Genomic DNA, 288,358 nt, shown 5'->3' on the forward strand with positions numbered 1-288,358 from the left:
TGCTAGGGTAGGATTTAGCTGGCTTCATTCCCCCATATCTATGGCAACAATCAGGGGGGAACTTGTTTTCACCACAAGAAAGCACATTAGTAGATATCTAATGCTAATTCATCAGTTCAGTCAGCTACAGTTTATCCTTTGCCTGAGACATCCATCAAATAGCCTTAGGTGCAAAATACCAAAGGTAGCTTTTAAAAAACACTCTGGAATGAATTACACAATCAGGTGTCATATAAGACAGTGGAATATTGAAGAGCATGTGTATGGAGCAAAATGATATATTTCATATAGAAAGGTCATCTTTTTAAACTGCATTTTTATTTTATGCAGTGCATGGTGGCTGAGATTCAGAGAGGAAGAGCAGCTCAGAGAGAGAGAAATGTTATACAATTTCCTTTATTTTTATGTCCAGCATAAAAGCCTGCAGTTAAAATCTGCCAGGAGATATACTGGACATACATAAATGTGATATTGACTGGACCACGACAGGGTGCAAACCACGTGTGGAACAGAGAAATACCCTGAAGCAAAACAAACACACATGCAAGGAATATAAGAATGTGGAAAAGCTCCCTGATACCTATAGATTTTTCTGTGTAAACTCCAGTTCGTAATCTCAGCTATTAGAAGATGATGTTCTTGCTGTTTCAGAAACAGGACTTGGCAAAGGTCTCCTCTGTCTTCTCTTTTTTTTCTCTGCCAGAGGACACAGGAGTACATAAAAAGTCTACATTTCAGTTTTTCTGGAAGAAAAATCCTATGAGCCCCCCTATCCTTCATTATTTCCAATGGAAGGCAGGCATTTAAAAGGTGTGTGGTCCCTTTAAATGTGATGGCCAGAACTCCCTTTGGAGTTCAATTATGCTTACCACAACTTTGCTTCTGGCTCCACCTCCAAGGTCTCTTGGCTCCACCTCCAAATTCCCCAGATATTTCTTGAATTGGACTTGGCAACCCTAGAATCCAAGTTCCAGGTGTCCCTCACTCTAGCTGACTCCTTCCCAACTATGGTGAACTGGCTTCAATCTGACTCCTATTCCAGCTCTTGGAGCTGATACATAGACAAGAACTTTTCGATCTGTGCTACTCTATGACCTCTTAATCGAAACTGGAATTGAACAAGGCCTGTAGCAGTAACAGAAAGGATTGAAGAGCTGGACTGGCACATGCTCACAGCTGATGCCAAGTGAGTTTGCTCAACAGGTTAGCCAGCCTCCAGGTCCTGGTAGGGGTTCCCCTGCTTTTGGGGGCTCCAGCCTGCAGCCAGCCAGCTGGCTGATGGCGGTGAGGGAAACCCCACTCCCAAGCAATGACACTGCATGGTGATGCTCTGGTTTTCAGGCAGACTCTGACATCATATCAGGGCATCATGCACAATCTCCCACCCACCCCCAGAACACCACCCAAATCCCCCTGGCCACAATGAAGAGGGGACCTGGCAACCCTAGCTCACCTATTTATCTGGGTTTTGTGCCTTCAATTATCTTTTCCTACAATAAATTCTTTTCCTGTTTTACTGTTCCCACATGTTGTAGGTTGTTCTCCTTAACCCGTTTTAACCCACTCTTTTTAGAAGAGCTAACTAGTAAATTTAGAGAGGATCCTATGTGAGCAGAGGTTATCTCCCTGGGGAGCTTAGGCTGTAGAATCCATTGCACATTTTTTTGTTCACCTGCAAGATGTATGCAGACAGGGTTACCAGGTCTCTGTTGGAAAGACTTTGGGGGTGGATCTGGGAGAGGGTGGGGTTTGCGGAGGGGAGGTGCCTTAGCATGGTAAAATGCCATACAGTCCACCCTTCAAAGCAGCCATTTTCTCCAGTGGAGTTGATCAGTTGAAAAAGCGGGAGATCTCCAGGCCCCACCTGGAGGCTTGCAACCCTATGCAGCCCAGCAAAGAGCAATTATGTTAGCTCCACTTATGCCTATCTATTCCAGCCTGTTCTGTGAATTATCGAACCCACAAGAACTACAGAAAATTCAACTCATGGGCCCTAAACTTCATGACTAAGTATTGAAACTATCTTAACTGAACAGGTTCAGAGGTCTGATCTAATTTTTATAGCGAGCTTATTAATATTTTACTTAATGTTAGGATGCATTACTTCTGTCCTTTTATGCTGTCTACTTTTGAATTTGAAATGTATGCATCTACTTATATTTTACTGAAAGTCTGAATTAGACCTAGCCTAAGTAAGTCCAACAGGCTGTTCTATTTTATGGACTATTTTATTGAGAATAAACTGGAACTGGGCCTTTTATTAAAGGATTTCTTCAGCACAGAGGTGACCTCTCTTTTCTTTCTCCAGCAAGGAATTCATTTTAAATGTATATATTTTCTTGTCCTAAATAACCTCTTTCAGAGTGATTCCATTCCCAATTTGGTTGTTAAGGAAGCAGACACTGAAAGCAAATCAAATGAGCAAAATGCAAAGCTTATGTAGGTGGAACGGTTGTGCATAGCCTAAAATGTAATGGAAAGCAATATTTTTCCAACACAATTTTAAAGGGTTTTTTAAAATCCAAAAGAGGCTAGCTTGTTTGCTTGAGAATGCAAACCCCAGCATAGTTGCTGTTCCTCTTAGCTTGGAGAAGAGCTTTTCATGGCATATTTACATTTTTTTAAAAAATAGCTCTGAAAGAAAACCATGCTGAGTTTTTCTTTTTCTTGAACTGAAGCTATTATGCATGTTCAGCAGCTCTTACCAATTGCTTGTTTACTGTTTAGACTTTAAGAGGGAAATCTCTTTTTTGAGGATGGAAATAAAGAATGTGAATCTTTGGCATGCTGGCAATGCACTTAGCTTCCCAGAACCAAGGATTAGTTTCCCATTAGGCTTAGGAATTGATTTACAATGAACTATCAGTGCTTTCTAGAAACCTATTTCCTTTTATTAGAAGTGTCAGGGACGCCCAGTCCCCCAAATCACATCCAGTTCTACTAGACTGCTAACTTGAATTCTGCAGAGGAAACTGGGTGTACAGGAAGAAGGATGTGGAGATGCTACTCAGAGAAAAGGACCAGATGAGTGATTAGTCAGTGCCCGCAAATGATGGGAATCTTACTTGCATTCAGGATTTATTATTTCTATGAAACAGGTTTCAGATTGTGTAATTTGCCCACCAGCATCAACAGCATCTTTTTCCAGACTTTACATTTGCATATTCACATTCCATCATCTTTATGGGATGGAAACAATAGGAAGTATTAATCTGCTTCTACATACTGGGGGAAGAAGTAAGGAACACACAGGAACAGCTGAAGTAAAGAAATAAACTATGCAAGCCAATATTCAAATTATTGAAATGTAAATACTAATAATAGAAATATATATAATATACAATAGAATTCACACCATACAATCAACAACATTTACACACAATTCATAAACATCCAGCACTCAGCATAAATCACCGTGTATATAAATCACTTTCCTCCAGGTCTTTTTTTTTTCAGTTCAAAAATGCAGTCCAACTTCAGATATTGTATCCATAAGCCTGGTAGGAAATCTACTTCAGTAGCTCTTATAGGAAATAAATCCAGGTTGCTTGGAATCCACTGTAGCAATGTTTTGCCATAAGCTGCCAAGGCAAAATCCTTCATGAGCTGCCAAAACAGCACCACCCTGACACCTCCACCAGCTTGTGACAGTGTTTCACATTCACAGCTTCCTCAGGGATTTTTCCTTAACAAACTATAACCAACTCATACATTCATAAACCTCTCCACAGCTCAAAATACACATTCCATATTTGGCACATGCTGTCAGATAGGGTTGCCAACCTCCAGGTGGCACTTGGATATCTCCCACCATTACAGCTGAGAGCCAGTTTGATGTAGTGGTTAGGAGTGTGGGCTCTAACCTGGGAGAACCGAGTTTGATCCTCCCACTCCTCCACATACACCTGCTGGATGACCTTGGGTCAGTCATAGTTTTTGAAAGAGCTTTTTCTCTCAAGAGCAGTTTTTGAAAGTGCTCTCTCAGCCCCACCTACTTCACAGGGTGTCTGTTGTGGAGAGGGGAAAGGAAAGAAGATTGTAAACTGCTCCGAGACTCCGAGTGAAGGGGTGGGGTATAAATCCAATCTCTTCTACCTCTTCTCCTTGATCTCCAGATGACAGAAATTAGTTCCCCTAGAGAAAATAGCTGCTTTACAAGGTGGTCTGTATGGCATTATACCATGATGAGCTCCCAAACCCTCCCCTCCCCAGGCTCCACCCCCAAAATCTCCAGGTATTTCCCACCCCACAGCTGTCAACCCTGCAAACAGTTGCCGTTTTCCCACTTAGCGTTTGCTCCCCTTATTCCCCGGCGCAATTATCTCCGGATCATTTTTTTCGTTTTCCCACTAGTGACTCTTTGCGGAGTCGCCTTCCCTGAAGCCCCGGCTCAAATCGTTTTCCCACTGGCATCGACTTGAGTTCGATGCCCTGTCAATCATTTTTTTTTTTAAGCGCAAGTCTGGTTGCGTAATGACGTACTAACGTACTAACGTACTAACGTAACATCGAGCTGCTCCCTCCCCTTCATTTCGTGGACAAACCGCATCACGTGTGCTGCTGCTGCTCATGGATTGGCTGCAGCTGTAGAATCCTCCACAGTCCTTTATGTATTAACAGAAGCATTCCTAGCGCTATATTCCCCCCCCCCCCAAATTCTGAAGTTGCGAAATATCGCAATAACGAAGAGAGAGAAATCGAGGGGTTTGTGTGTGTGTGTGTGTGTGTGTGTGGCAGCTTCTTCCCTTCGCTCCCTCCCGGGTGGCGAAGCTGGGATTTCCTCCGCTCTCTTTCCCCTCTCCGGCTGGCTCTTGCAACGGGGGACCTGACTGATTCCTGCTGCCAGAGCTCCCCCCCCCCCCGCCCCATTCTCTCCTTCCCCTTCTGTGGCGGGTATGAAGAGCGAGCTCCGTCTATTTTCTAACCGAGCAGAATGTAGCCAGGGAGAAGAATGCAGGACTCCAACTTCCCATTTTATACATGGCGATTTTGTGCAGGTCCAGAAATCCTGGTGGCACAGCTGAGGGAGGCATTCCGTTTTTAACACACACACATGAACGCTTTGGCCCGCACCGGCACTAGATTCCCCCCCCCAACAATGGAGAAGCGCCGCCGCCGCCAAATGTCTCTGGGCGGCTGGGCTCCCTTTGCCAAGGCGGCGGCGGCGGCAGCGGGAAGCCGGCGGGGTCAAGCGGGGCGCAAATGGAAGTGAAGTGGGGGTGTTTGAGCTGGGGAGAGTCGAAGCTGCCGGGGCCCCTCCTCCGGCCCGATGAAACCTCCTCCTTCCCGCTCGCCCTCCCCAAACTAGACCCGAAACGAACTGGCTGGAAAAGGCCTGCTGGGGGGGCTGCCGCGGTCCCCCCACCGGGGCCCCTAAAGGGAGAAGAGGCGGGGGATAACGCAACAGCGAAATAACGCAACTATTCCAGGAGGGGTTTTTTTCCCTTTGTTAATTTCGAAATATCGCTATTACGCAAAACTGTGAAGTTTAAAAAAAAAAAAATGGCCGCGCCGGCACTTCGGGGAAGCGCCGCGAAAGGCTGATGATTGGCCAAGGGGGTGGATGGGGTGGGAGGACGGAAAGGGAGAGGGTGCCGCCCACAAAGCGTCGATCCGGCGTGGATGGATTTCCCACAGCAAACTCCGCTGAGTGGATCCGGAGGTTTTCGGAAACTCCGGCAGAATGCTGAAAAACATACTCCGGCGTAAAATCCCTAAAGCGCCAGAGCAAACCGCAGCGCCGGAGCAAGATGTGCGAAATCCAAGAGAAGATCCGGAGGTAAATGGGGCGCTACGCTGGAGCAAACGCTAGTGCGAAAACGGCCAGTGTGTGTCCTGGAGGCACAAAGATCCCATTGTACATGTAATGCAAAGTCCTCGTGTTGTTCTCCAGCAAACAGGAACTTTGAAATACAGAGATGGAGCCCTGGGCTGAGGACAGCTTCAGTCTTAGGAGCTCTCATACTGTTTAATGAGAAATGTGAGTAACACATATAATGGGAAATACAACCCACAAAATTGCACTGCTTTAAAAATACAGGTACAAGGTTGTGATTGTATGATGGTTTGGGGAGGAAATGTTTGTTTGGTTTTTTAATATTGATTCAGCCTTGTTATCTTGAGATCATCCTCTCCAATCAAGTGGGTTTGTTAATTAAGAAGTACAGCTGGCCTATACAGCCAAAGGGCACAGGGAAATTGGGAGCCATTCTTTAATTAAATCAGTCAGGTTCAGGTTGGCTCTTTGCCAGCGAAGGAGGAAGGCAATGAAGGAGAACAAGACTTCACACTTGATAGAGCAAATCTCTATTAAAAGTAGCCCTCACTGTTTTTAATGAATTTCTCTTCCTACTTCCTCCAGCATCAAAAGCTTTTAGCAACACTGTTATGTTCACAAGCACCTGCTCTCTTTTAGCAACACTGTTATGTTCACAAGCACCTGACCTCTCTTATAATTTCTCTCAGTGCAAATCACAATATATAGATATATATTCCCAGGATGGGATTTGGTTGCTGACTGCAAATGCATTTATTTATTTGGCTGTTTGAACATCCTAAGACTGTTGACATTGACTGAGATTCTAAGGTCATGCTTGATAATATAATGACAACTGCTAATGTTTTTAACCTATTTCCTGACTTCCTTTTATATTTTCCATCAATATAAATAATACTAAATGTGGTCAAATCTGTGGATACTTAAATTCAGAGAATGGAGCCATGAACAGACAAGATAGATTTTTCTACAAATCTGAAAAACATCCCTTGTTTGCAGAAAAATCTGAACTCTTAAGAAAGAGGGGTAAATTGCTCAAATAATAGAAGCAGCACCTGTAGCTTTAGGGAATGGATGCCCTCAGGGGCTATTGCTAGGCAACCACATACTGTTCAAGCCTTGGTTTATGTCAACAGAAAGCAAGGGCTTTGTCATTTTCCAGGACAGTTTTGGCCTTTGGGGAAAGCCTCACCGGGGTTAGGCCTTGCTTCATGGAAGCCAGTGTGGCTGGTAGGTAGAGTTTCAGACTAGGATCTGGGATACCCTGGTCTAAATCCCGATTCTGCCATGGAAAATCACTGGGTGGCCTTAAAACAGTTACACATTCTCTGAGTAATTTATCTTGCAGAGCTGTTGTGAGGATAAAATGGATGAGAAGAGAATGATGTAAACTGCCTTAAGCCCCTATTGTTGAGAAAGGTGGGATATAAATGAAATAATAAAGCTGAAGATAGAGGAGCAGATAAAGAGTAGGTGGGTGAGTGGGAAGGAGATAAGGAAGCAGGAAAAGGTAATGATATGTGTGCCAAGAGGAAGAAAAAAGGAAATAGTGTGGAAAAATGAGGTGCCACCACTCACATATCTGTGCTGTTTCCCCACAACAAAACTGGGACTGGACCAGCAGCCAGCACTGGTCAGCTTGGCCCTGGGGAGACGTTGCCAGGGATAGGGAAGGAGGAGCAGCTGAAGATGGGATGGGGAGATAAAGTTAGGCTGGTGGGAGAGACAATAGGGCATTTGTGGAAGGAAAAGAGAAAATAGTTGGGGTGGGGATTGGATTCCCCCTACAAGTCCTTATGGGCCCCCCTTGCTGCTTTATAATTTTGTTTGTCCTTCCTCTCCCTCCCCCCCCCCCCCGATCTTTGTGGCCTGAGGTGGCCTTACTCTAATACCAATAAAACAGGTGGTTTAAGTGAAAATGTATCTAATTTAATGGAGCCCTCCCTTTATGCAAGGCAAAACTTAAGATTCTGACTAATTTCTCAGCCAATGACAGTATACCAAGAGCAGTATTTAAACTTCAAACTGGGCATCTTCATTTCAGATGCTTGCACATAAAAGCATGGGATTCTGTAGAAATCTGGCCTTATGTTGATCCAATTTAGGGCACTCAAGTGGGGGACTTTGGTGACAGGAACTATGGTGAACAGGCACTCTGCACAAAAAGGGAGTGTTTAAGTACAAACAACACTTTTCTTCTGAGAATACTGAAGCTGAGAACACTGAAGCTGACATTCCAGGGACTCAAATCCATTGAATCTCTTTAAATACAAACACATGATAGACCTTCATGACAGTTTTATTATCCCCAACAATTTGGCAGATATGTGTCCCACTGTTCCCCCTTCCAAAATAGAAAATATTCCATGTGATGTATTTTTCAAAGACTTAAATATATATTATTAATATTGTCAATATTTTCAATAATACATTAAAAGACTTAAATATCTTAAACAGTCTGTGTAATTTTAGTTATATCTTCAACAGAATTGCTGTGATTTTCCTATGGACACTCCTGCAAATAAGGATATGTTTCTTCTCCTCACACCACCTTTTGTCACTTGGCACAGTCACTCCCTGCATACAAAGAGAGCAAAAAAGAAAGGCTGGGCCCAGAAACTGACATCTCTTGATGGCAAAGACAACTCCTCAGTCCCAGCATTGTTTTGCTCACTTGCAAGCTTTCCTCAGTTTCCAATAGCAACTGCAAACTCTCTTAGTACAGAGCACAATGTTTCACATTTTCTTTTCCATTTTGTTCAGGGGCCACTTCTAAAATCCTTGTCGTGTCTTTGTACTAAACCTCTTTCAAATGGCAACATTGAGGGCAGTTTATTGTAAACAAGTTATTAGCAAATTGGAAATAAGTTGTTACCTTAAATCTTCTCCAGTCAGAATTGAACTGATGCACCTACCAACGTTTTACAGAGGAAAATAAGAGCATGACGCTTGTATTGTTTAAACAGGAGACTGGAACACCTTAAACACTAGCAGTTTCTTATTCTAGCATGTTTTTGTGGCATACACTCATTTCATTAGAGGCTGTTAAGCTTGGGGGTGGGGGTTATCACTACCTTGGAATGGATCTATTTCTTTTGGAACTTTGGTTGCTCATGTTTTCCTGTTTGCTTTTTTAGTTTCAGGGCTTCAAAGTTAGGAGAGATACAGGAAACTCGTAAGTGGAGTCTCATTTCCCCCTACCCCATACTTCCTATTTCTTTTCCTTGGAAGCCTGCATCGTATCTCTCATTTTCCTGGTTATTTCTGTCCTTCCTATCCATCACCCGTCCTACCTTTAGCTGCCACCCCCCTCTCCTCCAGTCTTCAGCTTTCTCTCCATCTATGTCCCAGGCAGCTTTTACCAGGAAAAAATATTGCCCAATTATGAGGTGCCAGGCACTGCCAGCCACTGGGCTGGTCTCAGTTGTAAAATGCTGGCTGCCACACCCATTTGTGCAATGGGGAACCTGCAAGGACTTGTAGGGGACATCTCCCTTTCCCCTGCATCCCATTGCTTACTTTATTTTCTCTTTCTCTCCCTTTGGCAACCCCTATAGTCTCACTTTTCCCTTGTTCCTTCTATCATTCCTACCTATTATCTGCCCCTTCCCCCCAGTTTTCAGCTGTATTATTTACCTCACTTATACCCCCCACTTTCCTCCACAATGCTGACCCCAAACAGTTTACCTCAGTGTCTGCTCCTTCATTTTATCCTCATGACAACCTTGTGATGTAGGCTAGACTGAGAATATGTGACTTGCCCAAAGTTACTCAGTGAGCTTGCATGGCGGAAACAATTCAAACTGGGTCTCCTAGTCTGAAACTCTAGCCACTATACTGTACTGCATTTATGAGGCAGCTGCTGTTGAACAGTTACAAACATCCAGTCCTGGGTGAGTCATGCAAGCTGCATGATATCAAGTTCTCCTATGGTTTCTGCCAGGTCCATCCCTAACAATTCTTCCCTTTGAGGCCAAAATAGCCCTGGAAAAGGCCTTTCTGCTTCCCTTTTATTGAGTGAAACCAAGGCTTGAAGGCTGGCAATACTTTGTGATTGCCTAGCAACCTCACAAACAGTATTGAAAGAGTATTTGCTTCCTAAACCTATAGATACTGCTTTTGTTAATTAAACATCTGCCCATGTATTTCGATTTTTTTTTTAAGTTTTGGATTTCACTTTTTTTTTTTTGCAAACCTGAGCCCTTTTCAGGTTTGTAAAATGATCTGTCTTGTCTTTCTTCTTTGGCTACAGTCTCTGGTAACCACAGATTGAGACACATCGAGAATTAGCTATATTCAGGCCTCGGATTCAGTGGGAGCTCACAGGAGTGCAGCTCCTGAACCTTTCTAAGAATTCCACCTCCTTGTCCATTGAATAGTATGTGCAGCTGCATAACAATCCCTGGATGAACCACCTATGTTTCTACAAAACGACCCCTGGTTATATTGATGAGTGAATGACCTTGGGTCAGCCACAGTTCTCACAGAGCTGTTCGCTCAAGAGCAGATCTCTGAGTGCTCTCTCAGCTCCACTTACCTCACAGAGTGTCTGTTGCGGGGAGAGGAAGGGAAGGAGACTGTAAACCGTCCTGAGACTCTGAGTGAAGGGCAGGGTATAAATCCAATCTCTTCTACATTGTATTCATATATCCTGCAATAACCTAATCTGCTCTGCTTGCCAAAGGCCCCAGACCATAATGAGGCATAAACTCAATGGATTTTGGGATACTTATTGCAAAACTACTGTAACTAAAATATGTTTGGTGACATTCACTGTGTGGATGTACAGTTATGGGAAGGATAGAAGAGAAGCAGCACACTGACATTTTGTGAGTACAAATATATAACCTTCATGTGAACTATGCAAGATAAATCTGCTTCCCCCCCCCCCCACTAGATTCTCATCTAGTCTAAGATGGATAGAGATGCAAGAAGCATGCCCTCCTCTCATGGTGCCAAGATGGAGAGGGCTTGCATAGTGTGGAGAGATGTCAAGACCAGAAAGAAGTCTCCTTAAGTGTAGCAATCTGCACATCAAAGGGATAGCATCAGAGAATAGTAGAAGGAAAGGATATTCAGTTTCCTGGCCTATCTATTTCTATTACTTTCTAATAGTCCCCTTCTGAAGTCTGTGGCTAAGAGACAGTGCAAAGTCCTTCACTTCCAACATACAAAAGGAGAAGCAGGTCCCTTTGTCTGCCAAAAAGGTTTTGCTAGGGATTATGGGACATGCCTGGACAAAAGCCCCGTGCATTGGGGGCAGTAGTAAGAAAGAGAATTGGGTGAGATTGAGAGAAAAGGCTGGCTGGATCCAGTCCTCTTAGTAGTACTCTTCACAGGCCCACTCTGGCTTGTTTTCTCATCTACAAATGCAGCCACACAGCTAACTGACTATGTGCGGTTTTGGAAGGTAAAGTGATGTTTGTGTGCATAGTATAAGCATAATGCAACAGTATATTGAAATAAAGATAACAAAGTACATAATAAAAAGGGGGGGGAACTCCAGCTCTTTTGTTGGAGAGAGCTTTAAACAGCCTTGGATCCATTTCAAAAGCACAACTAAGTACTTCCTATTATAATATTCCGGGCAAGATACTGATGTTTATTAACTTTGAATTGCTTTCAAGCCCATTATATGATAAATTCCTTTTAATAGACTCCCTACAAAAGACCTTCCTGATGCTCTTAAACAAACTTCCAGTTCAGGATGTGCTGTGAAAATGTCTTTGGGTCGGCCTCAAGGGACAGTCAAGGTAATGTGAAGACCCTTGTGAGCTATGGGTGTTTGACCTAAGGATATCATTCATTCCTGAGTGGAAGAGAAAAATGCCAGATGAAGTTTGTGAATGGTGAGTTGTTAGTGATAATTTAAAACATTTGCTTACCAGGAGGCTCCCAAGCTGAGTCCGTGAAAGTGTTCTCAGTGCTTCTTGTCCTAGGGGATTTCAGAAGATTGTGACTCTGCTTGCATTGTAGATTCAGTTCAGCTGACCAAGAAGGCAACTTTTAATGGATTCAAGCATCTCTTTTTCCTCCTCCAACTGGCTGGTCTATAAATGCATAAGAACCAGTGGGTTGAAATTAAAACAAACGCGTTTTCGGCTAAAGTATCAGGAAGACCTTCCTGACAGAGTGGTTCCTCAGTGGAACAGGCTTCCTTGGGTGGTGGAGGCTCTCCTTCCTTGGAGGTTTTTAAACAGAGACTAGATGGCCATCTGAAAGCAATGCTTATTCTGTGAATTAGGCAGATCATGAGAAGGAGGTCAGGAAGGGTGTGTGTCGTATTTGTGAAGTTCCTGCATTGTGCAGGGGGTTAGACTAGATGACCCTGGAGATTCCTTCCAACTCTATGATTCTGTGATATTTTTCTGCACGGCTTTTTTTGTAGCAGGAACTACTTTGCATATGAGACCACCCCCCCCATGATGTAGCCAATCCTTCTGGAGCTTACAGTAGACCCTGTACCAAGAGCTCTGTAAGCTCTTGGAGGATTGGCTACATCAGGGATGTGTGGCCTAATATGCAAAAAATTTTCTGCTACAAAAATCCCCTGTTTTTCTGTATTTTCACTTAGGCATGTCCCACATTCTCTGTGATAAAATGTGGTTCTCAGTGTGTTGACGTAATCAGGGGTGGAATTCTAGCAGGAGCTCCTTTGCATATTAGGCCACACCCCCTGATGTAGCCAATCTTTTAAGAGCTTACAAAAAAGAGCCTTGTAAGCTCTTGGAGGATTGGCTACATCAGGGGAATGTGGCTTAATATGCAAAGCAGCTCCTGCTAGAATTCCATCCCTGGTCATCATAGTCCTCTTGATATGTGTGCTGGTGAGGAACATAAATTCACTTGAAACCACTTTACTTCAATATCACTTTACCCCCATTATAATTTACAGAGGTTAAAAAAAACTTGTGCACACTTAGCTGGAAGTAAGCCTCATTTCAATTAGTGCAGCTTTCTTTTGGCCTGTGTAGTCAAATATCTTAGGCAAACGTGTTTGGTAAAAGTTTGATTGTGATGTCATTTGAAATGCTGCTTTTGAAGATATTCATTAAATGTTGGTTTAGATTTGCTAATGCTCATTTACTGTTACTAACAAACAAGGAACTTCCTTTAAGGAAATGTTTCCGACATTATAGAAAAAAAGAGTTTCTTATAAAGGAAGAATTTAAATTATTAAATAAGCTTATCAGGTTATTATCATTTATGTCAGTTACACTTATTAAATTTGATTTTGGACCACCCTCCCTTGGAGAGACTGGGCTTAGGGCAGTGTACAACATAATATCATCTAAACATAATCAAACATGACTTAAAACCAATAAAACATAACAGTAACCAGAAGATGGCATTAAATTTCCCCTAATGTTGTCAATGGCCTCACAGGGAGGCAGGAGGTGGGAGTGCCAGAAAGCTGGAGCCATCACTGTCCTCAACCAAATACCTGGTGGAACATCTCTGCCTTACAGAGATGTGGAACTGTATCAGGTCCTGCAAGGCACAGAGGTTTTCAGCAGAGAGTTCCACCAGATTGGAGCCAAGGCAGAAAATGCCCTGATTCTGGTTGATGAGAGTCAGATGTCTCTTGGGCCAGGGATCACTAGCAGATTTTGCTCTACTGAGCACAGTGCTCTCCTGGGGGTATACTAGGAGAGGCGGTCCCAAAGATATGTGGGTCCTGGGCTGTTAAGGAGCCAGTTTGGTGTAGTGGTTAAGTGTGCGGACTCTTATCTGGGAGAACCGGGTTTGACTCCTCGCTCCTCCGCTTGCAGCTGCTGGAATGGCCGTGGTCAGCTATAGCTCTTGAACAGCTGTCCTTGTCCTGTTGTGGGGGAAAGAGATAAAGGAGATTGTAAGCTGCTCTGAGACTGATTCAGAGAGAAGGGCTGGGTATAAATCTGCAGTCTTCTTTTTTTGGGGGGGGGGAGGGACGGTGGCTCAGTGGTAGAGCAGCTGCCTGGTAAGCGGAAGGTCGCAGGTTCAATCCCTGGCCGCAGGTTCAATCTCCAACTAAAAAGGGTCCAGGCAAGTAGGTTTGAAAAACCTCAGCTTGAGACTCTGGAGAGCCGCTGCCAGTCTGAGTAGACAATACTGACTTTGATGGGCCAAGGGTTTGATTCAGTATAAGGCAGCTTCATATATGTTCATGACCGTAAAGGTCAGCATCAGAACCTTGAACTTGATCCAGTACTCCATTTGCAATGTATATTGCTGTACCTTGGTCACAGGGTATGGTTGGAGGGCACAGAATATACCTTATACAACAGTCATACTGAACGTGATAGTCTGGCCCATGCTTAGAGGGTGTTACATCTCCTGGGGGTATGTGGTGTAATGGTTAACTTAGTTTTATTTATTTCCAGGGGTCATTTTGTAGAAAAATAGGGGGTGGAGCTCATCCAGGGATTGTTATGCAGCTGCACATACTATTCAATGGACAAGGAGGTAGAACTCTCAGGAGGAGGGGGAACTCTCAGAAAGGTTCAGGAGCTGTGCTCCTGTGAGCTCCCACTGAATCTGAGGCCTGTGTATTCCCAATTTCATTGAACCTTCTCAAATTGCTGGGAATCTGCAAACAAGTAGTGAGCACTACCCAGTTGCTATGGGTGGGGTGGAACCAATCACAAAACAGTGGGAGGTTACTCAAACTGATAGATTGTTTCATCCCAAGCATTCTCCTATGATGGAGTCAGCTGTTTCCAAATGGATGCTCCAGATACAAAGGTATTGTCTCCTGGGCTCTTCTAAAGCACCTCCTACTCCAGTGAAGTCAATGAAAGCCAGGACTGGCTCTTTTGTTTCAGGGAAAGAAGCAAGTGGATACTAGGTAACACACTAGTGGGTGCCATAGAGGCTACACTGAAGATCACTGCATTAGTGTATTAGGACCAGGGAACCTTGGTGCAAATAGTTACTTATCTGTGAAGCCAACTGGGTAACTTTGGACCAGTTAGACACATTGTCCCCACCCGTATCCTGAATCTAATGGGGTGTGAGGATAAAATGGTGAAGAAAAAACCATGTATGCTGTCCTGGACACCTTGGAGACTACAAATGATTGGAAGATTGGATGTATTAGATGGACAGAAGGCTTCTTGGGATTTCTGTGTACAACATATTGAGTTTCATGGTGGATAGAAGGTCGGTTATTAAAGCAATAAATATGTAATAGTATTTTCATTTTATGCAACTTTTCAACTTTTTTTCTGAATACCACAGCAAAAAAAGGACAAGAGTCTTTCCTGAGTGACTTGCAATTTAATGTGAATAGTTTCTCTTTAGGTAATGGCATCCTGCATATTCAGTTTACAATTGCTTGTGTCAAATTTGCCCAAAGTAATCTTGGGAGTGGATAAAGGGGCGGAGTAGAGGTGATGTATGCCCATGCTCTGTTGAAATCTGTGAAGTGGATCTGAAGTGTCTAAAGAACTAGCACATTTTTCATTTCCCAGTAAATGTTATGTATTGAATTACTACGGCACACTGTAAATTGAGCTGGCTGCAGTCTCAGGTCTCTGTGTCAAAGCTTTTGTTGTGTGTGTTTGTTTTCAAGCTCAAATTCATGGCAAAGCAAGCTCAGTTCTCACAGGTAATGAAAGCAGAGTGCCCTTTGGCCAGATACAAGGAAATTGGCATCAAGTATACCAAAGAATTTTGTTAGGTTGTACTTTTTAAAAAGCTGTTTCCTTTAAACTCAGTATCAGAAAGTGATGACCTAGATACTTCAGAACGAATTTAGGTGGCAAGAAATGTGAAAGTGCAAGCCAAGATTAACACTAGTAAGCAGAAGGTATGTGGAACAAATTCCAAAATAATGTCCTTGCAGTGCAAACTCATAGCTAGAACTGTGTTTCACCTTTAATATAAAGAGGCTTGATTTATACCTTCCAAACCTTAAAAGGAACCTAATAATGTCATTTTAACTGGATGCTACTAAGATTGTTTTATACTCCTGATGTAACTTTTTAGGGTCTCTTCACATGTTGCATTTTTAGGCATACATCTAAAAATGTAAAGTGTGATTAAAAAAAAAATTCTGTTCATCAGTGTGGCATAGAAGTCAAGGTACTGACATAGAATATAGTTGTCTGTTCATGTGCATTCAGTAGCAAACTGGATTTGTCACATTGTATGTGATTGTTTTTTAAAGGGCTCAAGCTCTGATCACCCATCTATCCAACTTTATGGCCTGTGTGGTGTAATGGTTAGACCATTAGAGCATCAGATTATGATCTGGAAGATCCAGGATGAAACCTACCATGAAGCTTGCTGGGTAACTTCCCTCAGGCTAGCGGCTTCCACGTCAGAGTGGAGATTCGAAGATGACTCCTCTGACACCGTAACCATGCTAGCTTATCATCTCTCTCAGCCTAACATACCTCACAGTGTGCTAGAGAGGATAAAACGGGAAACAAAAGTACTATGTGTGCCATGTTGACATCCTTGGAAGATGGCTGGAATAAAAAATGTCATGGAGGTTGGTCACTCTTTTTACACCCAACAGGTACAACCTAATCTGCACTGCTTTGCACATTCTTCCCCCACCCCCTCTGGTGTCTTAAAATGATGAGCAGGGAAAGAAGGCAAATATCAGCCAGACACACGAATGTTCAGAGAGTCACAGTACTGAATAAATATTCAGGCATGCAGTGTTCAAGTCCAGTAGCACCTTAGAGGTCAACAAGATTTTGGTGTATATGCTTTTGAGAATTAAAGCTCCCATTGTCAGATATAAGTAGGAATGGAAATCCCTGAGTCCTTATGTATCCTGTTCTGATGGCAGGATAGGATGTGAGGATGTTGCAAAGGTAGAATGCAAAATGTAATCTGGTTGATTACAGCAGAGGAGAAGTGCTTAGGGACAGAAAATTAGTACCTGTTGTGAGGCAAGAATCCTTTGTCCTTGTTTAGCCCTGGAGGGTCCATTGTTCTGAATTTCCGAATGACCTCAAAGTTCAGCAGTCTCACATTGTAATTTCCCCTTGAAGCTTCTCTGTTTGATGTCAGCAATGGAATGTCCTGGAAGATTAAAATGTAAATCTAGCTCTTCTACTGAAGGCCAGCAAACATCCTGAAATTAAATGTAGGACTGACACAGATCTCCTTAGTCAACTCTTTTAAAATAGGCAACTAACATTAGCTGTTTTTAGTAATGCTAACTCTTCTCTGCAAAGTTGTTTGCTTTGCTCTTGTGCCTTCCTATCTGATTTAGTTTATTGATGGATGGAATATGATTTATATTAAAGCAACGGTTTGTACAAATTGTTCTGTATTGCACAACATGCATTTATCCAGCTAAACAAGCCTGATTGCCATATTTGTACATATGTGATTACAGCACACTCAGTCAAAGGTTTTATAATGGCAAGTGCTTTAAAAAGGTACTTACTGATGTGTAATCATATTCACTGAGGCAGCATTGAGGGATGGCACCAGTTAAGAAACTGGCACTCAGGCTGTTTTCCTGCCTCAAAATGGCCCTAGAGGAAATTAATTGCATCAAAGGTGCTACATGTGCACTATAGAAACTTTGATTTGGATTATGTCCATTTATGTAGACACACCCCTTCCTCCACAGCTCTGAACATCCCTTCTCTCACCTTCCATTCCTCCCCTTCTTCTACCAAGCCATGTTGTAATGATACAGTGCACTTAGCAGGGAGAGAGAAAAGACATTTAAAGGTTTTATGGGGAACGAGGATGCAAGGCAGCAAGCTGTCCCGTCCTATTTTGAAAATAGTTCTTTAACTCTGCCCCCCCCCCCGTTCCCGCAGCAGTGACAGAGAGTATTCACATGGATGCTCGCTCACAGTTACTCCAGATTCCCCTTTAAACCATTCCAAAGATCCCCCTTTAAACCAGAGAAAATGCTTTTATCTTTTCTCTAGAATATGAAAGAGTCCTAGAAATGCCACATCACGTGGATGTTCCCTTTTAAACAGGAGCCTCCCTCTATCTATGAAGGGGGAGGGGGATCACCATGTGGAAACAACCAGTGTGTTCTTTCTCCTAGAAATTACATGGCCTTAATCTCCCTGTTTAGGATAGGAATTCGATCCACAATATGCAGTTACCCATGTAGCAAGAATCCACAGTATTAACATAGACCATTATGGAATCCTTTTCTGGCAACTGTACTAGGACTTTGCCAATAGATTATCTAGTGCTATGAGAAGGCAAATTTCCAACTGCTGAATTTAAGACAGCCAAGCATTTGTTAAAGCCACATGTACCTTATGAACAGGTCAGAGATAGTAAATCTATATTTGGTGCTCTGAAGCCGCAGTCTTTGAGAAAGAATATGTTTGGAAGGCTTTGTTTGGAACATGTGAAACAGAAGTCTTGATGGTTGTTTTTGTTATCTATGATATATTTTGTCTTGAAGTTACACTGTGTACTGAGACCTTATTAAAAACTGCAACATCTTCAAAGCCAAAGTCCTTTGCACTTTTGTAATTTGCACAGACTGCCAATTTTGCTTCTGTTTATTTCAGTTGCTAATTATTACCAAAGAGTCTGTCCTAAATTTCATTCTTAATTCTGAACAATAACAGGAGCTGGACACAGTAGAATCAGACTGAGGATCACAGATTAGAGTCTTCACTAAAGACAGAAACAGATTTGGAAGAGCCCTCTTGTCTACCATCTTTGGTCACTTATACATGGGTTATTTGCCCTGGCTTGGATGCTATGGGGAAGCATGCTCCCTCACCCCCAACTTCCACACCTCCTCATGATGCTTCTGTACAGCTCCCATGATTTCCTCATTTTTCCTACCTTTTTTCCCTAACCTGTTTTGCTGCGATGCTTTGGGAAAGATCATTGCAAAGCCAAGGTGGCACTGATGTGGCCAGGAAAGTCCAAATCTTTCCAGTCCAGCCTACATTATTACTATTTTCCTTGTCACAGTCCCCAAGTGGCCACTCAGCAAAGGGCTTTTTTAAAACATTGGCAGCTGACATATCATTATACTGTTATAATACTTTTAACAGACTCTGTCAGATTCTCTGAAATCCCAGCTTTTATTTTTTACTGTGTAAGCCTTTAACTCCTTTCTTTCTGAAGATATGCCTTTCTCTTCATAACTCTAGAATGAAAGAGGCTAAAGACTTACATAGTAAAAATGCAAGCTGAGAATTCAGAGAACCTGGCAGACACATTGCTAAAAGTTTTACACTAGTACAATGCAGGCCTTTTAAAATTTATTTTATTTATTTATATTTTATTTATATCCCGTTCTTTCTGCAGAAACAGGCTGTACTTTTTTTGTAGAAAAAGCCCAGCAGGAACTCATTTGACTATTAGGCCACACCCCCTGATGGCAGCATTGTTTCACAAAGCCCAGCAGGAACTCATTTGCATATCAAGCCACACCCGATGCCATGCCAACCAGAGCTGCATTCCTGTGCATTCCTGCTAAAAAAAAAGCTCTGGTACAACGCAGCAAAACCAAACAACTGCTGCTTCTTACTGTTCTGCCACTATTTTCCCTGGTACAATGCGGGGCTTTTTAAAAGCAGGAATGCAGTTCCGGCTGGCTTGGCATCAGGGGGTGTGGCCTGATCTGCAAATGAGTTTTTTGTAGAAAAAGCCGTGTGAAACAATGATGGTGTCAGGGATGTGGCTTAATATGCAAATTCTACCAAAAAAGCCCTGGTACAATGGTATGTAAGTTGCTGCTTTAAAACAAAAACTATGGCAGAAGGAGAAATGGCTCCTCTGAGGGATTGTGAGGGGTAATGTGAGAAACTTGCAACATGGAAGCCCTCTTACTGCTGCAAAGGTGGAAAACTACACAAGTCTGTCCCTGTCTGGAAAACACCTTTCTTTCATCACAAAATGGAGCACCCGTTCTCTAAGAAACAGGAGAGAAGCTCGTTCCATTCATCTTCTATTACTTTCACTAGAACCACCTACATGTTCTTTGTTGGGACCTTTACTGTGATTAGGAACCCCTGGAACCATTGAGATTAGTTGGTCATAGTTTATTGTGAGATTTGAAAAGCCTTAGAAATAAGGCTTTGAGAGAGTGCGAAAATGGTGAAAGCTTTAAAGACAGTGCCATTGACAAAACTGTTCCAACACCAATGGCTAAAAGAATGCTGACTTTGTAAAATGATTTTCCACCCCCCTCTTGCCTGAGAGTTCCTGAAAGGCAATGGGGAAGGCTGCATGTGTGTGAGAAGGCTTGCCCTTCCTGTCCATTCCCTTACTGCTGTAGGGGGTAGCATGTCACCACTCAAACTCTTCCTTTTCATTAATTGTCCACAATTTGAGGTGCAGATATGCTATGAGCATGCATGTGAACTGCCTGCTCCCTGGTCAGCTGTGGCCCAGTCAGGAGTTTCTGGTCTATCGTGTAGTGGTTAAGAGCTGTGGCCTCTAATCCGGAGGACTCGGTTTGATCCCCCACTCCTCCACAGGAAGCCTTCTGGGTGACCTTGGGCATCACAGTTCTCTCAGAACTCTTTCAGCCCCACCTACCTCACAAGGTGTCTGCTGTGGGGAGAAGAAGGGGAAGGCAATTGTAAGCTGTTTTGACAATCCTTAGAGTAGAGAAAAGCTGGGTAGAAAAAAAGCCAACTCTTTTGTGTGCAGACAAGCGGCCAGGCACTCTGGGATGAGATCTTTGAGAAGGAAAAAGATCTTTATTTACTGGAAAAACAGTCTTGATTCACTAGAGCATAAAAACACTAGAAACACTATATCAAAACACTACAGAGTGTTAATAGAACAAAGATAAGAAACAAAAATGTAACACTATTTTCTCCTGCCCATTCTCGGATTCTTGAACTGAACACCTTCTATTTGTCGAGACCTTTTAACTCTTCTTCTCCAAGTTGGGTCAGTTTCACTTTGATTTCTCCTGAAATTGGTGCAGGTTCCCAAAAGTTTATAGCCCAGCTCAGGCTATCCAAATAGCTGTGTATCTTGCACCTTCTTGGCAGGTTTGCAAATGGTCATCTCCATGCTGTCTATTTGTCTTCATAAAAGGAAACTCATCTCCTCTCAGCCTGTAATCCAGATAATTTATTGCTTCATTCCTGAGAAAGAATGTTTTATCTGAGATAAGGGCCTCTCTGAGTGTTAATCAAGGTATCCTGTATTCCTCCATCATCACACCTCAACAGAGAATTCTCTCAGGTATCCAGAAACCACTACAGCAGCTGTCCAGATTACCTCCACCTTGCCATCCATTACTACTCCAAAATGTCAACTTTCTGTAGGCTTTCTTGATTTCTGCTCACACTTAAACATAACATTCTGAAGCTGTTGAAAAGTACTTTCCTTGGTAGGCTATAGAACAAAAATTGACTCCAGTGTCACCTTGAAAACCAACATTTAATTCTGGGTATAAGTTTATACGTGCAAGTCATTGGACTTAAACTTTGTTCTTTTGCTTCAGACCAACATGGTTACTCACTTGAATCTATATAGACTATGTATTCAATGTCTGAAAGCCCCACATGTCAGCTTGCAGATGATATCAGCAAACCAGTTTAGCGTCTGCCTGAGCCTATTCTACAGTCATCAGAAGGAGCCAATGATTCCAGTTGCCACTTAGTATTGTTTATTACATCTGAGCCATTTGGATTAGTTTATGAGTTGCCATTTGGAGTCCCTACAAAGAACATGCTTCGTGGGCCATAGGTGCGTTTAAATCATATCCTAGTTAAAAGATTAATGAAAGGTGGATTCTGTCCAACATAAAGCTGGGGAACAATTGTTATGGGCAATTCAAGCAGAATACATTTTCTGTATTACAATTAATTGTGTGCATAGAATGGTGCTTCCAAATGCATTAGATACCCCCATCTTGACCATAATTCAGTGGTCTTCAATCTTTCCAGATGTAGCATCCATCTTTATCTCCAGGCAGCAACACAGGAGTCAGGGAGCTGCAAGCAGGTGGTGGGCCGTTACACGAACTCAGCCATGTGACAAGGCAGAGCCCATCTGAACCTGCTTGGGCTAAAAAGGACTTCTCTCTAGTTATCTTGCCCTGCCGTGTTATATGTGCACAAAAAAAGCAGGAGGCATTTGCTCTCTGTGTATACACACTAGTGGTACTTCTTCCAAAAAAATCAACAAAACAGTGGCAGTTCTACAGTGTAATGCAGTTGGTGAGGCTTTCTAAATCTCCTGAAGGTCCTGGTCCCTGTGTTGAAGACAATTGTCAAAACTGTCTTAAAGAGGCCACTCACCTGATTTCTGGATAAACGATAATATGTTCCACAGGGGTTAAGGTGTAATTATTTTGCACTGTTTGAATAAAGACTGGGAAAAACCCCAAATATATCAATGAAATGCCCTTGATCAGAACATAAAACTCTTGATAGATGGGTGGAATTTAGTTCTGTAAAGCTGCAATCCAAAGCATGCTCACTTAAATTTAAAAAAAAAATGAATCAAAGCACCTAGCAAAAACCCTATTAGATTAGGTTCAAATGTCTATTTGATGCACTGCCAGCATCTTGTTTCCCAGGGCAGACAGAGAAAAAGCTCATAAGCAAGACATGAAGACAACTCGATCCAACGGATATTTAAAGGGCTAGTGCTCCTGAACACGGACGTTCTCGGGCAATTGAGTCCTTTCACGAATTGGTCTAATTCCCTTTGGAAGACATCTATGTCACCATAAGACTGCAGGCCTGGGCTACCACTCTCCAGATTTTTGCCTCAGAACCTATTTTTATCCTCTTAATTTCTCTCTTCAGGTGGTGGACAACAGCTTGGGACTACTTCTTAAAACGAGAAGACCTGGCAGCCTCGACCCCATCCCTGCTAACGGCGCCACTGGCTTTGGACAGATCTGTGGTGAGAAACTGAGGCAGAAAAGGATCTTTGCGCGTGCTGAACGCCGCTTTTACCTCCCAGTGAGCGTCTGATCCCATTCAAGCCCTCCTAGCGGGTTCTCTGGGGTCCCTCGGAGCGAAGCCCAGCCAGCCAGGGACGGCGCCGAGGACGCTCTCCGGCCAGGCACCCACAGGGCGGCAGCCTCTCCTTTCGCGGGACTTCGGGGCGGGGCTTGGCCTCGGCGAAGGCGGCGCTTGGAGGCAGAGGCCGCGGTAGCGCCGGAGGACTGCAGAGCGGGCAACTGGCAGCCGGGCGTCGTGACTCGCGAGGAGCCCTGTTGGCGGGCGAGGGCTGCCGGCGTGGCGCTGACTCGATTCTTGGGCGAGAAACACGCGGGAAGCTACAGGTGGGGACGCCCCCCCAAGGAAATCCGCGGCGGGGGAAGAGGCTCGCTTGACCCCCTTCTGTGCCGGGGGCGCGCTGAGGTGAGGTGAGGAATGAGCGGGGTCTTTATTGGCTGGGAGGAGGAGGAGCGGCGATGGCGAGGGGGGGGGCGGGTTGGAGTTTCCTGGGCTCCGCGAAGCCTAGGACGGTTTTCCCGCCGAAGTTTGACTGCGACTGAAGTGAAATCTGAAGCGAGGGTTACCTGGCGAGGAGGGCGTGTGAACTTTCCCCATCTCCTTTCTGCGCCTCGAGATATGGAGGCAGGAGGAGCATTGCTTTATACCCCCGGCCTCGCCCTCAAATCAACCTCTGAGGGAAGCAGCTGAATGACTACAGCGAAAGGCAACGAGAATGCTAATAAAGGGGGACAATGAGAGAGTTGCCCAGTTATTGGCTGTGCATGTGGAGATACGTGGGAGTTGCAGGAGAGCCCAGGGAGAAGGAGGAATTCAGCAAAGAAAAAAAAAAGAAGGGGGAAATACCCTGCTTACACTCGAAGGCTTTTTAGTAGATAACAGTAACAACCCTAACTATCTGATAGGCTATCCCAATCCAACTAAAGCATATCAGATCGTTTAAAAACCTAGTCTTCCAAGACTTTTGTCATATTTATGAGGATGGGCTTCTAGAAGACGAGCCCTGTAGCTGGAAAAACAATGTAGTCCAATGGCCTAAAGGCTAACATGTTGTATTAGGTGTTTTATTGGGTGGCTGGCAGAAGTAGATTCTTGACTCAACGTTGGTGCCATCATAAATGTGTGTGTGTGTTAAAGTCCGGAATATAAGGAAATGCATGCCTTAAGTTCAGCACTTTTATGGGGACTTTGACTTGTGGTTCTTGGAAGAGCAATCTTCTGCCAAGTGTGGCAAAGATCATGTTGAAAACAGATTTAGAAAGCAATTTGTGATAGGGCATTGGGGGGGGGGGTCTGTGTTCAAAGAAAAACAAGCAAATAACAGCAATCCTGTTGGATGCAGGAAAGCCCTTAGCTGCACTTGATTAAAATGGTTCCTTGCGTCACAGCCCTAATTTTAAAGCAGTAGCTTCATCTCCAGAACCAGGTCAATCATTCACCCTTCGCTTTTGCTTGAAACTTTTGCTTGAAACTTGGAAGTGTGCTAAAAATATGGCTTGATGGTATGGGTTCTGAGTGTCACATATGTCAAAGTCCAAATCTTTCAACCCTAATAAAAGAGTGCGGAAATAGTGGGACATATATGCATGGTGAAAGAACAGGTTGTAGTTGCTTGTAAGTAATCTCCCTGAGCTCAGTATTAAAACACCCTTTCTAGGTGTGGTGTTACCATTAGATAATACAAAAAATTCTTCAGCTGCCTGACTGTTGAAAAGTTTTGTGGGGCATGGCATAGACTCTTTCACCAACAGAAGCTGATCCAATTAGGGGGGGGGGGACATCCTACCTATTTAGTTTCTCTTTTTCTGAGGCAGCCATGTATTCTGAACTATTCTTGACAAGTATTTTTTCTGTTATTTAATAGTCTCTGAAACTTGTTTCTCTTTATGACATATGTATGCGGAATAATAAATTGCCTGCAATCAATACATTAAGTAAAAAAAGCAACAAAAATCCTTTTTTAAAAAGTTTCAAATTCTTTACAATCACTATACAGCTAGTATTTGAATTGTATTGTTTTTGTTAGGATGGAATCTTTCTGTAAGCAAATTATAGATTTTCAGATTATGAGTTTCTTCTGAATGATTAATTTTTAAAATTCTCTTGTCTTCTTGTTAAGAAGGACAGATCACATTCCTGGCTCAATGTTGGGTTGACACTAGCACTTTATTATGGATGGCCAAAATGAAGTGGACGTTTCTAACAGTAATGTTACACCACTGTGGAGAAGGAGGACAGCCCACCAGGTCAGTTCGCATGCAAAATGCAAACCCAGGCCCCAGTCTTATCAGAGCTCCACTGGGGTCCTCTTCACGGATTTCCCTGTGGAAGAAAGGGATATGTGCACTTCAACTCAGCCTACTGAAACAATAATTACTTCTCCGGACAAGAAATCTATTGAGAAGAGTCCTTTGCATTTCAGCTACAGCCTCAGTTCAGTGCCAAATGGAAAGGTTCGACTTCCAGAGAGCAAATCTCTCTCCCCTGGGCTTTCTGACAGGAAATCTCAAGTCCTGAAAACTGTTTCAAATAATTCTATAAATTGTACAGCTAATGGTTCTATAAATTCCGCAGGAAACAAACTGGTTCATCCAGCAAGGGTTTCCGATCAAACAGAGAAGGAGCAAATTGTCTCGAGGCTTGGATTTTCTCCTGCAGAAATTGTGCTTTCACTAAACAACAAAAGCACTGTGTCAGCATTTCAACCAACCCAGACCTCTAAAACTCCAGAGAAGACACCTGTTTGCTTGTCTCTGTCTTCTGAACAGCAGCATCTACCTCTTCAAAGACTTCCATCAAGTGAGAATGAGCTCACAGAAGCACAACCTGTGGTTCTGAGTACGAATAGTCCTGCTGCGTTAAAAGTGGGGAAACAACAGATCATCCCTAAGAGTTTGGCTTCTGAAATAAAAGTAGCCAACAAACACAGTAGCCAAAATGGGGAGCCAAACAGGAGGGCTCTTAAAGTTCGCAGCATGGTGGAGATTGTTAATGCACCTTTGGTAGCTGGTAAAAATGAAGCAGCAGAAGGTGATGTGGATAGCCCAGGGATACTGAGACGTGGCTTGAGGTCTACTTCGTATCGGCGAGCTGTTGTGAGTGGGGTTGAGTTTGATAGTACAGCCAACTTTAAGAAGAAAAACAGAATGTCCCAACCAGTGCTGAAAGCAGTGGTTGAAGACAAGGAAAAATTTTCTAGTTTAGGAAGAATCAAGGTAAGTAAACAAACACTATTTTTTTTCATCAACATAATCTCTGTTTTTCTGAATTATATATACAGTCTTGTGAGATGGACTTGCTCAAAGCTAGCCTATAAATTAAGCTACCTGCCAAAGTACTGATTCATACTTCAGTGTGCATTTGTGTTTGCTGTTGTGAATACTGTCAAGTCTGAAATCATGTAAATAGATAAACAGGGGAAAGACAAAAAAGGTTCGTTTGTGTGCTGTTTCCTGTCTGGGTGTGCAGACCTATACTCTGCAAGGAGATGGAGTTAAAACTCCTTTTCCCGTTTATGCCCTCTGCCTCACCTGCAAATTCAGAGGAAATTCAGTTCAGCTAGGAAATGATGGAAGAGGGTAGAAGTCAGAGGTGACTTGATCTGCGCAGGGCACTTTCTCTCCTTTTGAGAATGGAATATGTTTGTGAAAATGCAAGAGGAGAAAAGTTGGTCACATTGGAGTAGAGAGAAATGCCCTCTATAGGAGTGTATCTGAGGGCTCTAATTTCATAATTTGCAGCAGTAGCAACTGTTTGGGAATGGAGAAGACTGAATGGGGCCTTCTCTTATCACCTTTTTGGAAATAGTTTGATTTTTGTAAACTTTTCCCTTGGATTACAGTCTAAACTCAGATATGTTAATGCATTGGTTTCTTGGCCATTGAAGTTCACCGTCATTTGATTTTTGAAAAACTTATTTAAAAAAAAAAGAATGGCTTGTTCATTGCTTTTCCTTTTGCTGTTTGCCATTCAGTATGTGAAACTGGTAGGAAGTCCTATTCAAAACACTGTGGGTTCTCCCCCTCCTTTAATATTACATCTGTAATATCACACTACCTATAGCTTCTTCAACATTCGTTTTCAAATACTTAGTGATACGCATCTCTTCTTATGCATTCACTATACAAACATCAATGCCTATGATACCCATCACTTCCATATAAAATGAAAATTGTCCTGGTTGGGGATTTGAATTGAGTTTTCTCACATCTTGATAGACCCAGTGTTGTTTTCACCAGAGTGCACCAGTTCTTTGTGTTGTTGGAACTTTCTGTAATAGCTGTTTCCAAAAGCATTATTTGCTTAATGTCTGTATCTTGGTACATACTTTTTTTGTGCAGTTATCAGTTTTAAATCAAATCAGTATACTTCCTGAAGCGCTTGTGCGCTGAACTGGACAATTTGAAAAGCATCTATCTTCAAAATGCAGAAGACCTTCTTCCTGTACTGGGTGGAAAGAGTCCTACTGCACATTTTGCAAAACCAATGTGGATCTTGGAATGTAGATTGGCCAGGACTGGCAGTGGATGGCTATCTTAATTGGGGAAGGAGAAGCACAGGGCTGGAACATCTCTGTGCCTTCAAAACCACTCATGAAGGCCATTGTCCCAAAATATGAATTAAAAACTAATGATAGTTCTTCTACCTGTTGCTGTATGCCTTTGGGTTGTCAGGCATATTAGCTGCATTCAGTTTACTAGAGTCCCTTATGTATGTGAATAAAGGAAACTGACATATCCCAAAGGATTTTCCACACCACAAAACAAATGAAGTGGTACAAAGGTGGGTGTTTTGTAAACATGGCTTTTGCATGGCAGCTATTCATAGGTAAGCTTTGCTCACGACCTGAGTTCGATCCCCGGCGGAAGCTGGGTTTTCAGGTAGCCAGCTCGAGGTTGACTCAGCCTTCCATCCTTCCAAGGTCGGTAAAATGAGTACCCAGCTTGCTGGGGGAAAGTGTAGATGACTGGGGAAGGCAATGGCAAACCACTCTGTAAAAAGTCTGCCGTGAAAATGTTGTGAAAGCAACGTCACCCCAGAGTCGGAAACAACTGGTGCTTGCACAGGGGACCTTTCCTTTCCTATTCATAGGTAGGTTCAGTAAGAGAAGTTAGGTTAAAAAATAAACAGTAAGATGTATAAACAGGATTTCTTGTTTTGCATCAGTGCTTTTGCTAAAATGTCATTTTATTTTCAGGCCCAACTTAACACTAGTTTTTAGAGAGAGACCCATTCCATCTGTTTATTCTGAATAAGTTCCATTGGCCCTGGGTAGCCCAGCCTAGCCTGATCTCATCAGAACTTGTAATCTGAGCAAAATTGGCCCTGTTAATATGAATTATGTGGATGGGGGACCACCAAACAAGTCCAGGGTTGCAGAGTCCACAGAGGCAGGCAGTGGCAAAAGGGTTGCCAGATCCACCAGGGGAGATGATGTCACCTGAGCCTCCCTCCTGTTCTTGGAACATAAGAGAAGCCATGTTGGATCAGGCCAATGGCCCATCCGTCCAACACTCTGTGTCACACAGTGGCCAAATTTTTTTTTTATATATATATATACACACACACACACACACACACTGTGGCTAATAGCCACTGATGGACCTCTGCTCCATATTTTTATCTAAACCCCTCTTGAAGGTGGCCATGCTTGTGGCCGCCACCACCTCCTGTGGCAGTGAATTCCACATGTTAATCACCCTTTGGGTGAAGAAGTACTTCCTTTTATCCGTTTTAACCTGTCTGCTCAGCAATTTCATCGAATGCCCACGAGTTCTTGTATTGTGAGAAAGGGAGAAATGTACCTCTTTCTCTGCTTTCTCCATCCCATGCATTATCTTGTAAACCTCTATCATGTCACCCCGCAGTCGACGTTTCTCCAAGCTAAAGAGTCCCAAGCGTTTCAACCTTTCTTCATAGGGAAAGTGTTCCAGTCTTTTATCATTCTAGTCGCCCTTTTCTGGACTTTCTCCAATGCTATAAATATCCTTTTTGAGGTGTGGCGACCAGAACTGCACACAGTACTCCAAATGAGACCGCACCATCGATTTATACAGGGGCATTATGATACTGGCTGATTTGTTTTCAATGGAAAGTCCTCCTCATCTCCCACTGGTCACTATGACCCTAGTCAGTAGTGATTTGACAGTACTTTCCATCACCATCATTGGGTTAGCCATGTTGATCTGTTGTAATTACGAGGACTGTTGCTTTAAAAGACTAAGACAGGTGCATGAGGCAACCTCCAGCACAAGTGCCAGACTGCATGTGCTGGACACAATGCCAGTTCTGTCTCTAAAGGATTGGAACAAGTCCCTGATGTTCTGGCAGTTCTGCTGTGTCTCCTGTTGCCTTCTGTATATCTGTCCAATATCTGACTAACTTTCATCTCATTAACCCTGCTCCTCTCCCTTTTGCTTGCTGATACACCAACATCTAAATTTTCATAGACTAGAGCCTACTTCAACAAACTGCATGATAAAAAACCTAAACATATTAGCTGTTGCAACCTCCAAAGACATGTAGCAAAGTAAACTGTCATGTGGGTTTTTTTCTCCCCATGACACTATTCATCGCATGTTTGTTCTACACTTAGTGGCCCAGATTCAACCATTTAGAAGCTACTGCTCCATATTAAGCTGTACACAGGAAATAGAAGACAAGCCTGGTTTGTTTCTTATGTGAATTCTGTGAGCTCTAAATATGATTCCAGACTAATGAAATCACTGCATGTTACTAAACTGTATCAAAATGAACTAAGTGTTCTCCCCCTGCCCCTCTTGGAAGAATTTATCCATAAATAAAATGCACCATGTGATCTAATCTGATGGGCATGTGCAATTCTTCCATCTGTAAAACTGCTTCATTAATTTCAATAAAGGAAGCAGGTTGACGTGTGCATTCCTTTGGATGTGTCTGGAAAGCTCCAACCAGGTTGGAATATTTCTAGAGTCAGATCTCCACTGAAGGGGCAGCTGCCAATTTGATCTCCTTGTTATTAAATGTTTATTAATATTTGAATCTTAGATTATGAAATATAGTTTTCTTGATTATGCCACTTTGTGTACATTCTTACTTTGACAGTTGCCCTCTTCTTTTTTTCTCTCCTTGTAATATAATCTTAGAAGAAAATGCTGAAAGGACAAGGGACATTTGATGGAGACGGTAAGAACTAGTTTTTGGGTTGTGTGGTGTGATACCTAAAAAAAAGATGCAGAAAAAAACAAGCAAATAAGTTGTAAAGTAGAAGCAAACTCTTGCACCAGCTGAGCAGAGCTCATTATGTTGTTGCAAAAAATACTTAAATTCAAATTCAGGTTAACAGATTATGATTATTGCATCAAATTTCTCAAAATATATACATTTTTGGATATACCAGCCTGCACTCTATGTTACTTAGTAGTCTGTTCTGTTCTGTCCTGTCATTTCTCTTTTATCAAACTGTGCTGTTGCTCCTTTATCTCTGCTGCAAATGTAGGTGAAGAGGATCTTGTCTGCCTCTTCTCTGTGTATCCTCAAGGCTAGCCTGGAGATCCACTTGTCATTACCATTATCTGTTTGCTTTATCAGGCAAATTAGCACTTTGCTTTCCCCCCTCCACATACAAGTCCTGCTTTCCTGCTTTTTTTTTTACTATTATATTTGCTGCTTCTATCAAAACTTTGGCTAGCATTCTTTTCTACATAAAACAGACTTTGAAGGTCAGTTTTGATTTTGTTTCTTCCTGCCATGCCTCAGTTCTTTTAGTCTGAAACACCATCATATTCTCTTTACAGACAATGAGGATAAAATACATGTTTAGTATGTTATAGATTGTTAATGTTTTTTTGGATTATGAATGTACTAAACAATGTTTTAGTTGTCTGGCAGAGTCATTACATTATATGCTGGTACTAATATTATATATTTACAAATGGCATGCATTTTCCTACGCTTTATAAATTCAAGGCCTTCAACCTAAGCTGTAAAGATTACAACAGCTGAAACGAATCTGACTTGGTGATAGCCTCAGTGAGAGGTCAGATTCTGTTTCCACTCAAATGGATAAAGCAAAAGCAGTCATACAATCTGATCCTGTTCATATGTGCACTAAAGTAAGCACTACAGAATTAAAGTGTAGCTTACTCCAAAGCAATGTTGTATAAGATTGCGGGACTGAAGGCCTGAAATATAGCTTAATCCACTTTTGTAGAGGGCTTTCTCTTGGCTGCCTAAAAAGATGTTTGAGTCCTTTTTTAATATGCTAGTGTTGAAGCGAAAGTTATATAGGCTTCTTTAATATATATCATTGCATACTCTGATCAGGCTCATTTTCAGAGTACTAAATTAATATCTCTGTGACCTCTTCTGGTTGTATGTCTTCAGAAAGGATGGAAGGTTGGAACCTCTGTCCCTGGTTTCTTTGGTGGCACCCAAAAGCCATATGTAAAAATCCTGCGCTTTGCTTTACAATCATTTTATAGATGAGGCATGCCATTCCTATTTGTACATTGCCTAGAGCCCAGCATTAGCTGGGATGGGGCGATCCACTAAGTTGAAGAAAATAAATAATGACTGGACTCCAAACAGTAAAATCTTAAGAAGTTATACCCTTCTATTGAAATCAGTAGGTTTAAAAATCTGTAATTCTGTTTAGGATAGCACTTTTAAAATAAGATTTTTGGGGAGCAGGTATTAGGCAATGTAATTCTATTGACTTTTGCTAGACAGAGCAATGACATCTGCAGTGAAAAGGGGTGGCAGAAATGGAACTACTATTAGGTCTTGTTCACAGAAAAATGAGAGTCTGAGGAGATAAGGCAGGATAGAAATATATAAAATATTTTGATGTTATTTATTGCATTAAGATACAGAGCAGCAAACAAAAATATCACCAATAAAAAGGCTCTATTAATAAATGCAATAAATGTATTCAGTGGAAAGGTGGGATACAAAACTGCTTTGGATCCTCATGTGATGAAAGGCAGAGTATAATTAAATAAATGCATTTTCTAAAATAAATCAATCAGAAGACTCCTGTTATGATCTAAAACCACAAGGTTGCTGTCATTTGTATGTAAAGTACATGCCCCATTTATTTTGGTCCATATGTTCTCTATGAGCCTCCCTTAGCATTTTGTAGAACTGCTCTTCATTTAAAGGGAAAGGTCAGCTGAGGAAAGGTTTCATTGTGTACATAGGATTACTGGATTGAAGATCTGGGGGGAAAAAAACCCTGAGAGGAATTGATAGCAGTTTCCATTGTACAGGGAAAGACAGTGTCTTTTCCACTGGGAAATAAGTCTGCTTCTTTAACAATGGAAAATTGGATTGGATCTTGGAAGTGATCTGTTCTACTAATGATGGAGCTTTCTTTCAACACAGAAAGACCTCTGCTGAAACAGAGCCTTTGACCATCAGAACATTCAATTCCAACACTTTGCAGCGAAGAAAATCATTACCATTAATAGAATAGATCAATGGGATCCAACCCAACAAAACAAGTTTCAGATCCTTTTAAAATAAAACCAAAAAGCTGCTTTGAATTTGCAATCAAAATAAACAGAATCAGATAAAGTTATATATGCCAATTTAGCTGAATAAGTTATTCAAGTGTCAGAATTTGATGCTTGCATTTTCAGAAATTGGGATTTTTAATGCAGAATTCCAGTAGACTCCATGGGACTTTACCCTGACATTTTTTATGTACAAAAGCACTGCTTTTATTTCACAATGTTATTGTAGATTTGCAGCATCATACTATAGATTATCTGATTCTTAGATCATTAACCCTTTCTTTATTACTGTTGTGCGTGTAATACATGAAATTAGAACTATCTAAGACAAAAAAGACAGATTTAGTCGTTCATACAAATTATGAAATTGAAAATGCTTATATGCATTTGTTGTGCTTCCCACTATTCACAGTTCCTCAAAATTTTTTTACAAACCTTTGGCCACCTATTTGCTCTTTTTTTAGCATAAGGACTAGAAACTTGATTTTTTAAAAATAAAAATAAAAAAAAGATTCAATGTACAGTTCTTTGCTTGTTTGCAATGCATGGAACAGTTTTTTGTTAAAAGCAGAAGTCTTTCACTCTACCACTTTTTACAAACACAAGCTGAAGGAGAATAAAATTGTTTTTCATTTTCTTCAACAAAGAACACAAGCTATATTGAGTTTGGATGGAAGGCATCTTTTTAGTGGTACAGTGATCCATTGTTACTGTAATATCTATTATGTTGTTGTACATTCCAAACAAGAGTCTATCTTTGTCTACTGGATATGGGTTTGATATTCATAGTTTTGTTGTTTTTATACTACAGAAAGTCTTCTCAAATCAATTTCTTTTTCATGGTATTGTAGAAAATGCTGTGCTGTATCAGAACTACAAAGAAAAAGCACTAGATATAGATTCCGATGAAGAGGTAGAATTAAAAGAACAGAAGTCAGATGAAAAGATAGTTATTCAATACAAACCTCTGAGATCAACATGGAGCCAGTTGTCTGTGGTAAGTGCCATAAAGTTATGTAGCCCAAAACCAAATTGAAATGCAGTCGTGTATGTAAGCAAGTCTCTTATCTGCTATTGTCCTTTTCAACTTGAAGTTTTATGGCTTTCTTTTTGCCCTCAAAATACCTCCCCGAGTGAAATGTTTATGGACATGGAGATAATATTCAGAGCTGTAACAGACAAAGAAACACTGCTGCCAAATTTATATTCTTGACATGGTTAGACTTATATAAACAAGTCAACTGCGTTAGCTGCAGAACCCATCGCTTTTCAGATCTTTTGAGTGTTTTTCAGTAAAACCATAAAGAGAGATTTTAATGAAAATAGCATTAAAAAAGATGAACAGAATTCCCAGGGATGTGCACTTCTTTCCGCACCCCTTTACCTCCCCTTTACACTTCCTCTACCCCCCTTTCCTCCTTATACTTTCTGTTACTTTTGCATCAGTGTAACTATGGTTAATGCAAACCAAGTACCGTCATAAGTGAGAGGTTTGTAGTCATGATTTGAAGTGGGTTGCAGACCCTTCTTGGTTTATATTAACTATGGTTGCTTAGCATCCTGTGTTAAATGCTCCAAATTGCTTTTTTAAACTCAGGAGAGTTTAAAGATGGCATATTTGCCACATGTTACAACCAGACCTGGCATTAAAGATGGCATATTTGCCACATGTTACAACCAGACCTGGCATTACCAGAGAAACATGAAAATGACCATGGAGAAACAGCAATCATGCTACTAAAGGCATGCAGTAATCTGACCCAACTTGATACAATAACATTTGCATGATTCTCTGGTTTTGCAGATGTTGGCTTAGTTAAGCAAATATTGAAGAGGTGAAGGTTCTTCTTTTGTTTGTATAATACAGTGTGCTATGGTTACAAGTACAATTTAATTAAAGATGTAAGAGGATTGTAATTGACTTCCCTTATTTAATGTTAACTCTTGGCAGTATCTTTTCATACTAGAAGTTCTTTAAAAACCTTACAATAGCAAACACATCAAAAATGAATGTTTTTAACATCCTAAAAAATCATCCTCTTCCCCCTAATAATATTAGCATATTATTTATCCAGAGAACCAAATTTACAAAATTATTAAAATGATGACATGGTAATAACATTTGCAATGAGAAGGAACGTGACAGGGAAAACCATCTCTCTTTCTGTGAGAATTTTGTGTACCTTTTTGAGGCTTTTCAAAGAAAAACAAGCAGGATCATACTATTACATGTGGGGAACATCTCATTTTCCCTTCCCAACAGTTTCTTCTTTCCCTTCCCTGAAAGCCCATGTAACCTTTCATAATCTTTTAATTAGACCTTTTCCTACCTTTACCTGCCCCTCCATCTTCAGCTCTTCTTCCTTCCCTGCCTCTGGCAGCCTCTATGTAGGAAAACTGTGGCCCAGGTCAGGTCCAGTTTCACAGAGGGGAACTTACAAGGACCTGTGGTGGGACCTCTTTTTCCCCTGTATCACCTTCACCACACTAAGCAAAGTGGAAACAGGGATAAGAAGGAAGTGGAGTTGAATCAAGTGATCTAAAGGCAGGACAGGAAGCTAGCAAAGGTGGGGAGAGCAGCAGCTGGAGCCATGGAGAGGAATAGCACTAGTTTAGGGAGGAGGGCTACAAGGAAGGGGTATAAAATTTCCATTTCACTGCAGCCCCTTCCATTATGAGAAGGGGATGCAGTGAAATGGGCACTGGAATGTAGATTGCAAGTTAAAGGTCATAAAATAGTTGGGCAATGTTTTCACTAATAGTTTGGAGAAACCCAATGTCAAGTACTGTTCTGATCTGAGAGAAATGCTATGTAAACAGGCACTACTTCCTGAGCATGTGCCAGACAAAAAGAAAGTGGACCTAAAACTGCCACTATTGTACGCACAGTGTCATCTTTTTAATCTTGGATTACTTAGTTTAAGGTCTGAACACATGCTGGCCTATTTAAACCAAATCGGTCTCTTGCGATTGTTTCTGAACTGGAGGTGCTTCAGTTTTTGAGCCTGGATAGAAAAGAAAAAGTTGCTGGCTGAAAGTTGTGGTTGGCACAGAGTCCAGACCACTTTTGGCAGTCAGGAGGCTGCCTAAGTGAAGTAAACGTTCTGGCTTTTTATCACAGGATGTAATAGGAAAAAAGTAGACACTCTGGAGCATGTTTACATAGCAGGCAAGCACTGTCACTGTAACTTCTGTCTCAGTAGGAGGGAGGCATGATACTGTGGAATTTTTATTTTAGTAGGTTCACATTTTAAAAAACAAACTAAAAGAAATGAGATGTATTCTGCAAGAATTTTGTTTAGTTTGGGGTGGAGACAGAAATCACAGTTCTGCTGTCTCATAGATCAATGTATATCAGTTTCTAGTTGGAACCTTGATATTTTGAACCTTAACATTTTGATAAGCTTATCTGTCTGAAATTATGCTCCTGCAAGGGTGGAAAAATATCATGCTTTGGAGTATTGTGATGGTACAGTGGTCAAAATGTATTAGATTATGGCAGAGTGTCCTCCTACAGGTAAGGATTCAGCATACTTATTATAGAATATTTCCTACTGAATTTGGTGGGAATTACTTTTGAGTAAATACAGGCTTGGATCTATTGAAGTGTTTTTGTGGGCAGAAAGATTTCTGCATGCAGAGAATGTCTTTTTTGCTTTATGCTACAACCTGAAATGCCTCCCAAAATTCTACTCCCCAACCAGCATTTTTGGAAGCATTTTGGGCAATGGGCTGAAAAGAGAGGGGAAAGGTAGGAAAGTCATTCATTGAGGGCAAGCATCCTTCCATCCATGGAAATACTCCAGTGGGTCCAAGCCATAGCTGGATGGTGGTTCTCAGTATCTTGGAAATACAGAACTAGTTGAAATTTTTATTTTATTTACTATCTACTTTGGTTTGGGTCCTGACTATCTTCCTAAACTGTGTTATTCTGTTCTAATGACTAAGTTGCTTGGTGTTTTCATAATGTTAACAAGATTTCAATGTTTTTTCTTTCTTTTTTTTTAAACTACATTTAAAATACCACCAAACCAAAATGTGAAGCCAACCAATTTGAGTTAGTCTGTTGGAGGGGTGGAAATGGTTATTTTCATATTCTTAAGAGAAAAAAACCCAATATTCAGCATTATCATTTCTTTCAGGTGAAGAAGAGTGGTCTATCTCAGACCATCAGCCAAGAAGAAAGAAAAAGACAAGAGGTATTTGAACGCACTAAGTACATAATAATTAATTAGCACAGTGCTTTATGTATGCTTTCAGGAGATCAGCTGCAATAAATTATTGTTTCCTGTTTCATTTCCTCTCCACTCTGTTATGGTACAGAGGTGCCTCTTTTATCTGGACTTCCTAGCAATATGAAGCATGTTAGAATGAAAGTTGCGAAGCATGTTAGAATGAAAGTTGCTGAGGGATATATAAAGAATAAACACTTCTGTATCTGGTTTGCAGTAAGTATCTAATGATGAGAGCATGAGATAAAAAGGATGAGGTGGCTTGATTGGAGTCTTTCTGAGGTCATGCAAATACATGCAAATACATGATTCTGAAATGTGGTCTGCATAGAAAAGCCTTATATTTAGCCCGATCCTACTCCCGCAGTTCAAAGTATTTATTTCTGAACAGTTATTTGACCATTATCCTCACATTCCACTCTATATTTAGGGGAGGGACAGTGGCTCAGTGGTAGAGCATCTGCTTGGTAAGCAGAAGGCCCCAGGTTCAATCCCCGGCATCTCCAACTAAAAAGGGTCCAGGCAAATAGATTGAAAAACCTTTGCTTGAGACCCTGGAGAGCCGCTGCCAGTCTAAGTAGACAATACTGACTTTGATGGGCCAAGGGTCTGATTCAGTATAAGGCAGCTTCATGTGTTCATGTGTATATACATTTTCAGATAGTGAGATATCTTCTGTTTTCTGAAATATAATATGAGGAGTGATCCTAAAAATATCCTGTTTTCTCCTCCTCAACCCTCTCCTCTGTTCTCTAGAGGCATCTGCTGTACATTTGATGAATATGGATAAGCTCCTCCACCTCCTTTTGGCTTGAGCAACACCTGAAGAGAGCTGCCCCTCAGATCAGTCATTCCTGCTAATGCAGTGAAAGAGCATAAGGAATCCTTTTGTGAGTGTAAGTTATCAGATTTTTTAGTTGAATATAGTCAGTGTTGGAGATCACATGGAGACTCTGCAGCTAACAGAGAAGAGTCACAGTTTGGGGCAGTTCTTTTCAGCTGCAGTTCAAACCAAAAGGAGAGGAGCCTGCCAGAGGAGTGTGGAGAGCCTGACAAAATATTGAATGGTTTGCCCAAGCAGGGTGCTAGAATGAACTGCATAAATTCTTACGTTAAGGTTTTAAACTATTAAATCCTGCTTTGAATGATCCTTAGCATGAAAAAAAACCCTCAATGAAAATAGAAAACTTTCATACTTCTTCACCTGCAAACAGAAATGGCACAGAAAGTTCTGCCTTCTCAGTATTGTCTCTTGTCATTCTCACGTGTTCTCCTCACACTCAGCTGGAAGATCAGATAGCCCAGCTGGATGGGACAGATCTCAAGGCGTACATGACATGTATCTTAGGGTGAAGAAAGAACAATGACAGTAGCTTGAGAAGAAAAGAGCCAAAAAGAGATTGTGACGAGTGATTATGGGAGCAGGTTGGCTGATGAGAGTATCCTGGAAAGATATGGGCCTTCAGAGTTCTCTGTAAACCCTTTCCTGCTCTCTAGCCAGAGGACACAGAATAAGCACTCATGGGAAATGAAAGCTGTCTCCCGTAATATACCCAGAAAATACCTTCAGATTCTATTGAAAAATAATAATTGGTGGTTGGCATAGATAACTTGAGTGCTGTTTCACTTGTGAGAGTGAATTCTTTAAACTCATATGTCTAATGCAGGGGTGGGGAACCTCTAACCCGAGGGCGAGGTCACTTGGTGTGGCCCTCAGGGATTGCTCAGCCAAACCAAGCCATATGGTAGCCTCTCTGGGGCCTGGCTGGCCAGTGAGGATCATGGGGCCCAGCTGCCTCTCAGGGCCAGGCAGGGATCACAGGGCCCAGATGTACTGTGCCATGGGGCCTGGCCGGCCGGCCAGAATCGCTGCAGGGCCTGGAAAAGTTACCGTCACAGTTCAGTTTGCACTTGATTATCCCAGATGGTGTGGCCTAATATGCTAATATTAGGGGATGTGATCTAATATGCTACTGAGTTCCTGCTGGACCTATTCATTTGCTTAGGGCAGCAGACCATGTGTGTGTGTGCCAGATTAGGCTTTCTCCACATGGCTTCAAAATAGAAAAACAATTATTTGCATTAATTTTGCTGGCCTGAATCATTCTGCCTCGATGGAGCACTGTTTTTTAAGTTGATAATTTTTTATGGCCCATGAATGATGTTATAAATATCCATATGGCCCTTGGCAGAAAAAAGGTTCCCCACCCTGGTCTAATGGCATAAAGGATAAAATTATTGTTGGATTTCAGAAAGGGGTGAGAATGCCACCAGGTTGTTGTAATTTATCAGTTCTGCACTCACAGTGGTGTGCTAAACTGAGAACTAAATAGGCTGGAGTAAATGTTAGGAGTGGTTTTTTTCTTCTTCAGATTAAATGTACCTGAATCCTCTAGTGCCATATGCAAAGCTTCACTACACATTTGGTATCTAAAGCGTTCTACAGAGAATTCATAAACTCTCAAACTTCAGACATCTGTTTGTATTGATGCCATGCAAATTAAGTATAATTCTATTTCACACTGTTGCTCATGGGGGGCTGTCACTTATCTTCACTAAGAAATAGTAATTGGTAAATATGTTCTCATTGTTCATCTCTGATTAGTCTCACTGGATTATACATAAGCTTATGCATTTCTTGTATTTATTTTGAGCAAGTCAAGTATTCAGAGAGCTGCTAAAAACTTTTTTTAAAAAATTCAGAATAGATATAAGTGGCCAACACATTTCTCATTTTGATTTTCATACTGGCATGGCCATCCTTGATTTTCTCAACTGGGAAGGAATCAATGAAGGCTCTCATCAGTACCAGGAACAAAGAATCTTTAAATAGTGTAGTGAAGACCAGGGCTTAGATGTTCTTTCTCTGAACAAAAAAAGAACAGATTGAAACAAATTAGTCACGGAACTCTGCAGCTCTTTCTAGGCAAATCCTTTCCTCATGATTGTAGTGAAGGGGACAAGGATAGCAGAAATTTGAAGGCAAGAAGATTTGTGGGAAACTAGCATCCTAGCATTAAGGCTTCTTCTATCCCCTCCAGGCATTTATACAAAAATGAGCACATATCTTTCCCTGTCGTTGATTGTGAAGTGTAGACTTCTTTAAAAATAATAGTAGAACTGCTTATCCCGTTTATAAGTATGATATAGTAATATTTATGGCGGCTAAAATGACTAACCTCAGGCTGTCATATATTGATCACATCATGAGAAGGTAAGACATACCAAAGAAGGCAGGAGAAGTTGAAGGCAGTGCAACATGAGATGGATTGACTCAGTAAAGGAAGCCTCAGCCGTCGGTTTGCAAGACTTGAACAAACCTGTTAACAATAGGACATTTTGGAAGTCATTAATTAATACCGTCATCATGTCAGAAGTGACTAGATGGCGGAACACACACACACACACACACGGTATACTTCAGGGCTGGCATAGTTTAAAAGATAATGACAGTGCAAGCCATACCAGAACCCAACTCAAATGCCAAAACATCTTTGCATACACAAAGGCTAAATATATCTTTTACATTAATGGTAACATGCTACTTGAAACAGACCCCAGTATCAAGTATGCAGAGAATGACTTCACTTTCTGTTACTGTCTAATCTTGAACTGAGTAAAGCAAAAAATTAGAGAAGGTGGATGATAGGCAGTACAGTGTAGTTTGGCAGGCATGGATTTGTGTGGGTGGCTATCTGTGCATTCTGGAGACTTACCCTTTTCCTTTTCAGCCAGCTGACCTTTTGTAAAAAATGTGGTACAGCTTCTTTCAAGGAGCTGAAGCTTTAACTGTCAAGAAATTCTTGTGTCCCTTGAGAGGTTTTTCATTACTTGAGAGTTTGTTTATACAAGGTTTTCCAACTAAACCAATGGATTTTGCTGGTCTTTCAAAAAGACTTAAGTGTTCTTTATGGTAATGCTGTAGACTTTTTCATAGACTTTATGATAATGCTGTAGGCTTTTTTATAGACTTCTAGAAAGAGACAAATTTTTAGAGATATTACCTTTTTAATATTTCCCAATGTTGGGACAAACATAACCATTTTTTAAAAATCTTTATAGCAGTTAAAAAAATTCTTACCAAATTTCTTACCATGCACATCTGAGACGTATTCGATTGTAAGCATCCTGTTCTCACCCAGCTGACTTTATACATTGTAAAAAAGGGTTTCTGACACACACTGGCATATGTGACTATAGCGAACCAGTAATATGAGGCAACACCATGGGTTATTTAATTACAAAAAAAACACTTGGCCGTAGGTCAGGGCAGTATCATTTTGATGTGCATGTATGTGAATTTTAAACATCTATATCAGCCTTTTGCTGTTTTTTTTTTTAAAACCAAGATGCACTCTAAATCTGTAATGTATGACATGGCCCTGAAGCAGCATGCCTTTTATGCACCTTTGAAACATGGGTCTAATGTATGGTTAAAGGCATACAATAAAACAACAGTTCTGATGCTGAGCAGGCCTAGCCTGGTCATTGCTTGGATAGGAGGCTTTCTGAAAACTGGGCATGCTGCTTTCAATTCCTTGTGGGGAAACAGTAGTGTGCAAATGAAATAAGTTAAGGAAACATTGAATGATTTTTGATACAGCAGTCTAAGAACAGAGTTTTAAAACTTGAGTGTACTTGTCTGATGACCGTTATGAATTAGGTTTGCCAAACCACTGCCTGGGTTGAGAAAGCCTGCACTCCAGCTTTAGTAAAACTTTGTTAGTCTTAAGGTGGCACTGGACTTCTTGGCTTGCATGCTCTGAGTTGTTTGCTCCGTGGAGAAGTAAGTGGATGGTTGGGTGGGCAGGGGGTGTTGAATTTTTTCCCATCCCCTGGGCCATGCTGGAGATGTAGGGGGTGGGGTGGATGCAGCCACAAGCCCCTCTCACTGTCACTGGGAGAAGCTGCCCTGGCAGAGGTTGGGCAATCAGCTCTATGTTCTTGTTTTCAGTGCATGTGTGGTGGCTGAAGAAGCTGCTGTGAGAGCCCTCTCAGCCCCACCCACCTCACAGGATGTCTGTTGGCAAAATGATGGCTGAGGAGTGACATGACAGAGCTTTACAAAATTATTCATGGGATAGAGAAGGCACAAAAAGAAGTATTTTCCCGCTTTGTCATAGTACAAGTACATGTGGGCATTCAGTGATATTAATGCTCAGTAGGCTTAGAGGAAATACTTCTTCACCCAAGGCATCATTAACATGTGGAATGCACTGTTGCAGGAAGTGGTGGCGGCTGCAGGCACAGACAGCTTCAAGAAGGGATTGGATAAACATATAGAGCAAAGGTCCATCAGAGGCTATTAGTAACTTCACTATGTATGGAGCAGTGATGCGCTGTATTCTTGGTGCTTGGGGGGCAGCCTACCTCACAGGGTGGTTTTTTAGGATAAAATGGAGGAGAATAAGATGCTGATGATTTGAGGGCAGAAAGCAATGTAAGGTGGTCAATTTAAATTTGGAAGGAGGAAGTGACCCCAGAGAATGGGCCAGAGAAGACAGCATGGATTTCTAAGGTAGAAAGGTGATATATGTCGGTGTATTTAAATTTGAATTTTGAAAGTTTACTTCAAAGGATGAGGTGGGTTTGAGGAAGTGCCCTGAATGTAACCTCACAGTTGGGGGTAGGGTTTCGATGCAATGTGCTGGAAGTGACATCATTAGAAGGGGGTAAAGCTTGGGAAGTGACATCACTTGACCTTTGGCCAGGAAGTGACATCACAGGACATGGCATCACAGATGTTTCCTGGCTCCATTCCCAAAGTCCCCAGATATTTCTTGTGTTGGACCTGGCAACGCTATTATGAATAGATGACACTAAGATATAATTTTTCATCTAAAATCAAAAGGATTGACTTCAATATGTCTTTCTCGTCATGCAGGCTATATTTGAAGTAATATCTTCTGAACATTCATACTTGCTCAGCCTGGATATTCTGATCCGGATGTTTAAGAACTCTAAAGAACTCAGTTCCACAATGACCAAAACAGAAAGCCATCACCTTTTCTCCAATATTGCTGATGTCTGTGAAGCAAGCAAGAAGTAAGTGTTAAAACAGAGATGCCCTTTTTAAAAATGCAAACAACTGATTCATTCATGACAAACTTGTTTTTTAAAATTATTATTATAAGAGAAGAATATATGTAAACAGACATAATCAACTGAATAAGTGAAGTGTAATCTGTACCATCAAGATCCATTTATCAAATGAGTGTGCACAGGAAAAATTAATGGGCATGACCCTTCCCTGCTGTGCTTTTGTATCCTCATTCTCACCCTTCCTATTTGGTCAAATTATTTGAATATCAGAGTGTGAGTAACTTGACTGAAAAGATTTGGAGCACAGAATGGGGAGGGAGGAAGAAGAAAACAGGGCTCACAAGCACTCACAGGATGGGGGGGTTTTGCTCTGTGTGCAGGTGCTGCACCCTTGTGGGGAAAGATCAAGTCCTCTGTGTACAGCTGCAGCTTTGTATACTGTTTTCATATTTCAGCTCCCCACCCCCCTTTTTTTGCGGTAAAGCTGCAGTACTGCAGTCCAGGCTCTCTGCTCATGACCTGAGTTTGATCCTGGTGGAAGCTGGGTTCAAGTAGCTGGCTCAGGGTTGACTCAGCCTTCCATCCTTCTGAGGTCAGTAAAATGAGTACCCAGCTTGATGGGGGAAAGTGTAGATGACTGAGGAAGGCAATGGCAAATCGCCCCATTAAAAAGTCTGCCATGAAAACGTTATGATGTGATGTCACCCCACAGTCAGAAACAACTGGTGCTTGCACAGGGGACTACCTTTACTTTTTTTGCCAAAGAAACAATCCTGAAGTGGTTTTAAAGTGGTTTGTCTCATCAGCAGTGGGAACTGCTGCAGTGAAAACATAAGGCAAAGTTCCAGGGGACATCATAGTTTTTTCCCTCATGTGAATATATCATATGTCAATCTGAGCTTTTGTTTGATCAGTTGTATGCTTTTAAGTCTTGTGGATATTGGTGGCACCTAAGCATGTCTTACTGGCTGTAGGATTGCAGTTAATACTAAAAAATGTGTAATTCTTAAAAATATCATTTATATTGTAATTGTTGATTTTTTTTAGCCATTTCTTTTAATCATCCAAAATGTCTTAAAGGAGTGCTTTCATGGAGAATGTTGTTCATTTGTTTTTTAAAAAATCAGGTCCATAAACTATTTACTAATGTGTTGCTATAGGTGATTAGGTTTTCAAAACAGTTTCCTCTTGATGGATAATATACTGCAAAATCAAGTAGCATTTAAAGCTTTGATAGATTTCTGGTCTGGAATATCCACATCTCTTTTGGGTCTAAACTGAGTAGGCTCTTCCAAATACTTAGAGATCTGTGGGAAGCAAATGCACCTGAATGAAACATGTTGTCAGTGATTCAGTGATTCTTTAGTGACTGAAAATTGGTGGTTGTGAATGTTTTATATTTCCTGATCTCGCAAGTATGGGGAATAGTTTGTTCATCCTTTAGATTGTGTTCTGTATCTGGGGTGTGTGTGTTTTAAAATATTTCTTGTACTGTACTGCAGAATTAGTCTTTTTATTAATGTATCTATTTATTTAGTCTATAGTATAACTCTCCTTTTTCCTTTTGTGCGTAATGGGATAAATCTGAAGTACTACAGCTGGTGCTGCCTGTCTTTGACTTCTACTCTAGCACAGGGGTTACAGTGCCATGTTTACATTAGTGTGGTGTGGGCACGACATTATGCTGCTTATTTCTTTGTGTTACTTTGGCACAGAGGCTTCATTTCGTTGAATTTCCAGAATGGCTTTAGAATTGAACCTGAAATTCTTTGAATTTCCAGAATGGCTTTAGAATAGAACCTGAAAATCTTGTCTTTATATCTAAATCTAGTTAGAACTTCTACAGGTTGGTCACTTAGTTATTCATATTAAGTACTATAATTTAATTTATATTATGGAAAGAGAGACAATTATTATTTTTTCTTTGAGAGCTTCTGTTACTTGAAAATAATGGGAGAAATCGGACAGCTCTGTTTACTATGTCTTTTGGCTCTTTACTATGTCTATGGCTCACCTCCCCCCACCCCCAGATCCCCCTTGAATAAGGACTCAAAGCAATGTTGGCCGTCAATGTCACGGAGCGACTACCTGCGGGACAGGGGTCAGATGCTGGCACGAGTGGCCACTCGCGGATGCCCCGCGCTCATTGCCGCACCTTGAGGAGACTCAGGCCACTCATCATCTGTGGACAGATGGAGGTTACCCACTGTGGCATCCTTGACCTCCTCACTCAATGTCCTCTCCCTGATTCGGCGCCTCCTGACGGCTCTCCTGACATTCTGGGGGCAGCGGGGGGTGCTGGACCTGCCGACATCACAATGCGCAGGTGCTGGACAGCCAGCTTCAGTCTTCGCCTGAAGTGGGGAATCAAACCCGGTTCTCCCAGATAAGAGTCTGCACACTTAAACACTACACCAGACTGGCTCTCACGCCGCCCTGCCCAGCTTTTCCACGGGAAACCAGCAGGGCATCTGTTGGTCTCGACGGCTCCGAAGAGTCTCAGAGCAGCTCACAATTGCCTTTACCTTCCTCTCCCACAACAGACACTCTGTGAGGTGGGTGGGGCTGGAGAGGGCTCTCACAGCAGCTGCCCTTTCAAGGACAGCCTCTCCCAGAGCTATGGCTGACCCAAGGCCATGCTAGCAGGTGCAAGTGGAGGAGTGGGAAATCAAACCCGGTTCTCCCAGATAAGAGTCCGCACACTTAAACACTACACCAGACTGGCTCTCACGCCGCCCTGCCCAGCTTTTCCACGGGAAACCAGCAGGGCATCTGTTGGTCTCGACGGCCCCATGTTGCCGCTCGTACAGGGCCCCTCACAGCTCCAGCGGCCGAGTGCGGCCGCTGCACATTCTCCCCTCTCTCTATGTGTGGGTTGCACGGTGGCGGCGGAGACACTGTCGGGCACACAGATACTGGGAGCGCCTGAGCACTTTGCGTCTCGAGGATGCCACCTGTCTGGACCACTTCCGCCTGAACCGCGCCACCATCCAGGACCTGTGTGAGCAGATTGGGATGAGCCTCTGCAGCCAGGTGACTGGCCCCCGCCCCATTCCCGTCTTTCAGCAGATCCTCATCTCTCTGCGCTTCCTGGTGACCGGCTCCTTCCAGGGCATGGTGGCCGAGGTCCTGGAGGTCTCCCAGTTGTCAGGCAGCCTCTGCCTCCACTCCTTCCTAGACACCATGCGTCAGCGCCTCCAGTAGCATGTGCAGTTCCCAACAGGCGAGGAGGAGCTGCGGACTGCCAGAGCTGGCTTCACTGCAGTCGCGGGGTTTCCCAATGTCATGGGGACTGTGGACTGCACACATGTTGCCCTGGTGGCCCCGCAGGAGGATCCCATAGTGTACCGAAACAGGCAGCACTTCTACAGCCTCGTCGTGCAGGCATCCTGCGACCACCAGGGACTCTTCACAGGTCTGGTGGCGAAGTTCCCAGGGAATGTACACGACACCCAGATCTTCATGTCCTCGGGCCTCAATCGCCACCTGGCAGCCTGGCTGGATGGCCAGGGGTGGTTGCTAGGTAAGTCCACCAGGTGGCAGCGTGGGGCACCCCTCCCATCCCGTCCTCACCTTCCTGTCCTCCACAGGTGACCGAGGGTACCCATTGCTGCCCTACCTGCTGATGCCTTACCAGGAGGACACGCCCGAGGACCGGGCAGCATACAGCCAGGCGCACAGGGCCACTTGCATGGTCATCGAGCATGCCTTCGGGCAGCTGATGATGAGGTTCCACTGCCTGCACCACACAGGTGGCCGACGCAGCACGCAGCCCCTGCCTGTGGCTAAGCTGGTCGCTGTGTGCATCATGCTACACAACATTGCCACCCGTCAATGCCTGCTGGTCCCCCAGGACCTGCCCCTCCCAAACCCCGGGTCGCCAATGTGGGAGAATGAGGAGGCGGGGGCATGGGCCGCTGCCCAGCAGGACTTTGGGGGGCACTTGCATCGGAAGCATGTGCAAGCTCACATATGGGCCACTCGACGCGTGGGCAGGGCACCCAGGGATGAAAGCATGCCGTGAGTGCAGCCTCTCACACCCGAGGACACCAGGGGGACACCGCGCACTCCCATGTATGTTGATACCACTTGGGCACTTCATTGTTATTCAACCAGGATTGTCGGGACCATTCTCGGGATCCCTTAAAAAATTCATGCACTTGTTGGAAAAGGCATGGGGAAGACGACAAAATGGCAGGCAGAGCTGAAGTCCTGGGGGGAGACACAAAAAACAATGACAAGGTAGAAAAACATAGTGAGGGGACCCGGGAACCCCTGTGCAATGCCGGGCGCACCTCGGCAGGGTTCCCGTATGCTGAGGCCGTGGGACTGTCAGGCAGGGCACCAGAGCAGGCATTCTGTGAAGTGTGAGTGGCCACAGACTGAACTCCCAGCTGAAGCCATCCCTCGGCAAACAGCGGCCAACGGGGACGATAGCCACCACTCACACCTCCCCACGTACTCCTTGGGCTGAGCAGGTGCACCTTCAAGTACACAGGTTTATTTCATTTGCATATCCAGAAGCCCTCGCTGCGGCCCAAGCCGCCCTCTGCTTGTGACCCCTGCGTGACCCCACTGAGCCCGCTCCGAAGGGGGCCGAGAGGAGCTGACCATGCCGACACTCTCAGCCAGGACCAACCCCACCCCTGGCATGTAGCAGCTGTAAGCCGCCTCAGAACTCAGCGGAGGCGGCTTGGCTTAGCGAGCTATTCCCTCGCCTCATAATGCTGGGCCTGTGGGTTCGTGGCCGCCCTGTGGCAGGAGTGCTCACATGACTAGCTTCCCTTTTTATTGAGCCTGCCGTCCAGCCGCCGTTATTTTTGGTCAGCCAAGTCACCTCTCTGGGCCGTCCCCTTTTCTGTGGGCACCTACCCTGAATGCGGCACCTCTATCAGCTCCATCACAGACCCAGGCAGCGTTGACACTTGGTGCAGCCCCGGACAAGTGTCTGCCTCGCCGCCTATCAGCCCCTGCCCTTCACCACTATCACCCACTGCATTTCCCACACAATTGCACTAAGTGGGTGCCCCGAGAGTCCCCCCAGCCACAGAGTCATGCCCTTGCGACGGCCACGAGCAGAGTGCGCGGGGAATACAGGGGGCCGGGGCGAGGTGGTAAAAGTGAAAGACACAGAAGATGAGGTGGGCATGCTGGGCTAAGTTTATTGATCTGCAAGCAGAAAGAGCAAGCTCGCGCATGGAGGTTCCTGGCTTCCGCAGTCTGAAATGCTGTTGCCGGGGGACGCACCAACAGCTGTGGGGCTGATGGGGCTGTCCGGCTGTGCTCTGGCAACCGCAGAGGCTTGTGTGCAGTGCACACACCTGAAAGACAAAGAGACGGGGGGCGGGGAGCCTCGCCGGCTGCAGGCATAGGACTCCAGCCCTGGGCAAGCCTGCGGGGAGCAGAGTGAGCGTCCTGGCTGCCTATGGTGGAGCCATCCTACACAATTCCAGCTGTCCTGCATCACGTCCAGCTGAATCGCATGCGAGCCTGTAATCATGGCAGCCGTGGTGGGGGCCAGCATGAGTGGCTGGACCTGCCCTAGATGATGAGACTCTGGCTGGGCTGCGGAAAGCCGGAACATGTGTCGCACCCCCTTCACCCCGGCATGGGGATGCCCGAGACACGGGGTGGAGGGGCTGCCAGTGAGATGGACAGCCAGGGTGCATCCCCACATGCACATTTGCGTTGGTTGACACCCTGCCTGAAGCCGCAACCACGCTGGACAGTCTTGGGGGCTGGGGGCCATGGGGACTCCTAGCCAGACTTACCCGTCCATACGGGGGGCTCTGGAAGCGAGACCTGTTAGGACTGGGAAGCACAAGTGGTTAAGCAGGCAGCCCAAACTTAGCTCACCTCCCCCCAAGTCCAGCTTCTCTGACTTAACTAACATTCTTCTATGTGCCTTTCCCTCCACCAAGTGCACCCCTCCTCGCGCTAAGTCTGCACGGCATGGCCCTCCGGAGCAGAGTGCCATGCCGTGCGCCCTGCCCTCCCTGAGGAGTTGTGCGTGGCAGGAGTCAAAACCTTTGTAGGGAGGGCACTGATTGGGTGCAGGAGCAAGGCTGTGACCAGCCCGGAGTGGGAGGGGATTGGTGGGGCGATAAGATGGCTTCCAAATGGGTTTCTGCGCTGCTGTGCATGTGCCAGCATGTGCTTTCTGCTTCCATTAGTGCCTATGGGGTACGCCAGCATTTTGCGTGGTGCAACTTTGCGCCTGATGGGGGGGCGTTCCTGCACCGAAAGCTCTCTGGAAGATGACCAGCAGCGGCCTCGCCCCTGGGTCAGCCCCCTCCTGCTCCAAAGTGCTGCCCTGCGCCGCAAGTGCGGCACTGCGGTGCTTCGCCATCAGCCCATGGCGACGGCATGCTGCGGCATCCGGAGAGTGGCGCACGCTCCATTTCTGCCGGCACGGAGGAGGATCCGCCGGGATAGGTCTCCATATCGCCGGCATAGCGGTAAGTTCGCTTCCACAGTGCTTTCAGCCCCCCCCCCCCCTGGATTGCGCTGTAAATGGAGTAAAAGAATTGAAAGCATGGATGTGAGGTTGCTCGCTTGTCACATACTATTATAGGGAAGCAGCTTTCAAAAGTCTCCTTTAAAATAGAACAGTGCAATTACTCTGACAGATTACCATCATGATAAGAATCTATTGCCATTTGTAGTTCCTGTGGCATTTTTCTTTTGGATGAGTTCTGTTGCTTGATTTCTGGCCCAGTAAGTACTGACTCTTGCCTGCCCTTCAGTATTGGTTTTTAATCACCAGTTAGCACTGGTTCACCAGTTAGCTCTTTTCTTTAAGAGCTTTGAGTAGGTAACCAAAACCGTATTTTATTTAAATAAGCTTTAACAGCATAGTTATAATTAAAACGAGAATCAACCAAATGGATAAAGATACTGAGAGCCCTGTGTTTTAAATTCTGTTTTGAATTTTGTTTTATTATATTACTTTTTATTAATTTATTGTTTTGTTGAATTAATTCATTTAAATAATTTATTTTTTTCATTATCACAAATATCAAAGTGTAACACACATTTATAGAAAAAAGATATCAATGTTTTTATTATAGCTTTCTTCACATGCTCTACTCTTCCCCTTATAAAAATACAAGCCCCTCAAAACTACTGTATTTTACATTGTAAGCAATCCATACTAAGGCAATTTCTGCTGAAGAGTAGAATGATACTATTCCAGCATAGAAACCCAGATCAAAATTCCACACCACCACCACCTTTGAAGGATGAAAAATGTTAAGAGATCCAGATACGGGTTTCTCACATAATGTGTAGTTGAAGACTTAATGTTTATCACTATGAAATAGGATGAGCTGATCAGTAGCCTCCAGTAAATTTCATTGTTAAGCAGAGCTTTTAATCTTAGACTCTGTGGATGTATGGTCCAAACTTCTGGTCACTGTAGGAGATCCAAGATTGCATTTCCTGACTTTTTAAAAAAAATCTTCAAAAGTACCTGCAAATGAGGATGTCACTTTCAAACAAGTTACAATCTTTGACTGCTGTTCAGAGTCCCTTTGAATGCATGAAAAGGCTTGTACTACACACCAAGTCTTTCTCACCACTCTTCATGTATTAGATGCTGTTTTTGATGTTCCACCAAGTATCAGAGATGGCTTAAATGGCTTTTGGAAAAACTGAATCTGGAATCCCTGAGTGGCTAGTGCTTACCACATATCCCTCTAGCTTAGTCCTTGAACATTTCCTTTACAGTCAAGTGCCTGCATCTATACAGGGAGGTACGATGATGCTTAATGTATTTGTAGAAAAAATAAATAAATTCCACATGGTGGATTCCACTGTTTAATTCCAAGCAAGCACTTTCCGTATTAAGCCATAGTGTTTTGTAGGTTTATTTCCTACTTTGTCTTTGATGGAGTCTAAATGCTTTGGGCTCCCATTTAGTTTGCAGTTTAATTTTATTTACTTGAGACATCTGCATCACTTAGTCCGTGGCCTCAGTAGCCCTTGTTCAACAAAGATCTTTTTTCTCATAGTATTTTAGCATTTTTTCTATCACCACAGTACTACCAAAAGAGAAGAAAAGGGAAATATTGGTTGCTGTGGTATTTGTTGTAGATTTTCTGGACTGTGTGGCTGTGGTCTTTTCATTGTGAGACCTGATGTTTTGTCAGCAACTGTGACTGGCATCCTGAGAGATGTAACCCAGAAAACTGGAGCTCTCTGGGTCAAATTGAGAAGAAGTTGGTAGGCAGGTAATTTATATCTACTCGGGCAGATGGGCAGGGCTGAGTCATTATCTTTTGGGGGGGTCTTCCTGGGCTGTGATGTGCTAATGGAGGAGTTTACCTGAGGGGGTTCTTTTGTATATGGATTGGCTATTGATCTTATCTGTAGTGCTGTTGTAAGTTGTAGGGCATTTGTGTTTTTCAGGACTGGAAGCCATGCCCTATTCATTTTAAAACTTTCTTCCTTCCTGTTGAAATTGTGTTTATGTTTATGGATTTCAATGGCTTCTCTGTGCGATCTAACATGGTAATTGGATGTGTTGTCCAGCATTACAGTGTCTTGGAATAAGATATTGTGTCCTGTTTGAGTTAGGCTATATTCAGCCACTGCTGATTTTTCAGGTTGGCCAAGTCTGCAGTGTCTATCATGTTCTTTTATTTTTGCCTGGATGCTACGATGTGTGGTCCTGATGTAAATTTGTCCACAACTGCAGGGTATGTGGTATACTCCTGCAGAAATGAGGGGGTCTCTTCTGTCTTTTGCTGATGGTAGCATCTGATGTATTTTTCTGGTGGGTCTGAACATTGTAGGTTATATTTCTTCATAAATTTTCCAATCTGTTCAGTGATTCCTTTGATATATGGCAAAAACACCTTTTTTTGTGGGAGACTATTTTTTTTTCAGTTGTTTGTTTAATCCTTGGCTTAATTGCTCTTCTGATTTCATTCTTAGAGTAGTCATTTGCTTGAAGTGTGTGGTTTAGATGATTTAGTTCATCATTGAGAAAATGTGGTTCACATATCCATGTTGCATGGTCTGCTAATCAAAACATTTGTCAAGGGTGGTGTTTGGAGTTTTTGTGTAAATAGCGATCTTTGTGAGTTGGTTTTCTGAAGACCTTGTAACCTAGTTGAAGATTAATGTGGGATTTAAATTACATACAGGGCCATATATAAGTTGAATGTACTCAGTGCATTTTTAAAGAAAAAATCAAGTATATATAGGTTGTATCTGTGCTCACTATAATGTGAACAGGGTTACTGTGTTTATTATCTGTTGAATTCATGGCTGATCTAGGACTTGAATCCAGGTCATTATGCGTACAGGGATCAAAGTTAATTCGTGTTGTGATCCATGAGATTATGTTGGCAAGAGTTGATATTTATGTATTGAGCAGGAAAAAAAAACAAGCTGACACTGATAGTGGAGGAAGTGGGGAAGACCCTGCTTATTGGCTAGCAGCAGTTATGATTTAGCTGAATTTTCCTCCTCTGCTTGTAGGTACTTAAAGCTTGGATGTGCTCAAAGGTATTTCAGGAGTGGGGGAAGAGTCTGCTAGCTGGCTAGCAGCAACTGAGTAAGATCTGACTGAGCTGGTTTTTCCTCTGCTCACAAGTACATAAATCTTGGGTGTGCTCAGAGGCATGAGCCAGAGAGCTCTTGGCTTTTGGCTCTTAGCCTAGAGCTGGGAGGAAAATCTGATAGCAAAAGGAGGGGGGAAAGGCCTGCTCTGGATTCAGAAGCTTCCCCTCCTTTGATTCTAATGTATTTTTGTAAGCCACTTGGGGGCCCATTTGGGGAGAAAGTGAGGTATAAATAAATAAAATGGAAATAAATAAATATTAGTGGCAGAGAATACCTAATCTGGATATGTCTATTTTAGTCATTATTAGGTTGAATCCAGACAGCTTTCTCAGTGAATGTCCTCTTTACTACCACCCCTTCCTAGACTTCCCAACCCCCCCGCCCTGCCAGGGGACCCCTGGATTAGCAGCCTTTCGCCCCGATCTCCAAAAACGTGGAAGCGGGAGGGGGGGAAATGACACGGCCTCCCTTCGTGAGGTGCATGCTGGGACTCGTAGTCCTTGCATCCTCTCCGGCTGCTACAGGCGTCTCCTCGGGGAGTCTGGTCGGCGGAGGGGGGGGAGCTCCGCCCCCAGAGGACCATGTGCATTTCTAGCTCCAGAGGCTTCAGTCGCTGATTGAAAGGCTTCCTCTTGGGATGGGGTGTCTGTGTTACTTTGAAGAAGTTGGCAGCAACTCGTGAGTAGAGAGGCCAATCCCCCTTCAGTATTGCCAGAAATGGGGGGGGGGGGGGAGTCTGCTGAGTACTTCATTATTCTCTATGTGGAAATCGATTCTCATAGGGTATAATGGGGAATTGATCTGGAGGTTTTGGGGGCTCTGGGGTTGCTGTTTTTTGAGGTAGAGGCACCAAATTTTCAGTATAGTATCTAGTGACTCTCCCCAAAGTATCCTCCAAGTTTCAAAACGATTGGACCATGGGGTCCAATTCTATGAGCCCCAAAAGAAGGTGCCCCTATCCTTCATTATTTCCTATGGAAGGAAGACATTTAAAAAGGTGTGCGGTCCCTTTAAATGTGATGGCCAGAACTCCCTTGGAGTTCAATTATGCTTGTCACACCCTTGTTCCTGGCTTCGCCCCAATGTCTCCTGGCTCCACCCCCAAAGTCCCCAGATATTTCTTGAATTGGACTTGGCAACCCTACCCCTGCCCCATGTGGCTTTTGTCCATGTGGGTCTCATACTGCTTAGCATAACCTTTTTGGGCAGCCAGGGAAAACATCTCTTTTTCAATAGTGGAAAACCTGGTTGGATTCCAACTCAATATTTTGGCATTTTAGCTTTAGAAAGAAAGCAGTTTAATAACAGCTCCAGCTCCCAATAATCATCCTCAACTCAGGCAGAGACCTTCTGGCCAAACCTATGCCTGACGAGCACTCCGCTGGGTCCTTAAAGGCCCTGCCAGCCTCTATGCAATGCTACAGCAAGATGGTTCTTGTGTTCATGGTGCTCTTGAGTGTAAGTGAAAGGTCTGACTAGATAAATACGTAGGGTATAATTTGCTTTAAGAATGATAATTAAAGAACTTATTCAACTTAAACATAGCCCAGAAAGCTGGATCTCTAGAAAGGCTTGAATCATACCGTAGCCATGTAAAAAGCAGAGTTAAACAATCCAGAAAACTTATAAATAAACTTATTTAACTTGACTTTTTAAAATGATGCTGAATGGATGCTGTGTTGTATACCAAATAAGTCATAAAAACTAAGGTCAGTCAAAGTGCATTGAGTTCTCTTATTGCAACAACAGTATAATCATCACCTCCACCACCACCTCCAGCATTGACTGAAGCTAGAACTTTTACAGTGTAATCTTGAATGGAGTTACCCCTTCTCAGCCCATTGAATTCAGTGGACTTTGGACGGGGCGACGTCTTTTAGTAGAAACTCGTTGTACAGGGTTATGTTTTATTTGTTATCTTGAGTAAACAGAACAGTTTCCTCATTGTGCTTTATTTGTCTGCCTAGGTACTGCTCCAGCATCTAGCTAGAGAAAGATTATTTTCTTCTTTAAATCGACAGGAATTTGTTCAGTTCTATACAGTCTATAAAGGTATTTTTGTCAACAACAATGTTAATATTGGGAGCAAAGAAATAATAAGTAAAACATTTTTTTCATACTTGGAGACACACACACAGAGATTGCAGTTTAAGTAAATTATTATGGTCAACCAAGAGTTATGCAGGATTTTTAAAAACATGACTCGTTGCATTTTCACCAAACTGCTGGAGATACAAGCTGCCATATGCTAATCTTGGTAACAAAGAGTTATGTGCAAGAGGAGCCATCAACAGCTGTCTTAATGTTAGACTAAATGTTAGACTGTTCCCACGCAAACCACAGCTTAAAAGGAGGACAGACTGGGTTATGGTATGCATGCCCTCAGGTGCATGTCTTCTATCTAAACCCAATTTCAAGTGTCAGAAATGACAAAAAATATTTGACATGCTGAATGGCTGACATGGGTCCTTTTGTTAACTATTGCTGATTGATGGGGTTATGGTTTATCATATTAGAATCTGTTAGAATTCATTTGAACTGGAAGCTACTTTTACAGCGGTATCTGAACCAGAATTACCCAAGATTTGCATTAGTTATTTTAGTGGTGCAAGGCTAGTGAAAATTACAAGCTGTTATTGATTGTTGCGGTATCTGGAAGATTTAAAATATCTGCTTATGTGTATGTGTGTTTGTTTTTTAGTGACCAGTTTCATTGACAAGCTAGAACTGTAATACTGAAGAACCTAGAGTTACCATATTGAGATAAACAAACTAGTTTTGTTGTCAGATCTTCTGTACCAAATATTGCTTTGTAAGCATTGACTGTTTCTGGTTGGTTTCACAGGAGGAGGAAAAAAAGAAAATCCACTTTTATGTAACTGATTCTGATTAAGAATTGCTTATAGCATTGGTACAAGAATTATGGCATTGGTATCATTCTTAATTGTGGAGTGTGAATAATTAACTGAGAGTGCATTCACACTACACTAAATAATACATTTTGAAACTAGATTTTTGCTATTCTTACACAGTAAAAATCCAGTTTGCAAAACTTATATATTTATACCTATAAATATATTTACTGCAGTGTGAACACACCCTGAGACTCTGTTGTTACACTCCAAATGTAATGTCTCCTCTGTTACCAGAATACATTCCAATATACCTTCTAAATGACATTCTCTCTCTCTCGGCTTGGCTTCGCGAACGAAGATTTAAGAAGGGTGCAATATTCTAATATTAATTGCATTACATTACAATTCTAACCTGCTTTCCCAAATAAATATACTAAAATAAAGAGTACATATAGCCCTTCTGAGTAGGAATACAGATGTAAGGACTAAATAAGCTTGGCATATGTAGTGACTAGTGAGATAAGAAACCAATATCCCCATTAAGTCTTGGGAAGTTGATATACTTTAGAAGTATTTGGTGTTGCCACTATTACAGTTGATCTCCAAATGACAGAGATCAGTTCCCCTAGAGAAAATGACTGCTTTGAAGGGTGAAGTCTATGGCATAATACTCTACTGAGCTCCTTCCCCTATCCAAACCCCACCCTCCCCATATCCACCCCTAAAATCTTCAGGTATTTTCACACCCTGAGCTGGCAACCCTAAAAGTATTAGTAGTGCTTTTTCATATATACTTTGAAATCCATTGCTCATTTTAGAAACTGAAGGCGGAGACATTTTGCTCTGCATGTGAAATTTAAAGTAAGTGAAAAAGTGTGCAATTTGTTTTTGGACTATTGTAAAACTCTTATTTCAGTTGTTTGCTAATGTTTCTGGCCTGTGATTCTGAACCTTGCTAGAAAACGTTTTGGAGAGTATACAAAAATATATTGAAAAGAGGTCATCACTTTTTATCAAAATGCTTTCACTGAGTATTGGGACTGGAATATGACACGTGGCTTGAAATAAAAGCCTTTGTTACATTGGAAACAAATAGTTGTTATGGAAACCAATTCTACCTCTGTTGCTCTATTACTGGGAACAAAGTTCAGAAATCTGCTTGCTTTTTGGTCATGTTCTGTGTGTAAAATTAGTGCAAAGTTCTGTTCCAAATTTTGAACTGTTTTTACTACTACTTTGTTGTTGTTGTTTTAAATATATGCTTATATGTTAATTTTTAAATTTGACATATCAAGTGAAAGTAAAAAAAAAGTATATAAGTTTAGATATCAGTGTATTCATGAGCTTAGTGTGCAATAAAATACAATCAACTGGTGATAATAAATGTATTTGATAGTGTGGCATGTGAAACTTTGCCAGATTTGGTTGTGTTCATTGGAATTTTTGTTTGTTTTACATAACTGGTTCTCAGATGTTGTATGTAATTGAGTTTTTGTCTATATACAGCAAAGAAACCCATACTGCAAAAATAAATGTTCATGTATTGATCTGTGGACTGGTGTTCTTGAGTTTAACTTTTAAAGAAATAGCAAGTTGTGATTCTTTTGTAAAGCTTCTTGATCCCAAATTATCATTAGTAAATATACAGATGGTAGAGATATTGTGTTCTTGATGGATAGCATGTGTAATTGAATTCTTGACCAGTTTCCCTAGGTACTTCTCCCCGCCCCCCCACAAAAAAACCCCCTTCTATGTCCCAAAAGAACTCTCATTGCAGTTTGTAAAGGGCTTGTTAAAAAAGACGCTCAAGTAGGTTTCTGGAGAGCCAGTATATCATTTTTCTAAATAAATAAATATGAACATATGAAGCTGCCTTATACTGAATCAGACCCTTGGTCCATCAATGTCAGTACTGTCTACTCAGACTGGCAGCGGCTCTCCAGGGTCTCCAGCTGAGGTTTTTCACACCTATTTGGCTGGACCCTTTTTTGGAGATGCCAGGGATTGAACCTGGGACCTTCTGCTTCCCAAGCAGATGCTCTACCACTGAGCCACCGTCCCATCCCATGTCCATATAAATGTTCATATAAAGTACAGTTTAATTCATTTTTAAGATTGTTAAATATGTATAAACAATAAAAGGATCAGTTTAGTTGGGAGGAAAGTTTTGATGAATTTCTGAAATTCCAAATAGGGTAACAAAATAAAGGGGGGGTTGTTTTCTCCCACTGTGATGTGACAGCAATGACAGCCAAGCCCTATCTATCTTCAAAATACCTAAAGTCCCTAATAGACTTCCTGCTTAGCCAGCAGACCTAATCCTTCTCACACCAAAATCCAACAATCCCTTACTCTGCCAGTTGGCCAGCAGTTAAACTGCCAGACTTCTCCCCCCCCCCCCCCCCCCGCTTTCCAGTATTTCAGTCCACCACTTGAAAGTGATTGGCTGAGGCTTCTGGAGTGGAACTTGAAATTTATCTGTCACACTAAAGGTAAAGTTAGTCCCCTGTGCAAGCACCAGTAATTTTCAACTCTGGGGTGATGTCGCATCATGACGTTTTCAAGGCAGACTTTTTTATGGGGTGGTTTGCCATTGCCTTCCCCAGTCATCTACACTTTACCCCCAGCAAGCTGGGTACTCATTTTACTGACCTCAGAAGGATAAAAGGCTGAATCAACCTAGATTCGGCTACCTGAACCCAGCTTCTGCCGGGATCGAACTCAGGTCATGAGCAGAGCTTAGAATACAATACTGCAGCTTACCACTCTGCGCCACAGGGCTTTTATCTGTCACACTAACCCACTGCAATTCTTGATTGACTTTCTGATATTATTTTGGAGTGGCTGAAACACAAATTATAGTTCCTTTGCTCCTATGTTATGGTTCATCTACTAATTCCAGATATTGTAAACAAGCATTCAGGTTAAAAGTTATTCACCAGCTGTAGCTTTACAGAGTTAAAAATAGGACTGTTCATATGCCTGGGTTAATCATTACCCTAATGATTAAAACATCTTTTAAAAAAAAAAAAAGCACAACCATATGGTCAGGCTGGACCAGACCATTGCATAGCTTTCAAATTCTTTCTCCAAACATCAATCTATAAAGAATAATATGTGTTTGGTTCCTCTATACTTACAAAATGCCATGTCAACTTTCCAATAATTTACTGTTGTCCAGGGACTGCTTTTTGACATTTGTTGTTCTGCCTATGGCAGGATTTACTTAGCTTTGCAACAGCATTGCAAGCAACTGCATAAATCTCAGAAAATGTTTTAAACCCAATATAACAGTTTTCTTAGTGACCCTATATATATATATATATTATGTTTTTGAAGAATTTTTGAATAGCTGTGATTAAATCAACTAAATTGAACATTTTGAAAAAATCACTAAACACCCTGATTCATTTTTCTCCATGCATGCTATTCACAGAGCACAATACAATTGCCACAAGAAGGAACGAGTTGCGCACACAAGCAACTGGACCTCATTCTGCTTTGTGAGGAATGACAGCTAACAACAATAAGCTCCTATTGAACTATGACAAATCTAAAATTGTTGTTTTTTCCAAATCTTGGAAACCAACTGGTCAATAGGCGGCAAAGAGATAGAACAAGTAAAATACTACAAATACCTAGGAATTCATTTTCAATATAACATACTTTGGACTAATCATCGTAACTGTATAATTAAGTCAGTCAATGTTAGCGTTGCAGCTATCCAGCGCTTCTTTTACAGCAGAGGCAATCAATTTATCCCAGCTGCGCTAAAAATCTTTAAGGCTAAAGCGATACCGCAGCTTTTATATGGGGTCCCAGTGTGGATCACAGCCTTGGATAATAACATTGAAGGTGTCCAATCAGAATTCCTACGGAAAATTCTGGGATTCCCGAAGTGCGTACCATATGCGGTTTTGTGTTTAGAAACAGGGACGAATCTTGTGGAAACACAAGCATGGCTAATGTCACTTAAATACTGGCTATGGCTACATTTCCATTTATATCAACTGCTCTCAGAATCTAATTTGTCAATTGGCTAGTATTTATTGAGAGGAAATAAAATCTATGGGCATTGATTTAGATTCACTTCTTATGCTATCCTTAAAAGAAGCTTTTTTGAAACTTAAGCTCAGAATTCTAGATATTGAAATGCAAACGTTATATAGCCTGGCCAACAAGTCCTGCTCCCTGCTGAATTTCGAACTTCCTCTCTCAGTAGGGAAATTAGCGTTGTATTTCTCCTCTCTGCAAGCTCCACAGCAACGGCGTGCGTTCTCGTTAACGAGATGTAATACATTACCATTTGCTATCCTATTTGGTAGATTTAACAGGATTGAGTACTCTAATAGACACTGTCTTTGTAATTCCAAGTGTATTGAAACTATTTCCCATATATTACTGAACTGTCCTCTTTATGATGATATTCGTTGTATATACTTGAAAGTTATCTTAGCAGATATGTTGGGCTGTGCTGTGCTGATTTAGGCAAAGTCCACAAACTTTTAAATGACACTTGCGCTGAGATAACTTTGATGGTGGCTAAATTTCTCCAACAGGCCAAGGAAATATGACAGAGAATGGTTCTGGAATGACCACATTTTATTTGTTTTAATTATTTAATTTGGCTAAACTCGACTCATATATATTTTACTTATTTTATGTATTTTAGCTCTCTATGTACTCTATAATCTAGGATTTTATATTATTTATGTTGCTATTTTACTGCTAAATCTGTTTTATGCCAATAAAGGCTTGCTATTTGACAGCTAAGAAGTAAATGAATAGAAAGCTGGGGCAAGAAGGGCCAACCTAGACACACCACCCCTAAAGAGATACATAACAACAGCAGTCTACACTGCTTTGCCTTGATATCTTCATGATTAGCATTACCATTACAAAAAGCTAGTAGCTTATCACACAAAACGTGAAAGCTCATGCAGGAGGGGTGCCATAAATTCCAAGGATACTTTCTACACAGGGGCTTCAAAGGTCATTTTCGATTAACAAAAGGTACTTCCAGCATCATGACCTGGATGGCCCAGGCTAGCCTGATTTTGTCAAATCTCAGAAGCTAAGTGGGGTTGGCCCTGGTTAGTATTTGGTTGGGAGACCCTGAAGAAAGTCCAAGGGTGCTACATAGAGGCAGGCAATGGCAAACCATCTCTGAACATTTCTGGAGCCTGTAGAGCAGAGCCAGTTTGGTGCAGTGGTTAAGTGTGCGGACTCTTATCTTGGAGAACTGGGTTTGATTCCCCACTCCTCCACTTACAGCTGCTGGAATGCCCTTGGATCAGCCATAGCTCTCTTAGGAGTTATCCTTGAAAGGGCAGCTTCTGTGATAGCCCTCTCAGCCCCACCCACCTCACAGGATGTCTGTTGTGTGTGTGGGGGGAAGGTAAAGGAGATTGTGACTGCTCTGAGATTCAGAATATAGGGCGGGATATAAATCTAATATCATCATCATCATCATTTGAGGGACAGATCTGACATAAATGAGACCTTGTTGGGTCAGGCCATGTGTGTTCTAAAATGTTATGCCAGGTAGCGGAGACATAAAGTTTATAAACAACACAGACAAACACAATTAAAGATTTTTTAAAACTTAAAATAATGCTTAAAACATTAGCACTCTTGCAGTGTTTTGTTTATTTAACAATCTCTGATAATTGATACCTCTCGCTCTGAATTATTGCATCAAAATCTGGAGACAGTGTCTGTGCTGTAGCAATCTTGAGCATGCTGTTCAGGAGTGTATCTGTCAGCTGCAAAACTACTTCTGATTTATTGACAATCATTACAGAAATCTCATGGTCAGTGCTTTGAGCCTAAGACACAGGGGAAAATATGTAATGACTGGGCATCGTGAGCTTTTGTACATAAGTTGCTTCTTGTGCTTGTTGAGAACATGTGAACGCACCACGCCAAAGACTGAGGGTTATGTATTTGTCTACAAAACTACAGTCTTCCCCAGAGAAATAACTACAGTTCCTACAAGGCAGTGCAATAGTAGAGAAATAGCAATGTATAGTGGCCAATATCAGCCTACTATCTGGGAAGTCTACGTTCAAAATCTTTAATCAATCAGAGAAAATAAAAGGAAAATGTAAAAGAAAAATCAAAGAAAATGTGCTGGGTGAACTTGGTCTGGACACACACTTTCAACCTAATCCACGTCATTGCCTTGTTTTATTCCTCATCTAAATAGTTCACATGCTTTTCTACTGAAAAAGACTGGATCATGAGGGCATAAATACAGTGATAAAAGGGAGACAAACCCAGCTGCACCTAAGAGACCCAATCCCAACAAAAATACACACACACAAACACTCTCTCTGTGTGTAGCAAAGCAAAACGATCAAACCTTGAATAAAACTTTGTTGGTCTTAAAGGTGCTGAGATTTAGGGAACTAGGCAAAGTCAGGGGATAAAGAAGGAGAGGAGCCTCAGTCAATAGAAGGAAGAGAGGCTTGACTCAGTAGCTCTGCTGTTCTCATACTTTGTAACACCTTTGTGATTGAGAGAGCCTGGCAAAGCAAGCTCTTTTGCTCTGTAGCTCCTGTGAGATTGCGGGAGCCTGTCAAGCTGAGATGCACAAGGAAGCAAGAGAGGGGGAAGGAAGAAGATGACAGTGAGTTGCTATCAGGCCTGATAGGAGCCCTGTGGGGGTGCATCCAACCTTGCAGGTCATGTTTGGACACCCCTGCTATAGAGAGTCAGGATTGGGTTTGGTATTCTGTGGTAGGCAGGCTAGGTTACCTCAGAGATAAAGCATGTTAGTGACTTGTGAGAGGATTGGAAAAATCCTGAAAGACAAGCTGACACTTTTTCAAGTGGACTACAAGTTGGATTTACATGTCCTTTTGTGATTCACCTAGATTTGCAGAAACACATTTGGCAGAGAATTTATTACCTTTTATGGCTATCCAGACCAAATGGCCTAGCCACACTGTTTTATGTGACCATGTGACCAGTTAGTTTGCCAGACTGCTTGTATTTTAGCTCACAATATCTGATTCCCTCGTCTGATGAAGTGTGCTTAAGAGAGCGCACGAAAGCTCACGTTCTGAATAAAAATCGGTTGGTCTTAAAGGTGCAGCTTGATTTCTGCTTTGTTCTACTGCTTCAGACCAACACGGCTGCCCACTTGGATCTATCTACTTTTTCAAGAGTTTAAGATTCCTGGGGTTAGTAAGCAATTCCAAGTAAATCCATCAATCTGTCACCAACAAAAACAGCCTGTCATTTTGAGTGTGCTATTCTGTAACCCTTCTAAAGCTTCCCTTGGTTGTAAATAGTTACTATGTTGGTATATTTGCCCACCCAACCACTCTTAATAAGAGTTCTTTACATTAAAAGACAAGCGAATTGCTCCAGAAAGAGGAGCGAGGTAGGTGTAAAAAATATCTCCAAAAAGAAGGCAACAGAGTTTGGATTGCAGAAATTTGAAAACAAGCAGAAATCTGGTACACAGCTGAAACAATGCTGAAACAAAGCAAAAGCATTTAACAGTGACACGTTAAACAGCATAAGAATTACCTAGTTGGAACATACTTACAGCAACAAACAGTACACAGTATTATAGTCTACAGTCTTTTCCCCTTTACCAATGCATCTATTGGAACCTTTTCATTACAGTACATCTCTACTACCTTTAAAAAAAAAAAAGACCCTCCTAAATAATTCAGTTTTGCACAGTATGCAGAAAGTCTGGAGAGCATGAGCCTTCCTAACTTTGTCATAAGACAGGAGTTACAAGAAATGGCACCTGCATAAGGCCCTGCTCAGCCTTATTGACCATTTGCAAACATGCTAAAACTGTAACTGCTTGATCATTGCTACTGGGATTGTGATGAATGGGGGAGAGCATCCTGAGGCAGCATCGTGTCCTCACAAAGGGATCCACAGGAACAGCAAAGTGGACAAAGTGGGTGAGAGAATTGTCAAAAATAAACCTGTTTCTGTTGGTTCAAACCCGTCTTTTGGATTCAGCTCATTTTAGTTTAGTTTTCACATAGAAACTGTGTATTTGGTTATTATTGATTCAAGTTAGGCGCTTTGTTAGGTAGTCCTGAAAACATGTTGATAAAACTATTTTAATGCAATATTTTAGGCTTTAACCTGATCATGTTCTCTCCACAAATACAAATAATCAACCCCACTTTCACTGACAATAAGAGTACATGTGTAATGCTTGAATAAATAGGCAGGTCAGAGTTCTTCACTTGCATGGTATTCCATCGTTGGTTCAAATATATCTGCCTGGCTGCTTATCCATTGTTGAGTTATAAAATCATTTAGACCCCTTAGCCTCTTACAAAATAAACTATAGTGAAGTATATTTTGTGAATTTGTTCTCATCAGATTCTTCAAAGAGCTTGAAACAAGGCATCAGAACAACATCTTCATAGAAGATATCAGTGATATTGTGGAAAAGCATACTTCATCAACTTTTGATCCTTATGTAAAATATTGCTCAAATGAAGTCTATCAGCAGCGAACACTACAGAAACTACTGTAAGTATATTCCAACATAACTCCTTCAACAGCATCAGAATTCTGCAACTAAAATAATTGAACTATCAGGTAGCTACAGAGGCTGCAGAGTGAGAACTTAAATCTGATGAAGCGATACTTTCAATGCTATTCATTGTGATCGATGGGGAAAAAATAATACAGAGAGAACGAAACGTCTGGAAGAAAAACTTTCTCCAGTAGAACACGGCACTTGAGCCTGAAAGATTCTACAAACCCCAATGATGTTACCAGCCGTGAAAACCTGAACTCTTTGATAATACAGAGAGAGTTGCAAGTTCCTCTTCTGAAAAGAGCACCAGTTATCTTTTAAATGCACATAAGTTTTTAATGGGACTTCTCTTGTTGCATCTCCTACCACTCCTTCAGTTTGCCCCATACCAGGAAAAGGGGATGATTAAGAAGCCTGGTAGAGAAATAGGTCAGGAGAAGCTACGGCTGCAGTTTTACTGCATTTAAAAGTATAGACAATTTATCATGGTGAAAATGTGATCAAATCTGGTTATATTATGGTGGCATTGTATTGTGAAATTTGAGTACTTGCAATGATAAACCTACTTTCCCAGATTCATAACTGATTTCTAAACTAATGTTACCTCTTAGAAAAACTACTTTAATTGTTTCGTTTTTGATCAGAGCTATAAATCCAGCCTTCAAGGAAGTTCTGTCACGGATTGAGTCCCAAGAAGAATGCAGGAACTTGCCTATGATTTCATTCTTGATCCTTCCCATGCAAAGGGTTACACGACTTCCACTGCTGATGGATGTAAGAACAGCATGTTTTAAACACTGACATAGTTGTCAAATATATATGAATTCTGTATTATAAACTGATCTGCATTGGCTGTTACCACTTCATTTCACTTTTCTTTGGAGTCGGACAAACCTGTAGGATTGACTTCTTTTCTTAAGGAGAAATGATGATTTTTTTTGGGGGGGGGGCGGGGGAGACAGTTGCACATCCACATGTACTTCAAATGGTGCACATTGATTTAGAAGGGTTGGGTTTACTATACCCCTCTATGGGGTTTTGGGCAGCCTTGGAGTTGCAGCCATTGTTACCCATGCATTTTTACCCACTGATTTGGGTTTTTTTCTTATGTATTTGGTGGTGTTTTTTTTGTTTTATCTATGGTATGGTTGACATGGGCAGGAAGGAAGCTTATAGACCAATCTCATCAGATCTTGGAAGCTGGGTCAGTGCTTGAAAGAGAGATCACCAGGGAAGACTCTGAAGGGGAATGTAATGACAAAGCACCTCTGCTTCTCTATTGCCTTGAAAACCCCTTGCTGGGGTTGCCATAAGACAGCTGTGACTTGATGACACTTTACACACATGGCTGTCGTATTTTGCCCATCAGATGCTGTTCAACAATGTTTGATTATGGCTTAGAATGATTCTAATGTAAGGGTGAGCCATAATGAGAAGAGAGGCTAATTATTACTGATTCATTTTTGTTATCAAGTCACAGTTGATTTAAGGTGACCCCATAGGGATTTGAAGGCAAGATATGTTCATAAGTGATTTGCCATTGCCTGCTCCCCTCTGAGGAAAGGAAAGGTCCCCTGTGCAAGCACTAGTCATTTCCGACTCTGGGGTGACGTTGCTTTCACAACGTTTTCACGGCAGACTTTTTACGGGGTGGTTTGCCATTGCCTTCCCCAGTCATCTACACTTCCCCCCCCCCCCAGCAAGCTGGGTACTCATTTTACCGACCTCAGAAAATGGAAGGCTGAGTCAACCTCAAGCCAGCTACCTGAAAACCCAGCTTCTGCCGGGGATTGAACTCAGGTCATGAGCAGAGCTTAGGACTGCAGTACTGCAGCTTTAACACCCCCTATAGTAACCCTGATATTCCTTGGTGGTCTCCCATCCAAAAACTAACCAGGCTGACCTTTCTTAGCTTCTGAGATCTGACAAGATCAGGCTAGCCTGGGCTACCCAGGTGTTATTACTGCTATAAGCTACTAAGATAGTCAGAGTCATTCTAGTTAGCACATTTTAAAATCAGTTTCACCTAGTTTACCATTGTTTCCAGTTTCTCCATGTTTATAATTAGAAGCTTCAGTTCTCATTTATATAATTTGGAGGCATATTAATTTGAGAAATTAATATTAAATTGAGAAATTGTAGGGTTGAATTCTACTGGATTTTTCTGTGAATGATAGTGTTTTCCTCCTAGGGTTACCACCTCTGCCTTGGGAAATTCTTGGAAATTTGGAGGTAGAACCTGGGGAGGGAGGGTCTTGTGCCAGAGGGGATAGATCTCAGCAGGACATTATTTATTTTACTTTATTTCTAGCCCTTCCTCTCCGCACAGCAGGCTGAGGGTGCGTTTCAACACTCCTAGAACATACAAAGGTTAAATTATAGTTACAATACATTCCTTAAAAATCTCTGTTCTAACAATACTAATAATGGAGCATTAAGTGGCATCAGCAACATTATTTCCATTCATAATGCAAAGCAGCAATTTTCTCCAGGGGAAATCTGGACATCAGTTGTAATTCCAGGAGATCTCCAGACTACCTGGAAGTTGGCAAATATTTCCTCTGGTAGAAGACCCTTGGATCTGCAAAAGGATTCTTGTGCCTGAGGAAAATGCCACTATAATCAGAACAGGTCCATGGGATCTAATCCCTATTAATTTAAGCTTAAGGTAGCCTTTCTTAATACACTTTTCCCCTAATAAATTACTGCAGATCACTCTACGTTCGAGCTTTTATAAAAGCAATTACTGTCTTAGATTCAAAGGATTACAAACATAGTGAAGTTTGCAGAACTGATGTTTTTTAATTCTCCTTCACTTCAGCCCACTGTGTCTCTGAAAAGGAATATTTGAGGGGCAGGAGACCTTTAGTAGTGGTGTGGAATATAGCATAGGAGAGTACAATGTAAAGGGGAGAAATGAATGATGTGGTTTCTGCTTTTTCCCTCTTTAGCAGATTTCTATTGGCAACATCTGCTCTGTTCACAGCTGTTTGGATCCAAACAGTGTTTCCTCCCCTGGAATGAGAATCTGGGGGGCCACAAAGGGTGCTATTTAAAAAGATTGCACGCTGATTCCTTCTTTTTAATATATAATGTTGCTTCAAATATGCCATATTATAAGAGAAAAAATAAGCTGAAAACTAGGGGCATGTTCCAGCCAAGTATGGATTGTGCTCTGATCCTTTTGCTATGGGAAGGATTCCTGCATCTTTAATTGTCTGTGGAACTAAGAGACAAGTGTAAATCTGGTCTCTGCTGTTCTTGTTACTGTGGTTGTCCTTCATATAACCTGTACACGTCTGAAGCATTTTACAGACTTTGCCCTTTGGACACCAAGTCCTTTTTACTGGTAGATTATTGTTTCCATTTAATAAAGAAAGACTCTAGACTGAACCTAAATGTTATTAACTTAGGACCCCTCAATGAGTTTTCTGGGAAACAGACTAGATCTTCTTTCTCCAGAACTCAGTGTACTAGCTGTTTCATTTCATTAAGAACTTTCATTTTCAGTACTGAATTTTGATTATTTCACTGGGCCAACAATTCAGAAATCAAGATCCCTTTTATTACAACCAGACTGTAAAACACATTTTAATAGAAAATGGTTTTGTAGTATTTTGGACACTCACAAAAAAGTATTCTACATCTCCCAACTTAGTGATCAGACTCTTTAAAAAAAAAACTTATGTGGTGTTTCTGAAAAAAGGAGATCCTTCAGTTGCATCGTTTGTTTCATCTAGAGTTATCTAATCAGTTCATTAAGACCTTCATCTATTGAAATCTATGAGGTCACTGTGTTCATATTTGTAATGCTAAATGTTATATTCATGGTCTTTCAGTTCAATGACCAACAAAAGTATGCATCTCTTGTTTCAGACAATATGCCAAAAGACAGCTAAAGATTCAACAAAATATGAAATTTGCAAACGGGCTCTAAAAGAAGTAAGCAAGGTATGTTTAGATCCTCTGTTTAAAATGAGGTTGTCATTGTCCAAAATGTTCATATGCCTTTGATGATGAGCCTGCAGCACCTGTGTGTATGTAGTCAGAAGTAACCATCACTGAACAACTGTGTTCGTATAACCACTAGTACTGCATAAGGCAGTTATATCTAGACTTTTAATTGTCATGCAAAAAAGACATATGGGTCAAGAAAACCAGTTTGATGGAGTATTTAGAGTGTTAGACTAGTGTTAGATTAGGACTAGAGAAACCCTGGGTTCAAATCCCTGCTCCACTCATTTTTTTTTTTTACTTGTTGGTCTCTTTCAGTTTTACCTACTTCACATAGAACAAAGTTTGAGTCCAGTGGCACCTTTAAGTCCAACATAGTTTAATTCTGGGTATAAGCTTTTGTGTGCATGGATGCACACTTCATGTTTTATTACTTCAGACCAACATGGCTACCAACCTGAATTTACCTCACATGGTTGGAGTAAGGATAAAATGGAAGAAGAGAAAAAAGTATGCATGCCACCCTTGGAAAGGAAAAATCTGACTTAATGGCAGGTATACTTGCAAAGAATCCATAACATTGTTATTTTTAGTTAGAATATTGGTTGCAATAAGTGAGTCACTATAACCAGTTTTATGTCCACATTTCTTGATGGTGTAGAGCACAGTTGACCCTGGCAGTTATGAAATGAATGTTCTGGCTGAACCTAGATGTCTAAATATGGAAGGCCTGTATAGATAATTTAAAAGCTTGAGTCATGTGGCACCTTTAAGACCAACGAAGTTTTATTCAAGGTGTGAACTTCCGTGCATACAATGAAATGTATCTGAAGAAGTGTGTGTGCACATGGAAGCTCATTTCTTGAATAAAACTTTATTGCTCTTAAAGGTGCCACTGGACTCAAACTTTGTTCTGCTACTTCAGACCAACATGACTACCCACTTGAATCTAGTTTAAAAGCTTGATATTTTTATCTCAGTTGATTGCCCATGGTAATAGTGTTAACCTCCTGTAGTTTAAAGTTAACATCCGAAATAGAACAAGTATATATCCCTATCTTATAGGAGCATACATGGTTCTCCTCTCCTCTCCTATATTCCTGTCAGGTAGGTTACAATCCAAGAAATTGACTTTTCCAAGGTCACCCAGTGAACTTCACAGCTGAATAGAGATTTGAACTGGAGTCTACCCAATTCTTGTCCAGCACTACTTGTCCAGCACACTTACAGCTGTGCTTGTGCTCTAAATTTGTCCTTGAGACTTGTAGAGAATTTTAAATAATCCAACTCAAATAACTGCTTCATTATCTTCAGTTTTCTTTAAATCAAATTAAATATTGAAATGAATGATGTCAGAAAACTAACATTAATTAACTTGTCCTTCCATCATGGAACCACTCTGATTCTGAGCAGTTTGGACATGAAGTATAATCTAGAACAGTGATACCCAGCATGGTACCATACTGCCCACCAACAAGTTACCAGGTATCCATTTGTTTCTTAAAGTTTTTCTTCCCCAAAGCTAAGAGTGAGTCTTCTACTTCAATAGAGTAGACTGTACTTTAGAAAAATTCAGGAGGCACTAACTTTGTGGCTACTGGGATCTCCTATTCAGAAACAGCTGCCTTCATCCTAGGACAATATGGAAACTTGCAACCTCCCACCATTTTGTGACTGGCTCCAATATCTGAGGGAGGCCCTTTTGTAACTGTTTCTCATGTCAGTCACTCCCCATTATCAAAATTCAAAAAATGCTACAGGCCCAACTGAGAACCTAATGTAGGATCAACTTCATTTTCTCTGCTTCATTCCCAAGTTCCATATAGGTGTACAGGTTTTAGTTTCATTTACTAGCTAAACCAATATTTGCGATTGCCATGTCCTTGTGGCTTTTATAGGCTGCTCAGGGAGGAGGGAAGTATTTACTTCTTTGCTGGTCTTTTATTGAAAGTGCTGCTGCTGGCCATTCTAAAAGTCTGGTGGAAAGAAAACCCCTTTTCTCCCAGTATATATATTGATATAGAAAAGACGAGATGGTTTGTCTTTCTTGTTTTTTGTGGAAGCTTATTATGTAGAAGAGAAACGACCCCCTTCTTAAGGAAGATAGTTATTATGTCTAATTTCGTAACCCCTCCTCCCCCCAAAAAGGAAAAAAGAAATGAATGCAAGTGATTCTTATCAGTTGAATAGATATCCTTTTTGAAATATGCATTCTTTCTGCATTCAATTCAGACAGCGCCTAAGGCCATAAACACTTTGGACTGCTCTTTACTTATTCATACATAGATCATGTCAGTTTTACTCCTAGAACTGTGAAAGACCCAAAGTGCTAAATCTCCCCCCCTTAATTATTTGTTGGCCAGCTTTGTATGCTGATGTTGCAATATTATACTGTTCTGCTAACTGGTATGTATAGGATTCAAACTGAGAAAGTGGCTAAAATAGAGAAGGGGGGAGCCTTGGCATTTCCTCTAACAAGTACTTCCTTTTACCCTGTGTGGATGTCACTAAATTATCACTGCTAAGTATGACTTTTAATCCTGGCTCATAAAAATGCTTCTGGTGTCTTGCTAACAGTTTGCCAAGTGGTTCCCAGGCAAAAGAGATCCCTAGGGCCTTTTTATAAAATCTTTATCTTCATCTTCTCTAAATACCTTATTACTTGTTCTGAATTCATTGGCTTCTAGTGGAAGAAAATAGCTTAATATACCTCCTACACACAAAATTGCTGGAAATATTGCTAACATTCTGCTTTCTGTCTCAGTAACTCTGGGTGAACTTTTCCCAGAAAAGCAGTAAGATATTTGTGACACCCCCCCCCCCTTCTCAAGCCTTCATATAGGGCAATTTTTAAACCACATGGCACATTCCAAACAAAGGTTTGGATGCTTATCATTGATTCAAAGGTGCCATTGGGTCATGTCATGGCTTAGTTTGTAATGGGGCTGTGGCTCATTAGTACATTATCTGCTCTGCATTCAGAAGATCTGAAGTTCAACCCTCAACATCTCCAGTTAAAAAGATCAGGTAGAAGCAGATGGGAAAGATCCCTACTCATAATCCCTGGAGAGCCACTGTCCTTTAGAGCAGACCAGGAATCCCCAACCTTTATTGAATCTGTGAATGCTTTTGGGATACTGAAAACAAATTGTGGGCTTTTTGTATCCATTTTTTTTTTACTTTACTTACCTAAAAGAAAACTTGCTTGTGATTGCAAATGTGATTTGTTACTTGACACAAGTGCATTTAAATAGTCTTGTGAAGGCATCTGTGATGTCTCTTAACCTATAGGCAAATTACAAATGCTTAAGTTGGGCAGAAATGCAGTCAAGTGATTCCAATAATTTTAGTAAGAGTGGGATTTTATTTTGTCATCTACAGTACTTGTCCAAATCACCTGTTGCAGGAATTTTCAAAAGACAAATGAAAGAACCAACAAACATAATGGAATTATATATACTTAAATGAATCTCAGAATTTATGGGGAGTGTCCTAATACCACCTTCAGTTGTATGCTTGTCTTTCTATCAAACTATCCACATATTAAGTGACCAAAAGAGTATCTGCAATTTAATCTCTGAACAACTACTGACATAGCTGTCCATTACATCTCAAAATGGGGGTCTCAACTCCATGACTGTCTTGCAGTACTAATAGGGTGGTGAGAGGGGCATTTACAGTGGAGAAAAGGTAGGCAGAAAAAAATATTTTAAGTCTTCCTCCAGCTACTGATGCAGCCCTACAAATGCATTCTCTCAGGCCATTTTCAGCAGTTCCCTTCCACCCCAGCTGAGAATAAAAAATGGAAGTAAGTTTGATCAGAGGAGGGAAAAAACTGGCCTGGTAGACATTTGCAAGAGAAATTGGTTGTGAGAATTGGTGCTCTTTTTTTCTGACTGCTGATTTTCTGCTTAATTATGATACCTCAGCAAATGATTTTGGGGATGGATGTTTGTCAAGGTGACCTGTAGTTTTTCCCTGAACAAAAGGAAAGAGCTATAAACTTATCACTATTTTTTTTATATTTGACAAAAGAACCGCAAACTTTAATAAGGCTGTTTCATATATCACTTTGGCAAGACACAATTTCTCAGTTACAATGGTATCTCAGTATTGTTAATATAAAGTAATGCATAGTTCTTCATAGCTGTGTAAAGTGATGAATGAGTTTGTTGTGGAACAAAGACATGCACATCCCAAGACTATTTGTGACAGGAGCCATATGCAGTCTCTTCTCTAAAATAGAGAAATACATCTTATTTTCCCAGTGCTTCATTTTCAAGCATTTGAAAACAGAGATGGAAATACATTAAATGTATTTCTGTGATTTATTTTTCCTTCCAGTCTTCTTCCCCCTGCCCTCCTTGCTGAACAGAACGCAGCCTCCAGCTACAATTTAAGAAAGGAAGTTGTTGTTCAGTTTGATTGATTAGGTTTAGATATTTACATCTTTTTGTGCTCCACTTGGGACACAAAGCAGCTTACAACATTGTTCTCCCTTCCTTCTTTTTATCCTCAAAACAACAATCCTTTGAGGTTGGTTAGGTGAGAGATCTTGGCCCAGAAGCATCCAGTAAGTTTCCATGACAAAGTCTGAATTTGAACTTATGCCTCCCAGATTCTGGTCCAACATGTTAACCACTATATGACATGGGCTCTCTGAAATAAATAAAACTTATTTCAGAACTGACATGTGAAGGAAAAGTAGAGCTACTAGCTCTTTCACCATGTGCCATTTTCTTGCTGAATTTTCCCCAGAAGTGGTATAAGCAGTGTGGGGATGGAAGAGGTTTGCATGGAAAATACCATGAGAAGGAAGTTGAAGAGCTGCTCTTGCTTTGTAACTCTTAGCCTTATAGTTGCATTTCATTTTTTAAAAAAGTTGTTCTGTGCACAGTTATATCCTTGTATTCCAGAATGAATGCAATCATCATTGCTCGTGATGGTTCACTTATTGAAAAGGGTAATTTACAATTTTACCAATAAAATAAAAGCTTGCATATGTTCCTTAATCCCCTTTTTTATTAAGAATTTATGAAAATCATCTGTATTGAAAAGAGCAACATAAAGCTTGAAATTCTGGATAAAAATAACTAAAACGTCTTCTTTCCCAGTTGGTTCGGCTCTGCAATGAAGGAGCTCGGAAGATGGAAAGGACAGAAATGATGTACACTATTAATTCCCAGTTGGAATTCAAGATCAAGGTACAATATTTTCTTTCAAACTTCTGTTGTACAAGCTTCAACTTTAGTTTCCTTTTTTATTATGACCATTTAACTTTAATTTATATATGTGAAAAGTCAGTGCCAGATTAGTGGGTTATTATACATTTTCTAAAAATGTCTAAACACATCCATATTCCAAAATAAGTTGTAATGTAATTGTATATTTAAAAGATTGAAAAGTTAGGCTGAGAGAGGATGGTTGGCCTAAATTCACCCAATGAGCTTCATTACTTAAGTTCCAAGGCCAGCACCTTAATCTCTACCCTAAACTAATTGTTTAGACATGTAAACCAGATAATTAGACAGTAAGGCTTCTCAATCTATTTTACTCTATTCAGTTTTACTGTTTAAAGAAGCCTACCATCTTATAGTAAAGCTAATATTATTCCTGTACCATAAATGCACATGACATTTAGCAGCATGAAAGAAAGCAGAAAAACTTTAAAAGCCAGGTATCAGCCCCAAGAAACAGAAAGATTGCACAGAAAATAGTTCACATTTCAATGTGTGCCTGAGAGATATTTAAAATACTGTATTTTTTAAAAATCCAAAAGCTAAAACTGTGCAATAGCTTTTGTTAATACCAACCAAAATAACAGCACAGTATGAAATATTTCAACCACTTCAGACTTTTTCAACAGCATGGATGTTTAAAACCAAATAGAAAGGGTGGTCTCTCGGGCAGTGGGCAGGGGCAAGATTAGCACTGCAGTCCTAAACATGGTGACTCACATGTCCGATTGAGTGTGTGTGTGTGTGGTGGGTTACTCACTAGTAATTGTGTTTAGGACTGCATCCTTTGTGCAGTAGCCAGTTTGGTGTAGTGATTAAGTGTGCGGACTCTTAATTGGGAGAACCAGGTTTGATTCTCCTTCACTTGCACCTGCTGGAATGGCTTTGGGTCAGCCATAGCTCTCCCAGAGTTGTCCTTGAAAGGGCAGCTTCTGGGAGAGCTCTCTTAGCCCCACCCACCTCACTGGGTGTCTGTTATGGGGAAGGAAGATAAAGGAGATTGTGAGACTCTGAGATTCAGAGGGCAGGACATAAATCCAATATCATCTTCTTCTAATACATTTGGAAGGAAATTAATTATATAATGGATGACACACACATCCTTGATTACAGCAGAACAGCAAAATAAACAAACAGAAATCTCCATATTTATACCTAGAGTTCTTGCTTTAAAAAAGTAAATAGATAAAAGTAAACTCTCCATGGATTGTCATGGATTGATTGCAGTAGGGTTGCCAGATCTGGGTTGGGACATATTTGGAGATTTTGGGGGTGGAGCCTAAGAAAGGTAAGGTTTGAGGAGGGGAGGGACTTCATTGGAATATAATGCCATAGAGTCCACCTTCCAATGTAGCCATTTTCTCCAGGCAAACTGATCTCAGTCATCTGGAGCTGTTGTACCTGGAGGTTGGCACCCCTACATTGCAAACAAAATCACACCCACTGACTCAGGTTTCACTTACTTTCCATTGCTACAATTGGAAGTTGGGCAGCAAGAACTCTAGGTCTTTTAAAGCAAGAACTCTAGGTCTTTCAATGTTTCTTTATTTTAATATTCCTCACCCCTTTCTGTAGTTTTCCATTGGGCACCCATGGACTTTGTCTCAAACGAGCCTGTACCTTTAAGAAGAAATGATGTGTGTGTGTGTGGGGGGGGTGGAACTTGGCTGAGGTCTAGAAAGGCAGGCCGACAGTAAAATTAATATTGATTAAGAAGGGAGCTGACAGTCTGCAGCCCCTGAACTGGTAATGAGTTCTGGAGTTTTACTTTGCTTTTACTGTAAAGGAGGCAAGCAGCAAGGATCTGAGCTTGCTGTACAAGCTGCTCTCTGTTGGCTTAACGGATCAGCCACCCCGTTATTAAATTTGTACAGTCCATAGTAAAAAGCTAAGTGAAGAACATACTGTTCAATACAAACAAAAACCAAATCTAATTTTCTTTCCACTAGTGTAGAAATGTTTTTACAAGAATAATCAAAGGCTGTTATATTTTTGAACCATTATTTTATATCTTTGATTCTGTACTTTGTTTAGATTTTAATGTAAAAATACTGCCAGATTCTAAAAACCAAAGAGGGTGTTTGGTGGTAAATCAAACTCTGCTGAGAGGCTGAGAAAAACATACAGACTCAAGTCTTGTAGTAAGTTATCAAAGTAGTAAAACTATCAAGTGACCACTTTTCATCCAGATTCCTTGAAGTGATTTACAATGATAAAATACAATTATTTAAATAAAAAACATTAAAACTTGAATATAGTAAAAAGCAGTTTTCATATTGAAAATTAAAATAGTCAAGCACCACCAGAACAGTTAGGAAAGAACATTAAAAAAACTCAGAATAGAATCGCAGCAGCTCTCTAGGATCTTTGTATCATCTAGTATCAGTCTTTTTAGCTGAGGTGCTGGGAATTGAACCTGGTACCTTCTGTATGCCCAATAGAGGCTCTTCCCCTGAGCCATACCTCTCATTCTCTGTTACTTGACATTTAAGCTTACTGTTTATTTATGCAGTAATGGCCTTTCCCCACCCCCCAACCATTTGTAGGTTTAAGACATCATGAGAATAATAAACTATTTGATTGTGTCTTTTTTTCTTGTATATTGCCTCATTTTGTATATCATAAACTGAATATTGTCGAAAATGTTGTTTCACTGATGAGCCAAGTGCTTTCCAAATGGATTGTAAAAATTACCAATGTACTTAGCAGAATGTTCAGCTCTCTTTATGGGAGAGTTTATTTTTTTATCAGAAAAATGATAAGTGAAGTCCAAATGAACAGCAGAATATATGTGTTCAGGATTTAGCCAGATACATAAATTGGTTCTGAAAATCAGAAACATACTCAGTTCATATAGAAGAAAACTTTAGAGACATTTCCTAATCATGCTCATATGAAAACTTTGTGTTATTATATATATTTGGAATTTTTTTTGTGCAATTTGTATGCTGCCACAAATCTCCCTAAATCCATCAAGGCTTTGACATTATTATGAAGACTTGTACTCTTAATAGAATCCAGACAATATGATTTAGAGATTAATTGTGGAGTTTTGAAAGCTGAAATGACAGTCTCTTTCATCCAGTCTTTTGGAACATTTCTTCTCTCATTTTACATTCAGAATCAAAGCCTTGGAGGGAACCAAGAAGCCCTGAATGCCCTGCCAGTGGTCTACTAGGGGGCCAAAGAGCCTGGTTCACACCTGTCAGAAGTTTACCAGTTGCCTTCTCATGCACTGCCATCAATGTGTGGGAGAAAGCAATGGGTGAGCTAATGCCAGTTGCTGGTGCTGTACAGCTCAGGCTTGTACCTCTGCAGAAGCCACTCAACTTGTCTTTTTACTTTCCAGTCCACAAGGCAGTATAATGTACTCGGTAGCCCCCCACCTAGATCCTCGACCCATGTGCAATAATAGGTTCAGATTAACAGTTGCTGCTTTGAAAAATAATAAAGGTACAATCCATTACTTCATGCACATGCAGCCAAAGAGACATGCACAACAGGATACACTGCAACTCGCTTGGCCTTGACTGGATTCATCTGTCCTATGTTGCTAGTTGATGTGTAATGAGTTAGCTGAATCATTCTATTAGACATATGTACTGATATACCATTTAGGGTAATAGCCAGTGAACCTATACTACGCAGTCTTCATTCAGCCAAAGAGCAACAGAAGAGAAGGAATTAAAAGATGTTGTCGGAGGGTAACTGGTACAGTAAGCTCCTAAATTAATCCAGTGCATGTCTGATCAGTACCTGAATGGAAGACCACCTTGGAATATAAGCCTTGCTGATAGAAGAAAAGTAGAATAAAAAAGTAGTAATTTAAAAAAAAAACATTCATTCAAAACAATGGATTTCATAGAAGGGTATGATCTGTATCCCAACTTTTCATGGCTGTAAGCAGTCCATTGAAATCAGCATTATATATTGCCCTCAAAATGTCCAAAAATTTGCATTTTCAGTTTTGGTTTGAAGTTTCTACAGGATAATCAGAATGATAATCAGAATACCTATTTTTATCCAGGAAAATCTGATTGAATCTAAGAAAATAATAAATTGCAAATTTCTTACATTATAGCCTTTTCCATTGGTGTCTTCTTCCCGGTGGCTAGTGAAACGGGGTGAATTGACAGCATTTGTGGAGGACACTGGCATTTTCTCCAAAAGGACCTCCAAGCAACAGGTGTACTTCTTCCTCTTTAACGATGTCCTCATTATCACTAAGAAGAAAAGGTAAGGTCATTTCAGTCCAATAACCAGGGCTTAGATTGAAAATGATTTAAACAATTTGCTTCATTCATGAAAGCTTGAAGTTATCCAGCCACCAGCTGTTAAATCACTTTGCTCAGGAATAGAACATTTGAGACTGGTTGATAGTTATTGAGATCTCCTGAGTCCAGGGTAGGCTTTTAAAGAAGTGTTGCACCACAGTCTGTTTCAAGGCTTGGGGCAACCACCTCCTTCCTCAGAGAGATATTAACTACCTCTTGGAACTAGTCAGCCAGGCCCCACCCCACTAGATGTAATTAGCCATGAAGTGCAAGGGTCATACACAAACGTGTAGTAGGCCTCAAACCTCCAAGGATCTTTTCTACATCCTCACAATGAATAAACTGAAAAGTATCTCTCAGACAGCTGATCCTGTCACTGCTAATGTAGAGTCTGAGTTGGAATGGATATGAGAGTTTTAACCACACAGTTCTGAGAAAAATGGTCATAGCAGGCCACCAGTAGTTGGTTAGGGGGGAAGGATGATTGATCAAACAGAACAAAAAAGTCTTCACCCACTGGCAGGAGATGGCAACAGAAGGGGATAGACGAATCTCCCTGGGGAGTGACTTCCAGAGAATTGGTAGTGCTAGCGGAGGCAAAAGTCCTCAACACTGCCACCCAAGATCCTTTCCGTTGGAGATGTTGTAAATAGAACCTCAGATCTTAAAGTATGTGGTCTAACCTTGATCCTACAGCCTTACCTCTTCAAGAGTCAGCTAGTTAATTAGAAGTCATTGGAAAGATTTTGATAAACTGTTTTAAATTAGAAATGAGTTTTAACAGGCTCAGTTTTTGAAATGTCTATTGTCATTTGAATTCTAAAATGACTATAAAGACTATACAGACCTGTGATTTCCAGCGTCTTGTAAAATGTTTCTTTATTTAGTCAAACCAACTATTTTATCTGTAGGTGTGAGCTGAACCAATGAGGACCAGTTAAACAGTCATTCCAAAATTAATCTAGTCTGAGATTGCTAATGTGTGTCAAAATTATCCAGGAGATTGTGTTGGTTTAACATTGCATGTTTAACAGTCGTCAGCATTGTTTTTATATTTAAAGAAAGCATCTGAAAATGCTTCACATACCAAAGGTGTCATTAAAAGAATTACAAGTAACACATACATAGAGCAATCAAGCTGAAAGGCATCTGAGCAATGAGACTAATTCAGATTTAGCTAGAATAAGCCATAAGAAGGATAAAGTATAATCTCAAAGCCTGAAGCATATCCTGATGGATCTTTATGCTTTAGTTGTTTTGAGCATCAGTTGAATACTTGGTTAGTTGTTTTAGAACCTATGACTTTGGTCTTGCATGTCATATGATATTATTATAGGTACATGATTTATTTTGTTTATGCTAGCAGATCTTCAGATTATAGATGGACTATAATACAATGAGTAAAATAAATAATTTGATTTGGCCTAAATGTTTATTTTGGGTATCGTTCTTGTACTTTTTCAAGTAATTAATTTATCTTTAATGTGTCCATTGTGGTTAAATTACATGGCATTCTACAATTAGGTTTTAAGATCCCCTTCCAAGCATGTTATATGTGGTTTTGAGGAATTCAGTTAGAGCATTTCAGTTTTTTTGTTATTTCACTCTTCTATAAATAGTACAGGACATGAAAAAAATTCAAGTATGATTGTTGAATAAAGGTAGCAGAGCATGTTTGAATTAATGAGAAAATTTCATACAAAGATAAATCATAGCACTGAATCCACTTGGATGTCAGATTTCGTCCTCTGAATTTGCACTGCAGAGAGGTCAGAGAAAGCCCTCAGGCATGCATCAACTCACTTTGTTGTGTGTGGAAAAGTAGTCTGAAAAAGAGCCTGTTTTGCTTCACTATGGGGGAAAATGGAATACCTAATCTGGGAGACCCTACATTTGTATGAACATGTGATATCCACAGAATACTGTGTGAATAACCAAAGATACTATATGATTAAACCCAACTGAGGAGCAAACAAGATATTTTATTCAAAAACTATAGGATCTCCCAGTTTGACCATTTACCTGTAATGAGGATAACTGAATCAGGGAACATGACAAGGGGAAAGTTCATGATTGTCTAACCTCTCCCTGAGGAAGATCTAGAGGGAGAAAGTAATATCTGTGCAAATTCTACATTAGGATGCAGAAAATGGAGGATTTTTGAAAAAGTCACTTCATACTTTGTGTGGAATTTCCAGGGTAAGTAACCGCATCTGTCAGTTGCCACAACACTCTTTTCCTGTTAAGACTCTATACTAGAAAGAATGCCTGAGTTTTATTGTGGCAGCCTCTCCTGATTGGGAAATGGCAGTATAAAGAAATAGTGCCATCTCTAATATCTCTCCTGGAGAAATAATTCCGGGCTGCTATTATAGCCACTTATCTCCTCCTTCAAGGACCTGAAGAGAGTCATAGTAGCATCCACTGGCCTGTTTTAGGGAAGAATGAAAGCATAGATAGCTTTAAAAAATTAGACAGATTTATGGGGAAGGGGTCCATCAATGGCTACTGACCATGGTGACTAAACAGAATCTCCATATTCAGAGACAGTTAACCACCAACTTCAGGAAAAGGCCTTGGCCCCCATGCCCAGTTTGTTGTCCCTGCCGGCAGGCTGGATTAACAATTAGGCCAAGTAGGCCCTGGGCCAGCTCATATGTATGGGCAAAAATAAGTACCCCAAAAAAGATGAGCAGAGAATGAGTAGAGAGAAACCTCTTCAGCACGGTTTGCTATAGACTTTTACTAGAAGTAATGACATTTTTCAGAAAGGGGATTTGTTTGTTTGCCTCTTTATTTAAATACTTTTAGCCCACTTTCGACCCCAGAACCATCCTTCCCAAAAGACACCAGACAACCATACTTGGGTTTATTTAAATGGCTGGTCTACTTCAGAGTATATTTAAAGGCGAGATGTGTTAGGTAGTCCACAGCGACTATCATCAGGCAACTCCCCTATCTCCAAATATAGCTAGCAATTTTGTTTATCCTCACCTGAGCCTTAACTCTGCTGAGAAGTGTCAAGCCTCATCGCCTTCCCTCCATGTGCTGCTCAAACAAGTAGGTGTTGGTTGATGCTGCTCAGCACCAAGGGTTGTTACCAGACAACAAATGATGGTCTGTTGCAGGATCACACATTAATTTCTGCTGCTACATAGATCCAGCGTGGTTTACAAAATAAAATGTACTGCACTTCAGAAGAGATATTCAACCCAACAGACTGCCATACACTCTTGAAGCTGATGATGAGCTACAGCAATTCCAGGTTGATGTTGGTTTCACCACCGCCACAGCTCACAAAGGCCCACAGCTAAAACCAAAGTGCCAAGAACCAAATGCTTGTGTTTTAAAGCCATGTCCAGGCTTTAAAGTACCTGAAGAAAAGAGGTGTGGGGGAAGAGATGCTCAGCTCAGGTCTTATCCAGCTGGTTGGAAATTACTAATTCCCTTCTTCTTCTGTGCTAACACAAGTCAACCAGACATGAAAGAAGCATCCTTACAGAAATCTAGAAATTTGGTATTTACCCAGTGGATGCTTCTAATAAAGAAAATGAGCAAGTTCCATAGAGAAACTAATGAAGGAGAAGAGTAAGTTCCATACATAAAATTATTTTGGAAGCTCTATTGCATACCATATACCTATACAAACATATAATTATCCTACTGTGGCCTAAAGTCCCCTGCCCTAAAGTTTAATATATTTTCTTTGATCTTCTCCAGTATGATTTTCCCCCATTATACATACCTATATGTTGTTTCATTTAAAACAATAACTCTTCAGGCTGCTCTAAGGCCTCTTTAATGGTTTGCATACATTTCAAAAACGCCTTTATAAACCTATATTGAGGCAGTAGTTATGAAATAGCCTTACTTCATGTTCTACACAATCCCCTGAGGATACCACTAAAATTCTGTCTGTGTCTAATGACTTGTCAGTCCCTGAGATAATCCTTGAAGTGGAATGCAGCTGAACTTTTTAAGTGGGAAGGCAGCCAAAGGTCAAATAATACTTTGGAATGCTACCTGTCCACAGCTGGTGTTGCATTTGCCAGGAAGAAATTCAGAATAATGTTAAGCCATTGGATTCCTAATTAAACAACTTAAATGATTGAGGCATAAGTTTAAATAATTATAGTACAACTTTTGTGGATCTCAGAGCCAGAAGTATTTTTTTTTTAAAAAAAATTGTAGTTAGGATGGTATTCTCTGGTATGTAGTGATTTGTGCATAAAGACACTAAATGTAATAAGTAGAGCAAACTAAGCAAACATCTTAGTACTTGCAGTGGAGGTTTTTCTTTATAAACTCGCTCTTACATATCCATTTTCATATAATGTCTGCTAGCTATCTTTTCCAAAGGAACACCCATAATAACACTTATTTTTTGGCATTGATCTTATATAGAATGTGTACAGTAAATAGATACATTCCCCCTTGGAAATTTGGTTCTCTCATTCCAGAGCAGCAAAGCTCTGGAATTCATTGCTTTACAAACTCCAGGAAATTGACTAAGTAAAAATGTCTCTATAATTTTTTTATTTATATTATAATTTCCTTCTCATGTTTGTTGGAATGAGCAATCAAGCTGAGCTTCCTTAAACTGAAGTTTGATTTGCAGTGCTTACTGCTTTGAATGGAATGTGCTGGAGTGTTTAGAGGAATGGATTAGATTCTGGGATGCCTAGATTCACATTCCCACTCTGCTGTACTGTTCCACTTACTCAGTCTCAACTTAACCTACCTCACAGGGTTGTTGTGAGGAACGACTGTAGAAGAGTAAAATGACGCATGCCACTGATGAAAAGGCAGAACAAAAATGTGCAAAATAAAATAAAGGATACTTTTATAATGGAGAGAAATTTAGAAATACTTGTGTGTGTTTTGAAGAATTTATAAGTCAAGGGAAAGAACTATATATGTGGCATTTTGTATGCATTTGCTTTGATCAACAGAAATTTTCTTTGGTTGCAGACTACTGTCTAGTGTGTCTCCTGGTATTTGGCAGGAGATATAATTGCAAAATTAACAGCTCTTATCCAGCCTATATTTTCCTTATATGCTAACTCAAATTTTCCTCTTTGGATAATGTAAGAGCTGTTAAACTATTTATTTGTTTAGAATATGTATATGCTGCCTCTCCAGATACCTGTTCAAGACAGCTCACAGCAAAAACAATAAAACAAAAGCAGACGAGTCAAGCTATATAACCAGCATAAAATAAACATCAAGGCAGCTAAAAAGGTATTAATGAAACAATCCTTCATTAACTTATCCTATTCAGGCCGTACAGCATTCATACACTGCTTTGGAAACAAGGCAAAAAGTGATGGTATCTGCAGGGATATCATTAATGTGATAGGTGAGCTTTGTTTAGCAAGCTTTGCTGATTTTTGAGGGGAGTTGTTTTCTCAAATACAATTTTGAAATTAGCTCAGGGGGTTCACTTCTGTGATGGTCTTCCACAAACATGGGAGGGTCCCTCTTTTATGTTTGGGACCCATATGAGATTGCTATTTTTGCCGTACTGTAGTCTAGGTAGAATCTGATATATATCATTGACCTGGGGGAGTGGCTGTGTCAAGGAAATAGAGGGCCTCTATTCTGATCCCTTCTTTAGGCATTCCCTTTGTTTACTGTAATTGTAGGCCACAACACTATCTTTTCCTGTGGTTCTTTAAGTGCTAATGATTTTCTTTGGATTGGATTGTAAAAGTTATGTCATGGAGTCAAATGGATAAATTTACAAGAATCTTGAAAGACTATGATTTAGAGGGATTTAAAAGGCATTGGGATAAATTCAGAAGATACATAGAAAAAGAATGGAAAGTAAAAGGACATTGGGTGATATTTATTTATTTATTACGTTAAGCTTATATCCCGCTCTCTCCGCAAATGGACTCAGGGCGGCTCACAACGCGGGGATTCAGGGGTTGGCCTTGCAATGGCTTTCCTCTTTCCTTGAAGGTCGGGGACAGAGGGTCGCTATTGGGGATGAGCTGTCCCGGAGGCACACGCTTGACTGCGGAGTACCTCAGGGTGCGGTTCTTTCCCCGATGTTATTTAACATCTATATGCGTCCCCTCGCCCAGATTGCCCGAAGGTATGGGCTGGGTTGTCACCAGTATGCTGATGACACCCAGTTCTATCTGCTTATGGATGACCGGCCGGTCTGCGCCCCAGAAAATCTGGACTGGGCGTTACAGGCCATGGCTGGGTGGCTCAGGCTGAGCGGGCTGAGCCTAAATCCGGCGAAGACAGAGGTCCTTTGCTTGGGTCGTCGGGGTCCGGGAAGGGAAATCCCCCTACCAGTTTTTGACGGTGCGCCGCTGATTGCGACGCATAGGGTCAAGAGCTTGGGGGTACTACTGGAGCCTTCTTTAACAATGAAGGCCCGGATAGCAGCCACTGCCAAGTCCACATTTTTCCATCTTAGGTGGGCAAGGCAGCTGGCTCCCTTCCTGGAGCGTAACGATCTAGCAACGGTGATCCATGCAACGGTCACCTCGAGGTTGGACTACTGCAATGCCCTCTACATGGGGCTGCCCCTGTGCCGAACCCGGAAATTGCAGTTGGTGCAGAACGCCGCCGCCCGGTTGTTATTGGGGCTCCCAAGATGGGAGCACATTCAGCCGGGACTTCGGGTTCTGCACTGGCTGCCAGTACTTTATCGAGTTCGGTACAAGGTGCTGGTCATTACCTTTAAAGCCCTATATGGCCTAGGACCTGCCTACCTGAGGGACCGTCTCTCCCCACATGTTCCCCAGAGAGTACTGAGATCGGGAACTCAAAATCTCCTTGTTGTCCCCGGGCCAAAGGAAGCCCGTTTGATATCTACTAGGGATAGGGCCTTCTCCGTAATGGCCCCTTCCTGGTGGAACCAGCTTCCGGAAGAGGTAAGGGCCCTGCGGGATCTCGCTCAATTCCTCAGGGCCTGTAAGACAGTCCTCTTCCGGCTGGCTTACAACTAATCGGCACTTGAAACTGAGTGTAGTTTTTATAAGATCGCTGTATGTTTTTTTAATGTTTTAACTATGTAAATTATGTGAAATGTTTAATTTTAACTATGTAAACTGTGTGAAATGTTTAAATTTTTATATTCTTATGTTAGATTTTTTATGCTGTAAGCCGCCCTGAGCCACCTGGTGGGAAGGGCAGGATACAAATTACAAATAAACTAAACTAAAACTAAACTAAACATCACATCACTTCCATTAAAAACCAATAAAACATATAAAACATAATTACATATTTAAATTATTTAAAACATTTAATGGTGCTGTATTAATACAGTACAGTATAGCGGTTCTGAAAGTTTGATGGTGACCATCGGTACTCTGCATGGTGCTCTATATGATGTCCAGTGGCAGTTCTCTCTCGGTTAAATGTCGAAGGCCTGTCGGAACAATTTTTGAGAATACCACTTAGGTTTTTAGGAGAAGAAAGAAGATGAACTATAATAACTGGGTGGGACTTTATAAAGTATAAGAAATGTGTTTGTTTATTTCACTGCAAAATGATATATACATATTTCCTTTTTTAATTAAGATTCTTTTAAAGTTAAAGATACCTTTTGATATCAGAATTTTAGGTAACGGGCACTGGCGGAAGTCAAGATTTGGGGGGAGGGGAGGAGGGAGGGGAAAGTGTAATGTATGGGGAAGGTAGTAAGTGTTTATTAATATTTTATTAGTATTGGATATAATTACCATATATTACCAAATAAAATTGTTTAACCACAAAGAAAGTGTTGCTACTTTTATTTCAGATTTGCCTCCCCCCCTCCCCTTTTGCATGATTTTGATGGCAGAACTGACAACAACAACCTGTTTGCTTTAGCCATCTTGGTGGCCCTATGAGGGAGAAAGACAGGTTAAAAATCTTATAAATAGTAATGATGATGGCAGAAGGGCATTAATGACAATAATTGTACAACAGAACAAGCGGTTGATTGATCTCCTGTCTGATGTTTTTAGATTGTATACTGACCTGCCTGAGTAGATACTAGGAGATCTGGGTTTATTGCAGGGTCACAGGGGCTGTACATATTCAATTTCATGGCCATTTGACCACATCATTCACAGTCTGTCCCCTCACCTATAAATGGGATATATTTCATGTATCTGACTCTAGTTGTCAAAGTCTATGCAAGTTGCCACAGTTGATCTGGTAAAGTTTAGCATGTAGCAATATTCCAGTTTGTTTTGCTGCAGTAAGATCTCTCCTCAGTAAAGTTCCTGGTGTTACAGTTTTAATCTCTAGTTTATGTACATGGATAAATAGTACACAAGTCTGATTATATCTAGAAATTACTTGCATTGCAAAGAGAAGGGACAGGATGCCTATGAAAGCTCTCTGAAATGAATGTGTAGATGTAACAGCTGTTAGGCTCCATATTTTGAACTAGTTAAGCGTATGTGGCAGACAACATGGGAATACCACATGATTTACCAAATTATCAATAAAAGAATGAGAGTTGCTGCACATCTTTTAATTCAGTAGAATTTTCTTTGTCTTCCCGTTCTCATTTCACTGCTGTACTGGAAACCACTATCTTTTTCATCCATATGGTTGTCTTCCATTAAGATCTGAATAAGGATTTTTCTGTTGAACATCTCCAAGCATAAAGGTCTTGTCTCTGGTAGTGAAAAGGAAACATTACACAAAGCATTTCTTTTGAATGCAACCTCATGACATTACACAATCTCTTGTATGTGTACAGCCAGTTTCCCAGTGTATACTGTGGGTCAGCCTGCCTCCCCATTCAGACCCTCATATCTACAGGAAGTAACAAAACATAATTCTACAACTCAGAAAGCCTCCGTCTAAAACAGGCCTTTATAATCCGGGACCCACAAAATCAAACACAGCCTACCAGCTGCATAAGGGGACCCCCCCAGGGACTTTATAAGCCTTCTAGTTTTATTGCATGCATAAACAGGAGGGCTTTCATACATCTGAAAGCCAGAATACCACCATGACTTATATTCTGTGTTCTTCTTGGTGGGTAACAAGTTGGGCCCAGCTGTTCTAGAAGAGCTCTTCCTGTGATATAAAGAAAGAAAAGATACTAAGAGTATTCCATGACCCCCAGTCTTCATCCCCAACAAAGAGAATTACATCTAAGTGTAATCACATTTTCTTTGGTTCATCCTTTTGTAGCTGTTGCCTTTGCTATTCTTTCTTTCCCTCTGTTGTTATTTATATCCTTGATTTCCATCCCTCCCACCATTCTGTTGTTGCTTCCTGTTGATCCAGTCTTGGACTTAAGCTCCTTGGGGCAAGTAGCTGAATTTTGTATAGTTATATTACCCTGTAAAAGTAACGTGCAGTGTTGTGCACTTTGAGAATGCTGTTTAATTAACATTAATACATTTTTGTTGTTCATTCTTCACATTTGATGAGCAACAAGAAACTTCCAGATTTCTTTTTCAGGCTCCATAGACTTTATAGTACATTGATTTCAATGTTTTAATTTTTATCACCCTAATTTGCTTTAAAAAAGAAAAGCTTGCACTTTCAATGATCTGATTGATGTACTGGATATCATATGTTTCCTGGTGCATATGCAGCTACCTGACAGTACTGGTTCATGTTTAATGGTATGACTTGGCCGAATGAGTTTCCTGGAAAGACAAATTAAGAAAGGAATGCCACTTCTAACTTATTCTGAAATATGAATTATGCTTGTGTGTTAGAAAGACTGGTAAAGTAATAACAGGGCAACTCCAGTCACTCATTTGTTTGCTTGACATTAGACTAGTCTCATCTCTTCCTTTAAATGGAACAAAATGAGAGTGCTTACATCATCAAAAGGACATCAGAAAAATGTAAAGTGCATCATTGAATGGAATTCTGTGTGGCTCAAAGATTAACTTCATTTGTCTTCTTGGCAAGCAGATGCTTTGTAAACATTCTGTATGTTCCTCTTCTTTGCTGAAAGGAAAATGTCTGAATAATTACGTGCAATGGAATGTTCTTGGAAACTGGCTGTGCCGCAAACCTGACTCCCAACGCATTTAGTGGTGATTTGTCTCTAAGCAATTGCTTGTCTTTCCTTTGTTTTTGCAGTGAAGAGAGCTACAATGTCACAGACTATTCCTTAAGGGATCAGTTGTTAGTTGAACAGTGTGACAGTGAAGAGCTGAATTCCTCTCCTGTAAAAAATAGCACAACTATGCTTTACTCCCGGCAGACTTCTGCAAATCACCTCTTCAGATTAACTGTCCTAAGTAACCATGCAGGAGAGAAAATTGAACTGCTGCTGGGAACTGAAACTCAGTAAGTAAATAACACATTTTTCTCAATCTGCTTTTCACATCCGGACTTCATCTCTTGGAAAAGAATAGACAGTTTCCCAGGTTCTACAGTCCTTTGTACAGTGAATTAAAAACAGTACCATATCCCTCTTTTTCAATGAGCCAAGAGACTTTTCACAATGGTAACATTCTCTTATTTCTCACGGGAATGCCAAATGTTGTAAGGCAGCTGCTGGTAACGAACCGATCAAGTGCAGTCATTAACAGCCTTATTTTGGCTTAGAGGATGCATATGTTGCCAACTCTGTTTATTTAATTCAGAGTTCTTAGAATTTGGTTCAAGGAGCTCCCTGATGTCAATAAAATGGCAAGAAAGACAGAAAGAGAAAATTTGGTTGCCATTAAGTTGTATTTGTTGACATGGGAATGGGTGTAACACTGGAATGTATTTTCTTTTCTTATTGGACTTACGAAGTGGATCTGGCTGGCTCATACCTCTCAGTAGTGCAGGGTCTCCCTCATTTATTCTTCCAGCAATTATTTGAGGTTAGATTTGGCTAGGCTGAGGGACAGCAACATTCTCAAACTAACCCAGTGAACATTATGGCTGAGCAGGAATTTGAATGCAAATCTTTCCAGTTCAGATCTGACAGCCTGCTAGCTGTAGTGTACTTGCTTTTACTATGTGGTACAAATACTCATTTGCTTCATAATCTAGGCATTTTTGTATTTTACCATTATGGCAAGAATGTTTCATTACATGAATACTGTGGATAAAGATTATCTTAAAGTGTCTCTCCGAAATCATTGCCTGAATCCACTATTTCAGGGTTTCCCAAACTTTTCTCCTCCATGGCCCGGTTCCTTCCCTGTGGTCCGGGCGGAGAATGCTTAGGGAGCGATACAGAGACTGTGCACTGGCCAGAAGCTTTCCCTACCCTCTCTGATGTTTCCAAACATCAGAGAGGGACGGGGGAGAGCTTCTGGCCAGCACGCAGTCTCAATATTGCTCCCTGATCCTCCTCTGGGCGGAGGAGGATCAGGGAACAATACAGACACTGCACGCCAGCCAGGAGCTTTCCCCGCCCTCTCTGATGTTTCCGAACATCAGAGAGGGACAAGGGACGGCTTCTGGCCAGCACGCAGTGTCTGTAGCGCTCTCTGAGTGCTACAGGTGGCGGGGGGGGGGGCAGGAGCTGGAGCGTAGTGTGGCATGCAGCGCCGAAGATAAAAAGAGAGGGGAGGGGGCTGTCGGGCGCCCCTGGTGACCCGGTATTGAGGCTTCTGTGGCCTGGTACTGGGTTGCGACCCTGCAAATGGGAAATGCTGCACTATTTCATTTTCTAAACAATGCCTTGGATGTTCTGCTTCAGAACAGACCTTTCCTGCCTATCCCCCTCCCACTGCAGCCCATAGATTTCCCTGAAATGCTGCTGTTGGGATACAAAGAACCCCCAAGAATGTCAAGAGGGGCAAATTGGGGGTCTCTGCAGCAGGTAGGAGGAATTGGCAGAACTTACAACTGTCAAGTCGGCTGAATTCAATAACGAGTCTCTTGTTAAAACAGAGTTGCAAGTTTATTGTAATCAGAACTGAAGACCATGGCAGAGATTGAAGGACTGAGATATACAGGCATTAAACCAGCATTTAAGGTATAGATCAAAGGATTCCTACGGGGAGGGCAATCTATGCAATACATTTTCGCACTCGGGTGCTACTCCCTTCATTCCCAGCCTGAGACCTTGCCGCCCCAGCCTCCCACAGACATCCAGGCTGGGAAGGTGCCACTATCTTGTTCACATGTTAGCATTTCAAAGCAGACTACACAACAAAGGCCTCTCTATGGAGGGGGGTAGGGAAGTTAGCTAGCAGCATTCCGAGTTCAGTGAAAACTCCCAGACTCCTTCACTCCAGAACCAAACTTAATATTTTAGTTAAGAAATTCATAGCAGACTTGACAACAACTTCCCTTCTGTTAGTGGAAAATTTAGTCTGGATCCAACCAACAATCTGCAAGAATCCAGATTACTAGCAACCTGTTCTACTGTTGTCTGCAGTTAACCATTCAGTGGTTAGGGGCTGCAGTTATTTTTGTGCTTGTTTTTAATCAGTTAGGTTTGAATTCTTTCGGTTGGAGAAGACCGAACATCTGGAAATCGTGTTATTGGGTTGTTCAGATAGACAGGAGAACCTACCCATTAGGGAAAAAATGAAGAAAAATACAATCATTTTGCTCTGTGGTCTGGTCCCATATCCTATCATATGTGTAGTATGTGGGTGGTTTCTAGTTGTACTGAAGGGAAAGTAGAAGAGAGAGACCTACAGTTTTTTGTCACTTCAGTGACATTAAAACTAATATAGCTGGGAAAAAATACTTTTGCCACATAAAGTATTGAAATTTTTGGAAAGTACATTTGTTTATTTATTTATTTATTACTTTAAATTTCTATCCTGCCCTCTCTGCAAGCGGTCTCAGGGCGGCTAACAAAGGTTCCTGCTTAAGAATCGCATTGTGGCTGTGAATCAGTTCTGACTTTTAAAAAGTCTAACTTTTAAATGAGCCAGTTAGCCGGTTGCTCATCACTTCTTCTTGCGATAACTCCAAATTGTCATGAATGTGTTCCTCTATCATTTTCACTTATTCATATCTGTTTTCAAGGCAGTGAAACCTTACCGGGGACAAATATCTAGGTTTTGCCTAGCTGTATTTATTTTTTGTATTAAAAAAGTAATATGTCTTAGTCAATATTCCTGCAGATGCTACAGCAAAAGGAGGACTAGAGCTAGACTCAAGACTGTGGGTGGTAATGAGCCACACCCTTCTGTTTTAGCCTGTTAAAGGGCTTTATATCCTTCCCAAACTGAGAAGCATGACTTCCCAGGCATTACAGCATGACTTTGTAGGGAAAGGGAATGTCAGAATTGCAAGGTGTCATGGCATGATTATTGTCATTTTTGTTCCTTTGTGCAGGTGTGACAGCAGAAAAAGGGGGGAAATGGGGGAAACAGCAAGTTTTTCTGGGACAAATGTGTGTAGACACTACTTCATGTTGTTTCCATGATGGGGGCATCTTAACACAAACCCCTGTGGACACAGACTACAGAAAGCACAGGAGCTCTGTCACTGTTCTGTTAGAGAGAGAGAGTTTGCCTTACCTTGTGATACCCTACTTCCTGCAGTAGTGATCAAGATTCCATATGTTCACTCAGCTGTTTAAAGTAGCGTGGCAGAACTTGGGAGAGGAAGAAAAAGAGTGAGATGGCTTCTCTCCCGCATACCAGGCTTTTGTAGCACGGTCAGGAAGATAAACCATCTTCCTTTCCTTCCAATAGTTCTTTATGGTTTACCTCTCTCATTAGGCTTCTGCTGGTAATAGCAACAACAAAACCATGCAGCTGGCACTTCCCACAATGGATTAACATCTCTTTCTTCAGTGTCTTCCTTTTTGTTGGGTTTTTGTGGGAGACAACATGTCGGTGGTGCTTCTTGTAAAAGCCAAAATTACAGAAGGAAAAAACACCCATCCTTTCTTCCATAGATAACCTGAGGGAAGGAAAGAAGGATAGGTGGTTCCTCACACTTTGATGCTCCTTATGTCTCCTTCAGAAGCTAAGTATAAGGGCAGACTGCCTTTCCTGAGTTCTCTGTACATGTCCCAGGAAGAGTCAGTGAAGAATGGGGTTGTTGGCAGCTACAAATAACAGCTTGGCTGTTATAGTAAACTGAACTATAATCTATGGCCCCTGACTGAAGCACTACTTAAGTAAGCTCATGTCCGACTTCCGGGGTAGGAAAATGCCGAGCTGAGCTGCTTCTCATTAAGGGAGCAGGCTGGAACTTCTGTTCGGGGTAGTGGAAGGCAAATTAATGCCTACTGCCTACTTTTCTCAGACAGAGATTAGTCCAAGATATGCACAGAAAACTTTGAGGAGATTTACCTTGGCTAAAAGGGAGTCCCGGGGGGCTCCTTTGAGGGGTGTTAAAATAAAGAAAGAAAAGATGAAACTGTATTTACAAAATATTAAAATAGCACCCTTAACAGAAAATATGAAAGAAGTTTTGAATGCGCCAATTGAAAGAATAGAGCTTGAAGCAGCGATCAATGCAATGAAAATTGGAAAGCCACCTGGGTCAGATGGATATACAGCTAAGTTCTTTAAAACCTTTAAAGAGGAATTAATACCGAAACGCTGAAAATTGATAAACATGATAAGATTAAAAGGTAAAATACCAAATATATGGAAGGAAGCAGTGATTTCGTTAATTCCAAAAGAAGATAGAGATGTCACAAATGTAAAAATTTATAGACCGATTTCATTATTGAATAATGACTATAAAATATACACAAGAATACTGGCAGAACGATTTAAGCAATATTTGATAAACTTTATAAAGGAAGATCAAGTGGGGTTTCTCCTCAAAAGACAGATAAGAGACAATATTAGGACTGTTGTAAATATTGTAGAGTATTATGAAAGACATCCAGAAAAGGAAGTAGCATTATTCTTTGCGGATGCAGAGAAAGTGTTTGATAATCTAAAATGGGACTTTATGTTTGCAATTATGGAGAAAATGGAGTTGGGAGAAGACTTTATAAGGATGATAAAAGCAATATATACTGAACAATGTGCAAAGCTATGTATAAATATGGACCTTACAGAAGATATGATAATTAGTAAAGGTACAAGACAAGGGTGTCCGCTCTCTCCATTGTTGTTTATAATGACACTTGAAATCTTACTGATGCAAATTCAAAAAGACAAAGAAATAGAAGGATTAAAAATAAAAGGATTTACTTATAAATATAGAGCATTTGCAGATGATATAATGTTTATAAATGAAAACCCCACTCAAGTAACACCTTTGGTGTTAGCTAAAACACAAGAATATGGAGAACTGGCGGGATTTTATATAAAGAAAAATCAAAAATTTTATGTAAAAATATGCAAGTAAGTAAACAAAAGGAGTTATAAAAGCTAACGGGTTGTGAAGTTACCTTGAAGGTAAAATATTTGGGTGTGGAGATAACAATGAAGAATATTGATTTGTTTAAAAATAATTATGAGAAGCTATTGCGTAAAATGGATGAAGATATGATAAAATGGAATAAACTTAATTTGTCATTGCTGAGAAGAACAGCTGCAATTAAAATGAATATTTTACCAAGAATAATGTATCTATTTCAAACTATTCTGATTGTGAAGGACAGCAAACAGTTTTAACAGAGGAAGATCTCAGAATTTGTGTGGGCTGGGAAGAAACCAAGAATTAAAATGAAAATTTTAACAGATGCAAAAGAGAGAGGAGGATTCCAATTGCCAGATTTAAAACTATATCATGAAGCAGTCTGCTTAGTGTGGATAAAAGAATGGGTGATGCTACTAAACAGAAAACTTTTGATGTTGGAAGGTCATGGAAATAAATTCGGCTGGCACGCTTATATGTACTATGGGAAAAAAAGATGGATGGTTTTTTCTCTCACCATAATATAAGAAATAATTTGTTTAATACGTGGATGAAATATAAGAAATATGGTGATGAGAGAAAACCGTTATGGATAGTGCCAGCAGAAGTGATAAAAATAACAGCTGAAGTGGATGAAGAAAAGTGGTTGTCGTATAATCAGCTATTAAAAATACAAGGCAGTAAAATAGAGCTAAAATCTGCGGAAGAGTTGAATAATAAATATGACTGGTTTCAAATGCAACAAATAAAGAGCTTGGTGGAGAAGATATCAAAACTGACAGAATAAGAAAAGAACAAACAGAAATCAAAATAGATTTTTTTTTAGATAATGAAAAATTAATTTCAAAACTATGTAAACTGCTTTTGAAATGGTCTACAGAAGATGTAGTGAAATCTCAAATGATTAAGTGGGCAATCATTGTAAATAAAGAAATACAGATGGAAACTTGGGAATATCTTTGGAAGAATTCTATAAAGCTTTCAACATGTCATAGTATTAAAAAGAACTGTTTTAAATTGATGTATAGATGGTATATAACTCCTAAAAAGTTGGCAAAGATGAACAATAAGATGCCAGATAGATGTTGGAAGTGTAAAAAACATGAAGGTTCTTTTTACCATATGTGGTGGACTTGTGAAAGAGCCAAAAAGTATTGGCAGATGATTCAACAAGAAATATCTAGGATCTTGGGATATGAAATCAAGAAAGTTGCAAAGACTTTTCTGTTGGGATTATATATGGAAAAATTTCGAAAAAAAGATAGAACTATAATTTGGTACTTGCTCTCAGCTGCTAGGATATTGTATGCGCAGTTGTGGAAGCAAGAGAGAATACCAGAGAAATGGGATTGGTTTTTAAAAGTTATAACATGGAGTAAAATGGACAAATTGACAAGAATTTTAAGAGACTATGATTTAGAAACTTTTAGGTTGGAGTGGAAGAAGTTTAGAAGTTATATAGAAAAAGAGTGAAAAGTAAAAGGACATTGGACAATTTTTGATAATGATTAAGCCTTAAAAGAAAGAAAAACAGAAATTTTTGTTTTATTAGTGGTACCTTTAAATATTAGTATTTTAAGTATACAACACCGGCGGGGGTCAAATAACGGGGGGAGGGGGGATTAGAAAAGTAATATATGGGATAGATAAAAAGAAGTAATTAATAATGCGAAGAATTGATTGTTACCATATGTTACTGGAATAAAATTGTTTTAAAATGAAAAATTAAATAAGCTCATGTCCAAGACAGCGTGCTATGAAGCCATGAACATTGTGTAGTAAAATTCTTTGTAACTTGGGAAACTGAAGTACTGAAGGGTGAGTGTCGGTCTTGCTTGGCTGGACCAGTTCCAGGGGGTGTGCTGCATCAGACAACACAACAAGAAACACTTTGTTCTCACTGGGGTAAATCCCAATGAGAGAGAATTCCTTGCCTTGAGATGCCATTAGCATCCAAGCAGAATTCTACAAAGCTCTAAGATTGTATCTGTCACCATAGAAACTAGAAGGCTGAAGGGGTTTTATCTGTAGAATAGCCCACATGTCATCTTGCCTGGAAAGTTTTACAGCCTCCCGCCCCCGCATCACAACTAAAATTTCTCTGAAACTACATATTAGTGAATCTTGTAACAGTTCCTACTGAATAATGTTAGAGTCAACCACTGAAAAGCCACAGCATCAGATTAATAAGCACCATAATGCAGCCAGTGAATTAACTCAATTTCAAAATTCATAACCAGTGATCTCAGAAAACCTATCCTAAAACTGCCCATTCTTTGAAAAATGTAAGTATTCAATAGAACCTCATCAGAGGAAAGGAAGTTGTCAGTTGTAATTTGTAATACTTTATTCACATTGATACTGCAAGTGGTTTTTAAGTCGGGACAGAATGGGTAAATGAGAGAGTGAAAGTCCTTTGAATGTTGCTGAGGTATTGTTTCCTGTGCCAAGGTGCACATCTTGAAACCTAATAGGCTAAAAGGCATTGATGAAATTCCCATTTTGTCACTCTCACTGTATTCTACTCAGACTGGTTTAATCCAGTTTCCTTTTTTCCTTTTGATTTTTTTTTTGTACTGAAGCTTCGTATGACGTGATAATACAATTTTGAGTAATTTGCTGGATTCATGCTACCTTTTCTGATCTTGAAGATGAACCTTCAACCTTCTTACATGTGCCATAACCATCTTTGAAATGTAATTGGGAGTTCAGGTTTTAAAGAGAAACTGTAACCTTTTCCTGAAATATATTTTTCTTTTTGCATAAGCATGTGAATATGTGAGACGCTCTTTGACAAAGGTCGCACAGAGGAACATATTTCACTGAAATAAGCTTTGTACAGTGCTAGGATGTAGTGACAGGCTCAGGTCTTAAATCTGTTTGTTTAAAAATGGTTGTAGCCTAGCTATTTATTTGAATAGTTTAGAGACAGATTGTCCGCTATTGTTACTTTACTTCTGATTTTTTCCCCCTAAAAGTGTTCTTTTAGCAATGTGTCGCTTCTATGGGCTTGGTCGTATACTGCTGGTTTTCTTTTGCATAGATGTCCAGGAATATAGTTCTCTATATATCTTACATTTTCCACAGATTTCCCATGGGGTACATACACACACACATATACACACTCCTTTGCTTATCAAATCTGAATTTATTTTACTGCTTTAAGAACAAATTTTTTTATGACTAGTGCAAGTAAAATTATACTTTGAGGCATATTTATGAAATTATAAAGCCTTAGTTCTGTTCAAACAGAGCTATGACTACATATCAAATGCTAGCTGCACACTGAAAAAGAAGAGCTGTAAACTACTGTCCTAGGTGCTACTTAAATATTTCAATCTAAGAAGTAGAAAGGCACAAAAATTGAAAATAGAAGCTGCATATTTTGTAGTTGACAATTATTTTTATTTTGACTTAAAGCTGTCTTTATACAGTCATTATCAAATATTAGCAGACTTAGATATTGTGTTAAGTAGCAACTATGGCCCACTCCTGCTAAAGTAAAGGGCATTCCATTATCAGGTGTTTTTTAAAAAAAAGTTGGAGTAAGATGTTGCAAAAGGAGAACTAATTGTATCCAATGACCAATATTTGCACTTATGCATGGCATTGCAGTGCAACAGAATATTAGACTTAATATATGTTTACACAATAATTTTAATTTAGAATTTAATGCAGTTAAAGAATGCATTTTCCGAGCAGAATATGCATGGTAAGTGCTTCTGACTGCGCAAGAATCATGCCTTGTGTAGCACTACCATTTGTACAATGATCCTTACATTTGTACAATGATCCTTACATTAACAGAACAACACTTATTTGGAGATAAACTCTGCTGACAGTTTGTTAGATTCACACCATTGTTCTCTTCAACAATGTATTAACATCATGCAGACAGTATGCCATACTGACAAAGTCACATTTAAGCAATAAACATACTTAAGAATCTGTTATACAACGGCATTCTGACATGAGAAACTGATAGGTTGTCTGCATCAGCACAAACACAGTGCATCTCTTCATGTGCATTAACTGAAGATTTCCAGGTCGTTGTGATACCCAGATGCAGGTGCCAGTTAAATCAGAGGTTGTCTACTCCTGGCAAACTAGGATTATTTTGATGGAACAGGCCTGCTTTGAATTGCAGACCCTGCTCTGCCCACAACTCCTTGGTGTTGAGGGTTACTCTTCCTTCCACTAGGGTAACTCACTGCCACCACCTGCCCCTTTGTTACTGCCAGGCAGGACAGGGTTCCTAGCTTCCCTTCCCAATCTGAGGTCCTGCCTCTATGTCCTCCATTACCTAGAGCCTGGTTACCAATACTCCCTCCAGGGCTTTTTTTTTTAGTAGGAACGCACAGGAACACAGTTCCGACTTGCTTTGTGTCAGCAGGTGTGGCCTAATATGCTAATGAGTCCTTGCTGGGCTTTTTCTGCAAAAAAGCCCTGTGTGAAACAATGATGACTTCAGGGGTGTGTGGCCTAATATGCAAATGAGTTCCTGCTGGGCGGGTTTTTTTTTTTAAAAAAAGCCCTGACTCCCTCTAAGCTGTGGAGTCTTGTGAGCAAAAATTCTGCTTTGTGAGTTACTGGCATTAAAGTTGTGAGCTACTGCATAAATTAGTTTGCTCTGGGGCCATCCTTCCTGAGCTAAGACAAAAATATGTGAATTGAAGGCTAAAAAACTGTGAGCTAGCTCACACTAACTCAGCTTAGAGAGAACACTGCTGGTTACCATGGAGACCAATTGCAACTTTGAGGCTTCACTGGAGAAATAGCAACTGGCAAACAGGCTGCTTTCCTCTTAACTCGGGGGCCCCTCTTGTACAAGCATATCGAAGACGATGGGAGATCTGGGTGGTATGGAGACTAAGAACCAAACCTCTAAAGCAGGGTTTCCCACACTTCCCCCCCCCCATGACCCGGTTATTTTTACATTTCTCCTTTGTGGCCCACTAAAATTTGGGGGTGGAGTCAGGAGACTTCAGGAGCGGAGCAGGGAGACAGGAAATGCTTAAAACTCTTGCACTATTTTGTTTAGGAAAGGTAGAATAGTGGGATTTTGCAATGCAATTTTAAAAATAAAACATCAAGAAAATGCACAAGGATCACACAACAGAAAACTAAAAATATAAAATGCTCTCAGCCTGGGAAAACATGAAATGGCAGGGCATTTCAAGCTCCCCCCCCCCTCTGCCTACTCAGATTAGCAATGGCAAAGAAGAAAGGCGAGAGACAGGGGGAAAGAATGACAGAGAGAGAGAGAGACAGACATGAAATGGCAACCTGGGAAGACATGAAATGGCAGGGCATTTCAAGCTTCTCCCTCCCCCAGGTCTACTCAGATTAGCAATGGCAAGGAAGGAAGGAAAGAAGGAAGGAAGGACTGACAGAAAGAAAGAGGGGGGGAGTGGGAAAGAAAGCAAATAGACAGGGGAAAAGAAAGACTGACATAAAGAAAGAGAGGGAGGGAGGGGAGAGAGTTGGAAACAAATAGAGAAAGAGAGAGAGAGAGAGAAAGAAAAATAGTAAGGAAGAAAATGGGAGGGAAGGAGTGAAAGAAAGGAAGTGAAAAAGAAAAAAAGAAAGGAAAAAAACAAAGAAAGGGAATGGGAGCAACTTACCTATAACTGCTGACTTTCTGCGCCGCGCTGTTTGGCCCGCTGAACTCCACCTGGCATCGGAAAGCCCAGAGGTTGAGGCAGGGCCAGCAGAGCCCCATCTGGCGGCAGGAAGCCCAGAGGTTGCTGTGTGAATGTGGCAGGGCCAGCGGAGCCTCCCCCCCCCGGCGGCGGGAAACCCAGAGGTCGCCGCGTGAATGTGGCAGGGCCAGCGGAGCCCTGCCCGGCAGTGGGATGTTGACGGGAGGCCCCTGCAATCTGGCATGGAGGCTTCCGTGGCCTGGTGCCGGGTCACGACCCTGTAGATGGGAAACGCCACTCTAAAGAAAGAAAAAAGATTTATTGAAATCTCAGAAACTCCAAAGTCTCTAGGAATTGTCTAGAGACTTCCTAGCACCAGATTCCTTAGTTGGTTTTCATACCATGGCCATTAGCACATGTATAGTGTAATCTAGAAGGCCATTGACCTGGCTCCCTGACATTTCCAGAAAAGGGGGTGGTGGAAATCACACTTTTAAAACTCAGAGTTGTGAGGCAGTTTCTCCACAATTATAAACCTGAATTAAATCAAGGTTTAGAATCCCATGAAGTAAGACATAAACAGACTTTAGTTCCCTTGAAGAAAATGGCTGCTTTGGAGGGTGAACTCTGTGGCATTATATACTCTCTGTGGTCCCAGTCCTCCCTAGGACCCACCGCCAAATCGCCAGGAATTTCCTAACCCAGTTGAATGAATGTCTGTTAGAATGGCAGAAAGGGACCCACTCATAGGTCAGCAGCTTTGCATACTCATAGATGCTTTGAGTGTGTGTAAAGAGCTGTCAAGTCACAACTGACTTGTGGTGACCCCTACAGATGCCTTAGGTCAGGGTTGTCAAACTCATTTGCTAGGAAGGCTGGATCTGACATAAATGGGACTTTGTGGATCCGAGCCATGTGTGTCCTAAAATATAAATGCCAGATAGCAGAGAGATAGACTTTATAGAGGACACAGGCCAATACAGTTAAAGATACCATTTTTTAACTTAAAATATAAAAATTCTTAAAACTCTTGCAATATTTTGTTTGAAACAGAAAAGGGGGGATAGTGGGGTTTTGCAATGCAATTTTAAAAAATAAGAGATCAAGAAGAAGCACAAGGACCACAGCAGAAACATAAAAAAATTAAATTGTCTCAGCCTGGGAAAACATTAAATAGTAATGATTAGCAATGACTCTTCCAATGTAATATCCCCCTTTGGCTGTGAGTTTCCAAATTAGAGTACTCACTCCACTGAAAAGAGACCAAGCTGGCTCAAAGCATCAACACTTGATTTGCAACACGCAACTCCAGGAAGCTTCAGCTGGCCGTAGGAACACTGGGAAGTTCCTCTCCATTGAAACACATAGACAAAGTTGCAAGGAAAATGTGGAGTGGATTTTCTTTTCATGTCTGTTCTGCCCAGAAGCCTGAAAGAAAATCCATTCTGCATTTTCCTTGCAGTTTTGCTTTTAGCTTTAGCCTCTGCAAAGAGAAAGCAGAAGGAGCTGGGAACCTCATTGCAGCCTTGGAGCTTCACAGGGTGAAGGTAGGAGAGGGGAGGGGGAGAAGAAAGCCCTGCGGACCTGAATAAAGCCCTGGGCGGGTCTGTTTGGCCTGCGGGATGAATGTTTGACACCCCTGCCTTAGGTAGACAGAAAAAAATTGATCATAAGCTAAAAATAAACTCTGCAAAAAAAATTGAACTGAGAGAACTGAGCATGCTAGGGCTGCCAGCCTCCAGGTGGGGCCTGGAGAGCTCTCTAGGGCTGCCAACCCCCCTGTCCGGGCAGGGAATGTCCTGCCTGGGAGGTTCTCAACCTGCCGGTCCCCCTGTGATGACATCACCTGAAAGTGACATCATCAAAATGGCGGCATCCATGCAGGGCTGCTCTAGACGTTTCCGGGAAACTGTTCCCAAATTAGAGTTCTATGGGTTCCCAAATGGCTAGAGAATCCGGGAAAACCATAGAGTTTTCCCAGAAACGCCTAGAGCGGCCCCATACGGGTGCCGCTATTGCGATGACATCACTTCTGGGTGACGTCATTCATCTCACGCGTGCACATCTCATGCGCGAATGTCCCCTGCTGGGGGATGAAGAGGACTTGGCAACCCTAGATCTCCCACTTTTACAACTGATCTCCAGCTGGCAGAGATCGGCTTCCCTGGAGAAAATGGCTGCTTTGAAGGGTGGACTCTATGGCATTGTACCATGCGGAGAACCCTCCTCTCCCCGAATCTCACCCTCTTCTGGATCCACCCCCAAAGTCCGCAGGTATTTTCCAACACAGACATGGCAACCCTAGAGCATGCTGATTGCCTTCGGGATATTGAGGTTCATGAAATGGGAGGACAGGGAAAGGGCCTGTTCAAACCCTAAAAGCTTCTGTTATCTTTGAGGGGCAGGTACGCTCAGGATGGGAAACAGCAGTTTTTGTGGGCCTCTGTGGGTTGTGAAATCATAGACTGTAAGAAAAGATCCAAAAAAATCTGAACCATGGAGCATAAATCCATAAATTCTTCCTCTTTCAGGAATGAGCGTGCTCGTTGGATTACTGCACTTGGACAGTGCAGTGATAGACGTTCCATGGACAGGACAAGTAAGCGTAAAACATGAACTTTGATATGGAATATAAATGTATTGCTATTGTTGATCTCCACTAGGGAGAAAAGCTAGGTATTAATAAAAAAATAAAGTGGCTTTTTGGTGTATAGATTTAACAAATAATGACAAAGTGAATGCATTGTCTTGGATTTTGCTGTTTCAGTGTTTGGGAGGGTGAGAAAGAGTATGTGTGTGTGTGTGCGCACATATGTGTGATGGAAGCTTGAATGGAAGAAAAATAAGCAAAATCTGAAGTGTTGCTGATAAAACCATTTTCCAAAGTGTTTTCTTGAGATCATTTTTTTTGTTTAAACAAGATTTGTTTATCTCCTTAAAACATATATAAGCTAGCCTTTCTTCCGGAAGGCTAGGACCCAACGCGGGTAGCAACAGTAAAACCTATACATCACTTGAAAAATCAAAAATAATAATTAAACCACCAAGCAATAACATGTTTCAAAATGTTATGCCTAGTGTGTGTGTGTGCGCGCCTCATGTAAAATTTCAAGTACAATTCATGATTGCCGCCTGCAGTTTTATTGGCCCTGGGAGAATGACCATTTGGGAAGGGCAGGATATAAATGTGAATGAATGAATGTTTATTATAGAAAATTGATATGTACAACAAAAAAAGAGCAAAATGCAATTTGCAAAATTATATCAAATCATTACAGAGTTTAAATTACTCAGTAGATAATAGTAGCAAATAATACTTTGGGGGAAAGGAGGCATATCTATATATAAGTCTACTATGTGTAATTCTCAGAGGTGGGGTTTTCGAGTTATATAGAGATTTAAAAAGTAACCAAGAGTGATAGGAGCAATTAGAGGGGAGGATGTTATGTTCTGACATGAAATTCAGTACAGGACCCCGGATAGAAATAAAATTATTGTAAATCCTCTTCGAATTGATCCCAAATTTTATCATGAATGGAATAGAGGTGTGCATTCCAATCTACCCAAACTGAAAATATACTAAAGAAATACCTTATTGGCATTTTTTAGGTAGATTTCAGCTTCCCAAATATATCCAGGTTTTTCTCATGAAAACTGGGAGGGGGGAATCATGGATATAGTCAGGAGTTTTGGGTAGATCTGAAACAGCAGAGAGGCTGTTTGTTGGACAGGCTTATGCCGTCCCTTTGAACTTTACAGAGACTGCAGAAGCCATCCCGAGGATCAGCCTGGGTGGTGGGCAGCTGAGAGCTTCCCTCCACCCTGGCTGTGTCTGTCTTCTCTTGAAGCCTGGTTTGAACTGGGCTGCACAATAAGCCAGCCCATGATCAGCTGTGTTGATGTGGCATTGAGAGTTCCGCATTGAGAGAACAGCCCAGCCGGGATTGCTGTGCCATCAGGGAGCAGATAACTCTCTGCAAGTGCACTGCCTTCTCCTGAAGCTCAGTTTAAATTGGGCTGCAAAAGAAGCCAAGCTGGCCTCAGGATTGGTCTGGTATTTTTTAACTGGATTTTTTGGGTTCAAGTCTGTTGGACTAAAAAAAGGTAAGGATTTTTGAAAAATCCTGAATCTGAATTCCGTACCAGTATTCAGAGTTGGGACTTTTCCAGGAACCCTTAAATTTTTTCGGGTCCAACAGACCCGAAGTGCAAAATACTGGTAAAAAAAACACCTAACACCCATAACATGCATGTTGTTACTTTTTGTTGAACTATCATCTGTATTTGCATCCTTCCTTTTCTCAAACTGTGCCTTCTTGGTCAGTGGGTGTAGAGAGGAAGCTGTGTTCCAAAGCCCTATATCCAGAGACAATTACACCTTATTTCCATTGAAATCAATTGAATGTAAATTTTTTCCCTGTTGGCTTAATTTACCATTTCATAAATACAGCTTCTGTATTTTGAATATGTGAAGCAGGCATTGCAGATTGCCTGCCACAGAACATTGCCTTGAATCAAGTCAGCGAATTACCAGAAAACAAGCTAAGGAGGAATAGGCTTGTCATATGTTTACTGTTATTTAAACTGAATTTGTGAACCCACCCCTTAGATTCACCATGTGAATCAGTAACTATTCTTTCTTCTCAGCACTGACACAGGTGGAGATCATCAGATCATATACTGCCAAGCAATCAGATGAACTCTCTCTACAAGCTGCTGATGTGGTTCTGGTCTACCAAAAAGTGAACGATGGTGAGTAGGTTTCTTTGGTCTTTAACTACCATAAAAGAAAGCAGTCCTTTTCTGTGGTGGTACCCCAGTAGTGCAACTATGCTCTCATGCACATGGCCAAAGCTTTATTATTTTCTGGAGCATTTTAGTAGATGATCCCTCTCCCCACTTATTTTTGTTGCTTTTTTTAGTGGATTGTGTGGTTGTGGCATTCAATTACCATTCCTTGGGGGCTTATTATTAATAGTTTCATTCTGGTTTTGTAGTTGACTTGAAGGTTTAATAGTAGAATGGCAAGATTTAAATGTTTTAAATATAGCAGAATAAATTATTGGGTGGGGGCAATCTGACCCCAGCTGTTGTGATCTGAGTCTAGGAGGTGGCTACAGGACTCATAGGAGAACACACCCACATAGCTTCTTTTCTGAACAGGGCTGTAGTATAATGAACTGGCTTGGGAGGGTTTATAAAAAGGAACAGGACTGTAGTGTAATTCCACTTCATTGTAGTTATTGTACTGTGTTCGTACTGCATTGCTTTCTGCTTTTGCAATTCAGTTTTTTTTTTATTGGCGGTATATTCAAAACAAGTAAAAGTGATCTCTACACAAGACTGAATTGGCTGTCAAGATGCTGTTATGGCTGTTGTAGCTTCAGAAGCAGATTTTATGCATTCCTGGAGAATAAATTTATATAGTTATTTCCTATGTAGCAAAATGGAACCTCCAGTGTGCTTCTGAATTTCATCTATTGGGTGCAAAATATTGGAAAAGATAATGCTTGTTGGCTTTCTGGAAGTGTTTGGATGGCCATGATGGGAAACAGGCTCTTGAACTGATTGGACCTTGGATCTGATCCATTAGTCTGTATCATATTGAGGTTTTTATTATTCTTTGCAGGTTGGTATGAAGGAGAGCGACTGCGTGATGGGGAGAAAGGCTGGTTTCCAATGGAATGTGCCAAGGAGATCACATGTCAAGCCACAATTGACAAGAATATGGAAAGGATGGGACGTTTGCTGGGCCTCGAAACAAATGTTTAGAACCTCGCTGCCTTATCTTCATTCTACAATCTGCACTACTTCAGCTATGTGGTTTCTTGGGCTGTTCTAGGTGGCTACTAGGGGTGTGCAAAAATGGGATTTTGGGTATATTGAACTCAAAATATATCAGCATGGTATTTGGATTTTGTAAATATTTGGAATTACTAATTTTTACAGCTCCATTATCCCCTATGGGGACCATTATAGTCAGTGGTCCCCATAGGTTATACTGGAGAATCGATCCAAAGTATCTGGGGTTTTTAGGGGGCTGTTTTATGAGACAGAGGCACCAAATTTGCAGCATAGCTTCTGGTGCCTCTCCACAACCCCCTCCCCCTGTTTCAAAAAAATTTGGACCAGGGTTTGATTCCGTATGCCCCAGAAGAAGGTGTCCCCATCCTCCATTGTTTCCAGTCCCTTGAACTGGAAGTCCTTTGAATCACCTTTAACACCAGCTACAGGTGACCCCGAAAAATCCCAAATATTTTTGGGATTTTTCAGGCTCAGTTGTATCAGATAGCTGGATAAATACCCCAACTGGAATCTGGCTGGAAAAATACCTGGAAAATACTTCTCAGGTATTTTCTGGGTTTTCCCCTGGCTCAGATAAACCAAATTCACACCCCTAATGGCTATTTAATAGGCTGTAGCATGTGAAAAAGGATTACAGCTATGTGCAGTTATTTGGAGTGGAAGCAGCCCAGGGCGAATTCATACAAATAGGAATCGGCTAGCATTAAGTAATAAAATTTTATTTTGTTTTGTTTTACAAATAAACACTTTTATTAAAAAAAATGGTTAAGATTTATATAGATTCCAGATAGCGTGATCACTTGAGGTACTGTGGATTAGCTACTTTTGAATCCTAGTGCCTTTGTTTTAGAAAGTAATTTTAAGGTCCATTCATTTCATTTGCCATTTTACTTTGGTATTAAACCCCTTCCCTTTGTCTCTTTCCAGTAAGGCAGATCCATGTGAAAAAGCAGGGTTCCATTACATACCACTGGTGTGGCTTTTGGACTGAATAAGCGGGATGTGTGTATCTTTTGATGTACAACTGAAGTTGTTTATGGCTGAGAAAACAGGATGCTGAGTATTAGTTATGAATTAATCATAAACCAGTCTCATTAAATTCTGTGAGAATGGAATGCAGAGTTAAATGTCTAATTGTGTTCATTTCAGTAGAACCCATAGGTAATCTTTTTGTTTGATTATTACCTATGGGTTCTACTGTAATGAACACAGGGGTTACCTGTGGCTCTTATTTTTTAACTCTAATGGCCAGCTTCAGCCATTTCCCGCTTAGATCTGTCATTGGCAAAGTGGCTGGCTGTGTCCTGTTTCAAATAATAGAAAACAAAAGGAGAGGAAAAACAAAACAGGTGGCCTGAGCTGTTGCATTTGATGATAGGTCAGCAGTAAATACAATGTTCTGAGCCAGCAGCAGCCCTGGCAGCAAACCTTTTAACCATGCTCAGCTCTATTCAGAGTTAGGAAATAGACCACTAGATCCTATAGCTTCAGAGCAGGTATTCCTTACTGCTCACCACAAAACAGTTGTTTTGACACTTCAGTATCTGAATAGACTTGGTAAAAAACCTCAGCACTCACACTGCTCTGTTTCCTCTCTTTCTCTTGTAATGTCCAGTTGAACAGGTTGTTGTGATCACATTATGCTTTGGCCACCTGGCACCACTGGCTGATATATAGCGGTAACTGTGAAGGTAAAATGAAGGAGAGAAAGAGGGTGTTTTGCTGCTTTGAGTCCACTTTGGGGAGAAAAGCAAGGTAATCTTTCTGAAAAGAATCTGATTAACATGTTTTGTATTTAACTGGAAATTAGGAGGATGATAGGAGATGAGATGTGGAACAGCAGCTGCCTTATATATTGTATAACATCTTGTTAAAACTTTCAGTCTTATTAATAGAACATAAAAACAATTCATTTCAGAGTAGTACATAAAATCTTCCAGATATGAAATAGACATGGGAAAAAATTCTGACTTCATCAATATCCTTGAAACTTTTGCCAGGATTTCCCTGTTCAACCTAAAAAATTGTGTAAGAACTACAAGACTGTTGTACATGGCAGTAACGTGACCTGTTAGTTCTGTATTTAATCGTTTTGAAGTGTGAGACTGCCCCTCCTTTGAGTTGGTGTAGAGTAATCCAGGTATTGATTGTGAATACTGAACCTTGAGCAAAGTAATGATGTTGTTGATCACACGAGTCGCATCCCAACAGTGAATTAGGCAATTAAGCTCCTTGGCCCCACTGCACAAAAAGTCAGTTGCTCTTTCAGTTGAAACCAACAGGTTGTTAATCAGATAAGCTGGCCCATATGACTTCTTCACGGTTTGAAGGCTATTGATTCTTAGCAGGGTCTCTTGGTATCTTCCCTGCCTGGAAGAGGAGCCTTGCTGTGATCACTGAACGTCTCATTATAAATCCCCATGTTGGAGTTTACAGGCATTTATTTGTCAAACCACACTGTAAATAGGAATTTGTAATTGTATTTGTAACTAATGTATAAATAGGAGGTAATTTGCAACTTCCTTATTTTTTTGTAAATGAGAATCTATTTTCTACATCATCATATATTATATGTCTACCTTTGTCATACTTTGGTACTGTTTTTCCTTTAACAGAAATGGCAGCAGATTTTAGGAGAAAGTGATTTTTTTTTACTTCTATTTTTTCATTTGGTTAGAAATCACAAATTGTAATATTTATATATAACAGAATTGAACAGTGAATGTTTGAATAGAGGTAAATCTGCACTCCCATTTCTACAGAAGCATATATTGGTTACAGTGTAGGCTGCTGGAATCAGGGCTGTAAGGCACATTTGTAAGCATTCAGAGAGAAAGTGTGCAACTTTTGCAAAACTGTGGAATAAATCCAAACTGTTACACATGGATTTGAAGTGATGCTGTGGCTGTCAGCCTATCCAGAATGTATTGTATATATTCACATGTAAATACATCTGCTACCCACCTACACAGGAGTTTCTTGGTGTGTCTTCATTAGCAGTGCTGAAATTACTGTACATTTACATGGTGTAGGGCCTTCCTTTGGGACAACAGTTATTAAAAGGCTAGAATCACCTTGACTGCTTTCTTCTGACCCAACAATAGAGTCATAATGCCCATGTGTTACTGCATGACTAGCTACTAGGAGAGAGAGAAGCACAGCCAGCAGCATTAAGTACTATCCCATGAATGGGGAAAGAGATTTCCCATCAGTCTTCATGCTCTTAAAGCCCTGTATGGTCATAACAAGTTGACAAAGACTGTTTTGAACATTGCAATGCATTAGTACAATTAATCCGCAGTATCTTGACCTAATAAAAACAAAATTATTTTGAATACTGACAGATTTAGCACACATTTTATTTTTAAAAGTATTAATCTTACTAAATTGTATACAAATCAAGTTTCTTCCCCCACCAAAAAAAGCTCTCCCCCTACATTTGAATTGACATGAGTTGAAAGTATTGCTAATGCAAGAAAAAAAATACCAATGATCAGATCGACTGAGTTCACATGATAATTTGAAGAATTTGACTGTGGCAAATGAGCAAGTTTAGACACCATTCCTATATCTCTATGGTATGTGGTCCAAATATATGCAAACTTTTAGATTAGATCTGCTCTTCTCTATCTCTTCCCCCCATTTTTGAAAAAGAACAGTCTCAGACTAAACATGCTGCCAGTTTAGAGCTCCATGTGCCGATTTTAATCAATTAACTAGAACAATAGACTATATTTTTGACAGTTATATAGAGGCATTCCATGAAGTAGCAAATGAAATGAGGAGCTGTTTTTCTATGCAGCAGCTGTAATCTTTAGTTTACCCAGGGAGTGATCTCTCCCTTCTGATGCCTTAAACTTAAGGGGAGAATAACATGTGCAATAGGTCTAAATTGGAAATCAGATTGTATTTTAGTACTAGTACTACATCTTTCCTTCTATAGTTGTCCTGTTGGTTGATACACAGTCCTCCAGCCACACGCACTTTACTCATGCACAATTGAAAGCAAGCTGATGCATTTATTTTTCTAAGACTCCATTTGTATAATGTGGCAATGCTTACTGCTATCTTCAACACTCCACCTAAAACATTCCCTGCTGCTCTAGAGAGTCTCAATAAAATATAGCAGTGCTATCGTACAGTAGGTTGCTAACATACTTTTTAAAGCCTCTGCTAAAATGGTGTTTCATTTCTTGTAGGAGACAAATCAATTATTTAGAAGACAAAAAAAGAACTACACTAAATAAAGGCCACAGAATATCATCTTTGGTGCAATTCTAGGATTTCCCCCCCTATTTAATTGATCCGATCCTAGGAAGAGTATTTGATGTGCTGTGCTTGTTCTTTGTAACATTTCCTGCAAATAAAATAGCCAGAGTGGAAATTGCCATAACTAGTAATATTTGCTCATTTACTACTAAATTATTAAATATTCCTGATTATGCCTAATTCTATTTAGAGGAGGACATGCATAGAGCTTATAGATTCTACTTGGAGAGCCAGTTTGGTGTGGAGAGCCAGTTTGGTATAGTGGTTAAGTGTGCGGACTCTTATCTGGGAGAACCGAGTTTGATTCCCCACTCCTCCACTTGCACCTGCTAGCATGGCCTTGGGTCAGCCAAAGCTCTGGCAGAGGTTGTCCTTGAAAGGGCAGCTGCTGTGAGAGCCTCTCCAGTCCCACCCATCTCACAGGGTGTTTGTTGTGGGGGAGGAAGGTAAAGAAGATTGTGAGCCACTCTGAGACTCTTCGGAGTGGCGGGCGGGATATAAATCCAATATCATCTTCTTCCCTTGAGTTAGAGACCCCAACTACAGAAGCATAGAAGCGTCATTCCAGCCTTTCACAAAATGTATGCATGCCAAAAGGAAGAAGTCAAGACAGTGCTACTGAGGTTTGATGCCCAATGGGCAGTATACTTTAACCTGTAACAAAATCACAGTGATTCTACTGCAATATTCCTTGCCAATTTTTTTAAAAAATTCATTTTGACCAATGAGGTAAAACAGTGACAAATGGAATTATCATGTGCTTCTCCAGTGGTGCTGGGAGTGTGGCAGTCCTTATTTGAAAATATAATAACATAACAACACAAGAAAAGTTTAACCAGACCAAGGAGCCATTCGTAGCCATCCTTTGGAGATTTCCAAATAACAAAATGGTGCTGATTGAATGAGTCAGTCATTAATCCAGATTTGAGATTTTTGTTTATTTCAAATATTTATATGCTGGCCTTTCACCAAATGCTGTTCCACAAGCATGAACAGCAAATGAAAAAGCTCAATCTGTTACAGAACTTGCATTTGACAAAAGGGGTACAGTTGGTGACAGCAAAGCTGGCACAAGGTAACAGGCAGGGAGAGAGAGAGACTCATGGAGGATAAGTCTATCAATGGCGATTAGCCATGGTGACTAAGGGAAACCTCCATATCCAGGGGCACTAGTCCTCTGAATCCCAAGCCAGGAGGCAACATCAGGGGAAATCCTCAGCCTCTGTGCCCTGTTGTTGCCCATCCAGAGGAACTGGTCGGCTACTGTGTAAGACAGGATGCTGGACTAGATGGACTATTGGTCTGAGTCATCAGGGCTCTTATGTTCTTTGGCCACCAAATGAGAAGGGAGCACTCACTGGAGAAGCACTCACTGGTCTGAGTCATCAGGGCTCTTATGTTCTTATGAGTGGTGGTGGTTCAAATATGTGAATCTCAGCTCTTGAAAGGCTTTAACACTAAGCACCAGCAACTTGAATTGGACCTGGGAATGAATAAGCAGCAAGTGAGGGAAACACAGCCCCCCCAGCCACAACAGACTGCCACATTTGGCATCAGCTGATTTCCAAGTAGTCTTTAAGGACAATTCTGTGTAGAGCACATTAGCGCTTCTGCTAAATCTTGTGTTGGTCAGTCTACCAGAATACTTATGAATCTGCAAGATGAGGCACAACCTAAGCTGCTTTTCTGTGCTTGACCCCCTTGACCAGGGGTGGCCATCTGTGGCTTGGAAGTCACATGTGACTCTTTCACACATATCGTGTGGCTCTCAAAGCTTCCACCACCCTGTCAGTCAGCTTGAAGAAGGCATTTATCCCTTTAAATCAGTTTGTCAAGCCAAGCCAGCAGCTTTCTTTCCACCTATTCCCCTCCCCCATATATTTGTCTTCCTTCCTTCCTCCCCTCCCTCAAACATCTGATGTTTATTCTATGCAGCTCTTACATTAAGCAAGTTTGGCCACCCTTACCCTTGACCCTTTAAAAGGCTCTTAATGAAGAGCAGGGAGAACAGCAGGGCCTCATCTCCAGAAGTGTCTGGAAGTTCAACTTAGTTTAGCTTCAGTGATTCTCCTATGGACCTTATTCCTTGATGTTGTTACTTAACACATTAACCAGTCAAGGCACTTTCTGATGTCGTTGTTCAGTTGCACAGTCGAGCCAGGCCCTCCTGTCTTCTACCATCCTCCAAAGTCTGCTCAAATTTTTGTTAGTTACATCAGTAATGCTGTCCAGCCATCTCATCTTTTGCCGTCCCCTTCTTCTTCTGTCTTTCCCAGCATCAGGATCTTCTCCAGTGAGTGCTCCCTTCTCATTTGGTGGCCAAAGTATTTGAGCTTCAGCTTCAGCATCTGGCCTTCCAGGGAACAGTCAGGGTTGATTTCCCTTAGGACTGACTGATTTGATCTTGCAGTCCAAGGGATTCTCAAGATTCTTCTCCAGCACCACATCTCAAAAGTATCTATTCTTCTGTGCTCAGCCTTCATTATGGTCCAACTCTCACAGCCATACGTTAGTACTGGGAATACCATCACTTTGACTATACAGACTTTTGTTGGCAGTGTGATGTCTCTACTTTTTATTATACTGCCTAGGTTCACCATAACTGGCCTCCCAAGGAGCAAATGTCTTTTAATTTCATGGCTACAGTCACCATCTGTAGTGATCTTGGATCCTAGAAATGTGACGTCTGTCACTTCTTCCATGTCTTCCCCTTCTATTTGCCGAGGAGTGATGGGGCCGGAAGTCATGATCTTAGTTTTTTTGATGCTGAGTTTCAAGCCTACTTTTGTGCTCTCCTCTTTCACCCTCAACAAGAGATTCTTTAGGTCCTCTTCACTTTCTGCCATTAGAGTGGTATCATCTGCATATCTGAGGTTGTGGATGTTTTCCCTGGCAATCTTAATTCTGCTTTGTGCTTCATCCAGGCCAGCATTTCGCATGATGTACTCTGCATATAAATTAAATAAGTAGGGTGACAATATACATCCTTGTCGAACTCCTTTTCCTATTCTAAACCAATCAGTTGTTCCATATCCCGTTCTGACAGTTGCTTCTTGAATCTTATACAGGTTTCTCAGGAGACATGTGAGGTGGTCTGGTACTCCCATCTCTTTAAGGACTTGCCACAGTTTGTTATGATCCACACAAAGGCTTTAGCGTAGTCAATGAAATAGATGTTTTTCTGGTACTCCTGTGCTTTCTCCACAATCCAGCAAATGTTGGCAATTTGATCTCTAGTTCCTCTACCTCCACAAAACCCAGCTTGAACTTCTGGTAGTTTCCGGTCTACATACTGCTGAAGCCTAGCTTGTAAGATATTTAACATGACCTTGCTGGCATGTGAAATGAGTGCAATGGTGCGATAGTTTGAACATTCCTTGGCATTACCTTTCTTTGGGACTGGAATATAAACTGACCTTTTCCAATCCTGTGGCCACTGTTGTGTTTTCCAAATTTGCTGAAATAATGTGTGCATCACTTTAACAGCATCATCTTTTAGGACTTTGAATAGCTGAACTAGGATACCGTCATCTCCGCTCGCTTTGTTAGTAATACTTTCTAAGGCCCATTTGACTTCACACTCCAGGATGTCTGGCTCGAGATCAGCGATTTCACTGTCATGGTTGTCAAGGACACTGAGATCCTTCTTGTATAATTCTTCTGTGTATTCTTGCCACCTCTTCCTAATCTCTTCTGCTTCTGTTAGGTCCCTACTGTTTTTGTCCTTTATCATGGCCATCTTTGCACGAAATGTTCCCTTGATTTCTCTAATTTTCTTGAAGGGCTCTTGTCCTTCCCATCCTATTATCCCATCCTCTTGTCCTTCCCATCCCATCCTCCTTTGGGGAATCTTGTAAAAATTGGACCACACAGTCCCCTTTGTGAGACTAAGAGAAGCTTTTCCAGTAGCCATGTAGCACCTCAGACAGGCAGAGGAAATCATCTGGGTTTTCCTTCTTAAGTAAACTCAGGAAGTAACCAGGAAATCTTTCCAAAAGCATTTTTTCAAGAACCAGGATGGTATAGTGATTAAGAGCATCAGATTCTAATTTGGAAAACTGGGTCTGATTTCCCACTCATCCACATGAAGCCTGCTGAATGACCTTGGACTCGTCAGTTCTCTTGGAACTCTCTCAGCCCCACCAACCTCATAAGGTGCCTGTTGTGGGAATGGGAAGGGAATGTGATTGCAAGCAGCTTTGAGACTCCTTAAGGTAGAAAATGATAGAGTTGGAAGGAACCTCCAGGGTCACCTAATCCAACTTCTTGCACAATGCAGGAAATTCACAAATACTTTCCCCACAAACATATATTCCCAGTGACCCCTGCTCCATGCCCTGAAGATGGCAAAAATTACCAGGATCCCTTGCCAAACTGGCCTGGAGAAAAATTACCTATTGACCCCAAAGTCAGCATTTTCCTGGGTGTGTAAGAAAGCATTGCTGTCAGATGGCCATCTAGCCTGTTTAAAAACCTCCAAGGAAGAAGAGCCCACCATCTCCTGAGGAAGTCTGTTGCAATGAGGAACCACTCTGTCAGGAAGCTCATCCTAATGTTTAGCTGGAAACTTCTGATTTAATTTCAATTTGTTGGTTCTGGTCTGACCTTCCAGGGCAACAGAAAACAATTCTGATTATTGAAACAGAACTCTGGCTACCACTTAAATCCCACTGAAATTGCAAACTTGGTTTCTCAGCCCCAATCCAAACCCATGTTCTTCAGCAGAAAGTGACATCAAGTTCTTACAGAGGGACTTAAATACTCAGGAAACATGCACTGTAAATCCTATAAACAGATAATTAGCATAATGTAGATTTTTTTCTAATGGGGATTCTATGGATATGCAGCCTAAGCCAATGGATCAGTACATGTCATTCTCCACCGACCTAGTGTTGGACTCTAGAAGGACTAGAGAGCAGATGTTTAGTCAAATATCTAGAAAGATCTGAACACTGACTGATCTCAAGAACAGCCTTTCTACAACAATTTTATTTAAAGTAGAAAAAAAAAGTCTTTCATCTATCAGTCCTCGGATCTCTTTTGGAAGTTCAAGACTCAGTATGTTTGTTTTACAGAACATTACAGCTTCCCAACAACATGCTTTTTGGCTGCCCAGAAACATTTAGCTAGCATTCAGAAGAAAACACAGAGGCAATGCTTATGGTTGGAAATTTCAGTTATTTGCCCCACTTTAAAAAGTGACAATTGCTCCACAGATAAGGATAAACAGCTAAATAATGTCAAAAAAATGTTTTCTGTTCATTTTCAATTTCATTCAGCTTTTACCTGAAAAGTTACAGTCCTTAACGAGCACCATATAGACATGACAATACAATACATCAGACCATGTAACTCCGGCAAAAGCTATTTTGGATGTTGCATGCCATACACATGGAGCCATTCCAAACTACTAAAAACTACTGACGCCGTGTAGTCACAATGTGCGATATTCCAAGATGCCCCCAAATATACTATCAACAAAAAAATCAGCAGCAAAGGAACACAGTTAACTGTATCGTTCGTTCTCGAAACGGGGGGCAAAGTTTCTGGCTGTTTCATTCTCCTGTGTTGTGATTAAGTCTATAATGGCTGTCAGCACTGCAGTGTCCCTTGATTTAGTATTGTTCCAGTCCACGGGGTGTGGGTTTTCTATTTTCTCTTGCAGAAGGTCATCCAATTCTTTCTTCAAATCCTGCAGATAAAAAAAGGATAGTGGTTGGAAAGAACTAACAAAGCAAGTTTTGACAGTTATTCTACTTTTTATACAGTAGCGTCAAAACTTCAATTTTCTCCCTGGAAATAAGAGTGACCTACTTTTCTGTTCTTTTTTTAATCCTATGTCCAATTAACTATCAGTCTGTAAAAGATATTGAAAAATTCAGCTGGCTATACAGTTTGCTGCCAAGCTAAACTTACAAGTTTTAGGAACAGCTTTCTCTGTTAAGTGCTTCAAAAACGCACTGTGTATATGTGCACTCTGAAAGTAGTAATTTATTTTGATCTTTCCCTGAAAGCACTGCCCATACATTAACATTTTAGGAGGACTCTATTGCAAGCAGAATGCTTAGGCTCTTGCAGTTTGACTTATTCTTGCCAAGAAACTGCTGACCAGCATCACATTTCAAATATACAAATCCCTAATCTATCTTATATCTTGGATCCAACAAAGCATTTCTACTAACAGAAGGAGCAGTGTTGGGGGAGAGTGGATTTAGGGACTGCAGCAGGAAGGGAGAGATGAGAAAGTCTTGTTCCAAGTAATCCTTCCACTTGTGGAACTGCTCTGTTGGATACAAATGAGCGCTTCTACAATGTTATGGGTGATTAAAATGTGGAATTTGCTGCCAGAGGGTGTTGTGATGGCCACAGACACAGATGGCTTTAAAAGTAAATTAGACATTCCTGGAGGATAGGTCTACCAGTGTACCTGTGGCTACCAGCCATGGCAACTAAAGGGAACCTCCACATTCAGAGGCAGTAACCCTCTGACTACCAGTGCTAGGAGACAACATCAGGGGAATATCTCAGCTTCTATGCTCTGTTACTGGCCCTCGAAGAGGAACTGGTTGGGCATTGTGCATGAGAGGATGCTGCACTAGATGGACCACTGGTCTTACCCAGCTTCTTATGTTCTCAACACCGTAACAAGAAAAAAAAATAGCAATCTCTTAAGTGTTCAGATTGTGTAAAAATTTTTGAACAGCATCCAGATAAGCATAACTTTGATTTAGCAAACAAGGTAATTATGAACTACACATCTCACTTTCCTTCATTACACCAAATTACAGCCCTGCTCAATCACCAGTATCTCTCCATAACATAAGGCAAGTCTTCAATGCTTTCAAGCTCTTCCCAATATTGCAAAGAAAAAATGAACAAATGAACTGAGCTGTACTATGTTTATTTGAATATGGAACAACCCTGCCTTTACTGTGAATCCCTATTGTTGGTGAATAGGTTGCAAGGAAGATGCCAGTTTGTTATTCTCTCACCCACAATGACAGAAAGAGGAGCAAAAAGGGCCTGAGATTAGCATTATGATGAGGGTTCTCTCCAGAGTGAATTGCCCCCAAATGGCAAAAAAACATTCTATAACAGTTTCTTTAAGAAGCGTTAGCCTTTATGGCTTTAGTTGCCAACCTAGATAGAAGAAAGAGGCACACTCACCTTCACTAACTGGGCTATTCGTGCTGGAGACTGGAATACAATCCATTTGTCCACAGCAATAGTGTCTTGGTCTTTATCCTTTTGGATAGAAATATCTCCTCCGAAGAAAAGCAAACAATATGGCGAGACTTCTGTGCAATCATACAGATATATCTGTAACAAAGAATATATTCAGCACAACAGGAACATGCTAATAGAGTCATAACACAGCACCAGCACCCTATCAGAATTAGACACCTTCAAATTATTTTAAATTTGTTTAACCAAAATGGTGACATGATGACTATTTCTGCCAACTAACTAAATACAGAGTTTTTAGTGAAACCAAGACCATCTACCTTCTTGGACATCCAGCTTTGCATGCTACCTCAAGAGCAACAACTGAGGTGGGATTTCATTCTTCTGCAGTAAAAAGCAGGTAAAATGAGAGGCAAAGAATCTCAAGAGGAAACTGGAGGGCATGAGAATTGGAGTGGGGAAGTATATGAAATCCTAGCAACCAGTACCAGAGGAACAGAGGAAAAACTGAAGACTATGATAGTAATAAGAGGCTGAGAAAACCACAAAGATTAGCACCTGTTAAGTCATTTATGCCATGCTCTCATCATTATTGTATCTCATGTGGGGGGAAAGTGTTAATAGCTTATTTCTCGAGTGAACCAGTGTGCTATATATGCTAGTATGTTAAAACTAGGATTTGAGTTCAAATCTGAAATTGGCCATGAAGTCACTGAGCCCCCTACTCCCCTCAGCCGAACTTTCCTTCACAGGGTTGGTTTTAGGAAAAAAGTGGAGGAGAGTACTGGTTCCACCACCCTGAGCTCCCTGAAAGGACAGCAGGACAAATTATGTGAGATAGGCAGGGATAGTAAAGGTGCACTTGTAGATCAGACAGAAGCATTTAAGCAAGTAAATTATGTAACTTCACCAGCAAAACTAAATGTGGCATTTAGAACATTTTTAAAAATTAAGTTTACAGACATTTATAGAAGTGCTAAAACAATATTCACTTACACTGCTCGTTCTCATTTTCAAGTGATAAACAAGCCAGTTGTAATGAAATTCTGTCTCTTCAACATTGACAGATTTAGGATGAATGTAAACTGTTCCATCTGTATTAGTGGAAACTTTAACCCTTAATGACACAAAAAATTGTATTTTAGATGCAAGCTACACAAGAATATTTTTGGATAAGGTTTTTTTCCCTTTCAGCTCTGCATAATTACAAGTGCTAAACTGCAAATTAGACAATAGATTGTTTGGACAAGAATCAAAAATCAGTGGAAGTGATGACATTTTAAGCATCTCCTCTTTCAAACACTTGACATTTTCCCCCATTTAAAATCACAGAATAAAACAAGTTGTACATTGGTGATAAACACTTACAGAAGAGGTATTCAACCTCCCTTGGAATCTGTATTGTATTTTTGTATTCTAAGGAAGAAGGTTCTATTTATACAAAGATAGTTTTGTGGATTGGGCAGGAGGTGGGGAGAGGCCAAAAACTAAATAACAAATCCATTACCCTTCAAAGAAACTTTTTTTATCGCTTTTGTAAAAGCTAACGTATAAATAGTCTATGGAAGGTTGTTGTCTCAAACTTTTCTTGCCTATTCTAGCATAGTTTAGATCAAAACAAGTTATCACTGGTATATTTTCACTAGCCATTTACTGAATTAAAAACATTCAGAATGAGGATAACATAGAAAGGAGAAAACCAGAATGAAACCACTGAGATAACTGTCCTGTTTAAGAGTACATTTTTAGCTCAGCCTAGTGGCAGACCTAGACTACTGCATATGGCTTAAGTCAAATGGGAGAATATACAGATTACAACAGTCTACTATAGAATTACAGTTTGTTACTAAACTGTTTTCCAATGCAAGAAAATGAAAGGCTACATCAATAGTAACCCCTACACATTTCAGTTAAGTTTCTTCGAGGATCTGTGTCATATAAAATGTTCCCACTAAAACACCTTAGAAACTAGCTTCTTATTTTCCAGTTGGTTTTCAGACATAATAGGCTCTCCTGATCAAAAGTATAAAGAAATGTCACATCATATATGATCCCCAGGTTTGTAGCAATACACTTTACATTTCTCTACAATTCTAGAACATGGCAGTCGCTTTGCTGTTCCAAGACATCCAGACCCAGCGGATGCAGAAATGCTGATATGCTAGCAAGATTTACTATATGATAAGGCCACTAACTGGTTCAAGTGTCACAAAAAAACAAGGAAGAAAAAATCAAGTGACATGTTCTTATTGCCACTCAGAGAGTGGTCTTTGAGGACTTTACTCATGAGAGGACCCATGAGCTCAGGACTTATTTAGAACTCAGGGTCTTCACATCTGCCACCTGGTCACAGCAGAAGCACTACTGGGGAAGGCCAGCACCCTCAGTGGCATCTAGGTATTGGGCTGCCCACTACTCGCAACAGGGCCAGCCCTAGACTGCCTGGCACCATAGTCAAGGCTAACTTCTGGCACTCCTCCCACACTCATAATGTCACAAAGTCATATAGGGAGGTGCCCAATTTGGCACTCCCAGAAGGCCAGCGTCCTAGGTAATTGAACTAGTCGCAGGGATGACCCTCACTGGAAACAGAATGTGGGACTAGAAAATCTTCAGTCTAACCCAGCATGGCAGAAGTGTTAAATTGGCAGTGGGACTAAAGGAAATCAGGTACTCAGCTCATGGTCTTCACTTAAGAAGTTAATCAAACCAATGCAGTTAATAAAAAGGGAAGGAGAGGACTATGTGTACTGTTGCTACCACATGCTTAGGCAAGAAAGGCAAATTTTCTTGCTGCATCTTTTCAAATATTCAGACATCCAAGGGCAACCCATAAGAACAATTCTCCAACTGTAACTGTAACTCTGCTTCCCAGCACTTTGTTGTTAAGGGATGAATGGTACATATACATAATTTGGGAAGCTACCCTTGTATTAGCCTGTTTGACCCATGCAATAGACTTGCACCATTCCAGAAGAAAAATACTCCTGAATTGTTGGCTCAATACAAGAACATCTTCCCCTGGCACTCCCATCCCCCAAATTTGGTATCATGCAAATGTCATTTTAAAAAATAACAAAGCCAAGAATAAAATTGGAGAAAGCCTTACATTTTCCTTTTTTTGCTCAAATTGGCTCGGATCTTTGCAACCTTTGGATATAAACCGGCACATATAACAGCTTTGAGTAACTTCTCATTGTCTGTCGAAGATAACATGGCCAAGTGAGACAGAATTCACAAAGGGAGAATTAAAGTACACCCACTGGACTATTTCCCTTCTCCAGTTACCTGAGTTAATGTTGGATTTGGAATCTTTGGGGTTTCTGCTATTCACAAACCCAGCGGCAAGGAGATGTTCTGCAAATTGCCCTTTCATGTTACGCAGCATCTGGACACCAACACAAATCAGCCAATGATAAGCTCTGTCACAATATGTTCAACAATTTTTTTAAACTGATTTACAGCGAAATTCAAGGCACAGTTGCACCCTTCTAAATCCACTTTAGTCAATGGGGTTCAGAAAGCTATAACTTAGTCTAGGATTACACTGTTAAACATAAATAACTGTGTTACCTGCATTGTATTTGGAGAAAGAAAATAATCCCAGCAATAATCTTTCTCACACCTGAAGCCACGGCGCTGGGCTTCTTCCCAACCCTGAAGAGAAGAGATGTTCAGTATAAATCTGGTTCAATATTTTAGACCTGTCAGCAATACTAGGGTCAATGAGATTTTGATCATTTTTTTCTCAGTTTCTTATTGGATTGAATTGCTAGGGAGTAGGAAGAACTAGCAAGCATTATACAAGGCACAAAGGATATGGAATGCAATATAATGTTTTTAAATAAATATTTTAATACAACAGCTATTCCCCCTGCAATTAAAGATTACACAACAATTTAACAACAAACAAAAGAAATATGCCTATAAAATGGATGGGAGGGGGAGAGAGAATTAATGAGATGGGTAATGAGCCATGTTAAACACTGAAGCATAATCATTCTTTTTCGTAAAGTTATACATCTATGCCAAAACTAAATAAAATGTACGGAGAAGGCCAGAGGTAGAAGAACAGAAAAACAGAGCTATAGTGCATTGATTTCAATGGACTTAGAAGGGTATAATTCTGCTTGGGACTGTATTTAGAACTATTTAAACCAATTCCAAAAGCAAGAGTGAAAAGGCATTTCATGAATTTGTAACTGGCTGGATGCGATTACAATTATATTTGCATACGTACCTGTGTAAAATATATAAGAGCAGAACATAATCCAATCTTGCTTGGAAGAAAAGTCTACCCATATTAGTAATATGTCTAGTGTAGACTGGAACAAGCGCTATCCAGCAGATTTCAGTTAAGTGGAGATGGTCTACATAAAGCATCTAAAGTCTCTATGTAATATTTAAGTATTTTACAACTAACAGATTTTTTTTTTACAGCCACTTACGTTTCCACTGTGAGTCAGGCACTCACTGTCAATCAGAGTTTACCTACCTGGAAAGCATTCACAACTGTGAGATGGTCACTTTTAGTATTCTTTGATAGTTCCTTTCTTCTTGCATCTGCCACTTTTTCCTTACCCTTCAGACAAAAGAAGCAACTGTCAGGCAAATACTCTCCCCCTCATTTTTAAAGTACAAAGTCAATAGGCAACAATACAATAGATTAAAAGTATTTCCAGTTGCAGGATCTACCTTGACTCTTAAAAATACAGGATGGAAAAAGCTTCACAAGCCTGGACTTTTGCTACTCATTTATTCCTAGCCCTTTCAGGATGAGAAGCATTCTGTACTTTACTTTTTAATTCTCTCTTCAGATACTTTACCAGGGGGATGACAAATGGATCCTTGAAGCTGAGGCTGGCTGCAATAGTGAGGACAGGATCTAAGCAACAGAATAATGCTCCAAAGAGAATCATTTTCCCAATGTGTGGCTCCACTGGTAACCGTGCCAAATGGACCCCAAGGGGAGTCAATTCTTCTTGTCTATCCAAGGCATTCTGTGAGAAAGAAGATATAAATATTAAGAAGATTATTAATTTCCATTTTACTTGCAATAGCAAGAATAGAGTTAAGGTCAAAATGGAGGGACAAGAACCCCCCTTCCCTTCAGATGTGGAAGAACAAACTGGGGGAATACTTTTTAACAGGCAAAATGGCAAATAGTGCGACAACTGCAAGTCACAGCACTACTTCTTTTCTAGCCGTATGGTTTCCTGTTGTTGAATATTTAAGTGAACAGGATATTATACCAAAATATACCTTTTATAAAGAATTATTATTTTTTCTGAATTAATGTTAGCAAAACAAATAGAGTGGTCATAAATAAGGTGAAACATATATGCTTTACTTGCTTGCCATGTACTACATAGTGTATTAATATTTTGTATCTTTATATATTTGTACCTTATAGATTTACTACTTTATTTGAATGTAATTGATGTAATCCCCTTATTTTGTGGTTTAATAACATTTTTATATTTAAAAAAGATAAAAAAGACAATCAGGACCAATAATTGGATGATGCAAGGGTCTATTAAACTTATTACGAAACAGAAGTAAAGTTGTGAGAGACTCATTCCTTTCATTTAACATCAATGCACTGTACGAAAACAGTCATATTTATGTGCTTAAAATACCCACCCTTCTGTATTTCTGTACGTATATGTTGTCTCTACAACAAATTCTTCTTAATTTTTCCTACTTGTCCAGTCTCTACCCCCCAAATGCTCCATTTATTTTAAATCTTGTATTAATTTTACTAAATCCATCTTTTCCCAAATGCCCTTTTGCCACTTTGCAGATATAACACATATTCAGAGTAGTACTGAGACTTCATATACAGAAGACAGGCTGGTCAGAAGATCAATTTCTGAACAAGACTGCAGGGGGCCAATTTTTCCTCTATACAGGGGGAAAAAATCCCTACACAGTAAAAGATGCCAGGAAGAAATAGTCTCTGTGTCTGGAACAGTAGCAAGTTTAAGAAAACACTAAAGCAGACTCAATCAATTTAAATGGAAGATGATCTTTCAGTAGCCTTCCCTGTCTATAATATAAAGTAGAAAAGAGTCCAGAAATAAATTAATTTGTCACTGTTTATAAGAATTATGTCCAAGGATACAAACATGTCAAGGACATTCAATTTTGTGCATAAAGTTATCTGACCAATTTCACAATGATCCAAGTGTAATCTAAGCTTGTTTCACAATGGTTTTGAATAATTTCAACTTGCTGACAAGAACAATTTAAAGATAATTCAATGGGATGGGAATGAAATTAATTTATATACAGTATAAACAAACAAAAGTGTGTGCAATTCTGAAACTTCAAATTTGCCTTCATTTTCCCCCTTAGTGGACACAAGGTCCAATTTTCTTGCTTCAGCTCCCATCCCACAATGCCATGTGCTACCATCAGTTAGTGAGCACATGGGTAGGATACACAAAATATCATGCGGGCTAAACAGAAATTTACCAGCTGCATAAGATGATTTATGGACAGCAACACAGCATCCCGAGATGGTGGATCCATTAGCTCACTCAGAAAATGAGCAATTCCTCCAAGCTTTAAAATCTGGAACAACATCAATTGCACACGGATATTCTAATATATCATACACTGATGGTGAGCTCCAACAATATTGTAGGGTAATTCTACACATTTCTCTCCAAGAGTCATTTTATTTAAACACAAAAGGACAGTAAATAAACTTTCAAACAGAGGGTATTTTCCAATATACTTCCCTGTAGTCAATGTTTATGGTCCCTTATTCATAAATTAGAAAACTGACTTTATTTACCGTACTTCATTTATATCACATCTGTCTTGCTAAAAGGGACTTAGAGTGGCTTACATCATTCTCTTCTCCTCCATTTTATCCTTACACTTCTTAAGCATGTTCAATCAGAAGTGCAGCTCAATGAGTTCCCCAAGTAGGTCTGTTAAAGACTGCAGAATTAAAGTTTTATTATATAACCTGAATGACACATCAGTATGGGTCAAGATGAGGAGAGTAAAAAAATGGACAAAGTGGTAGCTAGAAGGGGCTGACCAAGGATCAGGACCTACATTTACTTTTAGAGGAAAGGAAGCTGTTTACACACCTGCTGGCTGTTCTGTAACTCAGCCACAAGCAATACTGGGTCTATTACATTCTAAACAAGATGCGATCCCAGTGTCAGAAATAAAGTAACTTTGCTAGGCCAGTTCCCACAATGTTTTAGACAGAAACCACCCTCACCATTAGGAGTGCCAGATCCCTGGTGGGGGCGGGGGGTCCCCCATTGTCAGGCCCCACCTATCCACCTCTGATCAGCAGGCTGGCGGTGGGAATTATTTCCAAAACAAGGGAGTAACAACTGACATTTCAGCAAAGTGCCTATGGGACTTCAACATGACCCAGAAGTTATACAGGGAAGATTGGGGGTGACTCTGGTTTTGGGGCCAAAACTCTATGGTAGAAGCTAATTCTACCATAAAATGTTTGCCCCAGAGTGTTTCCCTGATGTCCCCATGTCATTTCTGGGTCACACTGGAAGGCAGGTGGACACATCACTGAAACATACAAAGAAACTCCTAACTCCCAGGAAGTTCATGCTCCATCTTCCACTAGCTGCCCAGAGGGACCTGGCAACTCAGTCCTGCATGGACTGCTCTTGAAACCAAGAGAAGCTGGACCAAGAAAAGGGGAAAGAAGTCAAATTCCACTGGGATTATGAAAACGTTCCGGTAAAAGGCTATGCACCTTTATGATCTCAGCCTCTAACTAGTAGTCCACAAGTATATGAAGACAACTATGGCTTCATGTGGAAGAGCGGGGAATCCAAATTAGAGTCCACCACTCTTAACTACTACACCACACAAACTTTTGAACAGATCATAGTTTATTCAAATAGCAGATTATCACCTTGATTTGTAAACAGAGTTCCTCCAAAGGTGTCCTCAAGATTTCTGGCAATTGATAATCATCCAGCAAACTGGCACGCAGACCATTGTACAAATGATAGCAGTGACCTGGCTGGACTCTGCAAAGAGACAGGAAACATTTATGAAGTATTTGCTTCTCCAGCCTGCATACATTATTACAAGGATGCCATACCTTGTATATAAAAACAATATACAATTTATTGTTCTAGATAAATCAAGAACCTTACTGAAATTAAGGTAAGAGAATGAGAGGCTTAAAGACCTGACCTAATACAGGTTGCTGACATGATTAACTTGTAAGAGGGAGATATAGGAAGTTAAATGCCTCAGAAGTACATCGAGAGGTATTCTAACATTTTCAGTTTGCACAAACGTTACTGTTTGCCAAATTCACAGTGGTAGACATAACCCTTACCTTCCTGCTCTACCTTTCCTTTGCTTGGCATTTGCTTTACTGACCCACTCAGCAGCCATTGTGCTAATGTTGTTCTGGGCATCAAAGTGAGTTTCCTTTATCTTTCCACCATCTATCACATATACCACGTCATCTATGGTAATACTACAAAGTTGGGAAGCAAAAAGACGCAATTAGTTTTTTTAACTTCATCCAGAGTCATCTTTAGCATTGCAAAGCCAGATATAAGACAACTGCCCACTCTGACTAGAAGGTTATGCAATTATGACAATTCTTAGTTGCTTCAGTGAACTACTTTTCCAAAAAATGCATATGTCAAGTGAAAAAAGCTACAAAAATGTCAAGCAAAAAGTTAGTCTGCCTGAAAGTTAGTTTGCCAAATTTACAGTGGTAGACATAACTCTTACCTTCCTGCTCTAACAGGAAGTGGGTCAGTGAGTAAAGGCTCTGACCAGCAACTGGTTTTGCAGCAGACATATCAAAGCTAAGCACTGGCAGTCAAGTCTACCCCTTCTCCCTGGACCAACAAGCAGTGAAGAGTCTGAAGCACTCTAACAGAGGTCACCCCCCTGGGGAGGGGGCATAGCCTGGACTAACTAACTTCTTAACCACCTTCAAAAACCAAGTGCAGAGCCCACCAAAAAGGAAAATATTAAAACATTATTTTCAGTTCTTCTGCAAACTGACTCCAAGTTTAGGTTTCGAATTAGACCAAGAAAGAGACAGTTTTTATTTATTTATTTAGAATTTATATCCCGCCCTTCCCACGAATGGCTCAGGGCGGCTTCCAACAATAGATCCCACATAACAATAAGCAATATTTAAACATGTGAGGGAATAGACAATTAAAACAGATAAAACAGATAAAACTCTAAAAATTAATAAATATTCAAGTATATATAAAGGAAATCTGGCAAGTTGCATTAGGTTCTCAAGCTAGGTATGGGCTAGCCGGAAGAGGGTCGTCTTACAGGCCCTGCGGAACTGAACAAGGTCCCGCAGGGCCCTCACCTCCTCCGGCAGCTGATTCCACCATGTAGGGGCCATAACAGAGAAAGCCCTTTCTCTGGTGGATTTCAAGCGGGCTTCTTTCGGCCCAGGGACAGTAAGGAGATTTTGTGTTCCCGACCTCAGTACTCTCTGGGGAACATGCGGGGAAAGACGGTCCTTCAGGTAGACAGGTCCCAAGCCATATAGGGCTTTAAAGGTGATAACCAGCACCTTGTACCGGACTCGGTATATCACTGGAAGCCAGTGCAGGGTCCGAAGACCCGGCTGAATGTGTCCCCACTTTGGGAGACCCAATAACAGCCGGGCCGCGGCGTTCTGCACCAGCTGCAATTTCCGAGTTCGGGACAGGGGCAGCCCCATGTAGAGGGCATTGCAGTAGTCTAACCTCGAGGTGACCGTAGCATGGATCACTGTTGCTAGGTCGTCACGCTCCAGGAAGGGGGCCAACTGCCTTGCCCGCCTAAGATGAAAAAACGCGGACTTGGCAGCGGCTGCTATCTGAGCCTCCATCTTTAAGGAAGGCTCCAATAGCACCCCCAAGCTCCTGACCCTGTCCGCCGCTATCAGCGGCGCACCGTCAAAGGCTGGCAGGGGGATTCCCCCTCCCGGGCCGCGGCGACCCAAGCAAAGGACCTCTGTCTTCCTGATTTAGGTTTTGTCAATACACACACAACACACACACATTCTAGCTTAATTTCACCCAGGTCAACTAAGCATTACCAGACATCCAGAGCTTTGTATTCAGTTTATTAATAAAGGCTCATTAGAACAACAGTTATCTTTGTAAAACCATTCCAAACCAAACTGATCAGAAAGAATCCTCACTGAATGCCTGTATCATTATTTATTTCTTCAACTATGCACAGGTACTACTAATATTATAAGTTTATATTTCTTCATCACAATACTCTGATTTTGTTAAGAACATAAGAGAAGCCATGTTGGATCAGGCCAATGGCCCATCCAGTCCCAACACTCTGTGTCACACAGTGGCCAAAAAAATTTATATATATATACACACACACACACATACACACTGTGGCTAATAGCCACTGATGGACCTCTGCTCCATATTTTTATCTAACCCCCTCTTGAAGCTGTCTATGCTTGTAGCCACCACCACCTCCTGTGGCAGTGAATTCCACATGTTAATCACCCTTTGAGTGAAGAAGTACTTCCTTTTATCCGTTTTAACCTGACTGCTCAGCAATTTCATTGAATGCCCACGAGTTCTTGTATTGTGAGAAAGGGAGAAAAGTACTTCTTTCTCTACTTTCTCCATCCCATGCATTATCTTTTAAATCTCTATCATGTCACCCCGCAGTCGACATTTCTCCAAGCTAACGAGCCCCAAGTGTTTTAACCTTTCTTCATGGGGAAAGTGCTCCAGCCCTTTAATCATTCTAGTTGCCCTTTTCTGGACTTTTTCCAATGCTATGATTGTTAAGATGTTGTATAAGATGTTGCTAGAGGCGTAAACAAAAAATGTACCTAGTTTCAGCTATATTGGTAGCGATTACAATTTTACGAACTCCATAGGGGGTCTTCTTAAAAACCTATAAAGGAAAAAAGTGTAAATGAAACAAAGAACATGAGTGTTCCAGGAAATCTGTCTTCCTGATTTAGGTTTTGTCAATACACATACAACACACACACATTCTAGCTTAATTTCACCCAGGTCAACTAAGCATTACCAGACATCCAGAGCTTTGTATTCAGTTTATTAATAAAGGCTCATTAGAACAACAATAGTGACAAAACTGAAGTTCAAAGCAGGTTATTAAAAATACAAGATACAATCTTTAGTCTTTTGAAAGCAGGTACATTCTAGAATGAGGGCTATCCAGTATTCAAACTACTAGGCTATCTCCTAGTTACAGCACTGGCTTGGACATCATAATAACTTTGCGCCAAGGTAAAGGAACAATCCTTGCAGATTCCCCCCTTCCTGCGACAGATCTTGAACTATCCCCATCAAGAAACAGGTCTCCTTTAAGAGAGGGTTTTTTTTTTTTTTGCCTAAGCATTAACTTTCTTGGCTGTAGAAGTTATTACCCCCATGCCAGTTTGTTATCAGGATTGTTACTTAGGTTAGTAAAAGTGATTAACAAGCAGCTGCTGTGAATTGTCATCTAAAGTGGTTAACAAACAGCTTGTAATGTGGGGATCTAGCCTGGAAACAGCTTTCTAATTGGTTAGATGGTTAATGGGCTGAAAGCGACTGCTAGCAATAAGAATACCTATGTAAAATGTTTAGCATAGAAGAATACCTATGTAAAATGTTTAGCATATGTTTCTTTTTTAAAAATAAAATTATAATATAATGACATTAAAAAATCAGATACATAATAAAACTGGGAACAAACAAATTGAGATCTATTACTGACTCAGTATAAATATTTCCATAACTTCCAGAAAGTCATCATAAGGAGTAGGGATTCATGTCTTTCTTGATTTCAACTTTGTGCTTAAAATATTCATTCTTTTGGTGCATAAAGTTAACAATAACAGACTCAGCAATAGCTCAATTTCATTTACCAATCATTCTAGTTTAGTTTAAATATTAAACAGCTACACCCTATCATAGACACAGTGGCCAAAGTACAAATAGCCAAAGTAGCAAGTCTGGGCCACCACTGAGCAAATAGGGCTCCCTAGAAACTTAGGAGATTCTCTGGAGAGGAACAATTAAAACCAACCAAGGAAGGAATTCAAATGCTCTCAGAAAAAGAAGATGTTAGCAGCTTGGTATCAGTTGGAAGGGGGGGCGAGGTTCAGGCTGGTCAAACACCTGAGATATCCTAAAATACGCATTACAGTTATTACTGTCGACTGTAGCACTTACCTGGGTCTGATTAACAGTAGGCATTAATGAATGCAAAGGAATGATAAGGAACCTATCTGAAAATGAACAAAAACATCAATGAAATATTTAGTGGTAAAACTGAAAACTAGAGATCTGACAAATAAGGTATAACTGCATAGTTATTAATGCAGGGTTTTTTTCAAGCTAGAGACACAATTTATACCAACAACTAATGCTCATACGGGCTCACACAATAGTCATAGTATTTTCTGAGCAGCCTAAAAGAAAAATACTTATTTACTTTCGTACACAAATATCTAGTAATCATTAGAAAACATTTTTCAAACAAGCAAACCATTACATGCAACTTAAGTATTTTAATAAATTTAAATATATTGATAGTTTCTATCTTTACTTCTTATACCTTGGAAGCACCCATTTCTAGATATCTTTCCCCCAATTTTACTAATTCCATATAGCTATCTGCAGGCCTTTTTTTGTAGCAGGAACTCCTTTGCGTATTAGGCCATACACCCCTGATGTAGCCAATCCTCCAAGAGCATACAGGGCTTACTGTAAGCTTTTGGAGGATTGGCTACATCAGGGGGGTGTAACCTAATATGCAAAGGAGTTCCTGCTACAAAAAAAAGTCCTGATTATCTGTATGTGTAAAGTGCCATCGAATTGCAGCCAATTTATGGCAACCCCACAGGGTTTCCAAGGCAAGAGATGTTCAGAGGAGGTTTGCCATTGCCTGCCTCTGTGTAGCAGCCCTGAACTTCCTTGGTGGTCTCCCATCCAAACATTAACCAGGACTGGTTGGCTTCCGAGATGTGACAAACTTGGGGTATCCAGGTCAGGACAGCTATTAGATACCCAGTTAATAATCGGAAGCTGGTTTTTAATAGCTGATAGGGAGCAAAGTCCATACTAGTAAATTAACTGCCAATAATTTCCAGCACAACTCTATAGTGCTTGTCCTAGACAAATTTATATGTAGTCTTTGGCACCAAGCTTGCTGTCATGCCTGACAGAGCAGATGCAGAAGCCTTGAGGAATGTGCTCACCTCTGAGCCTTAGTTGTGCAGCATATGAATCCCCATTAGAGGTGACAATTCTCATGCTGGATGCTTTCTAATAGCCACTCCAGATGTTATCACTGCCTATATCTCACAAAGGTCGCTCATAGTGACTGCCTGTAGCACAGTTCCAGCAAAAATATCATCTCAACACATTACAGACACACATAAAAATCACAGTCACCAAATGACTTGAGTTTCAAGACTCCATGGAAAACAGGAAAGGGTCTCGAGGACATTAAAAAACATAAAGTGGATTGGCTGTGTAGATTCAGTGGTTGCTGAGATCTAGTTAAAGTAAACATTTAAGAATAAATCTAAGAATCCAGCAGTCCTTTCTGAACAAGATCGTATAGACAGCAAATTTGTATGAGCTTCACATGTGACGTATGTACAGATATGCTGCCAGTTTCACAACCCATGATGCCATGCTGACATGGCAGAGAAAAGACTGTTTCTCAAGCTTGGGTGACAGTTTAAGCAAAAGCAACTGAGACGATACTACATCATAATTCCAAGACTTATTTTACCTGATTTGAACATAACTTGCGACATCAGAAGTTCATGTAGAGTGCTAATGTTATCCCATCCAGGCAAAAATACTAATATTGCACCATCCTGCATGAATAAAAGAATTTATAGGGGAGGAAAAATTCAAACAAACATAAATGCATAATTATTAATACACAAGCTATTTTGCTAAGCTTACATGATGGCATTTACAAAAATTCTCATTATACCAAATGTGAAAATTAATTCATTTACAGTCTTCACAGTCTGCAAAAAAAAGAAAAGAAACCAAAGGAAAGAACTGACTGAGTTGCAGCTCACTAACATAACATTTATACTCCATTTAAAAAAAGGTCTTCTCAACTTTACTTCCCACAGTGCATACTCTGGTCATGGACATGTTTCATCAAATACACTTGTGACAGACAGGAAGCTGTCCTGTCTTTGAAGGGAAAAAAGCCACTCAGCTGGCCCTATGGGACTGCTTTCTCAGCATCCAATTGACTTTCAGAAGGCTGAAGAAATGTTGGAGGGAACCACAGCAGTAGTCAGTTCAGATCTGCCTCAGGGAGAGTGCAGAGGGGAGTTCAGATCTGTCTCTGGGAGACTGCAATTACGGTTCAAGTCTGGCTGAGTAGAAGAATAGACAGTTTGAAGAGAGTGCCCAGTAGCGCAACAGACTTGTTTAGTTCTTCTGGGAGACAAAAGAGTGTTGTTAGGTGTGTCCCTGGTAATGAGCAGACCTTGTACAAATTAGTCTGACTCTTGGGACAGGACAGGCTGTTGTGGTTGGAATCCTGTGTGGGTGAAAGCATTCAACCTACTGGTTAATCAGTGAAAACTTGTTTGTACCTGTAAGCATTAAAAAGAATTCAAACCACATTCTGAAGGCATAACTGGCTTAAATTTATGTGCCTCAACCAGGTTTCTCCTTTGACTACCTGGAGATCTGTTGTTTGAAACCAACCTATAAATAAATGTTCTTTGTTATTTACATACCAATGTAGCTTCAGTTATCTCCATGTTCTACCTACTTGCTACAAAACTTACTTCATGGCAGTGAACCTAACCTAAGAATGTCTTGTAATGGAGGGGAGGTTCACAGTTTAAACACAACTGGATCTTCAAAATAGTTTAAGGCTGTGTGGGTCCCCTCAGGCTCATCACAACACCTCTTTCAGGTTTGCTGTAGTAGTGTGACTTCTGCATACAAGAACACTTGCTGATTTTCATATTTCTGCATTAATGGAGTACCAATCATTACAAATCCACTCCTAAACATCTACTGACATCTAGCCAGAACATCTCACCTAGCACGCCATCACTGTTTGCAACACTGTGATGGTGCAGTAGTCCAAGTGGTAAGCTGATTATTTCTTCACTAGTAGCAAAATCATAGAAACCTGAAGGCCACAGATCACTGCAATTATTAAACTAGCATTCAGTGCTTTTATACAATTCCAGATAATGCAACACTATTTTCTAGAATGAGTCCGTCAGCCATTCCATACATGTGTGTGTGTGTAAATTGCCATCAAGTCACAGCTTACTTATGGCAACCCTACAGGGTTTTCAAAGCAAGATATGTTCAGAGGTCATTTGGCCATTGCCTGCCTCTGCTTAGAAATCCTGAAATTCCTTCGTGGTCTTCCATCCAAATACTAACCAGGGACAAACAACCTTGCTTAGCAGCTTCATGAGGTCTGACAAGCCTGGTCCATCCAGGTTAGGGCTCTGTATGCTTACATAGGAGCTTATACAAAAGACTGTTTTCACTAAACTTGCAAAATTTTATCTGACTTGACAGGCTTAAGTATCTCTAATTACCAAACAGCCAGTCATACCAAGTTTATTATGCTGACATAATAATCCCAATTATTTCACACATCTCTTTGAAAACTGCTCGTTGGAGATTATAAAAATCTCAACAACATAGAACTATTTTTAGGAGACATTTTCCTCTACCAGCACTGCATAGTACAGATGTGTTCCAGCACTGACAGGCATGATCCAGCCAAAGATGACAGTGTATAAAGACCGCTCATTTCAATAGATAGACTAAGCGCATACTTAAAGCACACCTACTGAAATAGACATGACTGAAAAGCAGGGCTTTTTTGTAGCAGGAACTCCTTTGCATATCAGGCCACACACCCCTGATGTAGCCAATCCTCCTGGAACTTACAGTAGACCCTGTACTAAGAGTGCGTGGCCTTACCCAATATGCAAAGGAGTTCCTGCTACAAAAAAAAACCTGCTGAAAAGTGATTCACTCTGGATAGATGGCACCCAACCTAATCAGGAATAAATAATTAAAAATCAAGTTCCACAAACCAAATTAAAACTCACCTCTTCCTCAAGAGCAATATGCCTGATTAGTGCAGCAATCAAGTCAAGGTCAATTTTATCATCATCCATCATCCCCAATGCCTCAATTGTACTTTCTGAATACCTAAAAAACACAGATCAAGTAAAAATCATTATTTAATCTTGTACAAAACTGTGAATTTTACTGCATGCAGTGTTTCTCTCATTTTATTCAAAGTGGGGGGGGGAAGAAAACAGATAAAAGTATTCGAATAGCTATTTTGAAGCTGGGATCTGATAGTTACAAAACTAGGCTAACAAACTGAACATACTAATAAAATACAACAGTGTGAGACAGGCAAAATGGCATATCATTAAACACCATGAAAAAGTTCGGAGTATTACACACAGAAACTGCTGTTACCATATACTGCTACAACTTTCTCCAGCATCTTGCATATTTGCGAAGCTCTTCCATGCTGCTGAATACAGCAAAAATTACTTTGCTACATATTTATTTATTGGATTTATATCCAGCCCTTCCCACCTAAGCAGGCTCAGGGCGACTCACAATAATGAAGACTAAAACAATAAAACAGTGAATAAACATTGGAGTTTTGACAATTCAGTTGATAATAACAATTAAATAGTTTAAAACAATTTAAAAGAGTTCTGGTGCTAGTATTAATTTCAATATGTTCAGCGAAGTTGGGTGTCCTCTTGTACTATAATTCAGCTGAAGGCAAGTCAAAATAGTACTGTTTTACAGACCTTACAGAACTGAGCAAGGTCCTGCAAGGCCCTTACTTCTTCTGGAAGTTGGTTTTCCCAGTAGGAGGCCGCAACTGAGAAGGCTCTCTCTCTAGTAGACTTCAGTCTTGCCTCCCTCGGTCTGGGGATCAACAATAAGTTCTGCGTCCCGGATCTATGTACCCTCTGGGGAACATGTGGGGAGAGACGGTCCCTAAGGTAGACAGGTCCTTGGCCATATAGCACCTTAAAGGTAATAACCAGCATCTTGTAGTGAATCCAGAATATTATTGGCAGCCAGTGCAGTTCCCACAGCCTTGGCTGTATGTGCTCCCATATAGAGAGACCCAATAATAGCCTGACTGCTGCATTCTGTACCAACTGCAGTTTCCAGGTACAAGACAAGGGCAGCCCCACGTAGAGGGCATTGCAATAGTCTAGTCTTGAGGTGACTGTCCCATGGATCACAGTTGCCAGGTCGCTACGCTCAAGGAAGGGGACCAACTGTCTTACCCACCGAAGATGAAAGATTTAGCAGTGGCTGCTATCTGGGCCTCCATTGCCAATGTGGGCTCCAGCAGCACCCCCAAGCTTCTGACTCTGGGTGCCGATATTAGTGGCACCCCATCAAAAGCTGGTAGAGGGACTTCCCTTCCTGGGCTGCCGCAACTCAGGCAAAGGACCTCTGTCTTCATCGGATTCAGCTTCAGACGACTCAGCCTAAGCCACCCTACCACGGCTTGCAACGCCAGGTCTACATTTTCTGGGGCAGAGGCAGGTCGGCCATCCATCAGTAGACAGAGCTGGATGTCATCAGCGTACTGATGGCAACCCAGCCCTTTATCTCCAGACAATTTGGGCAAGGGGGTGCATATAAATGTTGAACAACATCAGGGACAGCACCGCCCCGAGGCACACCACAGTTAAACAGATGTCTCTGGGATGATCGCCACCCTTTGTCCCCGAACGCAGAGAAAGGAGGAGAACCCCTGAATCCCTGCGTCAGCAAGGCAGTGGATCAGCAAATGATGGTCGATTGTGTCAAACGCCACCGACAGGTCCAACAACATCAGTACTACTGAACCGCCTCGATCCAGATTTACATGGCTAATATGCATATAGTGCAAACCTTAGACGGGCAGGAAATGAAGCTGCACAAGTGGAACAATATAAATACCTTCCTGTCAGTTGCTTTAAATAATCTGGCCATTGCTCACGATAGACCTCTTCTTTTTCTTCCTTTTCTGGCCTGCTTACGTGTCCTTGCATAAACCTCCTTTTCCAGTGTGGTCTGTGGTCTGCATTTTCTGGAATATACCTTCAAACACAAAGAGAGGTATAACTTAATGAATAAGGCCAGAAATAAATATGGCTCTGAGTCAAATTTCAATCATTTTGAAATTTGAGATTGATTTATTTTTCCAGAAGCTGCCATATGTCCAGGGGTGAGGGGTGGGGACACATACCTAGGAAGATTCCCCCCCGGTAGAAAGAAGAGCAGCTTTTAAGTTGGGGAAATGACATTCCAGTAGGGAAAACATGAGAGAAGGGAAGCAAGTGGTATCACCACTATCCACCCCATACCACAATTCCCAATAAACCTTCTCCCCCATAGACTACTGCTGCTTTCGACTAAAAAAGGCAGAGGATATTCCAGTCATTTATTTCCTGGTCTATTCTGGACCCCTACAGTTCCTTGTAGTAGTGTTCTGCCTCAGTCCGCTGGTGAGATCCATAAAACCAGAAGATACCTCTGCAAACACACAAGTTAAAAATACCGTCAATTACAAAGGCATTACTGGGGCAGACCACATACTAACCGTAGTTTCTCAATTACATCTTCCAAAAGGTACTCCTTGACAGGGTAGGTGAACCCAGGAATATGGACCATAGGACAATGATCTGTCATGTGAGAGAAAAATGTGGGCATCAAAGCCATTTACTGTATTTTAGCATGTTGCAGTGCACCTACACAAGAATACGAAGGCATTATATAAAGCAAGAAAGGAACATTTACATCCAAAGTGCCACTTTTATGTTTTATTACAACAATAAAACACACACACTCACCCTATAAAACAAGCTAAGCTGGTTTAGAACCAAATGCGTATTTTAAAATAGACGTGAGGAGGAAGGAGGGCAAACAAGAGAAGCATAAGCCTCCTTTTATTACTCAGAAAATCACTGCAAGCTACCAGTCCAAGTAAAGACCTATTGAGACTTGGTGGAAGCCCCTTTCCAAGAATCTGTAGAGGCTGTCAGGTAGCATTTAGGAGGAGGTCCTGTTTGGACTGTAATCTTCTCAGCGAATGCAAGGGACAAAACAAGTTCTACTGCAAACAGCAGAAAACTTATATTATATTGGTTTTATGGGCAAATGCTGGTGTTTTCAACATATACGCAAAGCAGAGGCTCAATTGGATGCCCAAAACAGTTTCAGTGAAGTTACTGTCAAGTTGACAACAACCTGAAGACACTGACAAAGTGTTTAATATCCTTGCAAAAAGAACAACATGGCAAATACCACAGGTATCTGGCTCTGGCTAGCAAAAGCTTACATCAGTCTTTTAGGATGCCTCAAAAGTAGCTTTGTGAAAATCTTAAACCAAGCATCCTGGATGTTTCTCTCCTGCATTTGCTCAAACACTCCATTTGACTATAATATTGGTAAGACAGAAGGAAAAATAGTCTAGATTTTATTACAGGAAATGTATCTAACTTGGTTTTTTTTTTAATTGGACTAACACTGAAAATGTAATATTTATTGAAAAATAAAGGCTCTCAAATATTAACAAGTAGCAGAACATACCAAAATATTCTGAAAACTTCTCAGCATTCAGCGTTGCACTCATTAGTATTACTTTGAGGTCTAGACGTACACTTAGGAGATCTTTAATAACAGTCATTAAAACATCCGACTGAAGATTTCTCTCATGGATTTCATCAAGAATTACATGACTAACACTGGACAACAGCCTGCAACAAATACAAAAGTGCAGAGTTGACAACCCTGTGCTTATTATGGAGACAAAAATAAATGGGAATGAATGAGCATAACAGATACAACTATCAGCAGCAGCTGATTCACGAAGAAAACCCTTACAGAAAGGCATTCATTAGCTTCATCTGAAGCTGAAGATACTTACTTGTCTGACTGCAGCCACTGCAGGACAATTCCAGTTGTACAGTACAAAATTGAACCTTGTCTCCTTGGTAACCGGCTGAAAGAAATCCATTAAGAATACTTCAATTCCTTTTCTTTCTTTTTCTGGAAGCATTTGAAAAATCCCAGAAAAGTCAGAAGGAAGGCACATACTTTTTAAAGTGTTAAAGAATAGGACTACCACCACCACCACCACCACCACCAAGGATCACACAATCTATGGATAGTTGTGTAGAATGATGATTAAGGTGAGCTATCAGCACAGGACATGATTGATGGAGAACAGTGTATGGATGTCAGTCAGGTAAGACAGAACTATTTGTTGTGTTCTACCAGTCCACGCTCATGTAAACAGCACATGTAAATGTCAATGATGCAATCTTGGGTGTTCATCTTTTTAGCTATACATGCTGATTTCAGGGCTCTTTTAAGTTAAGCTTTATCAAAATAAATAAGATAGCATAAGTGTAACAAGTGAGTAACATAGCCTCAGTTCTTAAGACTGTTAGGAAAGGAATCCAAAAACACCTATACAAACTATAAGAGTGAAGCTCTATGCAGTTTATGACCAGCTACTCACATAAAATATTGACCAAGCCAGCATGACTTAATTGTAAACAGGCTGGTCAATCCCTGAATTAAGGTTATTTAACAAGCTCCTTATATCTAATGGTTCCACCCAATAAGCATCTACACAACAGTCACATTATTTATTATCATTTTAACCCCAAAAGAACACCCACCAAAAATTATGTTGTGCCAGTGCAAAGAGAAGATAATGTCCAAGAATCTGCACACCACAACAATATAACCTTGGGCACAATCATAAATTCAATGCTGCATAGTGTAGCGTGCATTTATTGTATGTATTTATTTGATTTATATCCCGCCCTCCCCACCAAAGCAGGCTCAGGAGTGTAGGGGACTATCACAAGCCTATCTCCCTGTCAAGGTATCAATGAAATGGTGTCCTATTTAAAAGATCTGAAGAGACTGTTAAGACAGCTGTGTGCTGCCTTAACAAATTAGTAACCCATTTACTACATGAACAGGTAGGTAACACTGAACCAAAATTCCCACTCTGACTAAAAACAGTTCAGAGATATTCATCTGAATTTTCCCTTGATGTATAAAAGCTATTTTTTAAAAGTAAGTTATTGTTTCTCAGCCTTCTGGCTAAGATCAAGTATAAAAAACATAATTTGTACCTTTCAAGCCGTATCTGATATCCAGTACTCTTTCCATTACCGCACACTTCAGCCCTTTCTGCTGCAACTCTTTCTGCTACCTTAACATTAAAAAACACCGTTTTAAGATCTTAATAACTTTTTATGAACATGGTTGTTATTTTATTGCAGGATGAATATTCAAAGGAAAGACTCAAAGAGTTCTATTGCAATACTTACGGAAATAGCACTGATCCTCCTAGGTTGAGTGCATATAATCCTGCAGGAAGACCCCTTGCCTCTTTTGATATAATCATCCAAAATGAACTGAGTAACTTGGGTTGTCTTCCCACAACCAGTTTCACCACTTATAACAGTTACTTGACTACTGTTTATAAGGCTGACAAGTTCCTGTTTTAAACATAAAATGTATAAGATTTTTTTTTGCATCCATCCTCTAACAGCAAATTTGAAGAACCTTCAAAAACTATCCGGTTAGGTTGATGCCTATTCTTGTTTCAGCTGTAACAAAAACCAATTTCCACATTCCAGTTCATGCTATAGCACTACCTATACCTGGAAGAGCCTAAATAAGTCCTTTCCTGCTCTCCATTTGCAGAAGAAGAAGAAGATGAAGATATTGGATTTATATCCCGCCCTCCACTCCGAAGAGTCTCAGAGCGGCTCACAATCTCCTTTACCTTCCTCCCCCACAACAGACACCCTGTGAGGTGGGTGGGGCTGGAGAGGGCTCTCACAGCAGCTGCCCTTTCAAGGACAACCTCTGCCAGAGCTATGGCTGACCCAAGGCCATGCCAGCAGGTGCAAGTGGAGGAGTGGGGAATCAAACCCGGTTCTCCCAGATAAGAGTCCACACACTTAACCACTACACCAAACTGGCTCTCCAAACTGGCGAAGTAGTACTCAAGGCAACAGAAGTAGTTGTATAGAGGTAAGAGTGGACTTGCTGGCTTTCTTTCTACTACATGTCTTTTAAGACCTCGATATTTCTGCCTGGTCAAGAACCTAGAGAGCCTAGAAAAGATATTAGTCTTCTGGCTTCTCATAAGAGCAATGCCATAGAAAAGTGAGTATGGAAGAGCCATCTAAGCCATTGTAAAGGATTATACCAAGAAACATTTTCATGAAAACGTACAAGTCAATTATGGAAACAATTGATATATATATACTGTGGTTTGGCTACTGGTTCTGCACAGAGAACATGAAAGCTCAGCAGAGGATAGAAATGCTGACATTCTTATTTGATTGATTAGTTTTAATTGTATCAGTCCATAATATTTTTGTATGACTTTTAATTTGTTGCAGTCACTAAGCTAAGTCTGGCACCTAATGCAGAAATAGATATGTTAAATGTTGTAAGCAGTTCAGCACAAATACTAGGGAACTGGGTTTTTAAATTATCTATAAATCCACCACTGTCACTAAATACTTATACCTTCATAGAAATGGTTTATCCTATAGCTTCAATGGGTTTCCTTCCAAATCTGTGTTCATTTGAATTAAGTCTTGTTTACCTTAAATATTAGAGTACATAATTTCACTAGACATATTTACCTTTCTCATCCCGTAAGAAGGCAGTTTTTCACGAAATTTCTGTAAAATAAAAGAGTTTAGTGAAACTAAAGTACACGTTGGAACAAGTAATAAATGTGGTAACACTCAAATTTAATATTGCTTGAACAACATTTACTAGCATTACTTTATGAACTTTAAGCAGCAATCCAATTTCATACAACATATGTAGCCAAATATGAAAACTATATCCTGGTAACTACAGAGCTATTCACAGAGAAGCACCTCACATTTTCGAAGCCAATCTGATCACCCCCAAATGAATGCTTTCTTTTAAAGGCTAATTATGAATAAGAACACGAGGAGGAAGTACCACTGCTATGAATCTTTAGCCCCCAAGTAAGATCATTGCTGAGAAGTAGTTTTTAGTGCCACCCTGCACTTCTTGCCTATGAGTTTCTCCTTGCACTTCTTAGAGATGCCATGTGGTTTTTCCCTCCCATCCTAAATGGCAAATGAGTACTGAGAGATCCTGCAAGCCAGCTCAGATGACTTGGCCTGTCCACTGCAGCAAGTAAACCAAATCTTGATCACAATTAATTGCATTATAATACTGTTTGAGATGCCAAGTTAAGTAACACATACACATTCCACACACAGTTTCTCCAATACAACATTTAAAAATCCTAAATAATTAAATACACTAGTTTAATATATTTATGCAATTTCTACTAAATAAGAGATTTTTTAAAAAACAAAACAAAACACTGAACCAGTTGTATGTTCTTAAACATGATACCTGCATTTCAGTATATCTGGGATCAGATTTTTTCTTTCCCAATTCTTCTTTAAGTTGCTCATCTAAACCAGAATCTGGCATATTTTCGTCTAAGAGATATTCTGAATCTCGATCTAGGAATGTTTTCCCCAAGATGGGTCTCATTTTCTCAGGAGCCTTCTCCACAACAGGTTTCTCCACAACTGGTTTTGGTTTCACAGGAGCCTCTTTTGTGTACCTAAAGCAAGTTTTATTAGTCATAAATCTTCCCACTCTAAGGAGGATACATGTCAGTAGCTCAGATAAACTTTGTATTTACAATTATGTATACAACCACGACTATCCATGATTAACTGACATCAACAGATCCTGCAAATAATTATTTAGGTAACATTAGAAATAAACCACTGCGTTTTTATGTTGCAAATAAATGCTTAAGCAATTTATTTCATAATGATGCAATTATATTATCATCACAAACCGTAATTCATTAGAAAAATCAAAAAGTTATTTCACTCCACTCTTGTAAGGCAGTACTTTCAAAATCAGAATGTTATTTCACATCGCTCTTGTCAGGTAGTACAACACCCAACAGGTAGTCCACTGTCTCAATTCTCCTTTGCTTGAAAGACGTAGACAGTACCATGCTTGTATATGATTCCTCCTAAGGGTAGCAGACAGAAGTCTGCGCAATTTGAGGGCACGTTTTTTGGAACATAAGAGTCGCATGTGTCAGGGAATATTAGATGCTCCCATTGTCCAGCACTGTGCTGAATTTGGACACTCATGTGATGAGATACAGTGTGCAGTGGTGTATGCTTATAAAGGGCATCAATATAATATAGAGAATGTTTCTAAAATCCTACTGCAAAAGGAAGCCCTTTTTATTCATAAATTCCAGACCATGTCCCCCTGGGGTCTGAATGCTTCACTTAGATTTGTCTGTATTTGTTTAAAAATGGCATAAAAATATATGTGTGTATATCAGTTTAAGTGTAAATTGGATACAGCTGTATGGAACTATGTATGCTGCCTGAGAATCAGTTGTGTTTGAGAACCATTGGTGCAAGCTGCAAAGTAACATTGTATTGTAATGTGTGAGCAATTGCCTTTAGCACGGGGTAAGCATTGACTGGTTTGTATCAGAGAAATATTTGTTATGCTTTGTTATGATTTGTATAGTAAATGATTATTTTATTTATAGTAAAGTTCCAAAGCTAAAAGAAAGCAGCCAGTGGAAGGTGAATGAAACACAGAACTGAACCTAGGATCTGTGTAGCCGCTGCACCTGTCAGACTTCAGTCTGCTACCCATAGGAGGAATCATATACAAGCGTGGTACTGTCTATGTCTTTCAAGCAAAGGAGAACTGAGACAGTGGACTGTAAAGTACTACCTTACAAGAGTGGTGTGAAATAACTTTTTGATTTTTCTATGGACATTTAATGAATTTTGGTATGTGATGATAATAATATAATTGCATCATTATGAAAAAAATTGCTTAAGCATTTATTTGCAACATAAAAATGCAGTGGTTTATTTCTAGTGTTTGCTAATCAGTACACTGCAGTTTCCAGTTTGCCCAATAATTGTTGTGGTGGCAACCTACTGTTTGGCTTGCCGACACTTTCTTCTCTTCTCCCCGCCTCCCAGCCCCACCATTCCCCAGGTTGTCCTTTAGAATGAAACTAACCACAAGGATGACAGCTGCACATTTTGTTTCTCTCACCCTTAGAAGGATCCTGACAGAAAGAGACCCCCACCAATTCAGTCACCACACCATATCTGGACAGAAGGTGCAGCTTAGGAATCTGCTGCTTACTGGGGGGGGGGGGATATCAAAGCTGAGCATCCAAGTGCAGTTTGACTTCGGTACATAATTATGCCCAGGAGCTTCTATCTTCCTTTTTAATTCCCCAAACTTACCAAATTTTAATTTTTAAAAAGTCATGCCTCAATGGTAGAGAATCTGCTAGGCATTGCAAGGTTCCAGGTTCAATCCCTGGTATCTCTACTTAATAAAGGACCAGGTTTTAGGTGATGTGAAAGGCCTCTGCCTGAGACCCTGGAGAGCTAAAGTCAGTCTGAGGCAAATGATTCTGACATCAATGGACTAAGGCAGGGGTGGGGAACCTCTGTCCTGAGGGCCGTCACTTGGTGTGGCCCTTGGAGATTGCTGGACCAAACCGAGCCATGTGGCAGCCTCCCTGGAGCCTGGCTGGCCAGCGAGGATCATGGGGCCTAGCTGCGCTGTGCAGGAGCCTCGCCAAGGCCAGGCAGGGATCACAGGGCCCAGATGTACTGTGCGGCAGCCGCCCTAGGGCCTGGCTGGCCAGCCAGAATTGCTGCAAGGCCTGGAAAAGTTACCGTCACAGTTCAGTTTGCACTTGATTATCCCAGATGGTGACCTAATATACTAATATTAGGGGAGGTGGTCTAATATGGTACTGAGTTCCTGTTGGGTTTTTTCTACAAAAAAGCCCTGGACCTATGCATTTGCCTAGGGCGGCGGGCTGTGTGTGTGCCAGATTAAGCTCTCCCCACATGACTTCAAATAAAAAAACAATTATTTGCTGGCCTAACGCATTCTCCCTTGGCAGAACACTGTTTTTTAAGTTGATAATTTTTTATGGCCTGTGAGTGATGTTATAAATATCCATATGGCCCTTGGCAGAAAAAAGGTCCCACACCCCTGGACTAAGGGTTTGATGTATCACTCTAATTTTAGGTAGCTGGATAAATTTTATTGATCAGCGTCACTTCAGTCATCATGATGCTTGTCAGCAGCCTGTTTTGCCAGTTCCATTTCTGTAATGTGCAGCTACAGAAGGGCAAGATGCTGAGTAGTAGATGAACACATAAACATTATAATGGAAAGTTTCACCATTGCATAAAACAAATTATCTTTCACTTAGTTTGGAATTAAATTATTTTGTGCCTGTTTACTTACAAAAAAATGTCATCCAAAACAAAAAGCCTTATTTACCCTTCCTCATCAGACCACCAGGACATGGCTTCTTGTTCTTTTTCATTTTTGTTCTGGACAGTGTTCAGCAACTGCACAATCTGTTCTTCTCTGCGCTCATCCATACGCACCACAGCTCTCTAATGTATGGGAAAAAAGCACATTTAGTTCAAGGAAATTGTAAAAAGGACAGCATGCTCAGAATCCAAGATGCAGTCATATTCTTGCTTTAGCTGTATGAATTATTGTTGCTATCTGAAATTGTAAAAGCAGTAAAGTTGAGTATTCTCCGACTTCCATATTTTTTAGAAAAAGATGAAAGTCACAAATCTTTTAGAAGGGCATATAATTGCTGCGGGAGATAAACCTATATGAACAGCTTGATTGGTGCTGCAGACCTCCACTGGTATTGTCCTACTGCTTTTGTATGATTCTTTGTGTCCCAAACAGGGAGAAAGGCAGCTTATTTTTTTAAAGTACTATTCAGACAGTTTAGGAATACCAATGCAATGTCTGTTATAAATATAATGCTTTCATATAAAGCTCAAGAAAACATTCTGACCAGCAAACAATAATCACACAAACACCAGGAAACCCCTGAAATTATCGAAGAAGAACTAATGTGATGTAGTGGCTACACAATTCACTTTCATTTGCGAAGACTCAGATTTCAAATTTGCACTCCGGCATTACAGTCACTGGATGATCTTGAGCCAGCCACTGTCCACAGATATGAACTAGCTCGCAGGACTACTGAGAAGATATATTTGGGGAGGGTCATATCCCTCCCTGAGCTCCTTAGAGGGGCAGCAGGATCAAGGTGTAAATAATCAATACTCAAACAGCTGCTCTAGAAAGAGAGGATAATTTCAACCCTCTTGTACATACAGTGCAAGGATCTTCTAGGGTACTCACAAAAGAGAAATGCAAGGAACAAACAGGCCAATATGCCTCCACTACATTAACTGGAATCCATCAGCATACATAGTTAGCAAATAAAAAACTGACACATGCAACAAAAGGTACTATCTTCTCCTTTATGTTCCTGCCCTGGAATTAAGATTATAGGGACAGGCACTCCTGACTGACCCACCAACCAAAGAAGCTAATCTGGTGGGCACATGAGAAAGACAAACTTTGCAACAGCTTCACAATTACAGTGCTCCTGGTCACCTCACTTCACATTGCTCTTTTAAAAAATCCCAACTAGTAAATAAACAGTTGTTTCTAAGATTTTATGGTGTTGCATGGAGTGTCACCTCGTAGGTTAACAAACAAAATGGCAACACAGTATATTACAGACCAAAATCAACACCACTGTGTATATAAATAATAAAGAATTTATAAACCTGAAGAATCTTTTCTTATTTTACAAAGATACCTTATACACAGTACAGAAAATTTTTCAAAGGGGGTGGATTCCACAACACAAATTTCTAACCAATTTTATCATCACTGCTCCATACAATTTTTATAGAGAAGTTCCTTCTTGAAACTTTCTTTTAGAGCACAAATTCATAGTCCTTATTGTTGAAGCAAATTCAACTCCCCTAGAATAATGGCTCCAAAGGCTCCAGTCTTCTTACATGCCTGTCGACTTTATGAGTCACGTTTCGCAGAGATGCTTGATCAGAGAGCCATTCTGCAAATTCAATTTTTTGACATCAAAACTAAGACTTCTAACATTCACAAAAGCTTGTCAGATCTGACCAGATCTGTGGGATGTGGCTCACCTGCAAAAACACTCTGCTTTATAAACCCTAGCTTCCAAGTTCAATTGCCAGCACCTTCAGTTAAAAGAACCAGGTATCAGGTGATGTGAAGAGCTTCAACCTAAGAATTGCTGCTAGTTCAAGTAACAATATGACCTCAATAGACAACAGTCTGACTGTATGAAGCAGTTCCATGTGCTCACACCTGACCCCAAAGGGATAACTGATAAAAGAAAACCACAGAGAGCAAGAGGCACTACCTCCATCCACCATGAACTTTTGGGATTATGACTTAAATGGGACACATATAAATAAGGCAGATACATTTATCATGTATTGATAATGTATACATACACATACTAATGCTGTATGCATTACTTCAACTAGGGCTCAACCTGGCCCCACCGATGCACCTCCTGATGGCGCCTGGGTTTTTTGGTCACTGTGTGACAGAGTGTTGGACTAGATGGGCCACTGGTCTGATTCAACATGGCATCTCTCTTGTTCTTATAGGGGGGCCGACAGCAGCTCCCTATCTAATTCCGTCAGAAACCAGGATTTTGTGCCATGCAGCCTAAGAGATGTGCTTTAGCCAAGAATCAATTGAGGAATCAGGTCTGATAACAGCCTAGGCTAACGTGTCCGGGGGAGGAAAGCTGGGATACTATATCGGCCCGCACCCTCAGTTCTCCTGCGGCCGCCTCACCTGCTGCCTCTCAGTCTCTCGGCTCTTCTCGCCTTGCCTCCGTGCGTACCACAAGCCTATCTCGCGGCCCTTCAGGTGAGGAGGTGGGCGCTCACGGCCGCCGCCTCCGCCTCCTCTTCCCCCGCCGCCGCCTCTACGGCCTCCGGAGGAAGAAGACGACGACGACGACTGGGAAGAGCGAGGCCCGCCGCCACCGCGGCTCCAATCCCGACGATGTTCGTAACTCATCCCGCCGATGGCTTCAGGCGCTGCCGGTAAGGAAACAGAAGGAACCGGTAAACACAAAGAGCGCCGGAAGCAGACCCAAGACGGCACGGGCGAAATGGATCACTTCCGCTGGTAAGCGTAAGACGCTCGCGCGCAGGCGCAAAGAGGGGTTGAGGGACTGTGCGCTGCCTTACCCTCCCGTCCCTTCCCCTCCCATACAGGAGAGGAAGGGACGGGGCTGGGAGGTGTCCGCTGGTTTCCCCTCGATGGAAAAGAAGGCAGGACGAGGAAGAGGTGGCGGCGGCGAGAGTCTCGCAGTGACAGCCGTTGCGCGCGTGCAAACGTTCGAAAAGAGGGGGGAGGGCTGCCTTCGTGGTTTGGTGCTTGGCGCGTCGGCCTTCGGCGCCTCACAGATCCTGAGTTCTTATCCCCGTTCGTCGTAGACCGGCTTCCCGCCGCGCCGACTACTGATAACACAGTTGCGGATGGAACTAATGTTCGTGGAATTGTCCTTGTGCAGTCCCACAAGGACAATGTCCATGAACCAATGCAAGTTTTCAAGTTCTGCATGATTTCTTCATCAAGCAGGGTGTTAAAAACAAAGGGAGAGGGGGAGAGACGTTTCAGATCCTGATCTTAAGGAGGCTTCGGTGTATCTTGAGTAGAATGCCAAGCAGATTTGAGTTAAAGTGCTGGGTGAAGCTTGGATCATCTCCCTCCGTGTCAGTCTAGCATCCTGAATGAATAAATTATATATATAGTACTGTACAAACACCAGTCGTTTCCAACTCTGGGGTGACGTCGCATCACAACGTTTTCATGGCAGTCTTTTTACGGGATGGTTTGCCATTGCTTTCCCCAGTCATCTACACTTTCCCGCCAGCACGCTGGGTACTCATTTTACTGACCTCGGAAGGATAGAAAGCTGAGTCAACCTTGAGCCGGCTACCTGAACCCAGCTTCCGCCGGGATCAAACTCAGGTCGTGAGCAGAGCTTAGGACTGCAGCTTTAGTGCTCTGCACCATGGGGCTGCTGAATATCTATAACACGCTTACTAAGAAGGACGCTCTGCTTTATTCAGAGGGCCCAGTGTTGAATAAGCATGCATAGAATTTATTCGCATTTATTACATTTTAGAATATATTTGTGCTGCCTCTCCAGAACATCAGCTTGAGGCAATTTACAATAAATAAATTTACACTAAATAAATGCATAAATAGTGGGCTCATTAAGATATAATTCTAACTTTATTTAGTGTGTTTCTGAATCGAAATTTACGGAACTGACTGCGCAGCTTGCTAGATGTCCACAACTAGTGGGACTAGAACCCTGCTTTAATTTAGTTAGTTTACTTTGTTCCAAGTATTGGTTGTATAGGTTCACATCCTTCCTTATCTCAGTTCTCAACAGATATTCGCAATGATACCTAGTTTAGGAAAAGTGTGAAACTTATTTGGAAGTAGATCTTAATTTTGTGTATGTTTCATTTCCACACCAACGTGTCTAAAATTGAACTATTTTGTATAAGTAATAAGTATTCAGAAATAAGTCTGCCAGAGGCCAGTGTGATTTAGGTAAAACTTCAAAGGATTGCAACAGAATTAATTGTACTTAGCTTACTGAAATGAACAGGTTGGATCCTGTGAAGCATTTCTGTGGAGCATGACTTCCTCATCTCACCCCTTCCCACAGCAGCCCAATATGCCCTGATATGCCACTCCTCAGGGGCAGGAGGAACCACTACATCAGAGGAGATTTGATAAAAATCAGCCCCTTCTAACAGTGGAGCTCCTTCACAGGATCCCAGCTGATGAACTAAATATGCATGGAATCAAATAGAGTTGCTATTCTCCAAGTAGGGGCTGGAGATCTCCCAGAATTACAACATCTCCAGATGACAGAGATCAGTTCCCCTGGAGCAAGTGGCTGCTTTGGAGGGTGAAATCTATGGCATTATACCCCACTGAGGTTCCTCCCCTGTCCAAACCCTGCCGTCCCCAAGATCTGCCCCCCAAATCTCCAGGAATTTCCCAATCCAGACTTGGCAATCCTATTCTGTAAAGTTTAATGGGATTAAGCAAATGTGGAGAGGATTGAGTTGCAGGCTGCAAGTTTATGCACATGTTGATTGCAGTGAGATTTACAGTGCATGTAATTGGATTGCAAATTGGAGAAGACATAAATGAGATTAGCTTTCCATGGGTTCTGTTAAAAAAATCACTCTCCCAGTAGCTTACTTAAAACAGACATTACCTATAATGTGCATCGATTACAAAAAGTGATGTGTTATCTGGATCTATCTGTTTAGCATTTTTTAATGTCTGACAGAAAGACTTTGTGAAACTCCTGCACAAGAGCAAACGCTGTGTGAGACTTGATCACAATTCAAGACTGATTATCCCACAGAGATATATCTCAAGTGGGCATGCAAAGCACACTAGAAAGGCACAATCAATAGCTTCTTTCCAGCTTGAGTACGTTCAGTGCCATGACCTTTGGCACTCACCTTATGAGATGCACTGTTTGCAGACTATTCCACTTGTGTCTCTTTATGATTATAAAAATAAAGATTACAAGATTACCATTTTAAACCATCTATATTTAGGATTCAAATATACTGTTGAATATTTCAGATGAAATAATTAAAATCTACTGTCTGGCCCCCAGTCGGGACCAGACTCCACCCTTGCCCGGGAGGTCCCACCACAAGAAACGAACAACACTGCAGCTCCACAAGGAAGGGGGGGAAAGGAAGCAGATGCCGAGTTCCCTACAAGATTAATACCTTCAATGTGGGAGTCACCAAAATATCGGACTGGTAGGAAAGTGATTCACAGTTACACACCTGACTCTGCTTGGGGCCACCTAGAGGGAACGGGACAGGACAAGGTTAAAATGGGAAGGCACTCAGGAAGCTAGGGAGGATGCATCAGGAAAAGAGGCAAGGACGGAGGGAGAGACAGCTCACCGCAGAGAGAAAGATTGGCCAAAAGGGTGTCCCTCATCCGGAAGCACTCAGAAGGAACCAGGGTGACTGAACACTTCCTGGTGCAGTCTGAGGTTTCCAAGGGTCTGCTACAGCTGAAAACCTGCGTCCTGGAGCCCATACAACCCCCAGGTGCCCATGCTTCCTCCACGTCCAGACATAATGATAGTAGACTTAGATAATTTGTTTATTTTTATCTAATAAAGATGATCCTAAGCTTGCATGTTTGATTACACTTGTGAGTGAAACAGCAATAGCGGTGATTAAAATGTCTGACTAGGATCTGAGAGAACCAGCTCTTCCAAGGATGCTTGCTAGGGCACCTTGGCAGTCACATGCTCTCACCCTAACCCACTTCACAGGATTGTTCTGATGATGATATGGAGGAGAGAAGAACAATGCAAACCACTTTGGGTCCCCATTGGATAGAAAGGCAAGATATGCATGAAGTAAATAAATAGCTCTGCTCACAACTTGTGTTGAATCCTGGCAGAAGCTGGGTTGAGGTAGCCAGCTCAGGGTTGACTCAGCCTTCCATCCTTCCAAGGTCGGTAAAATGAGTACCCAGCTTGCTGGGGGAGGGGGAAGTATAGATGACTGGGGAAGGCAATGGCAAACCACCCTGTAAAAAGTCTGCCGTGAAAACGTGAAAGCAACGTCACCCCAGAGTTGGAAACGACTGGTGCTTGCACAAGGGACTACCTTTACCTTTTTATATATATTATAAAGGTAATAATGAGTAAAAATTTCTTACTTTGTTTTTAAATATACATCTGTAGAACTGAGTTTAGGGTGTGTTTTGGGAGTTCTCATCTCTTCCAGGATTTTGTTCTAGTTGTGTGACTTATCCTCTTTTATAGGGATGCTGAAACACCTACCAGTTAACGCTTCCTTCCCAGTTGCCAATGGTGTTCAGGCAGTCAATTAACAGGCTGTTTAGCTATCTGCAACCTGTTACACATGATCATACATGAAACTGCCTTACACTGAATCAAACTATTGGTCCATCAAAGTCAGTACAATCTACTTAGACTGGCAACAGCTCTCCAGGATCTGTGACTAAGGTCTTTTGCATCACCTACTACATATTCCTTTTAACTGGAGATGCCAGAGATTGAAACTGGAACCTTCTGTGTGCAAAGTAAAGGCTCTTCCTCTGAGCTGCAGTGTCTCTCATATTCACAGGAACTGCAACCATCAGACATGGACTTCCAGCTGATCAGGGTTCAACTGGGAGCCAGCTTTTGAGCTCCTGCTGGGAAAGTAGTGCTCTGTACATAGCAAAGTTTTTGCTGGGAGTGGAGGAAACTAGGAGCCAACTCCCAGCTTGAGCCGATCTCCCATCCTGGAAATTTTGCTGCGTGCTAGACTAGGTAAGATGTAGCAAATGGGGAGGGGGAGGAGATAAGAAAGCTAGCTACTTTCTCCCCATCCTAAGCTGTCAACTGTGATTGTAGACAGAGGAGATTGTTCCTGTTCACTGCAGCTCAAACTCTGTTGCTTCTCTTCTCACTCCACATTGCTTCTTTTATCCTCACTCCGAGCTGTTGGCTTGGGCTGCAGAGAAAAAGAGAGAAATATGCTCTTTCTCCTTTTGGCAGCGGGGAGATCAAGGCCTGTCCTGAGTTTAAAATATCCTTTTTTCCCCTTGAAAATGGGCCAGATCAGTCAACACACTGGCCAAAGGAAGTGGAAAAGGACAGGTCCTGAGGAAATTTTTACATCAGGAAGGAAAGGTGAGACCTCTGGGCAAGGTGGAGGTGTGTTTGCAAAGTGTCTTGCAGTAGAATTCCTCTGTAGAATTATTCCAGTCTAAGTCCATGGACTGGCATAATTGCGATAGGATTGCACTGCTAGATACTTCATTAACCTGAGTTTTTGGCAGGCAATTTCAATAGCCTTAATTACATTACTGGGCTGTCTGACCTACTCATGAAGAACGCTAATGTGGACAGGAATGTTAATATAGCTAAATGTACCTTGTTTAATTGCTTGAGAGGTCCTGATTAATGGTTTCGTTGCCTGATCCCAGGATCTCTTCACTCCTGGTTAAAGCAGAAGCCTTTAAGGGCTGTCCATGTGAGCACCTTGCAGGAATGAACAGTTAGAGTTTCATTTCTAATTTTCCTAGTAATCTTGCTGTGAAATTCAACAGCACAAAAATCCTAAATCTAGTACTGTCCTTCTAAACCCACTGGGTTGCATCCATCCAGCTTTTTCACTGGTCAGAAAAGGAAAAAGGGAGACTCCTTTGACTACCCCAAACGTCTATGCCAAGGACCACAGAACAACATGGACAAATCCAATACAGGACAGGGACTGCAATAAAAAGGAAAATTGTAATAGACTGAGTGACAAAGCTAGCTAGATCCAAATCAGTGATTAGAATAATAAAATCATGGAAGGGATCACCAGGGTCATCTAGTCCAACCCCCTGCACAATGCAGGAAATTCACAAATACCTCCACTCCACAACCCCAGTTGCCTGTGCTCTGTGCCCAGAAGATGGCAAAAAAAAACCCCCAACCCTCCAAGATCCCTGGCCAAACTGGCCTGGAGAAAAAAATGCTGCCTGACCCCCAGAATGGGGATCAGCATTTGCCTGGGTGTGTAAGAAAGGGTCACAAGAACTAAACACTGATGCAACCCTTCCTGCTCTCCCTCTTATGATCAGCCTAAGTTCACAGAATCAGCATTGCTGTCAGATGGGCACTCATCCTCTGTTTAAAAACCTTCAAAGTGCCCACCACCTCCTGAGGAAGTCTGTTCCACTGAGGAACCACTGCCAGGTTCTTCCTAATGTTTAGCCAGAAACTCTTGATTTAATTTCAACCTGTTGTAGGGTGGCCATAATGTCTGAAGGCCAGCCAGGGACACCTTGGGGAGAAGGAAGGTAGGGGTGCGCGCGCGCAGCGCGCTCGGCGCCGGAAACAGGAAGTGACGTCACTTCCGGTGACGTCATGCCACCGCCGGGAAAAGGAAGTGGCATCACTTCCTGTGACATCATCCCTCCCCCGCGCCACCTGCCGGAAACAGGAAGTGACATCACTTCCTGTGACATCATTTTCCCCCCACGCGCGCCACCTGCCGGAAGCAGGAAGTGACATCACTTCCTGTGACATCACTTCCCCCAAATGACATCATTTCCCCCAAATGCCACTGCCGGAAACAGGAAGTGACTTCACAGCACTTCCTGTGACGTCCCCAAAAATCCCCCAAATATCACCGCCGGAAACAATTTTGTTCTCAAATCCTGTATATACTTCATCAGTATATGGGATAAGGCACTTTCTCAACTGTGCTGCATAATGCAGCCTATTTATTTTGTCCTGTTTGCTCTGTTGGCTCTATCTGCGCCACCTTCATCACTTTCGGGGTGTGGATCCCCCAGTGGGGTGGGCTCCCGACTCCCTCCGCCGGCTGTTTCTGATAGCCCTGCGCCCCTCTTTCATTTGATATGTGTCCCGTGCGGGTGCCACCCTCCCGCCGGGAGATGCCGCAAAATGAGCCCCCTTGAGGCTTATGGCGGCAGGGCTCGGGGGAAGCGAGCTAGACTGCTGTTCTTTTGAGGGGTCATAGAGTGTTTCGAGCCCGTCCCTGTGGCATCGGTCCCATCGTTGTGGGACCCAGGGGGCCGTCGCAGCAGCACGCCGAAGCAGCCTGTCACTAATAACACAGGTCGAGATGCAGGACAGGAACCCGAAAGTGACCGACAGGCTGCTTCAGCGTGCCCCTCCCTCCCTCTCACACACACACACACACAAACACCTACCGCACTTGGTCTTCTTCCCTCTGCCTGCTGTGAAAACGAAAGCAAAGAAAGGGAGGGGCCGTTCTCCGAAGCCCTTCCTGTTTCCTCCTTCCTGCCCAGGCCAGCCTTAAAGGGGCAGGCATTTTACAAACTGCTACACCTACAGGTATGTTCTCCCCCCCTCCAGCCCCCACCCCCACCCCGCTTCCTGATTTCTGGAGACCCACCGGGGGATGAAGGGGGGGGGGTTGGGAAGCCTAGGGCCAGCAGGGAAGGCGAGGAGGGCCTCTCCCTCGGCTACCAGCGCAGCACAGCTCCCCTCCCACCTTCCGCATCACCCCCGGACTTACCAAGTCCTTGGCTCGGAAGGCCAGCGCGCCTCCGCCGCAGCCATGCCGCCTCCTCCTCCTCCGGCCGCCTCCTTCTCCTCCGAGGCCGGCCCAGCATGTCCCTTGCCGCCCGCACAGCAGAGGGGCCGGGGCGGAGAAGTGAAGCAGGCCCACGCATGCCGCCTTTGCCCCTGCAGGGAGTGGAGGGGCGGGGCGCAAGTCCGGCCTGCTCCTGCTCCTCCAGCGTTGCTGCTCAGGGTCCTAGAAGGACCCAGATTCGGGGCTTGCCACGCTTCTCCGCAGCTGCTCCTCCGAGATGGGCTCAGGCTGAGCCCATCTCGGAGGAGCAGCTACGGAGAAGAGGCAGCAGCAGCGCAGCCTCCCCCCGCTTCCTGGCCCCGCCCATGCCCGGCTCCTCTCGCTGGCTAAACCGGGACTTGTAATGGTCCCGGTATAGGCAGGCCGGGAGGCGGGAATTAGGACCCAGAAGCGGGACATTCCCGGGTGACCGGGACGGTCTGGCCACCCTAACCTGTTGGTTCTAGACCTCCCTTCTGGGGCAATGGAAAACAACTTTGCACCATTCCCTATCCGATGGTCCCTCAAGTACTTGAAGATGATGATCATATCACCTAATGGAACCAGCTCTGCTCAGGATTGCGCTGTAATTAGCAAGTTTGGCTTCAGGGATAATAGAGACAATGGGAAAAGATTAAGAATTTCATGCAGCTTGAGCTTCTTGAGTTAAATTTAAAGCCACACTATGAATGGTACATTGCTGTATTCCTGCAGCTCAGTGATGAAAGCTTTGTAAGACTCTGCCTTGAAAAGCAGAGTGAAGTCAAAATGGGATTGCAATCCAGTAGTCTTCCTATAGTCATCTGTTAATTCAGAAAAAATTTTAAAAGTGCACTGAGATGGCCTGTTTTTCATATGCGCACACCAACATTAGGTGAAGGCGAAGTGCTCTAAGCACCACCAATGTTCCCTCTAAGCTGCAGTGTCTTGTGAGCTACCAGCATTAAAGTTGTGAGCTATTGCATAAATTATTGCGCTCTGGGGCCATTTTTCCTGAGCTAAGACAAAAATGTGTGAGCTGGAGGCTAAAAATCTGTGAGCTAGCTCAGGCTAACTCAGCTTAGAGGAAACACTGAGCACCACTATGTCTTGCCATTGGCAACCAGTTCAATTTAACATCCATTGCCAATGAAGTCTGTTCTGTAATTCTGTTCTCGGAACACTAGGGGTTCCAGAATGTGATCTGGAATGAGGCTACCATACCATTTAGAGCAGGGGGGTCAAACATTCGGCTCAAGGGCTGAATCCAGCCCCTGGAGAGCTTCTATCAGGCCCCGAGCAATTGGCTCTTGTCTGTTTCTTTATCGCTCTCTCTTGCTTCCTTCTGCATCTGAGCTTGCTTTGCAAGGCTTGCTCAATCGCATAGGAGCTACAGAGCAAAACCTTGATTTTCTCCATTGGTTGAGGCTCCTCCCTCCTGGTCCCTGGGGCGGGAGGGAAAGAGCCAGAGCTTCCTTTGTCCAGTTCCCTGGATCCCAAGGGAGAAATGCAAAGAAAGCACTTTTAAGACCAACGAGTACTAATTTTTCAAGCATGTTTTAAGGTTGTTTTTTTAAAATCTTTAGTCGTGTTTGTCTGTGTCCTTTAAAAAGTTTATGTCTGCTACCTAATCTTAAATAGGTACACACATGGCCCAGTCTGGCCCAACAAGGTCTCATTATGTCAGATCCAGCCCTCGTACCAAGTGAGTTCGACACCCCTGATTTAGAGAGTAATCTTAAGCAGGTCTAACTCAAAACCTTCTTCAGGCTTATTCAATGGGGCTTACTCCCAAGAAAGTGCTGTTAAGATTGCACTTTTAGTGTGGCATCCACAGGAACAGACCCATATGGACTGGGATTTAGGGAGAAGTGCACAGCATTTGCTATAAGCAGCCAACATGAAGAACATATTTTGTATCTTCTTTACACTGCTTCCTCCCAAGTCTGGTTCTCTGTGCACATTAAATTACTGAAAAACAGAATGGTTCTTTTGCTGCCTAGGTAACCATAACATCTTATCTGTCTAGTTCAGAGTTATTTATGTCATCACTTCTGCTTATGTAAATTGAAGATACTCTCAGCAAATTTTCACAAATAGCTACCAAAATTACAATGTTCTTTTCTCAAGATAATTCCTATAAAGCCAGAACACCAACCCACTTCCCTTCATTTTCAAATTGCCATGAAAGCTTGGTTTAAACCTCAAACATTGGATTCACGTCCTGCTTGCATCCTCCTTGTGGGAATGTAGTATCTCTATGGTAATGTTGCTCCCTCTTAATCTTTGAAATTGATTAATGACAATGGGATGGCTGATTATGCAGAAGAGCCAGTAAGTGAAAGTGTTACAATTAATCTCTTTGTTTTTGAAAATGCAAGCACTCATTGTATGTAATTAAACATTTTGGATGGGATGGCTGTCCGGCACTAAAATGCCACAAACCATGAACTATCAACTGAATATAAAACATAATTTAATTTTGAACATTTTTAGGTAATCTGTATCATTTATGTATCCTCATCCAGTACTTGGCATTATACTTGGCATCCAGTACAAAGCATTGTATTCTTTAATGAGTGAAACAGAACAAAAATGTAAGATGAATGTCAAATAGGGATGCATTACACAGCATCAGGTCTGTCTAATTTGAATTTAGATATGTATATGTATTTCACAGCTGACTTCTGTCAGTCTTTGCCAGATGCATTCTACTCTTATTGGTGTGCTACATGTGATAATTGTATTGCAGTCTTTGACACACACAGGTCGATTTTTGGGTACTGAGTAGAATATTGCTTTCCAAAGTACCAAGACTGATAGTAGCCAAGTGAAGTCAACTTTCATTTTTAGATATGTGATGGAACTTCATTGTTAGATCCAAACATCTATGTCATTGTGTTCCAGCAGATTCCTGCATCTTCCAGCCAATTCATGTCAGTATATTTTACTCTTTTGTCTTCTTACTGCTGAGCATTTTGTTAGTATTTTAATTTGCCACCTAGTGTACTCTCAGTAGACAACTGAAATCCATTGTGGCTGCCTGCCGAATGTTCTTTTTTAGTATATACATTTGTTGTGTTTGCACTTTACATTCATCATGTACACATCTAAACTATCTTAAATTCTAAGGTATGAACTTGGCTGGTCCTGATTATTTGGTTGATTGATATAGAAGAGCAAAAGTCACTGTGGGCTGCATCCAAAAGAATATTTCTGCTTATACAAAACCTCTCGTCATGGAGAAACATGTGAAGGTCATCATAAGTAGCCCTCAAACTAGATCAACTTGACTGTATCCCATCTTGTGTTTCTACTTGTACAAAACAAAGTGCAAGGCATATTTCAGCAATCCCGCCACAATCTCTTTCAATTAAATCATATTGCATATCCATACTGGACAGTAATAACTCTAACGAACAACTTTCCCCTTTCTTTCCCTTTCTTTGCACACAGCAGCACCGCTTGGAAATGATGTCACAAAATATTTTAGTATTGAAAAACAGGTATGAAGGATGTTTTGTTAGGAGGAATAAGAAACCAATTGAATATATGCTGTTGCATATCATGTAAAATGTGTTTTGTGCCATACAAATCCATTCACTTGAGTCTGCCATTTATGCAGCAAAGATACCGGGATACATAGAGGGACAGCGTGCAAATAAAACACTATCTTAGGCAAGATCAAAGACTTGACTAGGTAGATCCGTTCCAATAGAGTGAAATTTTTTTTGTCAGAGTAGGTTAGAAGAGAGTTGATAGAGTCAGAAATTTCTGTCCGGTTAACGGAAGAGAGGGTATCAAAATTTAGAGGGATGTGAACTCTGAGATGCTTCCAAGATTTTGTGACCCATTTGTAGTTATAGTGTTTTCTGATGATGGCGATGGAAGCGGAAGATAAGGAGATGGGATGCAGAAGGGATTTTTCAAAATTTATAGTGAGGCCAGAAGCTGCAGCAAATTCAGACAGGTGAGAGTGGATTGCTGGGAGTGAAGAGGTAGGGTTGGTGAGGTATAGAGTTATATCGTCCGCAAAAAGGCTTAGCTTAAAAGCTCTGGACATTACCGGGACACCATAAATTCGAGAGTCATCCCTAATTTTAATGGCAAGGGGCTCAATTGCAAGAGCGAATAAGAGGGGTGAAAGAGGGCGCTCTTGACGAGTACCCCTAGACAATTTAAAGGAATCTGAGTTAAGGTTATTAATTCGTAACAGGGCAGAAGGGGAGAGGTAAAGAGAATCTATAAGATTGCAAAATTTGGGACCAAAGTTCATTCTTTCGAGTAGAGAGTGGAGATACCTAGCCTCAACCGAGTTGAAGGCTTTCTCTATGTCTATAGATAATATGCAAGCATCACGGATGGCCTTAGATTTGCAGTGATGAATTAAGTTCAACTTTTTTGGGTGACGTCAGTTAGGTCACGGCTAGGGATGAAACCTGACTGATCTGGAGCAAGATAACTTGCTATGAAGCTATTTAGCCTTTTAGTTAAGATACTAGCAAAAAGCTTGTAGTCCGTATTTAGGAGGGATATTGGTCGATAAGATGTAGGGTCCAGTTCATTCCTTCCCTTTTTGTGCAAAACAATGATCTTGGTGAGGCTCCATGACTGGGGAGTAAGACCAGTATCTAGGATATGATTAAAAAGAGACAATAAATATGGAGAAAGTGAGAGGCCATGGGCTTTGTAAAATTCGGAGGTAAAGCCATCAAGGCCCAGGGATTTGTTTGTACGTAAAGATTTAATGGCTTCGGCCAGTTTCATTTCATCTATGGGACGGTCAAGAAAGTTCCTATGAGGTTCTAGTATCGTGGGGAGGGAGTCAATAGATTGAAAGAAGGTTGAGATCAAATCTGAGGATGGGTTTTGAGATTGGTATAAGGAGGAGTAAAATTGCTTAAAGACTTTCAAAATGGATTTAGAGGAAGTGCATAAAGTACCATTACGGTCTCTAATACCCTTCACATTTAAGTTAGCAGCCTGACGCTTGGCTTTCCAAGCCAAGAGCCTTTGGAATTTAGGGCCTCTATAACAATAAGCCTGCTTAGTGAATAGTAGGTTGCGCTTAATTCCATGTGTTTCCAAAGCTTCTAGCCATTTCCTTTCTTCTTGCAATTGGAGGTAAATTTTCTTGTTGCACGTCCACTTGTGTTGAAGCTCAAGGCCTCTGATTGTGGAAGTTAGGGTGCTAATGAGGTGATGCCTTTTCTTTTTTCACGCAGCCGCTAATGCTATGATCTTGCCCCGTAAGACAGCTTTGCACACGTCCCAGATCGTTTGGAAAGGGAGGTCACCAGACAGATTATGCCTAAAGAATTCTTTGATTTCACATTCAATTTGACCCGAGAATTCTTTATCTAATAGGAGGTGATTGTCTAGTCTCCAGGAGAAACTACGGTCATATTGTTCCGTTGACTTAAGGGAACAGAGAACTGGGGCATGGTCAGACCAAAGTTTTGATTCTATAGATGCATCTATAAGGGCATTGCAAAGAGAGTTGGAAAGAAGGATAAAATCAATGCACGTGTAAGTTTGGTGTTGTGAGGAAAAGTAGGTAAAATCCCGCTCGTTCTGGTGGAGGAATCTCCAGGCATCTGTAAGCCCCATGTTTATCATGATTTTTTGCAGGCCCATAGGTGAAGAGAGTTGATTAGGGGGAGGGCGAGATGATGTGCAGTTTGATTTTCTATCTAGTTGGGTGTCCATGAGGAAGTTAAGATCAGCACCGATATATGGAAGACTTTTAATTTAGACATAACCTCACGGATGAAGTCTAATTGTCCTGAATTGGGCGCATATAAGGCAGCTAGAGTTATAGGTTCCTCGTTGAGTTTGCCCTTCACAAATAGGTATCTACCACGGTCATCTCCTTCCGAAGCCTGACAAGAGAATTGGAGAGAACGCGAAAGTAAAATAGCAACCCCCGGGCATGAGATGAGCCTGGGGCAGTGAAAGTCATGGGAAAATAAGGGGAGCGGAACATGAGGTTAATATCATTTCTCAAGTGGGTCTCTTGCAAAAAGACAATATCTAGAGCCTCCCATCTTAGACTTGAGAGGATACGTCTGGATTTAATTTTGCTATTGAGCCCCCTGCAGTTTAGCGAGAGAATTTTCAGGTCTGGAGCCATTAAAGTCTAAATGGGCAGATGGTGCGGAAAGCTTTTCCTTGGGGGCTAAAAGCAAGAAAGAAATAATGAGGAGGCAAAATACAGAGGCTATAGTGGAAAGGTGTAGTGTAAAGCCCTGCGCATATGAATACATGTAGAGTAATATAAAGGAGTACGTTTGTAGCATCAGTAAGATGGAGCACTGAGAGGGGTGAAGTTATGGAAGCAGTTATGGGAACAGTGACCATAATGTTATTGATTTCACCGTTTGTATAAATAGGGAGTTGTCCAAAAAGACCACCACAACCACGTTTAACTTTAAAAGGGGTAAATACACTGAGATGAGGAGGCATGTGAGGAAGAAACTGAAAGGAAAGGTACATACGGTCAAAACCCTTGGGGAAGCTTGGACGCTATTTAAAACTATAATCCTAGAAGCTCAGATAAAATACATACCACAAGTTAGGAAAGGCACAAACAGGCATAAGAAAAGGCCTGCGTGGTTAACAAACAAAGTAATGGAAGCTGTAAAAGGTAAGAAGGACTCCTTTAAGCGGTGGAAAACCAGTCCAAGTGAGATTAGTAAAAGGGAACACAGGCTGTGGCAAATCAAATGCAAGACTGTGATCAGGCAGGCAAAAAGGGACTATGAGGAGCATATTGCAAAAAACATAAAGACCAACAATAAAACTTTCTTCAAATATATTAGAAGTAGGAAACCAGCCAGGGAGGCAGTGGGGCCCTTGGATGACCATGGGGTAAAAGGATTACTGAAGGAGGATAGGGGAATGGCTGAAAAGCTAAATGAATTTTTTGCCTCCGTCTTCACTGTAGAAGACGAGAACTTTTTGCCCGCCCCAGAACCACTAATTTTGGAAGGGGTGTTGAAAGACCTGAGTCAGATTGAGGTGACAAATGAGGAGGTCCTACAACTGATAGACAAATTAAAAACTAATAAGTCACCGGGTCCGGATGGCATACATCCGAGAGTTCTGAAGGAACTCAAAGTTGAACTTGTGGATCTTCTAACAAAAATCTGTAATCTTTCATTGAAATCTGCCTCCATTCCTGAGGACTGGAAGGTAGCAAATGTCACCCCCATCTTTAAAAAAGGTTCCAGAGGAGATCCGGGAAATTACAGGCCAGTCAGTCTGACTTCAATACCGGGAATGTTGGTAGAAACCATTATCAAGGACAGAATGAGTAGGCACATTGATGAACACGGGTTATTGAGGAAGACTCAGCATGGGTTCTGCAAGGGAAGATCTTGCCTCACTAACCTGTTGCATTTCTTTGAGGGGGTGAACAAACATGTGGACAAAGGAGACCCGATAGATGTTGTTTACCTTGACTTCCAGAAAGCTTTTGATAAAGTTCCTCATCAAAGGCTCCTTAGAAAGCTTGAGAATCATGGAGTTAAAGGACAGGTCCTCTTGTGGATCAAAAACTGGCTGAGTAATAGGAAGCAGAGAGTGAGTATAAATGGGCAGTCTTCGCAGTGGAGGACGGTAAGCAGTGGGGTGCCGCAGGGCTCGGTACTGGGTCCCATGCTCTTTAACTTGTTCATAAATGATTTAGAGTTGGGAGTGAGCAGTGAAGTGGCCAAGTTTGCGGATGACACTAAATTGTTCAGGGTGGTGAGAACCAGAGAGGATTGTGAGGAACTCCAAAGGGATCTGTTGAGGCTGGGTGAGTGGGCGTCAACGTGGCAGATGCGGTTCAATGTGGCCAAGTGCAAAGTAATGCACATTGGGGCCAAGAATCCCAGCTACAAATACAAGTTGATGGGGTGTGAACTGGCAGAGACTGATCAAGAGAGAGATCTTGGGGTCATGATAGATAACTCACTGAAAGTGTCAAGACAGTGTGCGTTTGCAATAAAAAAGGCCAATGCCATGCTGGGAATTATTAGGAAGGGAATTGAAAACAAATCAGCCAGTATCATAATGCCCCTGTATAAATCGATGGTGCGGTCTCATTTGGAGTACTGTGTGCAGTTCTGGTCGCCGCACCTCAAAAAGGATATTATAGCTTTAGAGAAGGTGCAGAGAAGGGCAACTAGAATGATTAAAGGGCTGGAGCACTTTCCCTATGAAGAAAGGTTGAAACGCTTGGGACTCTTTAGCTTGGAGAAACGTCGACTGCGGGGTGACATGATAGAGGTTTACAAGATAATGCATGGAATGGAGAAAGTAGAGAAAGAAGTACTTTTCTCCCTTTCTCACAATACAAGAACTCGTGGGCATTCGATGAAATTGCTGAGCAGACAGGTTAAGACGGATAAAAGGAAGTACTTTTTCACCCAAAGGGTGATTAACATGTGGAATTCACTGCCACAGGAGGTGGTGGCGGCCACAAGTATAGCCACCTTCAAGAGGGGTTTAGATAAAAATATGGAGCACAGGTCCATCAGTGGCTATTAGCCACAGTGTATGTGTGTATATAACATTTTTTGCCACTGTGTGACACAGAGTGTTGGACTTGATGGGCCGTTGGCCTGATCCAACATGGCTTCTCTTATGTTCTTATGTTCTTAAGCCGGACCCAAGTGCTGCGATATCTTATGCCAGTCTGTCAGACCAGACCAACAGGATTGTAACAGGTCTGAGAGCGGAGAGTCCCATAACCCAAGAGACAAATTTATAAAGCACTGAAGCAAGGATAGACTATCTGTAAGACAGTCCAGTGGTGATAACGTCATGCCTGACCATAAAAAACTAGAGGGAGAACAAGAGAATATGACACACAACAGTATAAAACTCTGCCATTTCCCTTGTTGTCCAGTAGATGGCAACATCGGAAGCCAAGGCTTAATTTTGCGTCTTGCAGGCGATCTACTTCGAGGGGTGGTTTAGCGGTCCCAGATATCTCCAGATATCATGATGCTATCATCCTCTCCACCTTAATTAAATATTACAGGCCTTCCTATGTGGCAGACTGGAAGCTGATTGAAAACTCCTATCTTAAGACCTCTTCTTTTCAGGAGGAGCTCTGCGGCATCTCTAGACGGGCTAAGTCTTCTTTTTCTTCCAATCCTTTTCTAGCTTCTCTCCTGCAAGTTTGGCGCAAACACTGCAACCTGCTAGCCCCCCCAACTTCCCCCTTAGCCACATTTTTCGGTCAACCCTGGTTTACTCCAGGTTTGAATAAACACTCTTTCACAGTTGCGGCTGACCCGCTTTGCTGATGTCCTCTCCAACGGGGTTCTGAAAGATAAAGTGACCTTGGAGGCAAACTCTGAAATTCGACTTCCCTGGTTTGAGTACCTGCAGCTTAAGCATTTATTAGACACTCATCACTTTATCCCTTCCTTGCGGATTCATCTTGGGGAGTTTGAGAAATATTTGTATAGTGACGAAGCCCCTATTAAGGGATTGATATCGAAAATTTACAAACTGTTACTCCACTCTGTTGACACAAAAACGCACTCCTATCAAGGGGCCTGGCACCGAGATCTGGGCACGAGCTAACTAAGGAGCAGTGGCAGGTTATTTGGGGCTCCTCCATATATAAAACGAAGGCACTAAATGTGCAACTTCAAGCCATTAAAGTTCTCACACGCTGGTATATGACTCCAGCACAATTATCACACTCTTCCTCTACTTCACCTCTTTGTTTTAAGAACTGCGGCCAGAGAGGCACATTTTTCCACTCCTGGTGGCTCTGCCCCGTCATACAAAGCTTTTGGAGGCTAATTTACCAAGAAGTGCATGCCCTCACCTCATACTCTCCACCATTCACGCCAGAGTACGCTCTTCTGAACCTTGTAGGCGCCTCACGCGGTCCTGACCACACAGAAGAACTAGTTTCACACTTGTTCGTAGCAGCTAAATTCGCAATTGCCCTGGTTTGGAAGCAACAAACTCCTCCTTCGAGACAGGCATGGTAGCTGAAATTGTGGGATTATTTTGTCTTAGATAAGCTCACCTATGATTTGGATCCTCGTTGCTCCTCCCAAACCGCTTCCCTAGACTTTATGTGCAAATGGCGTCCCTTTATTGATAAAGTCTCGAAGGACAGCAGGAACCCTAATGACTCATACCATGCTATTTTGATGTCATGTCAACTAATGTTGTAATTAGCCTTTAATAGCTAACGTTGTATGTTTCCATTTCCCTATTTTATATTGGTACATGCTACACATCTGTTGATGTCTCATCACTATTGTACCTTGAACTTTATATTAATAAAGCTTTTCAAAATTTTAAAAAAATGTGTTTTGTGAAACAACTTTTTAAAAAAACAAATATAAATTCTTTTCTCTATTATCTTCCTTTTTGTCATTCAAAATCATATGTAGTTACTCAGTACATATATGAAAATTCCTGATGTAAAATGATGAACTACTTATGTTATTGTCTTTAGTGTAATACCATGGTCTTTATTTTGAAATAGGAAAGATTACTGCTTTCTTTTAGCAGTATAAATGGATAAACATTATGATCAAAGAGAATACTAATCTCTGTGAAATCGAGTTACTAAGTATTTGAGATATCTTTGTAGTATACCTAGGGATGCTGCAATTATGGAAATGAGTGGAGTCTTGAATGGATTTGTGAGTCCAGTGAAATGGATTTTTTTTACTACATGGCAGAGGACATTTTTGCTGCAATCTGCCAACAGTTCAATTAATTTCTTCAAATGTTGAGTTAAGCAGGAAACTGTCAAAACATGAACCTCTATAAGTGTTACTATATTTAGAAATGTAAGAGACATCAGTCCCAATAGAAAGCATGATGGCCTATCAGTAGGGCAATGGTCTAGCCCCAGAGTTCTGAGTCTGCTGGTCACCTCAAGAGAAGAGACTTACCAACTATGGTTTGGCAAACACAAGATTAGCAGTTTAGGAAACCAGTTGATCCAGCAAGTCTCCTTTCCTCACCTTCTGCTTAGACAGGATGAGGGAAAGCAGCCCCTCTTCTGGGTTCCACTGGGCTAGGTTCTAATAGAACCAAGAATGTGCAGGGGATTAAGCTGAGCTACAGCAGTGGTCTCGCTCACTGAATGCTGGCCTTGCTCTGCATTTTCTCTTAGCTGCATACCTGTGAACCTGCTGCCTCTGCTTCCTGCCAGATGGGGAAGAATCCAGGAGAGCTGGTGGCTGAAGCATAGCTGTCTCAGCATTTTGAAGAGCAGCTGGACATTCTGGGAATGATGCCTCAATAGCTGGCTTCTTAGGGTCTAAGGGGGCTGTTACAGAACTTGGAGGTCCCTCTGACTTCACTGCTCCTCCTCAGATGACATTCCTGGTTCCTTGGCCTCCTCTTCTGAGGATTCCAAATCTGAGTCCATGGACTGACCAGTGGAGTTCATGACAGTCAGCAAAACAGACTGAAGAAGACTGAGCATGCTTGTTGCTGTCTTGGAGCCACAGAGGGCAGTAGGGCTGCCAGGTCCAATTTAGGAAATATCTGGGGACTTTGGGGATGGAGCAAGGAGACTTTCCCATTCTCTAAAAATAAATAAAAATACAGCAGTGCAGTTCCCCTGAATACAGTCTTCATTTCCTCTTCCTCTTTTTTGCATTCAGATGGCTCCAAAGCAGCTGAACTTCCACGAAAATAAAATGAACTCTCACACACACACTCACAACACAGCCAAAACAAACAGTTTGCATGACCACACTTTCATGATCGCCTTAGGGCAATGGTATATATAGTTTTACTCACCAGAGTTGCTGGATATAACAATCTGCTGTATTTCAACCAATATATGGAGAAAGAGATCTAGGGGTGGAGTTTTCCTTTATTCCATACTCAGGTTCTTGTTAACTTTTTACTATCTCTTTTACTATACAAATAGCTTCTGAAAGGAATGCAAAATCAACAGAGGGCTTTTCACTTCATCTCCCTCACACACATATGTGACTCTTCCTACTCACCCCCCCCCCCCACAGCTTCAGTCTTGCTGAGATTTAAAGGCAGACACACACCTTCCAAAACAGAAGCAGTTTCAAGCTTCTGAATCTGCCTGAGACCTAAAGGCACATTGTGGTTCTTGGGGTGAGGCTTCCCTCCACCAGCCACCTAGCTGGTGGCAGGGAAAAGTCTGCAAAACTGGAGAAATTCCCTGCCTGGATCTGGGGACTGCCAAGCTTTTTGGTAGGGTTGCCAGCTCCAAGTTGGGAAACTGGAAGTCTTGCAGGTATAGAGCCCGAAGAGGACAGGCATATCTGTGGGGTACAATGCCATAGAAATACCCTCCAAAGCATCATTTTGTCCAGGGGAACTGATCTCTGTAGTCTGGAGATGAGCTGTAATTCTGCAGGTTGTACTATTCTAGAAGGTTTGAGGCATCTCTAATATAGGATTGGTGTCAAGGGTAGGCCTGGATGCCTGCTGATGGATGCCTGCTGATGGATGGGCCTACTGGCAGTGTAGACTTCCCAACCCCCCCGCCCTGGCGGGGGACCCCCGAATTTGCTGCTTCCTCCCCCGCTCTCAAAAAATCCAACAGCGGGAGGGGGGAAACGGCACCAATTTTGGTGCCCCGCCGCAGCAACACCAACACCGCCGGCCCAGGCACAGGCGCAACTGCCGCCCGCCGCCAAAGCAACACCAGCGCCACTGGCCCAGGCGCAGGCGCAGCTGCCGCCCACCGCCGCAGCAACACCAGTGCCGCCGGCCCAGGCGCAGCTGCCGCCCGCCGCCGCAGCAACACCAGCGCCGCCGGCCCAGGCGCAGCTGCTGCCCGCCGCCACAGCAACACCAGCGCTGCTGGCCCAGGCGCAGCTGCCGCCCACCGCCGCAACACCAGTGCCGCCGGCCCAGGCGCAGGCACAGCTGCCGCCTGACGCAGCCTGAGCTACAGGCTGCCTGAGGAGAGCGGCGTCCCACCACGCCCGTCCCACCAGCCCCAGCGAAGGAAGATGCCGCCGGCCAAGGCCCACCAACCCCAACCCGCAGCGGCAGCAACAGCAGCCCCTTGAGTTACTATAAAGGCCCCCATGACTTCCTATCCAGCTCAGACCCCCTGACTTCCCTTATTTTTTTTGCCCCACCCTCCCTCTCATCGCTGGCAAGCCTCAAGCCCCCCTCCATTCCTATGGCATCGGACTGGGGGTAGGAGAGACTGCCAGGGAGGGAGGTGGAGGTGTGAGATGGGAAGAGGTGGAGGAGCGGGGCCTGGCAGAGTGGATCGGCTGGAATGGGTGGATGTCCTCTGTGTCTTTAAGTGGGATCACACCCTTTGGGGCAGGCTTTTCAAGAAAAGGGGAAAAAAAACAGCTGAAGAAGGGATTTGCTCTGCTCTGGGGTGATTGTTAGAAAGAAAGAAACAGCTTGTGGTTGGTCATTATTATAAATTATTATTTTTTGTTATTGTTTCTGACTTTTTTTTCTCTCTCCAAGGTGCTTTCAGGAGGGCTGCTTCTGGCCCATCCACCCCTTCTCTCCTCTTTCCTCTTCCTCTGTCAATATCTGTGGCCCCGTTCATAGGAAATTTGCACATGGCTGGATCTGGCCAACCTGGATCTGGCTTAGGGTTGCCAATCCCCAGGTGGGGCAGGGGATCCCCCGGTTTGGAGGCCCTCCCCCTGCTTCAGGGTTATCAGAAAGCGGGGGGGGGAGGGAAATGTCTGCTGGGAACTCTATTATTCCCTATGGAGACTTATTCCCATAGAAAATAATGAAGAATTGTTCCACGGGTATCTGGGGCTCTGGGGGGGGGGGGCTGTTTTTTGAAATAGAAACACCAAATCTTTGGCATAGTATCCAGTGCCTCTCCTCAAACTACCCCCCAAGTTTCAAAATGATTGGGCCAGCGGGTCATGGTCTATGAACCCCAAAAGAAGGTGCCCCTATCCTTCATTATTTCCTATGGAAAGAAGGCATTTAAAAGGTGTGCAGTTCTTTTAAATGGGATGGCCAGAACTCCCTTTGGAGTTCAATTATGCTTGTCTCACCCTTGCTCCTGGCTCCACCCCCAAAGTCTCCTGGCTCCACCCCCAAAGTCTCCTGGCTCCACCCCCAAAGTCCCCAGATATTTCTTGAATTGGACTTGGCAACCCTATGGCAGTGGCAGTTTCTGCATGTGAGGGAAGGAGTCTGGAGGAATCATGTAGGCTTGGGGGAGGGGTCACTTCCCTCCCAGCCCTCCTTTACCCGTTCTTGACCTCCATTCCACTCTTCTTTTCCCAGCTTTCCCCTCACAGTCCACTGTAGAAGATGCTCCGGCATTCTCAAGAGGAAGCGAGTGATGTGTATTTATTGCTGCTTTCCGCACCTCAGCTTCTGCTCATGCCAGGAAGTCTGTTGGCCTGCTGTCAATCTGTCAGTCCTTCTTCTCTTCTTGTAAGTAGGAGCTTTGTAAAAAGCTTTATTTTTGTGATGTGGGAGGGAGCATTCAGTGGTAGAGGGTGACTGAAGACAAAGTGGGTGGGTTACATATTGTCCTTCACAGTGGTGGTTTCTGAGTTTGGGGAAATCTGTTGTCTGGAGGAGGGGGTGTGAGGCTCCCCAGCACCCCTCCTCTCACAATCCTCCATCTGTGGGTAGCAGAGAGCCACCTTTCCTTTGAGCACAAAAGCATGCTGGAGCTGGGAAGGAAGTGTGTGTCCTAGCTAGGGCTCTTGCAACAGTAGCACCTGCCCAGCCTCATCCATCCATCCTCGAGTCTCCTCCAGCATGGGATGGAGAAAGTAGAGAAAGAAGTACTTTTCTCCCTTTTTCACAATACAAGAACTCGTGGGCATTCAATGAAATTGCTAAGCAGACAGGTTAAAACGGATAAAAGGAAGTACTTCTTCACCCAAAGGGTGATTAACATGTGGAATTCACTGCCACAGGAGGTGGTGGCGGCCACAAGTATAGCCACCTTCAAGAGGGGTTTAGATAAAAATATGGAGCAGAGGTCCATCAATGGCTATTAGCCACAGTGTATGTGCGTATATAAAATTTTTGGCCACTGTGTGACACAGAGTGTTGGACTGGATGGGCCGTTGGCCTGATCCAACATGGCTTCTCTTATGTTCTTAAATTATGTAGGCACCAAACCATAGCTTTTGGCTTGGGAAGAGGGGAGTGGTTTTGGAGAGAGTGGAGTGTGGTTTTGTGAATCAAAGGGGCCATCCATCCAAGAAAATTCATGCTGCTCTGTGATCTCTGCCATCAAGCCCTAATTTCTTGTTCAGAGTACTCCAGCAAGCTGAGTACTCATTTTATTGACCTTGGAAAGATGGAAGGCTGAGCCAACCTTGAGCCGGCTACCTGAACCCAGCCTCCTCTGGGATGAGACTCAGGTCATGAGCAGAGAGCTCAGACTGCAGTACTGCAGCTTTACAACTCTGCACCACGGGGGTCTTTCTGGCATGTTTAGTCCCGTAAAATTTCAGCTCATCTCCATGCTACAGAGATTAGTTCCCCTGGAGAAAATAGATGCTTTGGAGGGCAGAATCTATGACATCATACCTCACTGAGGTCCCTATCCTCCCCAGGCTTCACTCCCCCCCTAAAATCTCCAGTTTCCCAACACGGAGCTGATGACAACCCTATGCTCCCACTCCCTTAGAGTTGCTAGACCCTGTGGTGGAGGTGGGGGTTCACCACTGCCAGGCCTTGCCCTCCAGCTGTCAATCAGCTGGCCAATAGGTGGACTTACTTGGAGAAAGAAAAGAAAACGGAGGAGGAAGAGGATTAGGGACTGTGGTCTATATAGCTGTATATAGCTTACTGTAAGTAGGATCCTATTATGTACTTTTTGCACTGCTTAATATGTCGTGTTGATACTTGTGCTGTGCTTCAGTTCTATCATGTAGATTTCTGGTTGGTTCCAGATTTCTACAATCCTAGTGCACTGATTACGCTGAATGTCCCATTTTGTTGATTGTACTGACTCACTCTGGGTAATCTGCCTTGGGTCCCTGTGAGAAAGGTGGACTATAAATAATGTAAATAAATAAATATGCAATTGAGGGGGAGATGTAAAAACACCCTCCCTTCTGCCTTCAGGGCTATATGCAGGGCCTGAGCCTTGGAAGAAGAATAGCACATTTTATCAAGGCCAAGAGATTGCAGGAATTCATGTTGCATCCTCATTACCATGAGGAATAAACCTGAGGCTAAATTGTCGATTATGCATGTGGTTCTTGATGGAAACTTCCCTCCTCCCTTGTATTTATATGAGCTGAATCTATTATGCAGTATCCAACTCTTGTGAGATTTGCTGGAGCCAATGAAAAGCTGTGCTAGAAGAGAACAAGCAATGCATTTGGAATAGGGAATTGCTGATGGAGCTCAAGCTCTTCTTAGGTCAGAGAGAATATGCTTGGGCTGCTAAATTAGGGATTTTAAAAACTAAACCATCCTCATGAACTATACTAAATGACATTTACAATTTTCTGTGAAGTCTGCAAAACCTTGGTGTGATTTCAGAAATGCAGGTAGTACAATTTGAGGATTAAAATCAAAGCTTCCCCCCCCCCCCCCCAATATAACACGCGAGACTGTATATATGCATGGGATTGGATCATGATACATGAATGCCTGTGGCTACTAGTAGCCCCACACATACCAAAATAACAAGAGTCCTGCTGGATTATACCTGTCATCCATCCAGCCCAACAGACTGTTGCACATAGTGACCAACCAGGTTGCCCTGCAGACAGTCTAGGGTTGCCAGCTCCAGGTTGGGAAATCCCTGAAGATTTGGGGGGCCTCAGAGAATATGATACTATAGAGACCACCCTTCATACCAGCTGTTTCTTGCAGAGAAACTGGTAACTCTAGTCTGGAGATCAGTTGTAATTCCATCAGGCCACACCTGGAGGCTGGCAACCCTATTAAAGAAACAACATGTAGAGGTGAAGGCTCTCCCTGATGCTGGTGACTGGGCCCTGAGTAGGTCCAGGCTACAGGAGAACTTTCCTGATCACCTAGATTCTACTCTTGGAAGCCAATGCTGTAGAGCAAACACATTATAATAGTAGACTTCTAAGCTTCAGAACTAGGTGAAGAGACAGCAGCTACTGGGAAAGACAAAGCATCACCTGCTCCTGTATCAACTTAAATGTCATTTTCCATACAACCATTTTCTGAAGAAGAAGAAGACTGCAGACTTATACCCCACCCTTCTCTCTGAATCAGAGACTCAGAGTAGCTTACAATCTCCTATATCTTCTCCCCCCACAACAGACACTCTATGAGGTAGGTGGGGCTGAGAGGGCTCTCACAGCAGCTGCCATGGCTAACCCAAGGTCATTCCAGCAGCTGTAAGAGGAGGAGTAGGGAATCAAACCCGGTTCTTCCAGATAAGAGTCCACACACTTAACCACTACACCAAACTGAGGTAAGGTATATCAGAGAGCCATGGTGCAGTGGCTAAGTGTGCGGACTCTTATCTGGGAGAACTGGGTTTGATTCCCCACTCCTCCACTTGCAGCTGCTGGAATGGCCTTGGGTTAGCCATACCTATCGCAGGAGTTGTCCTTGAAAGGGCAGTTGCTGCGAGAGTCCTCTCAGCCCCACGCACCTCACAGAGTGTCTGTTGTGAGGGAGCAAGATAAAGGAGATTGTGAGCTGCTCTGAGACTGAGTGGGGAGTGGAATATAAATCCAATGTTGTCTTGTGAGCCGCCCTGAGCCTGCTTTGGCGGGGAGGGCAGGATATAAATTAAAAATTATTATTATTATTCTATATGACTACATGAGTCAAAGCTTCAGTACTCAAAACAAATATACAGTGGCATCAGCTGTAGGCCTTGGCCTCTATGCCTCTGTAGTTACTGGTTGGCCACAGTGTGAGACAGGATGTTGGACTAGATGGCCCACTGGTCCGATCTAGCAGGGTTATTCCCATGTTCTTGCCTTAAAGACTAACAACATCTCTTCCCATATGAACTTCTGTGAGTCTTAGCTCACTTTTACAAACCAGTTATCTTATTTTAAGAATGTTCAGAAGGGGAGGGGGAAAGGGAGAGCCATTGAGCAAAGAGAGGCCTGTGGTTAGTAATCCTTCTAAGCTGTGTCCATGAACAGCTGATCATTGACACATTGAACAATATAAAGTCCTGCCCATGGCTCATTTTAAGATTACAGCAGTTATATTCTACTCAGGATGTGAACTGCTCCACTTAGTAGGGGGACAGAATTACAAGGAACGTCTGGGGTCATCATGTGTGATTTTAGTTATGCATAGCAAACGGCTAGAGTAGAGAGGCAGATCCAGTCAGCATGTACCTAGTTTCCTGATCCTGTTGGTTTCCTGGTTGGAGTTTCTTTCAAGGTTGTGGTCTTGGGAATTCCTTAATTTTCCTTGTTCCTGGATATAGTGGGAACCTGTGGGAAAGAATTTGTGCTAGGTGGGCCCCAATAGATTTGTTTTAGCTGCAATTAAATCTGGTGTTTTTCATGCACATTAAAAAAAGAGAAAAAACAGCTTGAGGTTGTAGTGTGTAAAACAAGCCTGACGTATAATTCCTTTGCGTAGACTTCCAGCAGCTGCGAGAGCCACATAATGCTGCTCAAACATTGTCTGATTGTTTCAGGAGCTGATGACTGGTGTGTTGGTGATATGTTCAGATAACAGAATTTTTAAGGGGTTATGTATTTATTGCTTGACCTGTAAGCATTGTGTAATATTACCTCCGAAGGAAACAAAAGAACTCTTAGCTACTTATCACTCCACAGCAATCTTGTATTCCTTATTCTGCTAAATGTTACGAGGTGTTTATGGAATTACATAACGACAAAGCCTATTAGAGATAACACAATATAGTTAAAGATTGAAATTATCAGTTTAGAAGGGCTAATGAAAAATTAGATTTGAAAGAATTTCATGCCCCCACCCACCCAAGCAAGAGAAAAACATGTACATGTTTTATTCCTCCTCCCATAATGTTGAGCTGGCAGTTTGGCTCCCTGTTGGAACATTTCCTGCTCAGCCGTAAGTGGCATTTCATGGAAGAAAGTCCCACTGGATTAAATGGAGTTCACCACCATCTATATATGCTTGTTTGGGCTAAATTTAAGGGGACAGGGTTAAGCAGATAATTTTCTTTCATTACAGTATATTCCATTATGTATATTTGTGGTTTCATCATTCACCATGTTTTATTTCCCTCCATGGCGGTTTTAACATCATTGTCCTTCCCAAGAATTCAGGATTGATCAGGTAAGACAGCAGTGGGGGGCGGGGAGCAAATAAATAATAGAAGCAGTAACCCCTACTGGAAATGAAGTTTAGCTTTCCCAAGGGAAAAAGCAGGTTTCCAATTGCTCAGAACCACTGAGGTTTGATATTCTTCTAAGCCCTGCAGACTAATTGAACAGAGTGGAAGTCTTCAGGAAAATCTGACCAATTTTAACAAAGACAATCTGAAATCTGAGCTTCTTGTTTTTCAGTGTGATGTGAAATGCATTATTCAATAGCTTAAAGACTTTCATCCTTTTGGCTCAGGAGCAAGGTCTGCCTGGTTCTCCCATTTTCCCCAAGATTTTACTTCTTGGGGATTCATTTATACATGGAGCTGGCCGGATTTCATCTCTTTGAAGTCACCTTCAAAAAGGTCACTTTGACAACCATCCCGTTGCCCACAAATGTCAAGTCTGTGTTCTGATGCACATTAAAGGTCACATGGGAGGGGGAAGAATCAGAGGAAAAGGATGAAATCATTTCTCATTAGATATTTAAAAGGACATTAAAATTTAAATCCATCTCAGGGGGTTCTAAAAATGATAAGCAATGCACAATTTCCAGTATTCACTAATGCATCGGTGGGGGGGCATAAGCAAGGTGTCCACCTGAGGATTGTACGATCACCATTTGACTGATTGGGGGGGGGGGGTGAGGACAAACAAACCCTGGCTATTCACACTGCTGAAAAGGTTTAATTTTACCCAGGGTTCAGAAACAAACTACAAATCAGTAAGGCACTGAATAGAAAACAGTTTATAGAATCAGTAGAAGGAAATTTATTCAGTTTCCATCGTACAACAGTAGCACAGGACTTTACAATGAGGCTGAGCTGAGGATGTTATATTTGAATGCATCTAAAGTCTAAACCAAGATAAACACAACTAAGCCAGCATTTAAAATGTCATCTGTAATTTTGTTTCCTACATAAAAATATTGAAATCTCTTTTAAAAAGTAAACAACCCAACAGGACTTGAAAAATTGAGATGGCTTCAAATATTTCTGATGAGTTAGGCCCCCAGTGTTCCCTCCACATCCCTATTGGCATATCATATTTCAGATGTCATTTTTGGCCAAGAGGCTAAGGACCTATTTATAGGTCATTGCCTGTAGTGGAAAACCATAAGCAATGTTGGTGTGAGTGGAACCACCGCACAGTTTTGCCTGACATGAAATGTCAAGACTTGTATGGAGGTTACTGCTGGGGAGAAACAGCCATTCTGGAGGGAGCAGAAATGAGATTCAACAAAACTAGTCACATTTGCCTTGGTTTTGGGAGGCGGCACACCCCTGGTAGCCAAAAATGAAAACTTGAGTTGAATTGAAAATATACTAGTTGACAAACTAGCATATTCTCTTCCCACACATTCTTGAGTGACAATCATGTTGACTGCTTTTGTTCAGGAGAAAGCAGAGAGACACAGAGAGAGGGTTGTAATAACTTCTTGAGGGAATTCCTTACAACTCACTCTATGCCCAATTTGGCTCATTATTTGGTGTTCAGTATATGCATATCACACTTGGCTTGGTTCAGATGACATGACTAGTTGGAAATTGACCAGAGTGTTTCCAAGGCTAGAGAATTCAACCCTCCTGTTGCTTTGAAGTTTGGGAAACATTTTTATTGAGCCCAGACAGTCTGTCTGGAAATGTATCCATTCATGAACCTCCATGAACAGCTTGAAAGTCTCTAGAAAGTTTGTCCTGGTTGACCTGCCATGAATTTCACTTTGTGAACCATGAACTGGCCAACGTTCATCACAAACTTAGCTTGTGAGCCAGTTCAGACCTATCCCTATGCCTTACTTAATCCTTCTCTTCTGGCTCTCAGTGGGAGCTAATTGTTTACTTTCCTTCAAGTGGCAGACCATCATGTGGCATCACATCAGCAATTGTAAACTAGGCTGCATTCTATGAACCATTAGTACAAGGAGTTTGCAGAAGTGGATAGTGCCTAATATTCCTCTGTCCCCAGTAGCTTCTCCTGGGGTGCGGTCACACCTCACATTAAAAGCGTGTGTGTAGCGCTCAAATTTGAACAGCTGAATATTGATTCGATGCAGGGCCATTCAGACGAGCATCCAAGAATGCAACTCATTCTGTTGTTGAGCGTTCAGACATCCAATACTATCACGCTCTTTTCTTGGAGCATGCGTGATCAGGTGGTGATTTCTGGGAGGGAAGGGGGGGGGTCCATTGAACATGCGCCCAACTGTTTGGAGGTGGGAAATCAAATGTTACTTCAGAGGAGGGGGAAAGTTTCCAGAAATCCTCCACATTGATCTGGCAATGCGCATGTCTGCTGGGGCTTTTTTTTTTTTTTAAAGGTGAGAGGCAGTATCGCGCGTGAGCTGTCCAAACAGGAAAAAGCCGATCTTGTGCAGCTTTTTTGAAAAAGGACCGGACTTTATATGCTGCCAAATTAATGCACCATAGATGCGTGGCAAGCTGGGATGACACTGGAATACGCTCGATTGCCAGATGTGGATGTCTGAACGAACACATTAAATCCGTCAGCGAGACGGAGCTGTATCGCCACTAATGGTATGTCTGGCTGCACCCCTGACCTCCAAAAGCTGAAGGTGTTAATTGGGACCTAGATAAAATGGCGTGTGAAATAAGAGGCAGCAATAAAAAGGGAATGGGTGAAATCTCCTCTTCCTCTTTGTTTATTTAGTTTTCTTCTCCAACAAGAACCCAAAGCAAGAACATCATTCTTCCTTTGTCCAGTTTATCTTCACAAGAACCCTGGGAGGTAGGCTAGTTTGACTGGACCAAAGTTATCCAGATGTTAGAGTGGAGATTCAAACAAGGGCCTCTCAGATCCTAACCCAGCATTTTTATCACTTCACCAGGCTGGCTTATACTTGCAGACAGCTAGATTCCCCTTCTAGTGGAAGAGGTGGGGTTGATTTCAACTGATTTCCCTCCTTCTTAAAGCAATGCCATATACCATGTGCCATTCTGTCCAGAGGGTTCCCAGACTCTTGGCATTGGCTTTTTGGATGATCACAGGGATTGCTGGAAGAGGAAGCTGGAGAAGACCTGGTTCAGCAAATTTTGTGCAGGCTATTTCAACATTATGGTTTCTTTGCTTCACAGACTAGGACTGCAAACAGTGGCAAGACAACACCAACACAAAGTCTGGTGCTCTTACAATCTTTGTGCCAAGCAATTCTCAGTCAAAATACACCCTGTTCTGAGCATTCATGGATTTCAGGTTGCAACTAATATGTATGTGGGCTTTTTTTTCTTTTTTAAAAAAAGTCAGCTACCTTGTTGACCTGTGAAGAAGACTTTATTTATTTATATATAATATATATGCTAAGTAGGGCTCAAAAATGGGATCACCAAAGACCTGATTTGATAATTTAAAAAACCCTAACTGAAAACTTTCTTGTGTGTTGCTAAAAACTGGTAGAAAATGAAAGATAAATTAATCTCCATGATTAACAGACTGATGACTTCAGCGCAGATTAAAAATAGAGTACCAGTTAAACACAGCCAGACATCTGTACCTCTACTGTTACCATCACAGGAACATGACCAAATTCAAGATTTGTTGATTCATGCAACTAGATGTTTCCCTGTAGGTGTCCACTTTTGCAATCACTGTACTCTGGGTTCCCCATAGAAATAGGCCTCCTGAAGTGGTCTAGTGCGCAACGATTGCAGACTCAAAGATTTCAGTAAGCACACACCAAAAAATGAATTCAGAAAACTTGAAAACTACATCAGTGGTTCTCAAATGATGAATTAGGACCCACCAGGGATTTTTTTGAGCAGGAACACACAGGAATGCAGTTCTGACTGGCTTGGTGTCAGGGTGTGTGGCCTAATATGCAAATGAGTTCCTGCTGGGCTTTTCTACAAAAAAAGCCCTGGGACCCACTATGAAATTGAGGAGCCTTATGAATTGGTGTTTGGACTCCAATTGTTGGCAATGAAGGACTATACAATGTCTCTTTGCACCAAGCACACAAATACCCAGAGAGGGCAGTAGAGCTAGTAAGACAGATAGTTTAGTTTCCTCTGTATCCTTCCTTGTCTATTCTGCTGGTGTGTCTTTGCTTACTCAGAATGCTATTCTCAGGGACTTCCTTCTTTTTGACAGACTGAGGTTTTCCGGACAGTGCCTGGCAACAGGCAGGAGGTCTGTGGGCAGGGATTGCAGGGCGGGGTTGACCATATAATTTTGAGTGATTCCTAGAGTCACCTTTGTCACTCCATTTTTTAACCAGAAGTGGCGTGATGCTGCAGCTGGCGTTTAACATTTTTTTTTCTCCTGCCACCACTAAGCGGTGATGGGCAACAGAATAAGGGGGCAGGAAATCCTCCAACCTAAGCAGGGACTAGGCAGCCCTAGACTGACTCTGTTCTGCTTCTTTCTCTAACTTCCACGAGGACAAGATGTGCTCTCTGCATCCCTGTCCATGTTAACTTATAGCTAGAATGCCTATTCTTCTTTTCCTACATAAGTATGGGTTTCCTTAACAATGACAAACATCCCTTTCTCCTCTAAGGCAACAAGCCTTGGGTGGATGTTATTCTTTCAAGCAGCTTCCCCATTCTGCTCTGCAAACCAGGTCTAAAGCTAACACCAGTCAGTATGGGAGAAAGCAATGTAGCACAGGCAGGATAGGTTCCTAGTTAAGGCAAGAATCTGTTAGTGGTTTCCATTTCCAAAAATCTTCCAAAATGACTTTCAGTTTTATAAATGTAGTCTAAAATAGGATGATATGCAGCACCCAGGTGATTCTGTGATAGGTGAACATATGTGGGCATAGTGATCTCCTACCAGTGCTGGATTAAACCCTGTGGAGGCCCCTAGGCAGTCAAAATCTCAGGGGGCCCCTTGCAAATTATCTCAGAGTCTGAGCACCGGCCCCACCACCCCACTGCAGCCTGCAGGCACCTTCTTAAAAGTTCCTTTTACTAAGCTGCAGGGGAGAGGGAGAGAAAGGCAAACTTGGTGACAACGCCAGCAGCAGCTGCACCAGGCAAGCTGGGCAAAGAGCAGCTCAGTTGCTGGCTGTGTGTGCAGGCTGAGAGGGCTGCAAGCAGGGGGAAACTGGGGCAGAAAGCCGGCCCGGGGCCTCTAAAGATGTAGGGGTCCACAGGCCTAATTGTTAATCTGGCTCTGGCTCCTACAGACCTAGGATAATATTAGAGTGCACATGAAGATACTAAACTACACATAGGATGAATAGGTCGATTTAAAAAGTGGGCATGGCTAGCTTCTCAGCCTCTTGCTCTCATTTTTATTGAGATATGCATCATGAAACCGGCTTTCCTTTCCTTGTTGTGTTAGCACAGTGCTGAATTTGTGGTGTGTGATTCAGTTAAACAGCAGTTTTTGTATTGGACTGACAGTTTTAAAAAGCTGCAGGACATGAGAGCTTTAGAATAGCTGGTGCAATGCATACAAAAAGTAATTTGTATGACCATATTTACAAGATATGCATACTAAAATTCAGGCTACCCAGATTTAAGTACACTGGTTTGGATCTCGAAAATCATTTTGGCTGACTGAAGGGGAGGATGGCTTTCACCAGTTCCCCAGTACTGCAATAGACCTCTGTCTCCTCTCCTCCCTCATACTGTTCCTGGGGGTCCCCTTTCCCCCAGCAGCAGCATTTTGGGGAGGTCATTTTGGGCTGTGGCAGGAAGGAGAAGCAGAGAAGTGACACTCTCCTGATGGGTGGCTTTCTGTCTGTGGGGATTTCAATGAGATCCAAGTTAAAAAGTGATGGCAAATTACATTTGAATGATGTTTATTAACATTGTAAAATGAAGATACTTATTCTAATGTTTTAGCACTGTTTCCTACACTCTGCATGATGAAAGCTGTGTGTAAATGGCAGAGCTGCAACAGATGATCTGGAACAGAATAATTAGGTTGCTGTGGTAGCCTGACAGATTGGATTTCAATGCAGACTGTTATTCAGCTACTGCAGCAATTCCCCCAAACTCACCTTTTGTCTGATTCTGTCCAATTTATTTTCTGCTGGGGAAAAGGTATCAGTGGCTGGATGTGTCAACTCAAGCTTGGCAGAGATTTAAACTTAGGGATGTACTTCCAAAGACACATCCTCAAGAGGGGGTTAGATAAAAATATGGAGCAGAGGTCCATCAGTGGTTATTAGCCACAGTGTGTATATGTGTGTGTGTGTGTGTATTTTTTTTGCCACTGTGTGACACAGAGGGCGTTTTCGCACTGACCTTCAAGTAGCGCGACCACCCTCTTCACAACGGAGGATCTGCCCGGATTTCGCACAAGAAGCGCCGGCGCACCCAAAAGAGCCGGCTACTTCCGTCGCGAAACCCGCTCAAACGGAAACCGCCAAGAAGCAGGAAAACGTTTGAGCGGGTTTCGCGACGGAAGTAGCCGGCTCTTTTGGGTGCGCCGGCGCTTCTTGTGCGAAATCCGGGCAGATCCTCCGTTGTGAAGAGGGTGGTCGCACTACTTGAAGGTCAGTGTGAAAACGCCCCAAGTGTTGGACTGGATGGGCCATTGGCCTGATCTAACATGGCTTCTCTTATGTCCTTATGACAGCATCTGCATTTGAAGAGGCTCCCATTGAAAATAATAGGGAGCACCTCTCTTTGGGGTGAATTCTGATGTGTATGCTTGATGCCATTCCTAAGCAAGGAAATCCAAGACCCTTCATGGAGTTTCTGTAGACATGGTGCAGAAAACTCAGTGGAAATTGAGATTTTACTATATATATATATATATATATATATATATTATATATATATATATATATAAGAATAATTAAAGGGTTGGGTCCTACCAGGTTTTCCACCAGGTCTTACCCACATCTCCCAGTCCCTTCATTGCAACTCCTGGCCTGGATGGTTTTTGTCCACACATAGCTCCTATGTTCTTCAGCATAGCCTTTTGGGGGGCCCAAAGACAATCCTTCCTCCACATTCATCAATTTAAAGGCCTGTAAGCCCCAAAGCTTTTGATCAGACAGAAAACCTTTTAATCAAACAGAAAATGATTTGGCCCCATATGTTTTCATAAGTAGATAGCTCAGTGCCGAAGTAAACAAAAGAACACCCCACAAGTATTCACTTGGGGGGAGGGGGCACATCCTGCACTTTTACAAAGGAGCTGCTTTAAAAATTTTTCCTTCAGTCTGTTTAGAACACTATTGACTTCAATGGGCTTTGCCATATGATTCTCGGATTGTAACCTTGTCACTTCTGATCTGCAGTAGTACCATAATGCACCAGTGTTTACCACTGTTGCATCAATATCCTTAGTATTATTTTATCATCAAAGCAAAAAATTAATAGTGAACTGTATTGACTCTGAAAAACAACCAATGTTACTCAGATCTGACGTATAAACATTCCTAAGTTGCTGCCCTCATCTTCTTCTCTATTTCCTGTATGCTTTGTTCAGCACTTGTATCTCTTCCTGATAACCATCTTTCTCCATGTGTTGCTTTTTACTGTTCTGCCTGTGAGCTTCCACAGTGTCAGGGATTTGATATGTTAATATCACTGCCGGGATTGTTTGATGGTATGAAGAGGGAGTAGGAAGCCGTTTCTCCTAGATCACGGACACAAACCTGTTTTCTTTCCGAGAATAACGCAAGGATGGAGACCGGACTTGAGTAGAGGATTGGCTGATATTACTGATGATTGAGACGGTGTCCATGGCTTCTTCGTTGTCACAAATCTCAAGCACCTCTAAATGAATCTTCACGCTCGTGTCAGCAAACGTGGTTGGGGAGTCTCAGCATTTGGTTCATGACCCACACTCTTGGAACGATATACTTCGATTTTTTTGGACGTAGGGGTTATTTTCTGTCCTTCTGTGCTTACCTCATATGTAGATAAAGAGAGGGTTTTTCCTGTGGGTGCATGGAGAGATACAGTTCCCTGAATAATGCGCACAAAGGAATAGCTAAAGAACCACCTGAACGCTGCAAAGAAACAAAATTGCCATTATTGAATGTTGCTTCAGCAAGCAAGAATCCATTGTCAACAAGCCAATTATGCCTAGCTTATTATTCCATTACTGTCTCTTGAGTACATTTGATACTGTATAACAATCTTAGATGCCTTGAATTTAAACGACAGTGTGAAAATAATTCTTTTAACCAAGCAAAAGAAATATGGTTTAAATATTATACCTTTTCAGTAACATATAAATACAATATCCAGAGTACTATTAATAAATTAAAAATCTCACTCACTTAGATGCAGAGGTACAAAAATGGTGAAATGTTTAATCAACCCCTGGAATGTAAAATTGGAGCTTAGGACTGTTGAAAAGAGCAATACACTGGTTTTCTCTTCTCCCTGCATGTGTAGAAATTAGCAGCTGTTCCATGGAGGAAGGAGATCCATGTGAGAGGACTTTTTTGAGCAGGAACGCACAGGAATGCAGTTCCAGCTGGCTTGGTGTTGGGGGTGTGGCATAATATGCAAATGAGTTCCTGCTGGCTTTTATTTTTTTTAAAAAAACCCCTTCATGTCACTATGAGCTTCCAGGTAGACTTAGATCAGCCCCTTCACTATTCAAAAAAGAAGACTAGAACACATCAACCCCAACTTACAAAGTTAGATATCAAGAGTCAGACTTGAGTCCAGTAAGACCTCGAAGATTTAACAGGATTTTGGGGGTGTAAGCTTTTGAGTCAAAGTACCCTTTCTCTTTCAAGTTAGCTCATTGAAACTCTGCTTACTTCCTATATATATTGAAAAATATTTGTATCTAGTTATATGCATGATCATAAATCAATCCTGAATATGTCTGAAGAGGTTTTATTTGGTAACTATCCAGAATACCTTCATGGATGTCTGTGCATGTTAAACTTTAGGTAAATTCAATATGGGTCTTGCTGTTCAGGTTGGTACCCTGCTGCTTCAGTCCTATAGCTCAGGGGTGAACAATCCTTGGCACACATAGAGCGTTTTCGCACTCACCTTCGGCCGGCGCGACACCCCTCTTCACCGCGCAGGATCTGCGCGGATTTCGCACTAAACGCCGCAGAGCAGCCGGAAGAGCCGGAAAGTCCCGGCGCTTTTGCGGCGCAAACGAAAACCGCCAAAAAGCAGTTTCCGTTTGCGCGGCAAAAGCACCGGGACTTTCCGGCTCTTCCGGCTGCTCCGCGGCGTTTAGTGCAAAATCCGCGCAGATCCTGCGCGGTGAAGAGGGGGGGTCGCGTCGGCTGAAGGTGAGTGCGAAAACGCCCATACTGACTGTGGCACACCAGACCATTTTGCTGGGCACTCAGGGCCAGATTTCTACCCAGGCAACCAAGGCATTGGCAGCACTGCAGAGGCTAGTGATATAGGAGAGGGCAACAGGCATTGCTTATACATGAAATTCCTAACCCAGACCTGCCAAGTCCAAATGGAATCCCTGTGTTAATTCCCTGAGTGCTGTAATGTCACTGGGATTTGGCTTGCTCCAACCATGTCCAATTAAGTACAACGCTTATCTCCCCCTCTTAATTTTCTTTGCTGGCACACCAATATCTTCATGGTAGATGTGATGGCCGACCCCCGTTACAGTGAAATGCAGTTACAGTAGCCTACAGATATGGTTGCATTAGTTTCCTATACATCAGCTTAGCCAAATTTGTGGCAGAGGGTTCAGTGCCAGTAAAATATAGATTTTTTAAAAAATCAAGAAAAGCTCCAGTTTAGGATCAGAATCAACACATTGATAGATACATTCATGTTCCAAAAACATGGAAATTGTCTGTTAAGGATGCCATCTTAACTTCTGTGCCACAAGAGCAGGACAGACCCTGTCAAATTTCTGTCAAATTTCAGACCAATGGGACAAATTATGATTCTAGGATGAGTAGAATTTCCAGGCATTATAATAGTAGAACACTGAAAAGTCCCATATGGATGAACTATACAGCTGTTCCCATGTCCAAAAATATGTAGCAAATGAACTGGTTATATTATCATAATTATTATTTATTGGATTAATTTGTAATTTAACCTATGGTTGTGCATGGTTTCAGTTATTGATGGAAAAGCAATAAAGGCAGTAAAGAAATAAAACACTGCCTCTCTGCTTAATCAGCATGAAACAACTTTGTGTGATGATCCTGTGTTCCATTTGATGATGATGCGCTGTTCCAATAGCTCTGCCAAACTACAGTCATTCACCAGTGCAATGTCCTTGGCTGAGCTGCATCTTCCGCACAAAACTGCAAACGTTCTTGTCCATCCATGATATCACACCTCATCTAAAATGCATTATTTGAATTGTAGTTTATCATTGGATAAAATCATTAGTTAAAATAAAGCAAGATCTTGCTTCCGGATGTGATACTGAAATATTGTTGTTACTAAAATGGTGAAGATGAAGAAACAAATTGGTGTAGAGGAAAACGAGTCTTTAATAATTAATATAACGTAATAAAATGATAATTATACATTCCCTACATATTTCTTTTTCTTCACTGTTAATAAAATAGTACAATTTTGATTTCCCAGCCTTTATGAGAACACCTGAAGCCATTTCCCAGTCACGGTCACTCAATCCCACCAAAGAACTCTCACTATCAAATGGGTTTAATGTTCTACACTCTTGGTCTTAATCCTAGTGTGGATCCCAACCTTGTCCTTCCCAATGCCTTCTTAGCTGGTTTCAGTTTGGATTTTCCCTTCATCCTGGACCAGCTTTTCTTTTTTTGTCCTGGATCACAGCCCCATAGACACTTCTCTTCTGTATAGGCCAGTATAAGTTTTTCTTCTGGTCCTTTATTTCCCTTACAATTGGCCATTCAGCACAATCAAGCAACGACTAATGATAGCATTGCCAGGACTGCATTACTGTATTTCTATGCTGTTTTATGGTATTGCTTTCTGTTGCATGTCATTATATATAAAGATTCTCTCTCTCTCTCTCTCTAGCTCATTTTTTCCCTAATCAGAGCACTGTGCCAAATTGGGACCCAGATATACACCAGAATGTTTGATCTCCAAATAATTATCCTGGTGACATAGTCTGATCCTACACGTGTAGAAGACACTGTGCACATACAGGCCCATCATGCATATCAATTTGGGTAACATCACTACCAAAATCAAAAGGCATCTCCAGCAGTTCCATAGAAACTGGATGGGCATCATGTAGTTATTAATATGCAATCACCCATGGATCCACAATCACAGTAACAACACACCAAACTCTTGTTCTTTGCCTGGCTATCACTTGGCAACAGAACTTGATTGGAAGCTATTTTAAAGTGTATGGATTACACAGGTGTTGGCCTGCTAGCTCTCACTTCCTTCTCAATTTAGGCTTTTTGAAAAAAAATAGATGGTGCCTAAGGAAAGGAAAGGAAAGGTCCCCTGTAGACAGGGCTCCAAAAACAAAACAAAAAAAACATTACATGGGATTTTTTTTACCACTATCCAAACTCAATTTGTTGCTTGTGCTATGCATCCCTGCTGACTTTGGCAATCCCCAGCCCATTTTGGCTACTGAGGCAAAATCAGCACTATTTTTCACTACCTCAGCATACCCAATGCACAAATATTCCTCTACCTTGATAGCGGAAACAGAACACTCCATTTTCCGGATTTTATTTTCATAACAAAAATAAGCAAATCCTTATCAGAGCTCAGGTCTGCTGGTTTCCAGGGTAGATATGCCTGCAATTTTCTTTTTACCCTTTGCTATGCATTTTATAAGCCACTGCCATTGAAAATCAACAAGAGAGATGAGGAAAGAATCCTGTCATTATATGTATATTCCTGGACCTGCTTCTTTAGCACTAAATTCTGGACTATTAAGCCTATTTGATACCTAGACAAAGAGTCTGGTTGTTTTAATAGGTTCTTCAGAAGAAAAGTGAATTTCAAGGTCTTTTCCCTCAAGTGACGGAACTAGCCCATATCCCACAATTGGGATCTTCTGTCTTTTTTTCTTATTTCAACATATGTGGGAAAAGCTAGGTTAGCAATTAATGCTGCAAAATTGAATTCTTGGTGAAAAGCAGAAAAGGGTGTCTCATCTCACAATGGAGAGTGGCAGGCCAGATGGTGAAGTATCTTAGACATTCATTTCCAAAAAATCTGTATGAGACAAGCATCCGTGGAGTAGGGATGATCAGATAGTCACCTCCTGTTGCCGAGTGGCTGCTGTGTGCAGCTGTCAGGGCTTCTGCCTTAACCATCTGGGGAATCTCTGTGTACAAGACTCAATTACTGCATGCCCACATTTTGGTTAATGAATCTAGCTCAGAGCGCAGTCTAAAATCAATTTAGCACTTCTGTACAAAAAACAAGAGATGAATGAAGAGCAGTTGCTCTAGTGCTGTTAGTTTCCAAGACAAGGTTCTGGCTTAAGTTTTTGAGATTAGAAAGACAAGAGGCTAGTTTTGCCTCTTCTTTGCTTCCCCTCTTTTAGTTTTCAATTTCCACACTGCCCCAAACTGGCAAGTAATAATTTTTCTTCATTTAAAACCTGTACACCCTGCCTCTCTGCTATTTGTACATGAGGGGGCTGTGTAATTCAGGTAAACATCAGTTGCACGGTTTATAATTACTAGCTCCCAACTTCTTGTCTCTTTGTCACACTCCAATATGCCTAAGAGATAGAAATCATGCTTTGCAGATAGGGGGTTATAAATGTAGAACCAGCTCCATTCTCAGTAGTTCCCTTTGGGACACAGTACACAGGATGCAGTTGGCAAAATAATAGATTAAACAAATTGTTCTTGTCCCAAGATACTAAAGTCACCAAGTTCCTTTGCTTTTCCCAGTTTCTCTGCAGGAGAAAGGCCACAGATTTATATATTTGTTGTATAAAATCTTCCCACTGAAAGAGTTGCCATGACAAGAAAGGAATGGTGGGGAGAGATATCCAAGACACCCAGTGGCACCTTCAGAAGGCTGTGTTCAGATGGGCAAAGTTGTCAGAGCAGACATATCAAGAGAGGCTGCTCTGCAGACATGTGGGCTCCAGAGGACAGATGACTTTACAGGTAATGACCACCACTTTGAACTGAACCTAAAAAAGGTGGTAGTCAATGGAGTAACTGCAGAATAGGTGTAATCTTCATACTCATTCTATTTCTTAATAGTAATTGAGCTGTGGTGGTCTGTAGCAGCTAATGATTCCAAGCAGTCTTCATGGGCAGACCCACGTAGAGTGCATTACAAAAATATAGCCGTTTGTTTTCTGAGGCATGAAAATTCTGTTTTCTGAAAATGTAGTTTTCTGAGGCATGGATTCTTGTGGCCACATCAGCCAAGTCGAGGTAAGGAGACATCTTTGGTTAATTGAAGCTAGAAGAAAGCATTTTTGCAGCTGAACTAATTTGCTTCTCTAGCAAGAATTTTGGATCCAGCATAACCTGTAACTTCTTAAGTAAGTCATCAAGGGCCAGCTGAACCCCTTAAATGAGGGAAGCACAATACCCTTCAAGACCTTGGTCTTTCTTACCAGCTTCCCTTCCATGTTATCAGGATTCAGTTTCAACTTGTTCACCCTCAGCCATTTAATCACAGCAGCTATAGCATACTGAAGACACCCATTATCCAAATCACGACTGATCTCTAAAGATTAAACAGCATGGGTTCCTTGTGGAACTCCAAAGAGCATAATGATGAGAACTGGTCTCTAACAGTAACCTTCTGAATCTGATCCAATAAGGAATGATTTATACCATTCTAAAACATACTCCCAGGGCTGGACCACCCACTTGAATTAGGGTGCCGGCAATCCAGGGGTGCAGAATTGGATGTGGCACCCCCCCACACACACACACACAACAGGGATTTTGCACCCTAGCTTGCAAAAGCAGGAAAAAGACCTCCCTGCCCCCTGCACCTCTTGAAGTCTCTGAGAGGCTTCTCTGGGGTTGGGCCACAGCAGCAGACCAATCTCTCCATCCTATCCTATGGGCTCATTGGATAAAATTGAGTCCTTAGGATAGAATGGAGAAAGGGTTGCAGTTCTGAGGTGTCCAGGCTCTACCTGGAAGCTGGCAACCCTGCATCTATACATGGAAACTCTTCTCTCTCTCGGCTTGGCTTCGCGAATGAAGATTTAAGAAGGGTGCAATAGTCCACGTCTGCTGCAGGCTCGCTGGTGGCTGACAAGACCAATGCGGGACAGGCAGGTCCGGCCACAGTGGCTGCAGGGAAAAGTCTGATTTAGGGCTGGTGCTGTAGCAGTGCGATTCTTCCTCAATCTCCTTTTGTCCTCAAGACCAGCTATGCGTGCGTTCTCAAAAGAAGAGACAGCCTGGTGGACGGTGTGCCTCCATGCTTTGCGATCTGAGGCTAGGTCAGACCACTGGTGATGGTTGATGCGACAGGTGCCAAGGGATTTCTTCAAGGAGTCCTTGTACCTCTTCTTTGGTGCCCCTCTATTTCGATGGCCGGTGGAGAGTTCGCCATACAGGGCAATCTTGGGAAGGCGGTGGTTTTCCATCCTAGAAATATGCCCTGCCCAGCGCAGCTGCGTCTTCAACAGCAGTGCCTCGATGCTGGTAACCTCTGCCCACTTGAGAACTTCAGTGTTGGTCACAAAGTCACTCCAGTGGATGTTGAGGATGGTGCAAAGGCAGCGCTGATGAAAGCGCTCAAGGAGTCGCAGGTGATGACGGTATAAAACCCACGATTCGGAGCCGTAGATGAGGGTTGTCATCACAACCGCTTTGTAAACATTGATCTTTGTGCCTTTTTTCAGATGCTTGTTGCTCCACACTCTTTTGTGCAGTCGGCCAAAGGCACGGTTTGCCTTTGCCAGCCTGTTGTCGATCTCCTTGTCGATCTTAGCATCTGAGGAGATGATAGCTGTACTGCTGTACTGTCTTCAGAACTGATTCACCCACAGTGATGCAGGGAGGGTGATAATCTTCCTGGGGTGCAGGCTGGTGGAGAACTTCTGTCTTCTTCAGACTAACTTCTAGGCCGAATAGCTTGGCAGCCTCTGCAAAGCAGGACGTCATATGCTGCAGAGCTGATACCGAGTGGGAGACGAGTGCAGCATCATCAGCAAACAGTAGCTCTCAGATGAGTTTTTCCATTGTCTTGGAGTGGGCCTTTAGTCGCCTCAGGTTGAACAGGCTGCCATCGGTGCGATAGCGGATGTAGACACCATCGTCATCATCTAGATCTACTGCGGCTCTTTGAAGCATCATGCTAAAGAAGATCGTAAAGAGAGTTGGCGCGAGAACGCAGCCTTGCTTTACACCTGTGCCTATTGGGAAGGTCTCCGAGAGGTCGTTGCAGTGTCTGACTTGGCCTCGCTGGTCTTCGTGTAGCTGGATGATCATGCTGAGGAACCTTGGGGGACATCCTAAACGTTCCAAGATTTGCCACAGGCCTTTCCTGCTAACGGTATCGAAAGCTTTGGTAAGGTCGACAAAAGTCACATACAGAGCCTTGTTCTGTTCCCTGCATTTCTCTTGGAGCTGCCTGAGAACAAATACCATGTCGGTGGTGCTCCTGTTAGCTCTGAAGCCGCACTGGCTCTCTGGGAGGAGTTCTTCTGCAATGGCGGGCACCAGTCTGTTCAGGAGTATTCTGGCAAGGATTTTGCCTGCAATGGAGAGCAGGGTTATCCCCCGGTAGTTGGAGCAGTCTGACTTTTCCCCTTTGTTCTTGTATAGGGTGGTGATGATTGCATCGCGAAAGTCCTGTGGTAATGGAAACTCTTACTGTATTTGTAAAAACTGAAGCATGAATATGTCTGAGTAATGCATAATGTTAGCAGCAACACATATATTTTATTCCATTCCAGTTTATACTGTTGTTATTTTATAACTGCCAGGATAAGTCACAAAGAACAAAAATACCTGCAGTTCTAAGAAGGTTAAAATTGAAACTTAAACACCTGAAGCTAGAAGAGAAAATGTTTTTTCCTTCTTTTTTCCACAGATATTGTGTTTCCCCACACTTTAACTCTAATATACTTTAAAGAATAATTATTTTCTCTATAGATGCTTCCTTGCTTCTTATTATATCTCAAAAGTAATTCTGCATTATCAGTTCAAGAAGCGTTTAAGGCCTATATCCCAATTACTTACATATTCTCCTCCTACCCATTATACTGTGCATTTAAATCTCAAAAAGCATAATTATACATGTCCTTTTTTAAAGGATAAATACAGTAATGTAGCATCTCCTGACTTAGAACTTGGTCTGTTTCAGAGCAAGATTTTTTTTAAAAAAATGGTATCTGTGTATTTAAAGATACCAGGGAAACCATCTTTCTGCATAAGGGAAAAGCGACATTATTAGTAACTTTTTAATGTTAGGACTCTCTTTATTCATTGCCAACGTGTGGGCAGAATAGCACCTTTCTAATTTAATATATTAACCTGGTCTCATCTGTTAATGTTAGACCTCGAATTTAGTGCGTAAAATTAGTTCTAGTTATTTATCATTGGTATTTGTCATCTATCACACTCTTGTCATATCAGTCCAGAAACTGAAAGTCAGTGGGAGCTCTTAAAATATCATTTTCCTGGCTCCTGATTCTAGCTGGCAGTGTTTGTAGTGAACTTGAATTTGGAATCAGGCCCACAAAGGCTTGGAATCAGACCCAGTTCTAAGCATATTTACTTAGAAATAAGTAAAAAATGGTTTCAGGGTAAAGTAAGAGGACATTTCCTTCCTTCCTTTTTTCTTTTTTTTACACATCTAGTCGTATCTCGCAGCTACAGCTGACAACCTCCAGGTAGCGCCTGGATGTCTCCTGGAATTAGAACTCACCTCCAGGTTACAGAGATCGGTTCCCCTGAAGAAAACAGCTTTGGAGAGTGGCTCCACCCCCAAAGTCTCCAAGTATTTCCCAGCCTAGAGTTGGCAACCCTCAGGTGTGGCCTGGAGTTCTTCTGTATTACAACTGATTGCCAGACAACAGTGGCAACTTCAGAGGGTGGACTCGATAGCATTACATCCCCATTGTGGTACTTCCCCGTCCCTAAACTCAACCTTCTTCAAAATCAATAGTAATTTCCCAAAATGGAGTTGACATTCCCTACTTCCCTATTCTGTGGCAAGATGGTATTCCCCAGCTTGAGCAGAGATACAGATTTGTCACAAGCCCCTTTCCTTCCAATATACAAAATGTCATCGGTAATGAAAGTGGAGTTGCCAACCTCCAGTGGGAGATCTCTTGGACTTACAACATTTTCAGACAGCAGAAATTAGTACCCCTGAGAAAAATGGCTACTGGAGGGGTTGAACTGTATGGCATTATACCCTGCTATGATCCCTCCCCAAACCCCACATTTAACCCCCAGGGTGTACCTACAACATCTCTGGAAATTTCCCAACCTGGAGTTGGCAACTCTAAGTTGACCACCTCAGGTTGCAGTCTATGTTATGCCTAGGGTTGCCAATCCCCAGGTGGGGGCAGGGGATCCCCCAGTTTGGAGGCCCTCCCCCCGCTTCAGGGTCATCAGAAAGCGGGGGGAGGGAAATGTCTGCTGGGAACTCTGTTATTCCCTATGGAGATTTATTCCCATAGAAAATAATGGAGAATTGATCCGTGGGGATCTGGGGATTTTGGGGGGCTGTTTTTTTAGGTAGAGGCACCAAATTTTCAGTACAGCATCTAGTGCCTCTCCCCAAAATATCCCCCAAGTTTCAAAACGATTGGACCAGGGGGTCCAATTTTATGAGTCCCAAAAGAAGGTACCCCTATCCTTCATTATTTCCTATGGAAGGAAGGCATTGAAAAGGTGTGCCGTCCCTTTAAATGTGATGGCCAGAACTCCCTTTGGAGTTCAATTATGCTTATCACAGCCTTGATCTTGGCTCCACCCCTAATGTCTCCTGGCTCCACCCCCAAAGTCCCCAGATATTTCTTTAATTGGACTTAGCAACCCTAGTTAGGCCCTCTTGGATCATAGGCCCCACTAAAGCCCAGGCTGGGCCACACTGTGCATGTGGATGCAACTGGAAACAGTAGCAAGTCCAGGACCAAAGGGGTTATATGTGAGGTAATTCCCATTGTATATGTGGCCTTGAAACAATTGTAGGGACTTGTCCCATTATCCAGGGCTGAATACACAGAGCTGGTCCTGCCACTAGGTAAACCAGGCAATTGCCTAGGGCATGGGCCTTCTGGGGCACTGAGTTAGACACCCCACACGTGACTCAAGTGATGTTATCAGTATGAGGGGGGGGGGGGAGACCAGAAGTTAGCCTTGCCTAGGGTGCCAGACAGTCTAGGGTTGGCCCTGTGAATGCACCAAGATGCATTCATCAGGCTAGTCTAAAATGCTCAAATGCATGAAGACTGAAGAGAGTGAAGACATTTGTCCCAGTCTTATTTGCCTATTCCCCATGGAATTCCCTTGCTCCAAAAAATAAAATAAATAAGCCCTGGCTATGTGGGGAGGTGGATGTGCATACTCCAAGACTAGTGACTCCCCAACAAAACAGGATTTCTTTGCCTGAAGGCTGAAAATTACACTCAGGCAATGAAGATTGCTGATAGGGGTAGGGAGGAAAAGAGACTCTTCTGACTCTAGCCCTTTGCTGTTAATCAAACAACAGCTATTGGGATGGTGTGTTATGGAACAAGGAAGCTAGTCTTGGGAAGAATATGGAAAGGGAGAACTGGAGGCTGACTCAGAGATGGCAGAAGGTAAGAGTCCTCACATTCAAATGTGCATGTGAGGTGGCAGCAGGATTGTGGTGGCAAGCTTTACCTCCAACCTATGTACATTCATTCAAATGTACTTTAAGATGTTACATGTATACACATGTGGAAACAAGCGGCTCTCCTCACTCTAGGGTTGCCAGACTCCTGGTGGGGGCTCCCAGAATCACAACTGATCTCCAGAGTCCATAAATCACCTATTTGCTTATTATTTATTTAAAGCATTTATTCCACTTCTGGAGAAACAGCTGCTTTGGAAGGTGAACTGCATCATGCATGGTATCCTACTAAGTTTCCTCCTCTCCCTAAACCCCACCCTCAGATCTTCAGGTCTTTCCAAACCTTGAGTTGGCAACCTTACCTCAATCAATCATCAAGAGAGCCCAACTGTATGGAGAGAGCCTTACATCCATACACTTGTGTGCCTGTACATTACAATGAACCTGTGTTGGCTAGGGACGGTGCTTGCCACCCAAACAGCACTTTGCTGCTTGATTCACCTTCACTTCTCTGCCCTTCAGCCCCAGAAAAGAGCTAAAGAGATTAGACAAAGCTATGCCTCAGACTACATTACACTTTTTTAAAATGAGTCAGGTTGGGTTGCCTTGATGGTTGCCAGATTCCTCCTGGCCATTGGTGGGGGATTGCGGGTATGGTTGCTAGATTCAGGTTGGGAAACTCCTAGATATTTGACGATGTAGCCTGGGGAGGATAGAAACCTCAGTGGGGTACAATGCCACAGATTTCACCCTCCAAAACACCCATTTTCTCCAGGGGAACTGATCTCTAGTTTGGAGATGAAGAAGAAGAAGATATTGGATTTATATCCCACCCTCCACTCCAAATCTCAGAGTCTCAGAGTGGCTCACAATCTCCTTTATCTTCCTCCCCCACAACAGACACCCTGTGAGGTAGGTGGAGCTGAGAAAGCTCTCCCAGCAGCTGCCCTTTCAAGGACAACTCGGGAGAGCTATGGCTGACCCAAGGCCATTTCAGCAGCTGCAACTGAAGTAGTGGGGAATCAAACCCGGTTTTCCCACACACTTAACCACAACACCAAACTGGCTCTCTAGAGATGAGCTGTAATTATGGGGAATGGTTGGCACCCCTACCCTAATGTATCACTTTCATTACAGCCACAAGGTGGCTTCAGGGAACTTACTCCCCCAAGAACCTCTGACCCAGTCTGGATCTGGAAAATGGTGGCAGGAGAGGAGGGGCTCCGTTTTCCAGAAATGAAATGACCTGCAGCTGGAGAGATGTTATTTCCCCCATTGTACTAAATTCTGCACATACAGCCTAGTCTGTTTCTATATGCACTCTGTAAACATTTGATATTGCTGTTTTTTATTTTGTTTTGAATCTAAGGAAGTTGATGGTTCTAAATTATGTACTAAAAATATTCCATTTGTTTTTACGAACATGCTATTTTGACAAATAATAATCTGTCCAGTTTCTGTTTTATGTTATTTGTATTTCTCAGCTCCATGTTCTATATATTATAATTTTCTATTCCAATTATAATAAAGAAAACCCAGTTGCAAAAATAACTATACTGGCATTAAGAAGACAAAAACCAAATTGAATGGTAAAGGCTCTAACCTCCCAGTCATTTAAATGGAATGTAAACAGTAACTTTATGTTTAGAAAGGAAGAAGAAAAGAATTTCCTGTTCCCTTTCTTGGAACAAAGCATTAGTATTCTGGATTATTGAACATACACATTCACAAAGAGCATGCTAAAGATACTGCCATAAATTTGGAGTGACATGAAAAGTGACATGAATATATTAGACCACCTCTAATGGTTTTGAAAGCCAGCAAGCATGCAGAACAATGACTATCTGTCCATATTTAGATCTGGAAATAAATCCACATTGAAAGATGAAGCAGACCCATTTCTTTAAAAAGCCATACAACCAAAATTGCCTCCTATGACATTTGCATGGGTTTATTTCTGTACAAAAGGGAGTTCCTTTTCCATCATAATGGGGAGGCCTGGTAGAAATATTACATGTAGGCTGACAATGGGGAGAGATGTATGTAATTCTGAAAAATAAATAAAACCATAATCTTGGAACATTTTAAGAGTTAGTTCTAAATAATTACTAACTACTAAAAATGGTCTTGGTTGATAAATCTCTAGAAAATTGAACACAAGGAAGCCTATGTACAAAGCTGTAGGGCATAAATGGGTGGTTTATTGTTTTGCTGTTGGTGGAATATTTTCTTTTGCAAGTCATTAATGCATAGGGTCTGCCATAAATTGGAAGCAACTTGATGACACTTAACACACATACACATAATAAAAATCTATATAGAGGGATTCAGGAAGGACAAGAAGTGGACTGTTCCAAAATTCTTAAAGATGCACTCACACATATGACAAGAGTCCTCTTAAGGCCTGGTGTGGCACCCCACTTTTATGGGCTTGTAAAAAGACCCAGTCATAAACACAGGAACTTCTATACAGGAGGCACTCACCACATTGGAAGTATGCTAGCAACTGATGCCAGAATGAATTGAACAAATGAATACAGCGTATGGCCTTGAGTATTAGTAGCAAACGACTTCAGTCTTCTGACCTAAACAGCAGTGTCATTTCCTGACACCTTTCTTGGCAACTTGGTGAATTATTACTTACTAATCTTACCCTAAATTTAGTGCCATATCCCAAGATAGTTCTGTTCCATCTTGGAGAAATAAACTAGACAATACCCTTCGTTCCCTTCCATTTGTTGTGTGGCTAAATGGGTTCCAAGTACTGAGTCTCTTGATGTAGGCTGCATTTGCCTGATGAGGTTGTAAGTCAAGAGAAAGTAGCGTATGGAATTCTTAGGGGGGAATTCACCAGGGAGAGTAGTCATCCTTCAGTATATTTGCACCCACCCTGTTAATCAAAAGCACTCAGCTGAGAAGCAGCCCTCCCCACTTTCTCCCCACACAGTAACATTTTGTCAAATTCTTGACACGTTCCTCTGACACCAAGAAGCAAAAAAGAGTTAGTCAATGACTAATATGTTTCTTCAAAATCCTTAATCATACAGTGCATGCTTTTCTTTTGCAGTTGTCTAACTATATGCACAGGAAGTGGAATGGTACAGTATAGCCCAATCTCATCAGACCTTGGAAGCTAAGCAGGATTGTATTTAGAGGGCAGAAGGAAGACTCTGCAGAGGAAGGCAATGGCAACCCACCTCTACTTCTCACTTGTCTTGAAAGCCCCTTGCTGGGGTCGCCATAAGTCAGTTGCGACTTGATGGCACTTAAATTTATATAACTCCCTATATATTATGCACCCCATACAGTTTTCATGACCTGCCCTACACTGAAGTAGGTGGTGGCTAAGGTTTAGTAAAGGTCTAGCCAAGTTTGATTCTCTTCAAGTGGCTTGCAGGGTTCTACTCTCCACAGCTTAGTTATCTCATTTGCCCTACTGTCGCAATGGGATTAATCCCTACACATCAAGAAACAAATCTGTGTTTATCAAACAGTGATTCTTAATGTCACTTCCCAGCCCCATCATCTCTACCAGGCCTCCTGGCTATATCAGTTCTGCAAGGCCCCAGCAGCCACTGGAATAAATAAGGAAGGGGCAGACCTGAAGTAAACTCCTGGATTCTAAGTCTACCTGGAGTTCTTCACCTCCCAACATGCCCACCAGACATTGATTGACTGACATGGGCCAGCTGCTGGAACTCGCCCCCCCCCCAGGCTCCCCACTCCAAGCCCAGAACTGATGAGGAGTTCCACCTGACTTGCTCTCAGCCCCACAGCCATTATTGCAGCCCCTGCTAAGTCTAGGGCTGACGTTTATCAGTCCTTGTATGGCAGGGAAAGAAATTAAATAGCCCTATTCATATTGTAGGAAAAACCCACTGTCTGCTTGTTTTATTTTTAATTATTGTTATATTACTGTTATGAATTTATGATTTAAAAACAGTGACTACTCCTACAAAGTGAGAAAGCAGTAATTATTCCTTCCCATCCCCATAACTCATAATTGAGAATTCATTTGTGAACATTATGCTGGTTCAGGAGGGAACAGAAGGTAACAGAAGATAACCTAGCACTCTGATAGTATTTTTTACAATGCTGCAAATTAGGTATGAGTAAAGACAGAAGAACCACAGGGGGGGAAACACATTACTAGAGTAGATAATGAATTATATAATCTATATTATCTGTTAAAGCTGAATGAACGAATCATGTCAATTCCAGATGAAACAGCTAGTGTGAAAGCATACTTAGGTTAAAATGAAGTATTTTAGCTAGTTTATGCAAAATACACTTTCCAGCTGTGCATTTGAGGGTCTGTTCCTTTAATCTTCAGCAACGACCTTCAAAATGTTATAACTCCTCCTCATCCTACCTTTGTGAATCAATGGAACATTGTGTTGGCCAGTGGAAACTTGTTTTGCCTTTACATTCGTTTCTTAGCACTATGCACTTTTTGTTCAAATTTGCTTTTAGAATACTTGCATATTCTGTGCTGAGAGGAAGGTCAGACTATAACTCTCAGCCTTCAAAATCATGGGAAAAAAGCAATTAAAATGGTTGACAATGATAAGTGTTTTGTTGTGAATTGTACCATAAAAGAAAATTTATAATGGACATAGTGAAACTGCCTGGATGTGCATAATTGTCAGATAGCAATGGAGACTAGAAAGTGTATAACTTCTATAATTGGATAACAGGAAAAAATAGGATTAGTGGGGGAAATAGTAGGGGAATGGGATATTCTTGACTGAAGGAGAGGAAGCCAATTGTTACAAGAGAATTTGTTCACAGACATTTTTGGTGGTGCTCAAAAGTCATTACTTATCTTGGAATACTGATTTCTAGAGATATTAAGCATATGATTATGATAAATGTTAACAACCTAATTGCTGACATGTCTTTAGATTCTTGAATGACAGACGCAGCCAGCTGCAAGAGAAGATATGGGGATGTCAAGACTCATTTCATGCTGGTGGTGGAAAGTGCCATCAAGTCACAGCTGACTTATGGTGACCCCATAAGGTTCAAGGCAAGAGATGTTCAGAGGTGGTTTGCTGCTGCCTGTCTTTTGCACTGTGACCCTGGACTTCCTTGCTGGTGTCCCATCCGTGTACTAACCAGGACTGACCCTGTTTAGTTTATGAGATCTGATGAGATCAGGCTAGCCTGGACTATCAAGATCAGGGAATTTCAAGCTTGGTACCCAACTACCTGGTCTTTTCCACTCATGACATAGCACATGGACTTTATGCTTTGTTCCATGAGATACTGCTTATGAGAGATGAATATGTCATCTATTTGCAGAATTTTCTGGATTCCCTGAATTCCTTCCCCCAGGCACCATAAAGCATACATTAGCTCTTTGTACCCAAATGGAAGGATATGGTCACAAGCTGAGAGCAAGAATGGGCACTTCAGATTCCTGTCTTAGATTTTGCTGCTGTTGCATCTGAAGGGATAAAAAAATGATCGTCTTCTTTAGTGGACCTCTTCATGACAACATTTGAGAATCTGTTTAATTTAAAATAATTGATGGATTTTAATTCTATAGGGTAAAAAGCTTGGAGCACTCAGACTTGAATGGTGAGTTACAATTTTTCTGAAGCAAGATAAAGAAAATGCAGTACCAGCAAAGATCTCTTGGTATTGTTTACAGAAAATGTCTGTGTATGATTTGGGAAACTCAAAGAATATAGCAAGCTCAGCTTAAAGCAGGGGTCCCCAACAGGTGTCTGTGGGCCCAATGACGCCCACTAGCAACTTCGCTGGTACCTGCCAATTGTTTTAGAAAGTGGGCAAGGCCATATGGAGCTTTTATCAAACAGGACTTTTGACTAACTACTGAATATCTGATTGGCTGGTCAGATCTTAAAAACTTCTTTGGCAGCAGCTGCCACCACAGCACAGGGATATTAACTGTGTGATTGAAGGTAAACTCTGCATGAAAGAAAATATTTTACAATAATGTGTTCATTTAAAAAGGCATCCTGTTAATCAGAGCATCTGCCTGAAATGTTGATGCTACTATTAGACTTATGCATAACCTAATTCCCTGGCCTTTTGTGCTGGGCTCTATCTCCTATAGCAGCCATTTTGTTGTTGATTCTACCTGCTTTGATAGCCCACTCCCATGTGTCAGAATTCCAAAAGTATCCACAGGATCAAAAAGTTTGGGGGTTGTCTTTTTAGTTGGGGAGGCCTTAGCCAATGGGCAATAAGGGCAAGGGCAGCTGCTCTGGGCCCCACACTGGGAGGGGCATCAACCACCCACTCCTACCCTTAAGGGAAGGGAGGGAAGAATAAGAACAAGCTCCTGCTGTCACTTACAGCTACCACAATTGGGGCTCAGGCAGCTGGCTTCAGTGGCAGCTTCCATACACATTGCATAAGGCAAGGACCATCCCTTGTTTTGAGCCCACTGGGTGGGGCTGTAGAAGAAAAAGAAGCAGAGTTGGTTTTTAAATCCCATTTTTCTCAACCCTAAGGAGTCTCAAAGTGGCTTACAATCACCTTCCCTTCCTCTTCTCAGAACAGGCACCTTGTGAGGTAGTTGGGACTGAGAGTCCTGAGAGAATTGTGATTGGCCCAAGGTCACCCAGACAGCATCATTTTGAGGAGTGTGGAATCAAACATGCTTCTCCAGATTAGAGTCTACCGCTTTTAACCACTATACCATACTGGTAGTGGGGTGGCAGTAATTCTGAGGCCCCGTCCTAGATATTAGCCCAGAAATACTAAAACTGCTCCTGGTTTTAGCTCAGTATCCTCTGTTCTGAATGCCAGCAACTCTTCTAGGTTTGCCAGCCCATTTCTGGAGAAGGGGGATCCTCCACCCTTGGGCCCTATCCCTCCACCAATCAGTTGTCCAGCAGGGGGACTTACTAGGAACACGAGGAAGGCCTGGGCTACATCATTGGTAATGTGGAGGCATCACTTCTGGTACACATCCTCACATCGGCAATGTCCAGGTGACAGTTTGGTATTTGGGAAAAACCCTATGGTCTAAGCCTTTTTTACCTTAGAAGTTTTGCCCAAATGCCGGAATATTGCTGGGATGTCTCAGCTAGATGATGTCATTTCTGGTACATACCAACAGTGATGCTGCAACATCTACAGTGATGTAGCCTGCACCTCAGTCCTCTCCTGGTAAGTCCCTCACCATCCTCTGGCCATTGCCAGAAAGACTTTCAGGTAGAGAAAGTTATTTCCCAGTATTTGCTGTTTGAGATGCTTGTTAAGTGGAGATACCATTGACAGAGCTTGGAATCAATGAGTTGCAACTCTTTGCCAGTCAAGTAGGACATGAACCAGGAGATTTTGAGGGGAGAAACCTCAACCAATTGGCAAGCCTAGAAGATGTGGACAAGATTTTCATTTTGTTTTCTTTGGTGCTCACAGGTCCTCGTAGGCCTCGGCTGAAACCTTCCTCAGTCTTCTAATTGATCGGTAGCTCTACTGCTTCCAGGTCAGTAGATCTGGACATTTTGTCAATGACTAAATAAAGAAAGATAGCATAGATTTCTGTAACTGTTCATGGATTGAAATTGTGTAAAGCTTGAGAATACTCTGTTACAGTTCCATCCATAAAACTATTCAGCTATTCAACTGATCAGCAGAGCAGTTTGAAAGCCCATGTCCATAACTTTGGACTCTCTGGAGGAAGACTACAAGACAAATGTAATTTTAAAAAAAATGTATGGTGGAGGATTTTACTTTCTCTACCTAGATTAGGTTTCACTGGCCCATCAAACTCCTGACATCTTCTTAGGGGAAGGTGTATCTTCCCCTAAGAAGGTGTATCTTCTTAGGGGAAGTTAGGAGGAACATTTACATCCCAGTTCATGCATTTGAAAAATTATGTCAAGTGGCTGGGGATGGGCATAAACCAGGAAAACCCAGTTTGGGGCTCACAAACTGGGCAACCCTGAACTGAATGCCCAAGCAAAACCTGCCCAAACTGAACTGGTTTGGGGTCCCCCTGGTGATGCACTCATGTCTTTTCTGGGTGGCATCAGGCAATACCCCCAGCATGCCTGCATCACTCAGAAGTGATGCAAGTGTGTCTGCCCTCACTCAGTGCATGCACACCACTTCTGGTTGGCATCAGGCACTGCCCTTATGCTCCCATGTTACCTGGAAGTGACTTGAGCACATTGGGCAATGCACTTGTGTCCCTTCTGGATGATGCAGGCATGCTGGGGGTGATGCCCGATGCCCCCTGGAAGTGGTGCATGTGTTTGGGGAGGGACAAACACCCAAATTGAACTGAGCAGAAGCTTGGTGAGTGTTTGGGGAAGGCTCCTTCCCCAAACCTCAGTCTGAGGTTCACAAACCGGCCAAAGTTTGATCCAAAATTTGCCTCAGGTTTGGGTCTGTGCCCATCCCTACAAGAGGCCTAATAGCAATGGGAGCAAAGTAATGTCTAAGATGTGCAGGGCTTTTTATGTAGAAAAAGCCCAGCAGGGACTCATTTGCATATTAGGCCACACACCTCGACATCACCATTGTTTTACACAGGGCTTTTTGTGTAGAAAAAGCCCAGCAGAAACTCATTTGACACCAAGCCAGCCAGAACTGTGTTCCTGTTGGGAAAAAAAGCCCTGCTGAGATGGATGCTTCATACCAAACACTAAGCAAGCACTTACATAGTTTGTGTTAACTTGAGCTTGCTTTGCAGAAGCAGATGGGAGGCTGCCTTAGGATAAGGTCCACATGAGGCATGTTGTCTTAAGAAAGGAAAGAATATATTTATTGGTTGCCAATTATCTGATTATCCCAAAGGGTATAATGGAGAATTGATCCATGGGTATATGGGGCTCTGGAGGGGGCAGTTTTTGAGGTAGAGGCACTAAATTTTCAGCATAGCATCCAGTGCCTCTCCTCAAAATACTCTCCAAGTTTCAAAAAGATTGTACCAGTAGGACCAGTAACTGCAGAACAGATGAAAGAAGAGCAGACAGAAGGCTTGGTTTACTAGTTTACTAGGTTTAACGCTCCTTTCCCAATACAAGTGTGCTTGCTGCAAAAATATGTTGAATTGTCCTTCACTTCCAACAATTTCTATGTTTAACAGGGGGGAGGGTTCCCCATCAAACAGGCATTGATACAATTGAACATCAGTGCCCAACTAACATGCTAGACATGTTACTTCCTTTGCATGCATGAGGTGACCACATGAGTCAGAATGAGGGACAGAGGAATTTAAACCAGGCCGACTTCATCAGAATAATCACATGCTACATCTGAAGATGATACACCGACAACCTAAACACTGCTCCTCAAGGATTACCCTCTGTTTTTTTTTCCATTCAAGTTTGTTTGTGCCTGGGTGTATTTTGCAGTGAACTAATCCCTGATTCTCACCCTTCAGCCATTAGGGCGGTGAAAAGTAAGAGGGAGCATCATTAACTCTGTGAAATCAGAGACAGAAGGCTGTAGCTCTGTAGAAAGACACCAAAAAGGAATTCAAAGGATAAGGGATAAGGATCTCCTTCATGAGCCAGGCCCTCTCAGAGATCTAGAGAGGCCTGGGTCACTTTCAGCTTTTGAGGCACTTAGTGAAAATAAACATGAAAAAATGATGGCATGCGTATAAAAATAAATCACCCAAAAGAGTGACAGAATCAGGCAGAGCAATCCTCTGTTGCTCCTGTGCTATGGCAGCTGGTAGGGTTGCCAAGTCCAATTCAAGAAATACCTGGGGACTTTGGGGGTGGATCCAGGAGATTTTGGGGGTGGAGTCAGAAGCAAGGTTGTGACAAGCACAATTCAACTCCAAAAGGAGTTCTGGCCATCACATTGAAAGGGACCGCACACCTTTTAAAGGCCTTCTCTCCACTGGAAACAATGGATAGGGGGCTCATAGAATTGGACCCATTAGTTCAATCTTTTTGACACTTGGAGGGTATTTTGGGAGGAGGCACTGGATGCTATGCTGAAAATTTGTTGCCTCTACCTCAAAAACAGTCCTCCCCAGAGCCCCAGATACCCGTGGATAAATTATCCATTATACCCTATGGGAATTGGTCTCCATAGGGAATAATGGAGTGCCCAGCAGACATTTTCCTCCAGCCCCACTTTCTGATGACACTGTAGTGGGGGGGAGGGCCTCCATATTGGGGAACCCCCTGCCCCCAGCTGGGGATCGGTAACCCTAGCAGCTGGCCATAGCACAACAGTGATGCCGCTGGTTGCCTCTCTAAGGGAAAAGTTATTCCATGGCCAAATGGCCATCACTTGCAGGGGTGGGCCACAAGGGCCTCACTCCGTCCCTGCAACACCACCCCCTTAAAGAGATCAGGTCCCATCAGAAGCCCCGACCACCTGTCAGTGGGGAGGGGGCATCTTTTACACAGGCGCAAAGGTTCACATGGCTCAGTGAATGGTTCAGCACCACTTGTGCATAAATGCCCCTTACACTGGTCTAATTCTGGTTATAGTCAGCTCCCTGAGCCAATAGTGTCCCCTTGCCTTAGGATTGCACTGTTCAGGGCTTTTTTTGTAGCAGGAACTCCTTTGCATATTAGGCCACACCCCTCTTATGTAGCCAATCCTCCAAGAGCTTACATGGCTCTTATTACAGGACTTATTGCAAGCTCCAGGAGGATTGGCTACATCAGGGTGTGTGGCCTAATATGCAAGGGAGTTCCTGCTACAAAAAAAGCCCTGGTGCTGTTCATCATTTAACTTCCCCCTCCCCTTCATCTAATCCCAACTCATATTTGACTCAACATTTGGAGCTCTAGGATGTGTGAGTGTGTCACATTTTGGTCAAATAGGGATGTGATTTTTTTAAAAAAAACCCCAAACCAATAAAACTTATCAAATGATAAATTAAGAAGTAATTTATAGATTTAAAGCCCTCTTTAAGCCAAATGGCCTCTCCCCTGTTGACCCTGCCACTGTTTAGCCCAGTCCACATCAGCTATGTCGCAGCTGCAAATCTTTTATGATATAACCTAGCTGGCACAGATGCTTCACGCTGTTATTTCTCTGCTGGCACTATTTTTGATGGCACCAAGAAATCTATCAAGAAACAACACATAGGGTGTGAAACAGAACATCTAGTATTCTAATTCCAAGAAGGCCATTTTCTGTATTTTATATGTTCAGGGCCAGTACCATCTCTTGTAGGATTACTATCTAGGGATACCAGCCTATCTAGAGATACCTGGGGATCCCTTGGAGTTACAGCTCATTTTCAGACTACAGAGAATGATTCCCCTGGAGAAAATGGATGCTTTGTAGGGGGGTCTCTATGGTACCTCAGATAAGTCCCTGTCCTCCCCAGGCTCCTTCTCCAAATATCCAGGAGTTTCCGAACCTGGTTCTGGTAATCCTACCCTCCCATCACCTGCTGGTAGCCAGAGGGGGCCTGTCAACCCTATTAGTACCTCTACGAGTTCGATCCCGGCAGAAGCTGGGTTCCGGTAGCCGGCTCAAGGTTGACACAGCCTTCCATCCTTCCAAGGTTGGTAAAATGAGTACCCAGCTTGCTGGGGGTAAAGTGTAGACGACTGGGGAAGGTAATGGCAAACCACCCCGTAAAAAGTATGCTGTGAAAACGTCCTGATGTGACGTCATCCCAGAGTTGGAAATTACTGGTGCTTGCACAGGGAACTACCTTTACCTTTATAATATTTTGACCTGTTCACTTTTCATCACATTAAGCCAGTAGGCTAAATCATATGTTTGTGAATTCTTCAAGTTCATTGTTTTTGAATAAAACAACATGAACATTATGAAGATGATCCAACTGTGTATTAAATTCACATCAATGAGGGCTTCGTAAGTATGAAGCTCATGCACTGACATCACTCTTAGAAAGATTAATGTGTTTCTGGGAAGCATCTCTCAAGAGGGAGATAAGGACTGTTCTGTAACTTTTCTAGAATGTACATGAACTAACAACACAATAAAATGTATTTGAAAAGCACACCAGTTATCACTGCTTCTTTTCCTTGCAAGTAAAAATGGAAGCAAAACTTAGAAGGTTTGTAACAGATTGAGCCAAACTGGTGAAATTACTTGTTATCTACAGCATTTTATCCTTTTAAAGATGCTTTTATCTGATTTAATTTTTTCATGGTCTGCTTCTAGTGTGTTTTATGAGTACTGTTTTAGGCTGCTCAATGTTTGTTTTATGATATTTTTATGCTCCAGGCCTGTTTTTAATGCTGATAACTTATGTTGCTATTTTTATAAATTTCATGGTGTTGTTTTTACTTGTGAGCTGCACTGAGTAGGCCTCTGGAAAGACAACATATCCATTCCCTAAATAAATAAATGATGCAGGCAGAGATTCACTTTATCATATATGTACCTACTTTCAATCACTAGCAAATATACAGGGATTCCCACCCTCCAAGTGAGTCCTAGATTTCTCCTGGAATTACAACTGATTTACAGACTACAGCAATCAGTTCCCTAACTGAGAGTCAGTTTGGTGTAGTGGTTAAGTGTGCGGACTCTTATCTAGGAGAACCGTGTTTGATTCCCCACTTCTCCATCTGCGCCTGCTGGAATGGCCTTGGGTTAGCCATAGCTCTGGCAGAAATTGTCCTTGAAAGGGCAGCTGCTGTGAGAGCCCTCTCAGCCCCACCCACCTCACAGGGTGTCTGTTGTGGGGGGAGAAGATATGGGAGATTGTAAGCCACTCTGAGTCTCTGATTCAGAGAGAAGGGTGGGGTATAAATCTACAGTTCTTCTTCTTCTAAAAGGAAATGGGAGGGCAGGCTGCAGGGCTTTTTTTGAGCAGGAACTCACAGGAACGCAGTTCCGGCTGGCTTGGCACCAGGGGGTATGGCCTAATCTGCAAATGAGTTCCTACTGGGCCTTTTCTACAAAAGAAGCCCTGTGTAAACCAATGGTGAAGTTAGGGGGTGTGGCCTAATATGCAAATAAGTTCCTGCTGGCTTTTTTTCTACAAAAAAAGCCCTGGCAGGCTGTATGATATTACATCCCTGCTGTGGTCCCTCAACTTCCCAAACACCCCCTCCCTGGACACTGCCTACAAACCTTCAGGAAGCTCCCAAGCTGGAGTTGGCAACATGTTCCCTGACATCAGATGGAATTTTCTATTGGAGCCAACCCAATCTGACATACTTTACACAGGGGTTGTAAGGATTACAGCATAATGTATGTGAAATGCTTTGGCCATGTCAAAGTGCTATGTGAACATTAAGTATTATTAAGAGCTTTTTGTCACATGCATAATTAGACAAGCCAAGATTGCTTAGCAAACAACTCTTATTTGTTGTGAGGAATTATCCCTGCAATTTTCTTCCAGTATCTCTGGATTTCAGCATTTAAAAGCAATATAACTGTCATGTACCTTACTAAAAGGTTAAGCCACTTGCTACCTTGCCGAATGTATGTTACTAATTAGTTTTTACCCCAGAGTGCAAAGGAAAAACTGTTCAGGCTTGGCAGCAAGAGATATGGTCCAGGTGGTGGAATTTACAGGAGTAATGAAACAAGGATTAGCAGTGTTCAGTTCCTCTGTCCTGCCCCAGGGTCCAGCAGTCAATTCTGCTACTGAGCCTCATCAGAATTTTTGCTTCTTTCCCAATTTTGCTCAAGAGAACAAATGTCAGGATTGTGACAGGCTGGCAGATGTTATTTGATGCAGGAAGCAAAATGACCTTGCAGACATAAGCTTTGAACTTTGGAACTGGCAGAGCATGAGGGCATGACAGCAGTGCCTTTAGGAACTATTTGGAAAATGTCAAAGTAAAAAAATAAAACAAAGAAGGTAAGAGACCAGAAAGCAGGGAAGAAATCTGACTAGGAAGTGATAGATTACATCTCTAGGGTGGGGTGGTGGTGGAGAAGGCTGGCCACAAACATATTGGTTTGTTTTAGGAGTGTGAGGCTGGACAAACCCAGAGTCTGCCTGGTTTCATTCATTTTGTTTGGATGCCTTAATATCATTGTGAGGAGCCACTGCTGTGTTCAGTTGATGTTGCCATTGGTGTTGATGACGTCAGGATTCCCATGAGTAATTTATTTTACTTCCAGACAATCAAAAACATTTCTCCAGGCCCATGTCCCTCACCCAAAGGATCCCCCTGCACAACCTCAAACAGAAGAACTTTTCAGTTTGCAAAAGTTCTCATGTGCATGGGACTGGAACTACACACATGAAGCTGCCTTATACTGAATCAGACCAATGGTCTGTCAAAGTCAGTACTGACTACTAAGACCAGTAGTGGCTCTCCAGGGTCTCGGGCTGGGGTCTTTCACATCACCTCCTGTCAGGCATTATAACTGGAGATGCCGGGGACTGGACCTGGGACCTTCTGCATGCAAAGCAGAAGCTCTTCCATCAAGCCACAGCCTCCCCCCCCCCGCCCAAATGCTTCAAAAAACTACATCCTTGGACAGTAAGGCAAAATGGATGGGGGGGGGGCAGACAGGTATAGCTGCTAACTGCAGGTTGTGAAATTCCAGGAGATTTTAGGAGTGGAGACTGGGAACAGCAGGCTTTGGGGAGGGGACAGACCTCAGCAGGATATAATGCCATGAAGTCCATCCTCCAACAAAGGCATTTCTCCAGGGAAACTGATCTGTGTAGTCTGGTGATGAGTTGTAATTCTAGGAGATCTCTAGGTGCCACCTGGAAGTTTGCAGCTCTGGAGACAGAGATAACTTCCCCTTACCTCAATTCTTCACTTTAAAAAAACAGAGCTGCTAATATATATTTCAGCAGACATGGAAAATCAGATTCCTTTGGAGCTGCAGTTAAATGAGGGAAGAGGTCTTTTCTCAAAGATCTTTCTTTCTATCACCAGTAAAATCCTAAGCCCCACCTACCTCATAAGGTGGGAAAGGGAAAGGAAAGGAAAGGAAAGGAAAGGAAAGGAAAGGAAAGGAAAGGAAAGGAAAGGAAAGGAAAGGAAAGGAAAGGAAAGGAGATTGTAAAGCACTCTGAGACTCCAAGTGAAGGGAGGGTTTAAATCCAATCTCTCCTCTCCTCTTGTCATCTGGAGATCAGTTATAATTCTGGCCCTATCTGGAGGCTAGCAACTATAGTGTAGTGGCAGGCAAATGTAAGGGAGAAGCTATGGCTAGTGGCAGAATAAATGATCTCAAGTAGCAACTATTGGAGAGACCCTGAGACCCTGGAAAGCTGTTGCCAGCATATAGAGTAGATGGACAAATGATCATTATAGGTTGTGGCAGTCCAGTTTTTTAGTACCTTCTCCTTGGATGTTCACCTAGTGCTGACTTTTGGGCACCTGGTGAAGACTCCTAGAAGAGTTCTGGGCTGTTTTTGTTTTTCGCTCCTGCTCTTTATTGTAGTTTGTTTATTGATTATTATTCTTGCTTCCCCTCTCTGCAGATTAGTTTCTGCTTTTAAAGTTTAATGTTTGACTTCTGTGAATTCAGTTTTCTGGTTGAATAATGGAATACTCTCATGTTTTATATATATAAAAAACAAACACCCTGGCTCAGTGTAAGGTAGGTAAGGTAAGGTCCCAGTAAGGTAAGGTAAGAAGTACATTTCTCCCTGTCTCACAATACAAGAACACTTGGGCATTCAATGAAATTGCTGAGCAGTCGGGTTAGAAGTGATAAAAGGAAGTACTTCTTCACCTAAAGGGTGATTAACATGTGGAATTCACTGCCACAGGAGGTGGTGGTGTCTACAAGCATAGACAACTTCAAGAGGGGATTGGAAATGGAGCAGAGGCCCATCAGTGGCTATTAGCTACAGTTTATTGTTGAAACTCTCTGTCTGGGGCAGTGATGCTCTGTATTCTCGTGCTTGAGTGGGGCTTCTAGCCCCACTGGTGGACCTATTGATGGCACTTGGGGTTTTTTTTGACCACTGTGTGACACAGAGTGTTAGACTGGATGGGCCATTGGCCTGATCCAGCATGGCTTCTCCTATGTACTTATGTTTTTAAGGCAGCTTCCTGTACTTGGGAGCAAGAAGTCCCTGGTTCAAATAATCTCTTATCCATGAACAGAAAGCTTCGTCACTTCAGCCCTTTTCCTAATAAAGTGGATCTAAGTAGTTTTGTAAATTAGATACTTGGCCATTGTATGGATTACAGTGATAATGTCATACACTTGAGATTATGAACACTGTTAATGAGCTTTATAAATGCTAATTATCATTATCTTCCTTAATTGCTGCAAACCTGTTGAGGTGTAGGAATCTGACTCACTGGTTTAAAGCCATCTTTATATGGAATGTAACCGAACTAATTAGTCACTCAATCCTGTCCTAAGCAATTAGAATAAAGGTCAGGAGCTTTTGTTATTAACATCACAACTGATCTGCATCTCGAGGTTCAGACTGAATAAAACAAAGAATCAAATCATCCACTAGTTAAATAACTTAGAAAACAACACACATAATTTCCTTCTATTTTTTTTCTTGTGCTCTCTTTGTATCTTCCCAGTGCAGTCCTAAACAGAGGTACACCCCTTCTATTGACCTCAATAGACTTTGAAAAGTGTAACTGCTTTGAATTGCACTGTTAATATGCCAAAATGTGTGTGTGTGTATGTTTTAAATGGGAGGCATCAGGAAACTTGGACAATGCAAAATGATGGGGTGAAAGTGTCCCAGCACTACTTTAGAGAAGCAATTATAAACTGAAAGTTGTAAAAAAAAATTAGAACTCTTAAGAACATCTACCTGATTGAATTTAAAAATGGGTTTTCAATATTACTGTAGGTTTTAAGTGGTGGCCCTTAGAGCTGCTTAAGGGCTAGTGCTGCCCATTAAAGAAAATTATAAAACCTCTTTGGGCAGCGACCATGCTCAGCCATCACAGTATGGCATAATATTCATTAACTTCGAAGGCCTAGTGCGCACAAGATTCAGGATAAGAATGAGGTAAGAGATAACCATTTCCTCCCCACAAAGTTCCACTGACAAGACTTCACTAATAAGGAAGACCTGTCAAGAGTTAAGAGCTATTTGCACATAATGGGTAACAGTGCCTCTCTGTAGGCCAAAGAGTCAACAATGTGACAGATGCGTGAAGAAAAAGTGCAGAGGAAGTAGGGTTTCATACCTCCAGGTGGAACCCAAGGTTCCTCCAGGATTACAAATTCTCTAGTTGAGTCTGGAGAATATCACAGCTTTGGAGGGTGGAATCCCTGCCTCAATTCTTCCCCCTTTATAAACTTTGCCCCTAGATCTCCAAATTTCCCAGGCCTGTTGGCAACCCTAGATAGTAGAGAACATGCATTAAGCTTCAGGAAGAGTATGGGGCTGGTAATAGCAACTGCAGCAGCCAGCCTTAAAACATGTAGGGAAGATGATTATAAGAACAGAAGAAATCATACTCTAGTAGCTTCAGATGGTACACCAAATGGCAACTCCTGACATCTCTCCTGTCTCCAGTTCAACACTGAAAAATATTTTTAAAAATAAGTTTTAAAATGGTGTTGCTGTATCAGTAGTCACCTGAACCAGGTTTTTTTTTCTTCCTGGTTGAGAGGTGGGCTACAAACACTTTAAATAAACTGGGCATCCCTAAATTAAACCAGGTTGCAATCAGCATACATGGACTGGTTACGTCTTTTACCCATCCTCATTCCCAGTTTCCCCACCCCCTAGGAACTGAGGAGTAGAAGAAAAATGTATTCCACATAGTAATGTTCTAGGAATTTCCCCTAGTCTATAGTAAATTCTATGGAGAGGCAGCCTAGAGAGCATCACCTGCAAGTAACGTTACATCCTCCCCAAACTCTGCCATCTCTAGACAGTGCTCCCACACAAATCTCTGGGCATTTGCTAAGTTGGTTTTGGGAACCCTAGAACTGGTGTAGAATGCATTTTGGGCCAGGGTGCAGGAGACACAGTTGGAGGTGGCATAAACCAAGTGAGTCCATCTTTCTTTGGGGGGAAGAAATGGGGAAATTAACTTGAGAACGCCTGGATGGAAATAAAGATCTGAAAGGAACTATCTACCAAGGCCCTGACATAACTAGTTGACTTGTGAATGAGTGTGTGTGTAATGCCAGATTGTAATGAGAAGACAGAATAGGCTCTGTTACCAGGGGTGAGGGAAAAATAATACACATAACCAGCGTCTCTGCTTTTTAAATGCCTTCCCTGGCATGTCCCTTCACAGCTTAACATATGGAAAGGGGAACACAAACAATATTTGTGCAGAGGATAGATTTAAAAATAACAGGTGTTCACTTTGGCATGGTTTCCCCCCCCCCCCCCCCATATAGCGGTTGAGTCCAACATCTATTCTCAGAATTCATTCGGTCAATTCTTAATCATTAATTTTTCTGCAGCAAAGTATTAGTAGACTCACTGTGTTCATCACATAGGAAAATTTCTGCTAATGGTATGGGGAAGGATATTATTATAAAAGGAAAGGATGAGATTTTTGTGAATTTCTTCCTCTTGTGGCAGATCACCAACACTCATGTTGTTCTAGGGGATGGATGGTTTCCTGCCCTCTCCAAGATCACCATAACTCACCAACATTTTGGGCTGCAATTGGGGGGGGGGGGAGTAATGAAGTCCCAATTCACTGACTGAAATTGCTTCTGTTAGACATTTTCCATAGGGTCCAAGCAAACATGTTTTGCGTGTAGAAGATCTCAGGTTTAATTGTTGACATCTCCAGTGAAAAACATCAAATATTAGAGTTAAGAAAGACCTTTTTTTGCCTTAGACCAGGGGTGTCAAACATAAAATTCAGGGACCAAATCAGGCCCCCAGAGGTCTCCTATCAGGTCCCTGAACAACTGACTGTCATCTGCTTCCTTCTCCCTATATCTTGCTTCCTTCTGCATAACAGTTTGCTTTGCAAGGCTCACTCAGTTGCTACAGAGCAAAACCTCTATTTTTTCCATTGCCTGAGGCTCCTCCCTTGGGGAGGAAGGGGGGGAGGCAGAGCTTGTTTTTCCAGGCTCTCTCAATCACACAGCAGAGTTACTGAGCCAAGCCTCTCTTCCTTCTATTGGCTGAGGTTCCCCAACTCCCATCCCCTGGGGAAGGAAAAAAAGAGCCAGAACTTCCTTTCCTCAGTTTCCTGGATCCCATGGGAGAAATACAAAGAAAGCACCTTTAAGACCAACAAGTGCTAACATTTTAAGCATGGTTTAAGTTTTTAAAAAAAATTAATTGGGTTTGTCTGTGTCCTTTATAAAGTTTACATCTCTGCTACCTAATCTTAAATAGGTACACACATGGCCCAGCCCAACAAGGTCTCATTTATGTCAGAACTGGCCCTCATAACAAATGAGTTCGACACCCCTGCCTCAGACCCTGGAGCGCTACTTCCAGCCAGAGTGGACAATGTTAAACCGAAGTATGCTCAATTAGGCAGATTCACATATCCTTTCTACCTGTGTCTTACATGCCCTCAAGTCACATCTGACTTATGGTGATCCTACAAATAAATGGCCTCCAAAGTGTCCTATTGTTAACAGTCTTCCTAGATCTTGCAGACTGAGGACCATAGCTTCCTTTTTTCAGTCAATCCATCTCATATTGTGACTTTCTCTTTTCCTCCTGTCTCCAGGGCTTTTTTTGTAGCAGGAACTCCTTTGCATATTAGGTCACACACCCTTGATGTAGCCTACTGTAAGCTCCAGGAGGATTAGCTGCATCAGAGGTATGTGGCCTAATATACAAAGGAGTTTCTGCTACAAAAAAAATCCTGCCTGTCTCCATCTTTTCCTAGTATCGTTGTCTTTTCCAGTGAGTCTCTTCTTGTTATGATATGACCTTTCTATACTAACCATCCTTTAAGAGAGAGAGAGAGAGAGAATTTCCCAATATTACCATTTGTATTTGAATTTCAGTGGAAGTAATCATAAGTTTGTTTAATTATTAAAATATTTGTACCCCAGCTTTCCTCTTGGCTCACAAAAATACATGCCGATGTGTGTTTTCACAATAATTTTTCACTGTAGAAATCACTTTTCTGCAAAATAATCCCACATAGTTCTTATGGACAGGTACATTCAGTTAGCTAGTGTACTGAGTTATCTTCTATCATATCTGGGATCCACTTCACCACTAATCTGAGATACACTTTTAAAGAAACCTTCTCTTTGTTTGGTGCAACATGTGGTTGAGATGGGTCATGCAGTAAGGACACATATGATCTGCTCAGGTCACAGGGATGCATCCTTACACTCTAGCTGCATGAGATAATATCACAGAAAAGTGGAAACAACATGATTTCCAGTACAATCCTAAACCAAATTACCGGTACATCTTCTAAATCCACTGAAGAGAATGGGTTTAGAGAGGTGTACTTCTATTTCTGAGTCTGCTATTTTCTACTTAGTAGATAGTTTTATGTATTTATTGGGTTACTTACAATATGTACAGACTTTCAACTGCAAACTACTCACAAAGCAGTTTTGCAGCTATTTAGAAATACTTTAAAAAACATTCAAAACAGATATATACTAATAGAAACACACATTTAAAGGACAATAAAACAGAAGCAAAGAATCTCCATGAATTACCAAGCACCTGATGCAAAGGAAGACCCACAAGCTGTGAACCAGCAATTAAGGAGTAGCATGATCCTCTTGTGGACAAGCACAATCAGGTGGTTAGTCTACTGAGCTCTCCTTTATCTTATCTGAGATCCACTTCACCACTAATCTGAGATACACTTTTAGAGAAGCCTTCTCTTTGTTTGAGCTTCATGAAAATGAGAAATTGAATTGGGTTTCATCAGTGCACTGCAGCAGGAGTGGGGAAGCAGGAAACTCTCATTCCACTGACAGAAATGTCTTCCATTAGTGGAAAATTACTGCTAGATCTGTATCAGTACTTCCTCTTCAGACAGCAAGCTGAAAGATTATCTCCTCTCTACCTTCAAGAGAGTACCAGGAGGTATAAAGCTCTAAAGCGATAAGCCAAATGCCTTGTAGCCAGACTGAACATAATTGCATATAGTATCATCTTCTGAAACAAATAAAAGGGCAGTGTAAACAAAAGTATTATTGTCTAATTAAGCAAACTGAGCTTATTCAGCATCCAAATTATTGGGTAGCAGCAGACCATTTCAACATTTTCAACTGAGAAACAGATGTTTGAAGTTGGTGTTTGTGACTTTCTTAAAGCAGGAAAGGATATAAATAGATTGCATGAAACCTATTAAGTACTAATAAGTCCTTGAACGCATTAGAAAGATGAGCTTACTGACAAGGAAAGATCACAGTTAAAAATGGGAAAGCAAATGATATTACTTGGAACCAGATAAGGTATAGATAGTAATGGAACCTTAGCTGCAACAAAAGAGACTCCAGTGGTAATCATGCACACTCAAATACAATGCTTCCTAAAGTAGAGTAAGCAACTCTCAAATACATTGTGCTGTATTACAAAGAAGAAGAAGTTCATTTTCTATTTAGGACACCTGGTGAATCTGACTATCAAGGAACCATAGAATAAGAGAATCATAGAGTTGGAAGGGATCTCCAGGGTCATCTAGTCCAACCCTTGCACAATGCAGGAAACTCACAAATACTTCCCCCTAAATTCACAGGATCTTCATTGCTGTCAGATGACCATCTAGCCTCTGTTTAAAAACCTCTAAGGAAGGAAAGCTCACTACCTCCCAAGGAAGCCTGTTCCATGGAGGAACCGCTCTAACGGTCAGGAAGTTCTTCCTAATGTTGAGCCAGAAACTCTTTTGATTTAATTTTAACCCATTGGTTCTGGTGCTACCTTCTGGGGCCACAGAAAACAATTCTACACCATCCTCTATATGACAGCCCTTCAAGTACTTGAAGATGGTGATCATATCACCTCTCAGTCGCCTCCTCTCCAGGCTAAACATGCCCAACTCTTACAACCTTTCTTCATAGGACTATAGATGAACACTTCTTCCCTAAAGGTCCCATAGGAAAAAAAAATAGAGCCCAGGAAACTCATGTTCAGGAAACTGGGGAAACTGAGGTTTATAATTGATGTTATGGGTAGCTATCAGTGGCTACTAGCCATGGTAACTGAAGGGAATGTTCATAATCAGAGACTCTGCATCCCAATGCCAGGAGGCATCATCAGGGAAGACCTCAGCCTCTATGTTCTGTTATTGGACCTCCCAAGGAACTGGTTGGCCACTGTGTAAGATAGGATGCTGGACTTGATGGTCTGCTGGTCAGATCCAGCAGGGCTCTTCTTATGTTCTTATCAATGATAACTCCCCAAGTCATGTGATAACTTTCTCCGCATCACTGAGGCTCTGGAACTAATTGCAGCCATTTCAAAAATACTGTTGGTAAATAAAGAGGAGGCTCTCTCATCTTACTCTTAGCTGCTAGGATAGGCTGGTAGACAAACTTATTTATAGACATACAATACAGGTAACACTGAGTAAATGGACGTTACTGATTGCCAGTTAAATAAATAGAAATATATTTCCTTTAACTCATTTTTTAGAGCAGGGATATCAAATGTCCAGCCTGCCCATGGCTTTAATCATGGCCCATGGGGCTCTTTTCTCCCCCCTCCCTCCCTTCTGTCCTCAACCTTTCAAGCTCTGAGGCTGCCAGAGTTCCCTGCTTTTTCTGCCTTGTCTTTGCCAGCTATAGAAGGAAGCAAAGCTGCAAAGAAAATGCAGAGTGTATTTTCCATTAAGATCTCTGGGAACTAAATGGACCAGAGAACTGGTGCCTAGTGAGTACTCTAACCTCGGAATCCACAGTCAAAGGGGAATATTACACTGAAGAGTCATTGCCAATCTGACTAGACCTGGGAGGGGGGAGAGAAGCTTGCAATGGCCAGCCATTTCATGTTTTCTCAGGCTCAGTGCATTTTATATTTTTAGTTTCTGCTGTAATCCTTGTGCTTTTTCTTGATGTCTTCTTTTTTAAAATTGCATTGCCAAATCCCACTATTTCCCTGCCTTTCCATTTTAAACAAAATATTGCAAGAGTTCTAAGTATGCTTGTGTTTTAAATTTAAAAATAACATCTTTGTGTTTGCCTGTGTCCTTTATAAAGTTTATAGCTTTGTTACCCAGCATTACATTTTATGATACACATGGCCCAGCCCCACAAAATCTCATTTATGTCATATCTGGCTCTCCTAACAAATTAGTTCGACACCCCTGTAATGGGTCATTACATTTCATATGAATCTAAGTATCAGAAAAAAATTGTATTGTTTCAAGGTGTTACTGGGAAGACATAGAAAAAAGTTGGAAACAAAGCAGCAGGACTTTGAGGTATTCTGCACTACTGCAGCAGATTTTAGAATGCTGTGAAATTAAACAAAAAAAAAATTACTACCTGTCGAGGGGTCCTTTCAGATTTACTCCTGCACCACTCCCAGTCAGAGAGTTCTGGTTTTCGACCTTCCTCATGAGAAAGCCTTCTTTCCTGACCTTCAAAAAAAGTACCCTTCTCCATGTTCCTGACCTCTTCTCTTTTGTGTGATCCTGTTTTGTCAGAAAGCAGGCGGTCTGTAATCTTATCCTTGCCAAGGTCTTGTTTTGTGTCAGTACCAACTGTTTTCTTGCACCTTGCAGTTTCTTTAAGCGTGGAGCTGTCCTCCAGGGAAATGGTGCTGAACTCAATTTTGCTGTTATCCTTTTGAGTTTCTTTCATAGTCTCACAATCGTAATTCAGTAAGCTGTGATATGAGATAGAGTTGCCATCATCACTATGATGGTTGTCATGGGATATCCTATAGATTCCATACCCTTGCTGAAATGACAGATTAAATTCAAAGCCTCTTCTTTTGGCTAAAAAAGTAAAAGACATGATTACATTAAATGTAGCCAGAATCTTAAAATAATGCAAATGACAAATATTTGCATTAGAACACGCCCCCCAAATGGACTAATTGAGCAAGCACAGTGCACTTTATCATAACACACAGAGTGGCAAAGTTCCAAAAGGTAAAACAAAATCCAGGTAAGATGAGGCAGATACGCACTCTAAGGGTAAAGACAGACATTTAAAGTGGGGATGGAGTGCTTTGAACATACACTCTTTGTTCCAACAAGAAGTTTGATAGAATGCAACTGATGTGTGTTCAAACCACTCCCACCACATTTAATGATATCTGCATAGGCCTTTTCAAAATTTCTTAAGTAGAATCATTGATGTGAGTAGGGAGAGTGTGATCAGAGCAGCAATTCCAGCCTTAACATATGCACATTTACTGACAACAATACAAGGTCCATACCTATAAGTTGTGTTCATGAAGAGCTCTCTCTGTGCAATCAGGAACCCTAATGAAAAAGGGCTCCTACTTGTGCAGACAGAGCCATTTTTGCAAAGAAAGACCTAGGAACATTATCTGTGTAGGCTCTATAAGGCATTCTCATGCATGCTCATAACTTCAGGGCACAGCTTGTTACCACGATCCCGGTCCCTTTCTTTGAACATTCATAATCTCTCCTCTGAACAGCTGAAAAGGGTGTCTGTATTCACCTAGCATTTGTGTCTTTATTAACCAAACGGAAGGCTAGGAATCCAATGACAGTTTGCACTGGCACCACTGAGATTTTCCAGATTTCTTATTTTTAACTTCTGTTTTCTAGAGAACATAGTACATGAAGCCCTGCAATTTTCACAATGCAAACAAACTTCTTTGACCTTTTCATGATAAGAGACAGAAGAGTCAGGTTAGAATTTGTCCTTGTAGCATCAGAGCCAGAAAAAAGGAAACTGTGAAATGGAAACTATTAAGCACTAGCCCCTATCTGTCAAGGTGTATATATATAATAGGCAGTTGCTTCTAGCATTGATAAGTTTGGGGTCTCTTCAGGGGATAGGTTTTGCTTGTGTATTTTGTAAGCAGATCAAGAAGCTCAGCTGCACAAGAGCAAGCTCAGCTACCACCCGTCTGGACTGGTATGGAGAAAAGCTTCATGTCAGGACAGCCAAAGTATGTCAATTTTTCAAAGCAATATGTATATTCTTGCCAGATATTTTTATTCCTAACTTTCAGTCTGGGAAGCTGAAGCCTCAATCTTGAAACTGGTTTTTGTGTGTGTACCAAACCCAGTTCTAAAAGATTAACTGTTTCATGTCCATTTTTAAATGCTTTTTTCAGTTCATGACAGCTTTTTGACCCTGCTGGAATAATTCATGTTATACTGTGCCAAGCCTCATCAACTGAACTCCCTTTAGAGACTTGACATGTCAGTCTCTAGGCACCTTGCCTCGGGGGCCTGCTTTTCTTTGACTTCAACTCCAAAGACAGGAGGCTCTTTGTCATCTGGTCCTTCTCTTCTGCACCTGGCTAACCCTTCCTCTGGATGGAAGGTTCAGTCTCCAGCATCTCCAGTTAAAGCAGTTGTTCTCCAGTTAAAGCAGTTAGGGGAGGGACGGTGGCTCAGTGGTAGAGCATCTGCTTGGGAAGCAGAAGGTCCCAGGTTCAATCCCTGGCATCTTCAAAAAAGGGTCCAAGCAAATAGGTGTGAAAAACCTCAGCTTGAGACCCTGGAGAGCCACTGCCAGTCTGAGAAGACAATACTGACTTTGATGGACCAAGGGTCTGATTCAGTATAAGGCAGCTTCATATGTTCTATACATTTCTGGGGTCATGGACCCCTTTGATGAAAGCTATGGACCCCCCCCCCCGAAAAAAGTCATAGTGGAGAGGTGATGATTGTTTGTTATCTGAACATGTTCCGTAGTATCCCATGCCCTCCTACATTTATATTGACTACTACTACAACAACATTTGTAATTGACCTATCCCAGCTTGCACAATGGGCTCTAATAGCATTAGGCAGAGAGTTCCACCAGGTTGGGGCCAGAACCAAAAAGGCCCTGGCCCTGGTCAGGGACTGCTGGATTTCTTTGGTGCAAGGGATTCAGTAATAACATAATTTAAAATGTTTTTCATATAGACAGTTTTCAAAGGAACAGGAAGGAAATCAGAAACAAAATAGTTTTTTGTGCTTGGTTCATGGACCTGCTGAAGCCCATCCATGGGTCCCCTAAGAGTCCATGGACTCCAGGTTAAGAACCCTTGAGTTAAAAAAGCTGGCAGTAGGTGATGTGAAAGACATCTGCTTGAGACCTTGGAGAGCTGCTGCCAATCTGGGTTGACAATATTGACCCTGATGGGGCAATGGTTTGATTTAGTATAAGGCAGCTTCATATGTTCATGCCTTTGGAAAAGAACAGTGGTGCATCTTGCTGGAGGGTTCCTTTGTGCAATCTCTGCAAAATGCGTTCTTCTCTCCAGACAGAAGGATCTGCTCTGATCCTTGGTGCTGAAGCCAAGTTGGTTGCTATAACAATGAGATGGATCACATCAATTGTGTGTGTGCAAGGAGGAAGGGAATTTGGAACAATTGCCCTTGCCCTCCAGGAACATAATCTAAGGGGGCACTTTAGGCTGCTGCAGGAAGGTTGCAGTGGAGAAGTCATGCTCCACTTATGGAAATCCTTCCATCAATAGAGATTTTTTAACTGGGTCCAGCCAGATCTTGGACTCCATAGCCAATCTGCTGTTCCACTACTGTTGTCCAACGTATTGGGGCCGTTCATAGCTGGGCTGCTGCAAAATATGACTCATCTACCTGTTTGATAGCCAGAGCTATGTACTATGGTATAATAAACACTTGTATTGCGGCTACTTATTGAACACCACTATGTATATTAGCTCTTGTAGTGTATATGTTCCTGCAATCACAGGTGCTCATGTATTGTCCGTGAGAAAGCAAAACATGAATACAGTCAATATCACCTTTGAAGTTAACCAAGATTCTATTCAATAAAGCTGAAAGTAAGAACTTTGTTTACCTTCTCCACAATCTAAAATTTCAGGGACAGGGAGAAGGGAAATGCAGTCAAGGGTAGTGAAAGATGAATGTGGACAAATGCAATTGCACAGAGATGGCTGTTTAGGTTGGGAACTGAGGCCAACGGCTTCCGAGAAATGCTGGGTTTTTGATGAAGAATTTTAAAGAAAAGAGAAGGAAGCCCATTTAGGCATCATCAGAGGGAATTCCAAGCATAAGGGGAAACATGAGAGAGCTGTTTAAGTGCATGGGAAACCTCTTGGCAGTTCAAAGTGGTAGACCTGAAGGAGCAAAGTCTCACACACAGAGCTATCTGTGGAAAAACAGAAAAAGCAAGTGGGGCAAGATAGGGGGAACTTGAAAGGTAAGGACAAGGAGTTTGCATTGAATGCAGCATGGGGGGAAATCCCCATATTGTAGGTGGGGACTGCTGCTGAGAGAGTAGGTCCCACCCAAGGCCATTTATTTACTTATTTCAATTTATATCCCGCCCTCTCCGCAAGCAGAATCTCATCATCTGAGATTCACAGATGATGATGAAGAACATGACTGCAGATTTATACACTGACTTTCTCTCTGAATCAGAGACTCAGAGTGGCTTACAATCTCCTATATTTTCTCCCCCCACAACAGATACCATGTGAGGTGGGTGGGGCTGAGAGGGCTCTCACAGCAGCTGCCCTTTCAAGGACAACTCTGTGAGAGCCATGGCAGACCCAAGGCCATTTCAGCAGCTGCAAGTGAAGGAGTGGGGAATCAAACCTGATTCTCACAGATAAGAGTCCATACACTTAACCACTACACCAAACTGGCTCTCATACTTATTGTGAGGAGATCATTGTCTCCACTTTCCACTGTAGGGTCCCAGACTCCAAACTGGATTCAGCCAGCTTTTTCACACAATCATGCCCAATTTTCCTCCTTATTACAGTCCCCTGCCTTGAGTGGCTTTTGTCCATTAAGCTCCAGTGATTGTCATCAAAGTCTTTTTGTTGGCCTTCCCTTTCTTCACAGTAGAAAAATGGGTTGTATCCAACCCTAGGTATGCACATTATAATCATTATGTTGACTGGGTTTTGCAACTTTTAGTAGCAGGCAACTTTAAGTGTAACAGATGCTAAGGTCAATTGAGTTTTAATTCAGTATCATTTTTATCTTTGTGCCTTGATCCTGGAAAGGAAATGAACACATGGAAGAAAGTTTTGGCACAAAAATAAAAACCATAGAAAGGAGTAGTTTCCATGGCTGAATACATAAAGCTGAATCAGACTGTTAGTCCCTCAAAGTCAGTATTATCTATTCTGTCTGGCAGTGGCTCTTCAGGGGTTCAGGAAGAGGTCTTTCACCTACTATCTTATCCTTTTAACTGGAGATGACAGGGATTGAACTTGGGACCTTCTGCATACTGCAGGACTTGATCTCAGGCTGCACGCGGTATCTCCAGTTTAAGACTAACAACTATGCAAGTATTAGTGAACAGATGATTAGTTGTGTGAGTTTTGGTAATGTCCACCATGAGGACCCCTCCTTGCTCATCAAAAGGAAGAGAAGAAGAAGAAGAAGTTATTGGATTTATATCCCACCCTCCACTCCGAAGAGTCTCAGAGCGGCTCACAATCTCCTTTGCCTTCCTCCCCCACAACAGACACCCTGTGAGATGGGTGGGACTGGAGAGGCTCTCACAGCAGCTGCCCTTTCAAGGACAACCTCTGCCAGAGCTATGGCTGACCCAAGGCCATGCTAGCAGGTACAAGTGGAGGAGTGGGGAATCAAATCTGGTTCTCCCAGATAAGAGTCTGCACACTTAACCACTACACCAAACTGGCTCTCCAAGGAAATGGTAACCTAGATCCCAGCTCCTCATCCAATCCAAGCAATTGCCTGACTCCCTGGCAGCTGACAACACTTGACACCAGTTGAATGGCTAAGTGTGGACAGCACATGGTGGCACAAGAACAACCCATGCATGAACAGATCTCTGACTCAAACTGTTAGCTACTTGGAATAGAGAAATAGCATTATGAGCCTATAATTTCCAACAAATGTGCTGAAGAAAAATCAATTTTTAATAGTAATGCCATGCCACTTTTCCAGTGCAGCATTAGTGCAGGCCACACAAAACTCAGTTATTTATTGCATTCTGCATGGAATCATGAGCTCAGTAAAAATTGTGTGTGGGGGGGGGGGGGAGGAGTAGAACAGCCTTTAGCATCAACATAACAAAAGAAACCAGTTCAGGTTTAAATGACTGCGTAATTGTTGCCTCACCATCTGTCACATATTTCACTGTGTAAATATTGAATTAGAGCCAGAGTCATGCGGTACCTGAAACAACTTGGTTCTTGACACACAAAATATGCTCTTTTCTAAAAGGTCTTTCTCTGAAAGCCCTGGAAGTAGTTTGCTCTGGTATGTGAATCCAAAGGAACAACCACTGAGACCAGCTGATGCTCAGTAAGAATGAGAGCCTGATTCTAAATAAAAAAGTTCTGACCCCTAGTATTTGCTATCAAAGCCTAAGGCTCTGCACTATTCATGAAGGGATAAGCCCCACTGAACGTAGTTGGTGACTTGGATTCATTCACATAGTGCTGGGTTGTGCAGAAGCAGGGAAACAGAAACTCATGTCTTGTCATAAATACCTAGAAGTGGAGTCCACTGTCCAGTGGACACACTTTAGCTGTGAAAAATTCTGCCAGTTACTTGCTGTGTAGAGTTAAACTGAATTGTGTTTTTAACCTTTTACACTGAGTTTTGATGCTTTTGTGTTTGCTGGCTTGTGAACCCACATTAGAGGCGAAAGCAGCATCAAAATGCCATAAATAAATAAATGTACCTGTCTTAAGGGAGAGGCAATAGAGTGTTAGACTGGAACAGAGGAAGCCCAGCTTCAGATACCTGCTTGGCCATGAAACTCTCTATGTGAACATGGGCCATTCACTGACTTGAATCCTCTACCTTTGCTCAGTGAGCTTTTCTATGGGCATTGAGGAGGCTATCACCCACCAGATTCCCATAGCATTGGCCACTTCTGCTTGCACAAGATCAATATTTTTCAAGGAGCCACTTAGCACCTTGCACAGCATGGGACTAAGATGAACGCAACAACCAGCTGGGCACTGTGGCCTGCCAAGCACTTCCACCCTTGCAGTCCCAGTCAGCCAGCAACACAGGAGGTCTATCATATATGGTTGTGAGGCATGCCTTTTATGTGACGGGTCAGTTGTTGGGCAGGTCCAGGTAACCTCTGGATTTCAGCACTTGAGATCACTGCAGCTCCAGAATGTGTCTGAGAGGCCAAGGAAGGTGATGTGGATGAAATCCACTCTTTCCTGGACTTACACATTGCAGAGCTTGTATAAAAGGAGAAACTAGGACAAAAATACCATGTGGATCAGCAGTGACTAAAATAAACAGTACAATGCCAGGCATATTTAGCTTGGCAATAAGCTCCACAATCTGCTGAGGAAGTATAGTTTCATGGACAGGCAGAATAATAGTACTATCCCTTTCCCACCATTCTTCCATACTTACGCTTGCCTTCTTGTGAGGAGACTGTGTAGACATTCCTCCTGCAATTAATGATACAGCCACAAGGCAGGTGGCTCCAGTATTCTGACAAAACAAACACTGGGGTGACTGTGGCAGCAAGCAAAGTTAGCAGGAAACTGAATATCTCAAATGAAAAGCTTTGAAATGCCACTGTATGTTGAACAACCATTTGTATCTGAAAGAAAGAGAAGTTTAAAGGCATTAAATACACTCTCCCCTGACCTGGGCAGTCCAAGCTAGCCTGATCTCATCAGATCTCAAAAGCTAAGCAGGGTTGATCCTGGCTAGTATTTGGATGGGGAGACCTTCAATGAATACTAGGATCATGACACGGAGGCAGGTAGTGGCAAACCACCTCTGACCTTCTCTTGCCTTGAAAACCCTCTGGGGTTGCCATAAGTCAGCTGTGATTTGATGGCACTTTCCACCACCAAATGCACTCTGGGAGTAACATGCCTTGCTGGAAGGGGACTTCAGCAGCTACCATGGTTTGGCTATACTCTGAATGTTGTCCTTGTAAAAGCAAAGGCTCAAATTAACCTTTAAGAAGTGGCATTTATTTATCTGGGAAAGAGATAAGCCTGTACTTAGCTCACCTACTGAAATTGCTTAGGGGCTGAAATACATATGTGCCCTCACTTGATGGTGCCCTATTTGAGTTACAATGCAGTTCTGTGCAGACTTATGCCAGTCTAAGCCATCAGCATGCAACTGAATACTGGAATAACTCTGCATAGGTTTTTGCTGTTATCTTGGCATGGTGGCAGCCAACTTTCGCAAAGGGAGAAGAGGAAATTTGTTTTCTGATTTTCTTCAAAAATAGCCATGAATGTTATTCAAATGGAGCACAAACAAAATGCAAGAGACACTGTCTACTAGACCACAAAACTCTGAAAGCTTCTTTTAAAAATGTGGTATTGAGGGAGACCCAGATGCTTCTCACTAGTTCTGAATGTTTCTAGGCTGTAAGCCTACTGGTGTTTAGGTAGAATGCCTATTCTATTTTTGACATCCTAGCTTGAAGGGTTGTTTCACACATTCTATAGGGATTCTTCAATTCTATAAAATCAGAACATTAGTCTATCAAGGTTAATATCATGTATTCCAAATGGCAGCCACTCTCCAGGTGGAGGTCTTTCTAGTCACCTACTAGTAGAACTGTTTAGCTGGAGATTCCTAGGATCAAACCCAGGACCTTCTGCATGCAAAGCAGATACTCTGAGCTACAGCCCCTCCTCCACCAATATGCTCAGCAAGCAACAGAAGGAAATTACAGCTCTCTGCTGAATATTTCTGGAAGATATGAGTATTTGCAAACACTCTTGTTGCATGCACTACTTTTCCAGAATGTCATAGATGTACACCTAAAATATAAAGTGCAAAATGTTGTTATATTTAAATTTTTAAAAGGGAAAGAGTGGAATGTATTAATGAACATATTTCTGTATTTCAAGTCTTGAATAATGATCAGAGGCAAATGCTCTTGACTGGCAGGTACAACAGCAGTCAGTAGAAAAGGGCTGTTGTCTGTGGACCCTGATTGTGGGCTTCTCTGTGACCTGCTGGACTTGAGAGATCACTCATCCAGCATGGCTCCTTTTATGTGCCTGTGTAATATTGGTATGGGGTGTTTTATTACAAAACGACTTTCACTTTCCCTCTGTACAGCATACATAGGTGGTTAACACTCCAGTATCCAGCAAGTTCCGTATCCCCATTATCTTTTATAAATCTTTTAGTCTTTCCTAGACTTCAAGACAACATTCATACACTGACCAGATCAAAACCCACTTAACTTTAGCCCAGTCGCTGCTGCATCATGTGTAGCCATAAATCTCTTGGCTTCAGACCACACATTTATCCTTGCTTGTCTTGTTAAAATCTCCATTCTTAATTTAAAAAAAAAAAAATCTGCATCAATCTCTGCCTTCCCAGGTCATGGTGACCTAAGTATCACCTTGGCTTTTGCTTCATTGTCATTGACATCGTGCCTACTAGTGTAAAAGAGTTTCAATATACAGCTGTACTAAAATTAAGGAATACATGTCAAAATAAGCAATGGCTCAGAACCACACTTCAGCACACACAGCAGTAGATGGTTGACACACCATGAAAAGCCATGTGAGTCCCAAAGGTCTTTGCAAGGCTACCGACTAACATTCCTGCTCCTCTGGAGCTTTGAGGCTTTGAATCTTGACAGATGCTGGAAAGCAAATGTTCTAATACAACTCCCATCTGTGCTTCTCAGAATGCCAGTTGCTTCAAGTGAAACGATAAATATTGATACCACAGCTCTGACAGGGAAACCTCTTTCACCCTGAGCTAATAATAAAAATCCAGTTGAGGTAATCCTGGGAGATGCAGACATAGTCCAAGGATGCTGACAGTGATTGATACAGTGCTACCCATGTTTGTGGTGCTCAACAGAGTTTGATGAGCAAATAGGAAGAAGAGGAAGGTCTTAATCTCCAAGGATCTTAGCCTACAGGTCAACAAAGGGCAGGATGACAAAGGGAAGAAAGGAGAAAGATAGAGACTGAAGAGGTAGCACTTGAAGTATGAAGTAGTTCACTAAGACTCTACTTAGTCTAAGACTTACTTATAACTGGGGAAAGACTAAACCAAATACTTTATTTGAAGGAGGGGGTGATTTTGGAAAGGGTCTTGAAGAGAGAGAGCATAATTGGGATTCTCCTGTGCTATGGAGATAGATCAAGATGGGTAGCCCTGTTAGTCTGTCTGTAGCAGTCATATGAACATATGAAGCTGCTTTATACTGAATCTGACCCTCGGTCCATCAAAGTCAGTACTGTCTACTCAGACTGGCAGCAGCTCTCCAGGGTCTCAAGCTGAGGTTTTTCACACCAATTTGCCTGAACCCTTTTCAGTTGGAGATGCTGGGGATTGAACCTGGGACCTTCTGCTTCTCAAGCAGATGCTCTACCACTGAGCCACTGTCCCTCCCCTTAAAAACAAAACAACAATTGTTAATTTGTTAATTTAACAATTTGTTAATTTAACAACAATTGTTAATTTAACCATTGTTAACAGTCGAAAAGAGCAGGAGTCCAGTAGCACCTTAAACACTGCCACCCATTTTGTTATTCTTTAAGGTGCTACTGGACTCTTGCTCTTTTCCTGCACTATGCACTACTGAATGAGATTCAAGAAATGTCTGTGACCCAACATCTCACACAATATTGACCTTAAATGCACTAGTGTATGCATCAAGAGGAGTTCCCAATAAAGCTCTGTATTGACAAAATCATAAACAAACATGCTCCTTCCCTTCAGTGAAATGCCTCAGTTTTATAGCCCCAGGCACCATACTGCCAATAGGTATGCCTGACAGCTGTGAGAGGAAAAGCAATCTTTAGTAGTCCCTTTGAATAATCCCACAGTCATCAAGATGGTACTTTTATTCTGCGCCTTCCAACTGGCTCAGAGCAGACCCTCTTGGTCCAGCTTTCCACCTAATTCTGTAGAATTTTTTATGGTAGCACAAAAACCGAGAGTCACAGAGCAATTATCCAGAGACCTGGTCTCGTCTGACTGTTTCAGTTCCCATGAAAACATATGGAGTGCATATCTGTCCATTCATAGTCTGGCAACAGAGAATGTGCAATTAAAAACCTAACTAATTCCACATGAATGCAGGGTCTTGAAAACATGGTAAACTCAGATAATTAGGAGTGCCTGATCACCAGATCTGCCAGTGCACTGAACACATACATTTGACTGGAATTGGAACAATGCATGCAAAAAGTCATTGGTGGCATGTCCATTTAACATCTAATAGCAGAGTTGATGATCTCAAACTATGCAAAAGCTACAGAGCTGACAAGAGTATATCATCCCCACCCTCACCCTCAAACAACCAATGTTAAAAAGGCAAGTGCGAGTTTTCAACTTACGCTTATTTGCTTTGAGTTTAATGGCCCATATTCATTACTCTAACCAAATCAATACAGATATAGAAAGAAACTCGGTTTGGTATTACCATCATTGGGAGCCAAAGAATGACTTTTATCAGAGCCAGAATGAGCGAGAAACGCTTCTGAGCAAATTCCACAATGAAACTTCGGCTGGTGTATGGCACACTCTGTATGCCATAGTGATCCGCTCCACAGATGTCAGTGGAACTTTGCCCAGCCAATGGGTCAGCGTTCCGACAAACAACCTGGCAATGCTTTGAGAGTCTGTTCACTGGGTCTTCTGGAGAAAGGGACAGTGTATGACTACCAATTGGAGGTGACCCAGGTGAGAAATAACCTCGGACAATTTGATGATAATCGTTGTAGAGATGCTGTTGATCGTCTGAACACAGCAGCTGATAAATCAGTGGAATAGAGAGCACGATGAGGAGGCAGAAGCACAGCGAGTAAATGGCAACAAGAAACAAGACATAAGAACTGGTGCAGTCTGTAAGGCATCCCCAGGAGGTGGGGGAATAGGTACCCCAGCCAAAGAGAGGCAAAATACAGATCAGCAAACTGACCATCCAGATAGTGAGAATGGCCCAGATCATGCTCACTGGCCTTTTGGTGACTGCTTGGCTAGTTCCCATTTTGTGGAGGCTGTAGAAGTTATATGAAACTACCAGAGACCCCATGAGATTGCTGGAGAAGCCTTGGAATAAGTACAGCAGTGCCGAAGTTGTGCACAAGGTGGGGGGCAGCATCTCGTCCAGCCACTGTTTGAGCATGAAGATGGTCACCGGCACCACGCTGATCAGATCATCCACAGTCAACGAAGTCACAATCATGGAGATGGTACTTTTATTCTGCAGTCTCAGCAGAGACACCAGCGAATAGATGTTGCCCAGCAGGGCCGTGAATGTTATAATAAAAGTCAAGCAGAAAAGAAAGATGTTCAACGGCTTTTGTCCTTTGGGCATATCCATAATCCCATGTGTTTGAATCGAGTGGCTTGTCCCATTTAATGATACATTGCTAACAGTCACCGACATTGTTGTTCAAGTGAGCGGGGCAGGTGATGGATAGAGACTGCTGTGCCTTTGAGGGTTCCTTCCTATACGCTGATACAAAATCGTTAGCTCCACATTGGGTTTCTGATCTTCTTGACCAGGTTTATTCTTGAGCTATGCAGATTTCCCACCCACCCCCTTCCTGAATACTTGCTTAGGATGTATTCAAGTACAGCTAACAAAATTCTTCCTTGAAAAAAGAACACATGGTGAAAAGAAACAATATGTACTGGAGAGCAAAAGATGCTGATGACGTTTTTTTTTTTAAGAAAAGAAATGAAGCAAAGTAGTTTCTCCTTCTCTTGTTTTGTTGGGTTGTTCTGGTCCTTTAAATCCTTCCGAGATGCTCAAGTTTGGCTCTCAGAGTGGAAAACCCGCTTCCAGCAGATGTTAGCAATCATGCCGTAGTAGAAAGACAGAAGGCAAGCAGAAGAGCAGCCTCGCGCTGCCGGCTCAGGAGGAACTATAGCAGGGGGAGAAAAATCAGAAGCTCTTGGGTTCGGTCTGCACTATTCAGAGCTGCAGGAGGGAGGAGTCAGACGCAAGCAGGATAGCAGGAGAGAAGGGGGGAGACGGGAGAGCGAGCATCTTTCTCAACCGAGCCATTCTGAGAATCCGGAGCGAGCCAGGGTGCCCCCGCCAAGCCACACCTCCGCTGCTGACACTTAACATCCAGTGCAAACAATGCGAGCCGTAAATGTCATCCTTTCCAGCCCCGGGCTGCTCCACAGCTGTTTGTGGCAAGAAGACGAGGCAGGGCCATTCATTGGGCTCACATTTCCTGCACTTCGACCGCACGGAGAGGATAAAGCCATGGGAGTTCTCCTCTGGGACGAGAGTTCCCTTCTACGTTTCAGGGAAGACGTGCCCCTCCCCGACCACGCCAAATGGCCCGCGGGGCTTCAAGACACTCAGACACACCTTTGGAGTTTTGGTACCGTTGCGGGGAGGGTGTCACTTTCAGGCTGTGGTCCTTATTGGGGCGCCTGTCCCATTTGACACAGGCACACCCCTCCAGTTGATTAGCCAGCTTTTTCAGCTATTTCATTCCTTATGAATCTATTCTTTACACTTTATACCCAGGCATGCTTGTTAGGAAGTAAATCCCACTATGGGTAGTCAGCCTTACTCCTGAGTAAGCATGCAAAGGGTTGCAGCTTGAGTCTGATTTGATAAATATTGCAAATACCATTGTACTGCTTTCTCTTTTATTTAAAAGTTATGAGTATGGGAATATAAAATGAGGGGAAGCCTGCCATTCTTTTTTTTTTTAAGTTTTTCTTTATATATATAAACACACACATGCTATTCCAGAGAGGAAATAAGGCTAATTTCCTTGATCCAATGGCTATACACTGATTGCCATTTTTGTTAAGAATGCAATGGCTATTCACTAGCTATACACTGATTGCCATTTTTGTTAAGAATGCTGTGAGTTTCTCAGTGAAAGTGATTCACAGGTGAAGTAGGGTTACCAGATTCCAGGTGGTAGCTGGAGATTGCCTGGGATTACAACAGCTATCTGGGTGACAAAAATCAGTTCGCCAAGAGAAAATGGCCACTTTGGAAGGTGAACTCCATGGCATTGTACCACACTGAAGTCCCGTCCCTCCCCAAACCCCACCATCCTCAGGCACCACTCCCCAAATCCTTACACATTTCCCAACCCAGAGCTGGCAATCCTACAGATGTATGGTGTTCAGTTGTGATGCTCTGATGGGAGAAGAGCACTGGGTCTTTTGGTTCACCACTGAACAACCCAGATGTCCACTGAACAGGTTTGCATCAGGCTTTTGGCAAAACTGTGCATGTACAAAAATACTGCTGATCCAAACAGTTCAGCAGCCATTAACATTGCTAAAGACTATTTAGGCAAACACTGTTAAGATAAGAGTTTTTAAAACACAGTGTTTATGACTGTTATATAAGGTATGTGATTGATATACCTATCTATTTGAACAATTGCCTGCCAAGTAGAGCAGTGACGCATCAAGGAAAGGGGGAATAGGACACCATCAAATTATGTGAGAATGAGCAAGTGAGAAAAGCCGGTTGTATATAGTACTATAAGAAGGAATATGTTAATAACACAAGGACATAAGAGAAACCATGTTGAATCAGATCAATGGCCCATCAAGTCCAACACTCTGTGTCACACAGTGGCCAAAACCCACGTGCCATCAGGAGGTCCACCGGCAGGGTCAGAACTCCAGAAGCTCTCTCTTTGCCTCTCCCCCAAGTACCAGAATACAGAGCATCACTGTTCCAGATATAATGTTCCATCTATACCTTGTGGCTAATAGCCACTGATAGACCTCTGCTCCATATGTTTATCCAGTCCCCTCTTGAAGCCATCTATGTATGTCACTACCACCAGAAGCAGTGAACCCCACAGGTTTATTTATTTATTTCTCAGATTTATATCCCGCCCTCCCCACCGAAGCAGGCTCAGGGTGGCTCACAACAGTCAAACTAAAACAATAAAACAGTAAATAAACGATAAAAGTTTTAACAATTAATTCCTTTGCATGAAGAAGTACTTCCTTTGATCTTTTCTAAGCCAACTGCTGATTAATTTTATTGAGTGCTCACAAGTTCTTGTATTGTGAGAAAGGGAGAAAAATACTTCTTTCTGTACCTGCTCTGCCCCATGCATAATTTTGTAAACCTCTATCATGTCAACATCACCCCTCAATCATCATTTCTCCAAGCTAAAGAGCCCTGTCCTCTTTAACCTTTCTTCGTAGGGAAGGTGTTCCATCCACTTACGGTAATCATTTTAGTTGCCCCTTTTTGCAGATTTTCCAATGTGATAATATCTTTTTTTGAGGTGTGGTGACCAGAATTGTACACAGTATTCCAAATGAGTCTGCACCATTGATTTATTCAGAGGCATTATGATACTGGCTTTTTGTTTTCAATCCCCTTCCTAATAATTCCCAGCATAGCATTTCCCTTTTTTTATTTCAGTCACACACTGTGTCGACATCTTCAGTGAGTTATTTACCACAACACCAAGATCTCTCTCCCAGTCAGTTACTGCCAGTTTGGACTCCATCAACATATATTTATAGATAGGATTTTTGGCTCCAAAGTGCATTACTGAACCTCATCTGCCATGTTGACACCTATTCACCAGGCCTCGAAAGATCCCTCTGGAGCACCTTACAGGCCTCTCTAATTCTTACTACCCTGAACAACTTAGTGTGATTCACGAACTTAACCACTTCACTGCTTATTCTCAACTCCAAATCATTAAAGAACAAGTTAAAAAGCATCAGACCAAGCACTGAGCCCTGCAGTTGACACAATGTGCCAAACAAAAGAAGAGTTGGTTTTATACCCCACTTTTCTCTATCCTAGACAGTCTCAAAGCATCTTACAATTGCCTTCTCTTCTTCTCCCCACAACAGACACCTTGTAAAGTAGTTTGGGCTGAGAGAGTTTTGAGAGAACTGTGACTGGCCCAGAGACACTCAGTATGTGGAGGTGTGGTGAATCAAACCTAGTACTCCACATTAGAGTCTGCTGCTCTTAACAACTGCACCATGTTGGCTCCGATGATCTGATCTGAGTCATGAACAGGTCTGACCCCCATTCCTGGGCAGGTTCCTATGAGTGGAGACAGTCTTTCAGAAGCTTTGTGTTCAAAGTGTTTGAGGCTTTAGTGGTCAAACCGAGCATGTTTGCGCAAGTCTAACAATTCCCTTCATTCTGCTGCTTCAGACTAACATGACTCCCCGCCTGAATTTTTCTTCGAATGTCTCTAGATTCTCACATGGGATACCTGAGAGCCATGAGTATATTTCTATATGCCAGAATTCTGTATGGAAGAGTTTTGCTTCATTTAGGCATGGAAATAACAGGCATGGAAATTTCCAGCAGAGGAACACAATGCAACCCCCTCATATGGTATGACACAAATTATACATTTACAAATGGATTTTTTATTCATTCTTTAACTGTGACCAGATTTTCTGCTCATCTGTATGACGTCGCACAGACTTTGGAGATAACGAAACCATGTCTTCTTTTATGATATTCTGTAATGATACTTATCTGATATATTATCTCAATTGCACCCTATCCTGTGCATATGTTCACATAAACATAACAAGCCTTCTGTTGCTTCCATGTCACTGCCTTGGGATTGCTTCATTGCTGTGTTTGGCTCTGGAGTGCTGTGAGAGAGTAGGAAGGGTTCCGCTTTCCTTTCTGCTAGTGGGAAAGGCTGCAGGGGGGCTTCCTAGGACATGCAGAACCAGAGAACGGGGCAAATAGAGGGACCCCATGACTGTTTCTGCAGGCAAAAACAGTGTGGGAGGCAACCAAAAGCCCATTGCTCCCCTTGCAGTGCTCCAGAGCTGAATAGAACAGCAGAGTATTTTCAGAGTAAGTTCCCCACTGTGCCCTGACACATATCACGCACGCCACCTAATATGGATTCATTTCAACTGGACTTCAACCGCATTTCCCAAAGCATTATGTCTCCTGGGCCAGCTCTGCCTCCTGCCCTGCTACCTCTCTAATGGCATTCCAGACCCACCCCCTGGGGTGGCTGCTGCATCTCCCCATGTGACAGAGCCCTCTCTGCCTGTGCAATCACAAATACAGTAGTAGGTAATTGAAGCACCAGCCCCCAATTTTTCCTTTTGTGCACGACAGCACTGCACACTGTTTCTCTTCTTCCGGTCGCTTGATGAAATACAGACATCTCAGCACATCGAGTGTCTTTTCATAAGAATAAATGCTGCATATTTAAAGAATGCCGTGGTGATCAAAGGGATAAGCTGACAGCAGAGGCTGGAGGCAAGCAACGTTGCAGGCAGGTGCATAATGCTATCTTTCTGCCAAGCTCTCCACACCACCAGAAATTCAATTATAGGCTTTGGGTGTATCTTGAGCATGACAGGTTGTTTGTGATCTCAGATTTCTATAGCTCTGCATGACAAAGTGGATCAATACCCCCAACTGCATTCTGGGTTATTTTCTATGTCACATTCGGCCAAATACACAGAACTGTACAAGATTCAAAGGTCTTCATGAGCAAAGAGTTGCCTCAACACAATATCCTGCCTGCACTTAGCCTCCTGAAAATCAACCCTGCATAATCCAGTTGATGACACACTACAACCAAAGAGCAAAACAAGGACACCAGTCTGAAGACGGGACCTGGTGACCCCCCGGAATTAAAACTGATTCCCAGACTACAGAGATCAGTCGTCCTGGAGAAAATGGATGCTTTGGAGAGTGGACTCTATAGCATCGTACCCCATTGAGGTCCCTGTCTTCCTCAGACTATATCCCCAAATCTCCAGGAGCTTCCCAACCTGGATTTGGCAACCCTAACCCCCATCCGTTGCTGGGGGCTCCTTGCAACCCTAGATCAAAACAAAATGGCCCAAGATCTCTGAACAGCTCCTCCTCCTCTGTTTCCCTGCCATCTTCAGAAATTGACCCTTCCTTCTATTGTTCTGTATGTCTAAAGGCTCAATCTGAGGAAGAAAAGCTAGCTGTCTCAACAGGACCCACTCGGTTTAGTGGGAGAATGACTATATTGAATTTACCAGAGCCAGCCAGATATGTTGAGCTTCTTTTCAGTTGCTGACTTAGGAGGTTTGATGTCAAATGTTTATCACATATCAACTGGTCATAGTTTCAGAGCCATGGAAGGACTAGCAGGAGAAGCAGAAATTGGTCTCTTAATTCTAGAGCAGCAGTGGGATACCACCTGGGATAAAATCTCCAAAAGATCAGTTTCATCAACAAGAAAGATATAATGGGCTGTAACAAGCTATTTGGCACTCAACCCCCCAAATGCTAGAGACAGGATAGGCACCAGCATACCATTGGGTGGGACAGCTGCCTGGGCCCGGGGCTTCTGACAGGGCCCACAGCTGTTGCCAACCCTTCCCACACAACAACGTGCCCTCTCCCTGCCTGCTTGCTTGTGAGTGCTTTGCCACAGTTGCATTCAGCTGTGCACTCCACCCAGTGCCCTTAGGGAAAGGGCAGCAGACAGTGCAGATGGCTGTGGAGATGGGCTGTGGGAGGGCTTGTGAGCAGGGTAGGGAGGGATGTCCAGGTGGGTAGTGAGACACGTGGGTGAGTGGGTGAGAAGGAGACCTCTGGGAACTCTCTGCCCAGGGCCATGCACAATATGGAACTGGCCCTGGCTAGAGAGGCTATAATGATAGGGATACACATGGGTTTATGGTAAAATAACTACAGGGAGAAACTCAAAATGCTGGGTGAGATCGTTGAGCAAGGTATTGCTGCTGAACCAACAGTAGCTAAATCAAGTGTTTTTGAAGATGCATTTTTACATTTGTTACATAAAGTTGTATTGGTGACCTAATTAGCAATAGCAAAAATTGGAAATAGTACAGCACCCAAAGCCTACTGATATCTACTCATCATGACTCCCCTAAATGCTGCTTCTGGAAAATGGAGTTCTGGGGTCATTTTGGGTTGCTGCAGGAGGAGGGAGAAAGTGTGTTAGGAGATCTCTTTTGGCTCCATGGAAAGGCCATCAAGATGTGGGCCTCCCTCAAGCTCAAGGAGGCTGTTTTACTATCTGGACTCTTCAATGGCAAATCAGCTCTACCTGGTCACACTCTTTTAGGCAAGAAGAGGGTCAGAAGTAGCTGTTGTGATGAACAGAGCTTCAGCACTGGATCATACACAATATTTTTCAGATAATGAGGGTTTTTTAAAAACGTTGTTGCTTCATATATGTCAAAACATGTCAGTTACATCAATTAATAAAACCCATCACCCATCACTTCTTCCAAGGAACTCAGTGCAGTATACACAGCTTTCTATTGCCCCTTTAATTCCCATAACAAAACTGTGAGGTAGGTGACTGGCCCAAGGTCATCCAGTGAGCTGCAGGACTAAACAGAGATTCAACCCAGATCCTAACCCAACTTTCTAACCACCATGCTACATTGGATCTCAAAACCTTTCTGTTAACACAGTCTAAAACTGGGTTGGTGGTTCTAAAATTGGGGTGGTGGTACAGAAATAACACATGCCTGCAAGAATTCGAATGTAAATGCTTCTTTCTCTTGCTGCCAAACTCACTACCCAAAAATTTTGTGCTATTTTGAATCATATTATGGGCATGCATGCAGTAACTAAGATTGAATACACAGGTGCAATTGTAAAACACAGGAGCACTGAAACAGGATTATAAATCAACATCACAAAGGCAAGACAATATTGGCAAATGATTCAGAAAGAAATGTCAAAAATTTTAGGTTACGATGTTAAGAGATCTCCAGACGTGTTTTTGTAGGAATTACAAATGGAAAGTTTTCCAAAATTAGACAGAACTATTGTGTGGTATCTACTTTCAGCTGCAAGGATATTGTATGCGCAGCTATGGAAGCAAGATAAAACACCAGAAAAATGAGACTGGATTTTAAAAGTTATGTCTTGGAGTAAAATGGACAAACTTACAAGAATCTTAAAAGACTATGGTTTGGAGAAGTTTAAAATGGAGTGGGAGAAATTTCAAATATACGTTGAAAAACACTGGAAAGTAAAGGGACATTTAGTGATGTTTGAAAATAATTAAAGCTTTGTGGAATGGTGGACTATAGTAATAATTATAAAGAAATGGAATTGTCTTTTTTCTTTTTATTGGACTATTAGTATCTTTTTTGATAAGGTTAAGAGGATAGAGTATAAGTTTTTTTAAAAAAAGAGATGTTACCTTGTATTTTTAGCAATTTAAGTAAACACTGGCGGGGGTCAAAATAAGGGTTGGAAGGGGTGAAAAGTGATGTATTGGTATTATTTTTGCTTTAGTGCTTTTTTAGTGCTTTCTCTATAAATATTGTTACAACACATTGCAATAATAAAATTGGTTTGACACAAAATAAATCAACATCACATTGATTCAAAAATTGATTTAAAAGTGCATTTAAACCTCCCATTTGTACTTGCACACTGACAGTGGGAGAAGGATTAAAGGTAGTCCTTTAAGTGTATAGAAAATATACCTTTACAATATAGACAAGCATATTGGCATGTGGAACTAATTGGTGACAAGTTTAGTTGACTTCCAAGGGGGATTAGACAAATTCATGGATGATTATCTATCTATCTATCTATCTATCTATCTATCTATCTATCTATCTATCTATCTATCTATCTATCTATCTATCTATCTATCTATCTATCTATCTATCTATCTAATTTATAACCCACCCTCCCCTGACGGGCTTATTTGACCATTGACTGTTAGCCACAATAACAATGTGAAGCTCCATGTGCCGAGGCAGAGTTCTCTATACCAGTGCTGAGAAAGAGCAACAGGGGAGATTTGGGCATCTGTTTCTTGCTTGTAGATCTTCTTGGGCATCTGGTTGGCTGCTTTGTGAAACAGGATGCTGGTCTGATCCAGCTGGGCTGCTCTTTACTTTGTGTATTTTGGAGGGCAGCCATGTTGGTCTGATAGAACAGCTAGATAGAATAGAGTTTTGGAGGATAGCCATGCTGCTCAGCTAGATAAAGTAGAGTTTTGGAGGGTAGCTAGATTTGAGTCCAGTAGCACCTTGACCAACAAGATTTTTGGGGTATAAGCTTTGGAGAATCCGATGATGGAAGCTTTAACTTTCGAAAACTTATTTCCTGAAAATCATGTTGGTCTCTAAAGTGCTACTGGACTCAATTCTAGCCAGTGTTACTTGGTGGCACATGTGAATTTGGCCTGAACAGGGCTTTTTTGTAGCAGGAACTCCTTTGCATATTAAGCCACAGACCCCTGATGTAGCCAATCCTCCTGGAGCTTACAGGAGGCTCTGTACTAAGGGCCCTGTAAGCTCTTGGAGGACTGGCTACATCAGGGGTGTGTGGCCAAATATGCAAAGGAGTTCCTGCTACAGAAAAAAAAAGCTCTGGGCCTGAGTGGGCAGAAGAGCTTCCGGTTGTCTAAATTATGTGATAAGTAATTTACTTTTTAAAGGGGAAAAGAAACTGAACCGCTTGAAATGAAGCTCTCTGATGAAACGAAGACAGCAGAAGCCTATATATATTGGGAAGGGGGGATTGGAACAGAATTAGGCTCCCTAATGTATTAAAAAATTAGTAATAGGAGAAAATGGCTCTGTTGCATTGAAAGTTCTTGGGTTTATGAAGCCTGGTCAGCAAAACTGCTTTAGCACAGCACTTAAGCAGCAATATAACACGATAGAGAGATATTTGTGACATACATTATGATGAGCTAAACTGAAAATGCTTGGCTGTGCTACAGGCATAATGAATACAACAAATCAAGTTGTTAAAAAGTATGAGGGTATTTTATTACTAAATTAATAAGATGATAAGCAAAAAAGAGCACTCCGTTAAAAGCATAGGGTGTTAAAGTAGGTTCCTATTAGAGTTGCTGATTTTGGGTTGACAAATTCCTGGAGATTTGGGGGGTGGAGCCTAGGAAGGGTGGGGTTGAGGAGAAGGATCTCAATAGGTTATAATGCCATACAATCCATCCATCCCCCCCAAAATCCATTTCCTCCAGGGTGATATGGTGACTTGAGATGAGTTAAAATTCTCAAAGGTCTCTAGGCCCAAGCTGGGAGATGGTAACTCTACTTCCTATGAACTATCAGCAGGGCTTTTTTTGTACCAGGAACTCCTTTGCATACTAGGCCACACACCCCTGATGTTGCCAATCCTCCAAGAGCTTACAGGGCTCTTAGTACAGGGCCTATTATAAACTACAGGAGGATTGGCTACATCAGTGGGGTGTGGCCTCATATGCAAAGGAGTTCCTACAAAAAAAGCCCTGAGATTATAGGATTTCAGCATTAATAATGAACTGTGTCTTTAAAAAACTCATTTAGCTCAAGTATTGTCTCAAAACTGCTTGATAATCTGGTTTATTGAATCAGTGGCACATAATACTGTGCTTTAGTATGAGATGAGACAAAATGCAGCAAAGCACCTCAAGGAGCAAAGTGGCATGAAAAATACAGATCAGACTCTTGTCCCTGACCTGGCTAGCCCAGGCTAGCCTGATTTCATCAGATCTTGGAAGCTAAGCAGGGGCAGCCCTAATCAGTATTTGGATGGGAGACCACTAAGGAGAACCAGGGTGGCCATAAGTTGCCTGCAGCATGACAGCAAAAAAACAATGTACATTTTGATGCTCCCTGCTAACATTGCTCTATGCAGTCATTCTAGACCTGTTCACTGCATGGTGGACATAGCAAAAGCAGAAGCAGAAGTATCAAATAGGGGAAGAACTGTGATAAAATAGGTAGACAGTTCAGCCTGTCCATTAAGATCTGCCTGGCAAGCCCTGCTTTTTGTTTCCCTGCCCTTTAGAGTGTCACTATTATGTGTAAAGAGACAGCTTATAGCACGTGCTGCAGAACTGAAAGTAGATCTAGAGGCTTAGATGATCTACATGACAGCAGGTGGCTGGCTGCCAGAAGAATTGCATCAGCCAGCAGAGTCAGCATGACACAGCAAGTTGCTGATTGGCTGTCCCATGTATAAATGTACAGAGCAACTGTGGTGATTGTGGGTTAAAGGAGTTGGAGTGCAGCGGAGCATATTGTCAGTCAGGAGAGTGAGTTGGTGTAAATAAATGTATATAGTGGTTTTACAGCTACTGTGTACAGCCTTCATTCTTGCGTCACTAAGAATCACCCTCTTGGTCTCTAAGCGCATCGACAGGGTTATGGGCCCAGCACGCTTCCGCTGCGCCTAGAAGACCTGAGAGAGGTGGTAAAGAAAGGACGCTGACTTGCTCCAGAGGCTGCCTAGGAGGTGAGACCAGCAGTGGCTGAAAGGAGTCTGAGCAGGATGGCTACAGCAGCTGCTACAGTGCTGGTGGAAAAGCTCACCACTACCAACTACAACACCTGGTAGCTGAGGTTAGAGCATTTCCTGAAGAAAGAGGGGCTTTGGGACTGTGTGTCAGCTCCTCCAGCTAATCCCACGCCGGCAGAGGCCGTTCAGGATCAAAAAGTTCTAGCCACCATCATTCTAAGTGTTTCAGACGACCAGCTGGTGCATGTCCGTGGGCACCAGACAGCAAAGGAGGCTTGGGAAGCTCTCAAGGCTGTGTATGTACAGAAGTCAGCCGGTTCGCTGATATCCCTATGGAGGAGGCTCTACAGGAAACGAATGCTGGCTGGGGAGTCGATGAGGGACCACCTCGACGGTATGTCTAATTGTTTCTAAGAGCTAGAAGCAAGAGGGAAAGCTGTGGCTGACGATGATAAAGTGCACATAATATTGAGCTGTCTGGACGAGAGATATGACATGCTGGTGATAGCATTTGAAGGGCAGGATGCCGACAAGCTAACTTTGCCTTATGTGACCGGCAAACTCCTGGCAGAAGAGCAGAGGCAGCTGGAAAGCAAGAGAGAGCAGACTTGACCCAAAGAAGAAGATAAGCCAAGGTCTGTTGGGGCTGGTTCCAGCTGGCAAGCCGAGGAAGAGGAGAAAGCCTTGCAGGTGCGGAGGAGGCGCTGTTATCTGTGTAATCAACTCGGACATGTGCAAAGATTTTGTCCTCAACAGCAGCAGAGAAAGAGCCGGCAGCAGTCTTCAAGGACACCCCAGGTGACTCTGGTAAGAACTGGTCCGGGACTGCAGAGTCTGCCCTGGGTTGTAGATTCTGGGGCTACTCAGATATTCTGCTGCCAGGAAAGGAGCTGCAAGACTCCAAGCCAGCTGAGCAGGAAACTGTGAGCTTAGCTGATGGGAGACAAGCTAGCGTGCTTTGCCAAGGCACGGTCTATTTTCCTGGACTTAATCACAGGCTTGAGAATGTATTATGTGTGCCAGAGTTAGCAACTAACTTGTTAAGTGTCTCCGTTCTGGCAAGAGCTGGGTTTACCGTAATATTTGATAAGCAGGGCTGTGCAATTTTGAAGCAGGGTAAACAGCTGGCTAAAGGCACTCTAAGAGCTAATGTGTATGAGCTTATGCAAAATGTGGGGAAGGCTCATACTGTGTGGAATAGACAGCCACACAGCAGGTGCATTCATAGGCTGCATAGAAGGCTGGGTCACGCCAGCTACAACACAATAAATAAAACTCTGGAGATATTAGAGGGAGTGAAGGTTGATAAATGCAATGCCTTCCTAGATTGCAATGTTTGTAAAGAAGCCAAATCAAGGGCAGTTCCATCGACCAAACGGAGTGAACGTGTGTCAGAGAGACTGCTCCAATTAATACATGCTGACCTGGTGGGGCCGTATGCACCCAGTGTTTCTAAAAACAGGTTTGGGTTGATTTTGGTCGATGACCACAGCAGGTTTGCGGTGGTGTATGCTATTAAACACAAAAGTGATGTCTGTGCCACCTTCAAGTACTGGGCTAGAAGGGTACAAAAGCAGTTGAATGCCAAAATTGCCTCAATTCAGACTGACCAGGGAGGTGAATTTCTAAACAAAGAGTTTGCCAACTATTTGAGACAAGAGTGCATAGAGCATAGAGTTGCCAATGTTTCCTCCCCGTTGGAGAACAGGGTGGTACTCCAGGGTATCTGCCATGCTTTGTTAGAAGATAGCGGGCTAAGGCAGGCATACTGGGGTGAAGCCTTAAAAGCATCCTATTATATTTCCAATCATATGTGGACGGAGGCTATAAACGATATACCCTACAGGGTTCTGTATGGGAGAAAGCCATCCCTGGATCACCTAAGAATATTTGGTTCAAAGGCTTGGGTGAACATCCCTCTTGATAAGAGGAGAAAGGGAGGTCCCAAAGCCAGAAAGCTTGTGTTTGTAGGGTACCAAAATGGCATGAAGTCCTGGAGGTTTGTGGACAATAATGACTTGATTAGGCTGAGTAGGTCTGCCTCGTTCTGCGAGGATGAAAATTGGTCTAAGATTCATGCCAATGAAATGCCTAAGGAAAATAAGCTGCAACTGTCTCTAGCAAGTGAGGAGGGACAAAAGCCAGAAAGCTCACTGAAGCAGGAGAAAGACAGTGTGAGCAGTTCAGCAGGCAGCAGTAAAGAGCAGGAGACTTCTGAGGCGGTAAAAAGGGAGCCGGTCAGAGTCTCTGCAAGAGAAAATAAGGGTGTGCCGCCCAAAAGATATGGTTTTGAGGCTGATGTTAACTATCTGGGCAAGGGAGATAGTTTGCCAGATGGAAAGCCAAGGGGCTGTGTAAGTGCACCAGAGGTACACGTGGATACTTCTTTCACTAGGGAAGAAGGAGGTTATACCTATGTATATGAGGACCATCCTAAAACATATCCCAGTGTGCTGGAGCTGTTGAATGAGATGTCTCTTGGAGAAGAAGGAGACACATGAGCAAAGCCTGGAAGGAGAGGCTGTAAGCAATAACTGAATTAAAAAGGGTGCAATGTACAATGTAGAATGCTGGAATGTAAAAGCAATGCTGTAAAATAAAACAAACTTACTGTTTGAAAATGTATGATAAGCTGTAACTAAACTATGTAACTAAACTATTGTAAAACTAAACTGAAGAAATGTGTAACAATTTTCAAAACTGCAAATGTTAAGCTATGTGTAAGAAAAACCTGAGATCTGTAAGCAAATGTGAATTTGAAAAGTATGTGCACCTGTACACCACACTACACGGTACTGTGTTATCAACAAGTCTGGGAAACAAGCCAGCAAAAAAAGATAAGGCAAGTGCTCAGTCTGGGCAGAGAGCCAACTGAGGAGATATGGTCAGTCTGGGCAGAGTGCCAACTGATAAGGGTATGCTTGCAAGTTAATTGGCAAGCAGAGAAAAATGTGTGTGAGTTCAGGAGAACAAAATACTGAACTGTAACCAATGTATATATGGGAATGAATGTAACCAAATGTATTGATGGAGAAATGATCAATATGTATAGGCAATGTTGTAATGTATGTATGACAGCACTAGCTATAACCTGAGGAGGGGTGTCACTATTATGTGTAAAGAGACAGCTTATAGCACGTGCTGCAGAACAGAAAGTAGATCTAGAGGCTTAGATGATCTACATGACAGTAGGTGGCTGGCTGCCAGAAGAATTGCATCAGCCAGCAGAGTCAGCATGACACAGCAAGTTGCTGATTGGCTGTCCCATGTATAAATGTACAGAGCAACTGTGGTGATTGTGGGTTAAAGGAGTTGGAGTGCAGCGGAGCATATTGTCAGTCAGGAGAGTGAGTTGGTGTAAATAAATGTATATAGTGGTTTTACAGCTACTGTGTACAGCCTTCATTCTTGCGTCGCTAAGAATCACCCTCTTGGTCTCTAAGCGCATCGACATAGAGACGGGGTGGTGGTGACCAGAGTGAGGGCTTTTCTGGGGTGGCACCTCACTTCTACAATGCCCTTCTCCTTGAGGCTTCCCTGCTACTGATCACACGGTCTCTTAGGCACCCAAACATTTATTTACCTAGGATTTTAACTAATCATTTTTTTTTGTAGCTTTTAGTGTGTGGTGTTTTATAGATACTTTTTAGGGTGCTCAACATTTAATGCTGTTTTTAATGATGTGTATTGTTTTATATTGATAATTTACTATGTTTTATGATACTGTTTTCTTCTGGAAAGCCACTTTGAACAGCACTCTGGAGAGGTAACATAAATGATCTAAATAGCAAATAAATAGGGGCATGTCTATAGTCCTTTTCACACACAACAATTCTGGAACTCCTATCTTTTATATTGGGACAGCATATTTGACATCATCCTCTCAGTAAATATACTTTCTGTTGTGTGTGAACAGGGTAACACACATATTTTCAGTTTTCTAGCAATCAGAAACTCAGATTTGTAAGGGTACACACACATATCAAAGCTGAAAATATATACATTGCCCTATTCATACATAACAGTAAGTGTGCATATCAAAAGAAATGTGTGTAGTGTGCTCTTCTGATAGGAGTGTGAAAATCATAAAAACTGAAATCAGCGTGTAAAGTATGATACACCTTCAACACTCACAACTTTGGAACTTCTGCCACTCATGATACACTTTCCTGATTATCCTTAGAGGTTTAGACTTGGATTTCAGAGAGCTACATTCAGTTTCCCTGCTCAACAGCGACATGGGTTCCACCAGAGCGTACTGTATTTGCCAGTCTGTGGGGTTGTCCTCTTGATCCCATAATCCCATCTCTGAATTGAGAGGGAAGATTGATAGAAGAGTTGGGAAGACACTGTAAATGTGTCATAATTCTAGTTAAACCTGCAATTATTTGATATATATAAAACTAATCTGCAGACTCATTTTAAGAGGATTTTGAGGCAGCTTCCAAATTAAGCTTTAAAACAGTCATGAGTATAACGGCCAATAACAATAAAAGCCTTGTTAATTAAAGCAAAACCTAACTGCTTAAAATGTCAAATATGGCAATCTGTAACAATAAAGCCAGCCTAATGGCAATATAAATAAATAAGGCTAGTAAAGTAATTTAAATATTACTTAAAACCAATCTATGGAGGAATAGAAGGGAAGAAAAAGTGGAAAGGTGGACAAGAAAAAAATGCATTACCTGCCTTAGACAGATATATCTCTTGCACCTGGGAGGATGGGGGTAGGAGCAGGAGAACTTTGAGCAGTCCTCATTTTGGCTCTTCCTTGAAGGTCCTGCATTGCCTTCTGTAGCCCCTGTGATGAAATGCCTTTCACCCCAGAATTACTGTCTCTAAGGGGCTCTGATGGTGAGGCTCATGATGGCCACCTCTGGGGTAGACATGACGACCACACTCCCAAGAGCCTGTTGAATAATGGGTTCTTCTGCTTCTTGCCTTATGCCTGGTTCTCTTTCCCTGTTTGTCCCCAAAGGGCCGATGGAAGTGTGTGTGTGGGGGGGGTGATTCTAGCAGTTAGGCTGCCAGCGATGCTCTGTATCTATGCTGATATTCTGTATCTATGCTGTGCCATGACCTGAGGAGTATGTGGTCAATGATGTCCTGATGACCTAATTTTCTTCATGCCAGTGTATCTGTGTTGTCCTCCTCCCCTTTCTGGCTGGTCTCCACTGCAGATGCAACAAATGGTTTCTCCTGGAACCCAAAACTATGCAAACTAGGAGCCAGGCAGACTTCTGTAGGAAATAGTAACAAATAGGAAGAGACTGTCCATGATGGTTGAGAAAAATAGATCTTAAAATGTACTGGTATATATGAGAGCAGAAGAGCCCCGTGGCGCAGAGTGGTAAAGCTCCAGAACTGCAATCGGAGTCCTCTGCTCACGACCTGAGTTCAATCCTGGCAAAAGCTGGGTTCAGGTAGCCGGCTCAAGGTTGACTCAGCCTTCCATCCTTCCAAGGTCGGTAAAATGAGTACCCAGCTTGCTAGGGGGGAAATGTAGATGACTGGGGAAGGCAATGGCAAACCACCCCGTAAAAAGTCTGCCGTGAAAATGTTGTGATGCGACGTCACTCCAGAGTCAGAAATGACTGGTGCTTGCACAGGGGACTACCTTTACCTTTTTATATATGAGAGCAGCTGACTTTTTCAACCTTTGATATCCTGTTCTTACTCCTTAGAACTATATAGGTAATAACAAGAGCCATAAATTGTGCACAGAAATTATGAGATAGATATAAAAGCTGTTTGTTGTGCACTCTCTCTCTCTCTCTCTGTGTATTTGTTAAACTGGAAGACTATTATTCTTGTAGTTTATGTCAAACCCTTCTGCACAAGTTGAAGCTTCCAAACAACAATGCAAAGCACATTTCAGTAGCTCAAGCTAGATGTGATTACAGCATGGATAACTGGGGCCATAATGTTAAGTCCAAGTAGATAACATAGGACAGAAAAGGTTTAAATAAATAAATAAAATGAAGCAAGGCTGCAGAGCCTGGACTGAATATCGCACTCTACCCTAAGTCTGCCAACTTCCAGGTGGTGGCTGCAGATCACCTGGAATTATTACAACTGTTCTCCAAGCCAAAGCCACTTTTGATGGTGGAATCTATGGCATTATACCCCACTGAAGTCCCTCACCTTTCTTCCTCAGTTTCCACTCCCCAAATATTCCTGAACTTGGAGTTTGCAACCCTAATCTACCCCCAAACTGCAAACTTGCCCTCTTTAGAGATATTGCTTTCCCCTCAGAACATGCAGCATCTGAAATATCTGATTAGTTATGTAGTCAACCAACAGAATATTTCATAGATTAAATTTCAGTTTGATGGTCCAACCATTTACCACCTAAATGAACAGGTTTAGGACTTCTATCAACTCATCTAACTCAAATGAAAAGAAGTTGAGTTAAATATTGGCATAATGTTAACATATTTCTTCAAATCCCTAATAACCTTTCATAGCAGATTCCTCCACTTTTGAGCAGACTTCAGAGGATGGTAGAAGACAGGAGGGCCTGGCGTGACTTTGTTCACGGGGTCTCAAAGAGTTGACTTCGACTGTGCGACTGGACAAGCAGATTCCTCTACTGATACTTGATTTCTTAGATAAGACCAAAGGAGGTTGCGGCTCAGTCACTGGCATCTCCCGTTAGAAAAGATCAGGTAGTGTGAAAGAGTCCCTGGACAGTCAGAGTAGACAACACTGATCTGATTCAGTAAAGACACTCATGTGTTCAGTGCGGAACAACAGGTTGAGCCCCTGATCCCCTGACTCAGTCTTCAGACCAGAAGATACCAAGGTGGATGATACTGAAAGCAGCCAAGCAGTTGAAGAATATCAAAAGGATCATCCTCCCACATTTCTCTCCCGTCAGTGATCATCCAAGCCTGACTCAAAGCAATGTGCTTTTCAACATTAGCCCGGAAAACGAATAGAAATGGGTCTAGACAACTAGTTCTGACCAAGAAAACTCAAAGTTGTACAAAACTACTTTCCAGTTGCTGACATTTATATTGTTTGGGTCCAACGTGAACTACTTCAGGAGGGATGTTATGGGCTTTATCTTCTTCAATATCTGTCTAAGCTTTAACTTCCTAGGACACCATCAGGTAACTGCCTTTAGCTCAATGTTAAAAACCAAGATGGCCAAGAAGTGGTAGGCTGCATTCCTTTCAGCAAGTGCTGCATCCTTGGACTGCAATCATTGAAATGCATCCAAGCAACTGTGACTTGACGGTGAACTGATTATGCGCTGCACCTGACTTGCTGACACATCATTTTCCAAGTCATGATGGATATGAGTGATTTTATCTGGCAAATGCCTAGCAAACAAACCATGGCAAGCAGCTGCCTCATCTGCCGTTATAGATGCATGTGATAACCCCCTAGTGTCTGTGTTGTCTTTCTCATAAGCAGAGAAACATCTAATGAAGTACTCACAGTCTCAATTCCCTACCTGAAATCATAATTATTAAGTTATTTGATCTTGTATTCTAATAGTAATCTTATATTCTAATAATAAACTTAGGACATCTTTGAATATTTAATTCCAGTGACTAGAGCTGTAAACAGGCAAGACAGATCTTTCTATAAACTTGAAATGGGCCCCCAAGTTGCAGAAAAATTGAAATACAAAAGAAGAAAATACACTGGGCAATTTAAAACATCTGAAAATGATAAAAAGAGCACCTGTAGCTTTAAGCAATGGATTCCCTCAGTGGCTGTTGCTAGGCAACTGTGAGCAAAAAGGTGGGGCAGAGTCCTTTCCATCCCTATTTTGGCCTTTGAGGGAGAACTCACAGGGGCACTGCCTAGGGTTGCCAGCTCCCGGGTCAGGAAATTCTGGGAGATTTTGGGCTAGAGTATGAGGAAGGCAGGGTTTGGGGATGGGAGAGGCCTCAGCTTGATATAATGCCATAGAGGCCATCTTCTAAAGAAACGATTTTCTACAGACTCCAGAGGGACAGATCTCTGTTGTCTGGAGTTCAATTGTAATTCTGGGATAGTTCAAGTTCCCACCTGGAGGTTGGCAGACCTTGGCTTGGAAGCAGCCTCTGGGTGACTTGATACCACCCTGATTGCATGACTGAACTAGGCCTGGCTATTTGCTGCTGTTCAACAGCAGCTACCCTATGAAAGCCAGTGTGGTGTAGTGGCTAGAGTGTTAGAGCAGGGTCTGGGAGACCAGGTTGGAATTCCCATCTCACTGTGGAAGCTCACTGGGTGATTTTAGGCCAATCACATACTTTCAGCTTAACTCACCTCACAGGATTGTTGTGTGGATAAAAAGAAGATAATAATGTAATCTGCTTTGGAGAAAGTTGGGGTATAAATGAAGCTGGGGTATAAATGAAGTAAAATGGGAGACAGATAAAAGGTTGGTTGGTGAATGGCTGAGAAGGAAAGAATGAGGCAAGGAGAAGATATGGGGATTGCCAAGAGAAGGTAAAGAGGAAATTAGTGTGGAAAGGAAGAAAGTGAGGTCTAACCCCACAAGTCCTTCAGGGTTCCCTATCATGCAAGCAAACCTTGCCTGCTGGCCACCACCACACAAGTGAGCCATAGTTTTCCTGATGCTGGGAGGGGGGGGGGGGTTGAAAGCTTAAGACAGATAAAGGCAGATTGACTGTTGTGTGTGTGTGGGGGGGCGAGAATAGGGTTGCCAACTCCAGATTAGAAAATTCCTAGAAATTTGGGGAAGGTGGATCCTGGGGAGGGTGGGGTTTGAAGAGAAGAGGGACCTCAGTGGAGTGTAATCGCATAGACTCCACCCTTCAAAGCAATCATTTCCATCAGAAGAACAAGGGTTACCAACCTACAGGTGGGGGATCACCCAGGACTGCAACTGCTCTCCATATGACAGAGATGGAGAAAATGAATGCCTTGGAGGGTGGACATTATGGCGTTAAATCCTAGTGAGGTTACTTCCCTCCCCAAACCTTGACCTCTCAAGGCGCCATCCTCAGATTTCCAGAGATTCCCCAACCTGGAGCTGAGAACCCTAAAGGGATCTCTGTAGTTGGGAGCAGGGGTGGCATTCTAGCAGGAGCTCCTTTGCATATTAGGCCACACCCCTCTGATGTAGCCAATCCTCCAAGAGCTTACAAAAAGGAGCCTTGTAAGCTCTTGGGGGATTGGCTTTATCAGGGGGTGTGACCTAATATGCAAAGGAGCTCCTGCTAGAATTCCACCCCTGGTTGGGAGATCTGTTGTGATTTAAAGAGTTCTCCACACCTCATCCAGAGTTTGACAGCCCTAGAAGGAGAGAAGGAAACAGAAAAAAGGGAGAGCCCATGGGGCTTTCAGGAAAGGGAAAGAATTGGGGAGGGGGAAGTCAGCAGCCTCCTGCAAGTCCTTGTGGGTTCCCACTTGCATATTGATATTGTTTCACAAAAATTTTGTAAAAATTATTAATGGCAAAACATGGAGAAGAGTCCTATAGAAATCCCCCTCCCTGAGAGCTGGTGGCTGGCTAGAAGCAAAGAGATTTTTCTGAACTGAGCTTACCTTTGTAAAAGCTGGCTTGTTTATTGTACCACCGAGTTTCATGAACAAGAGGGATTCATAGACGACAGCACAAATCTCCTTGAATGCTCTTAGCTTTATTGTTTTTTTAAATCTAGTGTGACACATGCCATAACCTACATTTTTTTTATTATCACTCTCCTGGAATAAATAAGCAGAATAGAAGCACCTTGGTTAAGGCTGAGAGTGCTGATTCACCAGCTATAAGAGACTTGACATTGTATGCCTTCACCATATGCCGCTAATGCATGTACTTTGGAGAGGCATTCAAGCTGTTGTCATTAACCCAGGATCTGCAGCAAGCTATGAGCTGTACAAGGATATCTAATTTATAGCTTGATTTTCATCTGCACTGCAGAAAGCTGCTACTTTAAGGAAACCAGCTGCTTTCTTCTTCTTCTTCTTCTTCTTCTTCTTCTTCTTCTTCTTCTTCTTCTTCTTCTTCTTCTTCTTCTTCTTCTTCTTCTTCTTCTTCTTCTTCTTCTTCTTCTTCTCCTTCTCCTTCTCCTTCTCCTTCTCCTTCTCCTTCTCCTTCTCCTTCTCCTTCTCCTTCTCCTTCTCCTTCTCCTTCTCCTTCTTCATAGAGAACCTGTCACAGTTTACAAGTGCAGGTGAAAGATCAGAATGTTCCACATTATTTTGCAATCAACAAATGTTATTTAAATATAGCACTTCCCTTTTTTTGCACACATACTTCGACGTAAGTCCCACAAGTTCACTAAGGCAAAAGGTGTATGAGACTGCATTTCCCATTCTTGGTCTTGGTCTTTCCCTTTTACTTATGCTGTCTGTGTAGTGGAAGTGAAAAATGTGATATGGAACAATAAGCCTTTCAAATGCCAGTTTACTCTCATGGAAATAAAATGGCTGAAGTCTGAAACCTTATGACAATGAAAAAAGAAAAGAGTTTATGTGCTTCAGTTGCAGTCTCAAAGACCACCTCAACAGCAGCCTTCAGTACTCTTGTTCTGCCCTTCCTGCTTTGTATTTCTTGTAAAATTTGCTAACAGACACTACCACTCCCATAATATTTCCTAAGTTCAGATAACAGTAAGCCCCAATTCCCCCCACAATATGGCTGTCAGCCAGCACCTGGCAGGAGACTGGGGGAGCAGGGACAAGGGGGATGCATGCCACAGCTTCAACAGTTTGGCCATAGGGTTTCTGGTATATCCTGGATCATTGTGTCTGTACAATGGCATTGCTTCTGGTTTTCTCCCAGAAGTGGCATCATGCCATCAGAGTGACAGTGATTTTTTTCACAACATTTCCCACACTTCTGCTGCCCTACTGAATGACGATGTTGGGTCAGACCTGGCAGCCCTACCCCAAAATGAAAAGGAAACATCACACATCTTAAAACAGCAGTATCAATTGTCCGTATAGATCCAGGTAAGCAGCCATATTGGTCTGAAGAAACTTTGTGTACTGAGTCTGTTTTGAAGTGCTGGTATTGACCTTTAAAGCCCTGTATGGCCAAGGACCTGTCTATCTACAGGACCGCCTTTCCCCATATGTTCTCCAGAGAGCACTGTGTTCATCCCCGGACCAAGGGAGGCCAGACTAGGCTCTACACGGGCCAGGGCCTTCTCAGTGGCAGCAACCTCCATCAACTACAGCCTCAAGACCACAATCACAGCACTCTGCTGAGTTCACATTAGAGATTATGTTACTAAATTCATAATCAGTATGGACTCAACAAACTATTGGGGTCTCTTTTTTTCCTTCCATATTATATGAATTTATAGCCTGCTGTGTTGGCTTTGAACAATCACAAACAGAGCTTCACTCAAGAAAAGGATCTCTTGTTACAGGACTAAAGAGGGTACTGGTTTGTTGCTTTTACAGGTGCATCTTCCAGTCCTGGCCAAGGGATCCTATCTGTGCATACATAGCCACATTGGGAGTGGGGTTGCCAGGCCCTAGGTGGGGCATGGGGGTGGAGTGGTCATCAGCAATGGTGTAACATTTCCCATTGAAAATGATGTAAAATATAGGAATCACTATATTTTCCCTGGAAGTGACATCAGTCCTCTTTAGGTGATTCCTAGAGAAGCCTGACATCACTTCCAGGTTTTCCCTGGAAGTAAAAGCACACCATCAACTTGATAGTCGAGTTAAAAAAAACAACTCTGGCACTGCTTAGAGTAGTAGTGAGAAAACATAACTGGGGACACAGAGAGCTGGGGGTAAGAGACACACAGCAGGTTTGAATTGAACTAGTTTTGAGCTCTAGTGAACATGGATAAAAGAAAGGAAAATAAGGAAGGAAGAAGTGAAGGCTATGCAATAAAATACACCAAGATTTGGAACATACTACAAGACACATAAATCATGTAGATTTGAGTTCAATAGCACCTTGGAGACCAAGAAGATGACTGGGGTATAAGCTGTTGAAAGTCAATGGTCCCTTCGTCAGATGAATCATGGAATGCAAATCGCATACACCAGGGAAATAAGAATTTAGCAAGCAATTAAAACAATTCCTAGTGGAAGAAATTTCTTCCCCTCCAGTCCTGAAAGTTTAAAAGCCAGCTGCCTTATGAATGGATAGAAGTACCCGAGGTGAGACTGTTACCATCTGGGGCAGGGCTTTTACCATCTGCTCTGCTACCTTACCCTTCCCTGTGGATTAGTTTGTTACCAACTGGTTGGCTTGTATTTAGGCTTGTATTTAGGCCCTGTTGCTTTCTGATATCATAAGCTGCTTTGATTGCACAGTCAGTGCAAAAAGTGGGGTAAAATAATATAAATAAATAAGGGGAAAATGGACTTCCGGGGTTGGAAAATGGCGAACTGAGTTGCTTTCTCTAACGGGGGCAGGCTGACACTTCTGTTCAGGGTAGTAAAAGGCTAATTAATGCCTTTTGCCTACATTTCTCAGTTAGAGAATTGTCCAAGATATGCACAGATACTTTGAGGAGACTTACCTTGGCTGAAAGGGAGTCCCGGGGGGGCTCCTTTGAGGCTTTGAGGGATCTCCAGAGAGAAGTTGCATATTCATCGTCTGCAGAAGTTTCCAGAGTCATCAATTTGGCATAAGCTCGACAGGATCCAAACCTTCTTTTTACAATTTTAAACATCTAATCTACAAAGGACAGGTGTTCATTTGGATAAACTACGGAAAAAAGGTACTGATTGCTATCTCTTCATTCCGGGACTAATTAAAGTTAAACAAAACAAAAGTAAAAGGTGGGAGTTGGAAATACTGAAAGGAGAAGAAGATAAGGGGCTAAATTTGAACTTTGTAAACTTAAAAGACAGTGTTAAAAGAAGAAAGGAATTTATTGTTTAGTCTATCTGTGGTTGAGGAGGCAGCCCCATCGTTACAGATCTGCAGCATTCACAGTCAACACAGGAAATATGTCAGATATCGTGAGATTTCTCTACCAGTGAAACGAGATTTGAAGGCAAGAAAAGCAGGAAGTATTGGAGGAAGAAGAAGGAAGTCAATGAAGTAAACAGCCTACTCTAGGATATTGAGGACTCAAAAAAGAATTATAAAAAGAAATAGAGAATCTCAGAAATGACACTGTGGTAATAAAGTACAAGAAGTGGAAGAGAGAGTGAAAACACATGACTCCACCTTGTTAAAATTACAAGAAAAAGTGACAATTCATGACTGCAAACTGATGGAAACTCAGATCCATCTGAGAGGTGTACCTGAAGATGAAGAATCAGACCTGAAAGAATATATAATAAAAATAATTGCAGAATTTTTGGAGGAAGATCCTGAAGGGAATAGAAACATGTATGACTATATGTATAGAGTAAATTCACTCTATGCAAAAAAGAACAATCTGCCAAGAGATGTGGTCATAAGATTTATGACAAAAGCAATGGTGGGAAAGATCATGAATAAAAACTTTGAAAAGTCATTGATAGTGGGAAGCAGTAGAGTAAGAATTATGAAAGAACTGCCAAGACAAGTGCTAACTGATAGAAAGGCATATAAAAAATTGACAGAAAAATTACGTGACAATGGAATGAGGTACCGATGGATAATACCTGAAGGTTTGAGCTTTAAAAATCAAGGGAAAAGGATTACAATCACAAATACACAGGAACTGCGTAGATTTTATGAAGAAAATAAAGAATTTGCACCATAATGGATTACAAATTGATATCTTGGAATGTAAAAGGACTAAATTCACCACAAAAAAGAAAGGCAACGTTTCATTGGATAAAAAAACAAAATTGTAATATAGTATGTTTACAAAAAGAGCATATTAGACAAAAGGATTATAAATTCCTGTGGAATAAACAATTGGGACTAGAATTTTTTACATTGGCTGAACAGAAGAAGAGAGGAGTAGTCTTTTATATTAAACAATAATTAGACCCAAAATTGGTATTTAAAGATAATGATGAAAGGTATATAGTAGTAGAAATTACTTTGAATGCCAAAAAAACATTGTTGTTGGGACTTTATGCTCCAAATGGTGAGGAAGGCAGATGTTTTGGTGGGGATTAGACCATTTGTTTTCGGTGGAATGGAGTTGACATTTGTTGAATTTAGGCACCCTCATGGACTCAGTTTTGCTTTTTGAAAAGGAGGTGGATGTGGTGGCCAAAATCACTTTATATTAGCTGCATGAAGTTTACCGGCCCCTCCCAGCCGGCTGGTTTCGCCAGCGATAGGCTGGGGGGACACTGTTGCCTACCCAGATGGAGGGAAGGCTGAGCGACGACCTGGCCATCCGGGAATCTGTTGCTGGGCGGGGAGTCGGGGCAATAAAAGCCCCAGCCCCGCCCAGTGCTTTGCAGTTCTTTTCCGACTCTCAGCAGGAGAGCCACGTAGGAGGAGCGTTCCTGGTTGGGCTTGAGTGGAGGTGCTTGCGAGGGGCATAGTCCGGCGTTGCAGCTGGCCAGTTGCCCAGCATGAGCAGCAGCAGCCTGGTAGTGGCCGGGTTTAGCTGGCAGGAGCGACGAGACACAAGCGGCTGCGCTTGCAAGGGGCAAGTCCGACGTCGCAGCTTGGCCAGTCGCCCAGCGCGAGCGGTGGCAGTGTAGAGTGGCTGGGTTCGGCCGGTGGAAGAGCGATGAGACGGGTTTGACCTCAAGTGGTTGGGGGCATTAGTGGAAGGACTGCAGGTGCAAGGGGTTTGGCCGGTAGCCCCCCCTTTTACCTCTACTGCGGAGTAGGCCTACGTGGGGCTGATTGGGAATTTTGTCCCCCCTCTTTTTTGCGCTCATAGCAGGGTTGGTGTACAGGGGAGGTTGATCGAAGGGGGTGGCTGCACAAACCCCCTCCCCACCTTTTTTTCTTTTGGTTATCTCCTCTTGCTGGGCATAAGGAAAAGGGGGTAGCAAGGAAAGGGGCAGGCTGGGCAGCCCCTGCCCCCCCTTTTTGAAATAGGGCATATATATTTATAAGTGAGTTGGGTGGCCAACCGGGGCAGAGTTAGCACAAGGGCCTGGATAATGGCTCCTAAGAAGGGTCAAGGCCCCTCCAAGGGGAAGCAGCTGGCCAGGCCTGCAAGGAGGTGGGGCCAGCATCCTGGCTCCCCGGAGCAAGGGGGCCAGGAGGCCCAGATAAGGCAGGCCATTATAGGCCAATTGGACGCTTTGGAGCAGCAGAGGAGTGCTATGGGGGCGTCTATATGGGAGGGGCGCCGTAAGGCAACGGGTCGATCTGCCCGGTTGACTTTTGAAAAGGAGGTGCTGGCACGTCTTTCCGCATTACAGGGCGAAGCCGAAGGCATGGACGTGAGACGCGAATCGGACCATGAGGATAGTGATGACACAGGGGAGTTGCCCGGCAGGGAACCCCAGGCTCGTGGGGCAGTGGAAGAAGTTGGGCAGCTGGCCCCGGTGGTCATGGTGGCTGTTACCCCCTCGGGGGACGTGGTTAAACCTTCTTTGCAACACCAACCTCAGGTGTGGCCTTGGGGCTCCTGGGGTTTACCACAGTCAACAGTGTCCCCAAGTATGGCGGGTGGGACAGCGGTAATGCCTGGAAATGTTGGGCCTTGGGTACCCCAGGATTTGGGTGGGCCGTCTTGGGCCTGGTGCACTCCTGTGGTACCGCCGCCAAGTCAGAGCGGTGCTGATGTGGCTACTCAGGCCTCTTCACAGGCGGTTGCCTCAGTGGCTCCACAGAGTACCCCCGCCCCACAGCCCGTATTGGGCGTGCTTCCGTGGGTTGGGAAGGACAGTTGCCAATGCAAGATGGCTGGCCAAGCTCCCTGTATGGCAGGTGGAGCTACCCCCCGAATCCATATGGGACCATAGCATTTCAGGTGCTTCCATATGGCAATACTGCATTGCCATTGGGGAATCACCTGTCTGTGGCTACAAGGGATAAGATTTTGAGGGGGAATAAGTTGATGTCTTTAGCCTCCTTTTTAGAGAACTGGAAAAAAAAGGATAAGGAGGAATTAGATGATAAGGAGAAGGAAAAGCTAAAGCGGAAAAAGGTGGATAGGATCTGGGCCAATTGGCTGCCAGGTTTCTTAATCTATGCAGGGGTTATAGCCAGGGTGCAGCCAGTTCACGGGGCTACACTTTTTCAGTATTGCAACATGTGTACCACACATACACTGATTTTGTTGGTGTGGCCTAGTTGCAATATGATGAGACCTTGCGGAATGCAGGCTTTAGTCAATCCTGGGCTGCCCTGGGATCAGATTAATCAGCAGCTTTGGCTGCAGTTAATGTCACCGGCGAAACCTAACCCAGGGGAATGGGCTGATAGTGGACATCTAGTACATAAGCAACAGGTGAGTGGAGGTGCCCGCAGTACGGCGGGCCAGTCGGTTCAACCCCAGCTGTTATGTTGGGAATTCACATCCAAGGGCACGTGTTCTAGGAAGGCATGTAAGTTTAAGCACGAGTGCCCGCTGTGTGGTGGGTCACATGCCTTTTCAGCCTGTAGCAAGTCCAAACCCAGGGCGGGTGCAAAACACCCCAGGGGAGGGGGTAGTCAGCAGCCACCTGGAAAAGGGACCCAGTCCCATACAGCTGAAGGTACTTAGGCGGTTGCTGGTTAATTACCCCCTGGTGGTGGATAGGGCCTATCTATTAGATGGCTTTTCTTTTGGATTCTGTATTCCATACCAGGGACCTAGAGTACCTTGTTTGGCCCCTAACCTTTGTTCCATGGTAGGAATGGAGCATGTGGTAAGAGCAAAAATAGCTAAGGAGTGTGCAGAGGGGAGGGTCCTAGGCCCCTTTGAATCTCCGTCAGTACCTACCTTACGGATATCTCCCCTGGGGGTGGTGCCTAAAAAGGCGCCTGGGGAATACCATTTGATACACCACTTGTCTTACCCCAGGGGCGGATCAGTTAACGATTCCATTCCGGACGTTCTCTGTTCGGTCAAGTACACCTCGTTTGACCAAGCAGTCAAAGTGGTTCGGAGTTGTGGTGTGGGGTCTGAAATGGCAAAATGCGACATTAAGTCGGCCTTTCGCCTTTTGCCGGTGCATCCAGAAGACTTTGATTTGCTGGGCTTTAGTTTTGAAGGAAAATATTACATGGACAGGCCATTACCCACGGATTGCTCAGTGCCTTGTGCTGCTTTCGAGCGTTTTAGTTCCTTTATGCAATGGGCACTCAGGGCCAGGTCTGGGCTAAGTGATACGGTTCACTATTTGGATGACTACATTTTCGTGGGCCCGGCGGGGTCCGGGCAATGTGCCAGGCTACTTCGGTCATTTGAAGAGCTGGCGCAGGAGCTTGGGGTGCTGTTGGCACATGAAAAGACAGAGGGCCCTAGTTCAATGCTTACATTTTTAGGTATTGAATTGGATACCACGCAGCAAGCTTTATGGCTGCCTGCGGAAAAAGTGGAAGGTCTCAGAGAGTGATTGGCTTCTCTCAGGAAGCAGTGCAAAGTGTCGTTGCTTGAGCTCCAACAGATTGTGGGGCATCTCAGCTTTGCGTGCAAAGTTGTGGCACTGGGGAGGGCCTTTTTGCAGTGGCTATGTGACGCCATGGGGTCCTTGCGTCTCCCTCACCATAGAATCCGAGTAACTACAGGCATGGTCTGGGAGGTCTGGGAGGAATTTTTGGATTCCTTCGATGGAATTTCTTTTTGGCGGGAGGACTTAAAGATTGAAGGTGAGCTCCAAATATCTTCGGATTCTATGGGGGCCACTGGATTTGGAGTATATTTTCGAGGCCACTGGTGTGCGGAACATTGGCCTGCTGGGTGGTTGGCCAGTGGGCTCTGCCATGACCTCACTTTTTTGGAGTTCTTTCCTATTGTAGTAGCCGTTTGGCTTTGGGGTGAGCAACTGGCCAATCACACAGTCCATATCTGATGTGATAACATGGCTGTTGTACATGTTATCAACTCCTTGTCATCCAGGTCAGAATTGGTTATGAATTTGGTGCAGGCATTTAAATTGCGGTGCCTCCGGTTGAACATTTTATTTCTAGCATGGCATGTTCCGGGAGTGTGCAATGGGGTGGCGGATGCTCTATCTTGCCAACAGATCGAGTGCTTTCGCCAACTTGCTCCGGAGGTGGACCTGCAGCCTACGCGACTGCCCCAGGAACTTTGGCAGCTTGGGAAGCTGAAGCCAGTAGGGCGATTCAATTAGCATTGGCTCCAAGCACCCAAAAAGCCTATGGAAGGGCTGACTTGCAGTTTCGGGCATTTAGGAGTGCTGCTGGGTTGCCAGACAGCTGGCCAGTCCCAGTGGCACATATCATGCAGTTTTGTATTCATCAGAAAGATAGAGGGTTAGGGCTGAAGCCAATTAGGGGCCAGTCAGCTGCACTTGCCTTTATCAGTAAAGTGCAAGGACTTCCAGAAGGCACAGGTGATTTTAGAGTCAGGAAGATGCTGGAGGGCTGGGCCAGAGAGCGCGGCCCGCGGGCAGATGCCCGGCAGCCCATATCCCCTTCTGTCCTGCAGGGACTGCATAAGGTTTGGCCTAGTGTGTGTTTAACTTCCTTTGAGGCCACTCTGTTTCATGCGACCTCTTTGGTGGCCTTCTTTGGAACACTTTGGATTAGTGAGTTGGTGGTGCAGTCAAAGAAGGACAATTCTGACCAGGCGCTATGTGCCAGTGATGTCAAATTTGAAGAGGGGCAGGTATGGTTGACGGTTAGGAGATCCAAAACGGACCAGCATTGAAGGGGCACGATTATTACAATCGACCAGTGTGCAACTACTGAGTTGTGCCCAGTCAAGGTGCTGGAACAGTATTTTCCGATCAGGGGGGAGGGGGATGGCCCCTTGTTTCGCCACAGAGAAGGTTCCTCCCTGACAAAATACCAATTCTGGGCAGTGACAAGTAGGGCATTGGTTAAGTTGGGTTTAGGGGACGTTAAATTTGAGACACATTCATTCCGAATTGGTGCTGCATCCACGGCAGCAGCAATGGGCTATTCGCCCTCTAATATACAGCGCATTGGCCGTGGCGGTCAGCAGCTTTCAAATCCTATGTGCGCCCGTTGATCACTTAGGAATCCAAGGAGGGCTGGTTAGTATTTTGTGCCCATTGGCAATTATTTTCCTGGTGGTGACTGTTTTCTGTTTTCCAGGTGCTGTGGCTCGTAGGGAGATGCGTCAGATCCTCAACTGCGGGCACAGTATGGTGTTCTGGGCTGCCCATCAGGCCAGGAGATCGCCGGTTGGCACCCAGTTGGGCCTCAGTGAGTGGGCAACAGTGGAGTGGCTGGGTTGCCATGGCCTGTGCTGGTCAGGGATCATGCCACTGTTGTTTTGTGTGAGGAGGGTGCCTCCTCCACACATCCTGGTCATCCACCTGGGGGGGAATGACCTGGGTTTGATGAAGGGGAAGGCCCTTTGGTGCAGGTGCAAGAGGATCTTCAGGCCATTAAGCAAAGATGGCCAGGAGTTATTTTAGTATGGTCAGCAATTTTGCCACACAGGATCTGGCAGTCTGCCTTATCCCCTGGGGGGATAGAGTGAGCCAGACGTAAGGCTAACCGGGCCTTACAGAAGGCCATGGAAGGGGGCTTAGGTATATTTCTTCCCCATCCGGCCATATGAGTCGAGAATGCCGACTTGTATAGGCCGGATGGGGTTCATTTATCAGAATTGGGTAACCGGGCCTTTTTGGATGAAATAAGGCAGGGGTTGTGGTCAGCTCTGGGCTGTCCGGTGGGTGCGAATGCCTAAGCAGAGGCTTTGCATTGGCGGTGGCGGTGGCAGGATGAGGTATGGGCCACAATGTTTTTGGGGAGCACCTATGGCTCAGCACCTGTTGGTGCAGGTGGTCTGTATGAACTGCAGATGGGCTTTACGGCTCAATGCTGGGAGTGCAGATCATGACAAAGCCTCACCGGGGAGGATCTTTCCAGTGGGATTGATGCCGGCCGAGGTGGAGTTTGGGCCTGGCTGCTCAGCTCCAGCCGGAATATATTGGGCTCATGCTGGGGGCAGGGTGGCTCGCTCATTCAGGACAAGGCGGGGTCATGGGGTTGACCCCAGGGCTTGTCTGGTTAGGCCCTACCCCTTGCCAGTTTAGTTCGTTCAAGTTTTTAAATAAAGCAGCCCTGTCTATCCAACATACTGTGTCAGCCTCTTCATTCCGACTGGGTGGGCAAACCAGCTCTCTCCTTTCATAGCCTCGGACAAATTGGTCATGCTAATCCACATTTTTGTAATCTCATGTTTGGACTACTGTAGCGTATACTATGCAGAGCTGCCCTGGAACCCAGAAACTGCAACTGCAGGAGCCCAATCAATGGACTTTTCTGCATTCTCATTTTACTAGTCCTTAAATAGCACCCCCATGGCGCAGAGTGGTAAAGCTGCAGTACTGCGGTCTGAACTCTCTGCTCACGACCTGAGTTAGATTCCGGCGGAAGCTGGATTCAGGTAGCTGGCTCAAGATTGACTCAGCCTTCCATCCTTCTGAGGTTGGTAAAATGAGTACCCAGCTTGCTGGGGGGAAAGTGTAGATGACTGGGGAAGGCAATGGGAAACCACCCCGTAAAAAGTCTGCCATGAAAACGTCGTGATGCGACGTCACCCCAGAGTCAGAAACAACTGGTGCTTGCACAGGGGACCTTTCCTTTTTTCCTAAATCCTTCACACACCCTGTTCCTCAAATGTTTTCCTCCTTCTAGTGGCTGATCTGACATAAAATAGGTTTACTTCCATGGTATGTCCCTACAGATTTAAACTGCTTGAAATTGTAATCATTTTGAGCCAATGGTGAAAGGTGGAGTACAAATATTTTAATAAATAAACATTAAGGGAGAAAAGGGATTTGAACTCATGCATCCCAGATTCAAAGCCAACTCTTCATCCAATAGACCACATCGAACCAGATTAAGTTATTGTGCCATTTAATCTCCATCCAGCAATGTTTGCTTTTGTGGTCTGAAAGATACAGGACTGCTGCTAATACTCCAGGTATATCCCTGTATCAGGTTCTCTTCTCCCTTCATAAGATCTGCTTTTACCTACACCATATGTGTCTCTTTTTAAATTGTGTATTATCTCAACCTGCCTATGGCCTTGGTTGGGGATCATAGTACTAATGGAAAGGGGGGATTTTTGCTGCTTCCCCCTCCTACTTCAGACCTTCACCTCCTCTCTTATGTCACTCTTGGCTGTCCCTTGGCCCTTCCAGCAATCATTTTGGGTGGCAGTGAGAAGGGAGGAAGCAACAGAAATCTCCTGCATCAAGCAGAGATTTATCAATGGATCCAAGCCTGTGAGAAGAGAAAAAGGCATTTTATAAAATTGCATTATGGGGGCAAGTAAAATTATGCACCACAAATAGAAAAGAAAGAATAGAAAATTCAGGTACCACTTTTGGTGGCAGACCTGTGTCTGCTATTCAGATCCTCTCTGAAGAAACTTTCTTCCAAGTGAGAGGGGAAGCAACACTTTGCATGACTTTAATGGGCAGTAATTCTTGACTAGCAGCTGCTCTTTTTCTAGCAGACACCGTTTTCATACAGACTGCTTCCACGCAAGCCACAGAGGAAAGCAATTAAACTTAATAAAGACTACTTATTGTTCTTGATCTTAAATCTTCTGAGAAAAGTAATTAGGTTTGATAGGATTAGTGGCTTCTGAACATTATGTTGTATATGTGTATCTGTGCTCAGCATTTTAAAGATGACTTGCTAGGTTGCTTTTTGTTACGCAAGCGGCAAGGACATTCTTGCACTACAAGAATAACAGTATCTTCAATAATCACTAATTCAACATCCATAAGGATTTAATTATGAAGGCTGACATTGAGAGGCAATGTGATGTAAGTGGTTAGAACAGAAATGCTTTCCCCTGCAAAGTTCACTGGTTAGCCATGGTCCAGTCATTCTTTCTTATCTGTACTTAGCAGACAGGGTTGTTGTAAGGATCAAAGGGAGAAAGATAAGGACCGACTAGGAAATGTATTTGAGTTGGGCCAGAATTGCGTGCCTAGAAGGAACTAACGTTCCCAGACATGCTAGCACCCCAATTGGCTTGGGAACAAGATGCAGGGTAAGGAGGGGCTTCTGACAGTTTGACTCATGCCAAATATATTGTCTAGTTTGATCCCAAGTTCCATGGGCGGGGGTGGTATTAAAACATAATGGATTGGATTCACAGGTAATTTCCACTGACAGAAGGGATTTCCACCAGCAAAATGGACTTCCTTGCCATTCTCTCCCACTTCAGCCCCAGAGGGGTGAAGTGACACCAGTGCTTCCCTGACACTCTAGAAAACCATCAAATTTCTACAGTATTTTCCTGTCAAAATGACAGCTGTGATTTCTTTGCCCAGGCCCTTCCTCCAAACATCTTCCAGTGAATGGGGTCCTGGCATTCTTTAAAAAGGTAAAGGTAGTCCCCTGTACAAGCAACAGTCATTTCCATTTCTGGGGTGACATCACATTGCAACGTTTTTACGGCAGACTTTTTACAGGGTGGTTTGCCATTGCCTTCCCCAGTCATCTACACTTTCCCCCCAGCAAGCTGGGTACTCATTTTACCAGGTTATGAGATTGGTGAGGGCCTTCACTCTGCACTATTTGCGGCTTAACATTTTGTTTTTAGCCAAGCATGTTCCTGGGGTGAGTAATGGGGTGGCTCTATCTCACTTATTAGAATATTGAATAAAGTGGCCCAATTTTATACCAATATTCTGTGTCTGACTCTTTATTCCGTCCTTGGGGAGCAAAGCTTTTGCTGCCTTGATCATTGCCAATCCACCACCAGGTAAATCTGAGCAAAGGAAAGGGAGTTCAGAGAATATGGAAGGGACTGCAGGAGCTGGGTGGAGGAGCACCATTGACACCTGCTTTTTTTTTTTTTTTACAACATTCTCTCCAAACACTTATTAAAATTTGTTCTAAAGAAAACCTCACAAAGAAAGATTGAGAAAAAATGCAATTCAAAGAGATTTGCTCATATCGCAGATATCACGGAGATCTCAGCCAGTAGTTCAATTTACAAAAAGGAAAGCGTGAGACAACTGTCATTTAGTTGCAGCACTAATTTGAAAGCATCAAGTGCCTAAATACAAACTTGCCCACTTTGAAGTCATTTTGGAGAAAAGACAGATCAAAATTGCCTGTTTTCAAATGGTCCAAAAACCCCTAACTGGAGAAAAAAAAATCAATTGTATTGCCAGGGCTGTTATCTGTAAGGAATTTCTTTATCATTTCATAGGATTTTTCTTATTATCTTCCTTTCTTTTCTTTTGTACATTTTTTTTTCTTTTGGATGCTCTGCAAAGGAAAAGGGGTCAGAAACCCAGGACATAGGATTCCATTACTTTGGCTGAAATGTTATTTTAATTTCATTTTACATACTCTTTTCCACTGGGTGATTTCTTTTCATGTGAGGAAAATCCCAGTTGAGAGAACGTTGTGTGGGAGACTGTTTTTGGAGGATGGTCCTCTGGGAACATACTTCTTCAAAAAAGAAAAGTCTAGCATAGATGTAACTGCAGGATGCAGAACCTTCCCAAAACAACAGTTTTTTTAAAAAATCCCCTTTAATGTGTTTATGAAGTTTTTGACGGTGGAAGCACTTCTGCAGCAGAAACTCAGCTAATTAATTTTGATTGGCAGGAAAATGGCATATTAACTCTGCTGATGTGAAGGATGGCTGGGCTTCAGAGGGTGCGAATGGAAGCAAAGAACTGAAGAATAAATTGATTTTTTTTCCCCTTCAAGAAAAAAATACTGCAGAAATAAAACCCATTAGTGTAATAGTTTAATTAAGGTTTAGTATAAAATCCATGTGCTATTGATGACAGCAAAAGCTTAATGGATTCCATATTAAGCCTTATCTGAAAAAAATGTGCTCTCCAAGCTGAGGAGCCAGAGGTTCGGGGCAGAGCATGTGTTTTCCATGGAGAAAGGCCCATGTTCAGAGCGCAGGTGGAGGTGCAAAGGCACAGCAACAGGGCAGCAGATCCACCACCCCATAGCTGATTTCAGAGAAAGAGAGAAAAAGAGAGAGCCTGTTGTTTCAGCCCCCCCACCCCCACCAGCATTGGCTGTCCGCTCCTTTCCCTCTTCCAGCATCTACACTGGGCCACAACCTTTTCCCAGCAATTAAAGCCCAATGAGGTAACCACACCCACTGAGACACATTATATTCTTGTTGTCATGTAGGACATATATTGAGTCATAGACTTTGATCAGAAACCAAGCTGCAACTGGCAGCCAGGGCCGGCCCTAGACTGTCTGGCACCCTAGGCAAGGCTAACCTCTGGCACCCCCCCCCCCTGCACTGATAATATCACCAAGTCACATGGGGGGCACCCCCATGAAGTCCAGCACCCCCAGAAGTCCAGTGCCCTAGAAAATTGCCTGGTTTGCCTAGTAACCATTAACAGTGCTGGTTCTTGCAGTAAAACAGCCTTGATTCTTTAGCTGATTCTGGTGGTGGGATGAACACCAGGAGTTTGTAGTTGTCTTTGGGGTGAAGCTGCAGGAAAAGTGGAATTGCCTTTTCCAACCTGGGGAATTCCTAGAGATTTGGGGGTGAAGTTTTGGGAAGGGAGGGCTTGGGGAGGGAAGTGATCTCAGTTATATTAACATAGATTCCATCCTCCAAAGCAACCATTTTCTCCAGGGGAACTGATCTCGTAGTCTGAAGACCATTTGTAAATCTAGGAGATCTCCACGCCCTGAGAAATGTCCAATTGATTCTAGCAGCTGCTGGACAAAAACAATGGTTTCTGAGGAAAGAAGCCAGTACTTGTATTGTCCAGCCTGCCTGATGAGATCCTCTTTTGAATCCTGCTTTGCCTGCAGAGGTAAGACAGGAGGTAACTAGGGATTTTTATTATTTATTTATTTCGATTTATATCCCGCCTACCCCACCGAAGCGGGCTCAGGGCGGCTTACAACATAAAACTCTAACAATAAATCAGTTTAAAATACATTAATAATTTATACAGTAAAATACATAAAAACACATTTATCAATATACCATGCTACATCTTCCCTAAATGTCGGTTCTTCAAGTATTCCAATGTTCAGATATGCTGATGTTCACGAATTTGAATATTCAGATATCGGTCAGTTGTATGCCAACTGGAAGAGGGTTGTCTTACAGGCCCTGCGGAACTGTCCAAGTTTCCGCAGGGCCCTCACCTCCTCCGGGAGCTGGTTCCACCAACAGGGGGCTGCAATCGAAAAGGCCCTGTCCCTAGTTGTTTTCAGATGGACCTCCTTTGGCCCAGGGATTGTAAGGAGGTTCTGAGACCCCGATCTCAGCACTCTCTGGGGAACATGTGGGAAGAGACAGTCCCTAAGGTAGGCAGGTCCTAGGCCATAAAGGGCTTTAAAGGTCATAACCAGCACCTTGTACCGAACTCGGTATGCTATCAGCAGCCAATGCAGTCCCCGAAGCCCTGGCTGAATGTGCTCCCATCTAGGGAGCCCTAACAACAGCCGGGCGGTGGCATTCTGCACTAGCTGTAACTTCCGGGTTTGGCACAGGGGCAGCCCCATGTAGAGGGCATTGCAGTAGTCCAGCCTCGAGGTGACCGTTGCATGGATCACTGTTGCCAGATCACCGTTCTCCAGGAAAGAAGCCAACTGCCTTACCCGCCTAAGGTGAAAAAATGCGGACTTGGCGGTGGCTGCTATCTCAGCCTCCATAGTTAAAGTAGGCTCCAATAGCACTCCCAGGCTCCTGACCCTGTGCGCTGTTGTCAGAGGCACACCGTTGAGGGCTGGTAAGGGAATCTCCCTCCCCGGACCACGGCGACCCAAGCAAAGGACCTCTGTCTTTGCTGGATATAGTTTCAATCCGCTCAGCCTGAGCCATCCAGCCACGGCTTGCAACGCCAGGTCCAGGTTTTCTGGGACACAGGCCGTCCGTCCGTCCATGAGTAGATAGAGCTGGGTGTCATCAGTGTACTGATGCCAACCCAGCCTGTATCTCCGAGCAATCTGGGCAAGGGGGCGCATGTAGATGTTGAACAACATCGGGGAGAGCACTGCCCCCTGAGGCACCCCGCAATCAAGCGGGTGCCTCCGGGACAGTTCGTTCTCAATCGCCACTCTTTGTCCCCGACCCTCAAGGAAAGAGGTCAGCCATTGTAAAGCCAACCCCTGAATCCCCACATCGGTGAGACGGCAGGTCAGCAACCGATGGTCAACCGTATCGAACGCTGCCGATAGGTCTAACAACATCAGTACTGCCGAGCCACCTCGATCCAGATGCCGCTGAAGATCATCCACCAGGGCAACCAGCACTGTCTCTGTCCCATGACCCGGGCGAAAGCCCGATTGGTGGGAGTCGATTGGTGGGAGTTTTTCAACAGTGGTGCCTTGCCTTTTGAATGCCATCCTCCTTGAGGCTTGACTGATGCCTACCTTACTTTCCTTTAGGTGCCAGGCCTAAACATTCCATGTTCCCAGGCTTTTGACTAAGGGTGTTTAATCCTTTTAGCTGTTTCATGGCATCATTTTAGACTTTCTATGTTTTGTGTTAAATGTGGAGGAGTTTATGACCTGGTTTGTTTTTAATGGGCTGTTTTACTGGCTGTTTTTAATGGTCGTGCTTTAATGGTTTTGTGGTATTGTTTTAGTTGTAATTAGAGGTGCTGATGTGGGTGGGGTATCTCCTGCCTTCAGCTCCCAGAAAAACAACTTTAAAAAAAAGGCTATTGGGCCTATGGCATACAGGCTTGCCAAGTCTTCTGTGCTCTGCCTATTGTACCATAGAGTTTCCCTCCCAAATGGCTAGAGCATCTGGGAAAACCATAGAGTTTTCCCAGAAACACCTAGAGTGGCTGCCATGTGATGTCGCCGGCGTGATGACATCACTTCCAGGTGTTATCATCGCACCAACGACATAGGGCGAGGTTGCCCCCAATGGCCCAATGTGGGTCAGTGGGTTGGGAACCTCCTGTGTGGGGAAACCCCCACCCGGACCGGGGACTTGGCATCCCTAATGGCATAACGTCACTTCTAGGGAAAACCCAAAAGTAGTCACACCTCTAGGGATTGTTGGGAACTCTGTGGTATAACCAATGCCCCTGGTATCCTACTAGCTGTCAGTTGTGATCCCCCTTGAGCAGTTTTCTGGAGATGTGGCATTATAAATATTCCAAATCAATAACTGAAAAGTTGAATATTCCCCAAAGGTGTAGTTTTAAAAAGCACACACACAGCTGTGAGGAGCTGAGGAGAAAGCCTTGTGCTTTGGCCTTCTCATAAATAAACTTCCCCCAACACACACAAAAACTTCTTCTCAGTAAGTATCTTTTCCATGAGAAAAATTCTGGTTTCTAGCAGAATTAGGCAATATGGGTTATTTTCAGTCCCTAGTGCTTTCATTTCTAAGAGGCAAATCATATGGCATATTTAGCTACAAAATATTCATAATACTAAATGGCTAAATATGTGGGTGGCACTGCCAACTCTGAATGGTGCATGATCAGGCTTCTGTGGAACAACCAAAATGTCATTGAAAATCAAGCAGCAGCATATCCACAAGCCCATGTCAATGGCCACCTAAGGCAAAGCACTAGAGTTGTAACCTGATATTTTAAAGAGACTCACGAAGGAGCTAGCAAGACTTCTGGCTGGAGCTTCCAAGGTTGGTGGCACTGCAAAAAAGTGCCCTATGATCAAAAGAGGTAGTAGCTTTGATCACTTACAAATTGTGTAAGTCTGAACTGTGTACACTACACACACTCTTCCTTACAGTCATGACACAAGCATCCATCTTTATCTGCATACTATGATGATGTTACTTAGATCAATGTGACTGCTCTTGTCATTTGGGGGCAGGGAGGGCCTCATCACCACATTGCAGATCCATCAGAACCTGCAGGTATACTCCTAATCTGCAACTTGAATGTAAATTTGATTGCCATGGCTTGCCCCAGGGTACCCTGAGCTTTGTAAACTGAGAGCATGTTGAAAAATTAGGGTTGCCAGTCCCCAGGTGGGGCCTGGAGATCTCCTGCTTTTACAACTGATCTCCAGCTGGCAGAGATCAACTCCCCTGGAGAAAATGGCTGCTTTGAAGAGTGGACTCTATGGCATTGTGCCATGCTGAGGTCCCTCCCCTCCCCTCCCCAAACCCTTCCCTTTCCCAGCTCTACTCCCAAAGTCCCCGGGTATTTTTCAACATAGACCTGGCAACCCTAAAGATCCCTATCCCATCTCCTCACAGTTCTGTGGCTGTTTGTGGACTTGAGCAAGGTAACATCACAGCCAGGCATAAAATTATTAGTATAGGTTGGGCTTTTTTGTAGCAGGAACTCCTTTGCATATTAGGCTACACCCCTCTGATGTGGCCAATCCTCCAAGAACTTACAGGGTTCTTCTTACAGGGCCTACTGTAAGCTCTCAGAAGATTGGCTACATCAGGGAGCTGTAGCCTACTATGCAAAGAAGTCCCTGCTACAAAAGCCCTGAGTATAGGTAGTCAGACTCATGGGAACCATTCAGATTTGCAGAGCCAGCTTGCGATATCACCATTTGATGAACAATATATCAAAAGAGAACTTATCAGCATCAGTCAATGTCATCCAAACGTATCTAATGACTATGAGTAATGCTTATTTTTTGCCTGTCTGTACGTGTTGCTTCTATGCACCAAATTTGTACCCAGTAAGGGAGTATTCGCTTCCAATGTATCTGTTTAGGTCTTGGATATATTTACTGCTTTGGCACTGGCTGACTCTAAAATTGGGAAAATCATTACTCTCAAAGAGAAAAGGATGAATGCCAAAGCATGAGCTCATTTTTAAAAAGACTTACGGCACATCCCTAGCACCAAAGAAGTGTCACACAAAGAACAAATAAGGAAGGTGGATGTAAATATTGAGTGCAGCATATATTAAATTGTCAGCCAAATAAATAAAGCCCCGTAAGCAGAAAAAAAGATCAAGACACTACGGTACAGATTGTTTTCTTCACCTAACCCAACCCAAATTAACACATTTATAGTATATCTGGTCAAAACAGTGGCATAAAACTTCTAGAGCTGGAGAAAGTAAAACCGTGAAGAACCACAGTATCCCTTTTCAGACAGTCTGAGGACTGGGGAATAATGAATGTACAAAAAAGAGGTTGGAGAATTTCAAGCTCTGCCCTTAATCTATAGGAGTTCACTGGAATGCTTATTTAGATCAGTGGTTTGGATCCAAAGATATGCAAGCGGAAACATAATGCGGCTTAGCAAAAGATCATGTGCAACACCTAGAACTTTCCTCCCCATATATTATAGTGCCCAGAAACTGGGTACCCAAAATGTTGTGTAAGAGGAACCACTATTGGGAATACAAGACGTCTGACAATATGAGTGGCATCCAGTGCAATGGGGGTTTTTTTGCATTTCCTCTTGCACAAGAACACTAGCAGAAGAGGAAATTATTCATTGGATCCAATCCTATATCTGCATTTATGTTTATTTACTTTATAGTTTGCAGACCTCAGATTCAGCAGGAGCTTGCAGGAGCACAGCTCCTGAACCTTTCTGAGGGTTCCCCCTCTTTCTCCCCACCTACCTTGTCCATTGAATGGTAGGTGCAGCTGCATAACAATCCCTTGATTAGGAAAGTGGGTTAGGAGAGAGAAAATAATTAAAAAAATTAAAAAGCATAATACACACCATACCATAAACAATGCAAAAGCAGATTATGAGAGTTGAAAACAATTCAGTAAAATTGATAATATGCACAAAACAGAATGCAATAAACTAAATTTGGGGGTTTGGACCTAGGAGACAGTGTGCTAAGCAGTAGGGATGTGCATTCGGTTCGGCCGAACCGTATTTCCAGCCGAATCAGCACTGATTCGGCTCCATACGGAATAGGCTGAAGCCGATTCCCATAGGCGCCCATTATACGGGAGCCGAATAAGGCTTCCCGCATACTTACGAATAGCTATTCGTAAGTATGCGGCTGTCAATTCTAAAGGCGGCAAATTAGCTTCTGCAGCTTCAAAGGAGCTGCTTGCCTAATTTCGCGCCTTTAGTGGCCTCTTCCCGCCTCTCCCTGGGATCAGGGAGGGGGGGGAGGGGGAAGAGGAGCCCCAGCAGCCAATCCAAAGCATGCATTTGCAAAATGCATTGCAAATGCATGCTTTGAAGGGCTTTTTAAGGAGTCTTCTTTCCTGGCTTCTGCTGCCTGCAGCTCTCTCACTCAGCCTTACCCCTGGACTAGAGAAGACAAGGTAAGACACTCTTGGGGTTCTTGTTTTTATTTATTGTTGGTAAAAGGACTTTTTTTAAGACTTAGAGACCCTTTACTTATCCAGATTTGGGTGGTGGGGGGGTAGCTTATTTGGGGGTTTCTGCTTGGGGAGGGGGCCTGGGGTGGGGGGGTTTTTGCCAATTTGCCCATATCTTAATTTAGTGAGAGGACTTTTAAAAGTGCAGTGTCCTTTTACTTCTCCTGATTTGGGTGGCTTGGATCTCTTGGGGTTAGGGTGAAGTGTTTCTTTGGGGAGGGGTTTGCAAAGTTCCTGTATTGTTAAAAGTTAATTTTTTACTGTTTTAAAAGTATTCAGTGTTTGATTTGTTGCTGCTGTCACTCTTTTCTTTGGGTTCTTGGGGGGGTGCTGTTTGGCCTAATTTCCATTGTTTAAAAGGCCACTTTTGTCCACCTTTTCCTGGTCTGGTTTTAAGGGGGGGGGGGTGTTGTTGACTTATTTGGCCTGAGCTTTCTTGTTGGTGAAAAGGCCACTTTTTTAACACTTGGCCTTTTGTGATTCTGCTGGTTTTGTTTTGGTTTTTTTAAATTGCCTCTGGTTGGTGTGGGGGTTGTGAGGGTGTGTGTGGGCTGGGTCACTTTCTTGTTTTTATAGAGTAGATTGTGTGTTCTGTGGCAGGGAAGCTGGCACCTGGGTGAGAGACCCAGAACCAGCAGGTTTGTTGTGGTTGGCCAGGTCTCCCCGTGTTGTTTGGGGCAGGGCTGGAGAGCTGGCATCTGTAGATTGTGTGTTCTGTGGCAGGGAAGCTGGCACCTGGGTGAGAGACCCAGAACCAGCAGGTTTGTTGTGGTTGGCCAGGTCTCCCCGCGTTGTTTGGGGCAGGGCTGGAGAGCTAGCATCTGGGTTTGCTGCAGCCAGGTCTGCAGAGCAGACCTTGAGCAGATTGTGTTTTGTGTGGCAGTGATATTGCAACTGGGTTTTATATTGCTTCCAGGCCTGCTCTGCAGGGTTCATAGAGTAGATAGAGGGATGTAGTGCATTTGGGTCCTATAGAGATTCTCTGATGTGGTTAGGTTTGGCTTTGGGTGCCCCAGGAATTGGACCCCCTGGTCCAATTTTTTTTGGCCTTGTGGGTTTTGTGTGGGACAGTGCCCTGAAGCTGCACAGCAGTTTGGGGGGCTCTCCTCAAAACCCCCTGCTCCCCCAGAGCCACTTTTCCCACGACAATTACAGTGAGGAAGTGGCTAATTGGGCTTTCCCCATCATTGTTAGCAATGGGCCTTTTGGAGAGCCCAAAGACAGGGACCCCCTGGCCCAATCATTTTGGGACTTGGGGGGGTCGGAGGGGAGAGTCCCCTGCAGGTCCCCTGCAAATTTGGGGGCTCTCCCTCAAACTCCCTGCCCCCCAGTAGCCTCTAATTATGCCCTATGTTGCCATTGATTTCAATGGCCCATAGGGTATAATGATGGAATAGGGGCACCCTCTTTGGGTGCACCTGGAATGGGATCCCCTGGCCCAATCTTTTTGGGACTTAGGGGGCTTGGAGGGGAGAGTCCCCTGCAGGTCCCCTGCAAATTTGGGGGCTCTATCTCGAACCCCCTCCCCTCCATGCGGCTTCAAATATACCCTATTTGCCATTGATTTCAATGGCCCATAGGGTATAATAGGGCCGTATATTCGGTAATAGCCGTGCATCTACCGTATATGCGGCTATTCCGAATGCGGTATTCAGGAGTATACGGGGATTCCGAATTTTTCTCCCCCGTATACTTCCGAATCCGTGTTAATCCAAATTTTTTTTTTTGCACATCCCTACTAAGCAGCTCTGTATTTGCATTATCACTACCTGTTCTACATGTTCCAAATGGCACTATGCTTTTACAACCACAGGCTACATTTGCTCCTGCTCAATGACAATGAAATCCTAAACAAAGTTATACCCTTCTAAATCCATTGAGATCCATGGGCTTAGAAAGGTGCAGCTCTGTTTAAATACTGTACTATCAGAGGACTATATTTTGTAGATCACCAGAGAAGGTAGCATATATGGTTGAGTCATGAAAATGACCTGAATATCAAGCACGGGATAACTTACAGTTCATTTATGCAATGTATCCATCTGCACAAGCACAAGGAAGGCAGTCCTTTCTGTGTCTGTGCAGGCAGAGGTACAGTGGCTATAGGCGATTAGGAGGTGATAGAGAAAAACATAAAAGCCAATTAAAACATACAACAGCAGATTAACAGTGAGGAACCTATATGCATTGGAATATTCTCCTACCCAGGGGTGGAATTCTAGCAGGAGCTCCTTTGCATAGTAGGCCACACACCCCTGATGTAGCCAATTCTCCTGGAGCTTACAAGGCTCTTTTTTTGTAAGCTCTTGGAGGATTGGCTACATTAGGGGTATGTGGCCTAATATGCAAAGGAGCTCCTGCTAGAATTCCAGCCTTGCTCCTACCTACATGTTAATATGATAAAGTCACCAGAGGAAGACATGGGCAAAGACATAATAAGGATTATGATCCACTTATGAATAAATAACACAGTAACTTCAAAATACATTCCCTTGTTAATCACTCATCCATTACTATGGCACAGGTGTTGCTATTTAGCATAAGAGAGTACCTTTCCAGATTGTAATGTAGGTTTTTTCAAGGTCTCTGAAAAATATTCATTTTATACTCTGTGCAATATTTCTTTATCATTTTAATCAATTTAAAAGGCAGTATTTCTGATTCAGCTGACTTGGATTGTTTTTAAAACTAATTTTCTTTTCTTTTCTGCCTTCGTCACTGCAAGAGCTGAAATGTGATCTGAATATACTTTCAAATCCCATCTACAAACTGAAGATAAAATAATAGGATTCACTGAAAGATAGAAAGTGTCATGGCCACCATACACCAAACGGGTACCTTCACAGTTGTGACTGGCTTAAGCCACTCTGTGGTTTTTCATGCCTTTTGAAGATACAGTATTAAAACATGCATCTTATTCATCAGTTTGCTAGTCATGTAGTAAAAAGGAATAAAATAAAAGAAGAAGATAGAAGATATTGGTTTTATATCTCGCCCTCCACTCCGAAGAGTCTCAGAGCGGCTCACAATCTCCTTTACCTTCCTCCCCCACAACAGACACCCTGTGAGGTGGGTGGGGCTGAGAGAGCTCTCACAGCAGCTGCCATTTCAAGGACAACCTCTGCCAGGGCTATGGCTGACCCAAGGCCGTTCTAGCAGGTGCAAGTGGAGGAGTGGGGAATCAAACTCGGTTCTCCCAGATAAGAGTCCGCACACTTAACCACTACACCAAACTGGCTCTCCTGAACTGGTATTGGTAGAACTGGTATTGGTAGATGCTACATTTCCCACAGTCAAGTCAAAGAAAACATTTCATGCAGTAGAGATGTAGTCAGTAGGAAAGCGATGGGTTTCACTAAGCCAGTCACTGAACCTTATGTAAATGCAAATGACTTGAATATGGGTGAATTGTTTTCTTTTCCCTTCCTTCATTTAGGAAATATTACTGGCTTAGTGGAACTCAGTAGTTGGTTAAGATCATCTCAGCATGTTGCAGTGAAAAAGGCAGATTCAATGAGAATCACAAATGGAACCTTTGTTGCAGTTGCCAGATCCAATATCATACTAGGTTACCATAGGCGTCCTTTAATAATAATAATAATAATTTTTAATTTATATCCCACTCTCCAAGCCGAAGCAGGCTCAGAGCGGCTTACATAGCATAAAGATTCTACAGACCTTGAGATGTAAAATTTGTGGAAATTCTGAAGCCACAGAAAGAAATGGAAAAGGGGGGGGGGGGAGAGGAATGAAATATATGCAATACTTATTTTCCTATCAAACCAAAGCTTCTTTTACTGATTTAACAACATGAAATGCTATATTTATAGTTTAGTCTGTATATAAAATTCCAATATCTAGCATATTTATAGAATTTACCAGTATAAATATCTTAATTTCTATAAGAAAAATTGCAAGTATACCCAATACTTGAGAAAGAGTAGCAAACTGCTGCACCCGATGCTCCTATAATACGTCTCTTTAATTTTTGCCATCTGAGAGGCAAGGAAAACAATCAAAGTTGAAGGGAGAAAACAAATTCTGCAATAAACAGAATGCGGCTCCCACCAACGGCAGGCTCAGCAGCCTTGCCTGAAGGGGCCATTTTGCCTCCTCGAAAGGAGGAAGAGGGGGCAAGGCTTCATGGGAAATGGGGGCGGAGCATACACGCCCTAACAGCTGGCTCCACTCTCGCTCCTCAGTTGGTGCCTCATGCTCCGAGAAACAATGCAAAAGAAAAATGGCAGCACAATTTATAAAATACAAAATTACAAAATATTGTGCACAAACAAACACTCTTGACTGGTGTATACAAAGTTCTATTATCATGAAATGAACAGCCTACAACAGTGGGCATACATTCATACAGTATAAATAGAAAACAAACAACAGTCTCAAAACAATATTCCAAGGAGGACCCCACACAGTCACTGAGTTTTCCAAACTGAGTACTAAGACTCAATAATAAAGTTCCACAGGAGTCCCTCCGTTGCTTGTTGACTTCTGAAGGACAAATTCTAGCCTTCACGCAAACCCCGGCTTTGATTGCGTTCCGCTGCTCCTGCAGCTTCCTCGTAAGTCAACTGAAACCTCCAGCCAAGTTCTTTTTCCAACGCCCATTTTGGTATCTTAATTTGCAATAAACAGAATGCGGCTCCCACCGACGGCAGGCTCAGCAGTCTTGCCTGCAGGGGCCTTTTTGCCTCCTCGAAAGGAGGAAGAGGGGGCAAGGTTTCATGGGAAATGGGGGCGGAGCATACACGCCCTAACAGCTGGCTCCACTCTCGCTCCTCAGTTGGTGCCTCATGCTCTGAGAAGGCAGAGCTAACTTTTTAGCTCTTTCCCTGCACGAGGTTTTTGGGGTGTAGTCGTACGCCTGCAGTGGAGAAGACTCACTGTTGGCAGGTTCCTTGCTGCGCAAGGCTGCGGTGGTTTTCAAGGTTGCATCGAGCCAGAGGAGCGGGTTGTTGAGGCGGTTCTTGCCAGCTGATGGCGCACTCGCGCGGCCGGTGTTTGACACCCACCCTCGCAGCAGTCTTCAACAGTGGCCGGCGGGGCCACATGGGTAAGAGCTTCATAGGAGTGCTGGAACACCGGCAGCCACGTCTTTTGATGCCAGGGTTTCGCACGGCCAGCATTTAACGCCCACACCACCCCCTTTTTCTTTTTGAGAGGGTAGCAGCCGGCCACAGCACTTTCACACGGCCATCGTTTAACATCCGCGCCACTCCTTTTTTCTCCAGGGAGGTAGCTGCCGGCTGTGGTGCTTTCATGCGGCAGGCGTGCAACACCCACCCACCCCTCTCTCCTCCTGCTTTGGTATTCCGGGGTGGGTAGCTATCAGGTGTGGCATTCCTGGGCGGCCTGTGTGGGAACCCTCCTCTCCCCCCTCCCTGTTTTTTGGCTTCAAGGCTTCATCTTTTATTCAGGCTCCGACCTGTCTGGGATTTTTGACCCTCTGGGCATGTTTTCTGGGCACAATTTCCCATCCAGCTTCATCAGGAGGGTGGAGTTTTAGTCAGCCCTTGGACCCCATTATCCAAGCAGGGTAGCGGCCATCTTGGTGCTGATCACAGGTGGCCATTTTGTAGTCATTTGGGGGTGTTCTTCTTCCCCTGTTGCCAGGGGAGGTTCGCAACCATTTTGTGGTCATTATCTGAACAGCCATTTTGGGGAAGCCTTTGATGATTATTCTCCTTGTCCAGAGTAGGCAACAGTCATCTTGCAGGGTAAATCTAAGGGCAAGAGCCCTGCACAAAAATCTAAGCGGCCTGCACCTAAGCGCCTGGGGCCTCAGCCTTCATCGACTGAGGATGAAGATGACACTTTTGAGCAGTCCATTTTAGCCAAGCTAGCCACTTTAGAGGGTTTTGGCAATAGGCAGCCTGTTTTATTGGGGGGTGGGTAAAACGGGTGCGGCTTCCAAGGCAGACAAGCATACTGCTAAGAAGTGCTTCCAGGAAGAAATCCTTAACCGCTTGTCTTCCCTTGAAAGCAGGTCTTCCACGGATGAGATGGTTGTAGTGTTGCCTCTTCCAGTGGAGGTGCCCGATATGGATGTTTTGCAAGGCTTGAATTTGGGTAGGGGTGAGTTCGCACAGCACACTACCACAGCTTGGCCCTGGGAGCTGTGGGGGCAGTCAGCCGCTTTCAGGCCGGTTGCAAATAGTCAGCCTGCAGCTTTTAATAATTCCCAATCTTGGGTTTGGGGCCTTAACCTGGCTAGCCCTTTGGGAGGGCCTGCCTGGCCAGTTCCCGGGAGCGTCCTCGGCCCCGTATGGTGGCTGGGGTTTTTCTTATCCTTGGGGTCTGTCATACTCTGCTGTTTCAGCTAAAGCTTTGCCTTTTGGTGACCTGGCCCTACCCCTTGGGGATCACTTGTTGCCGGCCACCAAGGATAAAATACAGAAGGGGGATTTTGTGGACCTATTTTCTCTGTTCTACAGGGAGCTGAAGAAAAAGGATAAAGAGGACCTGGATGATAGGGAAAAGGAAAAAATCAAGCAGTGGAAGGTTGATAGGACCTGGGCCATTTGGGTGCCTGGGTTCATTATTTATACTGGAATTATTTCCAGGTCGCAACCATGGAGGGCCACTTCTCTTTTCCAGTATTTAGACATCATATACAAAAGCTACACCAGCTTTCCTGGCCCCGCCTGGCTTCAGTATGACAAGGAGTTCAGGATGAGGGCAGCTTTGAACCCTGCCCTTCAATGGGATCAGATTCAGCCACAGCTGTGGCTGCAGGTTATGTCTCCAGCATGACCTAATCTGGGTGCTAGGACAGATAGTGGACATGTTGTGCAGTGCACAGCCACTGCTTCTGGTGCCCGCAGCAGTGCAAGGCAGGCGGTTCAACCCTGCCTGCTCTGCTGGGAGTTCGGGTCCCGTGGGTGTGTGGTAAAAAGAATTGCCCATACAAACATGAGTGCCCTCTCTGCAGGGGGTCTCATTCCTTCACAAATTGTTCCAGGGATGAACCCAGGAGGGGACAGCGCAAACAGAGCCCGGATGGTGCAGATAAACCATTTGGAAAAGGGCTCCAGCCCAATTAGGGTGACAGTGCTTGAGGCATGGCTCCGTAATTATGCAAAGGATGAGGATAGGCTTTATTTGTTAAATGGTTTTAGGTTCGGTTTCAGAATTCCTTTCCAGGGCCCCCGAAAGCCATTTATGGCCAATAACCTGAAGTCAGTTATAGGGATGGAGCACATAGTTCGTCAAAAGATTGGGAAGGAATTAGCTGAAGGTAGGGTGATTGGTCCATTTCCCGCACCCCCCGTGAGTACTTTGAGGGTCTCTCCTTTGGGCATTATGCCTAAAAAGGCCCCGGGGGAGTTCAGATTGATCCATCATTTATCTTACCCTCATGGGGAATCGGTGAATGATGCCATACCAGAAAATTTATGTACCGTGCAGTACACATCTTTTGACCAAGCGGTGCAGATGGTAAGGCTGTGTGGTAGGTGCTGAGTTGGCAAAGTGCGACATAAAATCAGCCTTTTGCCTTCTCCCTATTCACCCTTTGGATTTTGAATTGCTGGGTTTCCAATTTGAAGGGCAGTTTTATATGGATAGGGCCCTGCCCATGGGGTGCTCCATTTCTTGTGCTGCTTTTGAGCGCTTTAGCTCTTTTTTAGAATGGGTGGTGTGCCTTAGGGCTCATTTGAGCAATGTGGTGCATTACCTTGATGACTTTCTATTTGCTGGCTCCTTAGGCTCTGGTCAGTGTGCCCACTTGATGGCAGCCTTTGCAGCGTAGTCTGAGGAGCTGGGCATTCCCTAGCTCATGAGAAGACTGAGGGCCCTACCCAGCAATTGACATTCTTAGGAATTGAACTGGATTCCTTCCTTCACGCCTCCCAAGGGACAAAATTCTAGGTCTCCAGGAAATGGTTGCACAGTTTTTGCTGCGGCGAAAGGCAACCTTGAGGAAACTGCAACAGTTGGTGGGTCACCTAAACTTCATTTGTTAGGTGGTCGCTCCTGGTCATCCTTTCTTGAGGAGGCTGTGTGATGCAATGGCTGGACTACGCCAGCCTCATCACAGAATTAGGATTTCCAGAAGTATGCAGGAGGACCTTTTGCTATGGCAGGAATTTTTAACCTCCTTGAATGGTGTCTCCTTTTGGAGGGCTGATTTATTGCTGGAAGCCGAGCTTCAAATTACATCTGACACCATGGGGTCCCTAGGGTTTGGCGTCTACTTCTGCAGACACTGGTGTGTGGAGGATTGGCCTCTGGAATGGATAGAGGCTGGGTGAAACAGAGATTTGACTTTCTTGGAGTTCTTTCCGATCTTGATGGCCATTTGGTTCTGAGGGGACGAGTTGGCAGATCACACAGTCCACTTTTGGTGTGACAACTTAGCTGTGGTACATGTCATCAATTCCTTCACGTCCAAATCCCCCAGGGTTATGAGGCTTGTGCGGGCTTTCACTCTTCAGTGCCTGTGGCTGAACATTTTTTTTCACCAGGCATGTGCCTGGGGTGGCTGACGCTCTCTCTCGCAAACAGATGCAGAGGTTTCGCCAGCTTGCCCCAGACACAGATCTTCTTCCAACAATGATGCCCCCCAAAATATGGAGGATTGGTGGGTCGAGGCCGGCAGAGCGATAAGTCTCGCCATTGCTCCTAGCACCAGAAAAGCATATAACAGGGCAGTAAGCCAATTTGAAAGTTTCAGGACCAAAGTCAGTTACCATAGGGAATGGCCTCTTCTGGCGGAGCAATTACTCCACTATAGCGTTTCTTTAAGGTTCCAGGGCCTAGCAGTTCGATCCATTAGGGGCTGGCTGTTGGCTTTAGCCTTCACTAGTAAGGCCATGGGGTTCCAGGAGCATACTGGTGACTTCCACATTAAGAAAATGCTGAAAGGCTGGTCCAGAGAAGCAGGACCCAGACCGGATGCCAGGCATCCAATTTCCCCCAGAGTTCTTAGGCGTTTATGGTCAGTCTGGGGCCAAGTGTGTATGTCGGATTAGGAAACGCTGCTATTTCATGCAGTCTCCCTTGTGGCATTTTTTGGGGCTCTCAGGGTGAGTGAGCTGGTGGCTTAGTCCAAAAGGGACGTTTTGGGTAGGATGACAGATCTGTACATATTACAGTTCATTGCTCCAAGACCGACCAATTGCAACAGGGGAACACTATTCATTTGGGCTCTTGTTCTGATGTGAAGCTCTGTCCCATAGCTGTTTAAATGCACTACCTTGCTGCCTGTGGTCCCGGTGCTGGCCTGTTGTTATGTCATGGGAACTGGAGTCCCCTGACGAAGCATCAATTTTGGTCAGTGACAGTCAAAGCCCTTGCTAGGCTAGGCCTGTCAGGGGTTAAGTTCGGCACTCTCTCTTTCTGCATAGGTGCAGCATCCACAGCTGCGGCCCTGGGTACTCCCCACTGGCCATTCAGAAGCTTGGTAGGTGGTGTTCTTTGGCCTATAAAGGCTATGTTCACCCTCTTGCGCTGCAGTAGCTGACATCAGGTTATTGGGGAGATGTTATTTACTTGTTCTTCTTTTCTCAGGTGCTGTGGTCCGTGGAGAGAGACAACACGTCCTCATACGTGGACACAGCTTCGTGTTCTGGGCTGCCCATCAGGCCAGGAGGACTTCAGCCAGGTCACAGCTGGGGCTCAGCCAGTGGGCCACCAGTGAATGGCATGGATGGCGGGGTCTCCATTGGTTGGGCCTGTTGCCCCTATTGTTTGAAAATGTTCATGTTTTGCCACCACATGTTGTCATGATACATTTAGGGGGGAACGATCTAGGATTGCTCAAGGAAAAAGCCCTTGTGCTGCAGGCTAAGGATGACTTTAGAGTCATTAAGAGCCGTTGGCCTCAGGCTTTGATTTTGTGGTCTGCCATGATCCCGTGCCAGGTATGGCGTGGGGCATGGTACCCAAGGGTGATCGATAGAGCTCACCGCAAAGCTAATTTGGAAATGAAAAAAGCCCTGGGGGGGGGGGGGTTGGGCCACTTTCTCTCATACCCTGGAATCCGTGCTGATTGCACGGATTTCTACAGGCAAGATTGCGTCCATCTTTCCGATAAAGGGAATGACGCCTTTTTGGAAGATCTGAAAGAAGGGCTTAAGGCAGTACTGAGTGTTTAGTGGGTCCATCTCTTCCTTCCGTCTGTGGGGGCAATAAACCTATATTTGGACAGAAACTTTTTCATAAAGCTACAATGACAGCATGTTTGGATATTTAGCTAAACTATAAAATTGAAAACTCTAGACTCTTTAATAATCAGCATATTAATTGTTGCTCAAATTATTTACATCTAAAGAAAAAAAAATCTTGAAAATATATGTGTCTTCTACACCATAAGATTTTTTAAGTGTTCTTCTAGGCTTTCTGATTTTTCATGCTGTATATTTGGAATGAGTGTAATTCTTTGTGAGAAATGGCTTTTCTTATTGAAAAAGGGAGACTATTTCATAGGAGGTTGGTTTTTTTCAGTGCTTCTCCAAATTCCAGTTTTCTAATGGATTTGAAAGTTCACAATTTTTTTCATGCTATGCATTTTAAATGTGAAAAACACTTATTGTAAAAGAGAAAAATTATTATAGGAATTTCTTTCAGTGGTCCCCCAAATTTTCTATAGGAAAAATTGGAGGGGAGGCCTTGGAAAGAATGAAGGGAACACACACACGCATACACACAAATCTTCCCCTCACAAGCCCTCACATGTCTAGACCTAACTGACACAGCCCTCCAAGAGCTGGGCAGACATCTGGTATATTTTCATAGGACTGCTATAAGGAAAAAAGACAGAGAAGATGCATATACTTGCCCAGCCTGGGCATGCAGGTTTTTTTTTTTAATTTGCAGTTTTGTTCAATACATGCTAAGCCTTGTTCATTGCCCCCAGTCGTCCCCCACCGGTGGCCCGAGGGCATCTGGCCACCCTATTTGCATATTTTTTGCAAGTTATACAAAAGACAGAATTGTTCACGTACCATATTCCAGAAAGCAGTCTGTTCTCTCACCTACCTACGTTAGAGGAGAATCTTCCACCCACTCCTGACATCCTTTTGGATTAGTAAAGCTTTACTCATGTAGATTTCTTGTGACACCATCACATTTAGGGAACAAGTGGATAAGAACAGGGAATCCAATTAGATTTAGACAACTTTCTCTCACTTTGCTAGGAGAAATTCTTCTGTTAATAATAAAGCTCTCTCACTAAAAATAGAAACACTAATACGCACTTGCCACTTCCATCTGAATTAGTTTATTTTACCTGTTGGCAAACTGGTAGTTAAAGGAGCTGCAAGGCAAACTCTTCTGAAGTTTCTGATTTCTTAATCATACTAGCGATAGCATGAGAAAAAAAAACTTACCACGCATCTCTTTTACATTACTAAATAGTTATCACACATAACCCAAATAATTGATGCTATGGAGATTATATTATGTTCTTAGCTTCCTTGAACTTTTATGAGGATGCAACGATTTGAGCACATTTAAAGAAATAGTAGGAATTAATGCTCGACAGCCCAGGCTAGCTCAATCTTATCAGATCTTGGAAGATAAGCAGGGTCAGCCCTGGCTAGCATTTGGATGGGCAAACTCCAGGGAATGCCAGGGTCATGATGCAGAGGCAGGCAAACCACCTCTGAACATTTCTTGTCTTGAAAACCCTAGGGGGTCACTGGAAGTCACCTGTGACTTGACAGCACTTTCTACCACTGCCATCAGTCCAACAACTGGTTAAACTTGGGGGAAATAATGTCTCTCAACCATGGCCTGATGCTGTGGTTTTAGCTGCACCTGCCTGGAAGAGGGTGTGATAGGCTATTTTACAAATGGGTTGAATCCAGTTTAAATTGGTAATTTTTGTTGCTCTCCCTACCTGCTACCCATTGTTCCCCTGGGTGTTCGTTTAAACATGCTGGCTGTTTGGCCTAATACTTAAGAGAAATTGCTAAAAGGATTATTGCAGCTTGAAGAAGCTCAATTGCTAAGAGGATTACTGCAGCTTGAAGAAGCTCACACGAAACAAGGGTTCAGTACGACCTTGTCCTTGGAAACTTGGATTATTGGCTGCATTTTTTGACAAACATTAAACATCTGGAGTTCTACACCAGGATTTCATGGAATGAGATGGGAAGTTTTACCACAGGATGAAAAGAAGGACTCTTGGTGCTGATGCTTCCTTTTGCATTAAGGACTAAAAGTTATGGTTGTTTTGTAATTTATGATGGTGGGATTTATATGAGTATGTTTATCTTTGTTGACTTTGTATAATTCAATAATAGAAGCTGGTTTTCACAGTGGGTTATGTACCTTTATTTTTCTGTCCCACCCGGGGGTTGGCAACCCTAGCAGAGCAAGTAATATCAGGAAAGCAGCAACATCCTCTCCCCACGGCCATAGCTGTGAGCCAGCTGGCCATCTCCAAAGTGCTACCAAGAAATAAAAAGGTTAGGAAACATTCCTGTTTAAAATAACAAATGAAACCTGCTGCATGATCGTTTTATCACTTACCTGACCACCTTGACACCATTGCAGATAACCTCCATGTCAACAGAGAAGTTGCCATTGGCGTAAGCTACCAAATTTAGAGAGAACTCTGCCTGGAAGACACAAAAAGCACCAATCCACATAAGATGAACATTTGCAACCTCAACAGATACCTGCTGTCACTAGGCTACAAAGACCAATTTGAAGAGGATTGGGTCACAGAAAAGATGTCCAGAGTCAACTATCAGGTTTGCCCGGTACAGGGCAGTTCATAATTAGGAAGCACAATGGTTTTCAAACTGCTTTTGAAGAAACATTGGGAGTTCCTTGAGGTTTAGTGGGGATTCCTCAATTAGAGGATCAGTGATAGCAGCATAGCTTCCCTGAAATACTTGCCCATCACTACCAATCTTTCCCTGAAACATACAGGCCCAAGAGAGTGTTGGACATACTTTACTGTACATTATACCCATACAGGGCAACAGCAAAGCCCAATGGATCAGGCTAATGCACCATACAAACCACAACAAAGTACTTTTCAGGATGTCAGAGGGAATCGGAGCAAGTTAAAGAAAGTTTAGCCATTACTGTAACACCCTAAGCATCTTGGAAGAATTTCAGGATAAAGATGCATAACACCACTAAATATTTACATAATGCTCATAAAAATAACAATGTGGATGAATGGAAGTCTCAAATTTCTTTGTTAGATTTCTGCAAACTGATGGGTTTATTATACGAAGTTCTGGTCAATTGTATACACAAAGTCCATGCATATTCTGGAGTCTTGTTATCTCTTTTGTGCACAATTGACTAGGCTATTAGGATTTCAGATTAACTGGATTGTGAAGCAGGCTGGGATTATTATTATTTTTTGAGCGGGGGGAGATGGTATCTTTGTCCAAATCACATTGTGAAAGCAAAGTTCATTGTGTGGCATTTTCTCCCCTCCCTCTCCTGCTGTATCTCACTGAATGAATTCCCTAGAATTTTGTGCCCAGTGGTCAAGAAACCATCACTAATACCAGTGTGTATGGGGTGGGGGACAGGCTGGAGATCTGTGATGGGAGTGGAAGTCAGTAAAAATCATGTCCCCCATCCTTAGCCTATAGAAGTGATGTTCTACAGGCATAAGGGCCCCTACATGCTGTAATGATATTGATGAATTCAACCCATGGTATGATAGAATCATGCATTACAATTTTACAATTGTTTACTAAAAGCTGTTCTACCATTGTTCACCCAGTAATTAGGTCACTATCATTATCCTTTACATATTATTGTTCTCTTCAGCAGAAGTAAGCTATATTTTTTTTTATTTGCTACCAATTTTGCACATTTTTAAACTTTTTTTTAAGAAGAAAGAGAGGCATTTACAAGACAGTTTTTGTAACTCAGGTGAGAACAGAACTATTGTGTAGGTGGCAAAACATATGTTAATGAGCCAGGAATTGCTAATTGGAATATAACCTTGAGCAAAATCATTTGGCTTCATAGTGCTGTATTCATAATTCTTGAGACACTAAAGCTGTTTCAGATTCATAATGAGGCTGCTAATGATCACAAGAACATGTGGTGGGTTTTACAAACAAAGTAAGCCCATGAAATAAACTTCTTCTGGTGTTTCACATATTCAAATGCATGCCTAAATTATACACAGTTTACACAACTGGTTACGCTGATCTCTTATCATTCTGTGACAATGGAAGTATATTGATCCCAATATAAAAAGAAATCTGAGCAAGATAAGATGATGACTTGCATTCAATTGAGCTATTGTAGGGTCTGAACAATTTCTGCACAACTTTATGGCCTCCCCAATCCCAGAGCCCTAAATAGCCCCTGAAATCACACCTCCCTGGGACAGCATTCCGTGGGGCATTCCATGGAGATGCAATGGGAAGAGAGAAGCAAGAAAGTCAGAGAGAAACTGATCTGGAACGTACCCCTATGAAAGTCATAGAAACATTGAGCTGGAAGGTACCTTACGGGTCATCAGTCTCCTGTACAATGTAAGAAATCCATATCACATCTGCCTCACCGCCACTCCCCCAGTGACCCCTGCTTTGTGCCTGGAGGGCACTCAGGTGGGTGTTCATGGGTGGAAATGGTTTCATCTTTAGAAATACTGCATTGGATCTGAGCCCATTATTTTAAAGGGCTTTCCAGTGATTTAAACAAAAATCTTATATCTCCATATCCCCGTCACTGGAAATCTTGCTCAACCTTCCTGTTCTTCTACCTTCAGATCCCATTTCTTCATATCTTATCACTGGAAATCTTGTTGAACCTTCCTACCTTCAGATCACCCCCCTTCCCCCCGGACTGAGCACATCATCTCAACATAAGCATACCTTTTTCAGTAAACAAAAATTACAATTTTGGTATGCCTGGTTATTTAGACAGGCAATTTTTTGCCCTTGCAACTGGATTAATACTTCCACATGCCATGATACACAACATCAGAACTAAATGTCCAGGTGTGATGTACTAAGTAAATAATTACTAAGCTTGAAGCAAATGCCCATTGCAGGTCAGGATCCTGAAGCCAACATTCTGATTGGTCATTCTGCTAGAATCAGCCAATCAGGAAGTGAGGCATTTTGGAAGGAAATGCAAATGAAGGATTATAGAGGCCACAGTGGAATTGATGAGTGACTGCTTGAGGGGCCGTGGTTTTCTTTGTTCCAACTGTATATATTTGTTCACTGCCAGTTTGTAGTTGGGGACTGCTTCTCAATAAACATGTTCTTGCTTACAAAGAGCTGACTGAGCCCACTTTATAATACTACCATGCTAAGACAGCATCAGAAGATTGAATGCCCCCTCGGTGCCAGCAATATAAGCAAATGCTTGCATGCACAAGGGAGTCTCCATAATGCTGGGAGTAACAGTGCCAACCTAAGCAGAGTTATACCTTTCTAACTCAATTGAAGTCAATGTTTTTAGAAGGATGTAACTGTGTTTAGGATGGCACTGTGTTTTCTAAAGCATAAATTGATAATACTTTAAAGCATGCACAGAAAATGCTTTGAGCAAATGCATGTGTATTGCTGGCAGCTGCAACCAGTACAACGCAAGAAAACTGAGCATTATGGAATGCTGCTGATATTAAAGATAATGGTCACTGTAAGTACTGTTGAGCTAATGAACTGATGGCTGTGTACTGGTGGAATGTTCATTGCATTATAAATTGATGATGTTTTGATTGGAAAACTGCACTCAAATGAGTTTTGATGGATAATCCACATTTTGATACCAGTAGACTTCGGTGACAGAATATAAAGTAATGAATTAATAAATACAAATGAGCTACTGAACTCCTAATTTTCATAGAGGTTAATAAAAACCTAGTATGTGATTTCATTACTGCATTATTGATGGTTAATGGACTGTAACTGTTGAGATGACTTTTTAAAAAAAATATATAGACCTGTTTATCTCAGCTGAAAACAGCATTAATAATAATGATCAATAATACAATACTGAAAGTCATCTTCTCTTAATGATAGAATATTGAGAATGAAATTACTAATGTATGGTAAATAACACAAAAAATGAATCACTCATTATTTAGAAAGTATGTCATTCCACCAAGGGGTAAAGTCTGAAACAGAGAGGAAAGAACTACACAAATATTAACAATAAGACAATTGTCTTTATTAACTAAGAAATAGTACATGATTCATACCTATATTCACTAAGGCCTCTGAAGATGGGATCAAAACAAAAAGGAAATGGGGACCAACTGTATGTGAGGTCAAAGAGCCCAGATTAGATGATTTTGGGCCGCTTCAGAAGAAGAAATCTTGCATCTAGCAGAATTAATTTCAGCAGGTGATGAAAGATTAGTGTGCATTGAAGCTATAGCATCTAGCTATTTTAAGAACAAGAGTAAACATCAGCTTTCTATTTTCAATGATATTATAAGACAAATATATTAAACTACACATTTTACTCATTCCCAAATAGACTTTATTCCCCAGATGACTATTTGAAGAAGAAGACATTGGATTAATATTCCGCCCTCCACTCAGAGCCTCAGAGCGACTCACAATCTCCTTTATCTCCTTCCCCCACAACAAACACCCTGTGAGGTGGGTGGGGCTGAGAGGGCTCTCACAGCAGCTGCCCTTTCAAGGAGAACCTCTGCCAGAGTGATGGCTGACCCAAAGCCATGCTAGCACATGCAAGTGGAGGAGTGGGAAATCAAACCCAGTTCTCCCAGATAAGAGTCCGCACACTTAACCACTACACTAAACTGGCTCTCCCCTCCCTCTCCTGCTTTTGTGGTTATGCATTTTCATAGTTAAATAAAACCATAAATATTGCTATGTCTGCAACCATTTTCTCAATAGTTTTGAGCCTCTGTATAAAATGATATCAGTAAAAAGCAATGCTGTTTAATTTTTTTTTCTCTAAGACAAAATAGTGCTGGAGAAGAAAGGGAGAAATGAAAGCACTGAGCCAGGAGCTTCCTACATGCAAAGCATTCACTTTACCACTGAGCTATCTTCTTTATTCTTCTTCATTCATCTTCTTCATTCAGATGGCTGTTAATGCACTTTTCCTTTGTAGCACAGTTGCTGTCATGGCTTCAGAAAGAAGATTACTTTGGAAATGGAAGGATGTTCCAGAACTAGCAACGTGTAGTGGTTTAAGAAGGGCAAACTCTAATTTGGAGAACTGGGTTTGATTCCCCTCTCCTCTACATAAAGGTGACCCTGGGCCAGTCACAGTTCTCTCAGAACTCTTTCCACCTACCTTGTTATGGGGAGAGGAAGGGAAGATGATTATAAATTGCTTTGAGATTTCTTAAAGTGAAAAAAGCAAGGTATAAAACTTCTTCTTCTTCTTCTTCTCCTCCTCCTCCTCCTTCTTCTTCAGAAATTAAGGGCAAAATAGTTCTTTTTATGAAGTGTGATGGCCTGAGACAATCTTTTAAAATATTTCTAACCATGAAAATTGTGCCTCCTGATATCCTTGTGTCTACCAGTAATCAAAACTGAAGAAACATATTGTTTTATATTGCAGTTCTCAAAACACTTATTAATTTAATCCAGTGGCATTGCTTTGGTGTAATGGCTGGAGAATGGCAGTTCCACTTACCTTATTTTAGCACAGTAATGATGGCTTCCTTCTTTAGATTAGATTAACCGAAACAATGCCAACATGGGAACTACAATGATCTAATCAGCCTGGTTCACTGACAGACTTAACAAGCTTTTAATTGCCAGTTGTCAAAGTACTTCCTTACTATATCACAAAAGTTTATCTGTTCTGCTAGAATTGCAGTCTTGTAGCTAGCGTCACAGCTGTAAAGGTTGGTTTATTTGGCCTGCATGGTCAGGGGCCAGCAGCATAACAGCAGCTGACTATGGTGGGTGTCTGGCTTTACATGCTGCTGTAAACCTTTTCAGCATGAAGTGCACTGCAGCCAACCAAGATCAAATCCTGCTCTTGGTGGACAAATCAAATGACACATTTGCATCAAGAAGGCAACTGGCAAGAGCAGTCATGAGCAATGCTACTCACCTACAAGGGCCTGAATTGGCCACAGCCACTCCCTCAAAACAGTCCTCCACATTTAATCTTGAAAAGTTTTATCTTGCAAAATGCCTTTAGCTGTATCACAGGCTAAAAATTAACCTTTTACTGGCTGCATGGGTCCAGTACTGACAACACATGCAGTCTGCTCTAAGGAGACTTCCAGGGGATCAGAATCCAGTAAGAGGCTATAAGGCAGAGTAGTAGGCAGGACAGAGAAGCTGCAGACAGATAGGAAACAGAGGCCAGGAGACTATGAAGAGCCTGCAGGGATAAGCAGATAACCATCTAAACAGGCATGTTGCTCATGTGGACTCACTGCTGAATGTGGGGCCTAGCTGAGGAATTGAAGGGAGAGAGAACAACAGCAGGTGGGAAACCAAGTAACACCTTGCCTTCAGAGAACATGGGGAGGAAAGAAACCCAAAAGCTGACAGGTGCTGAAGGCATGATTTCCCAGGATTCCCCTGGTTGATATCCTGGATCACTCAGGTTAGTCAGCAACATGGAGGAAAAAATGGATGAAATAAACTCCTTTCTTACAAATAGGCTGGTGGGGCTGAGGCAAGTGGTTCTAAAAATCTGTTCTAGGGCCCCAGGGTATCAAATGTGCTATACTGGGGAAACCATCCTGAGGGCAGGATACAGCAGCCAATTTTCTCACATTGGCACAGAGATACAATGACATTTCTCTAGATTTTGCTGAATCAGGGAAAATTTGAGGAGTAAATACAGAGAGAGACAGTGGTCAACTGGAATTGCACAAAATATTCTCTAGTTCTGATTCTCAGGTAGAAATTACTTATTTTTCTGAGGAGAATTTTTTTCCAATTTGCAGTGTTTTATCACTCTGCCTGTGCTTATCCAGCCACCATGCAGAGGTAGGAGAAAACTGTAAATGAAATGAAAGAGCTGAAAGGTGTAAGAAACTGCACATCCATAGAGCTCTGTACAAAATTTGGGAATAAAATAAAATAACGCATCCGTGCCACATCATAAACAAGCTCAGGTATCTGAAATTCGGACAGGGAGAAATTTCAAAGCATCCCTTCCAGTGCCGGATTTATGTATAGGCTAAATAAACTGGAGCCTAGGGCCTCTAAATCTAGGGGGCCTCCACAGCCCTGCCCCCACCCCCTCAGCGGGCAGTGTCCTCTCTCCTAAAGTTGCAAACCCAAGACTTCATGCTAGGGAAGGCAACTCGGGCCCGGCAACTATGAGACTCAAGGCCAGCTAGTGGGGCCCAAATTGAAAAGCTGGGGCCCAACTGAAAATTTTTTTGTGAAGCCCCAGTTCACAGCCAAAGTCTGCAGAAACTTAGAGATATAAATAAGATCCATCTAGATTGCCTTTGTGCGAGGGGGGCCCTTAGGAGTGGCTCAGGGGGCCAGTTTGGCAAAATTGCTCCAATTGCCTTAAGGCCAGCCCTGATGAGACTGTGCAAGGGTTGGATTGACAAGCCCTGCCCCTTCTAGGTCCCTGGTGCCACTATTCAGAGTACAGACTCCAGGACTCAAGAGCCAGCAGTGCAGAGTCAACAGCCAGCTGCACAGCCTTCCCCAGCTCAAGAGTCAGGTCAGTAGTGGTACATGCTGTGAGGGGTGGGGAGAGTGTGCGAGTGGGGGGCCAATTGGGGCAGATAGACTAGGCAAGCAAGCTCTCCCAAGTCCCTTCCATTTCTTCCCTCCTCCTTGACTTGAACGGAGCAAGCACATGTGACTGGCATTGGCCTCACCCCTCCCAGGCAGGGAAGTCTATTTTTCATACTTCACAGAGCCCTGTCTGTGCCTGCAGCATGCACTTGCAACCCTTTTCTCAGAACTTCTTGGATATTAAAAGAAATATTGATGGTGTCAATTGTCATGCCAATAAATCCTAACAATACTGCTTCATACATTAATAGCAGATTAATTGTTCTAAAACCATTACAGAATCTAATGAAAGTTTTACATATTTATTTTATATAACATTTTTTGGCAGTTGGCTCTTTTAAATGGCTAGTATTGATTGTTGGACGGGAGCCTGGTGTTTGCTGCTGCTACAATTATTAGGTGAGAAATTAGTTAATTATTAACCTATGTTTTTGCATCATTTTCAAGCCTCCTAACTATATGTGTCTCTGAGAAAATTATTTTGAATCCTTTTGACTATTTTAGGAGTTTATAAATTTTTGAAAATGTTTAGATTGGAAAATGATATTGTGCTATAGGGTTGGCTTGTTGGATGTGACACAATAGACTCAATCTTGTGTTTGCTTTAGTTTAGGTTGTTTAGTTTAGTTAAAATGGCCACCCACCCTGGGAAGTAGGGCAAAACTCCAGGGTAGGCCTACAAATCCCAGATGCCTCTATGGCCAAAAAGTGCAGGAAAGTCAGGGAGCAGAGTCAGAAGATATAAATGCTCCAACCAGCCTGGGAGGGGGAGTCATCCTGCCACCTCAGAGAAGCAGGAAGCTCTTGCTGCAGATTGGCCACAGGCAGAGAGAGGCCTTGAGGATCAGGGAAGGCAGCAGTGGGAAGGGATCCTCAGAGGGGTCCAGAACTACTTGTAGAAGTCAGGAGGCCAGGCTGCAGGTTGGTAACTGAACCTCATCCTGAGGGGGAAAAAGTACTGGGATAGTTCAGTGACAGAGGAACCACCTTTTGTCTTATTTTATTTATTTATTTTATTTCTGTGTTTGATTTAAAGTGCCCTTTTGTCCTTAAAATCCTGTTGCATGTAGTCAATAAAATCTTTGTTCTTTGTCTAAAACCCCAGTCTGGTGCACTGACCATGGAGTCTCCCCCACTCTGCCCACTACCAGTGCCTTAAGAAGAGTCCTGGGAGCGGAAAAGCCCCCAAATGTGCCAACCCTCCAAGAGAAACCCAAAGTTAGGGGTTTGCATCTCCAAACTCCAGGAGTCAGCCAGAGGGGTCTCACTGCCCCTCAAGAAAGGCATAGAGAAGTCAGTGAGTGGTGGCCGCTGAAGAGTGGTAGAAGCCCACCAGGGAGGTGGGAAGGTGAAGCGGGGCTCACGAGCCACAAATCGACTACAGTCCCCCAGGGCTGAGGGTGGGTGCCTGTTTCGCCACAGTGGAAAACTGAATTCTGCAACCTTTCAGCAGCAACCATCTATACCTTGTGCCAATAGCCACTGATGGACCTCTGATCCATGTGTTTATCCAGTTGAAGATTAATTTTACTTTTTATTGTTAGAGTCTAATCTGAGCATGAGTAAAAGATTTGAAAGTGGTGCTAGCAAGTGCAAGAGACAGAGACATAAAACTGCTATGGTCATGAAATTAAGACCAATCACTACTTTTGTGCATCAACCACTCATTGGAGCAACAAGAGCCAGCAGTGAAGCTATCCAGCCTGAGCCAACTACTAGCATGCAACCAGACAAAAAACTCCCTGAAAGAGAAACAATGAAGCAGGATGTGGAACAGCAAGCTGATTATGAGGAAGTAGCCATGATGCTGGCTCAAACTGAAAATATAGAACTAATTCAAGAGTCACTTACTGGACAGGGAGAGGCTAAAGAGCCACAAGAAAATAATGTAAATAGTCAGATTTTGCAGTTCACACCTGGTAAAATAGGCCAAGTCCAAGGTGCTCCAGATGCAGATAAAGATAATGCCAAACATAGATCTACTCTAACAGATGTTGGTTTGTGGTCAGAATTATCACATGAAGAAGTATCCTATTGGGTAGAGAGGGGTCCCTCTCAAGTTTTGCCCCGTTGTGGACCATTTTCAAATTCCAAGCGAGTGTGCAAAAAACAGTCCAGGCTTTGCACAAAAGCTCTTTTTTATTCAACAAAAGCAAATGGGGAAACATATAGCCAAGAGTGGCTTGTATATTCTCAATCAAAAGGCTGGATTTATTGCTTTGTTTGTAAACTCTTTCCAAACCTTGCATCTTCTTCCACAGTTTTAGCTGCTGAAAGGTTTGATAACTGGCAAACCCCCACCTTATCCAAACTCATGAAAGGGAAGCATAGGAATGCCTAACAAGGAAGCAAGGGCAAACGTTAACTTCCAAACTAGAGGATCAAATAAAAGCAGAACACAATACTGGCAGCATGTCATGGAGAGAATTATTGCTGTAATATGCATTCTTGTAGAATGAGGCTCACCATTCAGAGGAGACAATGAACACTTTGGATCTCCAAATAATGGCAATTATCTTGGTCTTTTAGAACTAGTGGCAAAATTTGATCCATTTTTACTTGCTCATATCAATTGGTATGGACATTCTGGATCAGGCAATCCCTCTTATCTGTCAAAAACAATATGTGAGGTGAGGAAATGATTCAACTCATGGCAAAAGGTTAAGGTTAGGTTAGCAGTCAAGTTAAAACAGATAAAAGAAAGTACTTCTTCACCCAAAGGGTGATTAACATGTGGAATTCACTGCCACAGGAGGTGGTGGCGGCTACAAGCATAGAAAGCTTCAAGAGGGGGTTAGATAAAAATATGGAGCAGATGTCCATCAGTGGCTATTAGCCACAGTGTGTATATATATATGTGTGTGTGTGTGTGTGTGTGTATGTATATATATATATATATATATATATAATTTTTTTGGACACTGTGTGACACAGAGTGTTGGACTGGATAGGCCATTGGCCTGATCCAACATGGCTTCTCTTATGTTCTTAAGGATGCAATTTTGGCTGATGTGAGAAAGTCTGGATATTTCAGCTTTTCAGTAGATTCCACTCCTGACATTTCACATTCTGATCAGTTGACTTTAATTATCAGATATGTATCACCTGAAGACGGTTTGCCAACTGAGAGATTTTTAACTTTCCGTGAGCTAAAAGACCACTCAGGAGAAAGCATGGCTAATTTAGTAACTATTTCACTACTGAGCTTGAAATTGACTTTAGAAAATGCTTTGGGCTGTCTTATGACAACACTGCCAACATGGCTGGTAAGTACAGCAGTATGCAGCAAAAAATCATTGAAAAAAACCAGTTTGCAAGATTTATTCCATGCGCAGGTCACTCTTTAAATCTGGTGGGCTGTTCAGCTGTAGATTGTTTCCTTGATGCAGTGAACTGTTTTGGCATTATCAAAGAATATCTTCTTTTCATCCTCCACAAAGAGATGGGGAGTTCTGCCCCCTCAGTCTAAAGTACCTAAATATTTGTCAGACACTAGGAG

The 288,358-nt window shown here is 42.5% G+C and overlaps 3 protein-coding genes across 3 annotated transcripts; 1 reads left to right on the forward strand and 2 right to left on the reverse strand.

Moving 5' to 3' along the window:
- Positions 1–22,825: 22,825 nt before the first annotated feature.
- Positions 22,826–103,559, forward strand: ARHGEF26 (Rho guanine nucleotide exchange factor 26). The gene is made up of 15 exons (XM_060242365.1): positions 22,826–23,058; positions 24,776–25,868; positions 29,778–29,817; positions 32,999–33,144; positions 36,290–36,346; positions 42,264–42,424; positions 63,211–63,363; positions 64,018–64,147; positions 67,250–67,324; positions 72,442–72,531; positions 76,646–76,800; positions 86,907–87,116; positions 100,234–100,301; positions 102,350–102,454; positions 103,332–103,559. The coding sequence occupies exons 2-15, from the start codon at positions 24,825–24,827 to the stop codon at positions 103,472–103,474; spliced, it is 2,577 nt and encodes an 858-aa protein (XP_060098348.1). The 5' UTR covers positions 22,826–23,058; positions 24,776–24,824; the 3' UTR covers positions 103,475–103,559.
- A 9,188-nt stretch (positions 103,560–112,747) lies between these two features.
- Positions 112,748–144,216, reverse strand: DHX36 (DEAH-box helicase 36). The gene is made up of 25 exons (XM_060242367.1): positions 143,791–144,216; positions 141,394–141,512; positions 138,430–138,646; positions 137,673–137,711; positions 136,338–136,508; positions 136,140–136,219; positions 134,915–134,989; positions 134,578–134,744; positions 133,589–133,670; positions 132,946–133,086; positions 131,061–131,163; positions 128,732–128,819; positions 127,162–127,217; positions 125,808–125,872; positions 123,306–123,449; positions 122,871–122,988; positions 121,439–121,537; positions 119,788–119,961; positions 119,457–119,543; positions 118,535–118,618; positions 118,250–118,349; positions 118,071–118,161; positions 115,958–116,078; positions 114,944–115,096; positions 112,748–113,468 (listed from the first exon to the last, which is right to left on the reverse strand). Exons 1-25 carry the CDS (start codon positions 144,016–144,018, stop codon positions 113,283–113,285), a joined length of 2,988 nt encoding a protein of 995 aa, XP_060098350.1. The 5' UTR covers positions 144,019–144,216; the 3' UTR covers positions 112,748–113,282.
- A 33,489-nt stretch (positions 144,217–177,705) lies between these two features.
- Positions 177,706–224,223, reverse strand: GPR149 (G protein-coupled receptor 149). The gene is given in 9 exon segments (XM_060242705.1): positions 177,706–177,756; positions 177,758–177,862; positions 177,864–177,937; positions 177,940–178,116; positions 178,119–178,266; positions 178,269–178,304; positions 212,227–212,681; positions 219,237–219,429; positions 223,255–224,223. Coding segments are annotated over 9 exon segments (2,208 nt in total).
- Positions 224,224–288,358: the final 64,135 nt, after the last annotated feature.

The sequence above is a fragment of the Heteronotia binoei genome, chromosome 6, assembly GCF_032191835.1.
Source record: "Heteronotia binoei isolate CCM8104 ecotype False Entrance Well chromosome 6, APGP_CSIRO_Hbin_v1, whole genome shotgun sequence".
Taxonomy (NCBI): Eukaryota; Metazoa; Chordata; class Lepidosauria; order Squamata; family Gekkonidae; genus Heteronotia; species Heteronotia binoei.

Bases quoted from the DNA above. Each gene is read 5' to 3' on its own strand.
- ARHGEF26 (XM_060242365.1), top strand. From the start codon at position 24,825: ATGGATGGCCAAAATGAAGTGGACGTTTCTAACAGTAATGTTACACCA. The intron at 63,364-64,017 runs GTAAGTATATTC...GTTTTTGATCAG, and splicing joins CGAACACTACAGAAACTACT to AGCTATAAATCCAGCCTTCA. The intron at 76,801-86,906 runs GTAAGGTCATTT...TTGTTTTTGCAG, and splicing joins ATTATCACTAAGAAGAAAAG to TGAAGAGAGCTACAATGTCA.
- DHX36 (XM_060242367.1), bottom strand. From the start codon at position 144,018: ATGAGTTACGAACATCGTCGGGATTGGAGCCGCGGTGGCGGCGGGCCT. The intron at 141,513-143,790 runs GTGAGGCGGCCG...CCCATACATTAG, and splicing joins GAGAGACTGAGAGGCAGCAG to AGAGCTGTGGTGCGTATGGA. The intron at 137,712-138,429 runs GTATCATGTTTA...TTTATTTTACAG, and splicing joins CCAGATATACTGAAATGCAG to AAATTTCGTGAAAAACTGCC.